The 285,731-nt window shown below is 32.1% G+C and overlaps 31 protein-coding genes and 2 long non-coding RNA genes across 47 annotated transcripts; 15 read left to right on the top strand and 18 right to left on the bottom strand.

Moving 5' to 3' along the window:
• Window positions 1-3,358: 3,358 nt before the first annotated feature.
• FNSII-1 (flavone synthase II) lies at window positions 3,359-6,195 on the bottom strand. The gene is made up of 2 exons (NM_001254078.2): window positions 5,229-6,195; window positions 3,359-4,296 (listed from the first exon to the last, which is right to left on the bottom strand). The coding sequence occupies exons 1-2, from the start codon at window positions 6,153-6,155 to the stop codon at window positions 3,640-3,642; spliced, it is 1,584 nt and encodes a 527-aa protein (NP_001241007.1). The 5' UTR covers window positions 6,156-6,195; the 3' UTR covers window positions 3,359-3,639.
• A 5,145-nt stretch (window positions 6,196-11,340) lies between these two features.
• On the bottom strand, window positions 11,341-14,622 carry LOC100782964 (glutelin type-D 1). 2 transcript variants are annotated; one of them, XM_041007413.1, is made up of 5 exons: window positions 14,485-14,622; window positions 14,050-14,221; window positions 12,646-13,190; window positions 12,349-12,524; window positions 11,341-11,600 (listed from the first exon to the last, which is right to left on the bottom strand). In XM_041007413.1, the coding sequence occupies exons 2-5, from the start codon at window positions 14,153-14,155 to the stop codon at window positions 11,447-11,449; spliced, it is 981 nt and encodes a 326-aa protein (XP_040863347.1). In that variant the 5' UTR covers window positions 14,156-14,221; window positions 14,485-14,622; the 3' UTR covers window positions 11,341-11,446. The 2 variants fall into 2 exon arrangements, with proteins under 2 accessions (XP_040863347.1, XP_003539704.1); XM_003539656.5 differs by lacking the exon at window positions 14,485-14,622 and having other exon boundaries at window positions 14,050-14,392.
• A 2,720-nt stretch (window positions 14,623-17,342) lies between these two features.
• Window positions 17,343-22,543, bottom strand: LOC100782423 (UDP-galactose/UDP-glucose transporter 5). Its single transcript, XM_003539655.5, has 11 exons — window positions 22,214-22,543; window positions 21,638-21,751; window positions 21,408-21,500; window positions 21,226-21,291; window positions 19,842-19,940; window positions 19,171-19,250; window positions 18,660-18,772; window positions 18,403-18,491; window positions 18,125-18,211; window positions 17,965-18,033; window positions 17,343-17,745 (listed from the first exon to the last, which is right to left on the bottom strand). The coding sequence occupies exons 1-11, from the start codon at window positions 22,343-22,345 to the stop codon at window positions 17,626-17,628; spliced, it is 1,062 nt and encodes a 353-aa protein (XP_003539703.1). The 5' UTR covers window positions 22,346-22,543; the 3' UTR covers window positions 17,343-17,625.
• A 163-nt stretch (window positions 22,544-22,706) lies between these two features.
• Window positions 22,707-24,280, top strand: LOC100500043 (uncharacterized). Its single transcript, NM_001249111.2, has 4 exons — window positions 22,707-22,731; window positions 22,821-22,867; window positions 23,064-23,421; window positions 24,008-24,280. Exons 2-4 carry the CDS (start codon window positions 22,855-22,857, stop codon window positions 24,090-24,092), a joined length of 456 nt encoding a protein of 151 aa, NP_001236040.1. The 5' UTR covers window positions 22,707-22,731; window positions 22,821-22,854; the 3' UTR covers window positions 24,093-24,280.
• On the bottom strand, window positions 24,170-28,999 carry LOC100776018 (uncharacterized). Of its 2 annotated transcripts, none has more exons than XM_006592148.4 (2): window positions 28,343-28,999; window positions 24,170-27,447 (listed from the first exon to the last, which is right to left on the bottom strand). In XM_006592148.4, exon 2 carries the CDS (start codon window positions 27,418-27,420, stop codon window positions 26,590-26,592), a length of 831 nt encoding a protein of 276 aa, XP_006592211.1. In that variant the 5' UTR covers window positions 27,421-27,447; window positions 28,343-28,999; the 3' UTR covers window positions 24,170-26,589. The 2 variants fall into 2 exon arrangements, with proteins under 2 accessions (XP_006592211.1, XP_006592210.1); XM_006592147.4 differs by having other exon boundaries at window positions 28,640-28,998.
• An 8,136-nt stretch (window positions 29,000-37,135) lies between these two features.
• LOC100306502 (uncharacterized) lies at window positions 37,136-37,499 on the top strand. Its single transcript, XM_006592146.4, has 2 exons — window positions 37,136-37,347; window positions 37,453-37,499. The coding sequence occupies exons 1-2, from the start codon at window positions 37,227-37,229 to the stop codon at window positions 37,497-37,499; spliced, it is 168 nt and encodes a 55-aa protein (XP_006592209.1). The 5' UTR covers window positions 37,136-37,226.
• A 5,681-nt stretch (window positions 37,500-43,180) lies between these two features.
• LOC100780808 (aquaporin TIP1-5) lies at window positions 43,181-44,353 on the top strand. The gene is made up of 3 exons (XR_005887562.1): window positions 43,181-43,313; window positions 43,417-43,667; window positions 44,000-44,353. It is a non-coding gene; the product is annotated as an aquaporin TIP1-5 (long non-coding RNA).
• Window positions 44,354-55,591: 11,238 nt separating this feature from the next.
• On the bottom strand, window positions 55,592-57,152 carry MYB145 (MYB transcription factor MYB145). Of its 3 annotated transcripts, none has more exons than NM_001354888.1 (3): window positions 56,903-57,143; window positions 56,707-56,836; window positions 55,592-56,459 (listed from the first exon to the last, which is right to left on the bottom strand). In NM_001354888.1, exons 2-3 carry the CDS (start codon window positions 56,733-56,735, stop codon window positions 55,904-55,906), a joined length of 585 nt encoding a protein of 194 aa, NP_001341817.1. In that variant the 5' UTR covers window positions 56,736-56,836; window positions 56,903-57,143; the 3' UTR covers window positions 55,592-55,903. The 3 variants fall into 3 exon arrangements, with proteins under 3 accessions (NP_001341817.1, NP_001341816.1, XP_006592208.1); XM_006592145.4 differs by having other exon boundaries at window positions 55,611-56,459; window positions 56,916-57,152; NM_001354887.1 differs by having other exon boundaries at window positions 55,592-56,836.
• A 16,387-nt stretch (window positions 57,153-73,539) lies between these two features.
• LOC100779732 (protein SOSEKI 2) lies at window positions 73,540-77,542 on the top strand. The gene is made up of 3 exons (XM_003539650.5): window positions 73,540-74,385; window positions 74,477-75,355; window positions 77,032-77,542. The coding sequence occupies exons 1-3, from the start codon at window positions 74,081-74,083 to the stop codon at window positions 77,192-77,194; spliced, it is 1,347 nt and encodes a 448-aa protein (XP_003539698.1). The 5' UTR covers window positions 73,540-74,080; the 3' UTR covers window positions 77,195-77,542.
• Window positions 77,543-84,283: 6,741 nt separating this feature from the next.
• On the top strand, window positions 84,284-85,140 carry LOC100819852 (zinc finger protein ZAT12). The gene has a single exon (XM_003540685.3). The coding sequence runs from the start codon at window positions 84,284-84,286 to the stop codon at window positions 84,752-84,754; it is 471 nt and encodes a 156-aa protein (XP_003540733.1). The 3' UTR covers window positions 84,755-85,140.
• A 754-nt stretch (window positions 85,141-85,894) lies between these two features.
• LOC100819317 (uncharacterized) lies at window positions 85,895-89,783 on the top strand. 3 transcript variants are annotated; one of them, XM_006592143.4, is made up of 6 exons: window positions 85,895-86,198; window positions 86,490-86,588; window positions 87,862-88,923; window positions 89,006-89,071; window positions 89,177-89,375; window positions 89,475-89,783. In XM_006592143.4, exons 2-6 carry the CDS (start codon window positions 86,586-86,588, stop codon window positions 89,537-89,539), a joined length of 1,395 nt encoding a protein of 464 aa, XP_006592206.1. In that variant the 5' UTR covers window positions 85,895-86,198; window positions 86,490-86,585; the 3' UTR covers window positions 89,540-89,783. The 3 variants fall into 3 exon arrangements, with proteins under 3 accessions (XP_006592206.1, XP_014620022.1, XP_006592207.1); XM_014764536.3 differs by having other exon boundaries at window positions 86,009-86,198; window positions 86,462-86,588; XM_006592144.4 differs by lacking the exon at window positions 86,490-86,588 and having other exon boundaries at window positions 86,009-86,198.
• Window positions 89,784-92,073: 2,290 nt separating this feature from the next.
• LOC100779203 (ras-related protein RABE1c-like) lies at window positions 92,074-96,218 on the bottom strand. Of its 2 annotated transcripts, NM_001254384.3 has the most exons (8): window positions 95,861-96,210; window positions 94,959-95,031; window positions 94,767-94,867; window positions 93,659-93,724; window positions 93,443-93,540; window positions 92,974-93,036; window positions 92,804-92,896; window positions 92,074-92,524 (listed from the first exon to the last, which is right to left on the bottom strand). In NM_001254384.3, exons 1-8 carry the CDS (start codon window positions 95,931-95,933, stop codon window positions 92,447-92,449), a joined length of 645 nt encoding a protein of 214 aa, NP_001241313.1. In that variant the 5' UTR covers window positions 95,934-96,210; the 3' UTR covers window positions 92,074-92,446. The 2 variants fall into 2 exon arrangements, with proteins under 2 accessions (NP_001241313.1, XP_014619803.1); XM_014764317.2 differs by lacking the exon at window positions 93,659-93,724 and having other exon boundaries at window positions 92,244-92,524; window positions 95,861-96,218.
• An 11,426-nt stretch (window positions 96,219-107,644) lies between these two features.
• Window positions 107,645-120,987, top strand: LOC100776374 (probable histone H2B.1). The gene is made up of 2 exons (XM_003539643.5): window positions 107,645-108,176; window positions 120,552-120,987. The coding sequence occupies exons 1-2, from the start codon at window positions 107,734-107,736 to the stop codon at window positions 120,985-120,987; spliced, it is 879 nt and encodes a 292-aa protein (XP_003539691.2). The 5' UTR covers window positions 107,645-107,733.
• On the bottom strand, window positions 112,860-113,609 carry LOC100778668 (probable histone H2B.1). Its single transcript, XM_003539648.5, has one exon. It carries the CDS (start codon window positions 113,495-113,497, stop codon window positions 113,048-113,050), a length of 450 nt encoding a protein of 149 aa, XP_003539696.1. The 5' UTR covers window positions 113,498-113,609; the 3' UTR covers window positions 112,860-113,047.
• Window positions 120,988-122,591: 1,604 nt separating the features above from the next.
• Window positions 122,592-125,113, bottom strand: LOC100306540 (uncharacterized). 2 transcript variants are annotated; one of them, XM_006591760.4, is made up of 5 exons: window positions 124,858-125,113; window positions 123,449-123,755; window positions 123,237-123,305; window positions 123,034-123,140; window positions 122,592-122,879 (listed from the first exon to the last, which is right to left on the bottom strand). In XM_006591760.4, the coding sequence occupies exons 2-5, from the start codon at window positions 123,636-123,638 to the stop codon at window positions 122,805-122,807; spliced, it is 441 nt and encodes a 146-aa protein (XP_006591823.1). In that variant the 5' UTR covers window positions 123,639-123,755; window positions 124,858-125,113; the 3' UTR covers window positions 122,592-122,804.
• A 3,440-nt stretch (window positions 125,114-128,553) lies between these two features.
• On the top strand, window positions 128,554-133,709 carry LOC100775827 (THO complex subunit 4A). The gene is made up of 5 exons (XM_014764535.2): window positions 128,554-128,860; window positions 128,965-129,120; window positions 132,285-132,353; window positions 132,437-132,618; window positions 133,313-133,709. Exons 1-5 carry the CDS (start codon window positions 128,699-128,701, stop codon window positions 133,485-133,487), a joined length of 744 nt encoding a protein of 247 aa, XP_014620021.1. The 5' UTR covers window positions 128,554-128,698; the 3' UTR covers window positions 133,488-133,709.
• A 1,616-nt stretch (window positions 133,710-135,325) lies between these two features.
• LOC100775283 (uncharacterized) lies at window positions 135,326-141,735 on the bottom strand. The gene is made up of 11 exons (XM_003539641.5): window positions 141,133-141,735; window positions 140,955-141,039; window positions 140,004-140,200; window positions 138,114-138,196; window positions 137,084-137,129; window positions 136,905-136,961; window positions 136,766-136,820; window positions 136,585-136,685; window positions 136,409-136,472; window positions 136,179-136,312; window positions 135,326-135,646 (listed from the first exon to the last, which is right to left on the bottom strand). The coding sequence occupies exons 1-11, from the start codon at window positions 141,211-141,213 to the stop codon at window positions 135,473-135,475; spliced, it is 1,077 nt and encodes a 358-aa protein (XP_003539689.1). The 5' UTR covers window positions 141,214-141,735; the 3' UTR covers window positions 135,326-135,472.
• A 1,223-nt stretch (window positions 141,736-142,958) lies between these two features.
• Window positions 142,959-147,631, bottom strand: LOC100818771 (UDP-glucuronic acid decarboxylase 5). Its single transcript, XM_003539637.4, has 13 exons — window positions 147,492-147,631; window positions 146,928-147,033; window positions 146,167-146,253; window positions 145,990-146,077; window positions 145,495-145,586; window positions 145,158-145,222; window positions 144,968-145,056; window positions 144,596-144,673; window positions 144,392-144,485; window positions 144,029-144,095; window positions 143,887-143,950; window positions 143,731-143,771; window positions 142,959-143,309 (listed from the first exon to the last, which is right to left on the bottom strand). The coding sequence occupies exons 2-13, from the start codon at window positions 147,006-147,008 to the stop codon at window positions 143,124-143,126; spliced, it is 1,032 nt and encodes a 343-aa protein (XP_003539685.1). The 5' UTR covers window positions 147,009-147,033; window positions 147,492-147,631; the 3' UTR covers window positions 142,959-143,123.
• A 4,107-nt stretch (window positions 147,632-151,738) lies between these two features.
• On the bottom strand, window positions 151,739-156,613 carry LOC100819843 (UDP-glucuronic acid decarboxylase 1-like). Of its 3 annotated transcripts, none has more exon segments than NM_001253999.2 (13): window positions 151,739-152,283; window positions 152,570-152,610; window positions 152,688-152,751; window positions 152,849-152,915; window positions 153,241-153,334; window positions 153,463-153,540; window positions 153,891-153,979; window positions 154,066-154,130; window positions 154,413-154,504; window positions 154,725-154,812; window positions 154,920-155,006; window positions 155,896-156,001; window positions 156,565-156,613. In NM_001253999.2, coding segments are annotated over 12 exon segments (1,029 nt in total). In that variant the 5' UTR covers window positions 155,974-156,001; window positions 156,565-156,613; the 3' UTR covers window positions 151,739-152,097.
• A 4,858-nt stretch (window positions 156,614-161,471) lies between these two features.
• On the top strand, window positions 161,472-162,332 carry LOC100527071 (uncharacterized). Its single transcript, NM_001251319.2, is given in 3 exon segments — window positions 161,472-161,615; window positions 161,705-161,867; window positions 161,971-162,332. Coding segments are annotated over 3 exon segments (420 nt in total). The 5' UTR covers window positions 161,472-161,490; the 3' UTR covers window positions 162,103-162,332.
• A 454-nt stretch (window positions 162,333-162,786) lies between these two features.
• On the bottom strand, window positions 162,787-168,240 carry LOC100499900 (ubiquitin-conjugating enzyme E2). Its single transcript, NM_001250728.2, has 6 exons — window positions 168,034-168,240; window positions 167,800-167,902; window positions 167,213-167,310; window positions 167,033-167,133; window positions 164,711-164,788; window positions 162,787-163,165 (listed from the first exon to the last, which is right to left on the bottom strand). Exons 1-6 carry the CDS (start codon window positions 168,077-168,079, stop codon window positions 163,088-163,090), a joined length of 504 nt encoding a protein of 167 aa, NP_001237657.1. The 5' UTR covers window positions 168,080-168,240; the 3' UTR covers window positions 162,787-163,087.
• Window positions 168,241-174,296: 6,056 nt separating this feature from the next.
• On the bottom strand, window positions 174,297-175,526 carry LOC100818233 (osmotin-like protein). Its single transcript, XM_003539636.5, has one exon. The coding sequence runs from the start codon at window positions 175,306-175,308 to the stop codon at window positions 174,562-174,564; it is 747 nt and encodes a 248-aa protein (XP_003539684.1). The 5' UTR covers window positions 175,309-175,526; the 3' UTR covers window positions 174,297-174,561.
• A 12,850-nt stretch (window positions 175,527-188,376) lies between these two features.
• LOC100817705 (CLAVATA3/ESR (CLE)-related protein 46) lies at window positions 188,377-189,806 on the top strand. Its single transcript, XM_041007412.1, has 3 exons — window positions 188,377-188,984; window positions 189,308-189,375; window positions 189,471-189,806. Exons 1-3 carry the CDS (start codon window positions 188,876-188,878, stop codon window positions 189,543-189,545), a joined length of 252 nt encoding a protein of 83 aa, XP_040863346.1. The 5' UTR covers window positions 188,377-188,875; the 3' UTR covers window positions 189,546-189,806.
• Window positions 189,807-191,141: 1,335 nt separating this feature from the next.
• LOC100817173 (inner membrane protein PPF-1, chloroplastic) lies at window positions 191,142-200,927 on the bottom strand. Of its 2 annotated transcripts, XM_041007387.1 has the most exons (12): window positions 200,668-200,872; window positions 200,421-200,574; window positions 199,249-199,359; window positions 198,887-198,961; window positions 198,704-198,764; window positions 194,225-194,298; window positions 194,011-194,115; window positions 193,646-193,753; window positions 193,471-193,571; window positions 192,872-193,021; window positions 192,678-192,804; window positions 191,142-191,381 (listed from the first exon to the last, which is right to left on the bottom strand). In XM_041007387.1, exons 1-12 carry the CDS (start codon window positions 200,751-200,753, stop codon window positions 191,274-191,276), a joined length of 1,260 nt encoding a protein of 419 aa, XP_040863321.1. In that variant the 5' UTR covers window positions 200,754-200,872; the 3' UTR covers window positions 191,142-191,273. The 2 variants fall into 2 exon arrangements, with proteins under 2 accessions (XP_040863321.1, XP_003539682.1); XM_003539634.5 differs by having other exon boundaries at window positions 200,421-200,927.
• Window positions 200,928-204,838: 3,911 nt separating this feature from the next.
• LOC100816111 (heat shock 70) lies at window positions 204,839-207,591 on the top strand. Its single transcript, NM_001360321.1, has 2 exons — window positions 204,839-205,151; window positions 205,658-207,591. Exons 1-2 carry the CDS (start codon window positions 204,938-204,940, stop codon window positions 207,391-207,393), a joined length of 1,950 nt encoding a protein of 649 aa, NP_001347250.1. The 5' UTR covers window positions 204,839-204,937; the 3' UTR covers window positions 207,394-207,591.
• Window positions 207,592-212,776: 5,185 nt separating this feature from the next.
• On the top strand, window positions 212,777-215,241 carry LOC100817714 (WUSCHEL-related homeobox 2). The gene is made up of 2 exons (XM_003540682.5): window positions 212,777-213,895; window positions 214,721-215,241. The coding sequence occupies exons 1-2, from the start codon at window positions 213,322-213,324 to the stop codon at window positions 215,128-215,130; spliced, it is 984 nt and encodes a 327-aa protein (XP_003540730.2). The 5' UTR covers window positions 212,777-213,321; the 3' UTR covers window positions 215,131-215,241.
• A 17,304-nt stretch (window positions 215,242-232,545) lies between these two features.
• LOC100816635 (dof zinc finger protein DOF3.6) lies at window positions 232,546-234,381 on the top strand. Its single transcript, XM_003539633.5, has 2 exons — window positions 232,546-232,913; window positions 233,126-234,381. The coding sequence occupies exons 1-2, from the start codon at window positions 232,863-232,865 to the stop codon at window positions 233,996-233,998; spliced, it is 924 nt and encodes a 307-aa protein (XP_003539681.1). The 5' UTR covers window positions 232,546-232,862; the 3' UTR covers window positions 233,999-234,381.
• Window positions 234,382-239,194: 4,813 nt separating this feature from the next.
• On the bottom strand, window positions 239,195-244,044 carry LOC100815575 (U-box domain-containing protein 13). Its single transcript, XM_003539631.3, has 4 exons — window positions 243,423-244,044; window positions 241,870-241,986; window positions 241,215-241,670; window positions 239,195-240,618 (listed from the first exon to the last, which is right to left on the bottom strand). The coding sequence occupies exons 1-4, from the start codon at window positions 243,687-243,689 to the stop codon at window positions 239,470-239,472; spliced, it is 1,989 nt and encodes a 662-aa protein (XP_003539679.1). The 5' UTR covers window positions 243,690-244,044; the 3' UTR covers window positions 239,195-239,469.
• Window positions 244,045-251,812: 7,768 nt separating this feature from the next.
• On the top strand, window positions 251,813-255,536 carry LOC100815043 (putative E3 ubiquitin-protein ligase XBAT31). 3 transcript variants are annotated; one of them, XM_006592138.4, is made up of 9 exons: window positions 251,813-252,048; window positions 252,151-252,466; window positions 252,549-252,608; window positions 252,710-252,781; window positions 252,898-253,019; window positions 253,116-253,256; window positions 253,494-253,601; window positions 254,135-254,390; window positions 254,691-255,536. In XM_006592138.4, the coding sequence occupies exons 2-9, from the start codon at window positions 252,287-252,289 to the stop codon at window positions 255,093-255,095; spliced, it is 1,344 nt and encodes a 447-aa protein (XP_006592201.1). In that variant the 5' UTR covers window positions 251,813-252,048; window positions 252,151-252,286; the 3' UTR covers window positions 255,096-255,536. The 3 variants fall into 3 exon arrangements, with proteins under 3 accessions (XP_006592201.1, XP_006592203.1, XP_003539678.1); XM_006592140.4 differs by having other exon boundaries at window positions 251,863-252,048; window positions 252,157-252,466; XM_003539630.5 differs by having other exon boundaries at window positions 251,863-252,466.
• A 2,729-nt stretch (window positions 255,537-258,265) lies between these two features.
• Window positions 258,266-259,922, bottom strand: LOC100813978 (uncharacterized). The gene is made up of 2 exons (XR_003263631.2): window positions 259,760-259,922; window positions 258,266-258,813 (listed from the first exon to the last, which is right to left on the bottom strand). It is a non-coding gene; the product is annotated as an uncharacterized lncRNA (long non-coding RNA).
• A 3,270-nt stretch (window positions 259,923-263,192) lies between these two features.
• Window positions 263,193-266,640, top strand: LOC100813437 (actin). 2 transcript variants are annotated; one of them, XM_006592137.4, is made up of 5 exons: window positions 263,193-263,318; window positions 264,694-264,769; window positions 264,879-265,272; window positions 265,527-266,140; window positions 266,389-266,640. In XM_006592137.4, exons 2-5 carry the CDS (start codon window positions 264,710-264,712, stop codon window positions 266,452-266,454), a joined length of 1,134 nt encoding a protein of 377 aa, XP_006592200.1. In that variant the 5' UTR covers window positions 263,193-263,318; window positions 264,694-264,709; the 3' UTR covers window positions 266,455-266,640. The 2 variants fall into 2 exon arrangements, with proteins under 2 accessions (XP_006592200.1, XP_003539675.1); XM_003539627.5 differs by having other exon boundaries at window positions 263,216-263,318; window positions 264,697-264,769.
• Window positions 266,641-270,189: 3,549 nt separating this feature from the next.
• Window positions 270,190-272,253, bottom strand: LOC100816643 (epsin-3). Its single transcript, XM_006592136.4, has 4 exons — window positions 271,764-272,253; window positions 271,477-271,599; window positions 271,194-271,355; window positions 270,190-271,081 (listed from the first exon to the last, which is right to left on the bottom strand). The coding sequence occupies exons 1-4, from the start codon at window positions 271,868-271,870 to the stop codon at window positions 270,496-270,498; spliced, it is 978 nt and encodes a 325-aa protein (XP_006592199.1). The 5' UTR covers window positions 271,871-272,253; the 3' UTR covers window positions 270,190-270,495.
• Window positions 272,254-276,376: 4,123 nt separating this feature from the next.
• On the bottom strand, window positions 276,377-279,725 carry LOC100812903 (probable protein phosphatase 2C 4). Its single transcript, XM_003539626.4, has 4 exons — window positions 277,775-279,725; window positions 277,571-277,684; window positions 276,851-277,115; window positions 276,377-276,752 (listed from the first exon to the last, which is right to left on the bottom strand). The coding sequence occupies exons 1-4, from the start codon at window positions 279,440-279,442 to the stop codon at window positions 276,637-276,639; spliced, it is 2,163 nt and encodes a 720-aa protein (XP_003539674.1). The 5' UTR covers window positions 279,443-279,725; the 3' UTR covers window positions 276,377-276,636.
• Window positions 279,726-285,731: the final 6,006 nt, after the last annotated feature.

Genomic DNA, 285,731 nt, shown 5'->3' with positions numbered 1-285,731 from the left:
ACAAGGATCAATAAAAAATCAACTCAACAAAACTAAATCACAGTAACCACTTAAAATTGGAGAGCAACATATTTAAAATTCATCTCAATAGAAAGAGAAGAAAAGAAATTGGTTAACCAAAAGGGGCTTGTGAGCAGGAATGAGAACGGCGTCAGAATTGTTGATGGAAGATTGAACCTACGTGTTCACGGAAGTTCTTTTTTGTGTCTTGAGAATAATATAATTCACGAAGAAGATAAAGAAAAAGAGAAAAACATACCAGAAGTTGTGGGTGAGTGAGCGATAGCGAGACCTCTCCTTTCGTGACCTCGTCACCGCCGTGAAGAGTCGTGATCGAGAGCGAGAGTGATGAGTGGAAGCGCTCTGAGGTACGAGTGACAATGAGATAAGGTTCGACTGAGAGTAAGAAAAGGATTCGAGCTAGTGAGAGTGAGAAAGGGTTCAAATGAGAGAGCTCAAGGATTTAGGTGTCACAGCAATTGTTATAAAAGATCCAACAACATTGATTTTTTTAAAATCAATGTTAACATGAATATATTATGATCAAGTTTTCAAAAATTGATATTAATGAACTCATACTAATATCGATTTTTGAAAAAATTGATGTTAACAAAATCATCTTATTTATAAAGATATCACCTTATTAACATCAATTTTATCAAAAACTGATATAATGATGTTAAAAACTTATTTTTTAATAGTGTATTTTAAAGTTAACAAGACTATATAGTTTTTTTATTTAATTTAAAGTAATCATGATGGTTTTTTGGTATACTGGATTCATAAGCATGATTATAAGGTTGCAGGAAAAAAACTAATTAAATGACACGCAAGCCCTGTCTTAAATTAATAACACCAGATCTGCAGATCGAATTAATACCAGAAGGCGAAGAACTCAAGAAACGGTCAGTAACAGCCAACATGTCTTGGCTATCTTGTCGGCTTCACGAGAGATAGACGAGAAAACAACACTCCAATCCCTCTGAATCCAAAGCTGATCGAATTCTGTTAATAACGAGAAATAGAGAGGTTACTAGACACACAGTGATTAGATTTTGGGAGAAATTGTTAAAGAAAACCCTCATGGTAACTACTAATATGTATATCACCTATTAAATGATTAAATACATAGTACTACGTCTCTGTTCTTACATGTAAAATTCTTTTTGAAAATTTATTTATCTTAGTTTTATAAAATATTTTTTCTAATTTTTAAAATATAATTATTATTTTTTACATTTTTTATTTAATTATTTTTTCTTCAAATATTAATAAAAAATAATTAAATAAATAAAAGATAAAAAATAATAATTTTAAAATAATAACACAAATAATTAACAGATTTAATATAATTAACTAAAATAATTATCTTTATCGAAGAATGTAAATTAATTGAAAACAAATGAAGTTTTTGTGCAGTGCATGCCGACAAGAACTATTTTAAATTTTATAAATTAAAACCAATACTTTTATGTTTGAAAACTCGAAATTAAATACAATTGTATTTATAGAAATAAAAAATATAATTTATCTGAAAAATGTTTAATGTCTAAATAATGGGGTTGGCAAAAGTAAACTATATGAAACACTATTAAGTGTATTAAACTATGCATTTTCATAGAGCATTAAAAGTACAAAATATGTTGCACTAGGAATATCTTCCAAATTCAGAGATTTTGGCGCTTCGCCCGTTAAGAGAGTGTCATTCGCACAGATTTACCCCATAGGAAGTAGAAGAATGATACTAGTAATTTGTTCCGTTTATACATCTCCTTAATTTTTTTTGTGTTATTAGCTGATTAAATTGGTGTCTCTAATTTTGGGCTATTATTAATTAGTAGAGAAAAGGAGAAACAATTTTGCCAATAGCCTGGACTCTGGAGTGCTGTAATAATATGGTGATTGAGGTCTCGTAGGGCTGAACTTTAATCAGAAATAATCAGCAACCTGACATTTTGGGTGTCTTACATTTCTGGAGTGGATTAATTAAGGGCGAAATCAAGAAGTCTTACACCCTATTTAATTTTTGGACCAGTGCATTAACTCTATGTAATATTCATCAGATTGTTAAAATGGATATTTTTACAGAGACAAATACTAATAAGTGTTTTAAACGTGTTTTCATATAATTTTTAATAATTTTTTCTTTTTTTAATTCTTTAATCAATACTTTTAAACACTGATTAAATAGATATTTTTATATATTATACAGTGCGTGAATAATAGAAGAAGAGTTGGAATATCTTTGTAGTCTCTTCCAGTAATAATATTTGGTCATAAAATACTAGGTTTTATATAAGACAGAGAATTAATGGTGATTGGCTTATTGCAAACCAAAAATAATATGAGGAAAAGGTGGAAATGTTGTCATTCAAGATGGTGACTATAGCTGTCCTTTTTATTTTGCTATTTACAAGATGAAACAACTCTGATCGATCTTAATGTTCACCTGCAGGTTTGCTTATTTGATTTGAAGTTATATATTGCTATAAATGGGATGGGAACTAAATTTCGCCCACCAAGAAAAAAAATTCTACTTTCTATTCTATAATTATAATTTATAATTTATAATAAATAAATAAAATATGATCAGGATTTTTTTTCCCGAAAACTTCTTAGAAGTTAGAACCCATGATACCTACCATATTTGAATTGCAGCCCTGCATGTTCAACTGAAGAACCGTGGTTTGTTCTTCTTTCTAACCTCATCTAACAATAAGTGGCTATCAAATAGGCAAGTGGACATTTTCTCTCATGCATGGTAGAAATTAAAAAAAAAAAGACACACTAATGCTTTTCTTTGGATTAAAATAAATACTTGCTCTCAACTTATATATAATAAGTAAAAATAAATACTTTCATATTGATTAATAAAATTAGTTGAAATATTTAATTTTACTAGTATAAAAAAATAAGAATATTTTTAAAATATTATTTATTAGAATTTAATATCATGAATAAAATCCTTAAAAATAAACTTACAATTAAATAAAAAATATTTTAACAATGATATTATTAAATAGGAGTAAAATTAATTAAATTTATTTATATTTAAATTCAAGATACAAGATAATTTTTGTGCATATATATTCAGAAGAAATAAATTTTAGTGGCAGCTCCACATCCTTTATCAAAAAGTTTTTCAATTTATTGTTCCATCTCTTCGTAATATCCTAGTTGCATATACAGAAAAATTAAAGTTAAAACCATGACAAATATATTGAAAATTCGAACTGTTAGACATTCAAATTTAACAGATTCTACGTGGAAACAAGTATTGTCTATATGTAGGCTTGTTGTACTCAATTGTATTATGTAATGCCAAATATTTAAAATACTACTTACAAAATTCAATAAATTTTGCAACAAGATAATTTTTATTCAATTTCGTCTTTATTTGAATTAAAAAAATACATAGAAGGAACATTTTCCAGCTCCTACACTCATCATAATCATAATATCTTAGATATATTACACCACAAATACGATTTGAAAGAACATTTTTCAACTCATACACCTACCATAATATCAAACTGCATGAGTTTATCATGGAAATAATACTGACTCTATTTTTTCATGGAAATACTTATTAGTTGGCACGTATAACTCTTTGTTGTCACAAATTCCCTTGACAATAAACTACATTTGACGAAAAGGAGTGGGATTCAATCGTGCAACAGGAATGCCAATAAGATCATTGGCCCTTGGGGCAGTCAATCCTGGCCGTTCATCCATACTGATTAAGCTTCTTCCATGATCTAAGATTTCACCTTGTGAACCTAACATCTTCCACTCAAAGCATTGTATGAGTGCTCCAATGATGGTGGGCAATTCACGCATGGCCAAAGGCATTCCAGGACACCCTCTCCTTCCACTGCCAAATGGCAACAACTCAAAATGATGCCCTTTGGTATCTATAGCACTTCCTTCACCTTCTAGAAACCTCTCTGGCTTGAATTCTAAAGGGTTCTTCCAGATATTTGGGTCCCTTCCCATAGCCCAAATGTTTACACAAACTATTGAACCTTTTGGAATCATGTTTCCATTAACCACGCAGTCTTCGATTCCTTTCCTCATAATCATTGGTATTGGCGGGTGAAGTCTCATTGTTTCTTTTATGATGGCATGAATATAAGGAAGGTTTGGAATGTCTGCTTCACACACTAATTGCGTGTTTCCGGTGACTCTATCAACTTCCTCTTGCGCTTTCTTTAACACCTTTGGATTGTTAAATAGTTCTGCTATTGTCCATTCCACTGATATGGCAGTTGTGTCAGTAGCTGCCGTAAAATAATCCTGTAATAATAAATAAATAAAAAACATTATAAGTTTTCTGTTCTCCTAATTAAAAACCAAATATGTGATAAATTATATTACTGGAATATTAATCATAAATTCATGTTGTACACTAAAATGTAGTCTTAAACGTCTATTCAAAAGTATGAAAACTTTTGGAGAAAAAAAAGAGCTTATTCTGTTACATTTTGATTTTTATGCACATGTCTTTTTCACGGGATTTAATGTTTTTTCACGTTCAACTTAATAAACAGATATATAACTTTTTCCATTTCACAATTTAATACTTACCTTACACTACCTACTACCTCTCTTCCTTTATCAAATTATTTAGTAGATTTATTTTTTTTTATTTGTGTATTCTCTCTTCCCCTTTTGAGTGTACACAATCTTAAATAATGGTTATAAAAAAATGCTAATTGATAAGAAGTTGTCAATAAAACATAAAAGTTATTGTTAATATATGATTTTTTATTTTTTATCGCATAATTTATACATCTACACTTTCTCAATTTATTTTATTTTTCTTGCTATTTGTCTTATTCCCAGTCCAAGATTAGGAGGACCTACGGTTAGGAAAATTCAACATGCATTTCCTAACGATGGCTATAAAGTTCATACGTATTATTTCATGCAGCTAGGGAGGCTTGGTATCAAACATAGGAAAATAGATTGCATGCATTCACACAGTCGTGAATGAATGCATGAACGTGGACCATATCTGATTTGATCCGACGATTAGTATTTTTTAAGTTAAATTATTAAAATAATTTATAAATCATTAGATCTTCATTAAACAATTTTAATCATTTGACAACATAAATACGTGCTTCCTCCAACAGGAGGGAATTCGAATCCCAAATATAGAGGTTGTTATCATCCATTATAGTAGTAATAAATAGTAATCTGTACATAAAGCATGACTTACGTACCAAGATCAATGATTTGACATGGTTCCGAGTTAACTGGACCTCGCATTCTTTCTGCTCAGCAACATCCAACAAAATGTCAAGAAAATCCTTCACTTTCTCATCATCTCCATCTTCACAGCCATCTACCTTTGATTTCCTTCTCAACTCCTCACGATCAGAGATGATCTTCTCTAGCAGAGCATCGTACCTCTTATGTATGTCCAATGCCCTCTTCCTGAAACCTTGCAAGTCCAAGTTTTTGCAGAAACCTAAGAAATCCGACACGTTAAACTCCCCGAAAATCTGCGTCACTTCACGAACCAAAGTCCGTGCCTGCTCTGCCTGGCTGTCTGTACCGGAGCTCTTAATGCTCAACATCATCTGCGATATTACGTTGTTGGAAAGACTCAAAAGCGCTTCGGTGAGGTTCACGCTCTCTTGGGCCTTTGATTTATGGAACAAAAATTGAATGATGTCATGAACTTCCCTCGTCCGAATAGGTAGGAAGTGTCCGAGGGTTTTGTTTCCCAAGAGCTCAGTGGTGCTTAGTTTTTTCATGAACTTCCAGTAAGTGTCGTAAGGTGCAAACGCAAACGTGGCGTTGTGGTAAGTGACCATGTTGATGGCCATGTTCATTTTGCGGGAAGAGTATGTGAGCTCGTTGGTCTTGAGAAACTCTTGGGCGAGTGATGGGGTGCTTGCAACTATGAACTTAACGGAACCAATTCGAAGGCTTAGGAGGGGCCCATATCGGAGAGAGAGGTCTCGGAATGAGTGATGGATGAGGGGTTTAAGGAGGTGGAGATGACCTATTATGGGTATTGCAGGTGGGCTTGGTGGGTTCTTCAAGTGGGCCTTTGGTTTGTTTTCTCTCACAAACAAGAGTTTGAGAAGGGAAGCAGAAATGAAGACAATGAGGAATACTAACAAGAGGGACTCAGAAATCATCTTGTTGGTGGTTGGTTTGATTAATTAGGAAAATGAACATGGTTTTCTTTTCTGCGTTACTAACAACCGGTTTTTATAGTAAACTTATGCATTGAAAATTTGAGTGGAATCCGTTGATTGGGGATTCGGTCTTTGCTAACTAGCGCTCTTATTAATTAGCGTTTCCATTGGAAAATAGACATGAACGTTAGTACGTAACATGTCAACCAAATTATTGTCCAAGAGGAATTGCGCTAGCTGATACGTGCAAGGAGTTCCTTAATTAATTAAAGTTGCTAATATTTTGAAGATAACACCAAAAAGTGTATTTTTTTAATTTAATTTAAAGTATATTATGATGTTTATTTTTATGATTTAATATATATTATCTTTTCATTTAAAAATTACTCTTTTATTAAGATGCATAAAAAATAATTTTTAATAATTATCCTTAATGATTAAGAACCTGATTTAGAAAGTAAAAGAAAATAATTTTATTAAGATGCATAAAAAATTACTCTTTTATAATTTTTAAATCTACTTTCATTTAATTTTTAATATTTTTTTCTTAATTAGTATCTTGATTAGCATGACCCTAAAACATATTGTTAAGAGAAATCATATATGGGTTACACGTGATATGATGTCACTGAATACGTATTAGTGAGTGCTAACAACAACTGTGTTAAAAGAATTTAAAGATTAAAATTAACCAATAACTATATATCTTTTTGATTGAAAACTAATTAAATAAAATCATATTTAAAGAAATTAAAAATACATCTTATATATCTAAAAAATGTCAAGTGTGTAAATAATGGGTTTGACAAAATAATTATATATAAAGTGTATTAAACACGATGCAACTTCATAGCATTAAAAGTAAGTACAAAATATGTTTGCACTAGGTATAACTTCGAAATTCAGATATTTTGACGCTTCGTCTGTTAAGAGTGTCATACGCACATATTTGCCCTACAGGAGGTAGAGGAAAGACCTTTTATTCTGTTCATCTCCTTAATTTTTTTAAAGTTTGGTATAAGCTAGTTTGGTGTTTCAATTCTAATTCCATTTTGAGAAATTACACTTGCACAACAAATTGTAAAATAAAATATAGGGTAAAATTTTTCTATAATTTTAAATCCATGATTTTAACTTCCTTATTTTTAGATCAAGATATTATGTCCTCATCACTTGTGAGATAATAAGTTAAATAAAATGAAAAAAAAAATCTGAATAGAAATTAAACTCTTGACCTTTTACTTAAACACAAAAATCATAAACTACTAAAATAGGTTTAGTTAATTTTATAAACTCTATTTTACTTATATCATTAGTCAAGAGTTATAAATTTTTTTCAAATTAAAAAAAAGTTTGTAAATTAAAATAAAATATTTAAGATTTAAATATATTTAATATTTAATTTTCCATGTATTTTTTATCATATAATTTCATTTTAATATCAATTAATAAATTATTATATATAAATATCTGTTCGTATTTTATTATAATTTTAAAAAATTATATAAATTAATATACAGGTTATTTTAAAAAATTAGTGTATGTACTTTATACAAATTACGTAAATTTAAAATAATATTTAAATAATCTATTTTTTTACTTTTTATAATTAAAATAAAAATTTGAATTATTTATATATAAAATATATTTACATTATTTTTGAAAATTACATTAAATAATTTACTTATTAGTTTATGTAATTTTCTTGATTTATATAATTGGTATTAAAAAACTTATTTACTAAATAATTTTTGTATAGTTAAAACGAAAATATTAGCATGCAAATTTCCTAAAAAATTAGATATTACAATTTATCAATTTATATAATTAGAATAAAAATAATTTACATACTAAAATAAATTTAAGTAATTTGTATAATTTATATATTAATTGGTGCAATTATATTGACTTATATAATTAGAATAAAAATAATTTATATATTAAAATTAATTTATATAATAATTTATGAAATTTATTTACAAATTAGTAAAACTAAAATTAAAATATGTAAACTATTCAAAATAAATATATATAAAATTATATAAAATAAAATTTAAAAAATTTATATATTAAATATTTTTAATTTAAAATTTGAAAAAATTATATATAAAATTATACAAAATATAATATTAATATAAATTATTATATGTGTATTACTTCTTTTATGATTATCATTAACTTATAAATTAAATCTTCAAATTAACCAGAAAAGTTTCAACATTGGTTTTGATATTTTCTCATTTTTAACTTGAACAAAATATTATTATCCTGTCACATTTTAAAACATGTTCATGGTGTATATGGGAAACAAATATCACAAGTGATGAAATATGTTCTTATATAAATAAGCACGGTGGCATAATTTTCAATTTTTCATATCGTAAAATGACTCGTTAGAAGGGAGGCATGTGGTGTGGTTGGTGTGGGAGAAAATTGTATTTGTATGTACGAGGTGGTTAGTAATAGACTATTATCTCTACGTCTCTCCACTTAATTTTGTCAAAATGCAGCTACCGGCATTTATAGTTTTTCAATTGGGTCACTCTCCAATGGTTTGACAATTTGATCATTTAAGTCTACATGGGGACAAGGGGAAACCATTCTCTGAAGAAAAATATTATACCACATGTAAGAACGAAACAAATTAAAGCAAATGGATGAGCTAGTTGGACTTTTTAGACAGTAATCACAGTATTTTGATGACGACGCAATTCATAGGACACCAATTTGCATAAAAACGTGGCTATATTTGAGCAAAGCAAATATGGATGTGACATTGTTAAAAGTGTGTAACTTAAGGATCTTTAGTGCGACTTATTTTGCATTATTGGAGAACAATTTACACGGATCCACTTATGTTTTGGGCTGTTTTGTGAAGGATTAGTGAATATAGACACTTTTTTTTTTGTTGCTATAAACACTACACTAACATTCATCTTTCTTAATTTCTATTTTCCTCTTATTATTATATTATAATTATAATGCCTATTATATTTAGAGAAAAAAGGTGGCACATAAGTTTTCACTTTTCAAGGAAGTAATGAATGATTTCATTTCAAGGTGAACAAATTGTTTTCAATTGGTGGATATATGTTGTGCTTAGCTTAGAGGACGAGCGTTGATGGCAAAGATGAAAGTAGAGCTTAGGACGCACATATATGATATATGACAACAGAAATACAAGAATACGGAAAATTTTAAAAACTGTAGGACATGACCTCTATTTAGAAGTGCTTGTACTTTTTAAGCAAAACCTTGAGTGTATATAGTTGCTGATTAGTCTCACTGGTCTGAATTTCATCTCCGCCACTTGGTTGGCTTAAAAAAAAAAATTGATGCAGTACTCAAACATGATTGATCTACAGGTTTAAGGACCTCTCTGAGATCTATGTCTATATTTTTTTATGATGTCATCTGTATCAAAGATGATGCTAGGACTTTGACCCATTTCCTTAAATTTGTAATTTTATGTTCCATGGACTTTTCAATGATTAAGAAAATTTTCATTGATTATCTTTGGTGTAGATTTTTTCTTTCAATTACTTTTTTTTTTCATTCACAGTTTAAATATGAAACCTTAATGAATTCAAGTTAGATTTCCATTATAACCAATGACATGTTGGCTCTTTTTTTATGACATTCTTCTAATTAATAGAAGTATGTCAATTTTTAATTATTAGGCAACATTGTGACATATGGTGTTAAATTTTAGACATTTACATTTTTTGTGACTTTTAAAGATTCATTTTAAGTTCTTAAATAACAGCAAATATCCATGGGTAAACTTTTAGAAATGCCCACCCATGCCCCACCCTTTTAACACTCCTACTCAAGATATGATTTTTGAAGTGTTCTTACCTGTGTCTTTCCAGACGAGGATGACCCAACGAGTTCAGTTAATTTTCCTCCACGTAGTCCACCTCCGAGCAATGCATCAATCCTGAATATAGACTCAAACATTAAGTAGTAAACAGTGCTACTTTTAACCCACATTCCTCACCTTGTTAAACCAAATCTAACATTTCTTAAGAACTCGACACAAAAGTCTTGAACACTGTAGGCTATGCCACTGGTTATAGAAAATGAGTTTCATTTCAATTCCATGCCACAAAAGTGGTGAATGAGTTGCATTCCACGTTCAACCCTTGCAGATTTTTCTTATACCTAGTTAACACAAAGTGATTTTCATTCCAAATTTTCCAACTACTCAACCAATCACACCCTATGTATTGCTATTTTGTACGAAACTGTTGTTGCACGAATTGCACAAATCACTACATATCACAATAGCATGTGTGCAGTTATAATTGATGGAATACAAGACACGGTATGTTTTGATAAAAATAACCAATCACCGCCTTTCGTGTATCATTTTACTAAAATGTTTTTGTAACAATTAGCATTTTCCATAAGAAAATGTGTGCATGAAAATGGTGCACCCTAACATTCTAAAATGCTGCACCGGACAAAACATGTTTATTCCGCTGAGCATCTTCCAAGAGCTGCAAACCGTTTAGCAATGGTGGATGAAGAGCCTCTATTATCGAGAGAAGCTGATCAATTCCCTAATCAGTACATGCTCAAAGTTATTAATTAACCTAATAACAGAATTAGCAGAGAAATTAGAAAGAAGAAGAATTAGGTTTGAAGATTAGAGTCAATGAATGTATACTCTTTCTCCCGTGATTTCAATGGCGCCATTTTCTCTCATCATCACCAAACAAGATACCGAACCAAACCACTATTCAGTATCTTCAGTGTTCACCAAAGAATAATGAATTAATTTAATAAAAGATAAACTTATTTCAACAAATTTATCAATAAATATTTTAAAATATTTTAAATTTTATTCGGTGTGAAATATGGCAATGAGTTCATTTGTTAACTTTTTCTAAAATAATATTTTTGAATATTTATATAATAAATAATTTTAATTGTTTTACAAAAATTATTGATAATTTTCTTAAAAAATAATAAATTGAAAAGGATAAGTGATTAAGAAACAATAGATTTTTAAATAGATAGATATCTATATTTTAAGAAATTAGTCTTGAGTTCAGAAGGAAATAATAACACTTTCTTTATGATTTTTTAAAGTGCGTCCTTATTCATAAAAAATAACTACATCCAAGGTATAAGAAAGGATTAAAATAAAGTTCAGATTAAATAACAAGTAGTCAATTCCTTACAAACCCAAAAGAAATTTATAAATTACTTAAGAAGAACTACATTAAAAACCTGAAACTAATTCAAAAGTTCCAGCTAGATAAACATGCTAAGAAAATGCTAATTTAATTTGGAGGAGGGAAGAAAATGGCATCAGCATTTCTCTTTGAACGGAAGAGTTGCTCAAGTCCTGCATCTACATTGAAAGATGCCTGCAGAACCGTGGGTGAAAGAGCCTTCCACGCCCCAATACTTCCAGCAAGGTGAGTAAACACAGGACTAATTCAACAACAATCATAATAAGCTTTGTTAGAATTAATATGCATGATGCATTGACACAACTAGATACAAGCAAAGAGAAATGAGCAATATGTCACACGTTTTATTTAAGACAATTTTTACTTGAAAGCATAAATTTAGTAACACCTCTCTTGATGCAAAAAATTTCCAGACAAATTACTAAGTAGAAAACAAGTACAAGTATGATTGCTCTTTAATCACTAATTGGCATGTTAAGCATGATCACTAGTTCACTACAATCAGCTAGCTTACCAGTTAGCACTTACCACTAACAAGTGTCTCCACAGAAAGAAAACAAAAGGACAAAACTTAAAATTCAGTTACTTAAGTGTTTTTGATATTGTTTCTCAATGAGCACTCAAGTTTTACTTCAACAGTTCTCATAAGGTAAGCATATGATGAACTGTATATTCTCCACACAATAAATAAATAAATAAATTAATGAATCAGCAAATCAACAATGGCAATGGTAGTTTATTTTTAATCCTGCTTATTAGTAGTATATGTATATGTAGTTATATAATAACAATTCAGAAGAAGAAACATGGAAGCTCTTATGTCAAGAGTGCCTTCCGTAAACATAAAAAGTGGTGGCTGATGAGGACAAAATATTCAAAACCCACCTATGAGTAGACAGGAGATGAGTGTTTCTTTGATCAGATGTTATAGCAGCAATGCATAATAATATTGGCAACAACGTTAAGAAAAAAAAGTTAGAAAAACTCACTTGGGGGTGGTGATGATAGAGAACCACTCCAATCCATCAGAGTCAGCAATCTTTGAGACAACAAAAAACCTTGGCACAATGAACAAATTACCAGCCTTCACAGTTGTCTCCAAAACCCTGCAACCATCAGCACCAACAACCTGAGCACGACCACTTCCTCTGACGATGTAGGTGACCTGAAACGCAAGAGATATACGGTTGTTTGGATAGGTAAGAAAGAAAGAAAAAAAGGAAAAATCCTAGATTTGATTCCTCCTGTTTACGAAAACTATCAATTAACATTTGCCGATAAAAAACCTGAAAGGCAGAATCACAAGAGAATCCTGGAGAACACATGGCATTTCCATCCAGCCTCACAAGGTCTGCTCCTAGACCAACCTCACCAACCAAGGGAAGGTTCTTGGTGTTCAACACCACAACCCTTCCACCATTCTTAATGTCAACATCCAATGGAGCCTCTTCACAGTTCAATGCCATGCCCTTTCTATGTTCCTCTTTGGGCTCAGGAAGATTGATGTTGCCTTCAAGCTTCACAATGACCTTGCCTGATTGTTTTCCAACAAGGGTCTTCACATCCTTCTCTTCTAAGTCCCAAGCCCTTCCCACGAACTCAGTTGAGAAGCCAGTGAAGATTCCATTGGAACCAGTTAGGTAAAAATCAGTGAATTCACCAGTCTTGTGGGCTTTTGAAGTGTCACCTAAGAACAGAACAACCAACTCAGTGTCCTCCTTGTTGTACCACCAGGTTATCACACCAAAAGGGAGTGCCAAAGCATCACCCTTCTTAATTGCAACCACCTTCTCTTCTGATTCAGGGAGCACAATTCCTGCAACTCCACTTCCTGTTTTGGCAAGTTCACATTTAAAAATCTGCCTATAATCAGAATAATGAATCACTACAAATAATCAGAACGGTTCCTCCTCTCTTGTTAATATTTATATAATCTTGTTATGGGCAAAAATTGGGTATAATTTTCACTCAATGAACTTTTACTGTTTTCCAGAAGTGGTCTACTTCATTAATGTCAAGCATAACATAAAATTTTCACGTCAAATGTATCATCATCTCCCCTAAATAATTATTATTCGTGTTGGCAAGTACATATGCTCTAGGAAACATAACACAGAATATTCACCAGGATTTTGAAAAACGATCATCAACAATTATAATTGCAGCGCAACATCTAAGAATTTAAGACTTTTTATGCAACTACATGTTCAATTGTGGCTACACTAGTATTATATATTGACAATTTTCACAATATCAAAAATGGTGACACAACAGCACCCCTGCCTTAAAACATTGGAATTGACAATAAGTTAAACAGGAAAAAAAAGGGCATCTATAAAATAGTACATATACCTATAGCATGAAACAGATACAATATGCATATATTTATACAATCAGCAAAACATAATAATTACGATTGCTTGAAATATTATTAAAACGGTGTGGCAGAGAAAGCACAACTATCAAACTCTAGTCTAGTTGAGTCAATAATAATAAATGTTAATGAGGTGATTCGTATAGAGAAATTGTTCACGATCATTACTAAAAAAAAATAAAGGATCTTCACTTCTTCAGTCACATTCACAAGTAAAAAGATATCACTTTTTTAATTTTAAAATTCGTTGTAGATGATAAGAGGAGTAAAGGAATCAAATCAGATATAAAAAAGAGAAAAGGTTATAAAACTTCACCTTGGAGAACATATGCAACCTTGGAAGAGTCAGAGTAACAAGGAAGGGCAAAACCATTTTTTTGAAGAGCTAGTTTGGCAGCACCAATGTTCCCTTCAGGCAACATGGGAAGCTCAGAAGGGGACCATGCATGGTAAGACCCACCATTGCTTTCATACACCTTCTTGGCCAACTGGGGAGAAAGATCAATTTCCATTACAAAAGAAGAGCAAAACAAAGCAAAAGCAGAGGTATCAGTGTATCACACAACAGTCTATATGTGTTGTCTATATATAGAGCAATATAAAGTTTAAAGATTCCCAGAAATCGTAACTATAAAGCAAAGATATCAAAACAACTTACGGTTTAATTCAATTCAGTTTAGATTGTTTTCTTAACAAAAAAATCTAATCCAATTCGGTATCATAATAATGATGGATCATAGAAAAAATATACCGTGTAAAACAAAGATAACTTTGATATTTTTTTTTATACGACAACTTTGATCTTTAGAGTGTATATGCTTTCATTGATTAAAATACTAGAGTATTTGGTGCTAATAATAACATAACTAATCAAATAAACTTTTATAACTAAGTCATTGATTCGAATGATTCGAATGGTATTGAATAAATAAAGTTTCGAATTTAAAGTATGAAAAAACATATTGTACCAATAAGATGATTATTAAAAAAAATAAACTTGCATAACTTGATAATTATATTTATATATCTTTATTCTAATAAAAAAAATTGTTAATTAAATAACGCATAGATCCAAAGACATTAGGTTGTTTTTATTGTTTAATGGGTGTTGAGTTAGAATTCTAAATAAGTAAATGTGTTATATATTTAGATAGAAAGTTTTATCATTCTTAAATTCTATTTAACACAAAGATAATTATCTCACATAAAAACATATGTAATTTATATTAAAATATCAATAAATCCAAAGTAATTTACACTAGTTAAAAAAAAACTTAGACTATATTTTAATTTATAATTGGATCAAAACTAATTGATTGTATTATAAAAATAATTTAATTCAATTTTTTTCCTCGAAATTAAAGAAATCTAATCTTTGGAGACCCCTGAACTCAGAAGAATTGTTTTTCTTCTTCCTTAATTAGCACTTTGTTGAAGACCGGAGGAATGAAAGGATTAGGCATTGACAAAATACAAAATGCATCTTTATAGAATCTCGTATATGATTACTACGGGGAAGAATGCAAAAGTACTTAGGCTAAAAAAGTTACACATGGCAATCCACTTGATAGTCTTGTGGTCATACATTATTTTAGTTTTATATATATCTTCTGGAGAAACCAAATATCAAGTAAGTAATAATAGTTGCACAAATGGTTGTCATGATTGAATAAAATTTCATCTATATTTTTTTACTGGAAAATTTAATCTATATTTAAATTTTAGTTGACTTTGATGCACAAATATGCTAGCTTAACAAATTTATTCGACATAAGATGATGTTAAACATAGTGTAACTAACAAAACATTTATGAAAGATTTGTGAATTTCTTAAAATATCACAGTCTAAGCAACAAAAATTTAACACAACTAACTAACTAAAAATATATATATATATATATATATATATATATATATATATATATATATATATATATATATAATCCTGATGCGTAATTATTTTAAAAATAATAAATTAAAATATTTTTATAAAATAAGAGATTTTTTATTCTTGAGATTTTATCCCACTAATCATGGATGCTCTCCTACCAAAGATATATAAAAGAGATGAGACTTTCTTTCTGTCATGTAGTTTTTTTTTCTCTTTTTATTTCCTTTGTAAAAAAAAATATGAAAGATATATAAAAGGTCCCTTCAGTTTGCTTTATCTTCTGAAAATCATTTATGCAATTCGATTATGAAGTTTCTAAAAGGTTTTTTTTTTTTTGCGTTGCTGAATTAATAATTTTATCGCAGACTATTATATTTTGGATATCCAATAATTAAGAAGGATCCTTTTAAATTTAAAAAAATCAAACACAAGAAGAAAAAAAAAACAAAGTTACGATTATAAATCAAACCCAAGCCGCATCATTCGTGCTTCTTTTAATACCAATTTTGTTTGGTATAAAAAGCATTTCCCTTTAAAAATTAATTTCCGAAAGTCTCACCAATTTACCATTGTAACACTTTTATAAACTAATTTTCAAAAGTCTATGCTTTCTCCAAAAGATCGGCGAGTATTTTACGGCAATCCCATCATCTAGCACTACGTTTTCTCCTACATGAGTGCTAACTGAAAAGCTCAAGCCTACCACTGATTATCTTTAGTGTGTGTTCATTTTGAAGGAGAAAAATAATATACAATAAATTCTATGAGATCCATACAGTTTATATTCTATTTTAATTTAAAAATTTATTGAATTAAAATAAAGTATAAAAAGTGTAAATTTCACTAAAAAAATTCAAAATTTCTCCTAATATTATTTTTATATTCCCTTCCAAATCACACTTTCAGCGATCCCAACATTTTCTTTGGTAAGCTTCCGAAAGTGTAAAATTTCAAATAAATTCTAGAAACTAAACTTTAAAACATTTATTATTTAAAAAAAGTTCTGAAAACTGGGTAAATCTAGAATCTAGAATCCAAAATGGAAAAAAGAAAATAACACCTGCACCCAACAAGATACAACAGAGGGGGACAGAGAGAGGACTAGGAAAAAGACAAAAGGGGTGCAAAAAGGTTGATAGAGAAGAGAGGGACAATGACACAGTGACTGGGTTAGAAGAAGGGTGCGAAGAGGAAAATGTAGGAGAGGAGGGAAGAGGAGTGTTTTTGAAATAAAAATTTACGGAAAAGAAAGGGTGTGAAAAGAATAAGAGTACAAATAGAAACACCCATTGTGGTGTTGCATGTGTGAGGGTCCAAATTAATTCATACACCTACAAAGATACTAATGATAAACACTACATAAATAAATTTTCAATTACAATGATCGAAATAAGGATACATGAATTACTAAGAGGAGTTTAAGTCAATTGATTCAACAATATTACATGAATTATTGAATTATTGTAAATTTCTCGTTCTCAAGTTGAATTCCTCTCTTTGAATAATAATAATAATAACAAAATAACATACATCTGAATTAGCTTTTTGTGTCTACCGAAATCGTTCCTCTGGTTAAAATCTTATAGACTAATCTCCTTGTAATTAGTTTTTCTACGTACACTTATGGTATTTAACTGAACGACGGTCCCAGAAATTAGCACAAACCTTCTGTCTTTAACAAAACATACTCAGGAAAACTAAACCAAAAAACAACCTTGTTTGAGCAAACACATTGAACATATTTCAATTTATAAACATTATTTTGGCTTTGATCAGTATTATTGATCTCCCCTATCAAAAAATGAGGGACTAAGCTCCTATCAAGTTCTCCATTGTTATGATTGGGACACAAAATCAGGGGCTGTGTCAAATCACCTTCATATAATGCATTAGCCGCAACCTGAAATATTAAATGTGCAGCTCTAAACTTAAAACTGAAGCTGCCCCACCCACACTACTATGGGTAGCACCACATCAGGTCAGCAAAGGAGTTAGCCTCCATCATGGATTCTCCTTCAAATTATTTGAATTTCCATTTTGTACATGTTCTACAGAAGAGGTTGTCTTTTCAGGTGCTTTCCTCAAGAAGCTTTTTGCATAAATCGCGCCAAAGACAATTACCTGATAATTTAGTGGTGTTAATAGGCTTCTCATGGAATTCATCAAGAATATTGTGTCACATATAGTGTGTGAGCTTGAGCTCCCGTGGTGGTTCAAGATAAGTGTAAGTGGGGACCAATATTGATCCAGTGGCTGAGAGAGAAATAGTGTGATACAAGAAAGAAGGGTGCAGTGACTTAGTTCATTATGATGTTCAATAAAGGTAAAAGTAAGTCTTACAGCTCCAATCCACTGTTCCCAGCTAAGAGGATGGGCAAACCACACACATGACAGCAAGATGCTTACCAACTGCCAAAAATAGAATAAAATATGACAAACACTAATTAGACAAATAACAGAAAGGATAATGTAAAATTTGACTTTTCTTTGCAATACTTACCTGTCTTGTTGTCATTATAGTAGCAAATGTTAGAGCACCAAATGTGCGAATTGTGTAGGAAATAAAAAATTGACTAGCTGTCGCAACCTGTGGAAGTTGATATTTGTGACACTTCATTAGTGAAATGGAAGATAAAGAAGGGATACTTTTATATTTCTTTTATAAAACAAAGGCTAAACACTATAGATTTCAAAACTCAATTAAAACAATCAGACAGGAGAGCAAATTATCGACACTGTATTGTAAGATTTAAAAAAGAAAAAGGAAAGTTTTCTTACAGTTGAAAGCAATGCAATGTCAAAAAAGCAATCTTTATGGATATAAACGAACTCTACAGCTGGTAATAAATGTCCTTGTATGATAAGACCTAAACAAAAATATCAGATGTCAAATCCAACCATTAAGCTGGAAAAAAAACAGAATAAAAATGTAGGCATACAGTCCAAGAAAATTCTCATTGCAGAAAAAACAAAAAATAGTCTATGTATGACAAAAACATAATGTTCAGAAAGAAATTTCACTGTTTGTGACCCACCTGCCAGGCTAAGAATACAAGAACACAAAGTAGTATAGAATATCTGATTATGTATCTCCATGTTATAGCCTTTAAACATCTTATCTTGGAATGTACTTGTAAAGCCATCACACCTATTAGACAAAAAAAACCTATATGATTTAAAGAAAGAGTAGCACATCTCAACTTGAGCAATTAAGAATCTGCAAGAATGCACTAACTACAAAGTGTTACAAAATGATGTTTTAACCATATGACATGGCTTCAAATAACCATATCTGTACACATCAACAACAACAAAAAAAAATAGTTGAAATAATTAAATGGTTGTTTGTAATAAAACTGTGGACTTTTGAAAGTGGGAAAAAGAAAAATATATGCATGAAAGTATTGAACAGTTAGATAGGTAGGCAAGGTGCTTTTTTCCTAACAATGAGAATAATCTGACAGATTAAAAACCTTGCATGTCAGAATGGGTGATGGTATGATTTTCTTTATTTTTTGAAAGTGGAATTAAGTTTAGTAGTGATACCCAAGATAACCAAGCATTAGCAAAACGCCCCAAACAGTATTTTCTCTTCCTCTACCGTATGGACTTATGTCGGTCCCTGCCTACAATGACAACACACAAGAATTACATCAGCTTATCCCAGAAGGCTTCCAGATTATCAAGGATATTTATCGTGTATCTTCAGCAGCATGATCAATCCAGAGTAAGAAAGCAATATATATGACAAAATGCTTACTCAATCGAACATGAGAAAAACAACATTTAATATAGAAATGATTCCATCAGTTGATATAAAAATATATTCTGGTCAGACTTGCAAGTCAAAATACCTAAGGTAAGTCTGCAGTTAACTACTCAATTGTTTGGAAGTGTATCTGTAAGTGTGTGGACTTTTGGATCCAAAGTTAGACCTAGGTATCAAAGAATAAGCAGGCTTGTGATTGTCATATGGGACTCAGCAAGTCTGTGCCATGCTTTATTCGCTTTAGTATGTTTAAATATAGAAGCATGTGAAAACTTTTTCAGGGTTAGTTTAGAACTTCCGGTACTTGGTAACAAAATATTGCATGTAGCCTTCTTAGAACCAACACTTTAGCATATGGACATTCATTGTAGATTCTAAATAGAAAAGAATTTAACATACAAAGAAAATCATGAAAAAGAAGCAAAAAATTAGGGTAAGAAATGATTACCGGATACAGGATGAACACTGAGCAGCCAAGGGTTACTACAAAGGCCAACAAATAGTCAGTTCCCCGATATCTCTTCTGCATTATGGCAGTGCCCCAGACCTAAATAATATACAAAGACAGGAATCAAGATTCAATGTGCAAGAAAGAATGGTACTAGATATTAACCTATCTTAATCTGCCACATCATAACATGGAAGGAATAAATCATAAGCATAAAGATTGTACATAAGATTTGACATCAGAAAAAGGAATGGGATTGGTTTGGTTGGCTCAAGAACACAAGGATGATGGAAGAGGATAAAAATAATGGCTCGCAGGATAGGACATTCTACTAGACAACCTAGAAATAATCCACCAAGTATCTGTACATTCACTTTACTAGAACACAAGATAAGTCCTTGGAATAATATGAAAACGGAAAATAGAAGTTGCATCTCATTTCACACATAGCATGCCCTTTTACATGCATAAATGATAATCAACTTGTTAAAAAAATCCTTCAAAACATTCCAAACCCATATTATAATTTATCTACTTCAACCATAATTACTTTTATCTAAACCAAAATCAAACAACAAGAACAAAGCCTTATCTAAACCAAAATAATCAACTGAAATCTATATTATAAAAACTACATGAAAATCATCTTGCCATGCATCAAAGAAACAATGGCATGTTTATAACCACACACCACATCTCCACCCTTCAGTCCTCACAAAATTCTCTCTTTCGAGGATAGACGGCAGGAACTTTAAAATCCCCGAATTAATCAATTTCAAAAGAAAAGTATAGAGAATATATTGTTTTTGCTTGTCATGGTCAATTTGTTAGTAACTCCCAAAAGTATGAAATTTCCTTCAATCTCTCCCTTTCTCTTTAAGACCGAAAAACAAGTATAGGAACATCAACTTTAAAATGTGCCGACCCTAATGTAAAATTTGCAGGAAAAAAAAGTACGAGCATTAACTTGGGAGAGGGGAGAGAATCAGGCCAAGCATTGACCAATTTGAAAGGAATGTTCAACCAAATTTTCAGAATGAGGATCAAGCCACAAAATTCTACCTATAAGTTACATTTTTACCTCTTCATGGACTTGTTCCGTTAAAAAAGGAAATGGCTATTAATGATGCCAATCACAAATGATTGTGAGATGAGAGAAAGATAGCGCATGAAACATTCATTGTTAAGGAACAATACAATGTAACTACTACCACTCTTCATCAACAGAAGCAACAATAGCTAAGAAGATGAATAAAACACTACTAATAAATATATGAATACATACCAATAATGAATGTAATGAATATTGCAATCAGCCAGTAATCATAAATATCAATATAAAAGAAATTTATATTATCGAACACAGTATTAAATCTAGCCTTACCATAACTGGTATCATTTTAGCACACTTTGCAAGAGTCTGAACAGGGAAACTAACATATTTGAGGGCCTGGAATAAGAAACATGATACCAAAAAGAATGGGTATTAACTGACAGCCAATAGTAAATTAGTAATAACAACTTATAATGAACAATGTATACACACAATGAAAGTATGCAACTTACCTCATACTGACAACTTGTGGTAAGTATGTTTGATACCGACACAAGGCAATACTTATAAATGGGAGCTACAGGATCCAATGCCTTTTTACTTGCCTATGCGAAAGATTGATAACCATAAATTCAAGGAAAATTCTGGCTAAGAAAATGCAGTCACAAGAAAGGGAAGCCTGCAATGTCAAACACTAAAATGTTTGGTAACCACAGTACTTCCCCACATATCAAGCACTCACCAGTAAAGCACCAGCTGAAACAGCAGATGTCGTGATGCGATTGCAGAAAACAAGAAAAAGAGAATATTTGAAGTAGTCCTTGTTCACCCCATAAGGAACTCTCATGATCTTTTCCTAAAAGAAACAAACACAAACACACACACACATAATATAACTCAGAGTCACAGGACATTATTAGGATTATCAGATAGGGCTTTGACATCATCCAACTTCATGTTAGCTAATAGCTTTCGACCACATACCTAAAATAGATGCTAGTTTAGTTAATCTACAAGCACCCCATCATAAACAGCTAAATAAGCATCAAGTGATATCTAAAACCAAGAAATTAAGAACACTTCAACAAAGAGTATTATTGATAACCAACATATTAATGTGAATTTGTACCCAAATAATAGCAGCTATGGTTTTCTAATTAGAACCACCACTAAACGGTGCCAACAGGGAAAAATTACAAAAAAAATGAAAAATGAAACACACACACAAAACATGTAACTAGGATTAGTTTGAAGCAAGAAAAGGAGATCCTGGGGATCTAAGAAAAACGAAAGAAACGAAAAGTTTGGGCTTATAAACCTGCAAAACACCATAGGTAACGAGGGTGAGCATGATTCCTGCGACAGCAAATGTGCCTTTCCACAACTTGTTCTCTCTCCAATTAGAATCACCCGCAGGAGAAGAAACAGAAGCAGAGGTTGTTTCCGCCATGTCCCAAACACGAGCACCACACTGACATAGAACACCACCAAAACGACGTCGGATTAGACACGGCGCGCCTCAGACTCGGAGCTCACAGGTTCTTGTTGCCTCATTGTTCTTTTTCTGTTTGTTGTTTCATGCGAGAAAATGGACTTGGTCAGCCACGTCAGCATTCACCATTCTCGGGAGACAGCAACGGCACTCGCATATTCACTCTTGACTGAACATAGGCCAGTTAACACCAAACAGCCCAATAATATCCTAAATGGGCCAGCCCAGACAGGGCCCATTTCTAAAACATTGTTTGGGATATTTTGGTAATTTCCGTAAATCTGGTATATAAACTCCATAAACCAAATCCGAAAACCCTAGAGCCGGCTTCTTCCTCTGCGCAGGTTTGTGACTGTGCCTCGTCACTCTACGCTAATTGCTTGGTTTCACGCCGTTGATGGTTTCAGAATTTTAATTTTCTTTTTTATTTCAGGAATTAGGAATATTCGACAGGTAGAGTTTCTTCAATGGCTCCTAAAGGTATGTTCGTGTTCCTCACTTTAAACAATTAGTTGAACAAAATTAAAATTCAGTGGTTATTTTTTCAATAGTATTGGAATTCAGCATGTTTAGGAAGAACATTGTGTAATTAGGGAGAAGACTATGTTGTGTGAAAAATTAGGTTGGTATTGGTTTTTGCCGTGTGTGACTTGAGTTAGAGTTTTTTTGTGTGCAGTTGATAAGAAGAATGATCCAAAGGCCCAGGCCTTGAAGACTGCTAAGGCAGTTAAGTCAGGTGCTACCTTTAAGAAGAAGGTAAAGAAGATCCGAACTTCTGTCACTTTCCACAGGCCGAAGACCTTGAAGAAGGACAGGAACCCCAAGTACCCTCGCATTAGCGCCCCGCCGAGGAACAAGCTTGATCATTATCAGATCCTGAAATACCCCCTCACCACTGAGTCTGCCATGAAGAAGATTGAGGACAACAACACTTTGGTTTTCATTGTCGACCTGCGTGCCGACAAGAAGAAGATCAAGGATGCGGTGAAGAAAATGTATGACATCCAGGCCAAAAAAGTGAACACCTTGATCAGGTGAGCATCTATGCAATGATTGCAGTTTTGATAGTAATGATTTCATATTGCATTATTGCTGATGAAATTTGTTGATTGGTAGTGATTTCCGTATTCACTTAGTGGTATAAGGTATTGATGTTGTTGTGAATTTGATGCATGATGTCATGATGTCACATGACGTCACATGTAATTTCTAGTTTTGATATCTTTTTGAAGACCCTGTTATGTTGATGCATGATGTCATGATGTCACATGTAATTTCTAGTCCTGTCTGTACACTCTAGCTTTTTTTTCCTACCTTTAAACATAATGGAATGTTCCTGTTCTCTGTTTTGTTGTTTAATTACCGGTGTGGGAATTGGTGGTGGTTTGGTACCATGTTATGAGTTGATAATTTAGAGGACTAAGTCTAGGGTTGTCAATTTCGACTTGGATTGCTGAGAAAGTAGGGAATCCTCTGAATGTTTCTATTAGAAAATAGAAAATGACGGGTACTGCCTGGGATTGGTTTTGAGATGCCGTTTTTTTACATTGGTGGCATTGTATTTAGTTTAGTCCAACGTGGTATTTTTTCTCCAATTTCTGAATTTGAATTCTGTTGCAGGCCTGATGGCACCAAGAAGGCATATGTCAGGTTGACACCTGATTACGATGCATTGGATGTGGCAAACAAGATTGGGATTATCTAGGGTAGTACTAGTACTTAGGCAGCTCTATGGTTATTCTTGAAGAAAACTTTTTTAAAAAGCATAGATTCTATATTTTGTGTTTTGTTATTTTGTATCTTTTGTCTCAGTTGACACTAAGCAGACCTTGTGTTTCAATTTTGACTAGAGAGTTGTTTAAATTGAAGATTTAAATGATCATGTTAAAATTTTCAAATTTTTAGTGATTATTCAGAATGTGAGGTTGATGAGTGTACGAATGCTAATTGGATATTTTGCATATATCGCTGTGGTTTTAAGCGAAATTGTGCAGAATCTGGTATATATATTGGACAATTTGTGCCATTAAAAATTAAGGTAGCCAACCTATAAAGGGTAGCTGATAAGCAAATTTAAGAGCTAATCTGTCAAGTAGGGGTAACTCGAAATTCAAGATGTATGCTCAGCAATTTAGATGAAAGAGCAAACAAGAGTGCCGCAGTTGTGAAGTCCCTATGAGAGATTTAGTTCGTAGGTGGTTAGCATGTGAATGAATTATAATTGGAATTCAAAATATAAAAGAACACTGATCATGTATGTGAAGGGTTTTGAAAGAAAAATGTTGTCTTTGTATTGATGAAGAGAGATAAAGCAGAGTAAAATGTAAAAAAATGTATTTCATCTCATTTCATTTAATACTTTGCCTCCGGGCTGAAGCGTATGAGGTGAAATCTGTTTTCCGTTCTAATTTTGTTCTATTTCACTTTATTTTAATCTGGTTTATTTAAAGTAAAGAGAAGGTAAATGTTTCGTAAAACAACATAGTGAAACAAGCTGGCCGAAAAAGAAAAGAAAGTAGAACAAGCCAAGTTTCAATGAGGAGATATGCATTACGGTTGTTAATAAAAAAAACTCAGACAAAAAATAAGAGTAAACTTTTAGTTGAGTTGAGGCGTTAAAAGGAAATTAAGGCATAGTATTTTAGGTGTTATTGGTTTTACTTTTCAATCTAAATTTGAGTCGGTTTATATTTTCTGCATTAAGGTTGACATGAGTCATTGAAAATAAATTGACTTTAACTAAAGAGCAAACTTAAAAAAAAATCATACTGCACTTCAAGTTGTATATGTTGTAACTATAAAGTATGCTAAATCTTGATTTCAACAGTTATGTTGATCATGATTCGTGGATCTACAAATTTGAGATTGAACTCCGAAACATCTTGTATAATCATCCTACGCCTTATGATTGACAATACTCACAAAACACAATAGAAGCTTCGTTATGTACGCTTAGACACTCTTATAACCCACCTAAAATGAGGTTTCTTTAGCTGTTAGCTTTGCATCCAAATTCTATTTTCCAACAAGGCTTCACCTCACGAAAATATCAAAACTAAAAGCAAACAACAAAAAGGGTAGCTACTTTTATCTCTGAACCCTTTCAAAGTCCTCCCTCCTCAAAGGCTGTAGCAATGTGTGAGAAGCTATAGAACACTGTAGGATGTGATGATGCACAAAAGATCTACAAAGAGGACAATTTGAATGCGACTGAAACCACGTACCAATGCATGAAACATGGAAACTATGGCTGCAGTGTGGAAGACGTTTCAGCCACTCCCCTTCTTCAAACTCTCCGAGGCAGATGGCACACTCCACACTAATTGTCTTGTCTTGTTCTCTCTCGTTTTTCTTGAACTGAAACGTGGGAAGAGACTGCACCACAATAAAGTTCAATCCACGGCTTTGAAACTGCTGCAGAAGGTTCGTCGGCGATGGACTCATCTAGAAGTCGCCTTTGAACCTGGTTTCTACCGCAGCAAATTCCGCACACATGATGCTTAAATATGCCGAAGCAATGGCTCAGTGTAAGAAAGACGACACACACTATAACAATTGAAATAACTTCTTCTAGTTTCCATTTGGCAAGGTCTTTCGCAGGATCAGAAGACATTTTAATGGAGATAAAGTTTGCTATAGAGTTTGCTAAAAATAGCAGTAAACTAAGTTGGGAAAACTATGAGAGCATACAGTAGAACGCTCAAAACGAAGAGGTACAAGTTGGAGATGATATTAAGGATTCTCCATTGTAATCACTGACAAGCCTTGTCTTAAATACTATCAAAGGTTGAAAGAAATTGATTTTTTTTATAATTCAATATAAAGAGGTTGACTTTCACAAACTCAGTAAAAACTTTTATAACCAATCAAAAATCAAGTTAACAAAATTGTGTGTCTATAGTTGGATGAGAGAGTAGAAAACCTTGCATTCTGATTTAGTTCAATATAAAATGCTCTTTGATGATTATTGGCACTCAAAAAGTTTCACATCACAGAGATGTAAATCAGATTTGATAATATAAAGTCTAAATTTTCCAAAACTTTCAAATGGAGGGCTACCAAGAATTTTTTAACTAACTAAAACCAAAAAGGCTATCTATGCTGCTTCAATCAAAAGCAGGGTGTGCCATTTACACACCAATCACTGTAATTCCATTTACACATGGGGGAAAAATGGACTTGGGAATAAAAATCCATCAAAATCATTGATGCCTCAGGCGCTTGCTTGAAGGGACTTGGATGCTGACACCAGGAGTTGAATTCAACTGCGATGTATTGTACGATGAACCATTGGTTTGACCAGCAAAGTTAAGCATAGAAGCTGAACACGTGGAGGTAGCATTTAAATAATGCAAGGCTGGAAGCTGCGGTTTCAGAAGCGTATTTCCAGTGTCTCCAAAAGTATTAGGCACAATGCTATTGACATCACATTTTTTTATGGTAAGAGGTGGAACTTTGATGTTTTGTAAAGGAGGGGGGTTTCTCCATTTAGGAAGTGGCCCTGCAAGGAGCAATGTTTTGAGCAATGGACCAGCATCCATCACAGCCTGAACGAATTTACCCTTTTGGGGAAAACCTCTGTCTTTGGCAAGACAATCTATAACTGCATCGGCAGTGTCACACATTGGCTTTTCTGAAGGAACCATCAAAGCATGCGGTGCTGAGAAATTGAAGTCCTGAAGAACCACATGCTGGTTGAGATAACTCATTATGTTAATAGGGTCAACTGCATTGACATTTGTAAACTCTGGAGAAGAGACTGTGTCAAAAAAGGAATCCACTTGTGAGGAACCGTGTGAGAGACTATTGTCAGATTCTGTTATGCTTGAGTTTGCCTTAGCAGAAGGGAACATGAGATGACTTTGGCTATCAAACACGTTTTGCAAATGGGTTGGATTAGAGGGCATGAATGGATTCATCAGCTTCTGTAACTGACACCTTGCTTCATCCCTCTCTTGGTATGCCATGTTCAACAGATCAAGCAATTCTGCCTTGACATTTTTCATTTTCTCAAGTTCATGTCTGGCATTCATAAGTTTCTGCCTTAACTCGTGTTCTCCCTGAAAAATCAAACAACAAAAAAATTGTTAGTGTTCATAAGGAAGTCACGGAACCACTTCTAAAGTCTAAATATCAAGGCATCCTTAACAATTTTTGGTAGCCAAACAACAGAGAAAGCGACAGTTGAAATTGTCATGATTTATGCTTTTGGCCTTAAAATATCAAACATTATTGGCATAAGTTAGGTATATGTATATCGTATAGTGCATGCATCAGGTTCTGAAACTGTTTCAAAGTAAGATCAACATAGTCCCACGCAACACCTAACCCAAAATTAGACTCTGATTGATCAATTTTCCTGTGCCCAGATAAATAAGACTCTGACTGTTTATAGTAGCAGCAATAATAAGGGTATTTGGTGAGTGGCTGTTTACCCGGAATAAATCAATTGCGGAAAAGGGGTCAACGATCAAACTTTTTCCCGTTAAACAAGGAAAATGTCATTAATTTTTTTTCATAAATAAAGCAAGTATCATTAATTAACAATAATATTCCAAAATTTAATGTAAAGGAGGACTAATTGGCAGAAACGGGGGTCAACGATTAAATTCTAGGACACATTGCATTCCTGGAAATTAATGCACCATCTCCTTCTTGCAGAAGGTTTAACCAAGAAAGAGAAAAACAAGGACAAAAGAAATATAAACGCATCCAGAATATAACATCCGCGACAGTAATTTTTCTACGGCGGAAAATTTTACAACCTTAGACCTGAAAAACATTAAAGCCTATGCATTTAACTAATTTTGTATAAAACTTGGATAAAGTACTAAGTGAGTAAAGTGACTGTTGTTTTCAAATTATAATAAAAATACATTTTTTCCCAATGTAAGTTTTCCTTTAATTTAATGGATAAAGAAGCCGAAGCGATTTACTGAGATAAAAAATGTAAACCTTCTTGTGTTCTTGCAAAGAGTCTCGCTGGTTTGATCCTTCCACCCACAATTCATCTCGGAAGAATCAATAAACAAAAAAAAAGGAGATAGAGAAGGGAAATGGATAAAGAAGCAGAAGCCATTTACTGAGATAAAAATGTACACTTTCTTGTGTCATCTTGCAAAGTTAGAGTCTTGAAGGGACAAACTTGATCGGCATAAAGAATATTAACCATCAAAATGAGTAACATAAGAAAGAATGAAAGGAACACATGGACGCGCGCGCGCGCACATATATATATATATAATAACCCACCTCGTGGTAAACGAACACCGAATCCAGGTCTTCCATACTACTAAGCACCTTCTATTTGAGAGAAAGAAAGAGGGAAGAGAAAATATTGGTGTGGGAAATTAAACTAATGTGTATGTACCCCCTCTTATTTATAGAGAAAATGTTTGCGCGTTAAACTAAAGGGTAAAAGATAAGAGAACGAGACTGTGGAATAGGGGGTATAAGGGTCGTTAAAATTCAAGCCTTCATCACAAAAAATCCTGAGGACTAAGTCCCAGTCCCTGTCAATGAATGCCAAAATCCTTCGGAAAATAAATTGGAGTTCCCATTTTCGGGTGTGATATATGATTCGAGAATCCCTGAAATTCTCCCACTCTTTCAGGAATTGTGTCCCTTCTAATGTTTATGTCTTAGTGGTCAATGATATAATTCAGTTAAGCTTTACAATCCCTCTCGCCATTAAAATATTTTAACTACAATGCGTCCATCTATAGCTGTGTAATTTTAGAACATCCTACTAACATAACATGATATTGTCACATGGTTAATATGTAAGATAATTTTATTTTTTAAATATATGATCAAAGGTTTGATTTCTAGTTCGTGCGTATGAAAAATTACCAGTACCTCAAGTGATTAATATTTGAATTCACCCCAAAAATAAAGAACACTCATCAAATATATCTCATTTAAAATATATTATATTCATATGTTATATTTTCGAAGAAAATATCTTAAAACAAAATAAAATCAATGAGAAAATTATCATTTATATCAATAAAAATATTTTCATTTGCAATTTAGTTACATATTTTAATATTAGGAATTCATATTTTATAATTCTAATAATATCGTGACAAAGCTAACCGAGAGCAGTACAAAGTTAAATCTTACAACTTTAAAATAAATACAAATAGTAGTTGAAGAAAATTGTAGAAATTAACCCTAGAGGCTTAAAGATATCTGTACTGTTAAAAAAAAAAAAAAAAAAAAAAAAAACTAACTCTTGTGTGACAGGGTAAAGCTTATAAGTAGGCATAAGATGTATTATTTATGACTATATATATTCAAGACTTCTAATATTCTCTTGCTTATTTTTATCCTCAAAAATTAAAATTGCCATATTCTAAGTTCTAACATTTAATTAAATAAAAAATTCGTTTTAAATTTTACAAAATCTTTAGCATTGGTCCTAAAACTTGATCTTTTTTTACGCGAAAAACTTGATCTTATCTATTGGTTTTGTGATGCTTAAATATCCAGTAGGTCCTTCTTTAAATTGCTACACATTGTCAATAATAAATTGAGAAATAATAATTCCTTTATCGTCTACCATTAAAATATCAATAAATGATATAGTGGATAAAATTTCAAATAAAGGATCATTACTTAAATTATACTTATGTTGTATTTTGGGTACAATACCTCAGGAAAAGAAATATTCTTTCTATCTCTAAATATAAGATGTTGTTTTAAAAAAAAAAGTTGTCCGATTATTTTCTAATGATCTGCTGCATTAATTTTTTTCAGCAAAATACTCTTAATTAATTATTTCGGCCCATAAATAATATAGTAAATATTATTAATTGTCTCTTTTTTCCCCTAATGAGAATTGAAAAATTGAATGTTTTGCACATAGTTGAATTTTAAAAATTTAAACTTTACTATCATTATTATTTTCTCTCCATGCATTAATTATTTATAGGCAATTTTGGAAAAATATTATAATTATAGACAAATTTAATACTAATAAATAAAACAATCAACTTTTTTAGTATGTTTTTGAATTGGGGATAGAGGAAGTGTAATTATATTGTCAAATATAAGTATTCTTTATTTTTAATTTTTTAACGATGCTATGCCCAATGGAATAGGCTATTGTTATAAAACACACAATGAACCAATTTCTTACATTATCTTTAAAGCACAATTGTAGGGCAGGCAAATAGTACCCCCAAAAAAAAATGCATGAAGGCAAATGATCTGTTTTATATATATCCATATAAAAGTAATTAAAACGAGAGGAGGAAATAGAGCACCGCCTCTTCCGATCCGATCCACTAGCCAGTGACTAGAGTCTAGACCATTATCTCCAAAAAAAGCTTCTTTTTTTACGGCACCTTAAAAAAACTGTTAATAATTGTTCTTGTGAGCGTAATGTTTATCCAGCATAAATTAAATTATTAATATAGAAAATGTGAATATTTTTATCTTAATCCTCTAGAAAAAAATTCAAAATACACTAAAAAAATAGTAAAATTTTATCAAAAATTATTTACGTGATAAATTGAATTTAAATAATAATTCATTTTAATTTTGATAGATTAATCACTTTCGTTCACTCACTTATCTTAAATAAGAGTAATATATGATATTGATAAAAAAAAACATTAATAAAATAAATTTGCACTTATAACATGTCATTTATTTCCTTTATAGTATGTCAAATCTCGTTAAAATTTTACACCAAGAAATATCTCGTCAAATATTTTTTCCGTGTATTATTCTAACATTTCTATTACTATCATTCTCTTATCTGCAACAATAACATAAATATTTAATAAATAAAGATAAAAAATAAAAGAATGGTTAAAAATGATGATTTTCATTTTTCTGATCCTAACGTTAATGGATACCATAGTTAATGTATTTAATATTTAGCGCGCACAGCAAGCTACGAATGTTAATGTGAGCATTTCTAGTTCAGTTTTGTTTCCGGTAGGAAGCTACAAAACCGCTTCGTCAAGACAAATCTTGCGTACGACAAAAATGTTTAAATTAATTAATTGAATTAAGTTAAAGTCATAACTCATCTTGTATAAAAAAAGAAAAAGATTAAAAAATGTATCCAAAAAAAAAAGTCATAACTCCTTAATACGATGCATCAAGCGCCTCAAAATATGCGTTTTGGATGTGATTATACGTGCAAACAATGTTTGCTTTTGTCTAGTTGTGCACCTCCTAAGGTTGACCCTTCTTCATATCTACTAAACATATAAAATTCTTACACTATCATAACCGACATATCTATTTTTCATATTTAGATTCAGTTTAAGAGAACAAAGGTTAATTCAATTTTCAATAATCAAACTCATATTTTATAAGAATGAGAGTTTAAATCTTATTATCTATATAAGAACTTTATTAGTAAATAATTTATAAAAGCTTCTTTAAATATTCTTTGAATAATAAAACCTATCCTAACTCTAATGAATCCTTTTTGTCAAAAAAGAGTAATATTTAAAGCCTAACACTTTATTATAAGTAATGGTGATATGTTTGATAAGTATATATAATTCACATGGTTGATGTAACTGATGATTTATACTGATTGTTATGAACTATTTTTTAATGTAATTAACAACCACCACATAATTACGATTGATGCCAAAGTTCTGTAAAGGCCATGCAAAATTAACTCTATAAATATTGTTCTTTTGGACATGAATCACCCTGCGCCCCTTTAATTAGAAATTGTCATATTAATTAAAAGTTTCACCATAAACTTTCGTTATTTTTACATTTTCTTTGAGATTCTCAACTCACTTATTTCTTAGGGTTTGTTTCACAAAAATGATTTATAAAATATACAAAAACCGTTCAATACTTATGTTTTAAAATAATTTAAGGTTTAACCAAAGGTTCATAAAAAAACTAAGAAGAAGTTAGGTCTAGTTAAATAAATTAGTCTCTCACAACATGGTAAATCAATATTTAAATATTTATTAAGATGGATATATATAGTGTTTTACTGTATTTTAAACATAATTGTCTCTGACGAGATTTATGAAAAACAATAGAAAAAATTTAAAACATTTAATAAGTCATATTTAATGTTTATACTATGCAGTTACATGCACAGAATAAAACATTTATCTCTTAAAGAAAAACAACATATTCTTTATATAATAAAACTATCTTTTAGTAAAAACTTTTGTCATTTTCACCCCTTAATATAAATCCCCTTCTTAAAAGGGAAAAGGGTGTATCAGATTGTTATGTCCACGTTTGAAATGCTCGTGAAAAAGCCCACAAAGCAATGGACCATAAAATCGGAGCGCAACCCTTGTAGGGTTAGTTATCCGACCAAGAGAAATAAATACCTCTTCGTTTTTGTAGTTGTACCACATTTGCTCCTAACTGGTAACGACATAACTTGTCAAATCATTCATGTAAAAACATATTGGTACTATTTGTCAATTTGATTCCTTTTGTATGACTTGACGACCCCATGTAACATTTGAATACGATTATTATTATATTATTTACGTTAGGTATGCAATATTGTCTAACTCGTAGTAGAGTATAAAGCAATATTGTCTTTTGTGGCGAGAAAGTGGAGCCCTAAGGGTGTGGCGACAAACCAATGAGATTGTCTGTTTCTGGAATCGCACATGGCGATTTGGTGAAAGTCATGTGGGGAGGGCAAGGTTGTGGAAACTCTGAGTCAGGAAAACTAAGTCTCACTGACTCGATCGACCACTTGCAACTCGCAAGTCACAACTCACATACATTGGCACCAGCCTTGATTGAATGACCCTCCTACCACGACACTTGGCGTGTTCATCGTGTGCCAAGAGCAAGACACATGCAAAGGTACTACAACTTTACTGTACAAAAATATATATGCAAGTGGCATTGTTTTTTATTTTTAAAGAACGTTTACGTAAATTACTTTTTCAATCTTGAAAATTTTTCTATTTTAAAATAATTCTTTTAGATACAAGTCAACATAAATCACTTTTTTTTAATACACTTAAGTTACCTTTCAATAGTCAATTCAAGTGAAACCGAATTTAAACTTTTTAAATTTAAGTTTTCTGACGAATAAAATATGATTAAAAAAATTCCATCAAAACTAGCCAACCAAATTATTATTAGAAATTACTCAAATTAGTCATTAATAAAAATTGAAACATAATTCACATCAATAATATAGTGAAAAATACAATTTGTGAAAATATAATTAGTGAAATTCATATTTCAGAAAATAAGGAGAGGATCTCAATACGTTATTTTGTGACCAATTGAATAAAAAATAACTTGTGAGTATATATAAAACATGTTTTTTCAAGATAAATGCTATTTTAAAAAAGATAATATATATAACAAACCTAGCTAGATAAGCATGTCTCTTATATATAACAATGTGTTTTAACAGAATAAACGCATAGTTCCTAGGAATTTGAAAAATCTAGATTAGCATGCATGTCTCTTATAATATTACATGGATTCTAGAATCATTTAAGATCTTACAAAAGAAGAAAATAATAGTCACTTCCCATTGGTAGCTTGCATTCCTGAGGCTGCGACCTACATACGCTTTGACAGTTTGACTTCAACGGAAAGCCCAACTAAGCCACCATGGTTCCATTCCATTAGCCAAACATATTTTAAGTCTAAAATGGATTCTAGATACATAATTAATTCTGAATTAAAATAATTTTGAATAATTATTGTATTAAATCTAGAATTTTGTAAATTTTATTTTAATTTAATTTTATAATAAAACATTCAAACATAAATTATATTAATTTAAAATTAATTTTAACATAAATTAATTTTATATGCCAATGCTCATCCAAACATCCACCGATCTTCCAATTTGAGAAGTCCAAAAACCGCACCGCAGAAGAAACCCAAAATAAAAATGCTTGTGCTGGAACTCATATATTTTCTACCATTAATGTGATTCTGTGTATTAATTACACGTCGGACGCTATTACTATTTGACTGAGTCTATGTATGAGTTTCCTTTGAATTTTATTAATTACTAAGAAACGGCGATCACAGAATTGTAGTTCTGTAAAACACATGGAGTTGAAAAAAAAATTGGCCAGATACTGGTGGACAATACTTTCCTCTGTAGCTAAGGTTACAGTCAACACTATTTTTTGTGGCAGAACATTATTTTGCTTCGTGTTTCTGTCTAATATGGCGTTCTTTACATATAGACAAGTTGACGCAAAATTAGCGCAAAGGAAGAAAAGTGACATAATTGCAAGTTACTTGCAGACACAAATCCATAGTTCAAAACATGAGTCTAGTACTAGTAGTGTATCATAATATTGACTCAAACTTCAAGTTGCGGTCTGAAGCCATGAGTTTTACTTGCATTTAAGACGTTGATGATGACGCAGCCAGACAAAGAAAATAAGCTTCTCCTGAATATGTCTCTCTTCAACACACCTCTATTGCGGTCGAAAGTACGTACTGATACATTACCTATGTGAAAGGTAATTCAAGATTCTTATCTCCACACCTTTGATCCCAAGATTCTTATCAAGAGAATATAAAGTAGGTCATGTTCAATGTTGGATATATGTTGGTGTGATGGGATAATTAAGGAACTTGGATCCAAGATTATTGTAACTTATGGCCATTCTTAATTAGTTTCTTACACTAAAACTGCCGATGAGAGTCGGCCTTGGTACCAAAAGTCGTCGCTAATGTAGCTTTATGAACAGCTAAGCAACAGTCACGTGCCATGTCTAATGTACCCAACACATGCAAACTTGTTTGAGTCTGATAAAATTTGTTGATGTTTATAAGTGATAGCTAGGCCGTTATTTTGGCCAAGGTAAGGATATACAAATGTTCCTCCCAAATATTCGTCGGCCTCTTATGTTGAAGGATCTTGTCTCTTGTCTTTGTTTTTTTATGCAATTCAAGTGGGATTTATGCATGATCAGATACTTACCAAAACAATCCAATGCTCAAGTCAGGGTTCGACTATAAGTAATATATAGGATAGTAAATGCCCACAAAATGAACATTGCTTATTACTTGAGGGATTTTTCCTATTTATACAAACATTTGTGCATCTTGAACTTTTGTGCTCGAATTATCGTTTAGGTAATTCTTTCTTAATTAAAGTTAAGTAACCTAAACCTCAATTTTTTCTTAATCATGTTGATTTGCTCCATTATGGGTCTAGTCACTTGTTTATAGGGACCTTTGGGGGTGACTTATGATCCAATACCTGATTGATGGGACCGATTTTGGGACTCTCGATTTGACCGAATGCTTATTCAGTGTAACAAAAATATTGAATTAAAAACATTACTATTATCAACAATGTTCCATTTTTTCCACCACCATTTCCATCCACCTACAAGCCACCGCCAAACTAACAATGCAATTTGTAAATACCACTTTTCAACCATCAAGTCAATCTCATATCTTTTCTTTAAACATCCTTACTTTCAATGGTTTACTTACTTAAGGGTAACTTTATACAGCATTGTTCGCATTTATAAATGAAAAGTGAGAGAACAAAATCATGAAATAAAAGATAACATTCTAGTTAACAATTACTACTAAACATTTAAATAATCTTTATAAGAGAATTTTAAAGATAAATATTAACGATTTATATTTAGTACCCTTTAATTAGCCTTAAATTTTAACTAAGCTTTTTTTATGAAGATCCCTAAACTTAAAAGTAATTTGTCAAGAAGGAAAATCTCACTAAAAGTTATCAAACTAAGTTTGTCTAACAAAAATTGATCAATAATAAAACTAATAGATACTTCATATTAATATTATAATAAAAAAAATTATTGTATCAGTCTAATTAGGATCAACCATAAATGAAATAGGTTCTATTTGACTCAAATTGTAACATTCAATTATCTATTTCTCTTGAAAGATTTATATACACTATCCTTTCTATTATCATCATTCACTATTATTATTATCGTCATTATTATTATGTTTATTATATCATTATCATCATAATTATTATCATCATTAACATAATCATTTTTAGTTTCTGAACCATCACAATCACTTGCAATCTCTCCAATGGTTTGTTAGTTGAAAAGTTCAAAAAATATATTTTTATTTTCTTGAGTATAAGAGAGAGCGAGTGAGAAGGCATGTGGTGTAGAAATAATTTGTATGGCTTAGGTCTGAAATTTAGTATTAAGATTTGAAAAAGGAAACTCGCAAAAGTTAAAATCTGATGTTAATTTCTCAAAAAATTAAAACTTAACACTGACGATTAAATGCAACTAAACCTTACATTTTTTAAATTGTATTTTTTTATTGAATTGGATTTTATTTTTCTTCTAAAAAGATATGATGTTGGCTACGTACAAATTCTTACTTCAAATTTTCATTGCATGCCTTACATCATCTAGATTTCTTTTTCTCGTAACTAATGATTTTCTTTTTCACTTCACTAAAATGAAAAGAGAGTGTATAATTAGTTAATTTTAATAAAAATATCTATGAAATTGAACCAGCTTTTATTCACTATTTCACTTACTAGTTGCTACGTCTTGTAACTAATAAATAGTTGCAAGTTGTTTTCTTCAAAAAAAAAAAAAATAGTTGCAGGTTTTAATCTCTTCACTTTGATGCGGCAAATAAGTTTGTTTAAAAAAAACATTTTGTTTGGTTGTCGGCGCAGTGAGAAAAGGTCGACAAAGGCCCAACGAGAAAGAGCAATTTGGGCCTTAAAACCCATATAGGGTCCAATTAAATTCAGTTTGGGTCCACGTGGCGTCACAAAGGTAAAACCTGGAAACCCTTTTAGATCTCGGATTTGGAAGCTGCAGAACGAAGGCATTTCATTAGCAGCGTTAAAGAAGAGAGAAGAAAAATGCGAAAGTTCGATCCATGGCCCGTTTTCTTCAAGCGCGAGTGGAAACGCAACTGGCCCTTCCTCGTTGGATTCGCAGTCACCGGAGCTCTAATCACCAAACTTTCCCTTGGCCTTACCGGTAAAACCACCATTTCCATATCTCTCTCTCTCTTTCTGATGAATTGAATTGTATGTTTCTTTTTTTTTATGTAATTTTAATTCACTATCTCTTGTTTTTTGGCAGAGGAAGATGCTAAGAATTCCAAATTCGTTAAGGCGCACAAAAGGTAAACCCTATGTGGGTGTATTTTTCATTTTTAGTTTTCGCTGTTTGATAGTATTTGATATGAGAGTGTTTGTATTGGTTCCGATTGTTGAAAATTGAGGCGGTGGAGCTTGTAGATTTGTCTTGTGTAGTTTCTGAATTTTCATGTATTGGAAAATGATGAGTTCTCTTTGATATTTTGTTGTACGTAATAAAATGATACTTCGTTATTGTTGAAAATTCACTGAGTTTTTTCAACAATAACCCCTCTCCTCAGTTCTCTCAATTTATTCAATATGTACTGTTTACACTGTGAATGCTGGATAGATATCCTAACAGAATTCTGTCTACATTGCATATCCTTATTCCTAACAGAATTGATAACCAGCAATTACATCCCTAACTATTCTCTAAATCTAGTTGGTTTCTTAACTCCCTGCCTTTCTATGGTCTTAGCAATTGAAACTTCTTCCTCAGTTTGTTGTTGAGCCCAACTATGGTAGCATCTTGGTCTGGGTTGATGCTCATATCAATGTTCCTCCCTTACACTTCAACATTGTCCTCAAGGTTGAGATCAGGATAAGTAGTACCAATGGTATCTTCATCTTCTCATGTAGCTTCTTTGAACTTTGAAGCACAATGTTTGCGGTGCTGTAATACTGGTTAATGCATGCAAACTCATCTGCAATTTTTTTTTTTGGTGCCAAATCTGGACCAATTTCCTCCAACTCCTGGCAAGTAACAGGTTGCCTCTCAAGCTAATGCACTATAAACAACATGCACCTTTTTCATGGTAAAAACGCAAGCCTTTTTCACACATTGCTTGAATCTCAGCCTGTGTCAATCTCTGAATAGTTTGCTTGGGTTGGCTAGGTGTGTTGGAAATGTGTGTGTTGTGCGTAGTCAGCGTAGAGGATAAATGGTCTCCAATTGTAGTCACAGGTTTAGTGACAGTAAAATCGGGTGGAGTAGGTAGAATAGGTGGATATGGTGAAACTAGCTTCGGTGGATTGCTAATCTGTTGTAATTTAACTTCCTGAAATTTGGCTGAAGCCATGGCTTTGGTTAGTGGTAGGTTGAAAGGAGGCAAGTGGCAACCTACTGCTTTTAAAAATTCAGAAAGTCTTAACATTTTGTCGTCATTCTCAATGTGGGGAATCTGCCATTAGCATCCTTCACCAGAAAAGCAGAAGAAACACTTGGATTTCTTCGTTGTTGTTCAAGATTGGCATTCCTTGTAGTAATGTTGAGCACAAGCTGATCCAACCACTCAAGAACTCCTGTCATACTTGATCCCAGATCCGATCAAACTTGTGGCAATCCCTCCTGTAGTTGATTGATGGTCTTCTCTTGCTGATCCAATTGATCATCCACAGAATAAAAGACAAATGAAAGATATGAAAATTCACTTATTTATTCCAATAATCCCTCTCCTCTCAAGTCTCCATCCTATTTATACTGTTTAGCGTTTACACTGCATACCCTATAACAGAATTGGCATCCAACAATTACATACCTAAATATTCTCGAAATGTTCTGGATGGAGAAAATAACTTTTGAGTTGATGGAAGCAAATTGTTAATACTTGGCACCTTTGGATTATCACAAATGAAACTTGCGTAAAAGTCAAATAATGATAATCATTTGGCTTGAATTGAGGAATTATGAGTAATAACTCATTATTGTCTTCAATTTTACATTTTATTTTATTACTATACCTGATTGTTTGTATGCTTTATCTGCTTATCACATGTTCTTAGGCATGCATCTAAATTTATGGATTCTGATAATAGGACATTGTGTTGTTAATATTTATTCCAGGTGATTTCTGAATCGTGACATCTGCCTGGCTTTGCACTTTATGTTAGGTTTGTCAAGATTACTTTGCTTGTCTTGATTTTATGGATTGTAATAACAGAAGAGAGATGCTCTAGATAGTCTCTTTAAGTCTGTATCCCATGTTCTTATTTTCAGTTTTGGTTGTTTACCTAAATCTGGTTGAAAAAAAACCACAATAGTTAATAATTTCTGATTTGAGTTATTTCCTTCATTTTTAATACTTATCCTTTAGTTTCTCGTGTTATGCATCCACCATAATCTTGGGGACAATGTATGTCTTTAATGGTGTACCTTTGCCTTGCTGATGTTTGTTAATATTCAGTACAACTCAATGACATTCATGAGGACCTTAGTTCACACTAAGCTGATTTTTTCAGAGTGAAAAACCTTCCTAATGCTGGATCCCAGAAGAAGTGATCATATAACCGACTTCATCCTTCGTTTTTCTCGTATTTTAAAGCCTAATCGAGTAGCAATCGTTTGTCTGAGAAAATTAAATGATGGGCGAAGCTGATGTATAAGTTATATGGAGATAAAATAATAGGATTAACAAGGAATATGGAGACAATATAACACGTATGATTACAATATAATGAGAATGGTTCACATTTTCAAAATTTAAAGCATAGGACATACATAAATACTTTAGATTAAAAGGGGTAGTATTTACATAACCATTAAAAAGTTGTATCTTTTTAGTTGTTCAAATAAGAATATAAGATTTAGTAGTTCATATTTATTGTTTTCGTTTTTTATGATTCTAAAAATATATCGACCATTCGATTGGGCTGCGGTGGATGTTGATGTTGCAGAATGATAAACTATAGTTTTCGCTAATTAATCAAGCCTACCTCCTTAACAATTTGCTAGCCGTTAATTTAGCAAAATTTTTATTATTGGATCTACCATTAATATAGCTAATGACAAATCTCGTTTCCAGTGAGTATCAAAGTTTGTCTGTTATGACTTTTTTGTTTTATCAAAATGCTTTCTTTTGACAAGAAAATAATTGGCCACCGAAGCTCGGCCTGTATGTCTAACTCTGTTGGCATCAAACGCATAAATTGCGGTCACAGAAAATATTTAGGGTTAATTAAATTTTTAGTTGCTTAATATTTTCAATTCCAATATTTAGTCCTTCAAAATTTATTCATCAATTTTTAGTTTTCAATTAATTTTGTCAGCATTTTTAGTCTTAAAAAAAATTGATTATTTTTAGTTTCTTATTTATTTTTATTGTTCAAAATATATAAAAATAAAATACTAAAAATGGACAAAATAAAGATTAATCTTAAGCAATAAAAATAAATGAGGAATTAAAAATAAACAAAAGAAAATTTGAGGGACTAACAATATTATTAAAAAATTAACGAAGGACTAAAAATTATTTTTAAAAAAACTTTTGAAGAATTAAAAATTAAAATATGAAAAAGTTGAAAGACTGCAAATTTAATTAACCCAAATGTATACAAACTGTGAATAAGGTTGGTGGTACTAACTAATTCAGGAAATACTTGCTTTCAGTTTCTAACCTACAACAACAATAATAATTGTGTCAATTGGAGCAAAAAATAACAACCTAGTTAAGGTTTATTCCTTTTGGTCTTACCGTTGTAAGTTTATTGTCCGTATTTCTTCATTTTATATTAATGTATTAATATTAATTTTCTTCAATCCCGCTAAATTTTCAGACCTGAAAAAAATTATGACTCCTCTAAAGTGAGAGGAGTGCATTTTAGAGAAAAAAAATGCAATAATGTCTATTAATTAAAAAAATCAATGAAATCGTAATTAATTTCATAAACTAAGTAAATAAAAGTAACAATAAATAGTTTAGACGTTAGAGTAGCCATAAACATTTCCCATATGACCGAAGAAAAAGAATTTGTGGGATCGCGATGAAACCACATTTAGTTGCACCTTCTTATAACATGGTTGCCATTGTTAAAGTTTCAGTTTCCTTCTTATAACATGGTTGCCATTGGAATATGTGAATGAGGATTAGTATCTTGCAAACAACAAACCAAGCACACACTAAGTGAATAAATAAGAGTTTTATTCTTGTCATTCTTATCAAAACAAGGAAAGTGACAACTTGGTTTAAACTTTAAAATACTCACTCTTTAAGCCATCCATAATAAAGAAATAATGTAGATGGGCTTACAATTAAGACAATTTTAAAGGGTCAGAAAAAAGAAAGAAGAGATGTGGCAATATGATAGGACTCTTTGTAATTAATTACTTGTGGCTATTAATCCACTGTATTTGCAGACAAATATATTTGAATAGTAGTCAGTAGTTAGGTTATATTAGAGGCTTAGATTTAATTTCTAAACCATGGATTATTATTTAAACAAATCGAATGACAAATTCGATGCATGAGTACCACATATCACAGATGCTTAGGTATTCAAATTGAACCCACCAAACCTCATCTTCTCCCAAAGCTACATACCAAATCCAATCAGCTACTTAATTTTTCAATTTGCTCCCACAATTGATTTTAGCTTTTGCATGACAAAAACAAAGCTCAGGAATCAGGATCAGTCCGATCCATAAGAAAACCACTGAAACGTATTAATTAAAACTTAGGACAAATGTAACATAGTGATAATCCTTAACTAACACAAAATGACCTCCATGGGCACTAGGCAATTAGTTTGTCATTTTTTACTTATTTCCATTCTCAACTGTTTCACAACTATCAATAATAAGATGACAACTTAACAACTTTACGGTCAAAATATATAGTATTAAGGATACCTGCCAATGGAAACCATTCATTTGGTGGCCTAGTCTAGGACCAGGGAGGTTGACTTTGAAAAGAAAAAAAATCATCATCTTCTTGTTCTTGGGATCATTGGAACTATTCTCTCATCTGTTCCCCTATGCAAATTGGAATTTATTAAACTTACTTTCAAGATGATTGAGGCAACAATAGATAAGTAATGGTAATGGATGAAAATCTACTTTGTTGCAATTATTTTCTTGTTTTGTCTACAATCAAGAGCGAGATAGGAAAAAAATGTAAATAAGATAAATGATCCAACAAAAGCTGATAAAAGGAAGAAAAAAATTTAAAAAGTGTTTATAAAAAATGTGTATAAATAATAGTATAACTTATGAAATCCAGCACAAGTAGCCAACAGTAACAATGTCCCATCCACGTCACCGCCATGTAAACAACCCTAATAAGTCGGTTGGTTGGCCCTAAAGCTAATTGAAGGACCCGTCATCACGAATTTGTCATCAGACGGTGATGAAGCCTCATAACATCACATCACACCGTACGGTGGCTTCACGGGAACAAAATGGAGGCCCCGACCAGTTTTTCTTCAAAGACCTCAAAATACATATTTAAATTTCAGTTCAAAATGTGATATATCAATTTCAAAATAAATTTGATGATTCACAAATTTAATTTTATAAAAAAATTATAAGTTTTTGTAAATTTTATTTTGCTTCTGACATTAGTTTGTAACTAAAAAAACAAACATGCATAAGTTCTATTTAAAATGTAATGAACATTGTTTAATCATCTATCAATAATTGTAAAAATTATTTCAAAAATTATATTTAAATCGATTTTCAATTAATAAATACTGAAGATACATTATAATTTAACTCTTCTGTTTATTCAAAAAAAAATTATAGAACCTTTTATTTTATAAATGATTGTATAATTTTCACACGTGGTAGTTGGTGCCACAAGTTAAGCAACGTGAAATGCAGCAGCAGGTTCTTAGTATATATAACCAGCATTTGAGCAAAAGGTTAGAGCAAGAAGTTTTGGTAACAAAACTAAGCACAAGGCATTATCATTATTATTCTAAGCTTATAGTTGAAATCTTGGAGCAAAGGAAAAAAAATGCCGATTTCTAGAATTGCCATCGGAAATCCTTCAGAATTTGGCCAAGCTGATGCACTGAAGGCTGCTCTTGCTGAGTTCATCTCAATGCTAATATTTGTCTTCGCAGGAGAAGGCTCAGGCATGGCATATAGTAAGGCCTTATTTATTTGTGCACAACTTTTCTCTGTGTTTTGTTTTCATTGACAATTTGAACCATGCAGTAAATTTATAAACTCTTTGGGTGTTTTTGGCAGATAAACTCACAGACAATGGTTCAGCAACACCAGCTGGGGTGGTGGCAGCATCACTGTCTCATGCATTTGCTCTTTTTGTTGCGGTTTCAGTTGGTGCTAACATCTCAGGTGGACATGTTAACCCTGCTGTCACATTTGGTGCCTTTATTGGTGGCCACATATCCCTCCTCAGAGGCATTTTGTTCTGGATTGCTCAGTTGCTTGGCTCTGTAGTGGCTTGCTTGCTCCTTAAATTTGCCACTGTTGGATTGGTAAGACACTTAACATATATTTGTTCATGAGAAATGTTTGCAACATACTCTCAGCCAGTCTTTTTAACACATTCTTTATTGTTAGCTGAAATTTACTAGATATCATAGAATTACGTGAAACTCGTTCCTTATTTAATGAACTCACTCATGATTTTGTAATTTTCAATAAGCTTTAATCACCGGAAGAGACTGTACTAGGAGTGTGTTGCTAGCATTGCTCGTTTATTCATTGTAAAATGAATCAAGACATGATAATTTTAGTGATATTATTTATTTATTTATTTTTTTCCTTTGTTGTGTGCTCATCGCAGGAAACATCTGCGTTCTCATAGTCTCCTGGGGTGGGAGCTGCAAATGCACTTGTTTTTGAGATTGTGATGACTTTTGGTTTGGTTTACACAGTGTATGCCACTGCAGTGGACCCAAAGAAGGGTAAACTTGGGATAATTGCTCCAATTGCAATTGGTTTCATTGTGGGTGCTAACATCTTGGCAGGTGGTACCTTTAGTGGTGCATCCATGAACCCAGCAGTTTCTTTTGGACCTGCTGTTGTTAGCGGGACATGGGCTAACCACTGGGTCTACTGGGCCGGCCCATTAATTGGCTCGGCTATTGCTGCTGTTGTGTACGAGACTTTCTTCATCACCCCTAACTCTTATGAACAGCTACCCGTCACAGATTATTAGGACCTAATTGCCACATTTAAACTTCGAAGCTTTAACCAAACTTTACATCATCTTGTTTGTATAAATGATCATTTACCTAAGGATCCATTCTGTAGAGTGGAAAGAAATAAAATAAAATTTTTTAATTAAAGTAAAATGTAAAAATGAGTCTCTTACCGTTCATTTCAATTTTTTTCTGTTCTCTTTCTCGACAGATGAACAAACCTTTAATGAGAGAATATATTTATAATGTTTACTAACCATAAGTCCATAACCATTTACAAATAACAACCAACCGGAATTGCAATATTTAAGAATAACAATGAACTAATTAGTTTCATAAACAAGCTAAGCTACCATTATTAATTAACACTAGTTGTTGGATAAGTTTGTTTAAACTTAAAAAACAACTTTAAAATAAATATTTTTTTATATAATCACTTTTTTAAGAAGCATGTAACATTTGTTTCTTAAAATAAGCAAAAAAAATATTGTTTAAGTAAAAACAGTTTAAATAAATACACTAAAAAAACAACTTATTTTATTCGAATAAGTATTTATGTCAACAAATAGGTTTAAACAAATTTTATATCAGGTAGAAATCTGTACACAATACTGTAGGCAATATATTACAACTCACGGTCTTTCGTCAAAGTTCTAACTACTACCATATCATAATTGAAAAGCAACAATTCCATTATTTGGCAGTTGGCACTATTATCCAGTCAAGGAAAAAATTAGTAGCAAATAAATAAATTTCGAATGAGTGTCTCCGGTGATACAGACAGAAAGTTATTATTTTTTATTCTTCACAAAATACTTCGTGTATGGAACTAAAATTACAAATTCAGAAGTTCAATAATCAATACGATGTCTCTATTCATTAACCAAGATGAATGGAGTTTTGTAAAGCTCCTCATGCTCTTTTCTTGTCATGGCGTCTATGCTGGTAAACTTTGAACCAGAGGAATGGATATACTACAAGTACCACCTGAATGAGACAAATGGGGCATAAATTAAAAGAATAAACAATTCACGAAAGTAGATTAGTTACAAATAGACAAAATTGAATTGAAAAGGAACAAAAGGGCGGCAAAAACACCAAAAGGGGATACTTTTACAAATTATTTACCAAAAAGGGACTCTTTTGCAATTATTTCCAGGGGGGTCTATTTTTTTATTGCAAAGCGCCCCCCACCCAGGCGCTTCCACTGTGCACGTGACACGTGACACAGGGAGATAGTGCCCCTGACGCAGGCGCCTTTGGTAGTGCCCAGGAGTCAGGCACTACTGGTGGCGCCCCTGCTGCAGGCGCTACGGCTAGCGCAGGGCAGCCAAGCGCCAGCCCCCTCAGCCTCTTCTTCTCACACCCCCCAGTCTCTTCCCACACCCCCCACCCCAAAATTTTATATTTTTTATATTGTTTATCAAAAATTTAAATTTTGTTTCATCTTTCTTATTAGTATTATTTGTTATTTTTTTATATTCCCACACCCCCACCCCAAAATTTCAATAAGATTATTTTTTATACACTCTAAATTGTATATTTTTTAATTTGTTTATCAAAAATTTAAATTTTTTTCATTTTTATTATTAGTATTATTTGTTATTTTTTTATGTTTTATTATTCTCTCTTTTTGAAGTATATATAATTACATTTTCAATAAAATACATTTTCACCTAAAATACATTTTGAAATCCTAAAATGTTTTAAAATGCTTTTTGATTGGGTCAATTCTTTTTTGATTGGCCATTAAATTACATTAGAGATCACTTTTATTTATGTTCATTACATTATGGTTATTTATTTTATTTATTTTAAAAGCATTGCACAATAAGATTGAAACGACAAATAAATAAAAATGATCTCTAACGTAATTTAATGGCCAAATAAAAAAGAATTGACCAATCAAAAAGCATTTTAAAACATTTTAGGATTTCAAAATGTATTTTAGGTGAAAATGTATTTTATTGAAAATGTACTTATATATACTTTAAAAAGAGAGAATAATAAAACATAAAAAATAACAAATAATACTAATAATAAAAATGAAAAAATTTAAATTTTTGATAAACAAATTAAAAAATATACAATTTAGAGTGTATAAAAAATAATCTTATTGAAATTTTGGGGTGGGGGGTGTGGGAATATAAAAAAATAACAAATAATACTAATAAGAAAGATGAAACAAAATTTAAATTTTTGATAAACAATATAAAAAATATAAAATTTTGGGGTGGGGGGGGGTGGGAAGAGACTGGGGGGTTGAGAAGAAGAGGCTGGGGGCAGGCGCCTGGCTGCCCTGCGCTAGCCGTAGCGCCTGCAGCAGGGGCGCCACCAGTAGTGCCTGACCCCTGGGCACTACAAAGGCGCCTGCGTCAGGGGCGCTACCTCCCTGTGCCACGTGTCACGTGCACAGTGGAGGCGCCGGGTGGGGGGCGCTTTGCAATAAAAAAACAGACCCCTCCTGGAAATAATTACAAAAGAACCCCTTTTTGATAAATAATTTGTAAAAGTGTCCCATTTTGGTGTTTTTGCCACAAAAGGGCATTTGATATGCAGCAAAAACCAGTTTCAGTCAGTTCCCAACACAGCATTAGTGCGGTAGAAGGAAAAAAAAAACCAGGCTACAGTACACCATAAACAAACCAGATATTCTATTTAAAAGAAACAAAAAATAATAGGAAACCTATATTAAACCATACAATGGATGCACTAGGAGCTAAGAAAAAAAGGTCTGGGAACATTAAAGGAGAACTCAAATCCAGATCATACTAAAAATTCTGTTGAAAAGTGAACTTTTATGTATTGTGAAGTCATTTTCCTATTATTGCTCTACTAAAAACATCATAGACATTATCACCAATGTCTCTTTTTCCCGTGTGATACGTACATAAGGATGTAACATTACATATCATGAATTGCTGCTTTAAACAAGAAGGTAATGCTAGAAAATTAAATGAACTACATTCAATAAAAAAATAAACAAATTACCTCACTCATGCTCCATGCAAGAAAAGTGATAAAAACTGAAGGTAATTCCTGGAGCTACAGAAAACATGCAACAAAAGGCCAAAGTTAGCATCTGTGTCTGATTGCCAATCATTGCATACACGAGTAAACTTTTCATATTAGTCCTCAAGACTGAGTCATGCATCCCAGTTCCTAAGATTTTATAAAATCTTCATTAGTTCAGATTAGTCCCTGACTTTACCAAAAATCACTTATGTTAGTGTTATCTTACTATATTTTTTAAGAGAACTAAAGTAAACATCATTTTATAAAGTTACGGGCTAACTTAGGAATTTTAAAATGTTGGACCTAAACAATTTCAAAAACTAATGTAGGGCTTTATTCCATGACCAAGAGCATGTGAAAATGATAGTGGCGAGAAATGGTATTACATTATTTAAATGAATCTTAACAACACATGTCGCACTTATAGAATAAATAAATAAATAAAATATTAACCAAAAAAAGTAACACTTTCCATTTTAGTGCTATATAGTTATATATGGTGGCAACACAAAAAGACAAGAACTTCCAAAGAGAGGCATAAAACCTCATCAAGTTTCCGAACAATTGCAAGCACAAAGTGCGTCCTTCCTCCACATTGCATAAGAGGAAGCAAAACCCCCGCTGGGCACAATGCCTTAATTCACTCCACCACACAAAAAAAAAAAACGTTAACATTGCTTCCTAAATTTTAAACGTGTTCTACTAACAACAATTCAATCTCATTCGCAGAAGTAAAACGCACCAATGGCTCCGTGTATAACTTCCAAGAATGCAGCGCATTGCAAAATACCTTGCATGAAATACGGAAGCAGAGCAATCATACAATATGATACAAAAAAAAAAAAAGTTTAATTACTTATATAATTCATATACTCATAGTTTTAAAAGTAGAGTTTCAAATCAAAACTTAAGCTCCGTGTATATTTGGAATTGAATTTTTATCACTAAGATTTAGGTGACTTAAATATAAAGATTATATTTTAAGGGATGAACCTTAATTGAATTGATACATTGTAATTTTTGTTTCATCTTTTAAGAAAACTTATTTATTATAGTTGGTGACAATTCACTAGAGAAGACAATGAAGACACAACAGATGAAGAATAAAGAAATTGTGAAATAAAGTCACTATTTGTTCAGAGAAAAATATTTTTATATAAGAATATTATTATTTTTTATAATAATGGAATAAGATATTCTTCAATCACATTTGGGTTAAAGTGTATTTTGACCCATTGAAACACAACTGTAATTTCAGTCCTATCACCCACATTTTCCTGCAATTACTGGCAATATGAAAGTTTTCAAACTTACAACACAATTGTAATTTAAAACCATGCCTATACTTAATTTTGTACTTAGAAATTACTCGTTTCAATATATATATAATGACTGAAATGAGTTAAACAAACTAATAAATTAAAAAAAAAATCAATTGTCCCATAAAAACAAAAAATAACTCAAGTGTACGTGTAAGAATTAAAACGACTAGTTTGTAGATATATGGAGTAACTAGTAAAGGTTGGGCAATTGAGTGATTAATCCAAAAAATTAGAACAAAATGTATTGAATAATTGAATAGAGAAAGGGGTAGTTTAGGAATGAACTGACTGATTAAGTTGCCAGCGGAAGCATAGGTTCCTTTGATGAAAATCTTAGTTAAGGAAATCGCCCTGCGTGCGAGAGAAAGTAATTAAAAAGAAAGAGATGAAGCCTGAAAGAAGGATTGTATTGTAATTGTACCATTACCATCCAATGGCCTGAAAGGAGTTGTAAGCGAGAAGATAGAGTGTGGAGATACGAGACATTCTCTTTCTCTCTCGATTTCTCGTTTATTTGGATATGGTCATTTCATTTCCTCTTCGCTGCTGTAGCCTGCATATGGCTTAAATTGCAAAATAGTCAACGGTTAAACAGAATTTATATCATTAAAAATGCTTATTTATTATAAATCTTAATTATGATATATTTTACATACAACAACAACAACGCCTTATCTCACTAGGTGGGGTCGGCTACATGGATCAACTTCCGCCATAATGTTCTATCAAGTACCATACTTCTATCCAAATCATTAAGTTCGAGATCCTTTTTGATAACCTCTCTTATAGTCTTTTTGGGTCTTCCTCTGTCTCGAATTGTTTGCCTTCGCTCCATTTGGTCTACTCTCCTCACTACAGAGTCTGCCGGTCTTCTCTCTACATGCCCAAACCACCTAAGTCTATTTTCCACCATCTTCTCTACAATAGGCGCTACTCCAACCCTCTCTCTAATAGTTTCGTTTCTAATTTTATCCTGTCTAGTCTTACCACACATCCACCGCAACATCTTCATCTCTGCTACACCTACTTTATTCTCATGTTGGCTCTTGACCGCCCAACATTCTGTTCCGTACAAAATCGCCGGTCTTACCGCAGTCCGATAAAACTTTCCCTTTAGCTTGATCGGTACCTTTGCATCACATAACACCCCCGATGCTTTTCTCCATTTCATCCATCCTGCTTGAATGCGATGATTCACATCCCCTTCAATTTCTCCATCATCCTATATTACAGACCCAAGATATTTAAACCGTGTGACTTGAGGGATAATATGGTCTCCTATTTTCACCTCTGAGTTAGAAACCCTCCTTCTTTTGTTGAACTTACATTCCATATACTCCGATTTGCTTCTGCTTAGGCGAAAGCCATGTGTTTCTAGAGCTCGTCTCCAAGTTTTCAACCTCTCATTCAACTCCTCCCTCGACTCTCCAAGGAGGACTATGTCATCTGCAAAAAGCATGCATCTCGGCATAATCTCTTGGATTTGTTCCGTGAGGACATCCAGAATTAAGGTAAAAAGGTAGGGGCTAAGGGTTGACCCTTGATGCAAACCAATTGTGATGGGAAAATCGTCTGACTCTCCACCCTGTGTCCTAACACTAGTCGATACCCTATCATACATATCTTGGATAGCTCGAATATATGCAACCCTAACCCCTTTCTTCTCTAGAGCTTTCCACAAAATCTCTCTAGGCACTATATCATACGCTTTCTCCAAGTCAATAAAAATCAAGTGCAAGTCTTGTTGGTCTATGCGATATTGCTCCATCACCCGCCGTAATAAATAAATCGCTTTCATGGTCGACCTTCCCGGCATGAAATCAAATTGATTCTCAGTAACTTGAGTCTCCTTTCTTAATCTCCGTTCGATCACTCTTTCCCATAATTTCATGGTATGACTCATGAGCTTGATTCCCCTATAATTTGCACAATTTTGTATATCCCCCTTGTTCTTATAGATTGGCACTAACGTGCTTCTCCTCCATTCCTCCGGCATGCGTTTTGATCTCATAATTTCATTAAAGAGTTTGGTGAGCCACTCAAGACCTCTATCTCCAAGAGTTTTCCACACTTCAATAGGTATGTTGTCTGGCCCCACCGCCTTACCGTTACTCATTCTTTTAAACGCTTCCTTTACTTCCTGTTTCTGAATCCGACAATAGTACTTATAGTTTCGGTCCTCTTCTCTTGTGTCTAGACTGCTAGAGTCATATCCATATCCATCATTAAATAAGTTGTGGAAATACGCCTTCCACCTTTCCTTGATATCTTTTTCATGCACTAAGACTTTGCCTTTTTCATCCTTAACACACTTTACTTGATCCAAATCTCTAGTCTTCCTCTCTCTACCCTTAGCAAGCCTATATATAGATCTTTCTCCGTCCCTGATGCCTAGAGCTTGGTATAGTCCGTCAAAAGCTTGGGCTCTTGCCTCACTCACCGCCTTTTTGGTTTCATTTCTAGCTATCTTATACTTATCCCAAGTTTCAGAATTTCTACACCTAGACCACTCCTTGAATCACTCCTTTTTTACTCTAACTTTGCTCTGAACACTTTCATTCCACTACCACGATTCTTTACCCCTAGGTCCAAAACCTCTAGATTCACCCAACGTCTCTTTAGCCACTTTAATAATCTCTTGGGACATCTTGTTCCACATATCATTTGCACTTCCTTGTGATTGTCCACACCATCCCTCCCATATCTTTTGTTGGAAGATTCCTTGTTTCTCACCCTTCAAGTGCCACCATTTGATCCTTGGTGCTACCATAAGACTTCTTTTCTTTGCCCTATCTCTAATTCTTACATCCATAACCAAAACTCTATGTTGGGTAGTCAAGCTCTCTCCCGGGATAACTTTACAGTTCAAGCAATACTTCCTATCAGACTTCCTCATAAGGAAGAAATCTATCTGAGAACATGTCCCTCCACTTTTGTAAGTGATAAGATGTTCCTCTCTTTTCTTAAATCATGTATTGGCTATAGAAACATCCAAAGCTTCCGAAAACTCCAAGATGGATTTACCCTCCCCATTCGTCTCCCCTAGGCCAAAACCCCCATGCACCCCCTCAAAACCTCTAGCCACGCTATCTACATGTCCATTGAGATCCCCTCCTAGGAAAACTTTCTCTCCTTGGGGTATATCCTGAAGTACCCCTTCTAGATCCTCCCAAAATTTTACCTTAAAGTGTTCTGCTAACCCAACCTGAGGTGCGTACCCACTAATAACATTAAAGGTGTCCTGTCCCACTATCAATTTTAAGGCTATGATACGATCTCCTACTCTTCTTACATCCACGACATCCTTCTTTCACTCCTTGTCCACAATAATCCCTACCCCATTTCTTGATCTGATTTTTCCCGTATATCACAGCTTAAATCCCAAGTTGTCTAATTCTTTCGCTTTTTCACCTGTCCACTTAGTTTATTGTAGGCACATAAAATTGATCTTCCTCCTCACCATAACATTCACTATTTCCATAGATTTTCCAGTAAGTGTGCTTATATTCCATGTACCAAAGCGAATCCTTCTGTCATGAACTAGCTTCTTTACCCACACCCGTTCACGAAAATGTGGGAACCCTTGCTTACTTTTCACTACATCCGGGCGGCGATGCAGCGGCCCTTGCTCTTTTGACACTGTACTCGAGCCATACAGTGCGTTGCTTCCGGGCAACGACCTAGCATTCACATTATTACGTAATTGATCCATGTCGTAGAGATTCGACAAAGTTTTACGTTGGCTGTCGAAAGCTTAACACAACCATCTCCTTTTATCCGGGTTTGAGACCGGCTAAGAATAGCAAAGTTAACCTAGGCAGGATTAATTATGATATATTTTACATATTCAAATTTTTTAATTATATGAAATAAATATTTATTCTATGTTTTTCACAAACTAAATAACATTTTAGTTTGGATAGAAGAAGAGAAGAGTGAAAGGGAGATATGTAGGAAACAAGCTAGTTTTCCGTGATTCGGATAAAAGGCAAAGGACTGAGGGGAGGAAGTAAAACAAATCGGTGAATCCTACTTTTCACCTACTGTAAATAGTTTGGGACATTGGCGGATTTTCACTTGAAATTAACCCGAATAAAATAAAAAGATTGAGTATGGTGTGGTATAAATTATTTATGAAATTCAAATCAAAATAAACTAATCTTTTTATGATTTCATCCACCAATTTGATTTTTATACGTTTGAAAATTTTACTAATAAGTATTAAAAAATATTATTAATTATATAAAATTTAAATAACAATTAGTTCAACAATCAACTATATAAATAAGCAATATAAGATTTCAACAATTAAACTTAAAGTAAAAATACAACTATTTTCAAATTGAATGATATTTGAATAATAATCAATTAACTTATGGAATCAGTTTGGTTTGATTTAATTTAATATTTACGTGTCAACCCCTAAATCAAATTAGGTGATTTAAAAAAAAACAAAAACAAATCAAACCAATGATCATTAATTTTTCTTTAATTTTCAATTTTTTGGTTGATTTTTGGTTTTACACTTGATTTAGTTAGTTCAATTCTGAACACCTTGGTTTATAGGATATGATTCATCATTTTTTATATAAATTAATCTTTTTTATTTCTTTTCTCTCAAACTAAATAACACAAAAAATAATTGTTTCAAAATCATTTTTCTTCTCTTTTATTTATTTACGTTGTTTATTTTGTTTTATTACTTCTTTTGCTATCCAAAAATTGTGTAAAGGACAAATGAAAATGGATAGAGAAAATAATTAAAAGTGATTTTACATAAATAAAAAAAAATATTTCAATTCATGCAGTATTTGATTTGTAAAGAAAATAGAGAACTTATATTTGTAATCAAACATGTAAGTAATAGTGTTGAAAGGTTCAACAAGAACTTATAAGGTTTACTAATTAACTATCAATGACCACCAATACAATTCAAAACCAAAATCATTTTGTTGTTTTTGATTGATCACACTAGTTGAACAAGTGGTTATTAACAACTATCAGTCAACTATCATGACTCTTCGAAATGAGTTTTATTTTAAATTGAGTCTGAGGTCCAATTCTTGTAGTGAATTATTTAGTCTGAAGTTACTGATTAATTTAAATTGTAAATGTGATGAGCATGTCAACACTTACTTGTGTGTATAATTCTAAAATACATTCGTGGAAAACAAATCATTTCTCAATTTAAAGTAAAGTTATGTCATTGTCACATCAAAACAAGATAATATTATCACTGAAAAATATTAGGTATCGTAAGAAATTCAATTCATCTCATCCTCTCAGACCTTTATCTATCAATATGTTTGGATGCACGTCCATCCAATATCAATGTGGATCAAGCCCATAAAGCTAGAATTACTAGCTTTAACATCTTTGTTACGAATTTAATGTGAAAAAATTAAAATACATGCGTATGTGAATTGAATCCAGACGCACAGTAAGTGAAGAAGCGAACTTCGAACAACACAATTCAAAATTCAATCAAATAGTCTTATATCAGGTGGATGGAATTTCATTATAAAGAATTGAAGCACTCTTATCATTAATGTTTAGGTTTGATTGTTACTAGTAATTTTTTATCATATGATACGTAAGTGCTCCTATTTGCCACGATAATTAAAAAACTGTTACTGTTAGGTCAATTTTAACAAAAAAAATCGTGATAAGTGGTGTCCAGTTCAGCTTAGAGTGCATCTTCATTAATCTAATTTTCAAGTTTAATCAAAGTACTGAAAGTAGACTATTTAAGTCAGGACTGGAAAAAGAAAAAGAAAAACTTTACGTCTTGGTTCTAAATAATTAATATAATTAAACTTCAAATCCATAATTTATAATATATAAGTTTTTAGACTGCTTTTAAAAAAGTTTTGCCACGTGTTGTTTTATGAAAAATTGTTTCCCCAATACATTTCTTTTATATTATTAGTTTTTATTTATGAAAAAAGTTGCCATAAAAAGCTTATGTGACCACTGGTGGCCTAATTAATGGCTTTTATAATTAGAAGTGTGTTTGGTATAGATTATATCTGATAAATGATATTTATTTATGAGTTTTTTTAGAAAAATATTTTTTAAAAACCATTAATTTGTTGGTTAGGAATACAGATGGATCAGTCACATGAAACGACTAATAACCAATTCAGTGACTCCCTTTAGACAATTCTTCTATATAGAAAGGATTTTTATTCTTGTAAATGACTGAAATGTAAACCAAAGATTGTAAACGACTGATAAAAATATTGTAACTGACAGGATTGTAAATAAATTTGCAAGAGAAAAATAAATGGATGGAAAGATTTTGTATTAATGATTGAAGACCCATTTTACATTTGTAATTCTCCTGTTTATACTTTCTATATTTGAGGAACATGCACTAACTTCTGCATAACATATCTGGGTGCATAACATATCATGGACAGTTAGTCAATTAACCCTTAAAATTGCTCCCAGCTAATTTCTCACGTTTTGATTTCTAGCTTCTGCACAATTCATCCAAAACAATTTGGAGTATTCCCAGCCCAATAAAATTCAGCTCCTTTTAATCGTGTGGCCTAAAGTTGGCACACTTAAGTGTTGCCCCAACAATTTCTCTTAGGAAAAATAGTAACGAAACATAGGATATTATTACAAATCACTCTCATCAAACAAAATCAGCAAGCTCCAATAAGTCAATAACACCTGTATAATCAAGTAAACTGGAAAATATAACCGAAAATCTAGGTGCAAAATTATTTTCCCTTAGTAAACTTGAACCATAAGTTTATTAATGCGCAAAGTTGACTTCTGCTCTATCTGCAGCGTGTCGTGCATCTTATACGGTTCTGATTGGAAAGGTGTGTATAGATTATTCACGCATTAGTAGCTAGTGGCTGATATTAATATAATATAATTGAAATGAAAGTGCTATAATTGATAGCTAGGCATCGAAATCAGATTAAAACTTAAATTTGCACAAGTGCTTGATGTATAGTATTTTACATAATTCATAACATGACCACTCCCCATTGGATTTTTCTTTAAAGTAAAACCACAAACACATTGACATAGACTACAGTGACATTTGAGATCGATTACAGCTGTGTCACACTATGGAGGAGGACCATGGCGAAAGCTCAAAGATACTATGCTGTACAGGTTAAGACTTAAGCCTTCTTATTGTGACAGATGGCACACATAAGAACAAAATATTGATAATTGAAAAGAGAAAGAAAAAAAAGAATCTCCTAATTAGCCGGTCAGAAATTCGTTCCCTTGTTCATAGTGAGAAAAATATTGGTCACTTAGTGTAGGGAATAACATCTTGTTACTTTCTTCTTCATCCATCACCCAGAGGGGTTGAGAAGAAATGTTGTACTGATCCCATGATGGTGGAGAAGGCATAATCATCATTGGTGGAGGACAAGAGAAGTTGCAGCCCTCTTCACTATGCCCTTCTTCATACACAGGTTGCAGATTATTGTTGTTATAAATGCTGTTCTCTTCTCCTGACAAAACAATATCTTTCCATATATCATCCATAGAGTACCCCTTTTCACCACCAATTAACCCCATCATCATGTCATCATATCCACCTGTGTCATAAAAGCTCTCTTTGGAAGCATGTGAATCCACAACATGGTTGTTTGAAGATAGTGAAGATTGACAACTAGAAGAAACAGGTGATGATGCTGATGCTGATGCATGCTTTTTCTCCAGAGCCTTTTTCTTTCTCATGTGAGTCCTCCAATAATTCTTAATCTCATTGTCAGTGCGCCCTGGTAGCTTGCGAGCAATTCTTGACCATCTGCAAGGGATCATCAAAGTAATTAAGCAACAAAATTCGAAGTAACTAATTAACAAAATAAGGTGTCTACAGAGTCTAACTTGATTGATTGAGCGCTGTATTAGATTTTCACAAATAATAAAAAATTAAATAAGACGAAGAACTAATTAATAGTACTATATATAGGGTAGGAAAAGAGTAATTAAAAATATGAGTGATGATCAGCAGGTAGCTAGCTTATAGTTTAATTTCTGCATGGTTCTCAAACCTATTTCCCCATTTGGAATGAAGGTCCATGACGAGGTGTTGTTCTTGGGGTGTGAGCTTCCCTCGTTTGAGATCGGGGTGGAGGTAATTAACCCACCGTAATCTGCAACTCTTACCTGTTCTATTCAAACCTACAACAAAGTGAGGTGGTTAAAGGGTGCTTCATAGTATAACTTAGCATGTCCAAATATTCATACCTATTTTATTTACAGTCTCCCTCCACCTTCAAACCTGATACCTTTGCTATAAAGTCCCATCTACGATCTCCGAACATGCCAACAAAATACACCAATTTGTAGTCCTCCTGTTCTGTCCAGGGACCCCTTCGGATTTCTTGCTGAACCATTTTTTCTGCTAATTGTAGGGAATATTATTCTAACTTTAATTCTTCACTTGATAGACTTACGGAGACCTATGTTGGTACTAGTGGTATTTATATGTGGTTTTCTCACTATTCACATTCTATGAGGTGTATTTTTATAATAAGCAATTAAGCTTGCATATCCACAGTTCATGTGGTGCACGCATGCACATTCATCATTTGCTATGGGCAATGATCTAGATGGTGATGCCACCTATTACAAGGACATATAAAAATAATATGTTTTTTGTATTTTAAATATAAAAATATTTATAATTTATTTTTAAATGTATTTTTTTCATACATATGTTTAAATAAATCCAAATTTACGATGATGATAACGATTTTTTATATTAATCATTCGTATAACTAATGTAAATATAATATTTTTTATATCAATTATATATATAATTAATGTGAAAAAAATCATACACATAAATTGATATGTATAAACGTTACTTTGAGAGAAAAAATAACATATTTTAAATTTGTTAAAAATATATTCTAACCTAATTATAATCATGGGAAGGGGAAAAGATCAATCTTTCAATGTAACTTTTCCGGATTGCTTTTATTTGCACCAGCATCACCGACTGCTTAATCATTACCATCATAGGGTTGCCATGGGGAGTGTTTCATGTAACAAATTTACTATTTTAGATTCATGATCAGTTTAACAAATACTAGTACATTAATTTGAAAAGTTGATAAAAATCATTTAATTTTATTAATTAAAATTAAAGAGTAATTTTTAATTTTTTTTGTTTAAAACTTAATATACGAAATTAAAAAAAAAAAGTCATTAGAAATAAAATCTCAATTAATTGAAAGATATTTTTAAAATTAATAGAATGAAAGTAATATTTGATAATATTTGTGTAAAATACTAAAATGAGTTTCGGGAAAAAAAATGGTAAGGTGAGTTTAGAGTGAACTGAGTTATATTTAGTTGAAAATAATTAATGTACATTTAGTAAAAAGGTATAGAATTATAGAATGAATCTCATAACATGAATGGGTGGAGAGAAACGACTTTAGGAAACAACTTGGTGTTTTCTTATATAATTTGATCAGTTGATTGCGCTTCTTGACTTTAGAAAAGAGGAGGCCCAGGTTTTCCAATAGGAGAAAGTTGAAGTAGACAAATCAAACTTTAAAAGTGGAGAATATGAAGAAATCATTGTGATGTTGTTCGACTAATTTTCGTGAAGTTAAAATAGACACTTAATAATTAAAGGTTTGTGTTTACAAAATTGATTCACAGTGGTTCAATTTTGAGGATAGAGATTTTTCAAACTATTTATTTCTCTCTCTTAAAGATCCTCTCTAACTTTCTAGCTTTCTCACCCTCTCAGAAGTAAATTTACTCTTGTCTTGGATGGTTAAAAATAAAAGTTCTTACCCTTATGTCTACTACTCCGTCTTCACAATGAAGAGTGGAGATTACTTGTATTTTAGAGTGGAGATTAATTCTCTAGGGTGCACTTTTTTATTCACTTTCATATTTTTTCATACTCTTTCATAAGATTCCATATATCTCCAAAATATTTTAGAGATTTTTATACTCTTTCACAAATTTCTAGAGAATTTACACTACTCTAAAGTTTTCTAAGACATTCTAAAAAAATTTACATTTCTTTAAAAAGCTTTAAAATTTTTTAGAACCTCTTCAATTAAGGAGGGATCCCATCAACTTTATACTTCAAAGTGAAAATCCCAGAAGCTATTGTTAATAATTCAGATTAAAAGTTGTCACTGGTATTGTACTATATAAATACCAAATGTTGGCTTGGTGTCCAGCAGCCAACACCGTTTGAGAAATAAAAATAAGAGGATCCAGGATTTACGATTATGTCGGTCCACTTTAGGCTGTTCAATTCCATTTCGGGAAAATAAATAAGTCACAACCTGAATAAAAATAAATTAAATAAAATAGAATACAAGCCCTTATGATTTTTTTATAACATGACATTGGAATAAAGTTATCTTCGTCCAAGCCGAGACTAATCTTGACTGGAGGAACCTCCATCACATAAGACAAATTTTTTTTTAATATAATTTATTTTATATCCAAAAATTAATAAAAATTCAAATCTGGACCACAATTAAAAAAGACAAATTATTATCAGTTGTTTTATCTGTTGTTTGGTATAAAAGCCCTTAGGATGCTACGGACTGGATCGATTTAAACTTTATAGGTGTCAGATGTGCCCCGCTAAGTTAGGGGGTAAATAGATCAAAAACAGAAGAAAATGTTTGTTTCGAATTTGGCATTTGTAATTGTAGGAATGCTTTCCATTTGATTTGGTTCACTTTTTTTTTAAGAGAAATATAAGTGGAAAAGTTGTATTGCACTAGTTAGTATACTGTGTTTTACACCTATGCCACTCAAATGTTGATGGTATCTGAATTGTATTAGAAAATCTGCTCGCACGAAATTTAATTTATCAACTAGGCCACATATCTCGCTGTTGAATTGTATTACAAATTGGAAAGGAGAAGGCCGAAGATAATATTAAGGTACATAAAGTAACATTTGGTGGAATTTGTTACAGGAGGTTATGCTATCTAAAATATTTTAATTAGTTTTAAATTTTTTTATTAGTTAAAATTTTTGTTTGAGTGTTTAGTAAATAAGTTTTTTAATAGTTTAATTTTTTTTTTAATACCACTTCAACTAATATTTTTTAATGTGCTAGTTTTAATTTTCTTATATTTTCTTTCTTCTTTATTTTAAATATATTTATCAATTTCCTAATTCTTTTTTTAAATAAATCATGATTTTATTATTTTTCTATCATTTTAATCTTTTCAATTTCTTCACTAGTTAGTTCTATTAGACATTTATGATTTAATAAATTAATTTTTTAACTTTCAACTAATTTTTTAACTAATTTTGTATAAAAAAATAGCCATAGATTAAGAGGGACCAATATAAAGGTTAAGGGACTTATTGGTTTAAAAGAGGGGAGGAGAGGAAATTTAATTAGACATTTGTTTGATTAAGAGATAAGAAGGGGGAGAATTTAATGAACCAGAGAGGAGATAGTATTTTTCTTGGTTGATTCATATATAAGAAAAGGATGAAAATTTTAAAAATTTATTTATTTTAATACTTTGGTAATATTGAATTGTTTAATGAAGGATATTTTAGGTATTATATATATATATATATATATATATATAATGTTTGAAATCTTTTTCCCACCAAATTCCTCTAATATTGGTGGGGAGTAAAACTTGAATGTGGAGGAATTTTGTTTCCTTTTATTTCCCTCTCCTCCCCTCCAACCATGTAAAATTCATTTAATAAATATATAAGTATCAAATTTCAAACAAATATTTTCTAATTATGTAGTTTTTAAAACAATTAAAGAAAATAAATCCTTCACTCCTAATTATAAGTTGACTAATTTATACTAAGAAAGTTAATTAATATATAACTATCCTACATACATATTAAACATTTAAAAAAATTAAAAAAAAAAGTTAGGGGGCTAAGCCCCCTACTTCCTAAGTAAATATATCCTTGTTTATTACATATTAGCTTGAGCTCAATCCGTATAATAAATTTCACATGCCTAAACATTAAGACTATTTGAAATCATAAATGTTGGTCGACGGCTTTCTAGTTATAGAAAAATTAACTGCACACATGAACAGTGAATCATAGACAGGAGTAAAATTTTCATGTTGCTATACCAAAACAATATATAATTACTCAAGGGAGGACTTGGGTCCCAGTGCGTGTGTATACAAAATATAATTGCTCAAGACAGAATTTGGGTCTCGGTCCCAGCCTCCCAGGCATTGTGAATATATATATATATATATATATATATATATATATATATATATATATGTGTGTGTGTGTGTGTGTACAAGCACTTAATATATATATTCCCTTGGTAAGATTATTATTAACTTGAGTGCCAAAAGTACATTTTGTATATAGATTCACTCACTTTTTATGGTGTCTTAATTGCATGGAAGCACTAATTTTGAAAAACTCAAATCTTGATTTATCTATAATAATCTAAGGATTTAATATTCTCCATCATAGACCACATATTAAGGTGGTATGGTCGATCTACAATAACATTGCTCTAAAAAACCTCTTAATTTCACTTGATTAATCGTTTAGATTTGGTAAATATAGACTGTATAGTTGATCTGGGAAAAAGTTCACCTGAAATTCTATAACATAAAGCTTGATTATGTTATATGATCATTAGTAACATTAGACTGACTAAGATCATGATATCGTATATACTTTTCGGCTTATGTGATTAGTCCAAACACGATTTGGAGTACATAATTCTCTAGAAAGATCCCGAAATTGGTCGCATTCGGAAACTCAGTGGAGGTGAACATTAAATTAAACTATGAGACACCAAATGATTCTAATTGGACATAGCTAGAATTCAGGCCTGCTTGGGTGGTTCGAGAATTAATTCTACTGATGTCAAGTTGATGAATGCGAATGATGAGTGTTATTCATGAACTAGAAATTAACATGATAATTTGATAGGCAGAGTGGAATATGGCATCATAGAATGTTGTTATAATGCCACTCACTAAATTTTGTGGGGACGTGCTTCTTTTTAAAAACCAAGAAGACAATTCGTCACCTTAATTTATTTCTTCAACAACATCTTCCACCGTTTATAGAAGTTTTTTTTTTTTTGTCATGCTACATGGTTTCATGTAAATATCTTCATCTTTAAGTTAATAGTCAATGGTGTAATTACAAAACGTTTTTACAGCGAATGAATTTCTAATCAAAAAAATTCTGGAAACTTTTTTTATTTTGAAGGAAATATTTTTCTATTTGCACTGAAAATGAGGAGCTTATATCTTCTTGTGATGATTTTTATTGTCACGATTAGAGAAGGTATTAATCTTTTGAAATTACACGTCCTCGTCATGCTTCTCAAGCTTGTGAACATAAAGCAAGAACTTAAATAATGAAAAACTGCCAATAATAAAAAGACTTAAGATAACCTTTTGACTCCTATATAATATGGGTATTTTAATTTTTTAAATATTTTTGTTTTAATTTTTATTTTTGTTTTAGTTTGTGTGGTCTAATAATAACATTAATGATATAACAATGATACTGACAAATTTATTGACATGTATAATTTTTTATATAAAGTATAATTTTAAATTCTCATCTATACAAAATCTTTTAAAGGACTAGTATAAAAAAACACTATTTTATAAGAATCAAAATAAATAATGAAGTATAATCGATTTTTGTTAACAAACGTATATTCACAAAAATTACCTAGTCTATTGACATGATTGAAAATGTAAATTAAAATGTGCTAAACCATATATTCTATATTTAAGACCAAGAGATTTTAACCAAATTCCGTTTGAATAACTGAACAAACTGTACCATGGGATTGAAATTGTTGATTATGGAAGCTATCACTTTAAATTAGAGTTGAGCACGTGAATAAATCCATCCAAAAGAAGCTTGTAAATGCTAAAGTAATTATTTTTGTTTTTAAATTTTATATCACCTTCCACCATTAAGTCATATAGAAATATAATTTAACACACACTGCCAATGTAAATGCTAAAGTAATTCTTTTTGCTTTTAAATTTTTACTAAAATACACCGGTGTAAGTTTTTGTAAAATAAGTTATAAAAAACTCACAAGGATTCACTTCACACTGCTCACATGTTAAATGAGTCAGGCTTAAAAACCGGCAAGTCAAACGGTCTTAAGAGAATAAGGTCCAAACGTATTTACTTGACTCTACTTCAGACTTAGGAAGGTTTCTCAGTGGAGAAAAATATTAAGAGAATAGCAAAAAATAAAATGAAATGGGCTAGTGAGGTGGATGCCACCAATTTATGGGTAGACCACTTAATTTTTTTCCTCCTCTTTCTCTCTCCCTCTCATTCCCTTACAGTTTATTACAAGATAATGAAAGGGGTCCAAGTGTTTTTTTTTTCAATTAAATAAATAAATATCTTTTTTTTCATTCTTATAAATTTAGGGTTTTTGTTTTGAATTTTATTTATTATTTTATTTTCGATCCTTATAAATTATAAAATTTACTTATTTTAAATCCCTAAAAAAACTATAAAAAGATTAAGAGTGTTTTTTTTACTAATATATATAAAGACTAAAAATGGAAATTTAAATAAAAAAAGTTATATTTTAAGAAAATAAAAGATGTTTACACATAAATAAGTTTTGTTATGTCAACAAGAATAGTGTGCAAGTCTCTAAAAAAAACTGTGGAAGTAATCTATCACTCCACTGCCATCTCAATCCTCTATGTTTTTCTTCCACAAATGTTAACTTTTGACTTTTTCCTTTTATTTTTTACGACAAATCAGATTACATCAGTATATTTCACCCAAAAAAATAGATTACATCAGTATAAATCAAAGTTATTTCTTATGACTTATATTATTAAATACATTTTTATCCGTTAGGTTTATTTCAAAATTTATTATTAAATTGAAAGTGGTTATTATCAAACTATTCTAAAATAATTCAATAGTCCGCTAATATTCATTTTAAATCTCACTCCACTCAACTGCAGGATTTGCATTTTGCAGCTACTCACTATCACTGTTTTCCTCTACTATAGTTTTAATTATTACTAACCTTCATCTACCTTCAACTTTCATAAAAGCTCTGTCAATCTTATCTCACTTTCGCATGTGCCTAAAGCATTCGGTGAGTTGATACTTGATACAAAATTATTCTGGTCAAAGTCTATTCATAGAGGAACTTCATTCTTTTAAGTTTTTAAGTTCAAACTTATAAATTGAAAAAATAAACAAAGAAGAGTTTTGCATCTTTAAAAGTATCTACTCAACTTGACTCACATTAGTTAGTGTCTAACGTAACTTTCAATTCATATTAGTTATTACTTAAATTTTACAATATTTAATATAAGATTACGATTAAGATGATTTATAATGATATTTGTTTTTTATGAGTATATATAATCATAATTTAGCATTGATCAATAAAATATATTTTTTATTAAATGTTGATGACTATGGAATGCCTCTTTATTTTTGTGAAACAGTTATCCTTCATACAAGTTGATGGATTTATTTTATCTCCACGTGATATGGACCCAAGCATTCTTGCACTATCTTGATTTTAATGCCACAATAACATAATATATATATATATATATATATATATATATATGATACGCTTTTTATAATGCTGTTTCGGTTTTTTTTTCAAGTTAAAAACTCAAAATTTGCTCTTTATGGTGTATCACACTTTTGCATCAAGTGGTGCAGCTGAACAAGAAAACACATACGAATTCAGAATATAATCCCGGACCTATATAGACCGTATAAAATGTGGGTTTTCAATTCATCTTTTGGAAATGGATTATCACAATCTTTTTTTAAAAAAAAAAAAACTAAATCCCATCTATGATTTATGAGATTTAACTCAAAAACATTCAATGAGATCAATATAATCTGTCTTCTTAGATCAATCGTAGGGGTTCTTATATACATAGTCTCCCCTTCTAGCCTAACAACGATTACTTTCACCCTTAATTTCACATAAATCACTATTATGGGTATGCTATTACAAATTTTCTTGGGTAATCAGTGTTACACTAAGGGGTTACAAAGGTGACCATTAGTGGTATACGGGTTGATCATCCAAAGACTGATCATTAAGGGATGATGGGAAGACCTATGGGATAAACGAAAATTAGTAAACATGGGGTTATATGATGAAAGTCTTAAGATAATCGACATACAATCAATCAATGTACGACCGGTGTGGTAATTGATCGTTAAGTAACAATTAGACTACGAACATGGGTAGGTCGATAGACAATCATAACGATACAGAATCATCCAGTCTCATGTGCATAAGTACGAAGAGGCTTGAAGTCTTGAGTCGATCAGCATTCAGTTAGTGCAATGATCGATTGTTAACTAACAATCAATCTATAAGCATGTGTAAGTCAACAGACGATCACAACAATGTATTTTTAAATTAAGACTTAAATATATTTGTAATTTTTAAGACTTTATATTTTATTTTATTTATATTAATTTTTTAAATAATCCCCTGATATATTTTTATGTTAATAATACTTATTGTTACTCAACTTCTATGTTATTGTGCTAAGATAATTAAATGAATGTCACTTTCGCACACCACTTATCACAAACTTAAGCAATCAAATACCACGAAAAGGTAGTAAAATGGATAAGATTTAAAAAATTATAAGACAATTTTGAGTTTGAATTAAATGTTTTTTTAGCCAGACTGGATAGGACATGTGTATTACCACTTACAATCAAACTTAGATTGGGTTGATTTGGTCAAATTTTTGTTGAAAGATAAACGAGACTATGAGGAGTTTAGGAGACTAAAATTAGTCACAAATTGATTATCTCAAACTTTGATATTTGATTTTGTTTTATAAAGTTATAGTACATGATTTTAAATTATATTGTCTTTTCTGAGTTATAAATATTTAAGGTATTAAAAGACCTTTGAAACTCATATTTTTATGGTACTTTTATGTAAATATTTAAATTTATTATAGCATTTTTATTTTATTATCATTTAGTAAAACAGCATATAGATTTTTCAAGTTGCAATTATTAATTTAGTTTGTCATTGAACAAAGTTTAGCCATCAATTAAAATTTTGTTATTCTAAAGATATTTTTTTACTGGATTCTAAAGTTATTTCTTATCTTTCGATATTTAATATCGACATATACTAGCTATATATAACTATCTTTTTTTTTATTCTAACACACATTACACTTACACACACATACTTAATATAGTATTAATTATTATATTTGATAAATATAATATATAATCAATTTTAATAATGTCTCTAAATGTTATATTTACAAAATCTAATATATTTATTGAAATTAATAAATATAATATTAATATATGTATCTTAAATGTACAACTTTTTAAATAAATACAAATGTATCTTAAAAAATTATTATTAAATAAAATATAATTTTAAAATATTTTAGCGTACATTTTAATTAAAATATTATAATAAATATTCTTTTACGCTGGTAAGTTAAATAGTCTCATCTCAAGGTGGAGTTTAATTTACTCACATCTTTTAAAGGAGAGGAACGTAGTTTGCTCTGAATAATAAAATATTTCATAGAATAAACAGTTTAACACAAGTTTGGCACTACTAGTTTCTTGGTAAGGTCATATTCGAATACATTGTTTGGTTTTTTTATTTTATTGACAAATTGGTTACTAATCGTTAGTTTTTTATATTAGTATAAAGGATTGAATTCATAATCTTTTTTCAGTTAACCATCCAACCTATTTTATATCTTTAATTAATTAATTAATCGATTGGGTGTATGTGTAGACATACACACACAATTACACTACTTAAAAGAAACTCAATAATGCTTTTAAATACTCGTTGTCATGATGAGCATTCGAACTTGGTAGCAAAGCCGCACGTACACTGGGCAAACTAGCTAGTCTCCAGGATCAAGTAACGAGTATGACAGATTTAACAATCCAAATGTAGTTAATAGTAATATACTATTAACATTGATTTATAAAATGCAATACTTGGAATTTACTTATTGAGAGAGAAGAAGGATGGGTATCAGCATCACCAATGTATTTGATGACACCTACCTACCTGGAGATAAATCTGACATTATTAGAAAAATAACATTTTATGACGATTATTAAATATTTTTAACAACAATTGTAAACCATCGTTGTACATAACATCGTTGAAATGAAATTATTTTTTACGATGATTATTATAATAATCATTTTTGAAAGTTAAAACAATTCAATTTCTTGCTTGCTTGTTGACAAATGGTGATCTTATAATGGAAAGACAAATGGTGATCTTATAATGGAAAGCACAAAGGCATATTAATAAGCATATTGTATTGTTCTTAATTAGTGGATAGCACACGCAACTTATCATGCACATATGAGGTAGGTCCCTATATTAATCACCGAAAAATTCTAATCTTAATGGTTTAAATATAAAAACAAAAATAGGTGAATAAATAAATGCTCAGCTTTTGGAATCATTTTAGAAGGTTGAAGCAATTAATATTTAAAAAATTATGGGATCTTTCTTTACAGAAATATACCAAAGTTTCCGTCATAAATGATTAACAAATTCACTGACGACGCGTGTAGTGCCATAACAAGTTAGCTAGAGTAATTGGATAAATTTGTCCTTTATATGTGAATAAGGAAGAATGGTACTTTGAACGAAGTATGCATTATGAAGTTTGGGGCATAATTATAACGGAAGGGATCATGATCCATTCTTGAATCATTGAACATTGATATTAGTTTCTTGGATGAGAAGAATGGAAAACCAAATTATTACTAGCTTCTAATGGGCCCAACTTCCTCTGCAATATTGATACCTGAGAATAATTGATTATGTAACTACGTTTGTCATTTCTCACAGAGGAAAAATTTGGTTGGAACTATAGGAGGTGGGGACTGGTGCGGTGATGAAGCACTTCCACTCAGCCCACAAACACAAAAGCAAATTACATTTTCCTAGATTTTTAAAGCAACAGCAAGTCATGCATATCATTATTCCATACAGGTCCACCAAGAGGCCTTAACACTGACATAACAATGCTACACCACTACCATAGCAAATAAGATCCAAAATTTATATTCTTTATTTCTTTTAATTTTTTTTTACATCTCAAATTTTAAATATATATTTCTCATTGGAGACAAGTTTGAATCACATAAAATCACAATACACAATAAAATTCTTTTTCTAAATATTTAAGGCAATTACATACCTAACACTTAAATTTGAAATCATTCATTAAACTAAAAAAATCTCATATCAATTAATTTATTTATTCAATCCTTCATTTGTTTATATTATACTGTGTCTGAGAGGTTAACACAATAGGCAAGAGAAGTTTTTATTTGGTTATGTTTAATAGCAAAGGAGGAGGTGATCTCTTTGTTAATTTGGTTTGCAAGGAGGCGTAGGAAAAATATGTATTATATATTATTATCCCCTAATAAAAATTGATAGAGAATTAAAACAATAATTTTTTACAGAAATTAAAATAAAAAATTTAAACTATTTAGTTAGTAAAGTCTAAAAATTATAGCCAACTTTCCTTCCCTCCAAACCTTTCTAAATTCTAATTATTAATAACGAGAAGGGAAAAAAAAAAGAAAAAGGGAGATTTTCGGCCCTTTTATTTTCCCTCTATTCTCTTCCTAGTTTACTAAATTAAAAAAGATAAAATAAAAATAAAAATCCTTTCTGTCATATGTTTTAAGAATAAAATAGAATGTTCGTGAATCATAAAATAGGAAATTCATTGTAGACATTAAGGGATGGGAAATTCAAATATGCTTGCTATAAAAAAAAAAATTGCCAATTCTAACAATTCAAACACAACTAAACGTCAATTTAAGTTTTTTTTTTCATTAAATTTACTTTGTCTCATTCAGTCATACTAATTTATATGACCATGAATAAAAACAATAATGAATCAAATAAAAAAAAAACACTAATTTAAGTGACTAGGAAACACCTGAGTGTTTTCCTTAAAAAAAACACACACACATGGGTTTTTGGTATGGAAAATTTTAGTTTCTAGGAATTTGAAATTGAAACATTATTTTGTAGGAATGCTTTTGACTCGTGTTTTTTTTATCCAATAGTTCTTATGAAAGAAGGGAAAATCTGAATTTTTCTAGTTGGAAGAAAAGTTTTACTGATGTAAAAAGACTACAATACCCTCTCTAACTCATTCAACACAAATATAAAAGTTTTGAAATATATTCGTATCAAATGTGATAAATAATTAAATCTATAAATAAGAAATAATAATGATACTAATAAATTTTATTAGCATAATTATTATAGTTAAAAAATATTTTATCAAATATATTGTTTTAACTTTGTAATATATTAAACATTATAATTTTTAAATGTTTTTTATTTATTTAGTTCTCTAAAAAACATTAATAGATTGACTAAAATTATGTTATAATATTATTCCCTCAAAATTAAGGAAATATTTTGGTATAAAGTATAAAAAAAAATCAAAGTATAGAGAATGGGAGTTCCATGATGTTAAAATTAAATAAAATATCACACCAACATATTTATACTTCTAAAATTTATTAAAAAAATAATTTTACAACGAAATTATCCAAACCTATAGTTTAATTAAATTAATCTACATACACAAAATAATTATAATAAATTATTTATAAATATTATTATCAGTATAATAATTACACGGGACCCTTTCAAAATGATGCCAAATAGGCGTAGCTCACATGAACGAGAACATGGGCCACTAAATATAGTTTGTTGTAAAAAACCTGATCATTTAGATGGCCCAAAATGTTACGGATCTTTGATCCAATGACATTCGCGTTTTTCTTTTTGAAAACATTGAAACTCGAATAGAATAGAGTCAATAGACTAGTTGATAAAAAGGAATAAAAATGAAATATACTATTATTCTCGAATAAAATATAAAGAGTAGCCCATATTGAATAATAAGAAAAATTTTGCTCTCTCTTATCATTTTTTAATATATTATTAATATGTAATATTCATTAATTTTATCGATGATTAATTTTCTTCACAAAACTTAATCAATTATCTTTAGTAGGGGATTTTTTTATTAATCACATTTTTTCATCCATAAGATTATAATCCAACACCTTACCTAAAGAAATCAAATCTAATATTACTTGGACTAATGAAATATTCCTTAAAAAAATCATGACATATTGTAAAATATAAACTGAGTTTCAGATGGTCATTTTATCAAAATTAAAAGGTTTAATACTCTGGTGCATGGACTTTTACCAATCTTAACTTGTATTTATTTTTTAATTAGGATCCGCGTCTAATTAAAACATGTGAAACTTTGGAGGTCAATATTCTCATCCGAGCAAATTCTAAACTGAGGAAGAATTTAAAAATACTTAGGTTAGAACCTGCAAAAAGAAAGTGAATGATATTGATAAGTTTATTGTTTTTAATAATAACTATTTTAAAAGTTATATAAACAATATATATTGATAATTATTTTATAATAACAGAACATAAAAGTTGAAGACAAAAACTACATTATATATCTATTATTTTTCATTGCCATATTGTGATTAATTTTTATCATAATTTCTCAAGGCTAGTATTGTTATTTATTTAAACTATCCACAAAATATTATTTAAAGTAGACATTGAGCTAGTTCACCAATTTATTTTTATTTGACTGATCTAGTCTTTATCCAAAATATTATTGATTACCTGCTAATAGAATTCTCACATTAACCATAAGAATAAATAAAACCCATATACCTATCAACATGTTCTGTTTGGACAATTTTCCCATAAGCACTTATAAAAGAAAAAAATAAAAATGAAAAATAAAATAAACTTATCTAGAAGTTAAAATTATGCTTTCTTTATCCCATTAAAAGTGACTAGATGAGTTTTCAATGAAGATTAATCATTAACAAAGTTGATAATACTTTACATTAATGTTTTAAAAATCTAGTCTCTCAAAAAATTATTTTTGGCATATACATGAGTTAATGTTAGCTCATATGAATAAACTTTTTCATTCTTTTCTTTTTATTTTTTTCTTTTAGAAGTATTTATAAAGAAATTTATCTAAACAAATTATATATAATGTAATATAATTGATAAATAATCTTATTTCTTAATTAAACATGTGTTTACAAGTTTAATTTTAGATTTTGTATATGAAAAGATCCTTAAAAAAATAACTCTAGATATCAATATATACTTCAAGATTAGTCCTTGTATCCTATGAAGGATATTAGTGTTCACCCAAAAACCCAAATCCTGTATGAAGTCTTATCCTTTTCAAGTGAATCAGCCTTCGTTGGCAAATATCTCATTCTTAGATCAATAATTGTTCCCAACTTATATATGTCGCTATGAGAAAAGCAATTACACGTCATCTATCACAAAAGTTGGATTGTTGAGTCTCTTACAAAGGTCGAAAAGTCATTCTCATAATCCCAATTCTCCTCTTTTTTAAACAATTGTCTCAGGTCCTTTCCATTTCCATGACACTCATTCTTTTCTCTCATATCTATATGCCCAAATTACTTGTCATCGCAGATGAAATTCACGTGATCTCGGTGCTTTATCTCTCCTAGATCTTACTAATTTCTTCTTGGCCAATTATTTAAATTGCATTGCTATAGTAATTAATATTGTGACACCGCATCCTCACGATATTAATTTTACAATATCAAAATTCATGACATCTCATTCCCTGCATTTGTTGCTCTCAATATAGATAAGTAATTAAATAACAAACTACAAACAATGGATCAGCTCCATCTGGCAACTGCATTACTCCACCACATGCATCTGTCACGCATCAATAAACTTTGGTTGAATTTGTAACAATGTATAACATAAACCAGCTATCATTCATCTGCGACACAAATGGTTTCAAAACTTGAATTATTAACGCAAACATTTAAGATGATTGATTCATATAAACTAGTAATTTAGGTTTATTGATCTGAGATGTGAATTAGAATATATTAGTAATTAATTTATGGAACACATGTAACCTGTGACATCGTAAAAATATCATTGAGTAAACAAAATAAATATCGGCATGGTTATTGATGTAGTTGAGTCAACAGGTGGGAACACAATAGCCTGGCTGAGAGGTGGGAGAATTTTTATAATATCTGCATCCGCATTGCCACGCTAATTAATTGTGACAGCATTCTCACCATTTTTTTTACAATATCTGCCATCACATTCCCTGCCTTTTGTTCCTCTATAAATTATAAAAAGTAATTAATTAAATAGTAACAAACTAGAAACAATTTCGCTCCAACTTGCATCCCTTGAAACTTCATTACTAATTCTTCACATCAGCAGCGGATTCAAAACCCTAAGTAAGTAAATACAAATTATAAAAAATAAAATCAATGAATTTAATTATATAAATATAAATAAAATAAAATATAAAAATATAAGATTTTATTTATAAATTTGATGAATTTTAAAAAATAAAAAAGTGCAAATACACACCCTCGACTGATTGTAGGTCCGTTATTGCTTCACATGCTGCAATATAAGGTCATAAATAATGGTATCTAAATTCAAACTATTAACGCAATTAACATGACTAATTAGTTCACACATACATGCATATATATATATATATATACTTGTCATTTAAGTTTCTTATTCTAAGATGTGAGTTAGTAATTTATGAAACACATGTAACTTGTGACATTGTAAAAATATGATTGAGTAAATTAATACATAGACATTGGCATGTTATTTGATGTAGTTGAGTCAACAGGTAGGAACATAAGCCTTGTTGTGTCTGAGGCTGGGGCCTTGGGCTTGGTGGGTATTAGCAAATGCATGTGCTCTTCAATGACTTTGTTCATGCCAATTTTGATCCATCCCTTGGACTGTTGTGCCGATAAATTGGACCAACCGACCATTTCCCATTTACAAACACACACCACGCCCGTTTCCAAAATCATTCTTTTTTATTTATCAATTTCATAGTCTCGGAAATCAACCACACACTACTACTCTCTCATCCATCATGCATATATATGCTTTTGACGCCCTTCACTCTCTTCATTTCTTTCTTCCACAAAATGATCAATTCTCATATATAGACGCCACTGCCCATAAACAAGTGAGCTAGCCAAGCCATGCCATTCACGTTAATTACCTCCATCTACAGATCGGATAAGATCAAAATAATGAAATGTCCATAAATAAGGGTCCGTTTTAAAGGAGTGAAAATGGACGGAAAAAAATTAAGAGAAAAAAAAACGTATAACAATGTATTTTTCTTTATTTGGTTAAAATGAAAAAAAAATCTAAATAAAAATTGACTCCATGAAATAAAAATTAACAATTTTCTTCTCTTTTATTTTTTTCTCTAATTTAAATTTCGAAATTTTATTTTATTTTATTTTAACCGAACAGTATAGATGGATATCTTCTTTTTAGGAGCATTGGGAACATTTGGGCATGGTCAACGGTCGCAACTATCCCATAAATAATTGCCATCTGGATTGGGACCCACTCTTTTCACGACATAGAATTCAATAAAAAATAAAATAAAAATGTTAGGCCCCCAAATTCACTAGGCATCTACTCTACATAAGGGCTTATTAAAACTTGAATGATGCCGTGAGAGAACCGCGACATCATAACTCAATATAGTCAAAGTTAGGTGCAACATCGTGTCCAAGTCTGAGCGGTCAACCTAGCTGAAAAAACATTTAAATTTTTCAAATGAAAAGTAGTTGAAAATTCATAGAAAAGAATGAGAAGAAAAGCAAAATAAACGTAGACTTTTGCGAGTGCTTTCATAAAACCGCGGGACCACAAAAGTAAAATAAAATTGAATTTTGAAGCGTGTAACACTAATACTTGTACTAGTATTATTCAACTGAAGCATTAAATGCAAACAGTTGAAGTGGGAATTTTGAATTTTCCAGATAAAAATGGAATCGTCCGAATTTTCGTATCTTATGGCTTCTATTCACTTGCTGTCAAATAGATATTCCGTATATTTACTTGGTCAGAGTTTGGTAAGACGACAAGCAAGATGGAACAAGAGTCTAGATTGTAAATTTTGAAATTTGGCTGAGCAATTTTATTTTTATTTATAGCCAGAGGAAAATCAGGAGCATGAGTTACTTGCTTCATAATGTTGAAAGGCAATTAATTAATTTGGAGTTTGGTGACAGTAAAAAGAAGGAACTCAGGAATGCATTAAACTAAAGAGAATTCTACTGTCACAGTCACAAACAGCCATTCCTTGTTTGGTAGCTGTTGTCTTTGGCATCCCCATTTTGAATTCTCTCTCTCCCTCCCACTCTTAAAAACACAATTCGCTCGCTCTTCAAAATCCATCTTAACAAAACCTCTTTATTTTTTCTCATTCTCATTACTCTCTCTTTGCAGAGAAGAGAGAAATGTCGCTGAGTTCCAGCTCCAGGGGAAGAATAACGACGGAGCTTCAAGTCCCCAAGAAATGGACAGAGAGAGAAACAAGTCCTGAGAGAACCAAGGTTTGGGCCGAGCCCAAGCCCAAGCCCAAAACGCCCAGAAAAGTTTCCGTCGTTTACTACCTCTCCCGAAACGGCCAACTCGAGCACCCTCACTTCATGGAGGTTCCTCTCTCTTCGCCTCACGGACTCTACCTCAAAGACGTTATCAACCGCTTGAACGCTCTCCGAGGGAAGGGCATGGCCACCTTGTACTCCTGGTCCGCTAAACGGTACCGTTTTCTGTTCTCTTTTTATTTTCCACTAGTTCAAATTCTTTCTCTCTTTTTTTTTCTTGTTTCATTGATATTTGTGGCGATTCAGGAGCTACAAAAACGGCTTCGTTTGGCATGACTTGTCGGAGAACGATTTCATCTACCCGACGACGCAAGGGCAAGACTACATTCTCAAAGGATCGGAAATTGTGGAGCACAATGTTACCGGCGCCGGCGCGAGGGTTAACAAATCGGAGGAAGAATCCGATTCGCCGGTGGTGATCACGAGGCGGCGGAACCAGTCGTGGAGCTCAATCGATATGAACGAGTACCGAGTTTACAAGTCCGAATCGTTCGGTGACTCGGCTGGGAGAATCGGCGCCGACGCGGCGACTCAGACGGAGGAGAAGCGGAAGCGGAGGAGAGCGGGGAGGGAGGGAGAAGCGGTGGAGATTCAAGAGAAGAACGATGGAATTGAAGCGGGAATGGAGGGAGAGAGGGTCGCGCACGTGACTTGTGATGATGATAATAATAACCACACTACGGAGCTGAGTAGGGAGGAGATCTCGCCTCCACCGTCGGATTCGAGCCCCGAGACGCTGGAGACGCTGATGAGGGCGGATGGACGGCTCGGATTACGATCTTCGGAATCCGAGAAGGAGAATCTGACGGTGGAGAGCTGTCCTAGTGGGAGGACGAGAGCTTCGTCTGTTTTGTTGCAATTGTTATCGTGCGGTGCGGTGTCGTTTAAGGAGTGTGGGGCCAACGCGGTGAAGGATCAAGGGTTCTCGTTGGTTGGGCACTACAAGTCCAGGATGCCCCGCGGAGCAGGGAATCATTCGGGAAACGAAACGGGGACATCGATGGAAATTCCAGATTTGAGCAGGGTGAGGTTGGAAGACAAAGAATATTTTAGTGGGAGCTTGATAGAAACCAAGAAAGTGGAAACCCCTGCTTTGAAGAGGTCATCTTCTTACAATGCAGATAGGTATGTTACGCATGTGCTTTCAAATTTAGTGAATTAGACAGGCATTTTTTCATGCTGCTACAAGATTATTGGTAATGGATAATCCTGGTTAATGAATATTTAACAGCTGATATTAAAAGAATTGAGTTAAAATTATTTATTTGATCTAATAACATAGTATTTGACAATTTCTGCATCTATTCATAGATTTTTTTTATATAGCCATTGTTTTGAGGTGACTTTTATAAATTCCATGCTCCTGCGTGTACCTAGTAATTAGCAACGTTGGAGAATGTGGACATTGACATTCATCCTGTTTCTGCTCCATAGGCTGAATAAAAAATGTGGTTAAGCATGTGTGAATGCTTCTAGGACGTTGAAAGCATCTTGAGATTGAAGACATAAAAAATGTTATTCGAGTTGAACAAGTAGGCCATATTTTGTTATTCGAGTTGAAGACAAAAAATATTTTGTACACTATTTTGTAGGTTATTATATTCTGTACCTAATTTCTTTCCCATTTCATTTTTTTTATCATATCATTTATTTATATTTATTAGTTTTTTTTTCTGTTTCCCTCATTCTTCTGCCCATACACTTAAAATTTGGGGGATACATTTAACATTTTTCCATATTATACTACTACAGTTTCCGTATAAAGTGTTATGCATGTCATTAGTCTTTTTTAGTTGTATTAAGTTAGTCTTTTTTTGTTGTATTAAGTAGGTATTCAGAGATGGATCTAATGGACCTAATAGAGAACATTAGAAGTTATTTCAAAAATTCTGAACTAAACTACATATCTTACGGTTTCAAATTTTTGTATATCTTATGCATTATTGTCAGATCAGGGTAGGGTTCCCACTTCCTCGGTCTCCGGATGTTGTCCATTCTGCTGGTTCATCATGTAGTCTCCTATTTATTTCTAGGTGAAAATGAAAGCCTAAGTAGTCATGCTTAAACTTTTGCAAGACATTGCTCCAACTCCAATTTTCATTTGATTTTTTTTTGTTTATGATCTGCTCGCTAATTGGGTGTGAAAATTGTACAATTTATAAAAATGGGTAGCTAGCAGCTAGTTACAATTGGTTTTGCACCGTCACATAAGATGCTGATACTTGACAGTGGCGTGTCTGTCCTGTTCCATCTTGTTGTACTCAGTATGTATTGCGAATTAATTATACTTCTTAAATTTTAGTAAATGATGCATGTATTCATACCCGTCATTTTGTTTTGGCCCCATTTAGAATTTGTCAGCTTCTGTACGTGGGGTCTAATTTAAAGCATCCAAAGAGTTAATCATTCGTTTTTCATAAATTAACTTGCCAGTTTGCCACCTATAATTATACTGGTAGTACGAAATTAGCGACAACTGGGATGCATCGGGGTAAAAAAAAAAAAGAGGAGGAATTTCTGTTGGGCGCTTGGGGTAATAAGTACATCAAATATTATATGCTCTGTTTTGATTGCAGGCTACTGTTTATTATTATCGTTTTAGGTATGTACTGGAAATTAGGTATGTTATTAAATAGCATAATAATAATTGTTATTGATTGTATAACAATTTTTTTAATGATCGGACAAAATGTCATTAGATGGCATGAATAAAGATTGCCTTTATGATTGTGACAGTGACTTTATCAATTATGTGGTTTGGTCTAAAGTTTGGGTTTGTCTATTGTCTCTTCTCCTTGCAGTGGTTCCCGGTTGCAAATAGTGGAGCATGAAGGAGAAGCTGTGCGGGCAAAGTGCATACCTCGGAAGTCTAAGACACTACCAACAAAAAAAGAAGAGGGTGTTTCCATGCATATTGTTGTCAGTAGCCAACATGGGAGCAAAAGATTCGACACACAACAATAAACTGATACTTTGAATGAATATAAAGCGAAAGGAAACCTTGTGAATGGAGGTTTGTAGGCTGATAGTGGAGAAGAGGGCAAAAGCTTAGAGATGTGAGGTTAGAACGAGAAGTGTGGAAGAATGTATAAATATAGGGAAGCAGATAGGATCTGTACTAATCAAGTAAGTACAGTATAGTGATCTAGAGCTTTGCAATTTGCATGTCACGGCATAGTGGGCAGATACGTCGAGGGAACGTTACCTATGGAAAGAAAGTAACTACTAGTTTGTAGCCCTTGTCCATTTTGATGTTTAGGTTTTGGCCTAAAGTCAGTACATGTAAGGGTGATCTGATATCTGTTTCCATTACTTGCTCTTGTTAAAAATCTCATCACGTGAGTAGTATTTAAAAAATCTATAAAATTCAGGAAAGAATATTTAAACCAAGAAAAGACGAGGGAAAGCGAGTCAAATTAAGATCTTGGTTTAGTTTGATTGAAAAACTTTTATTTTCCCTTCCTTTATTTGGTTTCTAAGGAGAATTTTTTACACAAAAACTGTACACAACATAGCTTATGATGAGTCGTGTAAGAAGAGGAATTTTTTCTTCCCTTGTCCCACTGCTCTTTTACTCCCTGAAAGCATCCATGATTCGTCCATATAATGATTAGTCACTATGTCTTTGTTATAAGAACAGCATGAAAAGCAACGATCTCCACAAAATCACGTCTTGAAATTGTTCCTATATCTGTTTAAAATCCTTGATTACTAATCTAAATCAACTAATTTAAACTACGTGACCATTGTTAATAGGCTCAAAATTTGATGTTCACAACAATACATGTTAAAGTTTAGTTTAACTTATGATGCCATCCAAAAACAATGCTCCTCAATCCAAAAAGAGCAGAAAATTAGGTATATAAGCCAATGTCATGTCATTTTTTATAAGGTTCTTTTCACAGAAAAAACAGATAGACATAGAGAAGAAAAACAGTAGAAAAGTGAAGATTGAAGAAGATGACGAACCAGGACAAAATAGCTGCAAAGAAGTGAGACTAGAAGGGTGTGATAGTGTAACAAAAGAGATGTGTACTCGGTACACGTGAAGAAACTCTGAAAAGGAAAGGCAAAGGTTAGTTTCAAATTCAAAATAAGGAAAAAAGGTCTCTTTTCTTTCTTTCAATTTTTGAAGTAATTTAAATTAAAATGGAAAATAAGACATCTTAATCCATCTTATTTTTTCTTTCTTTATTTTAAAACTAAATAAGGTAAAATTTTAAAAGAAATCTAAAAATCTTTTCTTTTCATTTTTTTCAACCAAATACACTAAAAAAAAGAAAAAAAGAGAAAAATGTTTAAGTAATAATACACGAACATTTTTTTTAATTTTAATATTATATCAATCCCTCTTATTTATCTTTATCTCTTTTCCTATTATATAAGAAATTCTAACAATCTATATTTTTTTTCTTATTTTTATATTTGTTTCTAGATGTTAGATAGGATAATGAAATTTCCCTCAAACAGTTTTCAAAATGTTTTATTAGAAAGGTTAAGCACTGTCTCTTTGCACATAAAAAATAAAGTTCAATTTGTCGCAGCCTTTTCCCGTGTTAATCCTTTGACTTTGAAAGAACGATGGGATACGTGAGCACTGGACAGACTCTACCGCGGCTTTGCCCGTTTAAACTTAAAAGCACGTCTGTGACTTGGATCGAAATTTTCAGTGGGTCCTTGAGAGCATCATTTGATTATGGAATATGGAGTACACTCATTCCTGGGTGGATGTAGAGAAGAGAGGTGAAAAGAAAAGGAAAAAAATACTAAATATGGTAAAAAGAAAGAAAAATAAGAAAAAAGAGATGTAAAAAAAAAGTAAATATTTGAAAAATAATAATCTTGATTATTTGATAAAAATATGTAACAAAATTAGGATTTCTTTTGGTCCTTTTTTTGAATATAAGATTATTGGACAATGAAAAGTTTCTAGACTAGTTTTTATCTCCAAGGTACCAAAATCTGCCGACTTAACCCGGCCATTACAAGAAATGCAATTCAAGTGATATATCAGAAGTATAGATATAATCGATCATTATGTGACAAATAAAATTTAAAGTTTTAAAATTGGCAAGTGATTTGGATCACCATGTGGACAGTGTTTTTAGAAAGTAAATAAGCTAGTCCTAACAAAATTTGTCGAGTAAAACTATGAATAGCTAGTTCATCAAATTGTCCAAATTGTTAAATAAACCATGATCGTTATCGAAACGAAAGGATTATTGAGTTGAGTCCCACAAAAATTTCGCTCGGTCAAAAAGGAAAGAAAACAATTTACCCGCCGCATCTATTGCTTAGCAATTTCTCTAGATTTGGCATCATATTAAAAGAGAGTTACCTCTTTAATAGCACACACATCTCACGACTTTCTTTAAACGTGACATAACATTTTAACCAAACAAATTATAAGATGCATACAAAATGGATTTAAAAATAGAAGATAGATATCTTCATAACAGAATAAAGAACTTTTGGTGTAAAGAACTTACTTATTAAAGACGCATAAACATCTCCACTGGGCCTCTGCCAAACAAATTTCCTTTTTAACAACGTGATCGATGGCTTATTGGATTATGTGGTGTTGGTGGACTTGTTGAGTTTGAATGAGATAAAGCCACCATTCGAATCCGTTGTAATCCCTAACACACATCGAGCTTAGAAAACCATGACGAATGTCCTAATTCATCCAACAACTTGTCCATCGTGGGCATCGGAAAGCGGTCTTTGACTGCGATGGCATTTAGGGTTCTATAATCAACACAACAATGCTAGTTTCCATTCCTTTCTTTTACAAGGAGTATCGGAGATGAGAAAGGATTGTGGCTTAGTTGGATACGATCGGCGTCGAGCATCGTCGCCACCTATTTCTCTAGCTCTACCTTCTGGTAATAAGGGTATTTGTATGGTTTGACGTTCACCGGAGGTGAGTTGGGTAGTAGGTGAACATGATGTGTGATAACATGAATGATAGGAGCTGGTGCGGTTTTGCGAAGGTGTCAAGAATAGAGAGGATGACTGGTGGTGTATTCAAAAGTGTTGAGGGTGGTGGGGTGGAAGAAGGTTTGGTTGGGTCAGGAATGGGTGTTAAGTGGTACAAGGCGGATATGCTTTGTGTTTGCGCAAAACGTTTAAGTTGTTGGGCTGAGACATGTGTTGGAGAAATAGGCACATCAGCATAGAGCACAACGAGCTAGCCAAAATAAGAAAATGTCATCTATAACATGGAGTAATATGTGATAATTGGGCCTAACAATTTCAACTATTGCACTCCCAGGACAATATCAGCACCACTGAGAGGCAGACGATAAAGGTCAAGGACGAAGGTGTGGCCCTACAACTTAAGAGGTACGCTGAGGGAGGTGGTATCGCACCCCAGGGTGCTACCATTACCCACAATGACTTGAAGGGCTTGTGTTGGTGTTGAACAAAGATTGAGGAAACGAGTGACGTGGGATTGGATGAAGTTGTGGGTGCTCCCACTGTCAATCAAGATAACCATTCGATGATGGGCGATGGAGTTGTAGAGACGAAATGTATTTAGAGTCGAAGTCCCTGCGAGGGCGTGGAGACTTATATGTGGAGGGGAGCCTGGGTCTAGGTCAATAAGGGGGAGAGGCTCGGGAGGAGGACTGGCTAGTAACGGGTCTAGGGTTGAAGGATCCGCGTTCGGCTTGACAATAATGAGGTAGAGGCGTGGTTGGCAACGGTGGCCGATGATCCACTTCTCATCGCAGTGGTAGCATAGCCCTTTATCTATGCATAGGGCCATGTCTTTAGAAGATAATCTCTTAAAGGGTAGTTACGGTGCCGAAGGATCCGCTGGTAATGGCGGCGGAACCGGAGAGTTTCAAGGTGGTGTATGAGGTCGAAAACCACGACGGTGGTCATTTAATTTGTCTTTTTAGAGTTTGGCTAACGTGGCAGCTTAAGGATGCAAAAAAGGCTGCAAAGCCTGGACCTTGCGATGCAATTTTGAGAGGAGACTGGACACGAAGCAGGTTAGTAGGAATGGGGTAGCGAGGCCTACGACCCGATTTGCGAGGCATTCAATTTCAGTGAGATGGTAATTCACCATGCCTCTCTGTTGCAACTTAAACAAGGCGCCCTGTGGATCATCGTAGAAAGACAGGGCAAAACGAGACTCCAATGCCTAGAGCATCACCGACCATGAGGTAAGAAACCCATTCCGAGGCATCCACTAATACTATATTAACGTTGGGCCCTCCATGTAGAAGGACGCCATCATAAGCCATTTGTGGTATGGGATCGCCTGGTAATCAAAAACTTGGGATATCTTAAATATCCACCCCATGGGGTCTTGTCCGTCGAATCTCGGTACCTCTAATTTCATGTGAGGACGAGAATGTGGTGGTTGGATGGGTGTGTTGGGTGATTTCAACGAGGAAGGTGTGGTGGTGAAGGTCGCAAAGTGTACAAGGATGGAATCAATTTTAGAATTGAGGGTGGATTGGGCTTGGGAAAGGGTGGCTTGTGTCTAGGCGAGGTTGGTGTGGCTTTGGGTAAGGCTGGTGACCGCCTCCTCTAGGCGGTCAATGGTGGTTTGACGCGTGCTATGCTCAGGCATGGTCGACAACAGGTCGGACTAGTTGTGAGGACTATCGACTAAGTTGCAGAAAGATAAAGAATTAATAAAGAGTTTGATAAAAGTAATCACTAGCCCTTTCCCTTATTTCATTCGCTATTGATAGAAGGATTATGCTTACTACATCAATAACATAATTACTATAATCTGTTGTAACAAAAATGGAATTTGGAAATAACAGAATTGGTGGGGGAAGTGCTCTGCATCATGGTTGTTCCCTCAAGTGCCTACATGAAGTCGTTATAACAGGTGGGCTTCTTAACGGTCCTCGTGGGTCTGCTACTAGTGGCTAAGTTAGTGTTGCTATCACACTGCGAGGGAAAGAGAGAGAGAGAGAGGAATGGGAATCACAAGGGTGGAGTTTGTTTTTTTGGAACAAAGGTGAGTGAATGGAAACGTTGGGTAAAATTTATGCCAAAATGATGCTTAATGCTTTCATGTTACTACGAAATTTTTCTTTGAACTTTCCATGTAAGTAAAATTGTAATAGTGTGTCTGTGTACTTGGAATTATAATGTCCTCCATTTAACTTAGCTCTCCTCATTTAGTATATTGTAATTCGTACAAGACTTATGGATTCGTAATCCATAAGATGATCCATACAGGGTTTAAATTTGTGACTTTCATGCTATTAGCATAACGCTCTAACCAACTGAGCTAATAGGCCAATTATGTTATAAAACAATTAATGTCGCTATATTTAATACTAAAATTTCTAATATATATTTAATGCACAAGTAAATTTACATAATAAATTTTGTGACAGTTAATTTTGATCTAATAATTAATTTTTTTACATATATAAATTTTTATGAAACCTATGATTTTTATTTAAGTTTTGTGTTTTTGGCCTTATTACAATTAATTTTGATCTAATAATGTATTTTTTTACATATATAAATTTTAAATAAAAATCATAAGTTTCATAAAAATTTATATATGTAAACAAATTAATTTTTAGATTAAAATTAATTGTCATAAAATTTATTATGTAAATTTACATGTGTATTAAATATACATTAGAAATTTTAGTGTTAAATATAATAATATTAATTATTTTATAACATAATTGACTTATTAGCTTAATTGGTTAGAGTATCTTGCTAACAATTTGAAAGTTAGAGGTTTGAATCTTCCATGGGCCTTTAATTTTAAATTAATTTATACAACATTTTTTTAAATTTTAAAAAAACTGTAATCCAAACATATGACCAATCCGTATGAATATATGAATTAATGGATTACAAGTAAGCCTCTCACGGATTATGTATCTGTAAACTAATTATGAATCCATAACTTTACAGATTATGAATCCATTTATTAGTAGGGGTAATTTTAAAAAAAAGCAAAAAAATGTTGGGTGTGTAAGAAAAATGCCAGGTGCACAAAGAAATTCCTGGAATGGATTGAAGCACATCGAATTATGTGTTATTGGCCTGCATCCAAGAGGTTAAATACCTGCTAGGATATACTCGTACCTGTATATAAAGGCATTGCAGGAAGTCTCCTAAGTCCTAACAACGGCATGAAGCTACTTAAAGATTCAGTTCCTTAAAATGGTGTTTAACGGCAAATATAAATATGATTTAATTTTAATTGTACTTTTAGTCTTTTTATTATCTCCAATTCACATATTTGGTCCTTTTACTTTCTCATTTTATGAATTTGATTGCCATAATTTTGGTTCATATCTTAATTTAATATCTAATATTTGAACTTAATAATATTCAAACTTAACGTCCAAAATTATTAAATGTATAATTTATTAAGTTTACACAAATTTTATATTAATAAGATAATATATATGAAAAGTCACTTTTGTCAAAGAGTAAAATCAAATGATATCAAATTTTAATAAAATAATACATTTAATTTGATTTTTGTTATATCTTTTTTTATAAAAAATTTCACGTGACTTATAATATTGAATATTTATACTAAAATTTAATAATAGATACATTTCCACACTCAATGAAATATATATAAATACTCATGTGTGCTATGTGACACCTTAAAAGAGAAAGAGAGAGAAGTATAAATATGATGGAAAGAAAGAAATAAAGAGCAAACAAAAGTATCAACCCCATTTTAGAACTTGTGGGTCTCTAAATATAAATACTTTATTAATTATTTAAAGGAAGTTAAATAATATAAAAAAATGAGTGTAAGTGTGATTATACTTTATACGTATGGTAGAGAATTGATTTGTGCATAATTAGAGGCACAAATTGATGTAATTAAAATCTTGTATTTATAGGAAACAATGTACTAATATAAAAACTGTGTGAATATCAATAGTTATTTAATTAATTTGGGACGTAATTTCCTTTCCCCTGACGGTGGCTTGTAGTTTCAGTTGGAACTTGGAGTCTTCAACAGAGAGACAGAGTCCATGCATACGCGGCCACGCAATCTATTCTTTCTTAGCTATTGATACTGCACGAAAACTCATGAAGAGAGGCAGAGATAAGGAGAGTGAGGTGGGCATGGCTAATTGTTTGATGTTACTGACCAAAGTTGGTGAAACTGAAACCCCATCAAGAGAGAGGGTTCTAAGTTGTGGTGATTTTAGGTGCAAGACACGTAACAGGAAATTCCATTCGTTTCAAGCACTTGGGGGCCACCGAGCCAGCCACAAGAAGCTAAAACTCATGGCTTCAAACCTTTCGTGTTCGATGGCACAAAAAAAGCACCAGTGCCCCATTTGTGGGCTTGAGTTTGGGATTGGACAAGCCCTCGGAGGGCACATGAGAAAACATAGATCAGCTTCCTTAAATGAAGGTTTGATAACTCACGATCATGCTGTGCCAACATCTAATGGTGCTGAAAGGCTTCGTTTGTGCTTGGACTCGAACTTGGGACCGTACGAGAATGATCTCAACCTCATTTTAAGGACACCTGTTTTAAATTTGTTCATTTGATCGATTGGAGTGTTTTTAGGGCGAACTGTTGTTGGAAATATTTTAACTATTTTTTTGGTTACTTAATTACTTTGCCGTGTTTTTAGTTTACTAACTTACGCGTGACTCTATACTCTATAGGATTCTATGTATATTCATGGTGCTATTGGAAAATTTTGCTGACTACCGTTAAGCAAAGCATATTAAGCATACTGTCATGGTTCTTTTCAGGAACATGTTCTGAAAAGCAACTTTCAATATGAATGAAGGATTCAGTTACTGTTAGTTGAGGGTAGTTGTAGTTGATTGCATTTGTCATGGTAGAGATACCATTAACTGTATCAGAAGCTATTGTTGTATATATATAGCACAATCCTTCACTGTATTAGTTAATCCAATCAAATAGATCTCAGCATCCAATCTCTGATAGTCTCATTTGATCCGTTCCACTCACATTTGTGTAATTATCATCCTAATAAACACAATTTTATATCAAAACAAACAATAATTTTAAATTTTGTTCGATAATTTTAAAATCACGCATTTTTTATAATTGGAGGATCAATTTTATTCATTAGAAAATATAAAAACCAAAATCAAATTTAATAAAAAAAAATACAAAGAATAAAAATATTTTTTTTTCAGACTTCGAAGTTCAAATGTGCGTTTTATGTTGTGTGTTGTTTTTTTTTTCTCGTCAACACGTGTTTGTGAATGATTTCTCTTTCTCTTATTCAACTTTGTGTGTGTAGGATGGTCATCTACTTTCCTCGGAGGAACGAAAAGAAGAATTGTTTGGATTGTTAGAGACTAGAAAACAAGAAAGTAAAACAAACGTATTTTTTGAATCTTCAAAATTTGAAATTGAAAATTGTTTTCAGAAAATAAAAATAGACTCCCTTGTTTATTCAAAATTTTCACTTTTTTAATTTTAATATCATTTCTCTTCTCTTTCCATGATAAACTAAACATTGTGAGAATAAATTTTAACATTTTTCTTCTTAGATTTATATCTATTTTTCTCAAATCAAATACTCCAAAAATTCATTTTATTTTTCCCCTTAATTCTCTCGTCTTTATTTTCAATTACTTTCCTCCTTTCCCATTTCCCCAATACATCTTAAAATTTCTCCCCGTGCTGTCTCTCTTGCACCTCACCAATTGCATGTCGTGGAAGTTAGTGCACCTGAGCAACGGTCCAGATTTATTTTCTACGACACACGTGTGCGCCATCGAATAACCCAACCACGAGTTATGCTCAAATATAGGTTCATTCTATCTTATATCCCTCGGATTAGAAAAGATCCAGTGCTCCTCACACACCCTACCATATCATATGAATCGGCACTCTCTTTGAAAACTGTTATGCGTTCACCGGCGTCGGAAAGGTCGTCCGGTTAGGGTTCCGGCCATCGCTAAGGGCACGGATCGTAAAATCTTCTCGAAGCTTCTATGCTATTACTCAGTAGGTGTTCAATCGCTTGTTCACAATTCCCGAGCTCGATTAGTGGCACTTGCTGAATTTTATTCTATTTCAGTTTCTGTGATTTTTTTTTTAAATTCCTTTGATTGATACGTATTGTCGTAATTATCATTATTTGAAAGTATAATATCAATGAACTGTGAACATTCACTCATTCTTATATATTTATTTATTTTATTCTCTTTGGTCACTTGCTGTGTTTGCATTTTCCTTCGTTGTTGAGGTTGAATTATGTTTGTGAACAGTGTTGAGAGGGTTATTCTCTCGTTGCAGGAGTTATTAGGCACCATTTTTACCACTTGAAGTCAGTCAGCAACAATTTTTCTGTGGATTTTTCAGGAATATTTTCACCTGCAAAAGTTGAAGCAAATGGTATTTATAATCGTTAACTTTCACTGGATTAATTAGATTGTGCCTTGACTGCTCTCTTGCTTTTCACTTAAGTTTTGTGTTGTACGTTTTGTTCTTTTGTAAGGGCTGAATCCCTCTCCCAAGTAGTCAAGTTCACGTTGGATTGTAATGTAGCACAGTGCTGAGTTTGTTTGTTTCTTATTGGAAATTGGAATTAAGGAGCTAATCATGCTTTTAATTTTTTCTTTGGGAATTGGGGGTAGTGTTGACACTCGAGGGTCTGTAAAGTTTACACAAATGACATTGGGCACATCAGACGAAAAAGTGAGGATTCTATTTGTCGACAAGAAAATACTATGATATATGTACATGTGTAACAAACTATGGATTTAGAATCAAATCCCTTGATTTTCTCATCAATAGTTGAGATCCTTCACCTTTTCTTTTAAAGTGGACCCTCACGTTAGGAAAGTCAAATTCATATTGTGAAGTATATGACAGCCTTCATGTAAGTAGATGTAAACATAAATGATGAACCACTGGCACTGGTATATTAGGGCCATATTGGCAACTAACTTGCATAAGGACTTATAGGAAAATAGCCTATGACAAACGTTCTTATGCCAAAAGCTACTTCTAAATGAGCTAGTTGGAAAGCATGAATTTCTTAATTAGTTAGGAAGCTCAAACTTGTAGGATAAATCATAGTAGGTTTTCTTTTTATTTGCTTTATTATAGACTTGGTGTCAGTCCATGAGATGTCCAGCAAATTGCAATATACCTGGTTGTGTAACACAATCTCTTGAATTTGAGTTGGACTTAACTCAATTCCAAAAGTTAGCTCATGAGATGAGAATTGTCCAAGCCTTTGTAAGCTCTACTTTAGCCATATCTATAGTCAATGTGGGATCTCAACATAATCAATCTTTAGGTGCATCCATGGTTTATCTTTTCAAAAAATTTTAACCTTCTATGCCTTCCGTAAGCCTATTTCCTTTGGCAGACATCATTGAATTTTCATCTTGTTCTCCAGCATGAACCATCATGCAAAATAGCAGTTCATCCACACTCGGGTGAACAAATGAAGCTCTATAAAAAACAATCACATTGAAAATCACTAAATTGATTAAATATAATTAATACCTCCCCTCTTGTTTATATAGAATATTAGAATGTGACTATCCTCCTCTATCCTGTATCATTTTGAGTGAGTGAAATAAAGAAAGAGAATTCTTTTAAAGATGTACAGTTATATGTGAACCATAGTTGAAGTTTTTATTTATTTTTTCTGCAGTCTTTGCAAAACAAGGGATTTTGGATGGTAAAGGGTTCTGGACAAATTAATGACAGAGAGACAATATTTGATAATCCTACCAAAATTGAACCAAAACGACCTCATCAATGGTTTGTTGACGCTGCTGAAGTAGATTTTTTTCCAAACAAGAAACAAGCTGTAGAAGATGCAGATGAAAAATCTAGTCCTGGATTTTCAAATGTAAATATTCCTCCCTGGGAGAACAATCCCAATTTTCATTCGGTCCCAAACCAATTTATTGGCCGATTATTTGGGTCTGAAACCAGGCCTGTCAATTTCACTGAGAAGAATACTTCATATGTTTTGGCTGATGATTCTAATGTGAGATCAAAGATGATCACCAATCAATATGGAGATGATGCATCTTTTGGTTTGTCTATATCTCATTCTATTGAAGATTCTGAAGCATGTGTAAATTTTGGTGGAATAAAAAAAGTCAAAGTAAATCAGGTAAAGGAAGATGATATACAGGCTCTGGAGGGACATAATTTTGGTAGGCCAAATAATGGTAATCTACATCAGGCCTATAACAGGGAAGTTGAGACAAGGTCTGCATCAATAGGGCAAGCCTTTGACAGGGATGGTGATGCTTCTTTAATGGGACTTACCTACAGCAAAGGGGATGCACATGTCAGATCATTTAGTGCCCCCTTTGTCAAAGGTGATGACTCAATTGTATCAATTAGTGAGTCCTATAATAAAGAGGACACAAATATAATTTCTTTTGGTGGGTTCCCAGATGAAAGGGATATTATCTCTGTGGGTAGGCCTGCTGCAGAGTATGATCAATTATATAATCAATCTTCAGTTCATGGGTCAACAACAGCCCACGAGAAAGAGTTGGATGTGTCAAGTTCTGATGCAGTTGCAAGTACACTTCAGGTAGCAAAAGTTAAGTCTGAAACTGTATCCAAGAATAAACAAGAGCTCAAAACAGCAAAGAATGAAGCTCCAAACAGCTTCCCTTCTAATGTCAGAAGCTTGATATCTACTGGTATTCTTGATGGAGTTCCTGTAAAGTATATCTCAGTGTCACGAGAGGTAAATTTTGGTCTTTGTTGTCTGTTACTTTTGTTTGAAACGTTGTTTAATAAGCTATACTCATATTCCTGCATGGATGAAGGAACTTCGTGGAATTATAAAAGGCTCTGGCTATCTTTGTGGGTGCCAATCATGCAACTATACAAAGGTAATCCACTGGTGTACACCCTGACCAAACCTTAATTTAGGTTTTTCTGTTTCTTAAAATCTGTGATAGGTTACTCATTGACTGATTGATAGTTTACATTATCAGGTTCTGAATGCTTACGAGTTTGAGAGACATGCTGGCTGCAAAACAAAACATCCAAACAATCATATTTATTTTGAGAATGGGAAGACTATTTATCAAATAGTACAGGAATTGAGGAGTACCCCCGAAAGTTTGTTGTTTGATACAATTCAAACAGTTTTTGGTGCACCAATTCATCAAAAAGCATTTCGCAACTGGAAAGGTAATGGAAACCTTCTGTCCACTGTACACGCAAACACATTTACGTTTGTTTGGTATGTCACTTATCCAAATTTTTTTATCTCCTGTCAACTTTATCCAGAATCATTTCAAGCAGCAACACGGGAGCTTCAACGCATTTATGGAAAGGAAGAACTTAACCTATAAGTCCCAACCCTTTGTGAAAACGTAACTTAGGATAGATTCTAGTGTGCATAGTAAGATATGTCAGTTTTTACCATTTTTCCTGTGTCTTTATACGGCTCCGCAACCTTTAGTAATGTGCACCTTTGGATGCCTTGCTTAAAATATTCGAAGCTTTATAAGTTAGCTTATGTACAAATCAGTACAAGGTGCTTTGGTGGACAGAATTATCTATTACATTATCGATAAAGCTTATGTTCTTGTGTAATCAAACGAGCAAGACTTCTAGACTTGTTAATTTGTGGGCACTCTACTAAACTCGTGAGTCGTCAAGTGTCATGTAATGTTTTTTATTTATCTCCAAATATACAAGATAAATCCAAGTAAATCTAATAGTTCCTCTTAGGTTGGCGGTGGATTCTAGAAAGGAAGGTGGGCAAATAATGGTGGATATTGCTATTGGCACTCCCACTTGGTGCCTTTTAGTTGTATTCCCAAATTGTTCCTTGGATGGAAACACAACAAAAATGTGTTTTTGTTACGTAAATGGAGGTTAAAAAATAAAACAAAGCAAAATTATAATTTTGTTGTACATGTGTGTAACAGAATTATGTTTCTGTTGTGTTTTGTTTTTTCACTCACATTTATGCAATGGAAAAACAAAATACAACAAAAATACGTTTTTGTTACACACTTGGAAATTTACCAAATAGAATTGTGTTTTCATTTTATTTTTTTTATACAAAACGGAAATGTAATTCCATTTTGGCCAAAGTTTCCCACTCCCTTCCCCTTCTCCTTCCTCTTTCCCTTCCCCTACACATAAAAACAACACAAACACTAAGATCTTTACGAGGTGGCATGAGGTGGTGTAGATCTCAATGGGGAGGATGATGCTGCGCGTGGCAGTTCTAGATCTGGGATGGTGGTGCGGTGCAACTTAGATATGTTTTTTATTTGGATTGGTGGTGTTGTGCAACTTAGATTTGGGCTAGGTGGGGGTCTCCACGAGGTGGAAGTAGTAGGGGAAGGTGGCACGATGGTTTTGGCTAATGCCGGAGGGGGTCATGCGGCGGTGCTGGAGGATGGGGATGGGGTGGTGAAGGATTTTGGTGAAGGGAAGCCTGAGGGGTGTAGGAATTTGACGAGTGGGCAAAATGGGAGTTTCACACAAGTTAGTAGTGCCATTAGCAAAGTTGGTAGTGACAATAGTAGTTACCATAATGTCTGTTTGGTTTGCGTTTCTATTTTTGGGTCCATTCCTTGAAGGCATTGAGGCCCAACGAAACAACAAAAGAAAAGGCTCAGTAAGTCTAAACCCAACAAATAGCACTAGGACAATAATTGAATGTCAAAAGTACAAGCAGCAATACTAAGGCAAAAGCTAATAGAAAAACCCTCCCTCTTCAAAACCAAATGCAAGTAAAACCCTTTCAATAAAAGGTCATTTCATTCTGTCATAAGCTTTGTTCATATCCAATTTGTTGTTGTTCCTCTTTCCCTTACCAAGTGCTTCCCTAAAGCATGAAAAAATTTATGAGCAATAATTATATCATTTCATATGAGCTTTCCACCCACAAAGGCACTCTAAAAAGGGGGGATAAGTTGCCCCATGTATGGTTTTAACTTTCAAGTTTTAACCTTGAAACAGTAGTTTATAGGTTTAATTTTATTAATATTCTCAAGGTCCAATGCAACTAAATTCTCATCAACCTCTGGAGGCAATTTAACAGCTCCACAAATCTCCCTTTTGGTAGCATTTCAGTTGTTATGATAGAAAACTTCTTTTAATCAATTACGTCCTGAAGCTTTCAACTAGACTAAATTATCTAGTGCCTTCTTTATCTTTAATTTTTACACTGGCATAGTTATGTTTGTGTTTTTTCATGAGTAACCTTTCTTGGGACAACTTGAAGACAGATCAATGTGATGGGCGCCCTCCAAGGAATACACTGTCTGAAAATTATCAAGAGTACAGCTTACTAGATTATGTTGACCTTCTTTCCAATAATTCCGAAGGTTGCTTTTGAATGTTGTGTGAACTGTGAAGGGTGGTGGTTGGGTTGCTGCAGCACAAATTTCTTCCAAGGAAGAAAACCAATACGTAATGATGAATATTCATGAAACCGTTTGTTGCGTGAAATAACGAGTTGTAGACGGACAATGTTGCAGACAATAACATGTAAGATTCTCTTAGCATTGCTACACACTCTAGCGCAAAGCAAGTCTCAAACACACAAAGTACTAGTAACACCTGATTTAATTTTGTCAAACTTTATGACATTTGATTCCTAAAATTACAAAAACTTCCCTCTTTAGTCCTATATTTAAAAACATTCCTTTCTAGTCTCTACACATTTTTTAATCTTTTAGTTTATAGACATATCATTTTAATCTCTCAATCCCTACGACGTGTATTAAAAAGATTAAAAATATATGTATAAAGGCTAAAAGAAAATATTTTTTAAGTACAAGCACTAAAAAGAAAAGCTTTTTATAACTATTGAGACCAAATGGATAATTAAAACCTATATTTTTATATCAGCTTTATGCAAAGTAATTAAATATGCAGGTTGTATTTATATTTCATCATATTGCCCATTCAGAACAAAATTTCAAAATGTGTACCGATCCAGCACAGGCCATCGCATTTATACAGTCAAAGGAAGAAAAGAAAGTCAACATTCAATGGATCTCACGTCTCCCAACCAAAGAAAGCGAGGGGCAGTTAGACATGCAATCACCACAATCACATTTAGTTTTGGATTTAATGTAACTTGTTAAAAAAGTCAGAGACACTACTTATCACACAAATTTATAAAGAATGACAAGGTTAAGCACAAAGTCAGCATCATGATCATTATACACGTAATTTCTTCTTTCTTCTTGTTCTTGTACAAGAATGTTGCCTCCAATTTGTAACATTTGTCCTCAACCACAACAAGCCGATTTTTGTGCAGCCTGTCCAGCCCCTCCTGACTGGTCTTGGTTGATTTTGATTGTTGATGGCTGCAACGAAAATATCACTGATATTCAACTTGAGGGAGAGATAAGAGAGCTTAGGGGAGAGGAAACTACTAACGCATTAAAGTATTGAAATTGGAACCATTTTTGTGGTGTGTGGTTGTAAGGAAGAGAAGGACAGAGAAATTAATAGATATGATAAATGACGTGATGAAAAAATAAAGAGACAAATAGGAAGAAAAATAAGGTGAAAATGAGATAGAAGAGAAGTTGGGTATATGATAATAGTAATGCTTAAAATAAAAAGAGAGGAAGTTCAAATACCTCTGCCTTGGTGTCAGTGTCAGCCAGCCTTTGTTTTATATCTCTTGCTATTGAGAAGAAAACTTCCTCCACGTTTAGATTTGTCTTTGCACTCTGCAATAGTGTTTTTCATGAGCATAATAACATAAAAGTTCAGGGATTTCGATATTTTCCAAGTATATGCCACTTACAGTTTCAAAGAATTTGATCCCATACTCATCAGCCAGTGCTTGGCCCTTGGACGTAGGCACGGCCTTAAAAGAAAGCCAAAGGTATATTATAATCAGAAACATTTCAAACCTGACATGCATGTATGCATGCATACATAAGAGAGAGGAGGCTCCCGGATGTTACCACTTCAATTAATGGCATCAAATCAAAACTCAACCCCCTTTCAAACCTCCCCATCCCAGCAACAAAAACACGTTTCATTCACAAGCACTAATATAATTTCTCTAACATCCTCAATGATGAAAATCAACTATCAGTAAAACTTGCATAACAATGATGGAAGAACATTTGATGACAGTAATGGTTGGTTTTTTAAGCCCCTTTGATCTTATCTCTGCAACTCTGTTGTTCAAGTCAAATTTGTGTTTGAAAGATGTGAGGAAAAATATAAAAGTGAGTTTTCATGAAACGCAAACAAAGTTTGCTTACCCTTTTGCTTTCATCCATATCAGCTTTGTTCCCCACCAGTATTTTGTTAACATTGTCTGAAGCATGTTGCTCAATATTGCGAATCCAATTCCTGATATCTGAAATTAGTAGAAGCAGGATGAATATTCAAGATGGAAAAGCCTTCAAAGTTTGAAGAGTTGTGAAATGTGAACAGATTTGCAAATTTCAAAATTAAGCAATAGCTGGGAACTTCACTGTTAAATGATGCTTCATCTGTAACATCATAGACTAGCAATATGCCCATAGCACCACGGTAGTAAGCTGCCAAATAAGAAATTTTAGGAAAAGACATGTAGCACAAAAAACTTAAAATGACATACTCTCACTTGTGCATTTTTCTAAAAAACAATGAAAGATACAAGAATTCTAGGGTAACATGAATGAAACAATGGTAAAGTACAGATACGCCTGAAGTTTAACTCTTGACACATTAATACTACGGGTATGTTTAGGATAAACATTATATTACTCTACAACAGCAAAACAAAGCCTTATCCCACCGGGTAAGGTCGACCACATAGATCACACGATGTCATTCGACACAATTCAAAACTAGGAATATTATTTAGCCTAAGATCTCCCTTGAGGATTTCCTCCAATGTCTTCTTTGGTCTCCCTCACCTTTCACAGGATCAACATTTTATAACTCTCTTAATTTAAAAAAAAAATAAAAAAAATTGCCCTCCCTTCCCTTCACCTCCAAAACCCAACTCTCCTAAAGGAATCTCCATAATATTCATCTAACATAAATTAAATATAGGCTCACTAGTTCTAGTATCTTTACATAAATAACAGTCAACAATTAACTTGAGTAAAAAATCTACATGGAAGTTGCTCCATGCCTCCCAAAAACTTTTTCAACTATAAGTTCTACAGGGTTTCAGTAGTATAATGGAAATAAAAAGCAAGGAGCAGGAGACTATTTTAGGCTTCAGCTGGGACATAACTTAGGGGATTCAAATTTTGCCATATCCTAAGTAGTTAGAATTATCTTCAAACTTGAACTGCATATTACCTATACATTACAGTCTAACATATCAGTCATCAGATCTGATACTGAATAACAATTATGATGTTTCTCACTGGTTACTTCCCATTTCTATCCTGCCACTCTTTTCTCTAGTTTTCTTTATGTTTATATTTTTCTCAGTACTATTTCTCCCTTGTTTTTTTACTATCTTTTAATCCTACATCAGGAAGTGCCACAAACCAGATGCCAACTGGTAAGCAACGAGTGCCCATGTGTCACATACAATGATACTAAAATCAATATAACAATACCTTTAAGAATCATAAATCTTACCAGTTGTAATTGTCCGAAACCGCTCCTGCCCTGCAGTATCCCAAATTTGGAGCTTGATCCGTTTGCCATCAAGCTCAATGGTTCTTATCTTAAAATCAATGCTACATCAGGAAGGTAGGCCTTGTGAAGTTAGAGAGAGAAACTGATGCAAACAAAATTCTGCAGAATTACTCCTAAATTGAAAAAACGTACCCTATAGTTGTGATGAAACTAGTGGTGAAAGAACCATCGGAGAAACGCAGAAGGAGGCAACTTTTCCCAACACCTGCAAAAAGACAAAACTTAAGAGGTTAACTTACAGCTATGTTTCAGACAAAAGCAACACAACTATTCCACTGTGATTACTATGTTGTCTATTAAATACTTCTAATCCATCCTGAGGCATCAACCAATGCCATAACTTTGAGATTAATTTAGATGAACTATTAGTGTAAAACCTTTTACACAATCAACTAATCAGAAATCATCGTTAATAATTTGATATAACTTTTAAGATGGTTATTCTTATCATACATAGTCATTTGTAATTGGATGGTAAAAATCCTTTACACCGTCAGTGCATACACTGTTTACTCTATTTTTTTAAGGGAAAAAGGAAATGAAGGTATCAACAACACAAGAACATCTGGTAGATGAAACTAGACGGCCTAAGTCGTATTTTGGCAAGCAAATACTTTGAATTAAACAAATGATAAATAGATCAAAGAGAAGGTTAATTTTAAACGATAACCATCTAGATCAGCTCGAATTTGCAATTCGACCTCTTGACACCAGAATTTGCGACACAACCACAGAAACAATGATTCAAACGCTGACTCGAACCAGATCATGAAAAGATCAAACCTTTCACGATTTTAAAAAAAAAAAACTAGATGTGCATTTGCCACGAACTCCAAACTCAACGATTCAAGATTAAAATAAAATAAAAATGACGAAATTACAAGAAGGGAACCCCCAGCGAAATCCATCATTTACCATTATATAGAAAAATAGCCCCAATCTTAAATCACATTTTCCCCTTGTTTTTACTTTTTTTTTTAAAAACATATTTTTTGCCAACAAAATAATTATTTAAACAAAAAAGAAAACTTTACCGCTGTCACCGATCAAGAGAAGCTTTATGAGATAATCGTAATCGGCACGAGCCCTTGCCGGTGGAGCAGCCATTAACCTTCAAGTTATGAGTTTGCGTTAAACGAAAGGGTGAATCTGATGGAAGAGTGCGTGAAAGATGGTGAGATCTGGGATCTCGTCCAGAGCTCAGAAGTGAAGGGAGATGGGGATTTCGGAGAGAAAAGAGCGGTGCTTATGTTTTGTTTGGTTTGATTGGAAAAAATAAAAATGATGAGAAGAGAAGAGAACAGTAAGAGTAGGAGACAATGTGGAGGTACTTTGAAGCTGCCCCCGACTATTGTGGGTGTGAGTCAGTGCCCCTCTCTCCACCAATGCTACAAAGGGATAGAAAATTATATTTATTACTACCTAAGCTTTAAAAGATTTCATTTAACCTAAATTTTTAAAAAAATCCATTTTAATTCTTTAAGTCCAATTAGATTGATGTTATTAGAATTGTAAATTTCTAACGATTTTTCTTTTTTACAAATAATAGCAATTTTAGCCGTGATTATATTTGTTGTTATTTTGATTTTATATATAAGAAACAAAAAGAAAAATTTTATTAGTCCTAATTATGAGAAGGATCTTATTAATTAATATTTTTAGGATATTGGTTAAAAAAAATTTATAAAAATATTTATTGTGAAAATCATACGAAAATGTGAAAATGATTATTGGCAACATAATTTTTCCCTTTTCATCAAAAACATTTTTAAGTTTTTTAAACATTTTTATACCAACATTTCCAATAGGAATTTCTTAACTGATTTTTTAAGTTTCTTGCTTTTTTTTTCTCATTAGATCAAATCTATAACAAGGAGAATTTCTTAAAATTAAAATATATATCTTCCACAATAAACTATTTATTGACAATAAAAAATAATATTTATTTGTCACATAATAACACCATAATTAAATTAAAGAGAAAAAAAATATACAAAGTTTGTTAAAATTTCTTAGAATTTCTTATTATTAAAGCAAAATGATGTGTAGATCATGAGAAATAATATAATAATCACAAAAAATAACTTAAAACATTCACTTAAAAATTTTCAAAAATACTCTAAGACACTAATTATTATTTATCTTTTAAAAAATATATAACTACTTTATTATTAAATTTTATTTTTATCTCTAATTAATTGTGAGGTCTAATTATGTCAACAAAAATAAAATAGTTAAAAATTATCTTTTAATAAATAATCATCTCTTGAATCATTAATGAAATGAATATTTTAGGAATAAAACTAAAATGTATGACAGATTAACTCATCTAATTAGTTTTATTTGTCTATAATTAATTGTTTCCCTGTATTCTTCTTCGCTTTACACAAAAATCTGAACGCACTCCGGATTTGAGATTCCTTCCAGAGACTCGAAAAATCATAGCAACAAGATCATTATCAAACGATCGAGGATGAAAATCCGACAATTCCGAATCAAGCGTAACAAAGCCCTCTCAAACTAGAAATCCGAAAAAGCCACAATAACAATTGGGGCAAAATAGTGCAATCAAACTGACAAAGAACGATGGGATTTGTTGTTTTCATGAATAATCCAAGCAGACGAGCCAGGAAGCAAGAGCGCGTTCGGAATCGAAGCAAATCTCTTCGATCGGAGGCAACAGAAGCTTTGAGCGCGAATAACGAAGAGCCCATCCTACTTCAGTTCAGGGTGATGGCGAGGTTGGCTGGGGGTGGGGTGGGGTTTGTGACGGTGCTGGATGAAGTTATTTTTTTTTGTACAGGGTGGAGGAAGGTACGAAAAAGAAAGGATAATCGTTTTATTTTTTTTTATAATGATGATAAATACACTGATTATTAAAAAGTAAACAAATCTTTATTAATTTAATTTTATAAATTTGAATTAATAATTAATTTTTCTGTTAATTTAAATTGGTACTGTTTATTAAGGGTGTGAAAAAATCTAGTTTGTAAGTCAAACTGTTTCCGAAAAAAAGTTTAGTTAACTGAACTTCTTTTTCTTTCTTTCTTTTAATAAAAAAAAAGCAATTTAAAAATCAATTTAGAACCGATTCGAAAAAATGATTTAAAACTCGTTGACAATAAATTCAGTTCAGAATTTTTCTAAAATCATATCAATTTTGAACCAATTAAACTAATTTAATTTGATCGCCCCTAAATAGCATGATGACCTAATATAAATGTGATTCCTATGCATTATGTGCCACTATAGTATAGCTTATGATGTGACACATAAAATAGTTAATTACATTTTCATCATCTTATTATTGTCATCTCTCAATTTTTTTAAATTGTGCAAATGTAGATTGATTATTACTTGCTTAGCAAATAAGTCATGGAGAGATATTATGTTACATTATGATGTGTTTTATTATGGGAAAACCTGAAACTTAGTTCTTACTTTTTTTAAATGGGAGAAAATTCAAATTCAACTTCACTCAAAATAAGTTTTTTACCATTAAATTCGAGATGGATCGGACACATACCCACATATTCAATTTTTTATTATCATGCCTAATGTGCATTGATAATAAGGTTTTCATCAATAAAACTTTCACATTGATGATAAAAACAAAATCACTCGCCTATGCAATACCAGTATGTTCTTTAGCAACTTGAAAACAAATGTACTATAAAATAGATATTCCAACATGCAGTTATACGAATTTTAATCTGTTATTCAGACAAACTTTTTAATGTACATGCTATATTACATGGTGGTAATCTAGATGAAAATCAAAATTATCACCTTGTTGTTTTCATATGTTCCCTTCTGCCCCTTACGGGCGTATTTAAATATTATAGTTTTGTCTTAATAAATAAATCCTTATAGTAATATTCGTTATATTATATATTAGTGTTTATACTTCTAACATATTTATAACTTCGAGCTTATGGTTAGAGACAAAGAGTGCCACCTCTACATAAAGAGTCAAATAAGTTAGTATGAAAATGAAGTTTAACTTTAATACAAGTTTCGAACCACAACGTGCTTTTAAAATAAGTGATTTTACGAAAGCAAATGTGCATTTATGTTAGGTTACAATTGTAAAAAAAAATTAATTAAAAGTGATTATTAACTTGTTTGTGTATGTCAAGTGGAGAAATGTTTTTTTATTCCAAAATCACCTAAAAAAACCTTATAAGCACTTATAAAGTAAACATGTTTGTTTAGTAAAAGTCACTTTTTTTTTTACATGCATCATATGCCCATTTTTTTAATTAAAAAAGACATTTAAATATGAATAATAGATAAATGAAAACTCCAAATATTATTTTTTTAGCCTAACAGCCATGTTATTACAATATTTTATTAATAAAATGTTTTCAAATTTTGGTGATTAGTAGTGGTTCTACACATGAAGTTACACTAAAGTTTATTAATAACATTGCTATTATATTTTTATTTTAAAAATTACCTCATAGAAAAAAAACTCAATAAAATAAATAAATAAGACTAAAAAACATAAATGTTCATATTTACTAAAACTTACATATTCACTTATATGTTAGATAAGTACTCCAATAACTTGTAGAAACAACCAATAAAAATTAAAATGTCAAACTTATTTTAAAAAGTAAAGACCTAAGAGAAACTAATGTTGCACTCGTCTTAACAATTGATCTTTGATAACATTTCTTTCATGTATTTAACATCTACTTGAGATAATTCTTGTCATTTTTCATGACGAGGTATATCATTGTGATCTCTACCATTAAAATTTTGTTATGTAGCTCATAACTTGAAATACATTTTCCTCATTCGAAGTTGCTCAAAAAACCTATTCTTATTTCTTTGTATTAATTCTTCATACCACTTGTGACCAGCGAGAATTGAAGTGGTTTTAGCTTATTTCATAAACACGTTTCAATGCATGATTTGTAACTAAGAATGCAGCTAAAATAGTAATGACATGCAGTGGAAACATATTAATATTATTATTTGACACTTCATTTTCCATGTCAGAGCTATACTCACTTTCATCTGAATTATCTTTCATCCTATAAATCAAAATATAAATCTAATCACTACTTAAAATAGGACTTTTAAAATATTTTCATTATGCAACAGATCTTAAAGTGACACCAATTTCATACATTAAAAGATCAAGTCTAAATATTCAACATGTCAAACATCAAATTACGACAAAGATAACAATTAAAACAACATAACATATATCAAAGTCACAATCTTAAGAGCCTCAACCATTAGGCCTAAGCATTAAACATCCTAACGACAAGCTCGAGGGATGTCTGTCTCAATAGAAGTGCTTAGTCAATCAAAGGTCATCTCACGATCATTGTCCATGAAGTATAAAATGCTACTTGGTTATCTTTGACCGTTAAGATTCTCATAGCCAAAAAATATAAATATGACCCCTTCATCAAGTTTGGAACATCATTCAATAATGACAAACACTTGTCATAACTATAAAGGTCTTCTAGTTTTAGTTTGGTAACAGTAGTATTAGAGACTCGATTCAACACATCGACAATATAATCAAAAGATCATTGAAGTTTATCTACTATCCCATATTTTTTGTCTCTTTTTCCCACCCTTTTTCTCTTTGCATTCACATTTGAGGGACTGAGCATTACATTTGGTGGTTCTTCATTCACATGTTCATTATCACCTTGATGATTACCGGTCCCACCTTCATGAAATTAAGTTCCTCCATGCGTTGCATTATTCTCACCATCAACATTAGGTGTTTCATATGTCAATGGATCTTGATATGAAATTAAAATAGAAAATCCATTAGTTAATGTGCCCTTGAAACATTTTTCCAACAAATATAAGCATTCAGGTCCCTCGTGCTTCCATTTCAGGATATCTGGATCTTCCTATAGTCAAATATAAATAAATTAAAAAATAGAGAATCAAAACATAAATAAAAAAATTATTTGCATAGTATAATAAAAACATGAATATACCTTGCTTTTTGAAATCCACTATTCTTCATATGCTACGATGATATTTTTCTCATAATTCCAATCAAGACTACTGTCTTTTACAACCAACTTGGCAAAAGATTGAATTTTTTTTTTAGTAAATCTTATTTATTTTTTAATTGAATATTGTCATAAGCATATCTTATTCTTTTTTGGAATTGTTTCTCTATATTTTTCCATCCTTATTTACTAACATGAGTTCCTGGATTGTTTAGAGCATCTATCTCTTTGATACATATTCTCATGATTTCCTATCATCCTACTTATTAGAGTCATCTTTGGGTGTCATTCTAATATTTTAGATTATAAAAATATAATCACATGGGAATACCAAAACGTTAAATAATGTAGTATGTAAAAGGTAAAAAATATTAGGAAATGTTTAAATTTTATTGTCGAAAAAGTTATTTTTTCAAAGGAAAATTTAAAAGTCAGGTTACATCAATTGAGAATAAGAATACTTTTCTAATGAACTTCACCACATATAAAACGATTTTGCGGGTTTAAAATTATGTATAGCTTCATCGGCCTCTTCAAGATTAAGTTCCCCACCACCAACTGGAGTTAAACTTTTTTTAAATTAAAATTTCCCAACAAACAAGTGATTGCATGCTGCAAATATATCATCTCTATATTACTGAAAATTTACTACAACAGAAATTATTTCTCCTGGACTTTTGCAAATTTTTGATAATGTCTGTGTTAATAGTTAAATCTGCACTTATTCTTCTAAAAGAATAGATCATTATAATAATTGAATAATTTTCACTAAATAATTTAATTAATAAATAAATATTTTAAAATGAGATATATAATTCATTCTCGATCGTAGGCTCATGTTAATCAAACAAGCATGTTCATAATATTTAACTTATAAGATAATTGTCTAATATTTAATTAATGCATATAATAATAATAATTTCGATAAAAATATTCATTTTTAATTATAATAGTATCGTATAATGGTCTACAAGATATTTGGTAAGTAGATTTTATAATATTGTTTTTTATTTAAAGGTTTTTTTTATAATCAATTTGATTTCGATAGTAATTTTCTAAGTATTCAAAAGTAGAGCTTGAAATAGTAAAAATTTTAAAAAGAAAAAGGAGATTGGAAAAGTAAATGATGTAAAAAGACGTATAAAATGAAGAAACAAAAATTTGTGGAGTTAAATAATAATGATTCAATCAATCGAAAATTGATAATGAGAGATCTTATTTATAAACTTAACGGTCGAATTTTATGGTTTCCACACATATACAATAATATTCTAAATACCCAAATATAATGTTATTTGATATATTTGTGTAACTTTTTATATATGTTTCAATTGATATTTTGAATTTCGAAATAATTTTGCTTTTAGTCGTCTTTAAACTTCACACGTGCTTTGATAAAATTGTCAAAAACATCAATCTCTATCAAAATAAATTCATTTGATGACACATTCAACTTTTTTTATAATTGGTTCAACTGAAATTTGAGATGCACAATTTTATTTCTCTTCCAAATAAGTTTATCAAAATAAAACTATATATAAATTACATAATTTAGACAACTTTTATATAACAAAGATAACAGTCAGCAATAATTCAATCACGCTTATTCTAAATGGCATCAATTGCTTACGAGCTATGGACAATCCTTTATTAATTGACGGACTCGTGTTCATTTTATTTAAATTTGAGTCACAATTCGCTACTCAGTACCAGCAAAAACTACCAAAGTGCAGTTGGTGAATTCATAATGTTTATTAATTGGTAAACTCTCTCCTAAAAAAAATGGGGAACTCAAATCAAAATCCTAAGCAGGAATGTGTGGCCAATTACTTAAACTTCATCTGTGCATTCAATATGCAAATCAACAGATTCTTCAAAATTGACTTAAAAGTGAGTTTCACGATGCTTTATTAAACTAGCTTTTGGTATATTTAACCAACTTAAAAACTTATTTGATTAAACTAGACTTGTTTAATAAAGAAATTTATTTTTATAGATTATAATATTTTTGTATTTGAACTTAAAAATTCTTTTTTTCATTTTTATCTTAACTATATCATCGTTATTTTTTTTTTTGGAAAGGTAATGTTATTTTATATTCATCATAATTTAATCAAACAATCAACTAAGTTGTCTGTTAATTTTGCCAAACACTAATTTCAATTAATGCAACTAGCTAGTGTGTACCATGTGCCATTGGACACCAATCAATTGCTACCCATGAGTTCATGACCCCAGACATAACCTTTCCTATTTAACAAGGAAAACGAGAGGACCCATTTTTTGCCTTTTTCATTTTGTCATCTTTCTGTTTTTGAAGTTACGATTTAAGTAGCAAATTCAGTAACGAACGAATGACATCTCAAATCGCATAAAAATAATCATTTCACAGAGCGAAATCCAAGACAAAGACCATTATATTATACATATTTTTTTTCAAAGGAGAAAAAAACAGCAAACTAAAATCTTTAGGTACATCCACGTTCAAGAAAATAATTCTATTAATTATTCATAAAAAAGATGCCAAAAGCATATGTGAAAAAGAATGGGCCAGCAAGTTAATGCTCTAAGCATATGCTTGGAAGATCCTCTGTCTATGTCCCCACCCACATCCCCCATACCCAAAAGGAAAATACCTTCCCTTCCCCTTTATAATTTAGAAAACGTTCATTCTCTTGTTCTCTCTTTGAGCAATCATCTATTCATACTCTATAATTACCTAGCTAGGTGTGTTGTATTAATTGCAATTCAAGATGCTAATTCGGATGGCAATTGAGGCATTCAGCAACGAGGTTAGCGAGGGTGCAGACGAGGATGGTGACAACATACAAGTCGTGATCAACCAATGACAATTGCAAGTCTTTGGATATATGACTTGTTTGATCATTTGGGCAACTGAAGATCCTTTGGCAGTGACACCCTTTAGGAACGGGATGACATAGATATTGATCCTTGCTCCTTATACCTTTTATTTTCCGAAGAAAAAACGAGGTTGTTGTGATTTTGAAAATGTTAATTTCAACTTTGTATGCAGCTCCGTACGTGAAACGATACTACTAAGTTGTGGACTTATATGGTTTCTTACTAGAAATTTTAATTAAGCTTTTTTGTGTCCTATTCTGCAGCTTTCTGCAATGTTATCCTCATTTTTGCTGATTTGTTCTTTCTAAACTTTTCTTGTTATGACTTACGAGTTTTGATCTGTTCTGGCATTTAGAGAGCTACCCAGAATAAAGGTGATTAATTTGCGATATATGATCACATGTTCTATCTTATGTCCTCTTCGGTAATAACGTGTTGCGATGATACGTACGTGCCATTTGATTTTGTTATCGTATGTTCATCTTCGTATATACTTCGTACACTGTATAATCCCGTACTATATTCAGTAATTTAATGCGGAAATATGATGAAATATGGTCTATTGTATTGTATCTGCTATTGGTGGGTATGAAAAGGCAATGAACACTTGCATAAGAAAAGGGCAATCGTAACGTGCCAGTTTTTTTATATGTTATGTGTGTGAGCAGATAATTCTACCAAAACACTTCAATTCAAAAGATGGGAATTTTCGTTTTGATTTGGATTATAATTTATCTACTAAAAATTCAACCTGAGCTAACATTTTCCTAGGTTGAGTTTTTTTTTTTTTTTTTTCCTGGGCTTGAGGACTATAAAACACGATTGCAAAATCTAACTAAAGTTTTTCAATATAAACGATCATGATGAAAGTGAAATATCAGATCGGAAGAACAACTTCTTTAACTCTAGGATCTGGTGCAGCTTTGTCATTTGTAGAACTCACGGATCAAATGCGGCTTAAAGAAGACATCAATTTTCACGGTTTGTTTTGCTTTTATCGTGGCCTAGACCTCAAATGGCCCAAATATATTTGTATGCCAATTGTTATTTACACCATCTAACTTTTCTAATATACCTTTTTTGTATATATATATTTTCAAAAATATCATTTTTCTCTAAAGTACTTTCTAAAAATGTAAAAATTTTAACATTTTGGAAAACACTTTTCAGAAGTCAATTTTTAGAGAAAAAAAAAAATAGGACACCAAGTTACATTCAGTGGCAACATTTTCATTGTTTAGGATAGTCCATCACAAAGACGTAGTCGCAGAGAACTTGTGTGCTTGACTATGCTTCTTGATGTTGTAAATATTTTACTTATTAGATTTAATGTAAAATTTGTTCTCTTATTTTGTATAATTTATCAAATCGATTTTCTTATTTTTTAATTTATTATTTGAGTCTTCTTATATTTTAAAATCGACCATAAAATTGATTAATATTTTCTTAAAAAATGCTTAAAGAAAAATTAGAACCATAGTCTTTGAAATAAAAAACACACTCTTTTACCCCCCCCCCCCCCCCCCATCGTTACACTATAACCTTCTTGCTATGCTCACCCAATTCCCATTCAAACTACGTCATCTTTAGATTGGTTTCTTCAAAAAGCCACTACATCCCATCATATAACACCATTCCTTAATGTTGTTGCTAGAAACTTATGTGACACCATTGAAACCTTAGCAAATAGCAACCAACTATGGTTGTCCCAAGGGGTTGTTCCTCTCACGCCACATTGGTCACCAATGTAGATGTGTTTCGTCGATTTATTCATCTTGTTGTTCTTCTTCCTCGAGCAACTAGACTTGCAACTTGTCAGTCTGAGAACTACCTGAATTGAAACCCTAGACAATCACAATTGATGGAGAAATAACTAGATGAATTGCATTTGCATCGATCGAGTTATTTTTCACCCGAAGCCACCTTAACCCGCCCATTGAGACCCCTAACTTTAGTTGTAATTCTAAGAACCGACCCTTAATCCTTGAGGGGATAGAATTGACATCTGTCAGTTTGGTATGATAGATGAACGAGAGAGTTAAGTTTGAAAATGATGAGTCCCACAAAAACAAATCTTGTCTCCCAATATTAAATGTACTTGTTTTATCCTTCTATTTTGCCATGTGTTGTTTTTTTTAAGTTTTAAATATCATACAACTTTTGAGGGTATTATGGTATTTCAATTGGTTTATTCAATTGTACTTCATCTATTCCTTTTAAACCAAACAAATAAACATCATACTTTATTTATACTCTATTTCTCTTATTATCTTTCATCTATTTCTATCTACTATATTTCTCTCTTTAAAACTAAACACAACTTTATAAAATTAACAATTGCATATAATATGTATATATAATTATATAATTACATTATTAATAATTATAAAAATATACATAGCGGGACAGATACGAGGTCGAGTGGGGAGTAACATACTAACCCGTCTCCACTTTTCAAAGTAAAAAAAAAAATCTAAATCCAACCTGGGTCAAAGTGATTTTTTCCTGTCAAATTTGGAGAGTACCCACGAATTTAGTTTGGTTTAATTAATTTTAAGACAAAAAATCATTTAAACCAAACATAAAATAAAAATGCGGTTAGGTTTGATTTGATTTAAATATAACATTAAATCTAAACTAAGTCAATCTTTTGCGACTTGGTTTGGTTCAATTTTGTATTTTTTTAATTCTATTATCATAATTTTAATCTATCAACTAAACTTATATAATAATTATATAGGCTATATAATTTTAAAAATAAATTTTATTTTAAATTTTATTTTAACATATTTTAGTTATAAACTATTATCTTTCCAGCTATTTAGTATTAATATAAAATAATATTACTAACTTATTTTAATATAATAATAATTTATACATCATTTAATATTTAATATTATTTTTTAACATATAAAAAAGTAAAATAAACACGTTGAATATAAAGTAAATGAAAAGTATTAAATTATTTAGTATTTATGATTAATTATCACTTAATATAATTATAATATGTGATTTGTTTCGTTTAGTTCTATTTTTTTTCATAAAAGTAAAAAATACACATTGATTTTTGGATTTGTGACTTTTGCAGTTTTTTATTTAAACAATTGAATTTGACGACTTATAAACCATTTGATTTGATTTTAAAATTCCTTAATTTTTATTGCCATGCCAAATGCCTAGAGAGCCTCTTGCACCATAAAGGTGTAATTTTTTTAAAAAAAAAATTCATAATGAGTATATTTTAAAAAAGTTATAAAAATAGATAAATTATACTTTGAAGTATAATTTTACTATGAAGAAATTATCCTTTAAAACACGATTTTGTTTTGAGAAAATTGTTACAATAAAATTGTATATACACATATAATTTTATTTATTTTTATTATTAAAATTTGAAATCACATGCTAAAATATGATTTGAACATGATTTATTTATTTATTTTAAATATCGTATTTTAACATACAATTTCATTAAAAAAAATAAAAAAATTGTATTTTAATAGGCAATTTCAATTCTCAGTGAAAAAAAGATTTTAAACAAATGAAAAGTATAGTAGTGTTTTGATATATGATTATTTCATTGTGAAATAACATATCAAAGTATGATTTATTTATTTTCGTAATTAAAAAAAAAATTCCCATTTTTATAATTAACCGTCTAGAGAGGATGGAGGGAGATGATGTCTATTTGGGCGCGCAAAGAAATCAGGGAAGAGAGGGATTTCAATTTTATGGAAAAAGAGAAAAAGCATCTTAACCGTCCATCTACAGGGTCGTCAATCGCCAGCTCATCAATCCGCACCTCATTCAACTTAATCTTAATCGGTCGTGACCGGCTATTTTCATTTACTTCGAAAATTGTAATTTGACAGATAAAGAAGACCCACGTCATCGATCTGCGCCAACCCCCCCCAGCCAATAAGAAACGAAAACGTTTCTCTATATTAATCATCGCTGCAATCCATTCTCATTCACAACTCCAATCCCTCTTCGCTTTAGCAAATTCCAATTCCCAATCCAAAACCCTAATTTCGTTCAAAGAACCAATTGTGATGGCACCAAAGGCAGAGAAGAAGCCAGCGGAGAAGAAGCCCGCGGAGGAGAAGAAGTCGACGGTGGGAGACAAGGCTCCGGCGGAGAAGAAGCCGAAGGCCGGAAAGAAGCTTCCTAAGGAGGGAGGAGCCGGCGGAGAAGGGGGGAAGAAGAAGAAGAGGAACAAGAAGAGCGTGGAGACATACAAGATATACATATTCAAGGTGCTGAAGCAGGTCCACCCTGACATTGGTATCTCAAGCAAGGCCATGGGAATCATGAACAGCTTCATCAACGACATCTTCGAGAAGCTTGCTCAGGAATCTTCCAGACTTGCCCGCTACAACAAGAAGCCCACCATCACTTCAAGGGAAATCCAGACCGCGGTCAGGCTTGTGCTGCCCGGTGAATTGGCCAAGCACGCCGTTTCTGAGGGTACCAAGGCCGTCACCAAGTTCACCAGCTCTTGAACTAACTATATCTTATCGATTTTCTCAGGCTCTTGTTTCTGTATCTATGGCTGTTAGGCCTATGCTTAGATTTGAATCAGTAGGTTTTTTGGGGGGTTTGGGGGTTAGCATTTGTAATTGAAGGAATGTTAGTGGTTGAGTTGTTTATGGAAGTGGTAGGATTCATTGATGATATAGGAATGCAGTAATTTTAGTATGGTTTGTGTGTTATACTTTCAACAATCTCTAATTGGGTGATCCGTTAATGCAATATTTGTTTTTGAAAATTGTTTCCTTGAATTTTCAATCAGGTTCGAGTAGCGCGTAATATGTTTTGAATTATCTGTTACTTTTATCATAGAGGAATATTAGGGACATGTTAGGTGCACCCAGCAATTAGGTGAATGGACAAAATTGTCCTTGCGTTAAAAAAAATAATTTCTTCTTCCAGAAGAACAAATTGTTATTCTTCCGAAAGAAGGTTCTTCCGGTAGAACAATTTATTCTTTCGGATGAACAATTTGTTCTACCGAAAGAACCTTTTCTTTCGGTAACTTCTCTATAAGAAGGTTTTTCTGATAGAATAAATTGTTCTACCGGAAGAACCTTCTTCCGAAAGAAGGAATTATTTTTTTAATACAAGGACAATTTTGCCTATTCACCTAATTGCTGGGTGCACCTAGCATGTCTCGGAATATTACTCTAATGTATTAACTATACACCTTGAAATTGAAAGAAGTAAAAATGAGTCACTGACTTGTTAAATTTTGAGTTGGTCTTTCGAGTAATGTTTGATATTTTTAATATTTACCGATGGTAGAGACCTACTGATGATTTTGAAAATGGAAATGGATTATATATAGGAGATTCGCTTGTTATAAATTTTACGTTTTATTGGTTGGTTTGTCGAGACTTGATTTCTTTAAATGTATGATCTTTAGACACTTTTGATATTGGAATTTTTTTTAATCGTGAGTTTTATATTTAAAAAAAATCCAATTAGGATGACATATTGCATTATCGTGGAATTGATTACTTTTTCTATGAATCGTTGAATTGAAAAAAGTGGAAGCAATTATTTGTTACTTTTTAATTTGGCAAAATTACAAAATTGATCCTCCACTTTATCTTTAATTATGAATTTGGTTTCCTTATAATGTAATTCACAAATTTGATTCCACATTATATGAAGGCTTTCTTTATGCTGAATGTTGGGGAGTGTTAGTTTCGTTATTATGCCATCGTGAAGTTTCAAGTAATTTCTGATTTTTATTCGGTCTTTAGCGGGTCATGTTTAGTGCAGGGGGGGTGCTGTTTTTTTATAGCAGTAATGATTCGTGTAAATTTTGAGGTATGGCGGTTACTGCTTGTGGCTGTCTATTTCTATTAATTATTGAAATGTTTTGCCTTCAAAAAAAAATATGGAATTGGAAAATTTGAATATAATTCAAACACTATCCAAATACTTTATCACAAAATTTATAAGAAAATGTATAGGAAAATAAATCAAAAAAGCATGTACAAGCAATATTGATGTATTGTTTGGATCCCTTCAGCATTTTTTAGTAGAAATATTTGGTTGCTTTGTAATGATTAATCAGGCTTGAAATATTGTAGGATGATAGCGATAAGAAAGAACAACGGCCTCACACGATGCATGTTCGAAAAAAATCCTACTAGACACTGCACGTTATATCTTGATTTTGTTGATGGTAACATCTAAGAATTTTGAGCATATTGTGCTCTTTGAAGTTAATTGACAGGTTCAGATTTCAAAATATATTTGAAATATTTCAAAGACAAGTTCCGATTCTTAACTTGACAAAACAATTTCTTTTGGATGCAAAATGACCGTGAAAAATGTAAAAGGATTAAAATGAATGACTTTTGTAAAACAGAGATTAACCAAAAGATTTTCATTTTACAGGAGACTAGAGTTTATACAATTAGATAAGCTAAATTAAATGTAAAAAAATTAGTCTAAAACAGTGTACAGTACACGCAGTCTACCCCTTTTTTACAGTTAAATGCCTGCAAATAGGTTGTAAATCAGTTATGAATGTGCATTGCCAAGAAATCTCTGGCATTAAAGGTTGTGCGAAGAGATCTGGCCGATTAGTTCTGCGTTCCACTCACCTATCAATGAGAACGCTAAACAGATAAATAATCATTCTATTTTGCAATATCTGCAGATTCATTATACAAGTTATCTACACTACTGCTATGATTATTACTTGAATAGCTAAATCCATTACTAAAAGTACATAATCCAGTCTAACATCTCTTTCTCACCCAAACATATTAGGCACCTCCATAAGGCTCCAGGACTCTTGTTAAATAGCTCTTATTAAGCTCAGTGCACTAGAGCACCTCAGATGGAGTTACTGTAAGACTATGTTTGCATCGATGAAAAAAGATTAATAGAATAGAATCGATTAAAATTAAATGGACCTTAATGGAATAAAACTTTCATTCCATTGTTTAGAGCAAAATTTCCATTTCATTGTCTAGGTAAGGAAAAGAATGGGAATAAATTGTTTTATAGCTATATTAGCCTTATTTTTAAAAATATGAACTGCAATATATAATTATGATGAAAAAGGATGTATGACTTATTAAAAAACATTCATTTTCGTTGTTAGAAAGACAAACGACACAATTGCATTAAAACATACACAAACGCCAATCCATTGTTAGAAGAACAGCAGAGTCACTTAAACATCTAACAGTACCAATCAAATTAACAAAAGGTAAAAGCATTTAACAGCACACTTCACTTTCCCCATTCATACCACAAATCGGATTTAATCATTGTATGAATTTCCTTTTAGCCCATTTGTTCAGAACTATACAGAGGCACAAGGTATAGTCCCCTAAGATGTTAAAAACTAGATCTCCTGATGTATATACAAACAATCCAAATCAGCATTGTTAGTTGCAGAAAACCAGAAAAAGCTTTTAACATAAACATAATGTGTCTCGAAAAAAATCTCATTAAAAAAGGATCGTTGTCTGAGCTAAATATCCAGCTCCATTGATGTACATGACTTGTATAAGTCCAAAGATCGGTTAACTACACCGAAAACTTTCAAGGTGTGAATTCGTGAAACATAAATAAATGTTGTCCAATTATATTTTCCTTAATTCAAAGAATGCCCACATTGTGGCACATATAAGGTACATCAAATGAAGAATTGTCAAACCCTGTGATATCCTAAAGTCTGGATCTTTCATTCATTCCCATTAGAAGATAAAGAAAATACAGCAGGCAATAATGCTCATGAATTACATAGAATACGAGGAAGGGGGAAAATTACCTTGAGCGGTGCAGTGGATCGTCAACATTGAAATAGTGATGGAGCTCTCAGTTCTCAAAGTCATCCGACTGCTGCATTTTGTTTTGAGAGGGGTATTGAATGAGAGTAATTAGGGAGTAAGGATAGACAAGTAATTTTATAAAAAGTTACTCTTTGTTCCATATCACTCCTCCCAATTTGGAAGGGAAGAAAAATGAGATCCAGTATCTGAAACAATAAGGAACAAGACGCACTTATAACAACGTTAGATGAAATAGAGCAAACGTTGATGCCAAAAAAAAACCCACATAATTTTAAGACAATCATATATACAAGTGAATTCATATTAAACAAATTGGGAAAATAAAAAATAAATACTTGGCCATTCATTTCTTTGCGAGCTGTGGTGGCAGTAGTTTCAGAAATGAACCGAACAAATCGATACCCCCTTGATTTCCCGGTCACGTGATCACATAGTACTTTAGCTGCAAACGGAAAAATAAAGAATTGGTTGCAACATAATTATATATATAACCAATTTGGGAAGCCAAAGTACGAGAAAAAGATCTTTGATTTTACCTTCAATGATTTCACCGTGTTGCCCAAAAGCATCTCTGAGAACCAGTTGATTGGTATTGTAGGAAAGCCCTTTGTTCCAAAACAAAACAGTTAAAATTTAAAATAGTAGACCAAATAACAAAACTCAAACTACAATTATTGTTAGTAATAAATATAATTAAAGGATAAATTTAAGAAGTTGGAGAAGACCTACGACAAATAACTTAGTTGTTGAATGGTGGCGCGTGCATAGAAATCGAGGTAAAGGGAAAATAAGAGCGCTGTGACTCACTAGTGCACTGATTACACACATAACTGTGAACTTTCAATTGACACCCGAAACACAATAAAGCACTTTCAAATAAAATTGTTCTGAGCCATCCCATTCCCCACCGGTGACAACTTAAGAGTGAAACAGAGTACATTTAAATTTCCTTCTTGGACTTGGAGTAATTTACTGGTCGTACCATGTGTTAAGTTACTTCTAATCGGATCTGCAAGTGTATTCCAGCAGCTAAAATAGTTTCATCGGTTAAAAATTAAATTTCACAGTTTGTAAGTATGGTTAATTCATCAAGTTTTTCGTGTCCGAATTCAAATGATTGTTAGTTCATCTTAAAGACTACAGTATTTTCAGCTTGAGGTTGAGACTCTAGTAAACTTTCTATTTTTTTTAGCACAAAGGAGTTGAGCCAGAAGGTTGAAGGGGTTGACACCCCAACTGAGTGCACACCAACCCGTACAACCCCAAAAGAAAAGTCATCCCAAAATGTCCTGTTCGTACCAGATAGCGCAATTAAAGTAATCAACATAAAAAAAAAAAAAAATCCATAAACGAACATGTTAGAGAATCTTAAATGCATTAATACTGAAACAGCCCACTCCATGTACCATACCAAGAATATACTAACTATATCAGCACCACTACAACGTTCATGCACAATTACTGATCAAAATCCAAACATAAGTCTCCAGATACATAGAACAGATTTGTGTGTGCAACCAGAAACAAAATCCAAATAATAGTCGGTTCATGAGCTGGTGAACTTGGTGACGGCCTTGGTACCCTCAGAAACGGCGTGCTTGGCCAATTCACCGGGAAGCACAAGCCTGACCGCGGTCTGGATTTCCCTTGAAGTGATGGTGGGCTTCTTGTTGTAGCGGGCAAGTCTGGAAGATTCCTGAGCAAGCTTCTCGAAGATGTCGTTGATGAAGCTGTTCATGATTCCCATGGCCTTGCTTGAGATACCAATGTCAGGGTGGACCTGCTTCAGTACCTTGAATATGTATATCTTGTACGTCTCCACGCTCTTCTTGTTCCTCTTTTTCTTCTTCCCCCCTTCTCCGCCGGCTCCTCCCTCCTTCGGAAGCTTCTTTCCGGCCTTCGGCTTCTTCTCCGCCGGAGCCTTGTCTCCCACCGTCGACTTCTTCTCCTCCGCGGGCTTCTTCTCCGCTGGCTTCTTCTCTGCCTTAGGTGCCATCACTGATCCACTACTTCGTTCTTTGAAGGTATTAGGGTTTTAGATTGGGAATTCGAATGGCTAGAATGAAGAATGGGTGAAGTTGTTAATGAGAAATGTCTGTAGCCATGATTAATTAATATATAAAAGGGTTTTCGCGTTCTTATTGGTTCGGAGAGTTTCGCGCGGATCGATGACGTGGACCTTCCATTTTTTGTAGACTGAGATGCGGATTGATGACGTGACGTTTGAAGGACGGCTGAGATGTTTTTTCTCTTTTTCATCAAGATTGGAATTTTGAGTCTCTCGTCTTTTCACTTTTCAATGCGCGCCCAAATGGACATCTCCCTCCGCTTCATCAAGCGTGGTTCACTTCATCATTAGTTAGCGCTTGTTGTCCCAAATCCTGAGCTCCAAATCCATTAGTGGCACTTGGTAAAAAAATTATTTTTGTTTAGTTTCTTTGATTTTTTTTTTTTTTGTGAATAAGTTTGTTTGATACGTATCTTATGTGTGATAAAGGGGAAAGGAAACGATGCAGGAACAAAATTTTGAAATATAAATTGAGGGAAAAGTGAAAGGAAAAGAAATTTAAATTTATCTTTCTAGAAGTCAATTTTTTCTTTTTTCTTCTCACTTTCTCTTCAATTAAATAAAAGAAAAAACATCATTACATACTTATTCGTGTTTTCATTCCTTCCATTTTCATCTCCTCTCCAATCTTCTTTATTTGAATATATAATATTAATGAAATGCAATAATTCATTCATTTTTATTAATTTATTGGCTAAACTATCATTTTGATCTCCAAAAGTGTAATATATTGTCACTTAGATATAAGTATCAAAATGTCATTTAGATTTGTGAAAATCCAATTTGTTTGTCATTTTAATTCCTTCAATAAAAATCTTTTGCTAAAGTTGATATATATTCGTACATGACACATTATCTGTCTATGTCACAATTGACATTTTGATGCATATGGGGTAATTGACCATATGCACATGATATTTCAATCGGAAATCATGATAATTGTAAAATATGAGTTAATTTAATAGTAAATTTTAACTAGTAAATGAGTGTAATTTTTTTACTTTATTATTATTTTTAATAAAATAATAAATAAATTAACATTTTTGTTATTTTTTATCAACAAAAGTCAAGAGAAAGAAGAATTCAAGTACTTTGAAGGAAAATTGAGGCAAAAAGTGGAAAAAAAAACCTTGAAAAAAAATTGAAAAAGTGAACAGCTCGTTTAGCGCATCACTGAAGCTTATCGTGTGCCTACGCTTAGTGCACAGAAAAGTCCACAATGAAATCTAAAGGTGCGCTTAACACGAATGTCCGCACTAAGCACGAAATCAGCGTGAAAATTAAGTTACTTGTGCCTATATAAGGAGGAGGAAGCAAAAGAGAAAAACACACCGAGTCTAAAAGCTATTCAAAACAGTTTCTATTGTCTCTTTTCTACTCTTCATCTCTATTATGTGGTTTGGTCATTCATGCATCTATTTTTAGGGATTATACATTGGGAAATGGTAATGTCTAAATAATTGGGAAATGACATCTCAACATTGCATTACTAGGGATAAAACGACTTTGTTGTACCTTTGCATACATATTTACACTTAATGTTGTTTATGATTCAATCTTATATCTTTACACTTAATGTTGTTTATGATTCAATCTTATATCTTTACACTTAATGTTGTTTGTGATTCAATCTTTACAAAGGGATTTGGGAGAGAGAATACATAAATTAGGCTCTTCATCATGAGGGATCAAGGTTGAGCATGTTAGTAGATGTGTATGAAAATTGGAAAAACAGTTAATAGAGAAAAACATTAATATTGCATCAAGAGTAGTTAGACATGCTAGACCCTAATATTATCACATTCTAACTTCATCTTTTGCATTTACATTATTATTTATTTTTCTTGTTATCCTTTTCTTTTCCCTTTTACCCTCAAATTTTACACTTATAATTCCCTTTCTCTTCTACTTCTTCTCTTGCTTACAAATTGGGTATTTATCTACACAAGTACAAACAAAGTCTCTGTGAACTTGACACTCAATTTTTCATTTTAATATTTATTGCTTGTGATAAAAATTGGTAAACTTATCAATCTCTTAATAGACCAAAATGATAATAATTGAACTGTTATTTATCCTATACGTGTACATTGTCACTTGTTATTGTGTACTGAACTATCACGTGTCATCCACATGTGTACCTTCAACTAGCACATAGGCAAGTAGTGTGTCAGAGATAATTACGAATATTAACTTTAACAATAAGACTAAAGTGATAGTCAAATTACACTTTCAAGGACCTAAAAGATAGTTTCATACTTTTATGGACTTAAGTAACCATGAATTACAATTTTGAGGACCAAAGCAACAGTATATCCTTAATTCATTTTATTTTTTTGGGCGCATGTTGTGTTTTTGGTATATGTATATGTTAATTGCTATTCATGAGTATTAAATGCATTAAAAGTAGGATAAAAAGTAACAATGTACCACTAATTTTATGGTTTCTTTTGTGAGATTTGTAAATAATTTTATTTTTGTGTGAATTTATACAATGAAAACTCCATTTGGATGACTAAAGTTGAACTTATTTGGATTTTTAGGCTAAGGAAGAGAAGATTTTGAAATGCTACTGAAGGACTCGCTCAGCGAGCCAGATTGGCTAAGCGAGATTCATCCACTTAACGAGAAGGCCAGTTCACTCAACGAGAGTGAAACCCAAGAGAATGTTGGGTCAGAGAGCAGCGTGCTTAGCGTGCAGCCAGCCCTCCTTGTGAGGGTTTTGTCTCTTCTCGCGCTTAGCGCGTTCAAGCCCGCTTAGCGCCCAGTCACTAACTGTCGCTCGGCGAGACATGCTCGTTGAGCGCGCTCTCGTAAGCTGAAAAACCCAAAAGTCTTTAAAAACTAAAAGAGGAGGGAAAATGGAGCGTCAAACAACATGGAAAGGAAGGAATATGGCACCAAGGTTGAAATTAGACATTTTTCTTCACATTTTCACTTCACCAGTCCATTCCCATCTTATTTTCATCCTTGTATCAAGCCCTCCTTGTTAATGGAGGGCTAAGCACTTCATTGTTGGGGAGTTTTTCCATTTAACACTCTTGATGTAAAAACTCTAACTATCTATTTAATATTATTACTAGTGTTCTCTGTTTCTATTTGTGTTTATTTTTCATATTTGTGGCTTGATCACCCATTTATATGTTTTATAAGGTTTTAAGTATTGAAAAATGCTTTTAGTCCTTAGAACTTGGTAGAGCAGCTAGAGGCCTGCATTTCTAAGAATAATGTGTAGTAATCTAGTAAATATTGCATCTTTTGCATGATGCAACTCGCTTAGAATGAATTTGTTGAGAAATCAAGAACAAAACTAGGAGGGCTAGGCTCTTTCATGTGAGGAATTACAGTTAGAGTAATTTAATGGTGCAAAGAAAATTAGAACAATATTAAATAGAGAAAATTTTCTTTAGTCACATCAAGAGAAAGTTCAGTAGAATATTCTCCAACACATTCATCTTGGTATTTGTTTTATTATACAATTTTGCGTCTGTCTTTGTCATGTGTTTTTAAGCTTAGAAAAAGTATTCCAGGAATTTGAAATATGAACGAGTTATTTCATTTTATTTCACTACAATTAAAATTGTTTACAAACTGAATATGCGTCATCAAAGTATAATAAATTTTTTGTGGACACGATACTCAGTCTTACTGTTTTAATTAATACTTGAATGAATTGGTGCACTTACCAATCGTACTAATAATATATCTATAATTTTCTTGTTTAACTTGAATTAGTTGAGTATATTATTATTGTCACTTTTTTTCTAACACTTTAACATAAATACCTTAACAAATTAAACATATTTACCATTAAAATTAAGGCTAGACATAGAATGGTTTTTTTTATATAAATCTAATTCATATTCAAGTCATATCCATTTAAATAGTATGGGTTTGAAATTTATATCCACTTAAATGGATATGAATCTTAATATATGATTTGGATTTTTATAATTGATTTGAAACTGATTTCAAACCACAAAAACCAACTTAGTTTAAAAACTGATTTTATGGTTTAGAACTACACTTGAGTTCAAAACACAATTTTAAGATCAATTTATGGTTTGAATTTATAATAGATCGTGTCCAAAACAGATCTTAGGTTAATTTTAGTAAGGGCATCATCGACCTGGTCTAAGTTAAAGCATATTCGATTTATGCTCAACTTGTTTGAGGTATTTTTCCATGTCAATTCCTATTGGGTGAGAATAAATTGGATATTTAAAAGTGTAATATAGATATCCAATTCATATCCCATTAAATGATTTGAATTTAAATTCCCAAAAAATGAATTTGGACATGAAACCAATCCAATCAAATGGATTTAAAGTGATTTTGATTGGTGTGGTTTGTCAACTAAGCATAGAGAAAGGAGTTCTGAATTGATTATTTTAAAAATTCTTTCTCAATTAAAAATCTTTTATAAAATTATATTAGGATTTAATGAGAATATTCATTAATCAATTCAAAAGATAGATGGTTGTTCTATTCAATCTATGATTGGTCCAAGTTACAAATATTAAATGGAAAACATGGTTAATCAACCGATATAACAAAATTATAGGTCTAATACTTTACAAAAAATCAAGCCATAAAAAGTTAAAGAGATAAAGGCACAAAGGTTTTATACTAGTTCAATCTTTAATATCTACATCCAGTTGCTCAAATAATCTTAGGGTGCATTTGATACATGTTATGATATAGGAAAACAAGAACATGTTAAATATATTAAACTTACATGACAACTTTTTATTGTGTGCATGGTTTGATGGACAATACAAATACTATAAATTTTAATAAAATATAATTTTTAATTTTAATTATTTTAAATATGCATTATTATTATATTAAAGCATCGAAAAACTCACATCATTTTCATAATCCTTCACCCATTTACTTTAATGTATTTTGAAATGGATGAATTCTAAAATATCACAAGTGTGATTCCCTATGCATCGTTGGGAGTGATTATTTAAAGGATGAGAACATTTTTTTATGGAAGTGTGAAGACCTTTCTTACACTATAAATCGGTATGGTTAACTCCACATTGAACATCTCATGCACAACAATGAACATCGCAAGTGACTATTCCATGCGTACAAGATGTTTTGTTTCCTTATTATTCATTATCGAATGTAAATCTTTATTGTATGGAGGATTCAAAAGTAAACTATGAAAATGAAGAAATTATCGCATAAGTGGAAGAAGGAAGACAATTACAAATATGCTATATAGATAAACAATACAAAGAGGTAAAGGTTAGAAGACTATATATTACAATGATTTTTAAATTGGTTCGATCACCCCAACGTAAATCCAATAGTCAAGTTTCAACTTGAGATTTTCCATTGAGTAAAGGACGTACATAGATAAGATTGATTATGTATATACCTTCGATAACTTGACTAGAACTCCCCTCTTTGAACTTTACACCTAACCATCGAGACAATAAATACAGAAATTGAATTGACTATGTTTGTAGTTTCGATAACCTCACAAAAATACCCTTCTTTAGACCCTAAACTTGTCCCATAGGGATCACACACCCAAATGAGTATGATAATGAAGATATAGGCTAATTATACTTGCTAGTCTCGTAATCAAACAAGGATCCCCTACTTTTTCTTAGATAGCCTTGAGTGGCAACTTGCTAACTATGGCTCTCTATAGCTAGCATAACAACTTAGCATTATCTTTTTCTTACTTTAGATACATATCCAGGATTCATGTTATTTGGCATTTGCATTCTCTATTATTCCAGACTTTGACACTATAACTTTTGTTGAGCTTTTATACTCTACGTCCAATGTAGGTGCATTGAGCTTTATGATGGAGGCACTTATTTATAGTGTGTGGGGAGTGAATTTGGACTTTTCAAATCAAAAGATATGTTAAGATTAAATTTATATAAGATATATTTCAAAATGGGAGACAAAAAAAGTAAGAAAGGACATAAACCCAAAACCCTCACTCCTTAAACCCTAGATCACCCATCTGTGTCCCCACCCAATGGCCCCAAACTCCACCACCACCATTGCAATAGATAGTGTATTATTTGTCGACAACGTTGAGCTCGTCAAAACCACTACCTCTCGATTGGAGTTAGTCCTAGTGGCCAATCCATCTGTGATTATTTTTTTATAATGATTTTAGTTAATATATTATTTAATATTTTTTCTCCTAATTTTACAATTTTAAATAGATTTTGACCTATTAGAGATAATGTGTTTAAAAAAATGTGTTAGAAAATATATTTTAAAGACTCCCATTTTTTTAATGTGCACAAATATTCATGAGCATCGGTAGATAATTACTAAAATAATATTAAAATATACTAAAAATACTTTAATTAGTATTTTATTTATTCATATAGTTTGTTTGTTTTAAAATAACATAGTTTAATATCCCATGATACCAATGAAAATAATTTAATTTAAAAACTAAATTTAATGAATCAATTAAATAGTTTTTTATTTAAAAAACCCACCAAAATAATATATTGCTAACATTTTTCATTAAAGGAACTTATTAATATTATCTTAATTTAAATATAAATTACTAAACATATTTAATAAAATCAAATTCGTTTGATTTCAAAGGTAAGCAGCGCAAGTAAATCCTAATGAATGGGAAGGACCCATATGGGCGCGCAACCAAAACTGAGAAGTGAAAAGGGGAAATTCTAGTTTTCAGGAAAAAAAAAGAAAATAATCTCAGCCGTTGATCAACATGGTTCTTAAATCGCCAGCTCATCAATCCGCTTCTCAGTCTAAAAAAATGGAAGGTCCACGTCATCGATCCGCGCGTAACTCCCCTCGCCAATAAAAACGCGAAAACCCTTACATATATTAATTAACCATCGCTTCAAACATTTCTCATTCACAACTTTACCCACTCTTCATTCTAGCAATTCGAATTCCCAATCCAAAACCCTAATACCTTCAAAGAACCTAGTAGTGAATCAGTGATGGCACCTAAGGCAGAGAAGAAGCCAGCGGAGAAGAAGCCGGTGGAGGAGAAGAAGTCGACGGTGGGAGACAAGGCTCCGGCGGAGAAGAAGCCGAAGGCCGGAAAGAAGCTTCCGAAGGAGGGAGGAGCCGGCGGAGAAGGGGGGAAGAAGAAAAAGAGGAACAAGAAGAGCGTGGAGACATACAAGATATACATATTCAAGGTTCTGAAGCAGGTCCACCCTGACATTGGTATCTCAAGCAAGGCCATGGGAATCATGAACAGCTTCATCAACGACATCTTCGAGAAGCTTGCTCAGGAATCTTCCAGACTTGCCCGCTACAACAAGAAGCCCACCATCACTTCAAGGGAGATCCAGACCGCGGTCAGGCTTGTGCTGCCCGGTGAACTGGCCAAGCACGCCGTTTCTGAGGGTACCAAGGCCGTCACCAAGTTCACCAGCTCTTGAACAAAATATCTTAACTTTGTTTACCTCGCTCTTGTTTTGCTTCATGTGTATCTGTTAGATCTAGCGACCCTATGTTTAGGTTTGAACTGGTAGCTTTTTGGTTTTTAATTTGTAAGTGAAGAATTAGGATTGGGTTGATCCTCTGTGTATGGAATTGGTAGAATTGATCATATAGGAGCAATTTGATAAAAGGAATGGTTGTTTATGAACTCATGATTCTCTATCTTCGCTCTACTGTATATTTTTGTATGCCTTTCTTTCTCGATCATTATATGACGATGACCTTAGAAAAATTGTTCCCGGGTTTTTAATATGGGGTGTAATTTATTCTATAAATTGGCTGAATATAAAGAAAACAATTATAAAAACTGTAGCTGACGTGATATGATAATAATTATGAAGAAAATTGTTGAAGAGTTAATATGGTTATGAGGGTTTTTAGTGGTATTATTTGCTCGGTCCGTTTAATGATTCTTGATGAATTTGGTCTTTAGCTTAGGTCAAGTACTCTGGTTCTCACAGACCACATTTTGCAGAAGTGTAGAATTTGAAATGTAAGTGTAAAATGTGTGATTGAATTGTATGTCTATTTTTATAGAACGTCACATTAGAAAATGACTGAAAAGTGATCGCTGTTCATGACGATGCCCAATTGAAGGTTTTTATCCTGTTAACTTCATTTAAGATTTCACAGTATATTTGTTGATGCCTCAAGCTCTTTGGTATGATAATGCATCTTATTCATACTTCAATGGGCAACTGTAGAGTAATAACCTTCATTCGTTCTTGACGTTGTGTGAATTAAGAATATATTTGTGTTACGGTTCTCAGGCTATGAATGTGTATTTGCAAAAGGATATATATCCTTACCTGTACGTCAAAATTGCTTCAGAACGAGTGAATGACTGCTACGACAATTCAGATCTCAACCCAAACATTTGCCAAGTCATTGAGATTTCAAAAATCTTTTAATTGGTTCTTAATTTTGTAAAACACCAGTGAAAAAATATATAAAAAAATTTAAAGTGAATTACTAAAAATCAGATTGAGTGTTTAGATTTTTACTAAAATAAATATCTTATTTATACTTTTTTGTAAAAATAATTTAAGAACTTAATCTAAAGAATTCGGTCTAACTTATTACAGATCGAAGTCAGGATGTAAATTAGTTTGAATGTACTAGGAAATCTTTGAATGTAATTTAAAGAGAATTGATCTAATTAGTTTCACATTTTAGTCAATTATTAGTGAAAACAGAAAAATAATCATTCCATTTTCCAATATGTGCATATTCATGTAATGGTCAAATATAATAGAACTTTTAAGTTATCTGTTATAAAGAATATTTGTTGAATAACTAGTAATCCCATTATAAGTGTCAAGAAAATAAAATGGGAAACTAAAGATGAACTTTTGTTGCCAATATGTCACACTCATCTTTCTATTTCAAGTAACAATTTACGGAAAAAAAAAGAAAAGAAGAAACAAACAGAAAAACAGCTTGGTCCCAAATTATATATTGTCAATGATCTTATGATATGATATTAGTATTTCAAGGGCAAGGGATATGAGAACATCAATTCAAGCCATCCATCAAAACAAAATGAACCCTAAATTATATTTTGTTATTCATCGGATATTAGCATTTCAAGGTCAAGGAACATGAGAACAACAATTCAAGCCATCGAAACAAACTGAGACTATCTAGATCGCCATCAAATGAAAAAAGGTGCGTTGAATGGCTAAAATTAAAAGCCAAAACTATAGACTTCGAGTATCACAGTTAGAAAGTGAATATGTTGCAACCATGAACTGTTTTATGAATTGTTTGGCAGACTTAGTCGCTCGCCTTTGTGTGCATAACTCACCCGAATGCGTCTTCCATCCAGTATCTGTGAGATGATAAGGAACAAGGTCCACATATAATAATGTTGGGTGAAATAGAAGCTAAGTTTTTAGCCAGTAAATCTGCATATTTTTTAAAGACAGTGATATATAAAAGTAAATTCATATTAAATAAAAATGGGAACTAAAAAAATTAAAAACCTGGCCATTCATTTCTTTGCGAGCTGCAGCAGCTGTAGTTTCAGAAACGAACCGCACAAATCCATAACCTCTTGATTTCCCAGTCACATGATCACATATTACTTTAACTGCAAAAGAAAAAAAAAATGAAATGGTTGCAACTGCAACATAGTTACATGACCAAATTGGGACTCAAAATAAGAGAAAAGGATCTTTGATTTTACCTTCAATGATTTCACCATGTTGCCCAAAGGCATCTCTCAGAATCGGTTCATTGGTATCATAGGAAAGCCCTGTATTGCAAAACAAAATGAAAAAACTAACAGTTAAAATTGAACATTCAAGATGAATTATCAAAACTCAAAAGGTGCAAAGTGCAATTATTATTAGTATTTTTTTAAAAAATAAAGGAGAAAAGAAAGAAGCTGGAGAAGACCTGTGACAAACAACTTGGTTGATGAATGATGACGCACACATAGAAATCTAGGTAAGTGGAAACGAAGAGCGCTGCCATTCACTAATGCACTGGTTATTTGCATAACTGTGAACTTTAAATTGATATCCGAAACACAATAAAGCATTTTCCGCAGGCTATGGGTGAAACCACAAGCCGTTTTCACATACATTTCTTCTAAGCCATTCCATTCCTGGTTCCCTACAATGACAGGCAAAACGACACACTCTCCAGCTAAAGAGTGAAAAGGAGGAACTACAAATCAATTCTCAGTTACTTCCAATCTGATCTGCAAGTATAATCCCAAAGCTAAACAAAATCTCCATTAAGAATCAATGTCTACAGTGAGTATGCTTAATTTGTCAATAGGATATACTACACCAACAAGGTTAGCAATTACACAGGGTTCCTCTACTTACTAGATTTGAGTAATTATACTTTCGACTGATTCACAATATTATGTTGTGTTCTGTATTGCATGAACCAACTTGATGGCAACAAAACGTTGATATAAAGTGCCAATTGCATACCATAATGCAAGTAGGCAATCAAGATCACACAACAGAGTAAAATATAACATTCACTTTATAAGCAATAATTCTCTTAACTGGTGAATAATAAATTGAGTGTAATAAGGGAAAGGTGTCACATGCTTGCAGCATGAAACAATCATAACATATCAATTAATTTGATAGAGAAAAAGAGATTATAGAGCAAGGTTTATGATCATTCTAACTGAAATAATTAGACTCAAGTATAATCCTTATAGCTGGTATTTGTTTACTCCATCTTAAATCACGTTAAAGCTACTAAGCTACCTTAGTGGCCTAGACATGTGTTTCCAGTAGCAAAGACCAGCACCTGAGACTAGCAATTCTAGTCAATACTAAAACACAAATGTTTGATGTAAAAACAATCAGACTTTAGACACTTATTTAGCTCCTTTCTATACTAATATTGTTATCAAGAAGAGTTTTATGTGTACTGGGCTATTAGATTACGTTCATGAGATCATTCCAGACATTAAGTACTAATCTAATCTCAAAGATTTCTCAAGAGTTTTACTGATACACCATATTTTAGGATTTAGGATTATTCTCCTAGCAAGTAACTGTTCCCCTGTTTAAGTATAAACTATAAAGGCTTACAATGAGGAATAATTGCTTTTAAAGAGTTCAACTCAGTTCTAGTTACTCATTCACCTCATTATGGTTCAGAGTCATACACAAATAAACTAAATGTAACTAAATTTTCAAACAGCAAAGCTCTTGAGAAGGTTTAATTCATGTGTGAGGGAAACTTGAATAGAACCCAGCATAACCCCACAGAAAAGTGAAATCAATCTCCATGCAAAAAATTTCGGAATAAAACAATTATGGGTTAAAGATTACCAATGAAGACTCAAATCCACTTCCTCCCCCAGTTGTAAGAAAAAAATCTAGAGCGATTCCTACTCCAAGCAATGCAACTCCAAGGTAAGAAATAGAACTGTTAAAATGGTTTTCTGCATTGAGAGAACATGGGTGGGAATTGGATGATTCACAGCATGCATGGAGATTGGGTAGATGAACAAAGCCCTCTTTTCCTCCGTGCAACAAAGGTGCTCGCAGTGAGCGGAGAAAAACTATTTGCTCCATGTTAATCGTACATGGGCCGCAGAATCCACAAACCCTTTATTTTCACAAATCACGTTTTTTTCTTTTCTCTCTTCACACCTTCGCTTTTTTTTTTTTTTGTCATTCTAAAATACTTAAAACTATAGATACCGTCAACGAAAGAAAAGAAAAAGAAATTCAGATAAATTTTTTAAATTAAAACAGTTTAAAAGCGTGTGATTCACACCAAATTTTAAAACTTTCCTTTAGGAAAAAAATGTTTGTATTAATCCTTTTACACAAACTTGATTCTCGTCCTTATACTTTTAAATTGATTAATTTAGTTCTTCAACTTTAAAAAACTATGAATTTAAATTGTCTTTCAACTTTGTGACAATTAAAAACTTCCATGTTAAGTTTAAACATGAAGAAATATTAAATTAAGATACTTTCAAAAGTTGAAGTACTAAATTCATCAATTTAAAAGTGCAGACCAAAACCAAGTTTCACCAAAAGTTTAAGAATTAAAGACTCATTTGTTTTTTTGTTTTGAATAAAACCCTTCCCTTTCCTTCCCCACTATGTGTGTGTTTGAAACCAATAAAAATGAGTCTAGAGTTAGTCAATTTTTTTTTATCAATAAATGTTAATGGTTCATTTTTTTTACTCAAACTTGATTAAAGCTTTAACCAACATGCTTGACACTTCTCCCATTATACGATTTAGAGGAACAAATGTGAGTCACTTTTGAAGCTACTTTTAGTAGTTTTTAGATTCAAAATTTAACAGGTCATAGACATCAAAACTTTTTTCTTTCATATTTATACTATCACACATATAATTTTTATCTTAGCCTTTTACATAGTACGTTTTTATCTTAGTCCAAATGTATGTTTTGATTAAAATTTGCAAACTTAAATTTACATATAGGTTATCTTTGAGAAAACTAGTTGGAAGCTAAAACTTAACTTATTAAGTTACAAATATTCAATAAAATTAATTATTGACGTGATTGAAAAGTGTAAAATGACAAAAAATAATATAATCATGATTTTTTTATAAAAGGATAACTAGGAAGTTGAATAAATATATTAAGGATAAAAATAGAAGAAAATATCAAAAACTAGAAGTTAACATTTTTTGAAATGCTATAAAATGTTACTTCAAGTAACATTAAAAAAAAAATAACGCTAGAAGCTCTATTGAAAAACTACTAAGAAAAACTTATTTATTGAACAATCAAACAAGTTTTTAAGTTAATAAAAAAAGTTACAAAATAACTAAAATATTTTACCAAACATAACTATTGAATTTGCAAAAATATCCCAATAGTTGCTTCTTTGAATTTGAGTTTTTGGACTAAATTTTAAATATTTGTTATCATTATAAAAGATTTTATCCTCAAACACACCCACATTTAATAAACATGTGTTATCATTCTCTTCTAAACAGATATTTTTGAACTCTTCTATTAAAAATCCAAATGCACCCGCATTTAATCAATATATATTAATATAAAAAGGCTTAAATATATTTAAAAATTTGAAAATAATTGCAAGATAATATATAATATGAAAATAAATCTTAATACATTCAATACTCTTTAGGACACACACATAGTTGTGAGATAATATATAGTATGAAAAGACTTAAATATATTATTCATCATTACAATTTAGCATTATTTTTGTTTTCATCCTTATAATTTTTTTTTGTTTAAGTTTTTGTAAAATATATTTATTTTGTTTTTCGTCCTTAAAGCCCTTTGAATAATAAAAAATAAAAAAAAATATTGTGAACAATGAAAAAAATATTATCTAAAGCATTTTAAGGACGAAAAATAAAAATATACATATTACAAGAACTAAAATGAATATCTATGACAGCATACTAAACTATGAAAAACTTATCAAAATTAAAAAATGACATCCTTAAGAATGATAATATAGGAATGCAAATATTGCATGTGCAGGTTGATTCTCTTGCTATTGTCAATAGCATCAAGGGGGACTCAATGGGGTGTGTGATTGGACCAACTTGGTTCGTGCAGGGCAATTCTTTATTTTCAATTATTCACATCTTACAAGGAGACAAATCATTGTGTTGATGCTTTAGCTAATATGGCTTGTGAGATAGAGTTATATCTCATGAGGTTTGGTCATCCTCCAACCTAATTAGTTCCTCTGGTTAGCATGGATGTTAGGAGAATTGCTACCGCTGGTATAATTCCTTTGTAATCTTCTCTCTTTGGACTTTATAGTCCCTTTCAATACCAAAAAAACAGAATGATAATATTAAAAAATATATACCTATTTAGTATTTCTTGAGTGCTTACTTAAAGCTAGCCTAAACATTGATGTCTAAACTCGGTCCATGGTCAAGTACTCTTACATATGATATGTGCTTTATGACAATTAGAGGCTAAGACAAAAAATTACATCCCACAAAAGGATTTCTCTTCTGCGATAGGAGAAAACCAACCAACAATACTAGTTTAAACCTTTTGACATTTTGAAGGGTTACACATAAAAACACTCAGATGGACTAACTGTAGGACATCTTTTGCTGTAAAAAAAAAATAATAGCAGATCTTTTTGACGACTTTTGAGAATTTTCTCTAACCAGAATAATATCATATTTTAGTTTTGACAATTAGTGTTCAGTAATTTTTATTTCCTATAAGATAATTTTTTTTAAAAAAAATAATTAAATTTTCTTTTCTTTCTATTTTATTTTTGAAAATAATTATTTTCTTTCTATTAACTACGATAATTATTCACTATCCATTATCCAATTTGTAAGATTTATACTTATCCCTTAAAAAAAAGTTATACTTACCGACCCCTCTCCATAAGAATGAATTCACGTCAACACTCAACAATACTCACAATATATATACTTATCCCTTAAAAATTATATAATATTTTTGAAAAAAATAATATATAATAAATTATATATTAATATAATTAGTTCGAAAACAATATTTAGTTAAAAATTATCTTATCTGGTGGTTACTTTGATATGTTATCTTATCTGGCTTAGATAGAAAAAAGATTTAAAAACTTTAAAGATCCAATCAGAGAGACCATTCTTCTCAATATCTTAGTATCTATAAGTTGTATATCAGTTTACAACTTAATCATTTATTTTAGAAAATTAAGATATTTAGTGCTTATATTTTAAAAACATGCAATTTTATTTTAAAATACAATCATTTAATTTTTATATTTTAAAAATTCATAATTTTAATTTAATATTTAATTTTTCTTATATTTTATGATTAAATAAATTATTTTTGATGATATCTTAAATAAATAGGTTAGATTTATGATTTAACTGAATAAAAGAAAGAAAAAAAAAAGACGTAAATAAAATAATTAAATATCTCTATTTTAAAATAAAAATATCAAAATTATTGATTTTTTAAAATAAAAAAACTAAATATTTTAATTTTAAAATAGAAGAACAAATAGATAAAAAAAAAAACAGGTAAACAGGGAAGCCTTAAATCTATCATATCACCAGCCACCCTTCTCCCGTATCTCACTTCCTCGACGAAACCCTAAGCTTCCCCTTTCTTTCACTCTCATCAGATCCTTTCGTCGTTGCGCGAAACCCTATCTCTGAACCAGCAAACATGTCTGCAGCCATGGATATGTCGCTCGACGACATAATCAAGAACAACAAAAAGTCTGGATCCGGAAGTTCACGTGGCCGGACCCGACCCTCCGGATCCGGACCTACTCGCCGGCTCCCCAACCGTGCCGCCAACCGCGCCGCACCTTATGCCCCCGCTAAGGTACCTTTTACTTTCATCTATTTTTTAGTTTTTAATTTCGATGCCTTCGGTTTTCGATTTCTAACCCTAATTTTGCGTTGGATTTGGTTAATGATCTGTTTTAGGCGCCGGAGGCAACGTGGCAGCACGATTTATATGCAGATCAGCATGTGGCTGCGGCGGGGTACCCTGCTCAAGGTGGTCGTGCGGCTTCCATAGAAACTGGGACCAAGCTTTACATTTCAAACTTGGATTATGGTGTTTCCAATGATGATATTAAGGTAATAATCATCTCTTTGTTTTTCTTGTACTTTGCGTTTTGTTTTTTTATTTGGTATGACCTTGAATTTTCGCGCTGAATTTTAGTATGAGAGATGGCGGTGATATTTGAGAGTTTGTAAGAATTCCTTGTTCTGTATTGTTTGTTGCTAGTGTTTGCATAGTTTGGGAGAGGCCCCTTATTTTATTTTATTTACAAAGGAAGAAGGTAGGTGCGATCATACCAGCACTAATGCACCGGATCCCATCAGAACTCCGCAGTTAAAATTATTACGGCGGGTGATGGAGCAATATCGCATGGCCCAACAAGACTTGCACTTGATTTTTATTGACTTGGAGAAAGCGTATGATAGAGTGCCTAGAGAGATTTTGTGGAAAGCTCTAGAGAAGAAAGGGGTTAGGGTTGCATATATTCGAGCTATCCAAGATATGTATGATAGGGTATCGACTAGTGTTAGGACACAGGGTGGAGAGTCAGACGATTTTCCCATCACAATTGGTTTACATCAAGGGTCAACCATTAGCCCCTACCTTTTTACCTTAATTCTGGATGTCCTCACGGAACAAATCCAAGAGATAGCGCCGAGATGCATGCTTTTTGCAGATGACATAGTCCTCCTTGGAGAGTCGAGGGAGGAATTGAATGAGAGGTTGGAAACTTGGAGACGAGCTCTAGAAACACATGGCTTTCGCCTAAGCAGAAGCAAATCGGAGTATATGGAATGTAAGTTCAACAAAAGAAGGAGGGTTTCTAACTTAGAGGTGAAAATAGGAGACCATATTATCCCTCAAGTCACATGGTTTAAATATCTTGGGTCGGTAATACAGGATGATGGGGAAATTGAAGGGGATGTGAATCATCGCATTCAAGCAGGATGGATGAAATGGAGAAAAGCATCGGGGGTGTTATGTGATGCAAAGGTACCGATCAAGCTGAAGGGAAAGTTTTATCGGACTGCGGTAAGACCGGTGATTTTGTACGGAACAGAATGTTGGGCGGTCAAGAGCCAACATGAGAATAAAGTCGGTGTAGCGGAGATGAGGATGTTGCGGTGGATGTGTGGTAAGACTCGACAGGATAAAATTAGAAACGAAGCTATTAGAGAGAGGGTTGGAGTAGCGCCTATTGTAGAGAAGATGGTGGAAAATAGACTTAGGTGGTTTGGGCATGTAGAGAGAAGACCGGTAGACTCTGTAGTGAGGAGAGTAGACCAGATGGAGAGAAGACAAACAATTCGAGGCAGAGGAAGACCCAAAAAGCCTATAAGAGAGGTTATAAAAAAGGATCTCGAAATTAATGGTTTGGATAGAAGTATGGTACTTGATAGAACATTATGGCGGAAGTTGATCCATGTAGCCGACCCCACCTAGTGGGATAAGGCGTTGTTGTTGTTGTACAAAGGAAGAAGGTACTTGAACAAATTATGTGAGGGATGCAACAGGTTATTGTTATGTGAACTGTGAAGTGTATGTTTGTGCAAGTATCTTTGTGATTTCGTTTATGTTGGGTTCTGCGGATTTTCACTTTGTATCTTTCAGAAGCTACTCCTTGTGAAAACAAACACACAATTAGTGTTGTCACCATATCAATTCAAGCTGGGAAGCAGGCTACAGTGGGAGAGGGGATTAGGTCTCCCACCATGGGAAAGTTATTTAACACCGCTAGATGTATTGATTTTTAAATCAATGACCAAGATTTTTTCCTTTTTCTGTTCTACCTCTCTCTTTCCCTTTTTTTTTTCTGGCTTCTTCATCGTCGTGCTGCCACGACACTCCCCCTTCAACTCCTTCTTCCTCCATCTAGTTCCCCCTATTCTCGCACACACACAACACAGGATAGAGGATCTCAAACCAGCAACACCTTTTTCATTTGTACATCACCTTAACAAATAGAGATGAAATTAAAAAACAGAACAATATATGTGATTGAGTGAGCCACAGTCTGGTCAGGTGTGCCCCCTTCACACCAAGCCCCCCTCAAGCACCACGCTTCCATAACTAGAGAATATCAGGACCAACGTAAGGAGAATCAATCATGAAAAGATAGAATAAAACAGAGACCAGTAAAATTCTCAAGAATATAAGGATCAACTGTCTCCTCTTTCACCGCAGCGCTCTGCCGTCCGCTGCTAGGAGCGATTTTTGGCGGCGGTGCAACTCTTTGTTTTCTCTTATTTCCTTCTTCTCTCCTTCCTTTTGTACTAAACTCCTCTCCGGCCAGAGATTGTTGCGGCAGTGCCTCCACAAACATCCCCCCTATCACATGCATTGCAAGCACCACAAGAGATCACCCTCTGGCAGCATCTCTTCCGCTCCTGTTACGAGTAACGTCGCAGTTACCGCTGCAAGTTGCAGCGCCGCACTCCAACCCCACACCCTTTCTCTTTACCACAGCAGCCTCTGAAATTAGGGCTGGAAAGAGAATCAGGAAAAGGGGTAGAAAGGGAAAAAGCTAAAAAAATAAAAAGAAAATCCTGATCATAGATTTAATTATCAATATATCTAACAGTGTTAAATAACTTTCTCATGGTGGGAGACCTATTCCACTCTCCTACCTTAGCCTGTATCTTCAAACTGGTTGCTCTTTATGCTTCTTATTACTTTTCCTCTGCTTGGGGCCTCATGCAGACACAATAGTTGTTACTCATTTTGGAAAAAAAAGTCAAAAATATGTTCTTTGATGTGTTTGAGTAAACAATTTAATTAAGCACATATTTTTACCAATTTCCCAAGAGAGCTTCAGTTTATTTTTCCAAAACAAATATTTGTTTCCAAACATCTCAATTAGGACAAACTTTATTTTGAATAATATTTTCTTGTTTGATAATTTTTTAGAATGATAGATTAATATAAATTCGAAGTCCTAATCTTTTATAAACCTTATATAACTCTCTTAAGTTTAAAAATAATAAAACAATGTCCTCCCTTCCCTGTCCTTGCAATACCAACTCTCTAACAGTCCCTTAGGTATGCCTTTTGGTGCCTTTGACTACCTTGGTCTGCCTACATTCTACCCCAAAATCTAATATGCCTAGTTCTTTATTTTATTGAGAAAGAAAGCAAATATTTAATTGCAATAATATATTCTTCCAAAATAATAATAAATGTGTTACACTCTTTTAGTTTTATGATCAAAGTTTTGAAATTCAATTTTCTTACTATGCAGGAATTGTTTGCTGAAGTGGGTGACTTGAAACGGCATGCGGTTCATTATGACAGGAGTGGCAGATCAAAGGTATCTTATCTTATTGACATAATGTGGTCCTTCTGGTCAATTTGTTCTGTCTTGCAGTAGTTTAGAAAAACTCTTTTTAATAGGGTACAGCAGAAGTAGTATTTTCACGACGAGCTGATGCTGTATCTGCTGTAAAGAGATACAACAACGTTCAATTAGATGGGAAACCAATGAAGATTGAAATTGTGGGAACAAACATTTCCACACCTGGTGTAGCTCCTGCTCCTAACGGAGCTATTGGAAATTTTAATGGAGTTCCTCGAAGGTATGCACTTGCTTAATGACTCTGTTCTTTAATCATATGTTCTTATTTAATTTGATTTTTGGAGTCATGAACCTCTCTTACATTCTATGGTTTAGATTTTTTCCCCTAGATTTGACTGGTGATTATGGATGTGTATATATCGCTCTATGGTTTGAAATTGAATTCATTTCAAATCTCACTAGAAAACTTAACGATTCTTGCTTTATGGTGTTTGCAATTAGTTTATGACTGTTACTAGTGTCCCTGTTGCTAGCAGTTTTCATTCTTTAAAATGGCTGAAAGCTTTTGGATATTTTTAATTGAGTTAATTACTTATTGTTCCTTTTACATATTGGAAGTATCTTAACTGTTTGATGCCCTACCATATGCTCGCTGTTGAGATAACTGTCTGTCCTTTCATTTTACTTTTGTAAAAGTGACCCTGAATAAGTGAATTGCCATTCTAGAGTTAATTTAAATCACTATCATTCTCTATGGATGCATGAAGGCTGCGTTTCTTTGTTTCCCATACAAGATTCCATATTTTTTTCTATCTTCTCTTCTGGATTTTATGTTTAGCATTTTAATTTGAATCAATAACTATGTCATGAGATGGCATTTAATGTTTTATCAGAAATATTTTTTTGGTTGTGATGGTTTAGTTGGCTGTCTTTTTTTGCATTAAAGATGACCGTGTGTTGTTGAACTGGCTCAGTGGACAAGGAAGAGGTGGGGCATTAAGAAGGCCAGGAGGAAGAGGGCAAGGCATTCGAAGGGATCGGGGACGGGGAAGAGGTCGTGGTGGAGGAGGCCGTGGTGAAAAGGTATCTGCTGATGATCTTGATGCTGATTTGGAGAAGTATCATGCAGAGGCAATGCAATTGAACTGAAGGAATTGGCCATATTTTATTTTCTAGCTATTACATCTATGATTATTAGGAACTTGGTGATGGAACACCATGTGTTTATGTATCTTTTGCACTGGCCTACTTTTTAGGGAAAGGGAATGGATTTCCCAAGTTAAAACGTTTAGACTTGCCATATGGAGTTTGGGCTTATGTTGTCTATTATTGATTTTCCTTGGGTATGATATATGGATTACGAAACAGAAATCACCATGTAACATGAAGTCAAGCTTGCCTTCACTGGCATTAATTTGTTTTAACAAGTGGATTATGGAAGTGGGAACCATGATCACGTCTATCAATGTACAAAGAAATGTTTGGCTGCAAAATGTGGCAGGCTACAGAATTCACCCACAGCTGCTTTGTTGTTTTGGTTAAACCATACCAACACACTGGAATCTTCAAATAAGGTAGATTCCCTACCTCTTCTTTTAACACCCTCATCCCCGGAAAAGAGTCATGTGATCTCTGTTATTTTTATGACATTGTCATGTGCTAAACTAGTTTGATATAGTTTATTAAGGTTTGTTATCATGAGATGTTCGTACTTGTTTTAGGTGTGAACTTCTTTCCTGACTTTCTGGTAATTTTGGCTTATTATCTAGTGAGATGGAATCTATCATCTGTTCTATTTGACTTCATCGGCCGATTGCCCTGGTCAAGATACATGCCTACAGATGAAGATTGCACTCCTGGCTAAGGATGCTATAGGAGTTAGTATTTATTTTACATTTGCTGGTCATGCTCATTCATGTCCGGTTGTCTGTGCTTTGTGTATTTTACACCCGCTGTAACCCTGCTTTCCTTGTACTGAATCTGTGAGAAGTGTGTGTTCTTGCGGGTTAGCAGGTCCATTCTTTGAGGCCATCTTAGTTATTGGTTGGAACTGGCTGAGAGGACAGCTGATAGAAGTGCTTGCTTTAAGTCAGTGGCTTTTTAAGTTAACAGGCGTTGGTGAAACATGATACACATGCCCTCCCTAGCTATGGGAAAGAAAGGGTATTGTTGTTAACTTCCTTTAAACCTAGCAACGTTTATCCGTTAGTAAGAGTTTGTTATTAACTGGGTAGCAGCAGTCCGAGAGCCAAAGAATATTTATGTCATTGGGGTTGGGGCAGCCGGGCGTTAATCCATCACGTAGTATAATATGCTCAGCTTGTTCTGTTTAACGTAGGTTGAAGTATATAGCTGGACAAGTGAATTTTTGTGATGTCATCCCTTGCCGTGTTTTAAACTTGCGGAAACTGTGTTGTGGTAAATTAATGATTCTATAAAATCCAAGTACTGCTGCAGTCAATACATTGATAATTAGAAGTTTTCTAATTTTGGATAAAGAAAAGAGATGCAAAATTAGAGATACCGGGAATAAAGGACGGGTTAATTGTGTCAAGTTAGTTTTTACTTTTAAGGTTTTAAAACATCGTTCCCCCGAATCTCATTTTTGATAATTGAGAAGAAAATATTTTTGCTTTAATGAAAAAATATATAAGTCAACATTTTTCCCCCTCCAGTTCATCTGAAAAACTAATCTAGAAATTGATCAAGTAAAAATATGATTAAAAATTATTTCTGTTAAGGATTCAATTTGAATTTATCCTAATGCTTTAATGTTAACTAAACACATAACCACTCTTCTGTCACAGTCAACACATTTGGATTTTTTTTCTTTTAAATTGTCAAAAAGGAATTATAAGAAAATATTAACAAATATTTGCATTTCATCCATCTTACTCTTCTCGATAAATTGCTGCAGTGCGCTACAGCTATGAAGTCTTTTGACCATAACTTGAACAGAATTATTACACTCCTAAATAAACTTACTGTTGCCATAGTCAACAAATATACATAACCTTAGCAAGCAAGCTTGTTTGTACACAAATTTTCACTAAAGAAAAAGTAAAAAGGTCAAGGCTCAAAGAATTCACGACGGCTGGGAAGATATGATGCAGGTTCTGTACAGATATTAGGATCTATTGTGATTTTGGCTTGGCAATCTTATTCCGCGTAGAAAATATAAACCCCAGCACGGAGTAAAAAATAGCCTGAATGCAAGAAACCACGAAGTTCCAACAAGAGGAAGGCCAATACCACGGATAAAGCAACCTGAAGAACAAACTAATAAGATGCCGCGGGTAACGTCCCACCTGTATCATTGTATAACAATAACATCACTATCATTATTTATATAATAGTGGAACATGCTTGTGTATGCATGTAGCTCACTCCCAAGAACTAAGGTCTTATTGTTCCATATGCTATATGCCTCGAAATAAAACATGAATTGTGAGGAATATACATGAACAGTTTGCCCTTTGAGAAATCAGTTGAATAACCAAAAGAAAAAATAATAGCAACATCTGTGTGCCAATTCCGCTATAAATCCCTTCATTAAAGAACTTTATTTTTCTCGGTCTATTGGTCGCCTAAACAATTTTGCACCATACTTTAATCATATAATATTGCTACCTATTCAACAAAACTTACAAGCTTTTAATTGAAGTGAAACACTTTAGTTAACGAGGTTCACTTTCTTGTTTATAGCTACCGTGAATTTTTATTCTGACAACAACAACTAAAACTAATCGGCCATGCATGGGGTAGAAAGAACGAAGCTCTTGAAATTTATACTAATTTGGCCCAAGTACGAAATAATAATAAGAAGATAAAAACACTTACCGGAAAAAGTAAATCTAATGATTCCCTGGCTGCATGTCGAACGGCTCTAGTGGGATACATTGGACCACCAGGAGAAGTAAAGCTATACAAACAAGTTTTCAATCTCGTACTAGTAGTCATTCTCAATTCCAAGCCTGTGCCGTTAACATAAACACAAGAATGGCATAGTTAAGTCATGAGATATTAATAGTCCCTGTCCAAATATTGCACCTGTATGGTTGATACAGTACCCTGAAGGATCTTAATTTCGGAAAGGTAATGAAGCAGCACTGGTTCCACCTTTAGCTTTTGAAGCTGATATGTGACAACAAAAAATTCAACACCATACGTTAAGGGTGACATATTCAACTCTTCATACCAAACAGAGGATAAGGCACTTAATTATGAAGAGGTAATTCAAATGTACCTGATCAGTGAGTTCAGTAACAAGTATATCTGCTGGACCGCCAACTAAGAAAGCAGTTGGGAAAGCAGGACATTGCTTCAAGAAGCCATCTATTTTGTCAGCTGCAAAGAAAATGTAATATTTTAAAAGTCTAGTACACCATCATTCATAGGTTAGTGCACTCCCCCAACAGTCTGTCTACCTTTGTTGTAAAATAGAATGAACCTTGAGAGCATAAGATATGTATCCCGCTGAGCCTGATAATACAATGAAAAGTAGACAATTTTAGAATGACATTACCAGAAAAAATAATGCCAAAAACTATATAGGGTTAATCTGACCTGGAAAGGAATTTTGTTCAATCGAGTGTGGTCTAATGCAACATCTTCCAAAAGGTACTGAACTCGAGGGAAACACAACGAATATGCAAAAGAATTGGGAAAAGGAACCAATAATCACAACATTAGTTAGATTATCCATATCAGTGCAAATAAACATTAGATTCCTTCAAGGGACTTACCCGGAATAAAGACTGGAATCGCCTTGTATTTGTTTGAATGTCAATCCTGTACATGGTATCAAAAAAATATTATTGCAATATCATCCCAGATTGAATGAGTATGGTACCATGTCCACTGTACCACAGCAGATGTTCTAGCCCATGCAGACAAATGTTAATAACATTTGCCATTACTTTTTGTTATGCTTTTTTATGAAGGGGATAGGTTTGAATGGATTGCTATGGAGTTGGCATAGCAAAAATCAGGTAAAGCAACAAATATTAATAAAATAATTTTTTAAGAGAAAAATAATGAAGAGCACCCATAAATATTCTTCTTCCCAATTAGAAGCGGAATAGAGCATGATAGGGAAGTTCATATGTTTTGTCCAGGCATGGTAATGAGTGTCAATATAATTGTAACAAGCTATGAAGCACAGACTCCAACACGGACACCGGGATACAACTAAGTAAAACACATAGGACACAGGGACATGACATATATATTTTCAACATGACAAAAGTTTAAATAGATAATTAGGATTTATATATTCATCTTAAAATAAGTTGTTAAGCTTTATAATTTTCATATGATAATAAGCCTCACAAAAAAGGTAATGAGAGTCATCATATTCCACAATTCAAGAACTTCATCTCATTACAAAAAGAATCTAAGCAAACAGAAGGCAGAAAGTTTTTAGATGAAAGTTTTACCAAAATAGGTTAACTTTAACTTTTACAAAGGAAATTTGATTATTGTTACAATTTAATCTTTATGTTATTTTTAAAATTTTTGATGCAAAAAAGATGTGTCCGGGCTGTGTCGCTACCGTGTCCTAGCCTAAAAAAATAAAAAATAAAAAGTTGGACACTGCAAAAATGTTTCCGTTGTGTGCTGGTGTTGGAACTGTGTCGGACACCCTGACACCTCTTCAACTGCCATGTTTGAGCTTCATAAACTAGTAAACACCAGACAATCCAAATCCAAGCTTGGCTTTTACTAATATAGACAATTAAGTAAAGTTTTCTTTTATAACAGCCTGACTCATACCAGAAAACATTTGTGGCACCTTGAACCAGAGCAGATGAATACCGGAGAAGCACTTCTGGATTATCAAGATGAACTTCAAATAACTGCAAAAAGTTATGAAGTCATTGTGCAACACAGCAGGAAGCGTATATGGAAAATGTTTTATTGGCAAACTATATACTACAACTAGGATCCATGGAAGATATATGCATGTAATTCATCAAACTTATTAGAAATTTATAGGAACTTAAGTTTGCTTTGGAAATATGGACATTGACTCCTTACAGCAGAAGAATCCGTCTGTAATCCTTATAAGGCAGAAGAGAAATAACAGAAAATGAAATTAAATAGCCTTAAATATGTTTTTGGTTCCTCAAATTTGGGCCACTTTTTGTTTTTGATCTCCAAATTTTAAATTTTCTTTTATTAGTCCCTTAATTTCAAAAAATATTCTTTTTAGTCCCTTAATTTCAAAGCACCGGGGGTGTTATGTGATGCAAAGGTACCGATCAAGCTAAAGGGAAAGTTTTATCGGACTACGGTAAGACCGGTGATTTTGTACAGAACAGAATGTTGGGCGGTCAAGAGCCAACATGAGAATAAAGTAGGTGTAGCGGAGATGAGGATGTTGCGGTGGATGTGTGGTAAGACTCGACAGGATAAAATTAGAAACGAAGCTATTAGAGAGAGGGTTGGAGTAGCGCCTATTGTAGAGAAGATGGTGGAAAATAGACTTAGGTGGTTTGGGCATGTAGAGAGAAGACCGGTAGACTCTGTAGTGAGGAGAGTAGACCAGATGGAGAGAAGACAAACAATTCGAGGCAGAGGAAGACCCAAAAAGACTATAAGAGAGGTTATAAAAAAGGATCTCGAAATTAATGGTTTGGATAGAAGTATGGTACTTGATAGAACATTATGGCGGAAGTTGATCCATGTAGCCGACCCCACCTAGTGGGATAAGGCGTTGTTGTTGTTGTTGTTGTTGTTAGTTCCTCTCAATAAAAAAAAAATCACAGATTGATTTTGGGCTGACTGGGATGTTTCTTTTTTTATGGAAATTTGTAAGCAGCCCACAAACAACACGGAATGAAAATTGGTGAAAGGAAAGAACCTCGGGGGTTGTGGAACTGTTGACGTTAGGAGTGAAGAACCTAGGACTACTGCAGAGGTGTTCTTGAACTGGAACACCTTTTGCAATTTTCTGGAACCTTGGACTGTCAACATAGTAAGCATTATCGGTTTTGGAACCAAAAGATGAATAGCAAGGAGCGAAAAACAAAAAGTGTCTAGGAGAGAGAATCGACAAACAGGAAAGACAAAGGAGGAAAAGGGAGGAACAAGGAATGGAGATGAATAATGAAGAACATGAGTGAACAGAGAAAGCAATGCTCCCAAAGGATGTGTGATGGATAAATTTCTTAACATTTTTCATGTTTTAAAGATTTTTTTATACAAGACATATCCTTAAAGTGCTAAAGTGCCAAGTCATATTGGAGTGTTGGTTGAGCGTGCAAATCATGTTTGGCATGTGTCTAAGCCAATAAAAAATAATTTTTAATTGGACACCTGGTGAACAATGTCTCTGTGCTTTATGTATGGACAAACCTTTACTTTGGATGACCACGTTAACCATAAATCACAGTGACAACAGTTTAAAAGAATGTGTGACTTGGCATTGATTTGCATTAATTATTAAGGGCATGGTGATCGTGAAAGAAACAATGATATCTGTGCACTTCAAATACTTACCTTTTTAATTGAATCTAAACTGGTAAAGCTACTTGAGTAACTCATTCTTTTTAAATTGCAAATGTTAAAATTCAAAACCAGTGACGAAAGACCATACAATCACACACATGAAAAACGTCATCAAGAGAGCAACAAGACAAAAGTAGACACAAGCTCACATACCCATTTGTGAAACAGTAGGGCAAAGATATGTGAAGCAAATGATTGGCTCCAAAGTTGAACAATCCAGTCAAGGATAGGTTTTCTACTCTCAGACACTAGCACAAAATAATCAGCAAGCACATCGTAGAAGCATAACGGACCATCATTAATATCCTCTGCGGGAGAAATGCCATCTTCTTCCTTGTTGACAATCACATCTGTTATTTGTAAAAAATAGAAAATGTGCACTTTGTAACTCTTGTTTGACAAATAAAGGATAATACACATACATCCTCCCCCTTCTAGGAAAGAAAAAAGAAGTTCCTGCACGTTATTAGATTCAATTCAAATATCCACATTTTAGTTGTGATTCTTGTGAACTCCATCCTCCTGTATTATACTCATTTGTTCAATAAAGTTCCCAATCACACGTGATGAAGAATATCCAGCATTCATATAGCACCATAACATAACAGAGCAGCTAACTATGTTAGCAAGACATAATAATACTATTTTCTTAGCCACATATATGCTAGTTTAACCTTGGATTAAAGCTTCATTTCATTCCAAAAGAATTATATATAAAGACAAAATTTAGATACAGTTCCATTGGAGCTTTTGGTGCTATTCTTCTATCAGAATTAGAGTTTTACTTCAGTAATCCATATTGACCTTTAATGCAAACAATTATTACGCAAATTACCGAGATGAAACTCCAATTCCAGCTGAAGAACGGTACCAAAAACATACAAAACTGCATCTAAGTTTTTTTTTTTTTTTTTTCTCTATATATAAACCGTGAGAAATGTAAGCAAGCAGGGCATACCACAAACATTTTAACTCCAATAACATGCTCAAAGCACATGTTGCCACGTGAATCTCCGTACTCTATAATCAATCACAAGACTCACAGTAGCAACAGGACGAAACTCTTCAGATTGAATAACGCATTGATTTTAATTGCAAACTTACCTTTGGCTCGGTCATCGACTTCTAAAGCTATGTCCGCAAACAGCTCCTGCAACAAATTGCGCCTCTGCGAGGAATTAGCCAACGCCTGCACCGCATTCATCAAACGCAAGAACTAAATCAATTGCCCGTTCCACTTTTTGCTAAGAAAGGAGCGAGAAAATGGAAGAAGAAAACAAACCCGCTGAAGCTTCTTGTGGATCGCCTGAGAGAGCGCGTCGAGATACGCGGAGGTTCGGGGCGATGAATGAGGTTCGGACATTTCCGATCGGAATCCGAAGCAGAATCGGATGAAGCGAACAAAACCCTAGCGCCCTAATTTTTCCGATCCAGACGTGGCTTGGGCATTTTTCTAGCGACGGAAGGAATTAAATGTTGACGGAGAAAGGTTGGTTTGGTTTTGGTGTGTTAATTAACCGAACCGGAACGCAACCGCTTTTCTACGATCTTTGTTTTGAAAATGAAGTGTGTAGAAAGAAACGTGGAAAAGAAGAAGGTTAGATAGAGTGTGGCAGGGGTTTGTTTTTTATGCAGAAACTAAAAAACTAAAATGCGTTTGTGTTTTACTGGAAAAGGAATCGTGGATGCGGCGGTGCGGTGTGTTTTTGGATAATGAAAACAATCTGAGGTGGTGGCGTGGAAATGTGGAATTCGTCTCATTTTTACTGACTCTATTATTATTGTTGAATTGTCGATTCAGCACTGACATGGTGAATCGTTACTAGTTACTACTTTTGTTTCTGGTGGAGCTGCGTTGATTCACGAGCACGGATCTTCTCTTTTCTTTTTCCTTAACTTTGATTGTATCCATTAAATCACTGGATTGAAATAAATCTCAATTGGCAAAATGCTAAACAAGTTTCGTTAGGCCAATAAAAAGATTTTAAAAAATATTGTTAAAACATTTTTTGTATATACTCATTGATTACCCAAACCTTGTGGAAGTTAAAGAATGATTGAAGAAAATAAATAAAATGCAGTAAAAAAGTTCTGATTTTAAACAAAAATAAATAAATTTGATTGAAAAGAATCTTTTTCATTATTGAAGAATGGGACAAAAGGATTGATCATTAAATTTTTTTTTATTCTTTTTAGAAGATTGTGATTGGATTCATGTATGTTTGGTAAAAAGAAAGAAAAATATTCTTCTAACAAATATAAATTAAAAATATTGACAATGTTTAATTAAAAAGATGAAGTATTAGATAAATATAAAATGAGAATAATTTAACATGAGTGAGAAAATATTGATAATGTTTATTTGGAAGATTATAGAAATTGAATTCTAATTAATATGTTTTTTTTTCCTGACAATAAGATATCTCCAAAAGTGAAAGTCATGAGACTCTAAATAATTTTATTCTTTTTAAAATATAAAAAAATCAACAATTTTTTGAAATTTATAATGCCATAACAAATACAGAACTAATTATTTTTCGTAAATATGAAAATATTTGTTAGAAAGGTTTTGCACTTTTAAATTCTTTAATAAGTGTCGGTATTCATTAATGAAATGAAACTTCAAATTAGAAGCCCCTATCCCACTTTCTCTTTTCATTGTGGTCCATTTATAAAACGCAGGTCAAACGCTAATAGTTGTATGAATAGTCTTTTATATTTTCCGTCCATAATCACCGCCCACAAATAACATGTTTAATACTACTGAAATAGTAAGCATGGCCATTAATAACATCAAAAGTCAGAACTTAATACCGCTGACATATAACAACCCAGTTTGATTTTAAATTTGTAATCAATCACGACTTTACAAGTGCACTTGAAGAAAAAAAAAGAGTAATGATTTAGTATAACAAAAAACTTGAATATCAAATCACGACGTTTGATGAAAATCACATCACGAATATTAAAGAATGCAACCACTTAATTTTCTCTCGCAAGTTTGAAAAGAGAACCACGAAGCAGGGAGTTTTATTTTTTCTATAGGAAAATTTTAACTCAGTAGTAATTTTACCGGCAAAATTTGCAAAGGCATGATTGCTGCAGTGCTTTGTGAAACAAGAGTACGATCTTGATTGAGGAAGCCAAAATACAGGTACCCCTACTTCCTAAGTATCATAATTATGAAAAGGAAAAATAGGAAAACTTAATAGAATAATCCATCCCACTTATTATCTGAATATTTTGACTAGATATAAAAGGAGCGAAAATAAGTTAATTTTTTTTGTCAAATCCAAGCCTCAAACGAAAATCCTCTTCCATAAGAGGAAGCCCATCTCGCAGCTTAACCTTTGGTTCCCAGCCAAGCAATTCCATTGCTTTTGTTATGATTGGTTTTCTCTGTCGCGGATCATCAGGAGTGTTCTCCACTACCTTTATCTCCACATCTGGATTAATAAGCTGCAAAACAAGAGTATGAATTAAACTATTTTCCGAGAAATCCATTAATATAGATGGTTTAATTATTCATTTGGTCTCTATACCTGCACAATCTTTATGTTTTAGTTTCTGTTTAGACTTAAAAATTACTCATTTTAGTCTCTACACATACAATTCTTAATACCTTTTAGTCTCTGTTGTCCAAAAATTGTAGGAACTAAAACAGATTAAAAAGTGTAGGAGTAGGGATTAAAATCAGTTAAAATGTGTAGTAATTAAATCATATAGACGCCACGCAATAATTTCGTACTGTGCACACATTCAGTCTTCCCCATAAAAATAGCTCCCTCCCGGAGCGGTAGCAAAGTTTCAAATCACTGTTTACTACTCACAAGCTTAATTGAGTGAACGGTATTGAAAAGGATAAAAGCTTTGAACTAACCTCCTTCACTGTCTCAGCAAGTTCTAGCATTGTAAATTCACCTGAAAAAAGCAGGAGAGACTTCAGCAATTAAATGAAGGCAAAGAAATTAAAGATGTTTTCACAATTCAAAAAAGTTACGATACTCAAAAACGGGCCTTGCAATATAAATCTAACCTGGATTTCCAAGGTTGATTGGTCCAGTGTCGGATCCTTCCATGAGACGGATAAGTCCATCAACCTATCACAATCAAACATAATCAGCTTACCAAATACTAATAGTAACTCAATGAAACAAAGATGCAAATGAGAAATATACCAGATCAGAGACATAGCAGAAACTGCGAGTTTGTGTTCCTGGAGACTGGACTGTCAAGGGTTCACCACTGAAACACACCAAAGACTGTGAGAGAAATGATGGACAACTGATAAAGCATTCAAGCATCAATTTAGAAATGGGTAGACAGAAAAAGAAGTCAGTTAGTGAACAAAATCAATGTACTGAAATAATTAAACCAATAGTTGATGCAAGTGAAGAGCATGCCCCATTGCATGCATCACGCATTCAACTAAATACCTGAATGTGGCAATCAAAAACCATCATTAACAGATCAAACAAGGCACGTAGAAATAACACTACAGTACAGCATATAAACTACAAACTGAAAAATGCTTTAATTACCGAATTGCTTGAGCAATGAAGTTGCTGACAACACGTCCATCATCAATATTCATGCGCGGCCCATATGTGTTAAAGATTCTTGCAACACGTATTTCTATGTTGAAAGAAATATAGAAAACTCAGTTAAATTACAGAGAAAAATTTCTACCAGTTATAACAAGGAGCAACAGACAACTATGAAGAAAAAAGAAGAGAAGAAATTACCTATTCCATGCTGCCTATGATAATCAAACATCAAAGTTTCAGCCACACGTTTCCCCTCATCATAGCAACTACGAACTCCTGTTAAAGATATATATAATCAAGTGTTTAGACCATAATACATTGTATTAAAAAAATTCTTTGCTTAAAAAAAAGTCAACCTTGCATTAAGGAGCTAATACTTATGAGACAAAAGAAAGGTCTCACACGCGCATGCATACTTCAATGCTTTTAGCCACCTTATAATACAAAAATTAAATAATAGTAGCTCTCTATGGTTTATACTGCACAGATATCTTTCACAATCATAACAGAAGATATAATTTCATTTAAGAAGCCCAAGAAACAGATTGAGACAAAGAGAAAAGCATATACCAATAGGGTTCACATTGCCCCAATAGCTTTCAGGTTGGGGATGCACAAGAGGATCCCCATATACCTCAGATGTTGATGTGAGTAAAATCCTGCCAATAAAATAAGAACTAAGACTAACAAGAAGAAAAAGAATAAAGACCAACTGATGATAGAAGCTGAAATTATCATTTTCCAAAGACAATTTACCAACCTTGCCCCAACTCGCTTGGCAAGCCCAAGCATGTTCAGTGTACCAATCACATTTGTCTTTATTGTCTGTAAAAATTATTTCCCAACATATTAGATAGTGTCTCAAGGATAAGCTGAAAAACAGAACTTTCAAGATATGACACATGACAGAAGTAGAATAAATATACTGCAGATTGCAGAAAGCCACAGAATGCATGGATTCTATATACTGCAATATAAAGTGGCCAATGACTATGCAATGAATGTTAAAAGAAAAACCTTTATCAGTTGAGAAAAATATGTTTGCATGCCAAGCAAAAGATAATGAAATATACACAAAACAAGACTCAAAACTATACCTTCACGGGATTATATTTGTAGAAAATAGGAGATGCAGGGCACGCAAGATGGTAGATCTGATCAACCTCAATCGTCAAAGGTTCAGTGACATCTACAAAGGGATCATGATGATAATGTGTATCAGTATCATCAATTTTCAGATATTTAAAAACCTTCTGAACACGATATACTATATACACTAAGGTATAACTGTTAATGTTTCCAGAGAATCATACAGCCAGTTGATCAACATTGCAGTTGATTAAGAAACGGTTGAAACCTGAAATATCAAATACTTAAATTTGTGGTGTAACAACTGTAAAGCTTCTGCTGATAGAATGATCTTTCGCAGCCTATTAACTATAAATCAGTTTCCAACCTTAGACACTAGTGTTCACACATGCTACCAATTCCAAATGAGACAAAATATAATCTAACCTTCACTCTATCATATGCCCAACAATTTAATTTATAGATAGTTGACACGTTGAATAGTACGAAAAAATGTAGTATACCATGACGAATAAGCTCGAATCTTGGATGACCAATCCATTTTTTGAGGTTGTCCTTTGATCCAGTGAAGTAGTTATCAGCAACAATGACCTGATTAGAAGTTATGTTTTGTAAGCATAATAGAATCGTTGAAAAGAAAAACAAAACTACTCAAAAACACAATAAACTAATCAGCTGACCTCATTTTTTTCATTTTCCATCAATCTATCGACTAGGTGAGAACCAATGAATCCAGCTCCTCCCGTAATCAAAATTCTCATGTTAGACTATGGTCAAGAATGAAAGAAATGTTGGTTAAACAAGGCATCCAGAAAAAGTTATGTTATGCAGACTACGGGATTCTTTCAGACAAAATCCCTGTTTATAATCACACGACAAATTTCAATCAACAGTTGTAGGATGCATGTTTTCATACACAAAATTCTGAACCATGGGTACACAATAAAATAGAATAATAGATAAATGAAAGAAGAAAAAACTCAGTTTCACTCATCAGTAATAGTAAGAGGGATAACTTTGAACCCTTTTTTCTGTTATCACTCTCCTCCCTCCCTGGATATAACTCTGGCCTGTTAGTCATATTTTGCAGAGTAAGCTCTTAAGGTTTGATTTGTGATTGCATTCTATGTAAATAGTAAACTGTACTGATTTGCAGAGCTTAAGAACAAACTTAAACACAACAACAAAGTTCATCCATTATATTTATTTTGATCATATTATTTAATAAATAGTGTAAACAATACATAAACCATATTCTTATCCTATGCACCTGGTACATAGGATAGAAAAATCGAAAAGAACACCGTTGTATAAAGAAAATAAATTCTATCTATCGAGCCAATTAACAATAAATTTTAATTGTGCGATCCAGATAACAGACGAGAACAACAATGTGGCAAGAAAATTGTTAATAATAATAAATAAATAAAAGACAGTACACCTGAAAGAATTTGGAGAAACGCAAGGGAGATGGCAAGGGAGGTTGCTTCGGCGACAGTACATCAGAAGAATTCCCTGCCATTGCAAGGACCTCTGACGTTCAATTCCTGCACCAATTTCAAAGAGGTTAACCATTTTGTTCTCACAACGGATTGGATAATATTAACAGAATAACAAAATTTTCATAAACCAAACCAAATGCCATCAAATCTATCAAATAAAAGGGCCAACTGGGGAGAAACAGAGTAAGAGAACAGGACCAACCCAATCCAAACCAAAAAAAAAACCTACCCACTCTTCTAATCCAAATACACCAAATTACATAGATCCAAAACACAGAAGATTCTTCCATCAAATGCCAAATTTAGAAAAATGAAAATAAATGAAAACATTTACAGATTTAATTATCAGAAAAACAAAAAAAGAAGCCTTAAAACTCACGGAATGTTGAAGAACGTAAAATGAAAGCACCTAAGCAACGACGAGAGTGATCGAAATCAAAATCACAACAAACAGAACATGCAAAGAAAAATAAAACCGTATATCTACGGAAGCAAATACGTACGATTGGAATTGAAGGTTAAGCAAAATCGGGAACTGGGGATGAGTAATGAAATAAGCAAGCAAGGGGATGTGATGTGAGTGCAATGCACTATTATGTATTTATAGCATAATGTTTTGGAGTTATAATAACCAGGGGAAGAGAGAGGCTGCCTCTCTGAATTTTTTAAATAATAATAAAAAATTGAAGTTAAAGTAAGTTATGTGATAAAAAAAAGAAAAATAGATAAATATATAAAGTAAATATAAAAAAATGTGTAGAAAATAAAGATTATGCAAACATTTTTCTAATTGTAATTCTCAAGTCATGTTCCCTTTGATAGTTATTTTGAGTTTGTTATCCTTTTTAAACATTTATATCCAAAATTCACAAATTATAGAATTATACAATGGTGTTACTTTATTATAGAATTATATAATGGTGTTACTTTTTTTTTAGCGTTTGATAAATAAGAAATTTTTAGGACAATAAAAATAATTAATTAATCTTTTTATTTACTTTTTTTAGAAGAAAAAAAATTAAGGATGACATTATATTGAAGTCATTATAGGAACACATTAGCTTAAAGATATTAAAATTCATGTTTTTTTTTGTAATGGAATATTCATGTCTCAATGGCTTACCTAAATTCATTTTATAAACTTCCTTTAAGATGAAAAGTCATTTTAAACACCTTATAAAAATTTAATAAAACTATTTTCTAACATTATCAACTATTGATTAAATCATTTCTTCATAATTTGATGTTCGTGATGGGAATATAAAATTTAACCAAATACAAATCTAAAATTCAATTTCAATACTAATTTGTACAATTAAATACTATAAGCATCACATGATCAAAGAAAAAAATAGAACAATATATATCACCATGTTCCTCACAATTATTTTCCTAACCTTTCCCATGGACTCATAATGCAAACTTCAAATCCCCCAACTACACATTTGAGAGAAAGAAAATCAAATCAATAAAAAACAAGAAAATAATTTGTCAACGCAGCCCCACACATTGAAAATTATACTCCCATGGTTTCTTTCCCTAAAGTCACAAAGATAAAACAAAATTAAAAAAACAAAACTTAACATAAAATGATTAACATAAAATGTTCATAAAAACAAGCCTTTAAATCTTAACTAACATATTGGGTAGGTTTTTTAAATTTAAAAATGGATAGTTTTAATTAAAATATTGGTTTGTTAAATAATTAACAACAAAAAAATAGCAGTTTTCATTTGGCAGATTTTTAAAATTTTAAAAATAAGCAGTTTTAATTAATAAGTTGGTAGGTTTTAAAACTAACAAAATGAGCAGTTTTAATTAACAAATTTGTAGGTTTTTATAATTAGTTATCTTTGTTACTCTTTTTATTTTTTTCAAATGGAAAAAAAAGTTCACCAAAAAAATGAAGAAAAGAAAGGGGAGAAAAATAATTAAAAGTAGTTATTGAAAAAAAAAACTAGTAAGCTGAAAGAAAATAACTTAAGGAGTTTAATAAAAACAAAAGTTAAAAAAATAATTAAGAATCCTTTCAATTTTAAAATATGTGCATTCCAAAATATTATCTACTATAATGTCTTAAAAAAATAAGAATAAGGAGAGGTATACTAGTTAGCATAAACAATTCTGATGAATCTTGCAAAACACTTTATAAAATTTCAAGAAAATTTTCTCATCTTCACATATAAAAGGAAAAAAATGATGTATTGAAAAAAACTTTCAAAAAGCATGAATATTTTCATTCTAAAACACAAAAGAAATATGTTTTGTATCCAAACTTATAAGCAACAAACTGTAATACCCAGGAAATAAAATAAATTTTTCTAAAAGCAAAAAGATGATAAATAAATAAAAATATTTGCAACATCATGCATATATGAAAAAAAATAATCAAACTGCAGATGTCAAGTAAAAAAAAAAAACTAAGGGTGCAAATTATGGAATCATCATTTCTACACAATATAATTGAGAACCATCATGAAAGAGAATGATGGAATGTTGAAAACGAAGAAATAATGACAGAATGAATGAGAAATAAAAGTATAATATAATTAAAAAGAAAAAAATGATCAAGAGACAAAAACATTTTGGGAATTGAATAAAAAAATGTTTGGGAAATAATAAAAAAAAAAGAATAAACATTACATCTGTAGTTTTGTAGTATCAATGTAAAAAAAGTGGACAAAATTTTAAATTTAGAAATAACCGTATAATTTCCTTGAATCTGTCTAATTTTTTTTAATAATTAAAGACATAATTATCTGAAAAATATAGTAACAAAAAAACGGTTAATAAAAAAATATTTCCTTTATCTATTATTATAAATAAAGATAAAATAATCTAAAAGATCGAAAAGCAAAATGTGATTCGCAGAAACACGCATACCATAGTGGAGAATTAATAAGAAGATGGATTTCCTCTGCTTGTTTGAGACGAAGCCGAGTATTTCCAATCTGGGAGAGCCACGTGTCCTCAGTAGAGTTGCATGGGCTCACGTGGAATTTTTGTTGGACAAGACAAAACCATCTAAATGAATCAAGTCAACTTTTGTTTCTCGTACCAGGTTGTTTGTTTCTGGATGGGTTTGGATTAATTTTTTTATTTAAAAATTATCTAATTCTATCCTTAAAAATATTGCTTTAATCTCGATTACTTTATTTATTTTTTGGTACATCTCCACTACTTTATTTATTTTAAGAAAATAATATGCAATTATAATGAAAAGATATATAATAAAAGTTGTACCGCCTTTAATGACTTTTATTGATTAAAGATTATAATATAAGGTTATTTTTAATTACTAACATTTTTATAAAAAAATATTAAAATTGAATTTAGAGATAAAAATAAGAGAGAGTGAATGAAAAGAGATAAATGATTAAAGAAAATATAGTATACATAAATTTTTCGGCTATAATTGCAAGGATAAGTGTTAATATACATAAAATTATTTATGAGAATAAGTGTTTTTTTATGAAAGTATTTTATGGAAATAAGTAGATAGGATTTACTTTTTAAAATAAGTAGAAAATTACTTTTTTTTAAGGAAAAACAGTTTAAACAAACACATTAAGAAAATACAAAATTGTTTGTTTTAATAAAATAAATATTTTTTCAACAAATAAGTTTAAATAAATTGGCTAAATAAGTTGTTACATTTTAATAAAAATTGAAAATTATATAAAAAAATCTGATGATTATTTTGTAGGAATTTTTAAAAAAATCTGAAATATATATTCAAATTGAATTATTAACTAGCTCGGACATGATTGCTTCTACAGGACGATATCATGGTCTATACAAAATAAACTATTACAATTAAATTAAGAGATGAAAATAAAACTGCTAAAAAAATAGAAAGATAAAATTATTAATATTTAAAAATAGTTTTATCGTGTCATTTAAATTATTCGTTATAAAACTAGAATATAATTTATATACTCAAAAGAATAAAATATGTTTGAGTTCCATTAAAATTTCAAAATTTTATTTCCATTCATTTTTAGTATCTTTCGTTTTAAAATGTTTATTTTTTTAAGTTTACATATATTTTTTTCCCGAAATTTAGAATTTTTTTGCTTTACATTCTTAGCGAAATTATTTTCTTTGTTTTTAATTTTTATAAATTATGTTTATTTTTTTAATTCTCAAAAGTATTTTAAATAACGCTTTAATCAGGGAAAAAAACATTACTTAGAATGTCATAAGAATAATGAGAAATAAAACAAATAAAATTTGTAAAGATTAAAAATAAAAATAAAAAATTTTCCTAGCACTAAAAGCAAAAAAAAAATACTGAAGACTAAAAAAAATATTTAAATCTTTTTTATGTGAATTAATGCACATCATCTCTATTAACATGGTGCGTTAAAATTAAAATTTTAAAAATTAAATTTAAATTAGAATCAATTAAGATTATAATAATCTTTAATTTCAATTTATCTAAAAAAGAAAGATATCTTTAATTTGATTCATCGCTATGTAAATTATGTACGCAAACAAAACATAGAGCCCCAGTCAAGCAAGATGAATGGTTGAATGTAGAGAAATGATACACATATAAGAAATCATAAAAAAAAAAAAAAGGAGAAAGGGAAAAAAGTGAGAGGAGAGAGAAAATTTTGAAATATATAATATTTGATATAATAAAAAAAAGATAGACATAAAACAAAGATTGGAAGAATAGATCTCAATAAACAAGAAACACATTTTAAGTAGAACCTATTTGACATTCATATCAAAACATCATAACTTTGGGAAAAAAAATCATAACTTTATTTCTATAGGAGATCCAGACCTCCTCAAATCCAAAGATGAACCCACCCAACAATCTGCATTTGTATTCGGTACAGAGAAACACATTACGACACACCTACCCTGACATACAATGCGTAAACAAAGTTGAAAGAGAACTTTGTAACACCTTAGAGTTTTCAATAAAAATAACTTCAACTCATCTCAACAACAGTATTTCCCATAGAAGTTGGGTGGAGAAGCAATCCTCTACATAATTTTCAATATAAATCATCTTAACACTTAACAGATTCATCCCAGTTACTATCAAAATATTCATTATGATTATATGATATGAAGTGAAGGAGTAAAACAAGCTTAGTTGCTCTTGGGAACCCCAAGCCTCTGACGGAAATCCTCTTCCATAAGAGGAAGGCCATCACGCAACTTGACCTTTGGTTCCCATCCCAGCAATTCCTTTGCTTTTGTAATGTCTGGTTTTCTCTGACGAGGATCGTCAGGAGTGTTCTCAACCATATTTATCTCCACTTTTGGATTAATAAGCTGCAAAACCATACATAAAGCATTAGCTAACTTCAAAGTTTTTCACCAAAAGTTTCATTATTAATCCACAAGGTAAAAACACAGAATCCCTCATTACATCGTTAATTGCATATTGCAAAGCACATACAAAATCCCTCTCATGGAAACGTGTCCACAATTCATTATCAAAGAGTTCCTTTGTTCAAACTTTTGTTCAAAGCTTACAGTTAAAATATAACCAGACTAACACAGAAGGGAGATGTGGGGATTCTCCAAGAATTGAAATGGTTTGCAAGTTACAACTAACCTCTTTCACATTCTCAGCAAGTTCAATCATAGTAAATTCGCCTGAAATAATAAAGTATCAACACATATTAGTATTTGGCAGAAAAATCAGAGCTCAAATGATCCAGTTGTAATATAACCTGGGTTCCCAATGTTGATTGGACCAGTGTTTTCCCCTTCCATTAGACGTATAAGTCCATCAACCTAATAAATTTCAAGCGTATATATGATCATAGTCAATCACACCTAGTACTTGAATCAAGATAACAACACTCAAAAGAGAAACAAGTATAATATATACCATGTCAGAGACATAGCAAAAACTGCGAGTTTGAGTTCCTGGAACTTGGACAGTTAAGGGTTCACCACTGTAACACAAAATTTTATGTGAGAAGCAACAAATAAAGAGTCCAACATGAAATGGTAAAAAAGAAATTATGATTAACTAAATCAAGGTATTTAAATCAACCTAGCAAATAAACAGCAGGCTCAAAAAAAAAAAAAACAAGCACATAATTCATACAGGTATAAAGCTTGAGTTTCTTATTACTGCAGCAGTACTGCAATCAAAATAGTTATTTACTTGCTTACTGTACATCAATGTTTCTTGAGAGTTGAGATATATAAAGTCTTAAAAAATTATTTATCAGCATATCCATCTTGCCTATAACATTATAAAGTTAAAGGAATTACCGAATTGCTTGAGCGATGAAGTTACTGACAACACGCCCATCATCAATATTCATGCGTGGTCCATATGTGTTAAAGATTCTCGCAATGCGTATTTCTGAGAGAAAAAAAATGAAAATAAGCATCACATTGAGTTATTGCTTATTAGTTAACGGCAGTGCAAAACTTCTACTGTTTGTGCCCTCAACAATGAGATGTTGCCAAGGAGAAAAGATAAGGAATTACCGATTCCGTGCTGCCTATGATAATCAAACATCAAAGTTTCTGCAACACGCTTGCCCTCATCATAACAACTCCGAACTCCTGTGCACACATTTTTATGTTTAGGCTATTGATAAAAGCAACATATCAAGAGATCATGATAAAAGGACAGATAAGGTATATATTAAAGTCGATGATCATTGCAAATTCCTATAGGTTTGGAAATATATGATCGCCATGGATCTTATCAAAACATAATTCAAAGAGATCATATCTTGGCTGCTTTCAGATCATGCTCTTTAGCAAATGCATGTTCAAAATGACAAACCACTTTGCAGTGTGAAAATAAAACATTGAGGTTAACATTATGATGAGCTCAGCTAAATTAGCATTGTCCCCATTATGATGCCGTTGATACACAAGTTTGGATTGAGAATGAGATGTGTATGTACCAATAGGATTAACATTGCCCCAATAGCTTTCTGGTTGTGGATGCTCAAGAGGGTCCCCATATACTTCTGAAGTAGATGTAAGCAAAATCCTGTCAATCAAAATTACAACTTGTAAAATCAACAGATGGTAATGGTATAGGCTATCAACTTTTGTATTTCGAAAAAGAGAGATAACCTTGCTCCCACACGCTTAGCAAGACCAAGCATGTTCAGTGTTCCAATCACATTTGTCTTTATTGTCTGTAAAGGTTTTACTTTAACTGTTAGATAATTTCTCGAAATTCACTAGAGAGAATCAACTAATGAGTAGGTCATAAATACAATCTGAATTACTAGGCATACTAACAATTGGAAACACCATAACAATATATATGAAATTTTCATGTTAAATCTGCAATAGAAGGGGGAGGGGGGCAGTGGGAAGACCTAAAGCCACTTCTGTGCAAGAAATAAATCATGTAGACAGCTGACAGGATCATGGTAAATGACAGAAATATAAAGGTAGACTCTACGAACCCCCACCTTTACAGGGTTGTATTTGTAGAAAATTGGAGAAGCTGGGCATGCAAGATGATAGATTTGATCAACCTCAATCAACAATTGCTCTGTGACATCTGTTCAGGGAAAATAAAAGTATATGCATTTTAATTAAATTACAACGCATCTAAAAACACAGAAAAACTATGCACATGATAGCATCATTCATGTCATGTTGAACAGCATGATGCAGCTGGCTGCTCTACATTGGTGACTGATTTAGAACAATTGAGAATAAACCATCAAATTAATCCCAGTCTGTGAATGATTGCAATGAAGAGAACAGTAAAATTATACCATGACGAATTAGCTCGAATCTTGGATGGCCAATCCATTTTTTAAGGTTGTCTTTAGATCCAGTGAAGAAGTTGTCAGCAACAATGACCTGATTAGACAAGCGTACTATCACATATTGTTCCAATGTTTTATTGTACTTGTTGAATAACTAAAAAATTTAAAAACTAAGAACAGAAAGATATCAACCAAGCCAACCTCATTTTTTTCATTTTCCATCAATTTGTCAACTAGGTGAGAGCCAATAAATCCAGCTCCTCCAGTAACCAGAATTCTCATATTGGACTGTTGTCAGAGATGAAAGGAACATAGTAAAACCGAGAATTCACACAAGGAAAGGGAAAAAATGACCATGTAAAGGAAGACATCCTGACAAGAGCATTGTTCAGGTAAACAGTGTTCTCTCGATAATGACATGTAATATGACTTTCATGAACTTTTTTTTTGGTCAGCATGTTTTATGCACATAATCCCATATGACTTGAACTATGTTGTGCAAGAGAATATATAAAGTGAAATTAAGCAGTGAAAGGGGCAAATTATTTTAATTAACCAACTGGCAAAAAGAGCTGAAAAATAAAACATAAGAATGCAACCATAACATATATTTTGACAAGAGTGAGCATTGAAATAAAAACTAAAATGCTAACAGCTACAAGATCTAACCAGCACACAAGTTGAAATTAAGAGAGATCTGAATTTAAATACTACTCATGTTCCCAGCAAACATTAAATTTACTGAATTCCTATAACATTTTACACCTACAAAAAAAGTATATTGATTTCATAAATTGTTTCTACACCACAATTGGCCATACAAATAAAATATCACCATCAATTCAGGCACATTAGAAATTAAAATAAGGATCCATTCATAAAAGCAAAAAGAGGAATCTGACAACTCATCTGCAAATAAACACAGTTTTATACTTGAACATGTCACAATCAACTTGTAACAAAAGTGAACTGGAGATATAAGGTGGATTAGATGGTTAAGAGAAAAGGAGAGTGGGAAAAAGTCGCCGGTTCAATCCCCTGTTAACAAAAACTAAACATTCCAACAACTAACATTTCCCCATAAAAATAAAAGTGAACTAACAAGAAATCCGCATAACAGGATCCAAGCAACAATTAGAATGAAAGAAAAGCATGAGAATGCTACGCGAGAGTTCACCTGAAAGAACTTGGAAAACCGCAAGGGAGATGGCATGGGAGGTTGCTTTGTTGCTCCATTAGAAGAATTCGTTGCCATAGTAAAAAAAACCACTGAAGCTCAAATCCTGAACCAATTCTCAAAGGGTCAAAATTTCTTACACACACATTAGTTACAAAATTCATAAAATCAAATCTAGTAATTAGTATCAGACACTTGAATAACATGCAGAAGAGAAAGAGAGTGAGAGAGCTAACAATGGACCTTATCGCAAACTTAAGCAAAGACACACAAATCTAAAACCCCAAATCACAGATCTGATCCAAAGGACCTACGATCAGAAAACAATTTATAGAAGAAAGAGGATCCAGTACTTAGAAACTCCCCACCAAACGCAAAATTAATTTTTATTTTTTTTAAATTACGACTTAATTCCTAACCAAAAAGAATCAATAATTTAATAATAAAAAAATGAATTTTGGGATCCTTCAAACTCACGGAAAGTTGAAGAGCATAATGAAAGGTCTTAAGCAATGGCGACGACACCAAAACAAAAGGGTGGCATCATACCAAACTTTGAAAAAGCAAACACCAAAAAAAAATCAAAATTTCTACTGAATAGTTAAATATCTGTTAGTTAGATAGAGAGAGAGAAAAAAATTGCATAGTGAAAGGATTAAGAAAACGTACATGCAGATGCAGTGGCTGAGGTTGATTTGATTAATTGTGTTTTTAAGATGAGTTGTGTGTGTCTGTCTCTGTCTCTGTAGTGTACTCTGTACAGCTACAAGGTGGTTGTGTTACTGTTTCTGTAGTTGCCAGAACTATGGGATAAGTCACAAGTCACAAGTGTTTTGCACACGGTCAGAAATTACCTGGCGTAACGCATTAAAAAAATTAATTAATGAATATATTTACAACTTTTTCTCCGTTTCGTTATAATTTTTATTTTAATGTTTTTTATACAAACGAGAAAAATTAAAATAAATAAGAGAAAATAATAATTTTTTAAATTAACCTTTTTATCTTTATAGTTGATATTATTAATATCATAAAAGATATATGTAAAAAATAATTAATATTATATTAAAAAATAAAAATAATAATTATTTTAAAATACATATTTTTTATCTGACAATTATAATAGAATGGAGTATTTATTTTTAAATTGTCTTTAATTTTCGTTATGACATTCATTATTATTTTCTCTCAGCGATGATGTAAAAATTAAATAGTATTAAAGATGTAATTAAAAGTGATACTACTAGATAATGTTATTTTGATTTTTTTAAGTGAACAAATGATGTTTTTTTTAAAAAATATACTATAATATACTATTTTTTTTAAAAAAGTGTTTTAGTAATTTTAATCCATGTTTTAGAATGCGAAAAAGGGCAATTGTGGAGCCGAAACTTCACGCTGTACTTGAGCTAGAAGGCTACATAAATAAATGGTACGTAGAATTGAATAAAGTATCAATTGTTTTTTCTAAATTATTACTCTCTAATATAAGTAAAGTGCATATATAACCTCTTAAGTATTAAAAATCATATTAAACAGTCTCTCAAAAGTTTAAAAAGATTCTTCAAATTGATCTTTGACATTGATAAAATATATGATTTTTATTAAATTAATGGATATTTAATATTTCATGAACTATTTATATAATTATATTACATTAAATACTACTATTTTAAAGAGAGCATAATATTTAAGAGACCAAATTAATGGTTCAATCTTATAGAATTCAAATCGCATTTTTTTCCTTGGAAGTTGGAAGAGATTATCTTTCAAGAATATCAGCCTTTTTTTAATGTAAAGAAGAACATTTTAGGTTTCATAAATTCCATATATTATGTCCGACCGTAGGTAGTAGGGGTAGAAGTGGACAACGATCTCGCGACATTATGAGGGGATATTAATTTAATAGTCGAAATCATTAAAATTCTAAAATATTTTTTAAATTTAAAAAGTTTGAATTAACTGTTTTCTTTCCAACACTCTTATATAATTAGGGTATTTTTTTTGTTACATATAATTAGAGTATACCTCTCTTATTTAAACTTAGATGAGTAATTTTTGGAAAATTTATTTCATGGGTCATCTGCCGGGCTTAAGAAAAATTAGGAGTTTCATAGAATTTGACAATTATAAAGAGGTTAATTGAATTTACAGATTTTACCACTTATTTAATTTTGATTTTTGGATTTAAAGGAACTCTTTTTTTTTCTTCTCCATTTGTGTTCTACGTATTCTGTAATTAATTTGAATTTTGAAGTTTCTCCCGTGGTGTTGGTTTTAGGAAAACTAAAAGAGTTGTTAATCCAAGGGATTCAAACAGTGTGATTTAAACTTTTGAGTTTTTTTTTTTTGACAGAGTGATTTAAACTTTGAGTTCTTATGTGCTTAATTGGTGTTTTGTATGCATTATCTTTCTCTTCAATTATAGAGTTTTTTTTTTATGCAACTCGGGATTGTGATTGACTTCATTTTAATTAGATTAAACTTCACCTTTTTAATTAAAATGATTGAAAATAAGATTAATTACTCTGAAATTGGTTGAAACTAAATTAATGTTAATTTTTTTATTAAAGGAAAATATCTCATAATCGAAAATCATGAGATTAATTCTAAAAAATGAAAATTATCAAAAGTAAATTTTATTTCTTCTAATAAAATCTTTTTTATACTACAACCAATTGATTTTCTATAAGTATGTTTAAAAAACTAATTCATATTTGATAATTTGACAGCACACACACAAAACGTTTAAATTAATTCATATTGATAATAGTATCATATATTACTTTAAATACAAAATATTTAATAGTTATTTCATATAGGATTAATACATTAATGCTTTCAGTATAATTAAAAAGGATATTAAGTAAAAATGTTTAAATTATCATATATGTTCGATTAAAATAAATTAAATTTAAGCGTTGATTATTATACTGTGTGGATTTTAAGAAATGATATACTTAGATCGAATTAATTGGAATAAAGTATATTATAAATTAATGTGTTTTTGTAGCTAGACTGTACTTGAAAGAACGGAAATTTAACCTAAGAGCAATGAAGTGTAAAATATAGCTAGCCTACACATCTGGGAGTTATATGGATGCACATCGTATCCAAATGACCCTCATGTTTCCATGACAATTCATCAAATCTCATTATTCTTGGGAGATTATGGAATGATGGTGATCAAGACTTGTGGCTGAATCGGTACAATATGTATTGTATAATAAAAAATAGTGTGATAAGAATTCATATAACAAATGTCTATTCTAAAATTTTATTTTAAATATAAGTATATAAAAATATTTTAAATCTCACAATAACTTAAAATAATAATTAAATATAATTGGGTATCAGATGAGCTGTCATCTGTGAAATAACCTAAAACTATTCTAAATATCTAAAGCCTATCACTTACGTTTTAGTTACTTACTAAGTGAAAGTTCAAATTCAAAATATTACCATGCAATGAGTAATTTTACTATCTTTTTTTTTTCAAAGTTAAAAACAATAAAAAGATTATTCTTTCTGCTTGTTTTATATTTTTGTAAAAAAATTAATGAAACCAATTCTATATTACTAAATGTGATTAAAATGTGCATTTAAATAATTTTAATTATAAAATTTATACTAAAACAGTTATTTTTATGTGTCTCATTAATTTTGATGTGAAATTAAATAAACTCTATATATTTGTTAACCAATACAAAAAAAATTAAGTTATTCAATTACAAAACACTTCATTAACAAACTTGACAAGTCATCAAATTCATACCAATTTAACTAACTAATTGTATCATGATATCATCAATTCAACTAGAAAATTAGTTGAGTCACATTAGATTCATATAACATTTATGATCTAAGAAATCACTAGTGTTGGTTATAGGGAATTGCTATTAGTCCCAACACCATTGTTTGTTTCTCTTGGCGTGGATGAAATTTATTTATTTTTCTCAAAAATATTATTTTCTCGGAATTATAGTATATTTGCATTTAAAATTTATAATAAAAACATAATTTCATTTTGCAGTGCAGGGGTGTGAAAAAATATAAAACAAAAACATGTTTCAATTTTAGATTTTGTATCTGAAAATATGTTTTCATTTTTTTTTTGTACATACCCCATATATTACAATGAAAATACATTTACATTGTAGATTTTATATAAAACTCTCATATTACAATAAAAATGTATTTTTATTTTTGTATATCAACTGCATACAAAATATTTAATGAAAACATAATTTCATGTACAAAATCTAAAATGGATTCATATTTAAAAAAACACGACGGAATTGTGATAAACAATTCCATTGTAATAACATCTATACGGAATCAGGATTCCGTTGAACTAAAAAGACATGGGAGTGGTACCAATTATGAGAGAAAAGGAAAAAGAGTATTTTAGTCTTTTTGTGCATGTAGTATGGGACAATAGCAATGAGGACTGGACCAATATCAATTCCCTGGTTATATCACCAATTCTTTCATATCTGTTCATTTTTTATAGGAATGTTACTGGGTTTTTATTAAGAAAAAAAAACGTATTAATGTCCACCAAAAAATGCTAAGCTATATGAATAAGTTTGTTAGAATTACTGACTGAATTCTTAGTCTGATCTGAAAAATTTGTGGAATGACTAATTTAATATAAAAAAAAAATACTCAAGAGTTTATAACAATGTTAGAACTATGCAATTTCTTTATTAAGAATTTTTTGAGGATTTATGGTGATAGCGAGGTCTCATGTGTCAATAAGCCAACCACCGATCTTTTATGCTCAATCAGGCTAAGAAATTATATACATAAATATAATAATATTAGAAAATAGCTTTTTTAATTTTTGTAATTCTCCAGTACCAAATTTTAATATAATGAATTTTCTTCGGTCTACGGTTTTTTCTGTTAAGGATTTTTTACATTAAAATTTTCATCCTTCTATTCCTTTTCTTTTAATGTTTGCATCATCATATAGTACATTGCTTATCAAGCATTCGTTGTCCAATCTTTTGCTTAAAATAGCATTAGATCCTACCCGCAAGAGTATTTATAGTGTTTTCCTTTCATGTGTGTTTGTGTTTGATTTAGAAGAGAGTAACAAAGTAGATAAAAATAAAAGAGATAATTTTTTTAAAAAAATGATATATTCTGTTGTTTGATTTAAGAGAAAAAATAAGTGAAAAATAATATACTTTTTGTGTTAAAGAAAATCAACTTTTTTTTTCTTTCTAGAAAATGGATTTTTTTGTCTAAAAATTGATTTTTTTTTTTTGGCAAAGAGATCGATTTTGCTGTAATTGAAAAAAAATTAATAACTTTATTCTCTTTAAAATCGCACGGAATCAAGGTACTCACCCGATTTCGTCTTCGGTAACTTATTTCTCTTTTTTAAAACCAAACACAGCCTTGTAGAGGGTTAAAAAAGCAGAGAAATAACAAGCTACAACGTACGTGCATGAACTCCACGTGCAGGGTTGATGTGAATTGCCACGTACATGAAATTTGACAAACTCCACTCCAACCTACGAGGCTCAGAGAATAAAGCTACGAGTGAGAGGGTGCGAAAGTGAAGAAAGATAGATCCAGATATCAATGGCGACGAATCACGAACCGGTTTTAGGGTACGTTGTGCTTTACGTCAAAGACGTAGCCGAGTCGGTGGCTTTCTATGCCAAAGCCTTCGGCTATTCTGTTCGTCGCTTAGACGAGTCTCACAGGTTAATTATAAATACAACTTTGCATTTAATTTACTACATATGATATCATATTCGTTTTTATCTTCATTCATATTAAAGTGAATCATTAGATGGGGAGAGTTGGAAACGGGGAACACAACTATTGCTTTCACTCCGATTCACCAGCACGAGACCGATGATCTGACCGGTGCGGTTCATAACCCTGGATCTTGTCGAGAAAGACCACCCATGGAGGTTTGTTTTGTTTACTCTGACGTTGATGCTGCTTACAAGGTAATATTATGTTGTTTATTTAATTGGTTCATCGATATATATATATATAGATATATGTCATTTTGATTGTGTTGATGATGGATTTTGGGATTGAATGGATCAGCATGCGGTGGAGAATGGAGCGGTGGCGGTGAGCGAGCCTGAGCTGAAGGAGTGGGGACAGAAGGTTGGGTACGTCAGAGATATTGACGGCAACGTTGTGAGAATGGGAAGTCACGTGAACCCACCCAAATAGGTGGACATAGCATAACAGCAACTGGGAAATCATGCTTTCACGTATGTTTGTGATTAGGAATAAACAAGAACCACTGTCTGAGATGTGTGTTATTTACGCTACAATAAATCAAATTTTCCCTCTGCCAGGCACTTCCTTGTAACTAGTTTAACTCTGAGATGGAGATGCTATGGAATCATGATTATTAATAGCATTTTATCTTCTTACGTGATCGTGTCACATATTATTCATTGATTTTCATCCTTCAGATCAATAGTCTGACATTTAATGTCAATGAGTAACATTGGTAAAAATATTGCAAATGCTTATTAATACATCTATGTTCAGCGGATTGGTTACAAGTCAATTACACCCGAAAGCTACTTCATTTACTAATCATATATTGCTAATGGCATTTTGACCCTTTCGATTTAATATTATAGCTAACTGTGTAGTGATTAGTTATTCCTGCTGCGATGTTGCTATTTGACTACTTCGTCGCTTGTGTCTAGATGAAATAAAACTATGAATTCCTAGTACGAGATTACGGTAACCCTATGAAAAAGGAAAAAAACTTTTCAAGAGTTGGGAGAATTTTCAAACAAATTAAACGTTCAGAACTCATCCAAGATTACGGTAACCCTAGTAGTAGAACTGGTCGGTGCAAAATCAGCAATCACAATAAGAGGAAACAAGTACCAAAACTCAAATAATAAACCTTTTTTTAGATAAGAAATCCAATATAAACTTTTATGCGAATGAACAAAGTAAATTTTTCAATAAAGTAGTCAAAAAGACCGGCCAAAAACACTTAGAATACAGTTTGTTTTCCAAGTTATGATAAATGGCCATGCAGAGAACATGATGGAACTGAAGAAAGGAGGAATGTGGACTTCCAATGCGATTCTTATACGGATCAACAGTAACAGGAGAACCAATCCATTACACATTTATATGTCCTCCAGTTCAGAAAAAAGCAGCAGCAGTATGAGGCGTAGGCGACAAATCACAACATTTCTTGTGACTTCCTTACACATCGGCTAACCTTTTTCTTGAAATCATCTCTCCTATCTCTCCACTCTTTCTGCAATACCAGATCATACGGGTCAGGTCTCAGAACAAACTCGAGAACTTTCAGACTGGATGGCATACAAAAATGAAGCACTTTGTATTCCCACGCAAAGCATTTCAACCAGTAAAGATATTAACAATGGCAAAATGAAATTCCCAGAACAAAAAAAAGGTTTACAGAATGACAGACAAATACATGCTAGCTTTTATAGTCAAAAAGGATATCAACTATCATCAGGATAAATACAAAACCAACTTTGGAAATTGCTTGAAGTTGATGTCCCTTAAAAAAAATGCTTCCTGCAGGTACTAATTACCAATGTGGAAAACATAGCAATTACATACTAAACTACGAGAAACATTCTCAGATTTTCTTAGCTTCTGGGCTTCACAAGTCTAAACATCAAGATTCAGGATTTTGCTTAGACCAGTACAATTAGAGGCATGGCCACCCTATTAAATCTTAATATGCCACTGTAATTAATAACTTGTGGAATTTGGAGACTATATTTAGCCACTGTAATTAATAACTTGTGGAATTTGGAGACCATGCCATGTCGTCACAATTTACATAGTTTAAATATCTTGGGTTGGGTCCATCATACAAAACAATGGAGCAAGTGCAAACATCAAGAATCAGGATGTTGCTCAGACAAGGGCCATCAGAGAGATGACTACCCTATTAAATCTTAATCTTTAGCCACTGTACTTTGTAACTTGTGAAAATTGGAGACCATGCCTTGTCACATGTTACATAGTTTAAATATCTTGGGATTCTTGGATCCATCACACAAAAGAATGGAAAAATAAAAAGGGATGCAAACTACAGATTTCAAGCAGGGTGGATGAAATGAAGAAACAACATAGGTGTTATATTTGACAAAAAAAGCACCACTTCAGTTTAAGGTAAGCCTTTCAATGTTGTAAGAAATTAAGTGTTGGGTGGTAAAAAGTCAACAAGAGCATAACTCGATGTAACAAAGATGTGAATGTTGCTTTGGAAAAATGGACATACTACAAAAATTAGGAATGAATGCATTAGGTAAAAAAATTGGAATAGCATCTATTGTAGAAAATATGGAAGAATTTCGCCTTAGGAAGTTTGAACATGTGTGTTGAAGACAGATAGAAGCCCCAATAAGGAGAGTTGATCATATGGAAGTTAACCTTACTGCTAGAGGTAGGCAGAGATAGTTACAAAAGGCTTGGTTGTGTTGTTGTCATTATCTATTTAGTAACTCATGGAACTTGGAAGTCATTCATACTTGGAGAAGGAAACTCTATCTTTTGTTCTGTTCTGTTAATAATTGGAGAAGTACTATACAAGACCATAATCTATTCAGCATTCAGTATCTCACGACTTACGCCAACTAGCAATCAAGCTCAGGTATCTAGGAGAGCATAAGATAAAAATGACTATAATAGACAATCCATTGAACTATTAAGTTAATGACAGTTCTGCAGCATCTAGTAACAGTCATGCTTGCATTGTCTTCTCTAGGATACAAATAAGTAGAAAAGACAAGTAAGTTGCAGTATAACAAATTATGAAACTTACTGCAGCTTCAACATTTGCAGGAGATTCATCATTAGGGCTGGAAAGCATCGATATGATACTCAATACTATACTCTCTACCTGCAAGATAACATATTTTAATATATCATGACTTAGAAAACTTATAACAAGTGAAAAGTATATAAATTTGCTAGTGGTGGACAAAATGCAATACCATTTCCAAAGGACATCCAACAAAGTTCTTAATGGAAAATGAACCTTCAAATTTTTAACAGTCCAAACTAGTCACGAGACATTAAACATTGAAGTCTTCACAAACATTTTAAGTCATTTCTGTTTGATATGTCAAGCTGAAAAGCTCATCACTCAACCTTAGTCTTTCACTTTATAGTTCTTCAAGCCATCCCAAACTTGAGAAACTCAAACAACTAAGGAGCCTTTTACTCTACTTGTAATATCTAGTAGCTTAGTAATATTTTGTTTTCTATGGAAGTTTATGGGATCAATATGATAGAACTGAATTGGAAATAACACCTAAAAGGAAAAATTAATTTAAGGCCCCCATCCTTCATTTTAACTAGAATTATGGGGTCGAAACTTGGCATAATATTCCAGCTTGTAACAGCCCCCCCATATTTCAACAAATATGCCCACGCCCATATTTTTCATCACATAAAAAAACACCCTTTCTCACATTCTCTTGTAATTCAGCTTCTGACAACCTTCTAAAATCTAAACCCACCACCCCTATTTTGAAAGATCCATTAGGGCCAACTGCTTTTGTCAATTGTAGGTCTTGTGACTGAAACTCCTTCTGAACTCACCTTAGATCCCATTTCCACCAATACTGTCCTAGAAGATGGAATATTTCTGTAGGATTCGGTCCTTCTCTTGTAAGTTTCTTGTCAATCATTTAGGCATTGTTCCTAATGTCCTTACAGGATGCAACTTTACTGCCTTCAGTTCCTCCCTTAACCCATTTAAGAAAATGCCCTTGAGGTACTCTGGATCAGTACCCCTCAATGGTCCCGCATACAACTCAAATTTCACCCTTAAATCTTCCACTATAGTAATTTGCTTCAAACCCAAAAGCAATGCAAAGGGATATTGCATCATTTAAAGTTGGAACCTTCTAGTGACAGCAGTTTTGAACCTCTCCCAAGATGGCTTTGGCATGTAATACTCCCACCATTGAAATCAACTCAAGTATTTCCCTTCCATGGCAACCATTGTTGCATGTAAGTTCTTCTCCTTTGTTACCCCTTTAATTAGAAAATATCCTTCCCACCTATTCACCCACCCATAGGCATCATTCTCATAGAATAAAGGAATCTCCAATGCTCCCTCCTGATGTTCATTTGACGATCTCCCCATTGACCTTCTCCCATGGTCCTCATTTTCTAATGCCTTGAGGATGCTCCATCCATAGTATCCTATTCATTAGAGTGATTGAGGATCTCTAACAACTCCTTGATCTTCTTGAGCGAGGCTTCTTGAAGCTCTCTACACCTCCATGACTTGACACTTATCACTAAAGATTCCAATCGTCCCTCAATTCATGTGCGCATCACGAACCAGAAAGGCTCCCTGGATTTTCCTATTTATTCCAGCCTTCTCCTTATTAGAAATTATTGTCTACTGGACAGTTACAACTCTCACTCTTCCCCCATTTATTCCCACACTCTTTATTACAATTAGTTACCCACTAATAGTCACTGCTATTAATATATCCTTATGACTCTAATATTCTGTTACCCCTCTTCCTCTTCCTGCTATGAACATTCTTAATGGGTGGCTTACTAACACAATACTCCTAGCGTCTCCATTATTCTTATACTACACTAATCTCCAACATTAAGAGTATTATATTGGAATTTTTAACATTAGATTCTCCATTTATGGAATGAAATCTTAGAAAAATGATGCTTACTGTACTTTCTTACAGTATCTTCAAGTTTCACTTTATTTGACAATTGATTTTAATTTTGTCTCCCTCTATTCTTCAAAATGGGGAAGGAGTTATGCAGAGCTCCATTTACTACAACTACTTAAACAGTCTCTAAATGCAATACCAATGATGCTGTAGAACACTGATATGTAAACTCTCCAGGAATAGGCATGCACAAGGCCAAACCACAAGGAGGAAAAACAGTACAGCGCTTGCATCATACCAGCATCTGGAAAGTATTTAGGCACTTCAATTGTGAAGTTTTAAATGTTAACTTGATTATTAAACAAGAGCATGCTGGATTTGGATGTATTGAAGATAATCTCATCTCAAATTTCCACCACTAAGTTGATTCTTAGTCACCAATAGCCAAGCCATAGGTGTAATAATGAAGAGTAATTTATATGTTCACATACCGTATGAACAGGTGTCCAGCGCTCACTCGCAAGCTCGTAACCATTTGGATCCTCACCAGGAGGATGAAGAATTGATATGCAAACCCGGCCATCGGGATATACTGCAAAAATTGAACAGAAAACATCACTTTCATGTAGTTCAAATCAAAGCAAAATCACAAATTCAAAAAAAACACTAACCATTGGGATGCCATATCTCTGAAGTGAACTTAACTGAAGGTGGACTATTTGGGTAATTGGATGGGAAACTCATAATAGCATTGAAAAATCCCCCCTCGCTATGAGAAATCCAACCAATTGACGAACAAACCAGCAGAGACATGTCAGTAAAATTCCAACACCAACCAAAGTAAAGCAATAACAACTTAGAACATTTTCTGGTGTAATCAAGCGAACCCAACCTAGATCAATCCCAATAGTAAACAGTAATTTGGAAAAGCATCAGCTTTGAGAGGAATCGCTACAATTAAATATTAAAAGTCCCAACAACAACTACAACAACCGCAATGAATTCTCGTGATTAGGGTAGGCAAGGAACAAACTCATTAAATCAATAAAACTGTTCAAGTACCCAAAAAAAGCAATTAAAAACGCGATCTTCGGGAAGTGAGGATAAATCCCTGCCCATAACCCAACCCCAAAAGAAAGGCATAATCAATCAAAACCCAAAACCCAAAAATCCAAACTTTGAATCGAGAATCACAGAAAAAAAATTCCGTCAGAGTGGCAAAAGCAAAAGCATGATATATTAATCAAAAGGGGCTTACTAAAGAGTATCGGGCGGTCCAATTATGGTGACACTCCATTCGAAAATGTTGGTTTCATCGACCAAACCGGCAGAGAAGCCGTCGACGGGGTTTTTGCAAAGATCTGCGAGGAAAGGGCAATCAGAACATCGCGGAGAATCCACGCGAAACAGGGACTTATTTTTTGCGGGAAAAGCAAACCAGAAGAATAAAGAGAGAGAGAGAGAGAGAGAGGCGGCGTGCGTGCGTACGTACCTTTGAGCTGCTTTTGAAGGAGAAGGCTTGCCTGAGATGCCGCCATGAAGGGCAAACAAGTGGAGGAGCGAAGAGAAGAGAAGAGACTGTTAACTCTTTTCAAAACCGACACCTCGATTCGGGATTATTTATAACTATGAGAGAATGAATATATGCTACGGAGGATTGCACTGAGATGAGATCACCATTCACCACTCACCAGTGAGCAACACCCTTCTTTCTATGTCCTTTGTTTAACCCAATCCGGCCCAAATACTTTCAACAGTTACAATAGATAAAAAGGGTGAGGGTAAGGTTAAGAAATTTCTTTCTTTTAAGCTCGGGGAGAAGTGAGGAGGGAAAGATGATATATATATCTTGTTTCGTTATTAAGCAAGATCAGAAATTTATATATAGATAATATTTATTATATCTTTGTAGATAATTATCAAGAAGATAAATTTGAGATACCATTGAGTTTAGATAATTATTTTAGAAATTAATATTTTTATTATATATGATGAATTGTGATTGGATAAGTAAAATAATGTATCTCTTTTTCTTATATATTTTATTTATTTTTTTTACTTTCTTTAAATCCTCTTGATATTAAATGAGAGATAAAAATAAGAGAATTTTTTTTCTCATAAAATAAAGTTTATGTGAGTTAGATTTCAATGATTCATTAAATCAAAATATGTCTTAAAGTTTAAAAGACACTAATGAAAATACTTATATATTATTCACCAATAAAAATTTTATAATGACTAAAAATCAAAACTACACTATTTTAGAATATAAGTTCATTTCTTACTAATTGGACCAACCTTTGTTGGTTAATTTTTTTAAAAAAATTGTTAATTAGTGTTTACCTTTTCGTTATTACCAATCACATGGATACTAAATACTATGAATAAAATCTTTATCGTTGATAGTAATCTTATCTAATTCATAGAAGACTTCATGCGTACTGCTCATACCTCATATAGTTGTAATTTGTCATCGTATAAAAAAAAAAAAGATAATTCACCACTAACAACCTACAATTAGATTGACCCGAATCATTTAATAAAAAGTCGAGTCTAAGCATGGTCAACTCTAGATAGGGATGGCAATCTGTAATGTACTCATTGACTACCTACAAAAATTACGCATACATGAATAGGACAAATGCCCAATTTATGGGGATTGGCTCTGGTACATATAATTACTCACAAATTTTAATGGGTAGGGTGCAGGTATGGATACCTTAATTTCCAATCTTACACATACCATGGATATAGTAATAATAATAATAATACCTAAGATAAATTAGGTTCCTTAATCCATCAAACATAAATGATATCATTTTGTTTATTTACTAAGATATATATCGTGTTTTTTAATTAAAAAAAAAAAAGAAAAAAATATTACATTTCGTATAAACATAGATCAATATTTATTTGCCTGGTGACAGAGCAAGTATTGATGTTTTATGATTATCATTGTTATGTTTTGTAAAAGACCTTAGACCATTAGCCAGTAAATCAAGTAAGGTGAGTTTATTTTAATTTAATCAAAGTTCTTGAGTTTGAATTCTGAATTCTAAATATGTAATTATGTTAAATATTTGATTAAAAAACATTATCGTTCATAATATTTTTATTCAAGTAGAATTATTTTTAGTGAAGAATAACTATGATTTATAAAAAAAAATGGAAACAATTTTAATGTTTGTTATGTTTTCTGATTATGTTTCATGAAAGATTTTTAATTTGATGATAATTTAATTATTATTGTATTTTTAATTAATATTTTTTATGTATCAATTTCTCATCAATGACTAGGGGTGTATATAGATTTGATTTTATCTAAGGAAAAAATCATCTAATACAATCACTTCAATTTTCTCAATTTATCATCCAATAAGTTTGACTCAATATTTTAATCTTATGTGATTCAATTTAAGTTAAAGTCGTTTGAATTAGATAAATTTTTGGTTTTAATCTTACTTTTATTTTTTTTAGAAAATATTAAATAAATGATAATATAAAATAATAACTTGTGATTAAATGACAATATAAAACTATTTTATATTATCCGTGTATAGGCATTAAACTCTCTCTATGTAATAAAAAATAATTTAAAATATCAATAATTTCATTTATATAACAAATAATAGTATAATTTTTAAAATATATACTATATCAAAATAAATTTATACAACTTGATAATTATATCTATGTATCAAATAGTTACTAAGCAATTATATTTAGTTAAATATGTTTTTATAAATATATATAAGCTATAGGATAATTTTACAATATATAAGAACATGACTATGACTAGTAATAACAATTTATAAATAAAAGTATATACATATGTAAAAGTTAGATTTGAATTGGATAGATTTTGAAAATTAAATTTGAAATCCGACTTAATCTAATAAAAAAAATTTAATTTTTCAAAATTTAATTTTGTCTGTTCAATTTTTTTATTTTTTTATTTTCATTAGATTAGATGGGAACACTCTTATTAGTGGTAAATCCATACTATAGCCTCATGTGCATTCCTAGCTTTTAAAAGACTACATATAATATCAGAATATGTATATTTTATTCCCCTGATTTTTCATTTTGAAATGTACAAAAATACTTTTTTTTAGGTTTAATTATTTTATAGGTTATGAACTTTTACCAAATCAGTAATTAGGTCCTTATAACTTTTTTTTGTTTTGTTTCAATTGAATCCCTGAAGATGGTAGTATCATAATCGTCTTTTAGTATTTATATACCTGTATGGTAAGTCATGCTTTATAAGATCTTTAGGACTCACCAAACCTGTTATAGGTTTGTGGTGATCAAAAGATTGAATCAAAGTAAAAGTTAAAGTGAAGTTATCTGTAGAGACGCGAATTTGATTTCTTCAACTAATAATAAATTGATAAACTAATAATAAATATTTATTGAAAAAAATGAAATTATATACGGAGACATGTGAACAGCAAAGTCTTAACGAACAGAGTAAAAAAAACGTAACTTTGTACCAAACGTAACTTAACTTTGCTAATTGCTATTTACTAATTGAAAAATGTATAACAAAACTATAACTGAACTTCTTTTAGTCAATAGAGTAAAAATGTAAAACTAAATTGAAATTATAACCAATCAGTTTTTTTTTTTACTGCATAGCCAATCAATTAAAAATAAAATATACACAATAAGTGAAGATTATTTGGTAGTTCATTTGATAATTTATTTAAGAGATGATTAAATGAAATCTCTTAATTAAAGGTTACGTTTATTTTGTAGGAAATTAAATGTTAAGTTTAAATTATTGTACAAAGAAAATCTAACTCAATTCAATGTAATTGACTGTGTGAATATTCTTTCATATTTTTTATAGTTAAAACATGTTAGCAATTTACATCAAAAGTTTAAGATAAAAAATTACAATATATTTTTTATTTTAATTTATTTGTTTTAGAGATAAAAAAATAATTAAATTAGTATTAGTTTTAAAAAAATTGATTTCACTCCTCTCTCCTATCTCCACTCATGAATATGATGCCATCAGCTGCTGAAACACCCCAAGCACGTCTCGGATTGTGGTCTGTTAATGTAGAGAATGAAATTGAAATTTAAGTCTTTAAGTAATGGCTATGTTTGATAACTTATTTAAGGTATATGAGTTTATTTTAGTAGTTGATAAGTTATTTGAATTAGTTTATGACTTAAAAATTATTAGTTTTTTTTATTAAGTTTATTTGAAATTGTTTTGTTTTTTTATTAAATTTAAAAACTCTAATTTTTTTTATTGTTTGGAAAATTTCTATTATCTAATTTATCATTCTTATAAACATCTGCTGAACTGGTCAATTGTCATCTCACCTTATTTCTTAAGGTTATAAATTATTTAAACTATACCAACTTATAATTATTTGCTAAATGATTTATATTTTTTAAATTACATGACCTAATTTAAATGAAATTTTAAATATATATAATTAGTTTTAGATAGAAGATTTAAATTGTATCATCTTTCATAATTATGTAAGTAATAGTCGTATGCATCCAAGTTATATTTATATAAATAGAAAATTTGATGTTTAACAAAATTATAAAGAAAAAACACTTTTATTTTTTTGTTTTAAATAAATAATATTATTAAACTATTTAAATATGTCAATAAAAATTATTTTAAACAATATAATTCTAATAAAGGTTATTTAATTTTATTTTTCTTTTTGAAAAAATGAAACATTTGAGTTTAAACAACAAGTAAAATCACCAAATCTTTACCATTTTTTTATAATACAAAATTTTAAAATTAATATCCTACTTTTTTAAGAATATAAATTATTAAAAATAAATTAAAATGTAAAAATATTAAATATGTCATTTTACATTTATCAATTAGTCTTATAAAAAAAACTTTCAATTAAATCATTCGACTTATAAACTTTAAGTTAGTTTTTAACTTCTCAACTCTTAGCTTATAGATTATAAGTTCACCTAACTTATTAGTTGGTCTTATCAAATATAACCAATATATTTGGATAAAAGTATTGTTAACCAATATTTGTAGGGTATTAGTTAAGAAACTAATTTTTTTTATTATTGAAAATCATAAGAAAACACATTTAAAAAATTTTAGAAGAGCATATTTTTATACATCTCAATAAAAACCTTATCTTTTAATATTTGTCTTTGTATAATACATTGGAATGGAGTTGGTAAATGCTAACCAGTACACTTGGAGCATTTGTTAAGAAATTAAAAAGAAAAAAAAATATTGCAAAAATCATATTAGATCATAAAAAAAAGTCATGGATAATACAATTTTATGCATCTAAATAAATAAAAATTTATTTTAGTTCCTTAACCAATATTTTAAGGATACTGATTAATAATATCATTAATTTTATTTCATAAAATAATGGTGATATCTTAAAAGGCAAAAACAAATACTTCATTCGTCCCCATATAAATGTAATATTTGAAAAATAAAAAATTATTCCAAAATAAATTACATTATAGTTTTTCAATATAATATCAATACTAACACATTAATAGTCAATTATTTAACTCGAAAAACAATCTAAAAAATGTTTTTCTCTTTCCTACTTACTCATTTCTCATAAATCAAACACCTATATTTTCATTATGTTTCTCACAAATTTTCATTTTTTTTTTTTTACTTTTCTCACTTATATCTTTTCTTTTTACTAAAAGAAATCGATAAAGTTGTATAACACTACTACTTTTTGCCAATCTTAATAAGATAAACAAATACGTGGGCGATGAATTCAATTTTTGCTTTCGGTAAAGTTGCAACGCTGCATTCAAAAAGTTCCTAAATGCATATTATTTATTCTGTCCAGTGTCCACATGTACATCTTTATTTGGATAAGTTTAAGTAGCCGTTTAGCCGAACTACAAGTTTCCCCAAATACAAACATTCCCAATTAAAATCAACATTTCAAAATTAACTATACTTAATATGTATATAATCTGAAACTTACAGTCCAATTAAATCCAGCACTTCATAATTAACTCTACTTTGATACAAATTGTGACTAAAATCAATTCAAAATTAAATTTATCAGTTCAAAATTAGCCCCGTACGTCAAGATTAATTTTATTCAAAAAACACGTAAGCAAGCACCAACAACATGCCCTAGACTCATAGTTGCTAGTTAGCTCATGACACGACCATGGAAAAACATTGACCAGATTGCTGACTGCTAACGATGCCCCTTACCTCTCTAGTCTCTCCAAAGAACAAAAATGCTAGCCAGCTTTCTTTATCATCCAAATCAAACGTTCGACCCTCTTCATCTCATTAATTAGCAAAGCAAGAATGCAATAACGTTTCTTTCCAATTTGAACACAACCAAAGGATCACACTCTTTTGAAAGGAAACTTGGTAAATATGTCCTGGCATTTGCTTTTCCTATTTTTGTCATTTTTACGCAAACAATAATAGTTTTACAGCAAAGAATAATTCTAGATATTCCTCTTTAAACCTTTTCAAGTTTTTTTATTTTTATATTTTCAAAACGTTAAACCTCGGTAAAAAGTAGTTGGATTTATCGGAAGTAAAAGAAAAAAGAAAAGTGAAATCACGTGTCAGGCGCGGTACTGCACTCGATAATGAAAAAGAATCAAATTCTCGAGATAGGAGCCAATATTGAGGTGTATTGGTCCCTTTCTTTTCACAGTGGATAATCATCATAGTCTTCCCCTACCAGCTACTACACTAGCAGCAAGAAGGTTAACAATTAACATTGAACACAACAGAACTAGGAAAATAAACATTATTTATTTTTTACCAAAAGAGAAGGTGAAGCTCTATTATGAAACACAACTAAAAATTACATTTTTTTTGTTATTTTTTCAAGCTAACAATCACAAAACACACCCAACTAAGCCAAAGAAATTACAAAGACACACGACTACTACATTTCTGTTTTGTTCGAATCTTATTAGAAAAGACAAGAGTCGAGTCACTTAACAATGACCCAAACGGCTTCTTAACACAAGAAAGCTTAGTAGTTGGTCCCTAATATTAATGACAAAAGATAACCTTAAGCTCACGCGGGGAGGAACACTGGTGCATGAGGGAGGGGGTGTCATGAGCAAATGTAAAGGTGGCAGGGCACGCGTGCTTGAAGAAGGAGGAGTAGATAGATCCCTTGCACGTGTTAGGGTTGTTGAAGTGGTTCCTGCAACAGAGTTCGTCCGTGTGAAAAGCCTCGCACCCGCTCTTGCAAGCCACCACGGGTCCGTGACCCGCGGGCACACGGTGCTGCAGCACGCGCGGACACGTGGCGAGAAGGTCGTTGCGGCAACCCACGACAGGGCACACGCCTTTGCCCTCGTGCGGGGTGAAGGTCATGGGGACGTTAAAACCGTCGACGAGGCTGACGCCGTAGGAGGCGTAGTCGTTGCTGCCGTGGTGGACCTCGAGCTGGGCGAGGGTGGCGGGTGCGGCGCCCCCGGCGCCGTTGCACTGGAGGCGGCCGCCGCAGTCGCCGCTGGCGCAGGAGAAGGCGGTGCCGGAGTAGGAGCAGCCGGTGCGGGCCCAGACGCGGCCGGACCAGTGGGCGTCGGGGACGGGGATGGATTGGTGGGTGAGGGAGCGGAGGGTGAGGCCGCCGCCGGCGAGGACGGGGTGGCCGGCGTTGGGCTGGATGCCGGGCCACACGGTGTAGTTGCAGTTGTTGACTAGGGTCAGGATAAGAGCACCCGTGGGTGAGGAAAAGGTGGTGACAGCGAGGATGAGGAGTGAGCATAGGAACAATGAGCGAGCCATGGCTGGGGGGAAAGAAATAATCGAAGTATGTTGTTTCAGAGAGGGTTTTATTTTGGGTTTATTTATAGGCAGTGTTTTTTTTTAAAAAAAAAATATCTTATTAATTAGGAGTTTTATTTATGTAAGAAAAACGTGTTTGATTCTACGTGCGGACTGTTTTAGACCTGGTTTGAATGAGAGAAATAAAATGGAATTGAAGAAAAATATTAAGAAAATCAATGAGTCTAATATATTTTTTTCATTCTTTTCTATTGAAAACATCTAAATCACTCTTAAATTTTTTAAGGGAGACTAGCAACACTTCTTGTAATATTTTTTATGTTAGTTAAATTTATTAAAAATTATAAATATTGAAGACTTTTATTTTTTTAATTAGGAAAGAGTTAGAAGGTGAAATTTACTAAAATGTATTATTTTGAATTAAGCCAATAGGACAAAAATGTTAGAGAAAATGTGGTATAATTTCTGTTTATTATTTTTACCATGTAGCTTTGTGTAGGATGGGATTGTCCTTTCTCTATGTGTATTTAAGCGGCGTTTTGAAATTTGAATTTTGTTATGGTTGTGGAAAGGGGAAAAGTGGGGAAAGGTTTGCTTTTTCTGTGAGTTTTTGTCGTTTGAACAAATTCTGAAAAGATGGTCTGAAGCCACGGACATGACTTGTCAGGGGGGTGTGGGGATTCTGGTGAAACCAGAAACCTCCGCTTGTTAAACAAAGGGCTCGAACCTCCGCTTGAAAAAAATAAAATAAAGAGATAAAATACAAGAATGTAATATTGTATTTGACAGAGCCATGAAAATGAACGAAATTATCATAAATGAAGAGAGAAGAAAAACAATAGAAAATCAGAGTATTTGATTAAGATGAAACAAAAGCGTAAATAAATAAATAAATTAAATTAGTAGGTAAATAAATAAATAACTCAATTCATTATCAATTCAAAATTGATTTTAGATTAAATTAACTTTGAACAATTTTTCCGTTGAATTTTGTACTAAATTTTATTTTTAATTTGATTGTATAATAAAATATTCAAATAAACATCACATTATTTCAATATCAATTTTAATCAAAATTAATCTTACAAAATCAATTTTATCAACCTGCATTCAAACACACACTTAATCCACCAACCCAAAGAAACTCAACCAAATTTAAAAATTAAAGTATTTACATAACTGATTATACTAACAATATACGAAACCCCAGTATGTATTTTTAGATAAAAGTTTTAAGTAATGAGTTTCATATTTTTTCCACTCATTCATTTACCTTTAACCTTTATCAAATATTTTTTCTTGTAATTTTCACTTCGAATCAACTCCAAATACTTTTGGCTATGATTGATCCCCTTAAATCAAACATGCATGTAGTATCCTTGTAGTTAAAAAAAAATACTTTATTTCTTAAATAAGGAGAACATTTTTTTTTGCACCATGATAGTAAACAAACTCTTGGTATATTGACCATTGGTTATCTTCAATCACAACAACAATGGCTTCCATGCATGAACCAGAGATTAAGGAAAACAAATTGAAAGATGAGATTTTCAATTTGAACAAGGATCCAAACGAAATTTTTGTAAATGATTCCCTGAAAAAAGCTATCAAGATTGAAGAGGATGAAGATTCCTTTGATAAGATTGTTGACGACTCGTCGGTGGCTAGCGAGGATGAAAATGAGGTTGGAGAAACCTTTTTTAGGCGTAAGCACAAAACATGGCTTGAGGAAGATTTAACAGAAAACAAAGAGGTTTGTTCAAATGGTTGTGCTCCCTTGTCTTCTAGTGGCTTCGTCAACAACAATCTTGTTTATCTTAACAAATATCCGGATGACGTGCATGATTTTGGTTTTGAAAGTGAAGATATGAACAAAAACGTTTTGTCAATGCTAAAGATTTATTTTGATATATTCTACTAAGTTGCTTAAATATAAGTGTGTGCAACGAGGATCTGACTTCAATTTGCTTTTTTTGGGATAAATATTTATGTTTGCTTATTTGAAGTTATTTCTTTTATTTTTTCTTTGTAATGAGAAGTTGGAGTAGATCTTGTTGTGTTAATGTTTGTTTTTTTTAACATAATATTTATGTCTACTTATTTGAAGTAGTTTTTTTTTATGGAAATTTGGAGTAGATCTCTTTAAGAAAAGTAAGTAATTAAATTAATTGAAATGATTTATTATAAAAACAATTAATAAATATTCTACTCAATTAAAAGGACTTATTTTTTTTAGTTAATTTAAAAATACTTATTTGAATTCATACATATTCATGATTCTTATTTTCAATTCATAAACTTTTTTAACTTAGCAAAAGGCCAATGCATTACATGATGCTAATAGCCTTATCAAAATAGAGTTTTAATGACTTTTGCCTTGAATTTTTTACAAACATATAGTTGTCAAATTTTTTTTATCATAAATTAAGCTAGCTTCATGTAGAGTATTTTATTCACTTTCAATTTGAAGTCTTTCAAAAAAGAGTTTTTTTAATGCAAAGAATTTTATCAAAAGGTGAACACAAGAATTTTGTCACTCACTTTCTTAATGTCACTACCAATAACTTTTCCAACTTGAGTTAGCATAAGTTTAATTTTATGATTCTCGTTCATACTCATTAAAATGCATGGTATAAGTATCAAATTAATTGACACGTGTTCACTATGTGGAGCTTCAATCTATACATGCTTTGAAAAACATCATCTGTAATGTGCCACAAATTCTCTATCATTTTTGCCACAAGACAAAATGGAAATCTTTTTTATCATCAATAATGTGCCACAATTCAAACCTCATCCTGTAGCTCATTCCAATACCAATTGCACTTACATATAACAAACCAAAATCATAAAAGGATAAAACAACTTTTGCTCATTAAAGGATAAAACAACTAAATTAAGTAAATCATAACACAATTTAAGCAATGTCATCACTAAAACAAGTTACAATGATAAAGCAAATGATAAAGATAATTGTATTTTCATCACTAACACAGGTCAAACAATGTTATCACTAATATATTGAGTGACTTCATGAATCAATAGAGGATCACAACTCAACTAACTGTGTATTCTACCTTGGTCACATGACATATCTTTCTTCATACGAGTTATCTTGTACTTGTTTGATCCCTTGATCTTCATTATTTCAACCATACATGATTGAAGAGTGAGAAAAATCTTATTTGATTGTGTGGTAGAAAACACATGAAATGATTTTTCTACTGCCACAATAAGTTCGTCAATTGTCTTTGTTGCTTCTTTATGTTGTAAAGACTATATGACATTGAAAAATCCCAAATCCAACACATTTAAATCATGAGAGTTTAAATTGAATGTTAAACCTACATTCTTTTGATGCTCGACAAAAGTCCACATCATTTGGATCAACATGACACCTTGCATTATCTTGTTGTATAAAAATTGGTTTCCCTGCATCTTCCCTTGGCCATAGATTCTTGATAGCCAACGAAACTCTATCGATTAAGAATATTTTATTCACCTTTATCACATAAGTCATGGTTTCATTTTGATTGTGTTTGCCACTCGATTCACACCGGTTCTCTTTGTTGGTTGATCAATTACAAAAGGAAAAACACCAATCTTTCCCGCAAATGTCTCATTTCCTTCATGGCTAAACCTGAGTCTAGCCACTACAACTAAAAACATAAGTTTGGCTATAAAAATTTTTCTTTTACATGTCTTATGTGGCTCGTCCTCCTCCGCAAACAAATAAAGATTTGTGAAAAATTTTGTAATGTAGAAACATTTCTCATCAATGAACAAAATATTTTTCATGGACTTAAACTTTGGATCATGAGGCATGTTGCCACAATTAAGCATTGACAAGCAAAACTTTAAACAAACAATCATGTTCTCCGGCTTTAAACATGGCTTAAGTGCATTTGAATGGCGATGTATAACTCCTGTTTTTTGCAATCTAAACAATGATGTCATGTTAATGTTCAAAGCACAACATAAAGACAAAAGGTAGTCTGCTTTGATAATGGAACTTTATGTAGACTTTCACCGTTTAGTTGAACTATTTTCCTTCCATAGTTCTTTGTTTTGTTATGAGAAGCATCACCCACAGCCTTCAATTGATTCCAAATATGAAAACGACGCTTCTATTCACGTTGTACAATTTTGCAACTTGCACTATTGTTCTAGATTTTAGTTTACCATTTTCAATTGACTGCAACAATAAATGAGATATAGCCTTCCTTTGTTCATTTGTTAGGAAATGAACGTTTTCTGCAACTTGGCTCACCCGTCACAATGTCAACACAAAAAAACCAATCATAAAGAAAAATAACAATTTATGGTTGCATATATACAAGGTTTCTCCACTTCCTTGTGGCTATTCATATAAATGAAAGCTAAATTTGAAATGCTGTAAAAAAATATGCAAGTTACTACACATCCCTACAATTAATATGATGAAACAAAATATCACAAATTAAGATAAAAGTTGAATCATCAAAGATTATTAATAATATTTTTTAATACTTTTTATTAAGATTAACTACTGCGAAGATTATGTTCGTCTCATATTGATCCATTCATCCTTCATTTCACATGTTAGTTATTGCAAATGAACATAGGAAACCAGAAAAAGGCCTCAACAAATTCAAAAGTAGATTTAGCTTGTTGTATTAAAAAAAAGAAACACATAAAACATGAGTAAATTAATTTGTAGTGACGCCTATATGTAAATGTGACCACCCCAACATCAAATGCAAGTTGTACACACTTATAAAAAGTTTAAGTTCATGGTGCGTTAAAAGTTCAAGCCTTTAAGGTGCTTGTACTATAGTGCCTTTTTTTTTCTCAAACATGACAATATATTCCAAATGAAGCGTGTGTTATGTTTTGGGACAATTATCCATGAAGGGTGACGATGATGAGATTTGAAATGTCAAATAACATATGAGTACACTATTTGAATTGGACATAATACAAACAAGTAGACAAAAGTCAATATTTATCATAGATTGAGCTTCACTTGGTGTCAAAGTCGGTGTTAGCTCCTCCTCAACTTCCTCAGGGGTGAATGTTTCTTCAACTTTCTCATGTTCCCTCTGTCCCTATTGTTTCCTCAACTTCCTGAAGTGCAAACAATAGTGTTAATGGTTCCTTATTTTCCCCGGGTGCAATGTTCAAGTCCATTTGCATTGACATTTTTTGTGAAATGTGCTTTTTTTTTTTTTTTTTCCGGTGAGGTCTACTCTATTTATTTTGTGCAGCTACTAAAAGAATTGGAGAGTCACACTTCAATTTTCATACTAATGAATTTTTAATTTTTGGTGGGAAATCATGATTTGTAAAAGTTTTGTCAGTTTGTTTAATTTTAATTTAAGAGAGAAATCTTATTTTTGAGTAATTTTGATAGTATTGACATTTAAAAAATAGAATATTTATTATTGAAAAGTTTTGTTCATAAAATTAAGAGTAGCCTCATTAAATATAACCACCACTTAATATATTTAATTCTAAGGGTACTTTTGGAATGAAATTTTAATTTTTACTATCATTAATTGAAAGCATGGTTATCAAACTCTAAAGTCAACTAGTGAACTTTTATAAGTTTAAGAGTCTACTTGACTAACACGAGTCAAAATGCAAGCAAATTGATTTTTTGGCAAACTTAAAGTGGACTCGATGGACTAGAACCAAACTCGTGCAAACTCACGAGTTTAGGCCTAGTCACAGAGTTTACTCGAAAAAACTAAAACTACTAAAAATGACTTCGTTTTGAACAACCTAGAAAAAAAGTTGCGAAACAAAACTTAGGGACACACAAGTTAGGGTAGCTTGTGTTGCTATCTTGATCCCTTCTCTTCTTCCAAAATCCAAACTCGTTCTATTCTGTCTTGTTCTTCTTCGAAAACACCTAGAGTCACAACAAAGTTGTTGGTTCAGTGGTATCGATTTGGGCGTTTGGTTGTGAAGGTTGAGCGCGAGACACGGTGACGTGAGACCCTTGGTTGAAGGCTTGAGCCTGAAAGTCATGTAAGTCTTCTTCTAAACTCGTTCCACTTTGTCTTTAGTTGTTTAGGAATCTCTCTCTATTTTTCTTTCTTTCTTTCTTTCTCTTACACTAACAAACATTTACGCCTACAATCGAGTGCCACTGTGCCAGTAGTTAGTTTCATATAGTTCTTGAATGCACACAAAAGATTATGTGATGTGTGCTGCATATTTATAACTAGAGAACATGAACCATACCTACCGAGCTCTAAACACTGCTTCGATTGCTAATTTAAGCGTTATGTTAGGAACATCAGCTTGGTCTAGAAAAAAGAGTGACCAAATTTTAGATATGAATTATAATTTCAGGAATCATGATGCATTAATATAAGTTGTAATTTGTTAATATTTTTGTTACATATCCTATGCTTACGGGAGGGCGTTCTTTGTACAAAAAAGCATGCCCCAATAACAATGTAGCAAAATAGGAGAACAAGGCTGTAATGTCACTAATGTGAAGGCTGTGATTGTTATTGCCACAACAAGAGAACCTGTCTCTAGGACGTTGAAGTTGAGGTCCCTTTTGATTCCCATAATCCAAGCAACAATCACACGTAAGGGAACCGGAAATTGATCCAATTCTAACTTAAGAGTAGTATTTTATATCTCACAATGTTTAATTTTGATCCAATTCTGACTTTCGAATTATGATTTAGCTAATCATGGTTTCATGCTTTTTGAATTAGGAGTAGTATTTTATATCTCACCATGTTTACTTTTTATTTCTTGTTTTAAGTTTGACAACTTATGTTTTTAATAAACTAATAGTATGAATTATAAATTTATTGTTATTTTGCTTACAAAATAATATATTTTGAATATATTAACTTATTATTTATGTATATTTTTTATGAAATAGACTCCCATGGAGTTTTAACAAAACTATCAAACTCAATTTTGATAACCTTAATTAAAAATAACTAATTTAATTATTTTTTATTGTTCTTGAGAATTTAGTTATTTGTTCCTTATATATAAAAATGGAGGAAATAGTATTTAACATGAATGTCGTAGTGTTTTTAAAAAAATTATGATTACTTTCAGAAAAAAGTTGACCGACAAGGACATCGTAAACAGAGCTTCTTATCCTCTTGCAATCTTACACAAACGTTATTGTCGTGACCAACTCACCAAATTACGACCAGCTCCATGTGCATTCGTTTTCTTATCTCAACAAATTTAACCCAATTTGATTGCAAAATAAATAATAACGGTGCTAAAATTTGTGGGGAAGAAACGTTGCACGAACATGTGACGAATTGGTTTGGCTTGGTCACATTTTATTGGATAAATTAGTATAAAATACTACTAAGAAATAAATGGAAGTAGCAAAGTTCGAAAACCATATTCGTCATGCTTTTTGGAACATATTATCCATTCAGATCATAGTTTGAGATTTTGATGGTACATTTTAATATTTTTTTGGTACATAGATCATAATTTGAGATTAATGAAACATTTGAACAGATTTCTAGGAAAAATTTTATAAATTTTATAAGTTGTTGGGATTTATTTTAATTGAATTTTAATAAAAATATTTAAACAATTTCTTGAGTAATTTTAATATATTTCATAACAAAATTTATAATATAAATTCTCATACAAGCTTTCAAAAAAATAAATTTTCATACAAATGATTATGTACATCACATCATAGTATATATATACTTACAAAATATGGATTATACCCATTTAATTGGCAAAACAATAGGTTTTAAAATAAAATTTTATTTACCGTAAGAGTGCAATCAAATATCCTATGCAGGGCATATAAATATATTCTTCATTTTTACTTTTTGTTCCACTAATATGTAAACACTTATCCTTTTATTAATTGAATTTTATTCATTAAATGTATTATCACCCTTATATTTAAAAGGAATTGGGGCTGCGAAATCAACCTCTCTATAATGATATAGTTTTTTAAAAAAAAAAACAAATTTCTTTTACTACTAACTATTTTCTTTTTGTAGAACGTCTGATCCTTCCGGTCAAGAACCATTTAATATTTATTACAGTACTTTTGATAGTTTTTTTTTTTTTTTTCATTTTTTCCCCTTTTGGTCAGTTATCACATTGTGGTTTGTTAAAAATGTTGTACTTGTTGTTTTGGGCCGAATTACTGCCACAATACAATATGATGTTTGATGTGGCGTAGAGAAAATAACAAGGAAGAGACAAGTTTGAAATCTGAATAAAATAAAAAGAAAAGAAAAATTGAATTTTAATTTTTAGAAACTATTTACTTCTCTATTTTTTATTATTTAACAAATCATTATTAATTTTCTTTTCCGTTTCATTTAATCCGAATATACCATTAAATTAATTCTAAAGATAATAACCTTGAATAAGAAAATCATATTCACTTTTGATTTAAATGAATGGAAGATGTTGTGTTTGTTTTAGGGAAAGGGGAGAGAAATAACGTTGATTTTATTATTTATGTTGGTTTCGTATCTTTTAGACTATATTTTAATTTTTTTTTCATTTTCATCCTTATTATTTCTATTATTTAAACCAAACAAAACATTAAGTATTATTGTTGTTGTTTGTTTTAGGAATGTAAGTATTACCATTGAATTTGAATGAAATGAACAAATGTTATTTATTTTAAGATTAAATATGTTTTTTTCCTTAAATTTATATTACTTTAGTTTTTGGTTTCTTAAATTTAAATGTACTTTTTTTAATTTCTCAGTTAAAAAAATATACTTTTTTTAGTTACTCCTAACATGTTTTTGACTTATTAGACTCATAATTTATGACGGTTTTTTTCTTATTGTACAAGAGACTTAAAAGAATATTTTTCTTTTTTTAATTTGTGAACTAATAAAAAACAAATTTATTTCAATAAGTCACATATTTTATGCTAAAAGTTAATATAAATTACCAAAAGTAAAATTCTAATTTTTTTAGGAAGAAAAATTCTAATTCTAAAATAACATTAAAAATACCTTAAAAATTATATATAAGTTTTGTTCAATATAAAATCTCTCATGCAATAAACGGTTCGGTACGGGTATAATATAAATTTACTAAGAGACCGAAAAAATCATTCCACTTTGGGCCTTGAGATAAAAACAGTTAGGGCACTTGTTATGTACACCTCCCTTTCTTCTCTTTGTTTTGTTTTGTTTTATTACTGATAAAAGTCTTTTTAACGTTATTTTGCATCCCAGGTTTTTCACTTTTTTTTAAAAAAATTGTTACACGCCTCTTCCTTAACCCCACCTCCAGGTTTTTCTCCCGCATCAATTGGTATACTCATCTCTTTACAAATCTTAATAACACGATATTTCACGTTTACATATAAATAAAAAAATTAGAAAAAACATAAATTTGTGACAAGATAAAACAAAACAAAATAAAAAATTATCAAAAATGATTTTTAGGAATAACAAAAAACAATTCTGAAGTCATTCTCCGGAACTACGTCATAGTTGTGAAAAATGGAGGTATAAATAGAAACATTATACAGCTTAGAGCTAGGCTTGTTCGGGATTCCCACGACCCGTTTAACTTTGCAGACCAGCTTATAATTATTATTTTTGTTTTTGCATTGGCATGGACTCTAATAATTAAGTGCCTGTTTGATTTGGTTTGCTCCTTGGGATTCATTTTAAATATATTTTTACATGTTTGATTTTAAGTTGAAGAAAAATTCAAAATTGATTTTGAATTATAATAATTTTGAATAGTTTATATGTTGGATTTAAAATTCTGTAAATTTTACTCCTAACTTAATTTTATAATAAAAAATCTAAATATAAATCATCACTTCAAAATCAATTTTAATCAAAATTAATTTCATTCAAAATCAATTTTGTCAATGTCTATCCAACAAATACTAAATGTGTGCTTGGTTTCACGTGAATAATGAATTGATTTTAGATAAAATTTTATATGTTTTATTTCATGTTACAAAATATTTCAATATTAATTCTGGATCCAAAATTAATTTTGAGTTGAAGAATAACTTTTACTTTGGATTAGAAAATTTATATTAAATTTTATTTCTAACTTTATTTTATAATAAAAACATTCAATCATAAATTACATCACTTCAAATTAATTTTAATTAAAATCAATTTTATAAAACTAATTCCATTCAAAATTAATTTTACCAATACTTTTGTGTTTGGATGATTTGTAAAATTATTTTTGAATTAATTGATTTTAATGAAATTTAATTTTTAAGTTGTGTGATTTGTGATTGAATATTTTTATTATAAAATTAAATTAAGAATAAAATTTAATATATTATTTTTTATTTAACACAAAAATTACTCAACATTGTTTCAATTCCAAATAAATTTTCTCAAACATAAAACTAAATATATAAAAATTTATCTAAGATAAATTATATTAATATTTTAACGTCAAACCAAACTTACACTCATTTTATAACAACAATCTCCATCCCCACCGTTTCAGCGTTATCAATTCCCGATCACTCAGCTTAGTCAAAACAAGTCATAATTATCAATCAGCCCCACCTCTGTCTGCAGGCATAAACTGGTTTATGGATAACAAAATGATTAGGAAAATTCTTACATAATTTATTAAACAACAAATTATTGAGACATAGATTATTTTAGATAAAATTAGTTGAAAAAATTTGTTAAAAACTAAAATGTTAATTAATAACTGAAAGTTAAAAAATTAATTTATTAAATTATAAGTGCTTGATAAAATTAATTATTGAAGTAACTAAAAAATAATAAAATTATAATTTATTTAAGATTTAAATATCTTTTCGGTTTGTAATTTATTATTTTTTTTTATTTTCATCCTTACAATTTTTTTTTAGTCTTTGTTTGTTTTGTTTTTGTTATTATAATATTTTAGAAAACATTTTTTTCATTATTCAAACTATTATGTAAAGTACTTTAAGGACTACAAATAAAGATAATTTTAGAAGGATGAAAAATAAAAAAAAAAATGTTAAATGATAGGAACTAACAAGATATTTAAAATAGATAACTAAAAAATTAGATAAATATATTAAGAATAAAAATGTAATATTATAAAAGCTGGAAGTTAATGTTTAAAAAATATTACTTTTAAGTAACATTTTAATAACATTAAAAACTACTAAAAAATTATTTATTAAACCATCAAACAAAATTTAATAAAAAAATAAAAACTAATTAAAATATCTTAAAAAATAAACTAATTGACTGTTGTAGTTAATTGTTCATCATATTTTATTATTGGTATAACACTACTTAAGTCCTTAAGTTGGTGCAAAAACTTCTATTTTCTACAATAAATCAGATCAATATATCTGACAAACCAAATCAGTGGGTTAGTATTTACCAAAAAAAAAGAAACAACCAAAAGATCAGTGGGTTAGATTAACTTAAACATATCATCGTCCTAATTTTACGGGTACACATTTGTTCGTTTAGGTCGCTGCCACAACATTTTAGGCACATTTATTTTGGTAGCATTAGTGTGGTTCGGTGATTGATTTGATTCAAATTCTAATTGAAGCAATCATAACAACACTTGACTTTGTAACTAAAGATGTTCATCATGTCTCACATAAGCCAGGCTATATATCACGCTAGCTATAGAGAAAGCCAATTTCTTTAAATAAACGTACAAATGGAATAAGAAAGTAGTCTTTCCGCAAAAGCCAGTCTAATTTAGGCCAGGTTCAGTAAACAACAAAGGTACATTTGCTGCGGGGTGCGGGTGTTCATGTGAGTGAATGAGGTACTCTTGAATTCAAATTGATTTAAATTAATTTGAATAGTTTGGATTGAGTAATTTATATATTTGAGTCAAGATCTAATTAAATCGATGATGAGTTTAGATTTATAAACCTATTAATCCAACCCGTGTGAGTTATTTCCTTTAGTGCTTTTAATAAAATATAAACAATTAAATATGTTAGGGTTACAAACACCAGAACACATTACATTGATAGAATTAATTGTTGTGCTGATGGAGTTGTATTTAAATTTTTAGAATTGTTTCGTTTGACTTTAAATACGGCTAATATTAGGAGTCCAAGTATTGGAACATCCTACGGTATTTAGGTAAATTAGGTAAATTGTTATTTGTTTCATTTTTTATATTTTTTTTTGTCAGGTTTATAATATTAATGAGTCATATTTTATTCATTTGTTCAAGTAAATCTAATTATAACAAATCTGGTTATAACAAACTTGGTTACAACAAAACTATTTATTGCAAGAAATTAATTTGTAGGAAATAGTTGTAATTCACACTATTATGATAAATCTCGTTGAATAATATTCTGTTTTAATTTGTATTAATCTATTTTAGAATATTATGTTAATTGTATTAAATGAATCAATTTTATTACTTTTAGACATTTGATAATATTACGTTAATTGTATTGAATTTTTGGATGAATCATGATATAAAATAGTAATTATAAAAAGAAGAAAAAATCAAAGTTAAATGGTTAATATGCTAGCTCCAACTAAATCAAGTCGTTCATAAATAAATTGGGTTGGATCTAAAAGAAAATTATAAAAATCAAATTAAATCAGACCAATCAAGTTTGATTAAGTTGGATCTTGAATTTGACCAAAACTCACAAACACCCCTAATATTTGCAAACTGAACACACACATACAGTTGGAAATAAGAATGGGAAAACCTACATGCAGAAATCATATCACTTGTTGGAAATACAAAGAGAGTAAAACACCATAGAAAACTTCATTAATGAGCCACAACCAAACAACACACAAGAATTTAAAATCACATCTGTTCAAAAACCTTAAAATTACGACCGATCCAACAAAAAGTAAGATCTAAAATAAAATTGAAACTTTTTAATCTTAAAGAAAAAAGTAATATGTGAGGCCTTTTAGTTAATATGTTAACCTTCTTTTATTTAAAAAAACTAATAACAAATAATTTTTTATTAATAGACCTAAAACTTAAATTTTAGTTATTTTATCTTAGATTGATCCTGATGTCCTGCTTAAAATTCGAAGTTTGTAAGTCGTTATTTTTAATATGCTGGTCACATACTTATCTCTTTCTAATGGGAGACTCCTTATTTATACTTGTAGACCAACTCATACATGGTCTAGATGAAATAATCCGAACCATCAAGGATTTGTATTATCGAACAAAGATGTCTAACTCACGTGTTCAATCAACTAACACTCCTTAGATTTGTAGATCAGATACGCTACAATATTGCTCAAATTTTATTAAACTGATATAGAAAGGATGCCAACATATCGGCGAAGCACTCAAAAAGAAAAATAAGAACAAGTACTTGTAAAATTATCATGGAAGCAATGATAACAGAGAAATGATAACGGGTAAGAAGTCAATCCATAATGAGGATAAAAACAGATTCTCGATCTTTTAGAGACAGAGTGTAATGGCATAGGATTCCCGGGCATCTTTTTACAAACATTCTCACATAAAATTTCAAGTTTCGTCATGATTATATAATACCAAAAGATATAGCATATAAAAACTGCAAAAATGCTCGTGACATACCCCATTAAGAGCGCAACACTCTTATTCACTGAGAAGTATGCTACAAATGAGAAGACAAATTCTGGTCCATCTTCTCTTTGCATGGCTTCTGCTTGCAGCTTCTGCACTCAATCATGTCACTGCTAGTGTTCAGGCTACTCAGTCAGGTGCTTCACATTCTCCTGCAAATAGCTCTGAAACTATTTTCTTCTGTCTGTTCGTCTAAGGCTAGGTTTCGATTTTCATTTGGAAACTAAACTTATTTTGATGACATGTTTCATTACTTCAAAAAAATACGTTTATGCATGAAAATTTTGTCTGAAAACTCAATTTTGTAAAGGTAAGACTTGCATTGTTTTTGCAAACTCCGATTAAATTTAAGTTTATAAATTTTAATGTAAAAATGCACTAATTTGTAAAGCCCAAGCTGGCTCTGCAATGTTCATTGCAACTAATTGCATGCCACCTCACTCTATATTTCTGCACTCAGTTCATTTCAAGCTCGGAAGCTTAGACGCTAGCCCAAAGCAGCGAAGTGGACATGTCATACCTTATTGGGTTAGTAAATACATTAATCGTTTTTCTTATTTGTATTTTCAATCATTTTACTTAATTTACATGAATAAATTCTGATTCGAGCAACAAAATCACAGGTTGAAGAAAAGAAGCGTAAAAGCCCATCAGGGCCTAACCCAACAGAGAATCAACACCCACCATCTAAACCATAGAGATGGAAACGCTCATTAGGCATCAGTGTTCAGTAGAGACATCAATAGCTGTTGGATATCAATGGATTGGTGTAGATTAGCAATTCTGCTTTTAGGAGCATTGTGTTTGTACAAAAAAATGGCATTTAATTGAATATGCGTACTTTACATGTTGACGCATTGACTATGTCTAAAGTCAAGCATGTTTGAATATCCGTTCAAAATGTGGTGTAAGAATTCCAAGATAAATCTAACAACCAACAAACTCCGTTTTACAAAAAAAAGAATTAAATGCTTTTGAAAATCTTATTTTATCTCAAAAGTCCGTTTGCAACAATAACAAACATGCACAAACTAATCAGCTTGTTAAGTTTGCTGAATACTTCCTCAATCAACTAGGCAGTACATGTTGACAGACTGGCCGTGTGAAGAACACCTTAGGCCATAAGGCTTTAACTAAAATATTTCTCCTAATTTTACAGCTAAGCTCTGATTTTGGAGCACTCTTTCATCTACCGGCTCTAAATTTATATAATCAGTTTGATATTAATTTAGTCTATTTTATAATAATGAAACACCATCGCCCCTCAACTGGGTTTTAACTAGGAATAACCACATGTCTAGATTAATTCAATAATCCAATGAATCTAAACCCATTTAAATAAAAAATTTCATATTCGTTCATGTCTAATTGAAAAAATGCAAATTCGATCAATTTCGATCGGGTCTCGAATTTTATTTTGGGGACCTGATCAATCTGACCCATCCAATTACATAATTTTCTCTTTTATTTTTATATTTGATTAATCTTTAGCATTTATGACTTTAGCTCTGTCCATTTAATTTTTTTCATGCTTCACAATGACATATTCAATTCATACTTCACATTCAATTTCCTAATTTATTTAATTTCTTTTAAATTTTTTATTTTATTTTATTTTAATATTAAACTCGATCAGCTGATCAAAATGAATCGGATAATAGTTGGACTGGATTGGTTTAGTTTAGAGACCCAAGCTTAGAAAAAGTGCCATGAATCAAATGTGAATCAACCCAACCCAAATAATCGGATCGGTTTGGTTAGAGACCAAGTTAGGGAAAAAATACCATGAACCTAATGTGGTCAACCCAACCCAAATTTTAACATTAATGACAACAACTACTATCAGCCAATTCAAATTCCATTCAAAATCATTTTCATAGAGAACATTATTGTGCTGTTAGGAACCTGCTGTGTCTCTCTAATATTCCATCCATTCCAAAATAATAATCCTTTAAGGTTAAGACACACTGATTAAAAAATAATCATTGATGTAAATTTAGAAGAAAAAAAATATTCTTAATTTTTCAACTAATTTTATCTTAAATTACCCTACTATCCACCAACTTATTTTTATGGTTGATGTTTCTTTTCAATGGATATATTAATTTATCTTCTTAATCGTGTCTTGGGATATTGTTAGAAAAATAACTTGAAAAAAAAAAGACTATTTATAGAAAGAAAAAAAAAAGCTAAAACTAATTATTATTTTGGAAAGGAGGGAATAGAAGTTTTTATACTCCTAGTTTTAAGGGGGGATACATCTTAATGAAATTAAACGTCACAAGACAAATTGCTTTAGCTAACATGTGGAACTTAACAAAGATATTTTGCCGAGTATAGATACATATATTTAATTAATAGCCAACCCAAAAATGCTATAATCTGAGATATACAAAACTCACTATAAACTAATCGTATGCGGTCCTTTATACAGCACGCTTCCGCTTCGAACGCTTGCTTCTTCTTTCCCTAGAATAATTTTGAACCTCTTCGCCAACTTTAGAAGCGTATGCTTCTTCTGCATCTTCCTGTCCCTGTAACAAGGTAACTTAGCATCGGGAATTTTATCTAAAAGAATGAAAATCCCAAACAATCTTAAAACAATAAAATATAACAAAGTCACAGCAATTTTCTTTTAAAAAATAAAATAAAAAACAAAAATAAGGACAGTATGGGACGACAGGTGGTTAGAAGAGAAGGGGAGAAATAACAAAGAGAACATTCCTTCAGAAAGTTATGCTCTAGTTACCTTCCACTTTGTTAGCAGTAAAACAAGACAAAAAGACACCTCCTTTCAATTTGTGAGCTATAGGAAATATAATTTGAAGGTCGGGCTTCTCTTTAAAAGGCAGACATATCTATCCACGGTATCGGTTTTCAGCAGTTAAAATATTTGGTTCAAAGAGAAATGCTAACAACACCCTCTAACACACTATGTCTAACACATTATTTTTCTATTGGTTAAAATTTATTCAAAACTACAAAATTAGGATAATAATTAAATAAGAAGCAAGATTCACCAAAATTTGTGATTTTCAATAAATTGTAACTAATATTAGATAGTGAGATCAAAATAGTGTGTTGCTAACATTTCTCTTGGTTTGAAATCATTTATGATTTAATCTCCACTCATTATGTCATGGTAGCAAGGCTTTAAATACCGAGCAAGGGATATGGTATTGTTAGTGAGGGGAGCTGAAAACCCTGAGAAGATATTTGACAATGGGCTAAGAATCATATAAGCAGACTAAAAACCATGTAAAACCCAAAAGCTCAAGGGCATTAGGTATATGAGTGTTTGCCACTTATATGTTGCTCAACTTCCACTTTCTCATCCTCCAACTGTGTCTCCATTTGTTTTGATCCTTGCCCATTTCAAATTAGCCCAACACCCTTAACTACCCTATACCTGCTAGAAAGTTGGGTAGAATGCCCATTAAATGACTAACTTTACTTTCTGAAGTTAACGTCATTGGTTGTCACTTTATTATTATATATACATTCCCAACAATGAGCATGTGAAACACAAAATTGCAATAGGGAAAGAAAATTTAGAACATTCAATCTATGGCTGGACACAATTATTTTTTCATGCATGCTGATGCAGGCAAATTTACTAGATGTTTCATCTTAGAAGTGATTGGAAATTAAGGCTAGTCAGACATTGTTCTTTGTAATGTATACATTGAATTTATAAAAAAGATTTCTGTGCAATATCAAATAATGTTAATGTGGAGATTTTTCTTTTTCCTTAATTCTTCTTTCCTCTCAAACAGACAGCTATATCACATAAATTTTCTAAGCAAGAAATTCCACAAGTTAATACTTACCTTATTGTCACTTTCTGTATCTGAGCCATCATCAGAAGCAGAAACAGAAGCCAGTGACTGAACTTCTTCCACTGGCAGTGCCTTGCTTACCTTTTTCTTCTTTTCCTCTTCCTTTAACTGCTTAAACCTGTAGATCACCAATTTGTTATCCAAGAGGAGTTGAAACTCTGCAACTTGTACTAGAAAAAACTGACCTTTCACCATTCCTTGCTAGCTGCGAATCTGATCTTTTAGCACGTCCTGCAGTAATAATCCCACCAGCATTTTCATTCACAACAGGCTTTGCACCTCCCAATTTTCGCAACCATACTTGTTGAGCTGTGCTCAGGACATTGTTTATAAACCTAGTAAAAGAAATAGAAAATCAGGCAGCAATGAAATTGTTTTTTATTTCCCCTAGGCTCTAGCACACAATCAATGTTGTCAAAAATCAAAACCATCTCTTAATAAAAAATTTTAATCATGAGAAAGCATTCACTTGATGAACATGCTATTGTTTCAATAAGAAAGAAGAATTTTAGCTCTCGTGCATTTGTTCTTTGTATGTTTTTGTTGCCCACATTAGGCAGGCATATCAAGGAAATGGTTTCTGAAATAAAGAAGAGTTGTATAGATACCATTACGGGAGTTTTCTGACCAAATTGGACTTGCCTAGATAGTGTAGAAGATAAATACATTTTATATTAGTAACCAATAATAAAGCAAAGAATGTTTGAAGTTATAGCAAAATCATAAAAAATAAGAATTTATTGGCTAGAAAGGATGGTTTTAATATAGTTTCTGAAAAACTAACCAGTAAATTGTTAGTCCAGATGGGACAGATAATGAGAAGTAGCCAATCATGAGTGGAAGAAACTTTAAAATAAGAAGTTGATTCTTTTGAGAAGGATCTGTCTGTCAAAAGAAGTCATTTAGTTTGTTAACACCAAAAAAAAGAAAAAGAAACAGAGGAGAACTGATGTGTTTACCTGAGGTGGTTTCATGATTTCCATTGAAACGTATTGAGAAACGACAAGAAGAATAGGTAAAACAAGATATGCTGCAGTATCTTGCCAACCCAAAGGTGGATGTCCGTCCTGCATAACAGATGTTTGTTATGATACTGTATAATGATTTAAAGTACAAAATCAATTTACGAAGTTTTCCATTTATTTCCTCTTGGAACATGACTGCAGCAAGTAAACTGTGAACATTCCATCCATAACTTCATTCCAACAATACAGAGTAAACAGTCTACTTCTAAAGATCATAATGCCAGACTCACAGGATTAGGGGCGAAAAGTCCAACTACAACTTATTATTTCACCTATGTAGCAAAAGATATCTTTCTTACCACAAATGGAAAAAGCCAAGAGATTCCAGCTCCACTTTGTCTAGCAGCAATGGTAGTAGGACCACCCAAAGAGGGGATCCAAAGAAAACCTTCGGTTAGCAGTCCCTTCAAATTAAAGATTTTCCATAATTAACAAAAAATCATATTTTCTGTGTGTAATTTGTCCATCAAAATCTCCGCTCAAATGATAAAAGTTTATATAATTAATTATTACCTCATTTGCCACATTTGATAAAGCTTGGTAGAGACCAATCCAGACTGGAATTGTAGCCAAAGTTGGTAAACAACCTATAAAAATTGATGACAGTACAGTAGAAGTCGAGACTATATGTCAGTAGATGAATAGAATATGTACAAAATCAAACTAACATAATATTGCTAATAATTAAAAGAAAGGTCGGGGAAATATGGATGAACAAAATAAAATTAAATAAATACAATTGATATAAGAACCATTACTTCGAAACTGTATTTTTTTGGGTCATTGTACACAAGCACAGTTGAGCTACTGTAACATCCCAATTTTCCATGTGTGTGATAGATAGTGTTGTTGCTTTGTTGTATGATAGGGTAATGTTTTTAGACTATTGAAATGGTAAAAAAAATGAGATATTACCATAGGATATCTAGGCATCATTAAACTCTTAAACTTTTAAGCTAAAGTCTAGAAGGAATAAGGATAACTTAGAGAAAATTCTCTGATCAAATAATGGTCAACTCATTAATGACCTAGATGTTAATAATTGGATTTTGGTCTAGAAATAGAATTAAAAGCTTGAAAGAAAATTAGTAATTAATGTAAGTAAATTTAAAAATTAAGTGAGGATAACTACAGTTGATTAATGGTGATCTAGATTCAATAAAATTAGAAAAGGGGTAATTAAGTCATAAGAGTTTAAAGTGGAGGATATTTTCGTAAATGACTATATAACTAGTTTAAAAATAGAATTTTAGTTTAATTAGTTGGTGACTAATTAAAGTGTCTAATTATATGATGTAAAATAATTAAAATAAGTTAAAGTTGTAATACTCTAAAAAACTACAACTCAAACTGACAGAGAAAACTCTGTGTTGTGTCATCTGTGCATGTATGAATTTAATTTCAGTAGTTATATGTTTTTAATCATAGAATTTCGTGCTATATATGTGTATATGTATGTGTGTGTGTGTGTGTGTTTGTGTGTGTATTTTTGATTGATTTAGTAAAGCTTGACAGAGAAATAGAAACTCACTAAACTAGATTTTCATCTGGGAAAGAATTACACTGTGCATTGAGTCGTAGTGTAATTTGTCGCTTTGTGAGTGGACTCTATGCAAGATTCACTCTAAGTACACGTATCCCAAGGGAGATTAGCACATTATCTAGAAGATTAAGATAAGATTTATTAGTTTTAGCAAAAACAGTTTTTACCATTTTTGGCAAAACTCTACTTTATCCTTTTATAGTTAGTTTTGGAAAAGTGCAAAAAGTTATACAAGGCATGACTGAGCTCGTGGAGAGTACATCAAGGACTGTCCAAGTTGCCAATTAGTTATATTAACGATCATTCAAAGTACTTAGATTAAGAAGATAAGGATAAGGTCTTGCAATCCTATTGGTCCAAGCATTTCACCTACAATAAGTGTTATTTTTAAAAGCCAAAGTCTATGTCAGTTCTCCCATTTTGTTGAAGCTTTTAGAGAAAGCGGAGACCATATTTTTCTTCTTCTTCCAAGTTTTACCAAGTGTTCTTGAGCCCCTTCTTCCATCGAGCTTAGGTAAGTGACTTTCATTTTGAACTCTAAGCTTGATTTTCACTTCATTTTCTTGCTCTATTATCATTTGTAGTTTCAAAACCTTATTTTGCACTCTTGAAGGTTGAAAACTTAAATCTAAACTCCTTTATTCTTCCTTCTAAATTTCGTGAAAACTACAAGAGGTAAGGGGATCTCTCCAAATCTTGAACCATATGCTTGTTGTTGAACTTCCTTGAACATGTTGCTTTGAAATTTTTGAGCTTGCTGTCATGTCTTGAACCTATGTGTTGAACTATTTTCCTTGAGTTTTGATGCCAAAAATAAGTTATTTGTATGTTAAAACATAGAGTTAGCCTCAAATTTCACTTAAATTGGAGTTTCCTATCAAAAGTTATAAATAAAATAAGTTTAATGACCTTTAGTAAAATGAAAAAATTTGTTACGAATTTGGACTGAGAATTACAGCAATATGGGCTGTTTTCATTAAAGTTTTGACCTCAAAAATGAGTTTTTTAGGTTTGAAAATGTAAGGTAGCATATAAAATTTGTGAAAATCCAACTCCTGAAGCATTGAGAGTGCTAAAGATAAGTTAGGAGCAAAACTTTGAAAAATCGAGTGACGAAGTGATTTTAGATAGTAGATAGTCTAACTTTGGAATCCATGCCTCCGTATAAATTATCTTAGAATTATTTATTTTCTGGAACTGCTGATTTATTTACTATTGTATTGTTGAGATAAATGCAAGATTTGATGACTAATACATGTTTTGAAATTGTGATAATTCTCTACTGATAAAATTATTGAAATGTATGTCTATATTTTATTATGATTATTGAATGATAAGACTGGCAGAGTGTGAACTCTGACATTTATATCTGCGAGATGCAAATTTATTTTCTAGTATATATATGTTTGCATATTGTCATTTTTTATCTGTACGCTATAGTCTGGGTCCGGGGGTGTTTGACCCTTGACAAATTGTTTATGTTTGGTTAGATAGCTATACTTATAGCCGTTGTGTTGTCCATTTGTTCGTATGACAAGTGATTTATATCGCTTAACAAATCATGATCAGTAGTATGTAGTTCCCTGAGAGTAGTATGTAGGTCTAAGCCTCGTCTCTCTTTCTTGTTTGTTTGTTTGTATGCGTTCATTGATATAAGTGGTTCAAGGACTGCGCATGCGATGCAGTGGCAAGATTCAAGAGGACTGGACAAAGAGTAAGGAACCAATGGTTCTATTTCCTTCTGTGAGAAGGTGAGGTTACGTTACATTGAGGAGGTGGATGATGGACAGAGATACACTGGGGTGTAGTGGGTGACGAGGTTCAAAGAAGCTAGGGGAATTAGCGAGTAATGAGTACCCGACATTTGGTGAACTTATTTGGCACGGGTAACTCACAGACCTCACTTTATTACTCCTGACGGACTCCGAGACTATGCTTTTTGAGTTGGGAAATGAAGGATTGGTGTACGATGTATCCATATGTAACGATCACTCCCAACTGTCATCCACATGATTTTTGTAAGACCATCATCAAGACCTAGTAGGATTGATGGCAATGATTGGGTCCTATTGTGAATTAAGTGTGATAGTTACAGACTTAGGACGCGAGAGTGTTGTTTGTTTAGATAATCACACACAGTGGTTAGATAGATTGTATGTTTTAAATTTTGTTTTGTTATTACATGTTTGTGGCATTTGAGGAGCGGAGGACTCACCTTTGCAACCATCAATTTTAGAAGAGGCCATGGAGTATCAGCGGAGGATGCTCATATGGATCAGTAGCTACCGCTACAATTACACAATGGAGGAAGAGACGTGCTTTCACGCATATTTTGGATACATCCAGTGCCACGTTTTGCTGCTAGATGAGTCCCATGTGCCACTGATCACTATAGAGACAAATGCTACATACCACTTCCCGTTTGAGCGTACCCCTCAAAATGATATCAACCATATTATTTCCTACTATGCTTACTTAGGATTTGTGTGGCCAGACAACTCACTGTGATTTTCGCAACAATTCATCGGGGATGATGCCAATGGGGACCTACTAGATTGTTGGGATATAACCTTGAAGTCCACGAGGATGTGGGAGATTTTAGCAACGATGAGGATCTCATGCCGTCCAAGATCGCTTTCTACCGGGATGTTTGCAATGAGAAGATATTCGAGAGAAATATGATTTCATATGATGAGGAATGAGATTCCCCGGGAGACGAAAGCAATCCTTCTGAAGATATGACTTCGCCCTAGGTAGCTCGTGGGTCTTGGGTAGTGACTGCTCTAAGTGTATGATTATTTTCCCTTTTGATGTATATTTAGGGGTGAGAAGATTTGTATACACAATGTCGTGATACTTATTAAACCTTATGGTGACACTGTAATATTTTGAGGGGTGATGAATATTTTATTTTCTTGTTAATAGTTGTAATGACTTCAATACATCTATGGTTATATCTTAAGGGTCACATAGGATCATTATGTACAATTACATATTTCTTTCAGTTATCAATATTTAGTTTTGTGCAAGATAATTCTTTATAAACTGTATTTTTTTATAGCATTGTGTAAAGGTAGAAGAAAAATGACAATAACTTTCGAAATAGTTTTTTTAAATAGAAAATATGTTTTTACAATATCCTTTATTCATGAGCATTTTAATTATAATATATGTGCAACATATATAAGTATACATGTTCATTCTTTTCTCAAATAGAAACTAGATTTAATAACGTGTATTCCATAATATTTATTATTCATACGATTTTAAAGCAATATTTCAGAAAAAGGATTTTAAGGTGTTGCAGTTGTTATGATGAATGATTGTACAAGTTCTATTAACTTCATAATTATTCCATAGGACCGGTGTTTATTAGCTTCATGTGTCAAGGGATTATTATACAGAACTGTTGTTTAAGACGAAGAAAACAACAAAATAAAGACAAGTACCTGCCAGTGGGTTAACCCCAGCCTGCCGATATAGCCTTGACGTCTCAAGTTGTATTCTTTCCTTAAAAAGAGGGCAACAAAATGAATAGTTTAGAAAGAACAATGCTTTTGTTTTAACGTACAACAAAATCAATATTTACTCGACATCAAACTGAATGCTTAATAACCAACAACATCCCTCACTTGATTGCCAGCATATCTATCTTGAATGGCCTTAATTTTTGGTTGAAGATTTTGCATAGCCAATGTAGATTCAACCTGTATACATACATTATATTACAATCAGCACTTCGTGTAGTCAAGTGAAGCACATGTGCTAATTGAGAGTTCAAATTCATATATAAAATAATTGCAAGTTCAAAGTTCAAAATGTTTTGATGGTGTATGTAATGTCAGGCTTTGAAGAACAAAATATTCCAATTACTCCAGTGTGACGTAAAAAAACTGTTTCAAACAAAGTGAATTACATAATTTAAAGGTTTCAGTAAATTTGCAAATTTGTCATGCTTTCTTTGGCTCTAGAAATTGACATAATTTGTACCAACCTGTTGCTTTGTCAGGGGAAGCGTCGCTGCCTTAACTATAACAGTGAGCAATATGATAGCAAATCCATATGCATAAGGGACATGCACGGCAGAAAGACCATCCTTCAACACCTGAAAACAAACAATAACAATAACATAACATAAAAAATACATGTACCTGAATAAAATCAAGCAAACATTTCGTATTAGAAAATGATAAATTCTCCAAAATTGATTATAAAAAAAAGGAATAAGTGTGCTCATATTAGTTAGGTAGCTTTTTTTTAATTTTTATAAATTACATATTAAGTGTAAAACAAAGGACCAGGCCAAGTGCATTGGGTAATTCGTGAACTGTTTTGTCGAAATTAGAAAAGTGAAAAACATTGTAAACAAATAGCACTGCTTTTTCTGATTCCAAGTATAGCTTTCCATATGACAAAGAATAGATAACAGCACGAAATCTTTTATCAATTGAATTCACAGCTGAAAAGCGAACACTGAACACTTCCCCCGCAAACAGAAGTTGCCAAGAATTAAACAATAAGAATTTATAGCAGAATAATATAAAAAGGTAAAACAATTGAATTTCTCACATAAACTAAATCAACTAATGCATTTAACTATTATAAAAGTTCTTTTATATAACTTCTCTAAAAATTGAACTGAAGTGTATAAGTTGATTTTAACTTGAGAAGTTAATTCTTATTTCCTTCCCTAGAAGTTTATCCAAACATCGCTCTAGAAACTTCAGTCCTATTTAAATAAACACTTACACGAGAATAATAAAGTAAAATGAATTAAGCAACTTCAATTAAAATCAAGCTTATGCATAAGTTAAATTATAGAAACTCACTCGTTTAGCTTCTCCAAAAGCTGATTTTAGCTTATGTATAAATTAAATTGAACTTCTGGAAGAAGCTTAATTCATGTTAGTACATTACCTTCTATTTTCTTCTTATTTAAAAGTTTATCCAGACATGACCTTACTTCAAAATCAACGACGAAGAGTATCTTAATTCTTAAGAACATCTAAAGCAAGCTACACGATCTCGAGAAAACAAGTTCGATGAATTTCGAAGCTCGTGCTCCGCACGTGACGCGTCACAAAACTCGCTCAGTCTTAGCAAATGCAAAAGAATCCTTATATATATGAAGTTAACAACTACGAAGCAGGAGTATGAAAAGTTTACCTTGAGAACGAACTCCATAGCTTCGGAGATGAAGCCGAACCAACCTCCGCTCTTCTGTACGGCAGCATCGGTGGTGGAAGCCGCAGTGTCCGCTGCAACCGCAGGGTCCGCCGCAACTGCGGCATCGGCGAGCGTGTAGAGAAGGCCTTCGGCTCTGGTAACGATTCCGGCGAAGTCAATGGAGTGGCTTAAGGATTGAATAGGGGGAATTTCATGGAGGCTGACGTGGACTTTGGTAGTGACAAACCTGGTGCGGTGGGGGAGGTGGTGGCGAGGGAGCGAGGGGAGCGGCGTGCCGATGAACGATGGAGACGAAATGAGCGTTTTCGCCATGGATGAGAAGCTTTTTGAAGGAGATTGTGCAGAGGAAGGTTCAGCTTCTCATAACGGATTAGAGATGAGGGAATGAATATTTTACGAATTATCCCCATTTTTTTGCGAGGCAAGGACAAGGTGCAAGATGGCTAGAGCCAGATTTTCCTCTCGGTGTTCAGCCATCGACAGAGTGACACGTCACAAGATTAGGGGTTCTATGGTCATTGCATATTTATTAATTTCAGCAAATGGGTGGCAATTTTTCCCCACTGTAGCGCACAGCATGAATATGAATATAGTGTCACAATAATAGTTTTCATACTAGTTATCAGTTTCATTTTCAGGGTAAGTCAATAGTAAGGAAGGTATAAAGTAAACTTTAAAGAAAATATATTATTATTACTTTTAATAAAGGTTATATGTTGAACAATTTTTGTCAATGTGATATTTTATTAATATATGAAATATTTCTTGTTTTATGAAAATTATTTTTATTTTAAATCAGCCCTAATCACTTACCAAATTCATCAAAGAATTCATCTAAAATATGATAAAAATATATTACATAATATTTATTACTATATTAAAACACTCTATATTAATGTACAAAATAATCAAAAGATCAAAATGGACGAAAAATATATAAATATATTAATCTCTTTTGTCCATAAGATTAGATTGATACATAAGTATTTGGATTTGCTCATACTAGAAAAAAAACAAATATGACTTTTATTTCGTCATTGGAAAAATCCAAACCCTAAGTCTCATGTAAACATCAATTCATTGTTATATAATTATATCTAACACTAGTATGATGTTTCACAAATGCATCATGTAACATTTTGGACATTGATGAAGACGAAGAGTTGTTGTCGATGCACAAGAAATGCGGCATGAATAAGAAGTCGCTCTTGGTATGCTTATAGTGAGAGGGATACACAAATGAATTGAATACACACCCGAATGAGAGGGATCCAGAGATTGTGTGGGTATGAGACCGTGTAGTTGATGTTGCTTTAAAAGAATTAATTTGTACTACTTATATCAACAAAATGTATATACTTTTTGGTAATCCATTACTTAAGAACTTTATAGTTAAGCATATTTGACTTTGAGTAATTTTGGGATGGGTGTCATTCTAGAAATTTTTTCTAAAAAACACAAGTAAGGACAAAACATACTAAAAAGTCTTATGTTAGATTGTAGGGACAGTTAATAATTCTAAAACTAACTGGGACATTACAAGTGGCATTAGAGCTGACCTCTCTCCTAATACGATGTGGTTTAAGGACTAACCAAGCAAAAGTTGGTGGACATGTAACATCTTGAACATTGACGAAGGCGAGGAATGGTCGTCGATGCACAAAAGATGTGGTATGAACAAGGAGCGACTCCTGACAAGCTTCTAACGAGCGAGTCACGTGAATGGATCGAATACACACTCAAATGAGAGGGATGTAGAGGTTGTATAAGCATGAAATTGTAAAGTTGATGATAATGACTCAAAAGAATTAATTGGTACTACCAATATTAACAAGATGCATATATTTTTGATAACTCATCATTTAAGAATTCCATAATTAAACATGCTTAGCTCAGAGTAACTTTAAGATGGGTGACCTTTTGAGAAATTTTTCCATAAAACATATAATTGAGAAAAAAAACACACTAAAAATATTGTGTTAGTTTGTAGGAATAATTAGTAATCCTAAAAGTAGTTGGCGTTACATACCACCCATTACATGATTCACACTAGAATTTTGCTTATTTTAAAATTAAAAAAAAACATTTTAAAATCACTTTTATCATATGTTAGACAAGGCCAAAATGGAACCATAATTTGATTAGTCTTAGAGTTAGCTTGAAGTTGGTAGGTGTTCAACATAAATTTTTCTTATAGGACCTTAATATAGATTATGGTCCTTAATTATACCCATTTAATCTAAACTAAACTTTATTCATTAAAATATTGATAAACTTTAGTATACTTTTTAAATTTGTTGTTCTTTACTATATTAGATTTAAATATATTTGTAGTTTATTAAATGTGAAGTTTTTCTTTTTTAATCTTTCAAATTGAAATATTTTTTTAGTTCATTAAATTCAAAAAATATTTTTTTAGTTCATTAAATTCAAAAAATATTTTTTTAGTCCCTTAGTCAAGATGACATTAACTAAATGTCTAATTTTCAAAATATGTTTTTTTTTCTTCACCTATATGGTCGTTCCTTCGCACTGGGCCATCACATTGTGTCCCTCACCTCCCCCACCTACGACTTCCTCACTCTTGACCCCCCTCCCCCACACCCACACTCACACTATGATTGACCAGTTTCGAAGCAAACACATTGTAAAGCCAAAACGTATTGTTGACTCTATGATAAAGTCTTGGTGAAATCACTTTTAGATCAGCCACTCTATAAGCACCACACATAATATAAGAAACAATTGAATAATCCTTAAACACACTACACTACACACATTTAATTTCTCATCCAAAACCATAATCTTCATATTTTATTCCAATTCCAATGAGATTCTAAGGAGCATAGAAGAGCCCTAAAATTAAAGTTTTGTTTCTAAGAGATCCAAGTTTTTTCATGGCACATCAAAGAACCAAGTTGTTGTTCCTTCTATCTGTTCTCTGTCATTCTCTTAACACCATTGTTGGGTACTATCTCGCTCTCTCATTTCTTTAAACCACACAGCACACCAGATATGTTATGCAATGCACTTTGTAATTCCGTTTAATCTCGTGTTAGAAAAAGAGGTATTATGATATTCTTCAAGTATTGAAAGGTGCATCAGATTTATAATTTCGTTAAATCGTGTAGAAATTAAAGAAAATCTTTGTGAAATTGGAGATGAGAGAAACACATTAGTTTAAATAAAAAAAAATATGAAAGAATAAGGAAAATATTTAAAATAAGAATTAAATTAGAGAAATATTGGGAGGTAAGTTTTTTTTTAGAACGAATGAGGAATATTATATATATATATATATATATATATATATATTTGTGAGAATAAGGGACCGTAGTTTACATTTATTTGTGAGAATTTTTTTAAAACAAAATTGAAGAGAATAAGGTAAATAAGTATCTTAGTTTATAGTCATTCAAAAAAATATCCTAATTTATATAAGTGTTTTTTATTTAGTAATTTATTTCTAAATATTTAATTAGACTATTCCGTGTGTTAAATATATTTTAAAGAAAAAGATCATATCGGAGGAGGATAAAAAATTGTAAAAAAGACAATTTGATTTGTAACGAGTGAATTTTGAAAAGATAAATCGTTGATTTTTTTAGTTGTGTATTCTATAGTATTTTTCTTTCTCTTTTAAAAGATTAAATTAAAATATTTTATAAAAAATATCTTGAACATAAGATATCTTTTAATTTCATATTTTATATGAAAAGATAAGAGTAGATATATTTTTATTTAGTATTTTCTTTTTTCACTTTTAAAAGGTTAAATTGTTTTTATTTATAAAATATTAAATTAAAAGAGATATCTTATATGTTCAAGATATAATTTAAAGGAAAAACATAATTAGAGAAGGATTGAAAAGAAAAAAAAATCGTAAAAACCAGGGTGATTACTGATTAGTAATGAGTGAATTTTGAAAAAGATAAAACAGGCTTTTTGAGCGGGCAAGAAACAAACCCAAATATAAAACCACTAACGCGCTTTACACGGAGTTAGTGAAATCCAATTGGTCAGTTATCTAAAGCGCACGGACGACGTCATTAATCCAGCCAATAGCGCGGGAGAATCACTATTACAATCTATCCAATACCAAAAAGATAAACTAAAAAAAGCAACTTCCCCTCGTCAGCGGTTAAAAATCCTAGTCTACGCGCGTGGAGCTCCAACGCGTGCCACGCCACCGCGGATTCGTAATCGGAAAATTCTCGAATCACCTAGAGAACGTTGGAGAAACCCCACACCCCCCACGCAACACTTCGCTTTTTCCATTAAGAAACAAATATATCTACCGTCCAAATTTACTGATCCAACGGTTCACAGCCCATGCCCCGAACCTTCCAGAATTCAAACACGTTCTTTAAAACACACCGCTTCCCTTTCCTCTCTTCAATTCAGTTCAAGAAATTGCTTTGCTGTAAGTTTCTGATTCCTTTCTTCAGAATTCCAAGTTTTCATTTCGTTAGGGACAAAAGATTGTGAGATAGAGTATGGCTGGAAAAGGCGAGGGTCCTGCTATCGGAATCGATTTGGGAACGACGTACTCTTGCGTCGGCGTGTGGCAACACGATCGTGTTGAAATCATAGCCAACGATCAGGGTAATAGAACTACCCCATCCTACGTGGCTTTCACCGATACAGAACGGTTGATCGGCGATGCGGCGAAGAACCAGGTCGCTATGAACCCAATCAACACTGTTTTTGGTAAGTACTCTCAAATCGTCCACTATTACCTTGATTCTCTGCTTTTTTTCTCTGTTTCACTGATTTTGGATGTCTACACATCGTGATTTATAATCATAAATTTCAATTATCTGTAATCTAACCCTAGTCAGTATTAATCTTTCACGATTCTTTCTTTTTAATTAAAAAATAGTGTAGCGAACTTAAACAGTTGTTTCATGTGTTAGTAAGCGTTTGTGAGACGTTTATTAACTTCTTACTTTGTGATTTTTTTTTTCAATTGTTCTTGATTTGAGTTTATTAATAAACTAGTATTTATTTGAATTAGTTGAGTCGTTTTTGGCGTGAGTCGTTTTTGGCGTGGTTTATTAAATAAGTACTTGCTTAATTGAATTGTTTTATATGTTTTGCATGATAAATTTATTAAATGGACACTTGCTTAAATAATCTGCGCGAAAGCTTTCCTGATTATGAGATTATATTGTGAATCGATTGGTGATTGTGTTGGTTTGGTTTGGCGCGTGCAGATGCTAAGCGTTTGATTGGAAGACGTTTTTCTGATGCATCGGTACAAAGTGACATGAAACTGTGGCCGTTCAAGGTTATTCCTGGCCCTGCTGACAAGCCTATGATTGTGGTGAATTACAAGGGGGATGAGAAGCAGTTTTCGGCGGAAGAGATATCTTCCATGGTTCTTATAAAGATGAAGGAGATCGCGGAGGCGTATCTAGGATCGACGATAAAGAATGCAGTTGTCACCGTCCCTGCTTACTTCAACGACTCACAGCGTCAAGCTACAAAGGACGCTGGTGTCATTTCCGGGCTCAACGTGATGCGAATTATCAACGAGCCTACAGCGGCCGCCATTGCTTATGGACTCGACAAGAAGGCCACTAGCTCTGGGGAGAAGAATGTTCTCATCTTCGACCTCGGTGGTGGGACTTTTGATGTCTCCCTTCTCACCATTGAGGAGGGTATTTTCGAAGTGAAAGCCACTGCTGGTGATACTCACTTGGGAGGTGAAGATTTTGATAACAGAATGGTGAACCATTTTGTTCAGGAATTCAAGAGGAAGAACAAGAAGGATATTAGTGGAAATGCCAGAGCATTGAGGAGGTTGAGAACAGCATGTGAGAGGGCCAAGAGGACTCTCTCTTCCACTGCTCAAACCACCATTGAGATTGATTCCTTGTATGAGGGTATTGACTTCTACACAACCATCACCCGTGCCCGTTTCGAAGAGCTTAACATGGACCTATTCAGGAAGTGCATGGAGCCCGTGGAGAAGTGTTTGCGGGATGCTAAGATGGACAAGAGCACCGTCCATGATGTTGTTCTTGTCGGTGGTTCTACTAGGATTCCCAAGGTTCAACAGTTGTTGCAGGACTTCTTCAACGGAAAGGAGCTTTGCAAGAGCATTAACCCAGATGAAGCTGTTGCCTATGGTGCAGCAGTGCAGGCTGCCATTCTCAGTGGCGAGGGTAATGAGAAAGTGCAGGATCTTCTGTTGTTGGATGTTACTCCTCTCTCCCTTGGGTTGGAGACCGCGGGAGGAGTCATGACTGTGTTGATTCCCAGAAACACAACCATTCCCACCAAGAAGGAGCAGGTATTTTCGACCTATTCCGACAACCAGCCTGGTGTGTTGATTCAGGTCTATGAAGGTGAACGTACGAGGACTCGTGATAACAATTTGCTTGGCAAATTTGAGTTATCTGGAATTCCTCCTGCTCCGAGAGGTGTTCCTCAGATCACCGTTTGCTTTGACATTGACGCCAACGGTATATTGAACGTGTCTGCGGAGGACAAAACCACTGGACAGAAGAACAAGATTACAATTACCAACGACAAAGGAAGGCTTTCTAAGGAGGAGATTGAGAAGATGGTGCAGGAAGCTGAGAAGTACAAGGCTGAGGATGAGGAGCATAAGAAGAAAGTGGAGGCCAAAAATACATTGGAGAATTACGCCTATAACATGAGGAACACAATTAAAGATGATAAGATTGCTTCCAAGCTGTCTGCTGATGATAAGAAGAAAATTGAGGATGCAATTGAGCAGGCTATCCAATGGCTCGATGGAAACCAACTTGCTGAAGCTGACGAATTCGAGGACAAGATGAAGGAGTTGGAGAGCATTTGTAACCCCATCATAGCAAAGATGTACCAAGGAGCTGGTGGTGATGCGGGTGGAGCCATGGATGAGGATGGTCCTGCTGCTGGCAGTGGAAGCGGTGCTGGACCCAAAATTGAGGAAGTCGATTAAGCAGACCAATTGTCATGGGTTGTTCTTGATTTTGCGAAGACCCTTTTGAAGTTTAGATAATAACCTGTCTTGTCATTATGTTTTGGATTTGGATTTTACTTTTCTCGTTTTTTTAATGTACTTTTCCCCGTTTCAACTTAACAATGATATAAGTTGCATATGGTCTATTGATTGTTTCGTCTCCATATTTGCTTAATTGCTTATGAAGTGGGTTGCTCTCCCATTTTTGAGAGTTGAACATCTCTTGCTAGATTGTGTCACAATTATAACTTAAAAACGTCAAAAAATGATGAAAATCTATTTTTTTGGGAGAACCAGAAAATAGTCCTTTTCCCCAGGCCCCAAAATAGACTCAGATTTTTATTTTTTATTTTTTTTAACTGAATAAACTCATAGATAGAAGACTACGCAAGGAACTTATAAGAACATGGCTTAAGTGGGCCAGTGTCAAATAGTTCGTAAAATTAACAATTCATGTGTATAAGTTTCTGTTGTGAAAATTATAAAATACTACATTTATAACAGTGCGTGTTGGCATCATAAAATGTGAATATTAATAAAGGAGACTTTTCCAACGTATGTTCTGAGAGAAAAGAGAGTTGAATATAATGTTGACTTTAATTTTGAAATTTATTATTTATAAAGTGGGTTTGGGATTTAACACCGGGAGAGATAATCTCAAAAGGTTTTACTAAAGGAGAATATAGAGGCTGAAAAATCAAAAGGACATTATCCTTTTTAGGGTCAAGAAAGGAGAATCAATTCAAAGTGGAAACTGGGCTAAAGATCCTTTGTGGGGCAAACTAATTTGGAATGGGCCATGTCTTGGCATTACGCAAGTGTTAAATATACCTTCCCTATTTAATAAATATACCTTCCTTTTCCTTTTATTTCCATAAAATATCCTTGTAGTTTATTTCCAATTTCAGCCACTTAACCCCCTTCTCCTAACACCCATAGTCAAAATACAAGCATAAATGAGGTACTCAACTTAGACAAGCGCACAAACACCATCAATAAAGCCATCAGGGCTAATGAAATTGAGTATGCACAGTAGTAACATTGCTTTTGTGATTTTTAATTTATTTGATTTTTTGGGATTGGAGGTGGAGCAAATCAAAGGTAACCAATTCAGATTGTGATTTCCTCTTTTGACCAACCTGTGGGGATTGACTCTGCCAGTACGTACACTATGCTTGCACTGCAAACAATCTCTAAGCAATTTGAGTGTTTGAAGGATAACGGGGAAACTAGACTTTCCAATTGGGAGATGAGGATTGTTTTGGAGGTAAGATTGAATGTTGTAGGCTTAAATATATGGATCATCATTTGCAGCAACGACAATATAACCGAGGATGATGAATTCAATGCATCCCATATTTTTTAAATCACTTGTGCAAGGGGGTGAGCTGTGAAGGTGGAGTGAGTTATTGAGCCGCAAAAGAGGGGATGAGTGATAGAGGAAAGGGGGTGAGCACAATTTTGTTTTAGAAAATCAACGAGAATAATTTAAAATTGAAAATAAATTAGAAGGATATTTAAGAAATATTTAAAAAAAAGAAGAAAAAGGAGGTATATTTATTAAATCGGTAGGTACAATTAACATTTGCCTTGCATTATTGTCCACGATCAAATTATTGGCCCAATTCAACTTTCCGCGTATCATGAGTTCTGTCATGTGTGAATCAACTGGCTTTTCAAAAATTTATTTTTAGGATAAAATTTAATTTTTTTATATCTTATCACCAAGTTCATAAATTAAACAGTCTAAATAATTTGTTTAAAGCAGTAAATATTTTTTTAATAAAAATATTTTGAAATTTTTTTGAAAACTATCTACATAGCATTATCTAATTTAGCAAACCAACAATTAGGGTATAAAGAACACATTTTGTCCTTACCAGCCAAACAAAAATTATGCTACCATGCACACACTAACTAGACAGATAGAGTGTGTAAACAGATTGTTGAAACAAAATGTCATTAAATAATTATCCAAATCATTTTAAAGGATAAATTTATGAAAATAAAAAAATTAGACATAGTAAGTGTCATTTTCACATGTCATCTAACGGTTGGACCCAATCATTCTTAGGACCGAGCAATGCATGGTATCTTGAATTCTACATCATTGTTTGTGTCGTGTACCTTGAATTGCCGTTTACATAATCACAGGGGAGCATGCATGCATGGTTTCACCAATCTGCATCGAATTCCGTGTCCAAAAGCAGCAGAACACGGCGAAGGGATTGGTGCTTCAATTCTCTTCACTACCCCGCTAGCTTATGCCTTCTGCATTTCACGAGGCCAGGCTGCATGCCACTCAGACGTGGCGGCTTTTCTGTACTCATCTACCTTTCTTTCTCTGCAGATCACGACGTGCCGGAACAAACAAAATAATACCACTACTTAACCATAACCCTTTTTCTTTTATATTCATAAAATAAAATCAATAATTTTCTCTCTATTTCCCGATTATGTTGTAGTAGAAATATTTAGTGAAATCTCACATCAAATAAAAATAAAAAAATTGAACAAAGAAAAATCTATAAATTACGTACTTTAAAATTTTGAGTTAAAATGGTGAGAGGTTCACTTATATAGTTATTTTTATGATAATATTTGTTATTACTCTTATTGAAATATTCAAGCCACGTTCTTGCTTCTGTTTGGTCCAGGATTGCTCCGCATTTTTGAAAAAAAATATTTTCTTCCCACCAAACTAATTAATAAGCACAAGTGTTCAAATTCAAGTACTTGCTTGAAAATACTCAATGGTTTTTTTTCTCCAAATATGTTAAAGATCACGAATAGTTGCTTTGTGAGGTGTATATAGGCAATCCTAAATGCATTAGGAAGAAAAAATTTACAAGGGTCGTTATCACATTAAACACTTGTAAATTTGTATAATGGCAAACCCACAAGTCCAAGCTCATGCACAGAGAATCCCATATCTTACTAATCACTTTAATTAAAAGCCTTAAAAACAATATAGTATATAAACACTTGAAATTAACAAATTATTCTACACCATGCGAGACTTTGCCTTTTGAAATATCCTTAAAAAAATACAACATTGTTTTTTTTTAAAAAGAGAGATGATAATAGTCACTCTTTAATTTTATTTAGTTGAATGTATTCAATATCTTTGTTAGCATACATACAATGGTTAGAGCACAAGTGAATATATTCAGAGGTAGCAGTGATCACATACTACTACAACAATATAGTCAGCGTAAAAGGCAGTGAATTGAATTAGCATGAGCACTCACTCACCTCACCCCTGCTATCAGGTCTATATATTTTAGTTGACCGTATATGGTAGTAGGAGGCAGCAGGGACATTTATGGCGCATACGTCCAATATCATCAACTTGGTGTTTGCGTTATCTGCATGCGCCAAACCCAGTGCCAGCTTAATTCGAGTAACCTATCTGAGCACGCATCTTCCTCGCGTCACATGCACCACCACCACCACCACCACCCTTTTCGACCCGTTGCATTCTTCCAAGCTTTGAACTCTTTATCTGGTTACATCTAGGTTTCTTCTCCTGCTTTTTCTGCTTTGGATAATGGATATGTGTCTGCAGCCTTGCCTTGTTCTTCTTTTTTGTTTTCCTTCTTTTAAGGATTTGGTTTTCAACTTTTTAGCTTACTTACTAGTATATCTTGCAACAAGAACATTCCGCCAAATATATAAAATCAAATCTTACGCAAATTTTACCTTTTCCAAGGCAGACCGATATTTTCCCCCCCTCGCTCTTGCCTTTTGATCGAGATTATAGAACGATTCCTTGTCGTAAGTGACTGTGCATGGTATTATCCTCCCTCCGTCCTCAATTATAACATTTTTTTAAAACTAATTTATATATTTTAAGAAAATTATTTAATTTAGTTTATCACTTTAAATTTAAATCTGTCAATTAATTATATTATCATTTTAAATTTATCCTTATTTGATTTCTTTATACATTTAATTGCTTCTCATTAATATTTAGAAAGAGAATAATTAATTAAAGATATATAAAAAATAATTAATCTATCTAAAAATTAAAAAAATCTTATAAAAGAAACCAACAATTTTTTTTAAAAAATTTATAATTAGAGAGGATGAAGTATATAATATAGTTAAATGTATAATAATAAGAGACTCTAGTTATTATAAGGAAGGAAATTAGGAATAGCATGCATTAGCTAAAAATGAGATAGAGTAGTAGCACTGTAGACCGTAGAGTGTTGCATGTTAAAATATTCCAAATCTTACTTTTCGTCATCAACTTCAATAAAAAAAGATACTGATCCCAGTTCTCTCTTCTGTGTTGATTTTGACATACGGGCAATATATCGATTCTTAAACGTAAATTGATATTTCTTTGACACCGTAAGACTCGTAAAAGAAAGAAAAATTAATATAACATAATCACATAACGTAATCCACTTTCTGACGCTCCGTTTCTCCTTTGTACTGTACTTAAATATTGACTGAAGTTCACGTGGATTTCACTGAATTACTTTCTCAATTTAATGGGTTTCATCATTTTCAAATTACTCCAGCGAAAATCACATAAATTTCAACTAGGAAGATAAAATATATGCTGAAAACAAGAGTAGTACTCCTACTATTATAGACTGCATTAAATATTTTGGATAAGCAAACAAAATTGCCTGACTAACTACTAATTTAAAAATAATCCTTTTTTAAAAAGTTATAGTGTACGTACTAGTAGTACTGTCTCATTTATATTTATTCGTTTCTTCAATAATTTGAATTCGCCAGTAGTTTCACTTTCTTTTCTAAAGGTTGAGAAAGGCTATGTATATACATGTTGACATATTAGAAGGTTCACCCACTTGATGTTTCTTTTGCTCTAGTTTCTGTTATTTTCCACGCTGTACGAGTACTTTTTAGTTTTACTGCTCTAGTTCTATATATTTGATATATTTTTGCTTTTTTTTTATGGGAAAAAGAACAGTGATGCTGGAAAGCAATACGGTGCTCACTGTAATCACGTTGAATATGCGTTGTTACAGAGAAATAAAACACATAAACAGCTAATCAACCACTATTACTCCTAGCTGGTAACATGCAACATGACAAAAAAAACTAGTCACGCCAGAACTGTTATCCTCGACTACCCAATGTAAACTAATATTTTAACTGATATACGTTAGTCATATGCATGACACTTTTTCCCCTCTTGGGGGGTCATAATCAAAGTCATGCCGATTGTAGGGGAGAAAAATAATAATAATATATATATATATACTAGATGAAATTGGACCACAACCTACTGGGGCATGTTACAAATTGAAGCGTGAAGAAGGGTGGTCCAATTGGGCCACTACTGTAGCAGACAAATAAAGGCATGAGAACACACAGTGGCATGAGAAATGAGAATACACATGTTTTTAGAATAATTAAGATAATGTAATATTGTGACCACTGAAAACATTGGAAGTTCACACAGTCACCTTCATACTACTCGTTCTGAGTGACGCTTGGCTAGCTAGGTAAGGTAGCTAAGCAAGCTAGACGTTTCAACCTCATTCATTCATTTCCATTGATTCAATTCTCTCTCTCCTCTGAGCCTATCTGCTCTCACTTCAATTCCCAAAGCCTAGCCTTAACCTACACCTTACAACCCAACCGGCTGTCTTTTTCCCCAATGACATTTATGCCCTTCTACGTTACTACGCTCTCTTTCTGTCATTCCCGAGATAACAAGACTATTATGGGCTTAGGAAAGACTAGAAAAATCAACGTTAATCTTAAATCTACTAGTATGTGTGCACCAAAATCAATGGCACGAAGTGGGGGTGGGGGGCCATTTGGGCAATATTTATTATTGTCTTTCTCGTAAGAAATTCTACACGTCTTGGAACGAAGACGACGAAACCTAATTAGCCTCTCTCTGTGCCGCTAACCGCCATGTTTTCAGAGATGTTCTGCACCAAAAACAATACGCATGTTAATCCTCTCTATCAACTCTCAACCATTTTGTTTCTCCCTACCTATCTACTACTCTATAAAAAGAGTGAGTGCTTCACAAGCCATGGGAATAATAGTAAGAGCATAGTAGTAATTACTAGTAATAATAAAATCAAATACTCCAGTGGCATTGGCATTGATAATAGGATTGTGATGGAGAGTGGGAATAATAATGATGAGGAGTTGGATATGGAGATGGAGATGGGAGGGAGTAATGTAAATGGAAATGGGGGGGTTGCAGGGAGTAGTTCGCGGTGGAACCCTACAAAAGAGCAAATAAGCATGCTAGAGAATTTGTATAAGCAGGGAATAAAGACTCCCAGTGCTGAGGAGATACAGCAGATAACTGCTAGGCTTAGGGCGTATGGTCACATCGAAGGAAAGAATGTCTTCTACTGGTTTCAGAACCACAAAGCTAGGCAGAGACAGAAGCAGAAGCAAGAAACCTTCGCTTACTTCAATCGCTTTCTTCATACGCCTCAACCATTCTTTTCTCCTCCAATTTGCCCAAATGGTTCGTTCATTCCTTTATCAACACTCATTCATTATATATAACCTTGCTCGCTGTCTATTTGATGAATTAATTAGAGTGTATATATGCAAATTATATGCCTTCATTTTTTTTAATGTTTATGCCTTCATCGATCTCTTCTTAATTTCTTTCTTTTGGGTACTGTTTGATTATTGAATTACCTATTAGTCTCTTCATGCAAATGTGCTTGGTATGTGTGTGCTAGTCAGGTAATAAAACTAAAACATGCAAGGTGAATGTTGATTTGAGTGTTGATTTTCTATTTTTTTTCTGAAAATAATTTTTATTTTTAAGATTTAAAATTGAAAAAGAATTACATTAAAGTGTCAAATAAATATATTTTCATCCTAATTTTTTTAAAAAAATAAAAGACATTCAAACCAACCGTTACTTTAGAAAAGTAAAAAAATTTCATTTTTTTATGAGATCACATATATTCTTTTTATGAGAAATATTATTATTCAAAATGAATGATAAAATTTTCTTTTCAAATATTTAATACTCATATTATACTTTTAAACTCAACTCAAAACTTTGGTAAGTCATACCAATTGTGTAACAATTGATCTAAGTATTTCGTGGTCCTTTTAATTTCTTAAGAAACAACTCAAATCATCTTAAAAGTCACTGTCTCCTCTTTTGCGTAGCCCAATCATGTTAGACGGACAGCAGTTTATTTTTTCATCAGTATACTTAGACATATAATTCTTCTTTTATTTCAAACACTTTCTTTAGTTATTTGTTATTTTTAAACCTTATCATTATACAATCTTGGTAATTGAAGGTATTTGTGGTTTTGGTTTTCAGCCATGTGTGCCCCATATTACATACCTCAGGCACAGGGTGAAATTGGGTTTTATCACCCACATCCAAAGGTGCTTGTACCCGTAGGTTTTAGGAGGAGCCCCTCTGAGAAAGTTGTGCCCACAGGCATGCATCAAATGCAACAGAGAATCTCGGATTGCTGTAACTCTCACTACAGTAACCAAGAAACGTTGGATCTTTTCCCTCTGCACCCAACTGGCATTTTGGAAGGGAAAACGACAACAACAACAGACCAGGTGCCTTCTCTGGCTTCAGTTTCTGCTGATAGTTCCACTGATACACCTTCTGCTGCGGCTTCTCCTGATCATATCAATGAAGATCATGATCATGCTTCCCCACTCAACCAACCCTTCTTTGATTTTTTTACTACTTCTGGACAAGGTTCTTATTAAGATATAGAGACTTATTTAAGTAATGTTATTCGCTAAAACTTCCAACATGCAACTTTGAAATGGGTTTATGTCTTTCGGTTTATTGTAATGAGATTGGTGTCTTTTTCTTTTTTTCTTCTTCTTTAAAATTAATTATTAGTATATAGTATAATTAACTTGACATATCCTTGTCAACCTGGCGTACGTTAATGGCTTACTGTCACCCTTTTTTATGCATGGCGCCCACTCATACAATAATTCTTTTTGATGACTATAAAAACAAATGAAATTCATCTTTGCATTTTTGTTTTTTGGGAAGGGAAATTTGAAAGCAAAATGTCATTTTCCATCTATGTAATATTATACTCCAGTTCTATATAATTATTTATTTTCCACATATATAAAAAAAAAGATGACATGGACGGATGGACCAACGAGTGTTATTTATTTATTTTTTACTTTTTTAAGATTTCTGTTTTCGGAGCTATCTTATGTTTCTTGGCCAAAATATTTGTTTCTGACTTTTTGGTCTATTAACCATACAAAGTTTTACAGACACGTATTCTCTGTTGTTTATTACTTCTTTGAATTCCCCCCGCGTTCAATTTAGTTTTTATTGAGGTCAATTTTTCAAAGACAAGTGAAAATTTATTTTATTTTGGTAAAATTAAATAACATGTTTGGAATTTAATTTTAATATACCCTTAATGTAAAATAATATTATCATTTACCGTACAATATTGCTCAAAGATTTTTAATATATTTAGGATACATCTAGAGTTGAATTTAAGAGAGTAGGGTAAAAAAAAACATTAATGAATATTTTTTTATTTATTTTTGAATAAAAGTAAAATAATAGGTTAACATCAACTTAGCACTTGTTTCGTTGGAATGATATTTGGAAAAATAATTATCATCTTTTAAAAATCTCCCACCTTAAAGCGATAAAAATAAATGTTTTCCCCCATAATAAACTAAAGCGACCAAAATGCACTTACCTTAACTTTTGCTTGTACTCCAAAATTTTCTATTGAAAATAATAAAACCAAAAGGATCGAAGACGCTAATACAAATGTTTAATAACTTCACTTCGTGGTCCTAAACCTAAGCTCCTAAACAGAGACAATGTCTCCCTATTGCTACTGTATAGTATATTCCTCCCTTCCAGAATCCAATCAGCTCCAAACCTTTTTTTTCCCTTCCCAAGTGCATATAAAGGATTTTGTGGAAACCCTCATCTTTATAAAAATGGAATTCCTCTTCCAAAAGAATCATTTCCTCAAAGTTGCATGTATTGGTCTTTGTCCTTAGAAGCTTGCCATATTTCTTCATTTCTTCCATTTGATCTTGTTCTCATTCTCGTCTTCGCTCTTTCTTCGTCCTATTTCTTTCATTTGCTCATCTTATTCCTTCAATTTCTATCAAAGCCCATCACTCCCTCTCTTCTCTCTCTCTCTCACACACACGCGCGCCCCCCTCTTTATTCACTATCAATGTTATTTAGATGTTTATATTTTCTAAATATTGAATGTAATATACAATTTTTTTTCTTTCTTTCAAAAGTGAGTTGTATGATAATTATATTGGAAATTACTTTGACTAAAAAATTATAGAATAAAACTATACTAAACAAAAAAAAATGTCAAAATGTTTCTGATAATTTTAAGAGGTTAATTAACAAGTTCGTCATTTTATTAAACCTACTAGTAACTCGGGTCCCTCTATACATATGCAAAATGTGTAGAGTGTACCCTATTTCGTACGGGCCGGGTCTATAAAGTGTGAATAAAATGGTCAATGGAACCGTACAGGTGTAGCACGAGGCCCATGCGTTTGTTGGAAGTGGGCTCACAAATCTGTTGGACAACAATTACTTGTTCGTATATGGATCTGGTCCTTACTAGCTTATAAGTTTGTCATCGTAATTAGATTTGCACCTTACTTTTTTTTTTTTTTTGATACTGAGGAGGGGCAAAGCCCGAAGGAAAAAAATTACAAACGGATAGACCGGGATAACACCTTACTTCATTCTCTTCATATTTTTCTTTCTCTCTTTTACATTCTGGAAATTAATTTTTGTTTCCAGAATGTACAGCACAATTCCAAATATATTTGTCAAAAGATAAAAAAAGAGGAAAGAGGTGAAGGTAAAAAAAGACGGTACAAAAAGATTTCCCTAGATATGAAACTTCAACAGCAGTGCAGTGGAGGTTCCAATTTGGACTGCACAGGAGATACTGGTTTAATTCCTTCAACTTATTTTCGGGGAAAAAAATCAAGAAAGAAAGCAAGAATAAGTTGATAAATCATAAAAGAAACAAGAAAAAGAAATATCATAATTAATTTACAACACTTCAGATATCAGGAGAAATTATATATTTCTTGACAAAGTACCAATCAACTTAGGAGCAGTTTAACTATTTGAATTTTACATGTCGTTTAATCATAAGATGCAATATATAATAAATTTATTAATTTTTATAATAATTTTGTTAAGTCTTAATATTCATAACTATGAATAATTTTTTATTGGTTAATGATTTTTACGCAATACATGATTATAAAGCTTTACTTTTTTAGCTTAGATATTCTAGATCAACTATTGGGATAAAACTATTGAGTTCAATTAAACGCCAATTCATCTCCTTCATTCCTATGTTTGCTGCTTTGAAATGGGAAGTTCTGTTTACAAGATTCCAAACAAATTTCCAAACACACGTCTGAAATTCTAAAATTTCCAATTTAGCCTTTTGCAATGGAGCACTGCAGCCCTTCGTTTGATTCTAAATACTACAAAATAAATTTCTATTTACCCACGAATTATTGTTTAGTTAACACTCATTAATGTATGTCTTGTGGATTTAGATTAATTAATACTAAAATATATTATACTATTGATGATATTTTTTAATTTTCTATGTTGCCAACATTATCTGAATGTTAGTATAACAAATCAAAATACTAATATGAAGAAAAAAATATAATCATAACTCTTTTTTATACTTTAATCTCATTTTAATCATATTTTCTTTATTTCTCTCTCACTTTCATTATATTAATTGCTTGTTATATATCTATTACTTTCTCTTTCCATCTTTTTTTCTTCTTCACGTGTCTCTCTTCTCTCCACATCAATACACCCACAAATGATGTAGACGTTTACCCTCTGTCTAATACAAATTCATAAAGTTTATATTAATTAGCTCATCATTTCCTGTTATATAATGACTATATCAACAAAGACGAACACAAGCTTAATGACAAATCATTTGTAAATACATTTTAATTTTTTTTAGTGAAAATATAATCCTTATTCTTTGAAAGAACATGTTACAACAAAAATAAACCCGTTTGAAAACTTAATTAGAGCCACAAGGAAGCACGTGGAAAAGAAAAAGGGTATGAAATTTAATGGACTGTGATTTAAGAGGAAAGGAGGAAATTTATCCAGAGAGCTGTAGTTCAAGTTAATTATACCAATTTTCACGAGCTTAATTACATGATCCGAAATAAACCCACAAGTAATCAAACTGTTTTGCTTTGCATTTCAACTGCAATTCCTCCCCTCCCACTAAATCTTATATATCCATTTCCTAAATTAAGTTAAATAGGCATGGTATGGGAATCTAATTAATGATCAAATCGATGCAAGTGCAATTATATATTATATTATATATAGTTGTATGGAAGGTAGGGAATATGAAATATCTGCATGGTTAAGTGGTGAGTGATATATCAAATCAAATCAATAAGCAAATGGTACCGACTATTACTGCATTACATTACATAATTTAAATGATTGGCCCATGAGGCCACAAAGTGTGGCACATACATGGAAGTAGTGGTACGTAGTACCCTTTCCTTTGCAGTCTTTGCTTTGCTTTTTGACGCCCCCACTTGACCCCTCATGACTGTGATGCGTTTAGTCATGCAATGGAGCTAACTCATTGGTCCCACTCTCATCTACTTTTCTGATATGTATTTCTCATGCACGTGCATGGCTCCCTTTGTAGTTTCTACCACTATTTCTCTCTCGCTCCTTTCTGCGTGTGGCCTCTACACACACACAAATCAGATAGAGAGAGAGGGGGGGAAAGACAACATGCAGGATTAAGGCTGCAATTTTGTGCCTTTACAACTAAAATTTCGCAAAATTAAGTGGTAAGCTTTTGGCATGAAAATGAGCAAAAAAGCAGGAACCTGTCAAAACAGATAGGGAATTAGATTCCAACACCACCAACCCTCTCATCCAATCAAACCTTTAACCGTTAAAAAGTTAGAATCACCCGCGTTTAAGATATACTTTAGCATGTGTGTTTGGATTACGGTTGAAAAAGTAGAATTTATTTAAATTTAATTTTATAAACTTAAGTTTAATTAAAAATGGGTCTAATGTAACTTGATTTTTATGTTTAAAATTTTCTATTTTCAACAAAAAAGCAAGAGAAATAGTTTTTAGATTCAATCTCAGTTTAAATGAAAGTTACATCCAATTAAATGGTAAAAATGATTTGTTAAACATGTAGGCACAATTTTTTTATGTGAGATGAACCTCAGTTTGAATAGTAAAACATCAAACCAAACACATCCTATTTAGCTGGATTCAATTATCGCATAATATTGTTTTAGAGGATTAAACAATTTTAAGTATAATTAAATCCAAATTAAAAATTAATTTCATAATAAGTCTAAACTTGTAAAGATCCAAAAGTCTCATTGAAGAGTTAGGATAATCACACTTTCTCCATCTAAGCGTGTCCAGAATTAAAACTAATCTCTAGACCAATAAAAAACGTATCGTACATCATAGCTTTCATATTTATTTATATGACATAAATTAAAGTTATTCTATGAGTAAAATTTATTAGTAGAAATGCAAACTAAGTTTATCATTTACAAAATTTACTGTTGTATGAAAGGTATATCATGTATGATATGACCATAAATGTTTCTTTGTTTGTATGAAACTACAATTATCTTATGTGAAAGATAATTATATTTGAGGTGAATGAGATTCTTATATATAACATTTTTTTGTTTTAATATTTAATGTAATTATATATTTAAGACTTTATGTCTTGGGTAGTAAATATTCATAAATGTTTATAATTACTTAAGATAATATATTTAGCTTTTTTTTAAAAAAAAAAACTAGTATTATATATTTCTTTAAAAAATAAAAATAACTACCATTTATATTTATTTTTCATCAAGGAAAATGAAAAGTTTTACTTAGTTTGCTGTATAATAAATTTCCTTTTTTGCGTGTGCCCTAACTTTAAAGATTTCGATTGCAAATTTTCATGACATTTGACACTTCTTAACATAAATTCCTTTTCGTTTTTTTTTCTTCAATATTCCTTTCTTAGTTTAGCCCTATATAAGAGTGGATCCCTAAAGCACAACTCTAATATAATGATGGTGTTTCCCTTAGATCCATAACAAAATCTAGTTTAAAATAAAAGCTTCTGCCTTTCTTTTTCATTGTATTTGTGGCATGGGATGGATTGAATCTTCAATTATATATATAGATAGATATCCATGGTCAACACATTATCGTTTTCATTAATGTTTTTTAAAATAACTAATGAGCTGATATTGTTTTCATACAAAAGTGAAAATAAGTTCACCTTTGCAAAGGAATGACAATTTAAATGCTTTACGTCTACGTACTGGACATTTTAGAGGAAAAATTTGAGTGGACAAAATTTCTAATCAATTAACTGCATTTAAGAGTGTGTTTTTAAGCACTTTTCAAACATAGAACGAGTGAATTAATTTACATAAAAATTATTTTAACTTAATTAGATATATTAAATTTAAACTTTTTATTGATGTACGCGATCATTTTTTATTTTTATTATAAGTAACAATAAGTGCGAAAAAATGCACTATAATTATTACTTATAATAACGACCAGCGGTAGTATTATATTAAATACATATTTAAAGAGAGTTTAATTTGAGTCAAACAGCATATGATACTTGTTGTCTCTAAAAAAGAATAACACTTTTTAACTAATTAAAAATATTTTTTTCTAGTTAAAAAGTCTATTTTTTTCAATTCTTAATTAAGATTTTTTTATTTTATTTTTTCTGTTGTTCTTCCTAATTTTTCATTTATTCATTTATTTTCTGAACTTGAAATCCTTTGATTCTCTCGTGTTTGTTTCTTCAAAAGTTAATCCTTCACAAAAAAATAAAACTTAAATAAGTTTTTGGTTAAAATAAGTAAGTTTTAATTTTAATCCCTATATTTTTTCATTGACTTTCATTCTTCAAAAATTTGAAATCCATTCTCAACTGTTTATATGTAGCAGAAGGTCAAACAATCACTCTAGATGGATACCACTAATGTTTGTGTTACTATATCAACATTTGATCCCTAATTGACCAAAATCAAAACTCACTCATTTTATAGAAATTAAAAAAATATTTTTAATTTTGAAGAAATAAAATTTTGTTTCATTAAATTTTAATTTTTATTAAAGGGAAATAAAATTTTCACCAAAGGAAAAAATGTAAATAAATGCCAGAAAAATTAAAATAATATATATTCATTTATTAAAAAAGATTTAGCAAAATAATCAAATTATATTTTTTTATGATATAAATAATAATTAAAATAATATATATAAATTCATTTGTATCAGTTCGTTCCATTTAATGAAATAAAATTATTATCTTCATTTGTAAGATGATAAATGACATGAAAAATCAAAATAATATATATATTATATTTAAAAATACGATTGAGAAATTTATAGAACATAAGGACAACTTGCTATACAAGGCAATGCAGCCTTACTCGTCTCACAATGAAGTTTATGATTAAGAGAAATTATTAATGGTCCTAGACCCTGAAAATTTTCTCTGTTAACCTCAACCGCAACTTGTATATCAGTGTTTCTAAGATTATTCCATCTCCCAAACCAAACACTACTTTGCATCCATGTGGCCCCACCGTAAAGACCCCAACACCAATTATCTATCTAAACACACAGATTTTATGTAGGACATAGTCTTACAAAACACAGATGCACCAACCATGAACTATGCCAGGCAACACCATTTCATTCACACAATGCTACTATAAACGTCCTCAAGTCTGCTTAATAGACACCTCCAAGACTCCTTCTCTTGAACTTTTAGAAATATACATGCTGCAAATCACATCTTACACCCAAATTTACTTCTCTCCAACCTTACTCCATCTTCTTTACCTATTGTATTCCCAACCATGTTTTGGGATTTAAAAGCCAACCTGAATAACAATAATTCAATTCACATCTAACATTATTCCATTGTCAATATTGTATTTTATTAATCTCTACAATTATAAAATATATGTTAAAAAACATTTATTATTATAAATTTTAATTTTAATAATATTTAATATTAATTAAAACTATTTATTTATTATCATTTGAATTATATAAAAAACAAAAAAAAAAAATTCTTCACTTTCCAGAAGTTAAAATATGATGAGAATCCTGAAATTGGCCAAATACAGGCTAAAGGCCCAAGTGGAGAAGGGCAAAGGCCCAAGTGGAGAAGGATAAAGCCCCCGAGTGGAGAAGGATGAATGCCCAAGTGGAGAAGGATGAAGGCCCAGAGGCAGAGACACTATCAAGACTATTAATTGTTGCTGAAGGCCCAGATTAATTTGAAGGCCCAAGTTAAATAAGTTTTTAGTTATAATTTATTTTTATTGTAATTTTGGCCCAAACTGTTTAGAAGGCCCATGTCTATTTTTATCTATTTGTTTAGATACACTATAAGTATTTGTTTTTGTTTTCAATAAAAAAAAGCTTTTGGCATTTGATAAAATTGGGTGAGAGTTTCTCTCTGGGTTCCTTGTTGAACCAATTATCAGACTTATCAAGGTAATCCTTGTGGCGTCTACCCAGACTTATCTTCCTTAACCGGAAGTGGCGTCTACCCAGACTTATCTTCCTTCACTGGAAGTGGCGTCTACCCTGACTTATCTTCCTTCACTGGAAGTGGCGTCATCCAAACCTTCGTAGCCTGTATCAAGTGATCCGTTCCTAGTCAGGTTCACATCATCTGGTATCAGAGCTTTGGCTCTTGATACAGGTTCTATCCTATCCTATTATTTTCCTTTGTAATTTGTCCAGGTTCGTGTTTTGTCCTTGTTCTATTATTTGTTTTTTTTTGTTTGTGTCTTTGTTTCGTTCTTGTTCTTGTTCTTGTTCCTTGTGTCTTTCAGACTTTGTGTCAAAAAAAAATCTGTTTGAGTTTTGTTTCAAGTAAAAAAAAAAAAAAATTGCAGAAATTTTTTTAAAAAAAAAAGAAAAAAAAAAGAAAGAAAGTGGGTGTTTGATCTTTGAACACGAAATTGAGGCATTTAGAGGTGTTTTTTTGGGGGGAAAATCGTGGATCAAATCCCTTATCTAGATTCTCCTCTGAATTCTGAGCGTTTTGATATATAGTGGGCCTGAAACAGACAACCGTAGCAAAAGTTATGAGCATTTGAAGTTTACTTGCAATATCTGTTATCTTATCTGTTATCCTATCTGTTATCTTATTTGATATCATATCTGTTATCCAAATTAAATCTAATTTGTTATCCAAATTTGATCTATTATCCAAATCAAATCAAATCAAAAAAATTTATCCAAATCTAATCTGTTATCCAAATCAAATCCAATCTGCTATCCAAATCAAGTCCAAGTTGTTATCCCAAATCAAATCTGTTACTCTGATAATTATATTGTCTTTCCTTTTATTTTATATTACCTTGTGTGTCTAATTCGGTCCATCCATGAACTTAAGAGGGAGTGAGTGGTAAAAGGCAAGGGTGAAAACATCACACAAAAGCCTATATTGAGAGCATTAAACACGAGTGAACTACCATCAAAGAGAGAAACACGTGAGTAGAGTGTGGTGAGGTTCTGAATTATTTTTTTTTGATTTACTACAAAATTCTTTGTTCCTTAATCATGGCAAGAGCTGGTGACAATGGTGGTGTATATCATCAACTGGATGAATCTCAACGCTTATTTCTGGACGCGTGGACTACACAAATGCAACGTTTGTTGAACCGTAACAAAGAAAAGCCCTACAGACGAATAGCCAAATCTTCCTCTATCCCCTAGAGAAGTGTGTGATGACCAAATCAGAATGGGAGAAAAGAGAGAACAAGAGAAAGAAAATAGTGAGGCACCACAAAGGAATATGAAAAAGAAGAGTGATACACATGAGAGAAAATTTAATTATTTTGCAGAGGCGAGTGAAGTGAGGAAAGTGTTACCTGCTCATGAACCACTCAATCTACAGTATTGCAAAGACAAAAAAATTTCTACTGATAATTCTAATGAGTTTACTATTTCTATTTCTCCTAGTGTTCAACCATTATTGCAGGAATTTAAAAATGTCTTTCCTAAGGAGATTCCTCATGGACTACCACCTTCAAGAGGAATAGAACATCAAGTTGATCTCCTCCCCGGAGCTTCATTGCCTTACAGGCCAACTTACAAAAGCAATCCCCAAGAGACTCAACGTAAGGATGCACATGCCAAAGTTGAGTATGTGAAAAGATTGTATGACCAAGTGAAGGTGCAAATTGCAAAGAAGAATGAAAGCTATGTCAAGCAAGCCCACAAGAAAAGGAAGGAAGTGATACTTGAACACGGTGATGATCCTGAACATTTGAGGACAAATGTTTTCCAAGAAGGAGGGAGTGATGAGAATCCTGAAATTGGCCAAATACAGGCTAAAGGCCCAAGTGGAGAAGGGCAAAGGCCCAAGTGGAGAAGGATAAAGCCCCCAAGTGGAGAAGGATGAATGCCCAAGTGGAGAAGGATGAAGGCCCAGAGGCAGAGACACTATCAAGACTATTAATTGTTGCTGAAGGCCCAGATTAATTTGAAGGCCCAAGTTAAATAAGTTTTTAGTTATAATTTATTTTTATTGTAATTTTGGCCCAAACTGTTTAGAAGACCCATGTCTATTTTTATCTATTTGTTTAGATACACTATAAGTATTTGTTTTTGTTTTCAATAAAAAAAAGCTTTTGGCATTTGATAAAATTGGGTGAGAGTTTCTCTCTGGGTTCCTTGTTGAACCAATTATCAGACTTATCAAGGTAATCCTTGTGGCGTCTACCCTGACTTATCTTCCTTCACCGGAAGTGGCGTCATCCAAACCTCCGTAGCCTGTATCAAACGATCCACTCCTACTTAGGTTCACATCAAAATACCAGTTAATCAATATTTACATTAAAGTTTAACAACTTCCAATAATATAAATTCATTTAAAATATTAATATTGGATATAATAAATATCTCTTACAATCAAATACATAATTTTAATTGTTTTAAAATTGATTGATCAATATATCATTGTCAAATTTAAGTTTCTAATTAATCAAGTAAATAATTATGTCTTTATATATCTCTCATTTTATATTTATTATCTAATTTAACAGTTAATTTTATTAATTACTTTCAATTTAATATGTTAACTTATTCATTTCTAGTTAACTTTAAAATTTTAACTTCATCTAATCACTGCTTTTGTCAAATAATAAAATGACAGCATGCATTATTTAGTTCTCCAAAATATTTTTAAAAATATTCATCCATCCTAACAACAAGATGTTATATATTTACATTCAAGGATGCTCCAGAATCCCTCTCAAATTGTGTGGCACTGAAGAATTTTATGGAAGCTCTTATGCTAACTTGCCTTGGCATATAGGACGCCAAGCCTATCCTAACCTCTTATTGCGTTGGTATAGAATAGAATATAATTATTTGACGTGATATCTATTGGAATTTTCATTCCCATTTCTTGGTTGATTTTGATTACCAGTTTCCATGTGCTCGTTGTCGATTTTGATCTCATTCCTTGATTTAGCATATTCAAGAGTTCTCAATAGGTGTTAGGTTTTTATCTACGGTCAAAAAACCGACAAGATAAATAAGTGAGTTAAATTCATTTCAAATTCATATTTTTTTAACCGACATGGATGTAAAGTTGTGGGAATATTATTCTTTTAAAAATTGACAAAATAATAACAAAACAGTATAATTAATTATTTGTGTGACTCTTTAATTTATAAATTCATATTGGTAGGATTTGTCTATCGGGATTGACAACATGGTTTTATTGATTATTTTATTTTTTAAATAATGTTTATAGATTGGTAATTCAGTAAGAAAGTATTCATATGATGAATACTCAAATGTATAAAAAAATTTACACATAATTTCTATACATGAAGCATAATGGATGGGTACACAAAAAGATTCTATCCAACCAGATGAATAACGGGTGACTATTATCTAGCGAGATAAAATTAATAATTAATTCTTTTAAAACTTATTATTTATTAGAAGTAAACTATTTAAATAATTATGTAAAAAAACTATCCCCTTTAATACACTCTTGAATTTGTCTATGCTTAAATTAAATCCATTGAATTACATATAAGTTTAAGTTTTTTAACCTATTAAGAAATAGTTTTTAAATATATTTAAGAGGTTTTAGTTTGCTTTTTTTTTTCTTCTTCCATTTTGATCCTAAGAGTCCATATTGTTAGGCAAGCTTTTAAGTACATGTTTATGCCAAGTTAAATTTTTAAAAAGTTTAGGTCTAAGCCTTTAAAATTGTCTATATCAAATAAATAGGCCAAATTTAAGCCTTAGATGTAAAAAAATGGGATAGACTCATGCCATGTAAAGCTTAAGTTAATAAGATTAAAAATATTTATATTATATTAATTAAATATAAAATATAAAATTATCTATTACTTATTTGTATATATAAAGTACTTAACATATATTTCAAATACCTTTTAACCATAGCATGAGCTAAGTAGTTTGTGTCCATAATCTCTGGGATAAGATTGGCCCGGAGCTTATAACAGATGGTGTAAAATGCATCATGAAATTAAAAAGAGTTCATCATGGTCAGCTAAATTGACTCAGACGTTGAGATTTAATAATTTGATTATTCTCAGAGCATCCTATGCTAATTAAACTTGCTTTATGTCGCTGTCCCTTTAAAACACTTTATGACATATTGGTTTAAAAGAGACTCAGGATTTAAGCGAAATTTCATATAAGAAAAACCAAGTGAATTGAATGACTATTCTACAATTCCAAACCAAGCAAACTCTATGATTACCATGAACTTTTCCTAAATATATTCTTGACTTACTAAAAAAAAAGGAAAAGAACGGATAATTGTTATTTTCTTTCTTTTAAAAAATTTATTTTCCGAAACATGAATATTAGAAGTTCAAGCTACAGATCTTTATTTTTTTAAAATTTATTTTATTCATCTTCATCACGTACTTCCCCCCTTTCCTTATTTCGAATGGAACCATAACATCCTTTACCTAATAATCAACATCAGAGGAGTTAAAGGAAATGCATTTTGAAAGTAGAAAATGATTGAACAATCCTGTTATATGGGTGCTGGGCATGGAAAACAAACAAAAGAGAAGAGAAGAGGAAGAATCGTGGAAGATGCATGGAAAGAAGTGACTAAAAAAATACTTAATAAACACTATTTTTTTCTTCCATTTAATTTTGAATACATTTTTTTTTCATCACCACATCATATATATTATTTTTCTTTATTTTTTTATATATCTCTTCTTAATATCCATCTTAATCTACCCAAAATGACGTGGACATTTGTCAAATGAGTAGCTAATGGGTTGGTTTGGCGTTTTCCAATTTCCATTGTGTAGTGTAGTGTCCACATCCATTCAATTTGAGCACGTAGAGTATATATTCCGTAGTAGAGAAAATGTAAGGAAAGTGGTGTTATAATGGGACCCCTCCAATGGGCGAGGTGGCAATAAGGATTCCCCTGGCGACCGTAAGCATCTGATGATAAAAATGATTGACGTTGATTCCCTTGCAATAGTGCATTTATGGTACATAACGCGCCAATCTTTGACCCCACCCCTCCACTCCCATGCACAACCACATACTATGGAATTCTTGGATTATATTCACATAATCTGAATCGTTAAATGAACATCTAATAGTTCATATTTTATACTTATATTTTAAGTCTGGTTTATGAATTAAAATATAATTCGTCTGATTTTCATTAGACGATGATAATTAACTGTTGAGAATCCGAATCCCACAAATTATTTATCTTTGTGGGTTTGTTTGCTCATTGCCACTGTACTACATTACTATTTGCTCCACACCAGGACACAATGCTCATTTTTGTCACTTTTTTTTCTTTATATATAACTATATGTACATACAACCAAGGAATTGGATTTAATGAAAAGAATTAGTCACTCACAATGTAATAAATTATTATGGTTTAAATTTTTATTAAAAGAAGTATTTATATTTATTCTTTCATCATATATCAAATAGGATTATTTTTAAAGCGACGCTTAGAATGTGACAAACTATAATTTGATTTTTCTTTATAGCTAGGAACAAGTGTTTATATTTAATGTTTAGTCATATCTCAAATAAAATTATTTTCAAAGGAATTGATCACTTACAAAATGACCAAATTTTGGTTCAAATTCTTATTAGAATAAATGTCTACATTTAATGTTTGATTATTATATCTCGAATAGTTTTTATAAAAGGATATACATGAGAAATAAAAATAAAATCTATATCTGTATGCATAAAAGAAAACAGACAAATCCTGATTTCCCTTGCATATTCTTTTGTTTTCGTTGTCTTGTAAACTTTTATTTTTTATTTATTTTTAAATTGCAAGTATAGAAAGAGGGTCCGAAACAAAACTGGAATGAAACTCAAAAAGTAGAATGTAAGATAAATCTTTATACTTTCGAATAATGATTGTCGTAACTCGCTTTGATACGTCACACTATTCTAGCACTTTTCCATATGATAAATTTTGGTGAATTTATTATCATGCATGTGTTCATAGATCCTATATATACTAAAGAAACAGGAAAATTCAGGAAACTGTAACTAAATATATACCAAAACAGAAACATGAACATAAAAGGTACAAACTCAAACGTTAATCACTCCATCCCTCCCTTGTTTAATTTTATTTACTTTGACCATTAATGGAATAAAATTTCCATGCACTAAAAGAGAGAGAAATTCCATCTTTTATGTAAAAGGGAAATCGGGTGTGAAGGGCTCAGGAGAATCATAAGCAAGAGTCAACGTTTTTGTTTTTATATAGTCTGTGGATTCTCTCAGATATACATGAATTTTTTATAACAATTGGAAGTTTCACCCCAGTTTCTCTTTGGTGTAACACATGGTAGCTAGCAGACTCACTGTTTTCAGTTGACTATAATTAACCTTACACATTCAATTCAATTCTCAACTTGGTTACAACACAACAGCATTGTCGTTTCAAAAGATAAGTCAACAAAAGCAAAATAAAGTCTCATATATTTAATAAGTTGAAAGTTTGAATGAATTTAATTTGTCTATGCGTGTTGTTTTAAGCTTCAAAAGGTTTTATGAAATGAAACAAAATTAAGTTGTTTATTAGTATTCTTTAAATTTGGAGACTCTTTTCTCTTGAATGGCGTCATCCTCCAACCAAAATTTTGTGCATTTCAAGTGATTCTTTTTGAAGAAATTTCACCAGACTTATACTTTAAGTTTTGCATAGATATTATTTTATGAATTTAAGTCTACAAAAAAAAATACAAAAATTTAGAGTTTCGTATCCATTTCAACTAATAAAATTTTGTTAACTTTTTGTCCTTAATAATTTTTTATTTTATTTATGATCCTAAATTATTTAGATAGTGCTTTGAAAAGGAAAATGAAGTGTTTGTTGGTATATATTTTTGTTCTAGCAAGATGACATCTCACCCCAACAAGCTTGAAAACAAAAATTGTGTTAACTTGAAGTCTATGTTATAAGAGACTTTCACATTATTCTCATGTGATATCAGTCCTCTGTCTCTCTCTCTTCTTTTTTTTTTTTACTGACTCATTCTTCAATGGCACACTCAACCAACACAATCAGGAGACATAAATAACACACACCAAATTAAAAGTAAATCTAACAAAAACATGAAGATCTCATAAGTAATATGATCATCACCATCATCACTTAATAAAGATAGTAATGATAATGATCATATTAAGGATGACTACATTTGGCATAACATTTAAAATACATGTAATATACGAAAAACATATTATGACTTTTAATACTCTTTACATGTTTTATAAATCCATTGCACACTATATGTGTATATATGAAATCTGCAAGAAAGAAAAATTGTAGCTATTATTGCTGATGTTTTCACAAAAATTAGTGGGAATTTTGACTTAAACTATAATTTTTTCCTACTTCTTGTGAATTTAAAACTAACCAACTAACAACAATAACAACAAAAGGAATTGCAGAAATCTCTTATGAAATTATTTGGTAGCATATATACACAAAAAGGTTCTTGTAAACTTACTTGGAAATGTTTTTTTTTTCAAATTTGGCTGCAAATAATTTAGGGATTTAACTGCAGTTTTTCGTTAAAAAAATTATAGTTTTCAAGGAACAATAATATCTGTGGAAATTTAATCAGTATTACTATATATGAAAAAATATTACAAGAATTTTTAAAAATTCTGAAACTCGTAAGGAAAACTTATCTATGAAAGTTTTTCTTGAGGATGGAAATGCACTGGGAAATAAGTTTTTCTTTAAAATTTACATAGTAATCCATGGAAAAGTCTACAAGAAAATGGGCAAAAATCTCGTCATGGATAGATCCCCTCTTCTTGAATAAATTTTGGAAAAGCAGAACAATAGTCCTCTAACAGTGCATGCTAAGTTATCCAAAAAGGGCATGAATGCATGACGAAGCTTGATAGCAGATCAAAAAATTTCTTATCGATGAAGAAACGACATTGATCTCATCATGGTTGCATTTCATTCCCCATTTCCGAGTGCGACTCCGGCCCACTTACAAAAAGAATATGTTGTTTTTCACTCTACCAAATTTGGGGGTCTCTGCACCGGAAAAAAAGGAGGTTATCAAAGATAAAGCTATGCATAAATAGACAAAAGAACACACGTTAATTAATCAATAGCCCTCTATTTTGAAGTATTAATTATTGAACCATTAAAGCTAAGAGCCAGGCAACTAGAAGATCTTGTCTAGCAACTTATAAAGATATTCATGATATAGTTGGATAAACATAGCATTTCATGTATTCAAGTCTTATTTAAGTGTTGGTGCTGTGCCCAAAAAGGATCTGGCCACAACTTTAAGCCTTCAATTTACTGGTGCTGAGTTTATAAAAAAGTAAAGCTAGCAATTAATAAAGACTAGCGCCAATTATATATTTATAATGCAACACATTATATATGACAATTTTGCAAACTTTCTTTCCCCTTTCCTGCTTTCTTTCTGATTTACTTGTCTCGTCTTTTCTATAATTACTCCACTTGCCGCATCCTTTGCAAAATCGTATTTCGAAAAAAATCTGACATATTAGTGGGTGACTCAATGGGTGTGTTTCATCAGCAGACGCAAAATGATAGGAGTGAAAATTGATACATATCCACACGCAATGCATTTTTATTTGACTATTATTTTTAAAATGATTCTTTTCTTATAAAAAAATTAACATTTAATAAAATACCATAAGTACATGCACATGAAAATCACTGAAACTTTTCACTTTAGTATTTAAAGAAAAGATTTAACTTCAAAAATCTTATTTTACTTTACTTTATTAATTGCTAGCTTTATATTTGCTCTTATTTCAATACTTTCATTAGCAAATAATTCGATAGGAGTTCAGGAAATTAAACTTCAAAGTTTAAATACACAGTCCAACATTATTCAATGATTGATATATAGACCTCCATTTCGTGACATGCATTTGAAACTATGTAATAAATGTATTTTCATTTTGCCTGTCAGCCTCTTAAATGAGTGAACGAATTATTTTACCTTCTTTCCATTTTTTTCTCATCTAGTACTCCCCAGCCATTGATAATTGTAGGGGATAGATGCACTTTTTCGGATTGGTGTTGGTCGCCTTTACGGTGCACGGTTCGTTTAGTTTAACTTTATTACTCAGTTCTGAATGTTTCGTTTTTCTGAACCTTTTATATGAATTGGAGTACTTTTTATATTTTTTTTAATTTTAAAAAATACACTTGTTCATGAACTGCAAGCGTAGGGCTATTTAATCAGTTAGGCTTTTTAAGTGTCTGAATTATAAGATTTACTCCAACGTGTGATGTTCATAATTTTATTTCATTTCATTTTGGTTGTTTGAGTATTAATTTAATAGTGTACTTGGGAACATGTCAATATGTCAGCTCGATTGTTAAGGTTAAAAATCTTTTAATTTGATTATGTAAGCTGATTCCACCATCATCCATGAATAGACAGCGATTAGCAATGTTGCCACACACACGCATATATACACAGTAATCATAACTTTCTCTTCCATGCATGGGAGCCACTATCCCCTTTTGCTGAACAAATTTACAGACCAAGCCATTAAAAAAAAAGAAGCTTATAGGTTAAGAAACTTCGTCCACTCAAAACCCTAAAAAATAAATAAAACAAAAAGAGATGAGGAATGAGGGAATAAGCGCAAAGAAAAGAAATTAAAGCCTCTTCCTGCTTTCTTTCCCTCCACCCTCCTCCTCCTTTAATGCTCTTTTTCCCTTTCTTTCTCCTCTCTGGTATTCCCTTGGTGTGATTCTCCCACCATCTCCCTAAAGAGCCATCAAACTTTATAAAAAGAAAAAACATAAAAGCATTGGAACACCATGGTTTTCTCCTCTATTCCAGTCTTTGTAGATCCTCCCAATTGGCAGCAGGTAAGTTTTTCCTCAATTTTCAGCCACAGCTTCTGAACCCTAAAAAGAAAGTTCAAAACAAAAAAAAAAAATTATAATTGCAAAAGCTAATATTATTCCTATTCCTTGTAATATCTCCTTGAATATACCAGATTTTGTTTCCAATTGCCATCATATAATTAATTTTTTCTTCTTTCCTTTCTTTTCCTTTTGTTCTTGATCTGTTTTTGCAGCAACCAAACCATCCTCAAGCAAGTAATAATGGTGGTGATAACTCCCAGCTTCTTCCACCTTTGCCACCACATCAACCTCATGTGGGAGGTTCTGTTGGTTCAATCAGGCCAGGTTCCATGGCAGATCGAGCTAGGCTAGCTAAGATACCACCACCAGAAGCAGCTCTCAAGTGTCCACGTTGCGATTCCACCAACACTAAATTTTGCTACTTCAACAACTATAGCCTCTCTCAACCACGCCATTTCTGTAAGACTTGTAGGCGCTATTGGACAAGTGGGGGTGCTCTAAGAAACGTTCCTGTGGGTGGAGGGTGCCGTAGGAACAAGAAGAACAAAAGGAGTCGCTCTAAGTCTCCTGCCTCATCGGAGAAACAAACACTTTCTGGTTCCACGAGTGCAACACCCTCTGGTGGAACCACTCATGAACTAGTTGGTCAGTTGCCACAGCCACCGAACCTTCCCTTCATGGCATCTCTTCAGAACCTTAACCGTTATGCTGTTGGAAACATGGGTCTCGGGTTGCGTGAGATTCACGGACAGAACGAGAACATGGGGTTTCAGATTGGTAATTCTTCAGCTGCTGGTGGAGGAATGGATCAGTGGCGCATACAACAGGTTCCTTTCTTGAATGGTTTTGAATCAACTTCTGCTGGTTCGTACCCTTTTCAAAATGAAGGGATTGAAACACCTTCTGGTTTTGGTGGAGACATAGCAACGAATTCTAGGGTTTCTCAGATGCCATCGGTTAAAATGGAAGAAAGTGGAGCTTTGAATTTGTCAAGATCAACACTCAATGTTTCAGAAAATAACCAATACTATTCATGGACTGATATGTCAGGTCTTGCTTCTTCTTCCGCTACTCATCTCTTGTAACTTTGACCATATATATAACATGTGTATGTGGTCAATAACCGCATCACCCGAATTGTTATGTCCTTGATGGATCAGAGAAATTCTCAAACGATTTGGATATGTGTTCCACTGAACTCCTCGACTTGACTTCATTCCAAGTTCCACCATCATCACTTGACAGAAATTAACGCGGACATGATAGAATTGATATATTCTCTTCTTGTCATTTCAATTCCGGTTATTGATTTGTGTTTATGTTTTGTTTTTTTTTAGTTTTTTTTTTCATCCAGTTGAGTATTTTGTGTACTATATACATGGGCTTGCTTTAATTGTATAACTGCGTGTGCATGTAATGTTTTGTGTTTCTGCTATCTGACACGTTGTGATCTCATTTCGGTACAAAACTTTCTCTTGAATGATTGATTTACTTAAGACACATGCGCTAGTTAGCTCAACACTTATTTGTTTTTTATAAGCGTTCTAGAATCAATTCAACGCTATCACACACACACACACACACACACTAGTTTTTGCCTACATACGGTTATAAGATTCGGCTAACACGATCAAGCACAGATATCAGAAAAGAAGAAAAGCTATGTTGCTTACAGTACTAAAGAATGTGCCACTCCACGTTAGCTTTAGCCGAGTTAGTATATCTCGGGATAAGTTTGTTTAAATTTCATGTTCGAGCTAGCACTTTATTTTCTTACATCTTGCAGACTTAATTTATACTAGTTTTTTTATTTTCTCAATTTGTGAAACATTCTTACTGCAAAGCATAGCATGCATATATATCCCATGCTGCATGCTACTAGCTAGCTGTTAGTGATGCGAATGTTTGTCATGCATGCATCTTGGAGTGGACATGACATGATATAGCAATAGGATACACAAGTTGGATAATTCAAGGAAAAGACCCTTAGCTAGCGTGTGACACCATATAGAGATGATTTATTGTAAGTAACTCTTTCTTCCTTACTCAGTTTTTCTTTTTTTTACTTTTCTTTTCTCTTTAGTCACTGTAAGTACTTTAGCCAGCCTTTGCCAGTGCTGGGGTTAAGTACTTCTACTCAGCCTCACTCTTTCTATCTAGAGTGTGAAATTCTTGGAAACTTGAGTGCGACAGTTATTTAATGTACTGGAGCTACTCTTTACTTTTCCTCAATCGTGGTAAATTTTGTTTCCGACAATGCTCTTCATATCGTACTTTTAGCATAATAGAATTGAGTAATTTTTTTCCATCAAGATTTTTTTTATGTTAATAATTAACGTGATGATACATGCCATAGATACAAAATAATTACAATAGAACTTTTCATGCATTATTTAAGTTACATTAATCTAATTTTGGTGTCTTTCTTTACCATGACATTGTTATGTTAATCACTAACGTGAAAATATTTAAATCTTTTTTCACATATACAATTTCTATAACAAGGATAGAAATTAAATAATCTATTTATGTCTTCGAATTAATTAACAATTTTAAACTACAAGACATGAAAAGTACATATAAGAAATGAAATCAAACAAATAATTTGGTTACATGTAAGAAACAAGAACGTGCGTGAAGTGGAGGGGAAATGGCGAAGAGGGAGAAATTTTAATAAACATTAGACATTAGACATGAGTCAAGGGTCAAACATAAGATGTTATAATTATCTATTAGATTCATAAGATGGGACGTTGCACATGTGTGTTTGTTGATTTGATGAGGTTGAAAGTGGAAGCCAAATGTAACCATTGGTAAGAAGACGCCAAAGCCTCACTCAAAATCATGCAATTCTATATTCGACCAAACTGAGCTAAGTGACTGTTCTAGAACTTCTTCAGCAGAATGATGCAAGATACAAACATTGATTGTTAATTATGAAATTCCCTTTGGGCCATGTTCAATTACGCACTTGAATGCGAAAGGGAAAAGAAAAAGTAGAGATTCTACGGTCAAAATAAGTGTGAACTTTTTCTAAGTGTTGGGGTCATTTCTCATTATCCCTATATGCCTCTTTGGAGTGATCGATGTTGCCATTCGCAAATTGAACAAACACAGTCCACAAAGATCTTCCCCGCTAATAATTACAAACTTTATTATTATAATCCCACCAGGAATTGATGAATGAATTATCTAATTAAAAAAAGTGGGCATCGATCATTGAGGTGATGATAACTTTTGTAAGGACCAATATTGCTACCTTTCAAAAACGAAAAAAAAAAAAGCAACAAAAGACTAACACAGACAAAAGCTCTCTCCGTGTCTTTGGACGTAGGTAGTAAATGGTCACCCAGATTCCAAAAATGTCGGTGTGTGTTGGTCTCAAAGAAGAAACATCAAACATATTGCGAGAGTTAAAGGAAAAGAAGGTAGCAAGGAGCAGTGTGGGTTAAATCTGCAGAGTTTCTCTGCTACGGTACGAACGAAGGGCTCAGAAATTCATGCATGCTTCATGGAATGGTGTGAACTGCAACTCTGGACTTTTATTGTCTTTGAACAGTGCTTACAAGCATATATAATTGATCCTTTGTAAGAAAAAAAAAAAACATACGTTTATCTATATGGGTGGCAAGCCTCAAATTAAAAGGGCCCCTAACATATGCTTCCTTTGTCTTACTTTACTTTCACCATCTTCATTACCTTCTATCATTTGCATCTTCTTATATTCCTTTTCCCCTTCTTCTATTTCTCTGTTTTCTTTCCCTTTCCTTTTCTTTTTACATATGCGTGGGGACCTCTCCAACCATCAATAGCTTATATATATATATATATATATATATATATAATCAGTTCCCTTATAATAGTGAATTCAAAACTGAAACGAAAGTATATACTATGTCACGATCAATCTTTCATACTTATACCTAAATACCATATGTACGTAGGTATATCATACTTAAATATCTTGATGCATGCATTATTGAAATGTCGGTATCAGAGGGAGCAATGGAAGTAAAATATGTCAGAATAAATTATTTGTAATAGCTTTTGGGTAGAATATATGCTAGAAACACTAATGTTAAATCAAAATGTGCTTTTGTAGGGGTAAAATTTGTTTGTGAATACTGTTAACCAAAATTACTTTTTTTAAACCCTGATCCTTCAACATAGAACTAAGAAATAATTTTTCAAAACTGAAATTCATTTTAAGGATTTACCTCTCCGCATAAATGTTTTTTCATATTTATAGAAATGTTAATGAAAATACTTTTGAGCATGGAATTACGAAAATAACATTGAAAATGCACCAAACAGGAAGGCACCATCACTTTCGGAGAAACAGAATCGGAGAGCATCAAATTTTGATCTTGAAGACGAATCCCTCGAAAACCGAAAGGTGCACCAAATCACAGGAAAACGACACCGAATTGGCAAAGTAGGAATATATCAATTTGGTGGATTTAAGAACTAGATTTTTAGCTGCAAATTGCCAAAATGAAGCGTGGCATCTTTTAGATTAGAGCTAGAAATCGTATGGGAGCGAAAAATATATTGAGGAACTTGTAATAATCCAAGTAAATCTAAGTGCGTGAATTGCAAAACTAGCTAGATTGGAATGCATATCATACCGTGAAAACGCTCAAATTTGATTACGAACGTTTAAATACCACTTAATGCTTCTACAAACTCGAATGTTTGGGACTTTTATGGAAAAGATGGCTTGACTAGCTAGGCCTTGTAAGAAATAAATTATTAGAAAATTAAAAGGGCTTTGTATTTATTAATTACTCTTATGACATTATGAGTCAATTTCTTATTTGTGAAAGGTCATACATTTAACTTTTATTTTCTTAAAAGAAAATGGTTACCATCCAATATTATTTGCATTAACTCTATGTCTCATTAATTTTTGAATCCAGTATTAATGAGACATGAAATTTGTAAAATGTTAATAATTTTAAAATAAAAAGAAAAGACTAAAACATATATATATATATATATATATATATATATATATATATATATATATATATATATATATATATATTGAAAAGGCAAGCTGCAATCATGAATAAGAGAATGCATCCCAACTAGGTTGGTATCCACCTCTTAAACACCCTCATCAAGCCCAAAATACATTAAGGATCAAAATGAAAAGCAAAAGAGAATGGGAGGACCGTACCTAGATCCATTGACAGATACAAGATCAACAAAACATGTAGTTAGGTCTATCTAACCTATTGTACATATAATCAGCTATTCAAAAGGATGGGATTGAATCCCACCGACTAAAGGAATTAACTCTAAGACCATAGTTAGCTAACTTATCAGCGCAAACGTTACCTTTCTTGCATATGTGAGAAACACGAAAATGCATTTGAGATGTCAAAAAAAGACTGTTCAACCAGCGATCTCTAAGCTTTCAGGGAACAAGAGAAGGCTTGGAGAAGGATACGACAACTAATGTTGAATCCGTTTCAAGCCTAAATTGAAACCAACCTTTCTGCCAAGCTGTTTCAATGGCCAAAATAGCACCCCATAAATCAGCTACAAATGCCGTGGATATACCAATGTTGATGCAGAAGCTACCTATAACATTTATATTTTTTTAAAACAAAGCAGATATCTTATAAGTTATGAAAGTAAAGTTTAAAAGTTAATTGATTAACTTGAAAATATTTGGTGTGATTAACTAAGAAGTTCGACTGCTGCTGCTACTGACTGTGAAAAAGGAACTTGTGCCATTATTACGTCCATTCCACTAAATACCAATGACGCCAAAAATTCAAACTACTTGAGTGGCTGCTTTTACCCAAACAAAATTGACTCAGTTTAGTCCTTACTCGTGTTATCCTTGAATCAGACACCTAGTTTTGACCAAAATAAAAACATGATGTCCAGTACGTAGTTTTTTCTTCCCTGTTAAACAGCAATCATTTACGTCCGTTCCACAAATACCAACAAGCAAAAGGAAAGATAATTATCTGATCCAGGCCTGTATCTTCCCCCATGTTGCATTGGTCATTAAATGTTTTATGTGTTGCACACCATATTGAACTGTTTTATGCGTTGCACACCATACCTTGTCTTTTTATTTCAACTAATCATTAAATAGAAGAGTTGGAATGACAAGAATTCAACTTCAAATCACTTGATCATAATAACTCTAATATGACGTCGCGAACTAACATTTTCGAAAGGATAAATTTCTAGGTTAAAAAAGACAAATGATTGACTTTATACTGTTATAACATCTCTAACATCATCTGATGCGGTACGAATAAACAAAACATCTCTTCATTAAAATCTGAGGATGATTAGAATATAGTACATGTTACAATTATACATTTTTCCACGTCAGGCTTGCCCATTTGATTCGATTTCTTCTTGCCCACTTTCACAAGTTTTTGCATTGCATCTCTGAATATCACACAAACAAACAAATAACTTATGGAGTAGGAAGGTGATCTTCCACCCTTTCCTCCAAACAGATGCTTCTTTCAACACTTTTAAAAGAACAAAAAGACAAAATGAAAACAAGGTATAACAAGACATCTTAGGAATCATCGGGGTTAGTAATCAAAGGTGGTTCGGTATCCTCGTTCTGAGCTTGAGTTTCAGTTTGTGTTGGAACTTCCTGCTGTTGCTCAACTAGCCTGCTCATACGCTCTAGCAATTGTCCAGCCTTTCTTTTGCCTCTGTCTGTTCCATTTTGAGCCAATTCCAACAGTGGACCCATCACCCCCAGCTCTTGGGCCTGTGCTAGATATTGTTGATCTCCAGAACAGAGGTGAACTAAAACAGCAGCAGCATTCTCTTTGTTCCTTGGGGAGCCATTCCCAATAAACTCTACTAACACTGGCACTGCCTCTGAAGCTCTAATAGTAACCTTCCCTTCAGGATGGCTGGCCAATATTGCCAAAATAGCTAATGCTTCATCCACCATTCCCCCGCTAGGTTCGGTCAGTAGTCGCATCAGTGTGGGAATAACGCCAGCCCTCACTGCCTTTCCCTTGTTGCCCTGGTAAATGCACAAATTGAAGAGTGCTGTTGCAGCATCTTTCTTACCCCTTTGGCTACCCTCACTTAGCAGTGTCACCAGTGGTGGTATGGCTCCTAAAGACCCAATTGTAACCTTGTTTTCATCTATAACTGAAAGGCTGAAAAGTGTTGCAGCTGCATTTTCCCGAGCTTCCATGCTTCCCTTCTTCAGCACATGAACTATACCTGGAACTGCTCCTGAAGAAACAATACTTCCTTTGTTATTTTCGTATATGGAAAGATTCAGGAGCGCTGTCACAGCATGTTCTTGAGTGCGGGAGTCAGGCACAGACAAGAGACTGACAAGGAGAGGTATTGCACCAGCTTCAGCAATGGCAACGCGGTTATCAGCATTGCGCTTTGCAAGAAGGCGGATCTCACCTGCAGCTGATCTCTGGTCTTCAGGACTGACAGATATGAGCTTTTGGAGAAGACTTCCAATCTTACTTTGCTCAGCGGGTGAGTAGGCTGATGCTGATTTACTAGGTTGTGAACCACTAGGTCGTTTTGGTGGCTCTATGCCATTGGCTTCACACCATTGTGCTATGAGGCTTCGCAATACATAGTTAGGCGTGAGAACAGTACTAGTGAGAGTCTGCTGTGTTTTGGGGCAGGTTCCATGCCCTGCTTGCAACCACTTCTCAATACAAGTACGCTCATAAGTCTGCAGATGAGAACAAGATGTATTTGAGTGGGCAATGTGACATTATTAACAAAACAAGTCAGAAGCAGCAGTAAAATGTCAATAGTGTGAACAGAAATCAGCATTAGCAAATGTATTGCATAGGTCAATAGGTCAATTAGAAGGGTGTAATCTAGAAAAGCCTTCAGTTTCTCTACCAAGTTTCCAAGTTCAACCAAGATTTATGTTTCACAGCGATCCATGAATATACAAAACAATTGTACATAATGCAATCCGTCCAAGTAATGTGATGCTCAATAGCCTAAGAATTTTAAAATATTTTTTTTAAAGAGGATTTTAAAATAAAGTAGGGACCATTAATTTTGATTTCACGTCTTTCTTTAACATAACATGACCCACTCACGTTAATGAGTAAAATTAGACAATCCTTATCCAGAAAAAGTATTAGATATCTTAACAAAATTGTGCTAGAACACGGTGCCATTAGTGGCATTTTTACTTTCAAGCACACATAAAGGAATCATCTTATATTTCAATTTGCCAAGTCAAGAAGGATAATTGCCAACTGCACATTATTTGCAATTTAGCTGTCAGGGAGCATCATATAATGTACATACCTGTCCCGTTGAAACAATGACAGGGTCCTTCATTAATTCCAGGGAAATCGGACATCGAAAATCATCAGGGATAACAGGAGCTTGATGACTCTTTTCATTTGTCCCAAGTCCATAGACTTTTGAGAAAATGCCTTTTCCTCCTAAATTATCATCCTTGACTAGATTTTCTATTTGCACGAAATCCTTTATCTTCTTCAATAACATTGACATTTTCTCAATGCGTGCCCCTGGATCCCCACCACTTGATGCCACCATCTCATGCAAAGCAAGTGATTCTTGAGTAAGATCAGCTATTCCCATCAATTTCAACTTTTCAGCTAATTGACTTAGAACAGATGGATCTGTAGCTGCATCACTGCTGTTGTTGTAAACAGACAACATATCCTCATACAACCTGACATCTGGTTCATCAACCCTCCCTTTAGCTCTTCTGAACTGGGCAAGAACCAACTCAACCTGAAATTATTGGGAGAATTAAACAAGATTCTGTAAATAGCAAAAGAATTAGAGATAAAGAAGTGCTACAGTGGTGCAGTATCCATTCTAATCTCAATAGATAACTAGAGGAAGGAACGTTCAACAGATCAGATTTGGCTGACTAAAATCACTGAGTTGCATACATACAATAGTTCATATATAATTGAAATATTTATACCTGCTCTTTAACTTCATCTGATATATCAAGTTTATCATAGGAAATACCACCCAACGACTGTTCCAACTGAGCTGTCACCTTGTAGAATTTATTCATAATTTCGTCCCGCTCAAGGACCTGAAAACAGAAATAAAAACAACAGAATCAACATCTAAGGCAGCAGAAATCATTTTATGGACGCATGTTTCCATAATGTTTTCTCCAAACATATCATCCAACCCTTATTTCTAACAGGTCCCAATCACCTTAGAAATAGAGCTGCGAGCAACCACAGGTCACAACAAGCATACAAGAATGCCTCCCTATGAAACTGTAAGTAAACTAAGATTCTCATGAAGACATAAAATTAATACAATACCAACAAATATTAACTAAAATTATTATACATAGATTTTTAAGTAGTACTAATACTGCAAATTGCATTAAATTTCGTATTGTTGCATATAACCGGATTAGTTTGACCATTTCAAAGTCCCACAATATATAATAAATTTGATGGCACGGATATGATAATCAATGTAAGACATTTGTAAAGAATATAAAAAATACCGTTTGCCTACCTCTACATTTTACCTTTTAACTTTTTTCTGCAAAGCTCCCCACAACAGATGTAGGTTATCCAAATAACGATGGTCCAAACCTTTTGGGCCATGTAGCAGAATTACCAAAATGCTAAAAACATACCAAAGTAAAACAAATCTAACTTTGAAATCCCATGGTAATTCAATAAAGAGGTTTTAATCATAGTATTCACAATCCATATTATATATTAGCTTCTCATCAAACATAGGAATCAAACATCAACGGTAGAATGTCTGGCACACTTGACCAACAAGTACCGCTGGCTAGAAAAGGGAATCCCCAAAGTTTTTAACTGTATGAAATACACTGCATTCAGAAATCTTCCTTCCTCTCATATATGTGCGCGTGTGCAAGCCTATATATATATATATATATATCCCTTGTGAAGGTGGGAAAGTATCTCAAGAAAAGGAAGAAAAAGCATGAAAAAATCTTTATTCAAGTTCCTATCAAAAGCTTGTTTAACAATCAGAGATGAAAAAGAGAGGATTCATTCGTTGACATCCACATCCAGGTGCAGCGGGGCACACATCAACAAACCAATCAGGAAACAAGACCTACAAATCGTCCAAGGTCTTGAACAGTTGTAGGCAAGGTTTTAAAATACGATCCGCAACCGCAATATCAAGAAACACGACAAAAAGCAACCACAATTTAAAGCTTTGGCTGTAGCCTGTTGGCTTATAGTTTCAGCAAATACAATCAAAAACATAAAACACTGTACCAGCTCCAAGCTTTCTTTTCCTTACAGTTTCCAAATACCATAAATCCTATCCTCAATGCGATCAACAATCATCACATAAAAGAGGCATCAATTAGAAAGGGAAAAAACCAAAATAATAAAAAAAAAACATACAAACTTAAAATCAATTCAGTGTATGTAGCTTGAAAATCGTTACCGCTAAAACTACTTTCAGTTGCGTGTTCAATAGAAAGCACAGATAAGATAGGAAGACAAGTAAGAAACAAACCAAGTAAAGCTTGCTGCCCTCGCTTCCGAATCTGAGGAGTTCCATAGCGGATTCGAGAGCTTCCTTGAAGGCGAGGACGGCGTTGGAAGTGTTATCGGGAAGCGCGTCTTTGTTCATGTCCCTAATCTCCTCGAACATCGGGATCAGAAGCTTCAGCCTCCGCGCCAAGTTGCAGTACTGCTTCTTCACCGGAGGCCTGTAATCGGAGATGCTGGCTATCTCGTTCATCAACTCGATCACCTTGTTGCTCGCGTTCTCGCCCTCCATTGCCACTCCGCCCAGCGTCGCAGATCCCGCTATACGGCGCCGTTTTACTGGACGAACCTCGCCGCGGATTGCCGGAGATCGAAGTCGCAGGTCATAGTCGCACCCTCGCTCGTCAACGACACGGAATTCTCAGACACGCTAGATAGATAGAGAGAAACGCGTAATGACGCTCTTGGTTGGTCCAATTATCATTTTGTGGCGGCGGCGGCGGCTCAAGCTTAGACAGCTAAGTAACCGAGTTTGGGATGGGAGTGGCTCGGCTTGGCTTGGCTTGGCTTGAGCCAGGGCGGCGCTGTCTGAACGTGAGGATTTGTTAATTCAGTTTAACGAATTACAGTAAGTATGTATAATAGTGACAGTAGAATACTACAACTACGAGAAGTAGTCTTTGATGATGGCGACACAATAGTAACAGGCAAAAATATGTTTGATTTGATTTTTTATTTTTTATTTTTAAAAAATAAAAATATTGAAAAATATGTTTTTAAAAAAAAAAATATTTTTATATTTATTTAAAATTATATTTTTTGTTATTGTATTTTTGTTTTATCTAAACTGAGATTTTTTATTTCAACTGAAAATACAGATTTTATTATTTTTAATTTTTAGTTTATTTGAAAAAATATTTTAATTAAAATTTTTAAAAATTCAACCAAATATATTTTTATTATCATTTTCTATTTCCAATAAAAAAACAGTCAAACTAAACACTCCTTAATGTGTGGGATTTCAAATTGTAATATAAAGAATTTTATGCTTGTTATTTAATCATAAATTGTAATATATCATAATTTTATTATTTTTATAATAATAATAATATAAAAAATTAAATTAATTAACAATATATTTTTTTGCTAAAAAAGAAAACTAACTGTTAACTTAGTATGTAGAAGTATCCTAATGTATGTACGTGAGATTATCGAAAATATTATGATTTGAAAATAAACTGGAAGATAAATATTGTAATGTGTGTAGGTTGGCTATAATTGTTTTTTAAGACTATAGATATATTTTATGAAAAATAATTCAACTCAAGTTGAATAAGATTATTATAGGTAGTAAAAAAATTAAATATTTATCATAGTTATATACTAAAAGTTTCAGCTTGAAATGTTAACGAGTTGTTGGTGTTTGATCCAGGCAAATCCCTTTAAGTAGTGTTCCATAAAATAATATGATTAAAAGTGAAATTTCACTTAAAAATGACTAATCAAAGTTTTTAACAAAGATTAATAATTAACAAAGATGAATTAATATTCCGTATTAATATAATTATCATGGTATAAAAAGAGTTTTAACTTGAAAATTGAAATCATCACGCTAATTCTTTTTTCTTTCTCACTTTTAGTTTGAATATATTTGTCTAGTAAATAATTAAGTTTCTATATAATCTGTGGGGAATTATCCCGCTAGTCTTGGATACCAGTGTCTAAGTATTGGGATGCGAAACGAATAACAAATAAGACAAATTTTGAATTAATTACTCCTATGCATATTAACTTAACAACTTGTTTATTACTGAAATATTTTAATAGGTAGTTAGGAACTTTATGTAATATATTGCATAAGCTCTAGCTTGAAGCTAGTTAATAAACTCTAAACCATTACGATATTTTGTTAACTATTTTTAAAGTTTTATATATAAATACAACAAAACAGGGAATGAAACACTATCACCTAATTAATAAACAAAATACTTTTGAAATCAAACAAAAGTAATTCACATCCATTTATATAAATTTCTTCATAAAAATTATAAAAAGAAAATCAAATATATTGATAAGTTTTTCTCTAGACTAAGATTAATATATCCAGTTTAATTTTTTTGATAAAATTAAATGAAAAAAAAACTTTTATAAAACTAAAATGTGTAAGTTAGTTTTATCATACATTAGAAGATAAAATAAGTAAAATTCAAGTTTTAGGTCCATCAATATAAAAAAAATAGTTATGATTAATTGTTACAGAGGGGAAAAAAAGTCTCATGTTTGTAAAAAGACTGATTAAAAAATATTCAACATATAATTTTTATTTAAAGTGATAAATTTTCTTTTAAAATTTATTTTAAGCCAGACAACATTAAACACATTTCATTTGACCTGATTCTACATCGATGGCTCTCCTAAATATCAAGTTCGGCGCTTGCCGCTTCACGATCACGTTGCACTAGCAACAGGGTGTTTACGACAAGGATGAGGCTGTGAAACTAGTCAATGTCAATGTCATCAACCACTCAGCTTAATTAGATGTTATTTGTTAACACATGTAATCATTCTATAAATAATATGATACTCCTTTATAGAAATTTAGTATCTTTGTTACAAAATCTGTAACTTTTAAACAATTTTTATATAGTTTTTTTCATGAGTTCATTTTTTCCATCATACATATTGCTTTCTTTCTATTATTTTTAAGCTTCTCATTCACCGTTTTTTATCACTCTTTTTTATCCCCCTATAATACCACGCTCTTTTTTAAGAGAGATTTGAAAGAGTTTATCTTCAATACGATTAATATTAAACACAATAAGTATATTGCATAGTTTAGGAATTTTGTACGAGTATTGCTCAGTCAAATCACGGAGAAGTCCAAGAAGAAAAAAGACACGCAAAAGTAAGTTTTTTATTATTATCTTTTGACATCTAAAATTCATTGAGTTCCATATTAAATTCAAAACAAATCCTAAGTTATCAACAATAGTTATAGTAACCTAATAAATTATATTGTAAAAATAAAAAATTATAAATGATTAGATTTGATCTTAAGTGAAGTTGTTTAACAGATATAAGCTATATTTTAAGGAGTAAGGTAGTCGATATGAAACTTGGATATTTCTTAACACACCTCCTCACGCACAACACTTTTTGGACTTGATGCGTGAATAAAAGATGACGAGTGGTCGCAGCGGGAGTGAAGGCGAGGTCCTAGGAACAGAATCTAACTCTGATACCATATCAGATTTTATCTTAAAACCAATTAATTTTATTTTATTTTTTAAAAGATGTGAGATTTGAGTATTTTTCAACGTAAACTAAAGAGGGAAAAATAATTTAAATTTAAAAAAATATGTTGATAACTCGTATTTTAAAATATTTTTGTCATTGATGAAATTAACTTTACTAATAAATAAATAGGCATAAATCATTTAATCATTTAAGAAGACTTGTACTTTTTTTTTGTTACATTAAGAAGACTTGTATATGATCTTATTCAATAATAATTTTTTTTTGAGAAAATAAAATGTCTGCGTTGCTGTCAGTTGCCTATATGAAAACTGTTTTAGATAACAATTTCAAATTCTGCCATGACCAAATAAGTTGCTTATAATTAATGTAGCATATGCGCTCCTAATGTTTGAACAGAACACGACCAAGCAAATTTGTTAGGGCGGCCAAACTGTGTGGGACCCACTACGAAACGAGAAAAAATAAAAAAGACATGATGTTCGTATAATATCCTTGAGTTAGGAATAAAAGTCAAAGTCGTTAGATGAACGGTGGCCATATATATACATATAGTGGACCTAGTTAAACAATGGAGGATGTGGTGGGTAGGATCACAAAAAAGTTATCAATATTGAGTTTTTAAATATGTTGCTAAAGTTTAATTTCTTAAACAAATCTTTTTTTTGTCTTTGGGTAAATGATAATGAGTGTTTTGCAATCTATTGGATAAAAAGTTATCAATTCTGAAGTAATACTAAATTCATTTTTTTTTTACTGCCTCATTCAAATAATTTTTACATCTCGAAAAGAATCAACTTTTTATTAGCAATAGATAGATATTGAAAACAGAAAAATAAAATAGATATTCTTGTTGTTTGGTATAAAAAAAATTACAAAAAGATTTAGACAGCCAAACTTAGCAGACACCACTTAACTTGGCTCCACTTGAGGAAGGGATCAAATTCACAAGTACTCAAGTACAAATGTACAATACCAAAGAATAATGCCAAATACACTTTTTTAAGGGGTCTCACCGTCTCACTCTAATTAAGCAAAATAAGAAAAATAAAATTATATTTTAGAGAGAAGACATGATCAAACAACTTACCATATCAAGCTTTGAAAATAACTTCTTTAATATATATTTTTATAAAAAGGTTATTAGTGTAATACAAAAAAAAGTTACTTGTTTTATACAAAAAATTTAATATACATAGATTCATGTGAAAAGTCAAGGTTTTCATAAATATATACTATATTTATTAAATATAATAAATATAGTATTCAATAATATAATTAAAGTTATTTATATATTATGCATATGATAAATACTATAATTAATACCATATAGAAAAAATTATTTATATATTTATAAAAACACTCTATTAATCCACACAAAAAACGCCGTATGAATACTTCTTCTCAAGTCTAGTTTATTCATAGATGTAGATACGAGGTCATAGATTTTTTTTTTTAAAAAATATTTATATATAAATAAACAATGAGAGCTAAATATATTTTATCTCATGATTAACATTTTTTTTTTCATTCTTATATAACGAAAATTCTTACTAAAAGTGTCTTTTATTTGTGTGTATGTAACATATCTAATGAGAGGACGAGATATGGAAGATGAGCTAATTTTTGTTATATGATTATATATAAATGATTAAGATTATTTTAATTTGAAACACTCAATAAATTATATGATTTAGATTTATTTTCATTTTTAACAAAATATGGCATTGTTTCTCCCTCTCTCTATTTAAAGAATGATTAATTTACTCTAAGAGCAACTTAACAATTACTCTACCGAATTATTTTTTATAGATGTTGAATTTCATTAATTCAACAGTTGTTTTGACTTTTGAGAACTTTTTTTATTTGTAAGAATTGATAACAATATTAAAAAATTTAGAACATCCACACACTTTACTCAATTAGATTTAAAGAAAATGAGAAAGTGTAACTGCACATCCTCATTCACATGTAAGTCAGCCATCGGAAGCAATAATGATGCGGTTTCGAAAATGGTACGATCGTAACGAGTGGGGACAACTAGAAGATGCAAAATAAATCAGGGCCATCCATTAGGATCATGATCTCCACTGTGGGTCCCACCAGGGTGGCCATAAGGACTTTGAACATCGCATAGGTCAGGTTCCGAGTTTTTCATTTTTTTTCGTTTCTTGTAAGTTGTAAGTAACACTTTTTTCTTTTCAAGAAAAGAACTTTATATAAGAAGATCTGAGTTCGATTTCTGCCGAATCTAAAATTAATTTTATAATTAGTTTAAAAAATATCAATAGAGGCCTATCAAGAAAATTGTTCTTCAAGCTTAAACCACAGACAATTTTATTCGATTACAACTTTTTTTAGTAGCTCGTAAACACTACAAATAGGCCTTAATTATTCTTTATATATAGAAGTAAAGGTTCTATATACCCATTGGGCTGTCAATTTGGTTGGCCCAACCTATTTAAGTTTTCTTTTAATTAAGCATATGCTTAATTAAGTTTACTTTATAAATTTTAATCTAATGAAAAAACACAATTGGTTAATTAATGTCTAAAAGAATCTATTATCAAATATGCAACACAAGGTTCAAACAAAACTATTCACTTTTAGATGCATTTTTTTCTAAAGAAAAAAAAATCATTCAACTTACCTTATATTAAATCATGGAGTCGCTTAATGTTACGTATATTATTTTAAGTTTTTTTTTTTTGTTTACTGATAAACTTATAAAACATTTAAGTTTATTTTAAAATTGAAGTGGACAAAAATAGTTGAACATACTTGTGCTTTCCAAATTTTTATGTCATTAACGCCAACAATGATTGTTTTCTTAAATAATATTTGAAGTAACTTTTTTTTTTTTTTTGATAATTTTTTTTAATCAACTTCTATAAACAATTGGTTTTGATCTTTTGTTCGTCTAAAAAAGAAGATAAACTTTTATCTTTAAATTTTTTTGCAAAGCCGTACTACTCTACCCAACTCTCTTTTTTTTTTAAAAAAAAAAGAAGGGAAAATATAAACTAAAAAAAATACTTAATCGTTGAATAATTATCAAAATAAAGACTTAACTCACATTATTTATGTAGTTGAATGATTACTTAGGTCAATTAACTAGTCTAAAGTCATCAAAGTGAGTATGTAATTATATAGTTCAGTTTGTGGATATTTTAAATATTTCAGATTAAATTTTGGGACTCGATCATCATGTTTATATATATATATATATATTACTAATTTTTTATGTAAGAATCAAACACAAATATAAAAAAGCTTACAACAATTTAAGCACATTACTTAATTAATTGAATTCTTTTCCAGTATATGCATTAAGTATTAGGACTAGTAGGTGGAGTTTAACTTTTCTTAGATGCAGAGATTATTGAAGAGAGAATAATTTATCATATAAAGTATTTTCAATTAAGAAATAAGTCATGATTAGTAGTATATTTAAAGACTAAGAGACACAATTTTCTAGTATTATTATATAAGCCTTTTTTTTAAGAGAGAGAGGAATGAGACGTTGGTTTTTGGCAGATTCGGTACTGCTCATGTTTCTATTGTGGGCTGATTATGGATGCCATAATAAAACATAAAACATTTGCTAATCGCATGGCTTTCAGAACCCTCATTCGGTGACGAGTAAAAGAAGGATCAGGTAAGACATTAATCACATGAAGTTTAATGTATTTAGAACATCCTTGTTTCTATACAAAAAAGAAGAAGAACATTCTTGGTCATAGCCTATGGGCTGCCAATAATAACTCTGAATAATGATATTTTTCCACTTCTTCCTGAGATATGAGATGAGTGTGGGAAAGAGAAGTATAAAAAGAGAAAAGAAAAATGAAAAACATGAGATATTAAATTTATTTAATGAAATATCATATATTTTTAAAATTTACAAAAAATAAAATAAAATAAATATACTTGATTTAATAAGAACTTTTAATTTAACAGTTAAATCATTAATTAAAATTAAATATACTTAGCTCTCACTTTAGATAAAAATTCAAATTTATTGTATAAATGTAGATAAAGATAAAGCATAAAAATAACGTGAAAAGGTGATTTCGTTAGAAGCTGATGCTTCTTGTTGGAGTAAAAGCACCGCTAACACCGCTCCCTTATTGTTTTGAAGTTTGATTTTGCTAGCTTGTTTTTACCACCAGTAAACTAAGAACGTTATAGAAAACTATTTTTATTTATTTTTAAAGGTGGATTTTTTAAAGTAAATTTTGCTTTACTCATCTCATCTATTCAAAATTGATTCATAAAGTATAAACAGCTTGTCTTCCTTGACGGGATAGTGGATTTAGGACTAATCAAAGTTCCACTCTTGATGATAATTCGTCTCAAGGGCATTTGTTTCTTCAAGCAATGTCGATGTTATAAAGAATTATTATAATTACTCTAAACAATTTAATCGAATAGATATAATCTTAACGCTTTAGATTTATTTAAAAATTGTTATATATGTAATAAGTAAATCAGGATAACATTTAGGACAAAAATAATATTAAGTTGACGTGAACGCAACGTGGTATATGGTGCGAATCCGAAGTAGAAAAGCCAGCGATATGATTTTCTATCCCACTACATAATCCGAAGTAGAGAAATATTCTGAGTCTCTACGGTCTATTTTTTTAAAAATCTGGTTTAAAATCAGGAAAAAAGAAAAATCATTATACTAAGCAACAAAAGTTAAAACTTTTTATGTATTTAATTTAATTATATATTTAATGTTTGAAATTAAGACTTAGAAGGTTAACTTGATTGTTAAAGAAAAAAAGAAAGAGAACAAAAACTAAAAAATTAATAACAAACATTTATGGATAAAAAAAAATTAAGGTCTGAAATTGAAATTATCAGTTAAACTGCTAGAATATTCTTTTGTTAGTTAATCCATGCCCCAATGCTTTTACATAAATAGTATATTAAAATTTAACTTGTTTTATTTTTTTTCCTTCCTCCTCATTCACCGCCTGTAATATTCAGTATATTCTTTTATATAAATATTAACTAACATTTTTATGACATTGATTAAAGAATTAAAATAATTTTTTTTATTAAAATAGGTAAAATTATATTGTTTATAATTTTTTAAAAAATTTTCTAAAATTTTTGTAATAAATATTTGTATCTGTCTCTAAACTCGGTAAGAAATGGATGTATTTTTCTGTCTGGTTGTAGCACGCAGCAGTATGAAAAGATTAGAATCTTTGTATGGATGTGGCACTCATAGCTGTGAAATGTTTTACCGCAGACATATTAATGAGTAATGATGAACGAACTAAGAGTAGATCTTTGTGGAATTTTTCCATTAGAACACGACCAAAGGAGTTGCAGTCAAATTGGGGAGTGCGCATAGCCGAATTGGAAACCCGAACTTCAAGGTGTCCTTTTTGACAAGTTTACTAGTCAATTAAAACCCCATTCAAATACTACTACTCACTAACGTGACATGACTCATTAACGAGTTTCCAAGAGTGCATTAGTTTCAGGTTTGAACGTCAGGCGTTGGATTTGAAAGAACAAAAGGTGGATATTAGTTTTCAGAGTTTTGGGTGTCTGATGCCACAGCCACAATAATAAATGTGCGAGCTTTGAATTGAAAAGAAAGAGAGGAGAGTGATGGGTCAGGGGCTGAGTTGCAGAGGGAGCCATGAGCATGGCCTATTCCGTGCTGTGCAGCATGGGGACCTAGACACTGTCGCAGCTTTGCTACAAACACACCCTTCTCTTTTGAACCACACCACTGTCTATGATCACCACTCTCCTCTTCATATTGCCGCTGCTAATGGCCAGATCCAGGTCCCCCTTTCCCCCTTTTCCCATTTGGGTATTTAGTTTCATTGCTGCCCTAAAATACCTCTCTTTGTGGCAATTGCTGCAGGTTTTGTCTTGGCTTTTGGATGGATCTGTGAATCCAGATGTGTTGAATCGCCAAAAGCAGGTAACTTGGTTTGAACTGAATGTGGGATTTAAAAAAAAATAAATTTGGTTCCAATTAAGAATTTTGCTTTTACTAATGCTGATTGCTTTTGATCGGTTCAGACACCGCTTATGTTGGCTGCAATGCACGGAAAGATCGCCTGTGTGGAAAAGCTCCTTGAAGCTGGTGCTAATGTATGTGGAGTTTTGAGTTTGAAAATTTTCAAATGATGTTTATTCCAATAACTTCCCGAGCTCTTATTCTTTCAATAGAATAACTTTTCTTAAAATTAATTTAATTTTTTTTACAGGTATTAATGTTTGATGCTTGTTACGGAAGAACCTGTTTGCACTATGCAGCTTACTATGGCCATTCTTCTTGCCTTAAGGCAATTCTTTCTGCAGCTCAATCTAGTCCAGTGGCTGCTTCTTGGTTGGTCCTTTTTTTTTTTTTTTCTGCTTTTGCATAAATTTTGTTCACCAATCGATACATGGTTAAAGAAGAAAATAAATTGAATTGATTGCGAAGGGGTTTTGCTCGGTTTGTGAATATTAGAGATGGTAGACGTGCAACACCATTGCATTTGGCAGCTCGTCAAAGACGGCCTGAATGTGTACATATTCTATTGTACAGTGGAGCTCTTGTTTCTGCTTCAACCGGAAGATATGGGTACATATTCTATTTGTCGAAGTTTTTTTTTTTTTTATTGACAAATATTAATTGTTAATTTTATTAGTAGACGAAATGAAACTCATAACCTTTCTCTCCTTTCCTTTGTTCTTAATTATCTAACCAACCTTATATCTTCTATTTGTCAAAGTTGTGGTTGAGACAGTCTTGAAAGGATGAATTTGATGTATTATTCATTTGTTTTGTGAAATAATAAGGAATTTCTGCTATATGCAGATGTCCTGGGAGCACTCCTCTTCATCTGGCAGCCAAAGGGGGATCTTTGGATTGCATCCGGGAACTATTGGCATGGGGTGCAGATCGCCTTCAACGTGATGCCTCTGGGTACAGTATACTACCTTTTAATTACAATACAAACAAAGATTAATCATCTTACTCTTAATTTGACACTTGTTTTGGTGGAGCATCCTCTTGTATTCCTATTTATTGATTGAGTTTAATTTTGATAATAACTCTCAAGTTTAAACCAAGAACTTAACACCTAAAAAGTAGAAAAATGTTTCTTAGACAACCTTGAATTGTCTATAAAGAGAGAGGAAGAGAAGAGAGATTGATTGAGTGTTTAAAATATTTTGTTGTCAAAATATAATCATTTTAAAAAGTAATTAGCATAAAAGTTAATGATTCCTAATGATATCGAAATCTTGGATTGGTTGGTAGTGGAAAAAACCTGTGTATTTTTAATTGGATTCTTCTTGTTTTCCATTTCCTTGTGAAAGTGCAACCTTTTCAGTTTAGGAAATACTACTAACTTCATCTAACAACACGAGTTCTTACTTATAATTTGATTAGCAATGTTTTAGATTCTCATATTAATTTCTGAATTTTCCTTCATACTCTATGTTGTGTTTATACAGGCGAATACCATATGTAGTTGCTCTGAAACACAGACATGGCGCATGTGCAACATTGCTGAATCTTTCATCTGCTGAGTCTCTTGTATGGCCATCATCTTTGAAGATAATCAGTGAGCTTAATCCAAACGCCAAAGAGTTATTAGAGCGGGCCCTGATGGATGCAAACAGGGAAAGAGAGAAGAACATATTGAAAGGGAGTGATTACTCTCTTCCATCTCCATCACATTCTGATGGGGTAGATGACAATATCTCCGAGGTAATTAGACCCCCTTTAAATTTATACTAACTTATTGAGTTTGCTATACTCTTTTTACAAGTGCTATTCGATTGAATTAAGGAAATATATATACTGAAAGTCTAATTATTTGGATTTGGCTTAAATATCTCTGTTCCTTGTCATTTAACGTTTTTCTGTTTTTCGTCTTTGCAAAATTATTTTTTTGTTTTTAATCCTTGTAAATTATATTTATTTTATTTTTCATTTTTACTGCACTTTAAATAAGGATTGTTGTTATGTAAAATGTAGCAAAATTCTAATTTAATTTAGATAATTCAGGTTAGTGAGACGGAATTATGCTGCATCTGCTTTGAGCAAGTGTGTACAATTGAAGTCCAAGACTGTGGTCACCAGATGTGTGCACAATGCACACTAGCCCTGTGTTGTCACAACAAGCCCAACCCTTCTACTTCTCGTGTTATCCCACCAGTTTGTCCATTCTGCCGAAGCAGCATAGCAAGATTAGTAGTTGTAAAAAACGAAAGCCCTGATGACATTAATCAAGATGGTGTTGATATCACTTGTTCCAAGCCTAGCAAGTCAAGGAAATTGCGAAACTTGAACGAGGACGGTAGCAGCAGCATCAAGGGATTATCAAATGTGAACTCATTTGGAAAAATGGGTGGTCGCAGCTCTGGAAAAATTGCTGCTGAAAATGAGTGGGAAGATGATAAACAACAGTGATATGATGCTGTTATTGGTGTGGTGCTTGCGCTTATCATTTGGAAAAGATAGGGTAACAAATTGCTTGATCAACAAGGCAAATGAAAGTATAACGAGTAAAGGGAAAAAAAGGTTCATTTTATTATTGGAAACTAAGCAAAGTGAGTAAGATTGGAGTTCAGGGTAGTAGGTACCAACTACCAAGTGTGGTTGGGGAAAGAATTGAAGAGGGGCATGTCATGTTGTAAATTGTAACATTGTTATTATTACTTGGGAAAGAAAAGCATCGCCTGCATCGATGGTTTTGGGCGTAGTCATTGAAATGAGAAATTCTTTTTCTCAAAAATAGGAGTCCAAGATCATATGAAAATGTATTGTGTATTTGCTTCTGATTTGTTTTTTTATATACCAAAATGAGCAATAAAAAAATACGAAAGGGAAAATGGCCGTGGTTGTTGCTAATTGGTTGCCATGTGATTATGTCCGCGTAGGCTGAATAATTTATTTATGCACTCACTCACTGCACAAGAGGAACCTTACAATTAATATAACACAATCTGGACAAATTCATGTGTCAGGATCACTTGTACCTGACTGGGCTCTAGATAACAAGTTGAGGGGCAGAATTAGCATCATTGGTGCAATAACTGTGAATTCTGATTAGCATCAACTCCTGTGCTGTTCTAATAATTTCGGACTGAAAGAGACACTTACTAGCAGTTAGCAGAAAAGTAGGATGAAAAGTCGCGTCATACATGGCCTTGACCATAATGAAGATGCCATTTTTCTCATGGAGAAAATTAAATTACATACTATAAAAACCTCTTTTTTATACATAAAGTCATAAACTAGCTTGAAAAATCCTTTTTTGTTTCACTTCACATTAGAGAACTAATTTTAGGTTTAAATTAATTTTAGATCGACTTTACATATTTGAAAGATCTTACGGCGACGATTTTGGGTGGCATGACGGTGGTGTGGTGGTGGTTTGGTTGGTGATGGTGGTGCTGTTTTGGATTGGCTTTGGCCGTGGGTGGTTTAGTGGTGGTTCATGGTGGCGACGCCGATTGGATGGCGGGCTGGTGGTGTGGCGGTAGATAAGGGTGGTGGCGCTGGTTTGTGGTGTTTGGTGGTGCGGCGCATAGAGAAAGAGAAAACGGTGGGTGTTGGAAGGTTTTTGGAAGAGAGAAGAGATCAGAGATAGAGTTTTTTTTTTTAGGGAATCACACCCCGAAGGGTTATTTGGTCTTTTCACTGAAATATTTTTTTAAATGCGAATATAATAAGTAATAAATTGAGACGAGTCTAATTTGTTTTACCCATTAACTTCTTAAACATATCTCATCGATTTCTTGTTGAAAAGAACTCACATATGAATATAAGCTAAATTTATTGAGTGACTTAACATGTTTAAGAAAATCTTATTTCAGAATAATGTAAGCACAATTTACTGGGAAGTTGAAATTTACATTGATATGTCAGACATTTGTATAGTCAAAGCTATTTTTAACTTCTGTTACTGATTTGTTCTAAATATACTATGTGTTTTTAAACAATAATAATGCATTCATAACATTTAGTATTAAGATAATATACTCTAATCTAGACATTAGCATTGGTTTCTGCTTTGAAGATACATGCACGAATATCTACAAGAATGGGTCATGTTCACAATCACATGGGCCATTGCTATTTTGGTAGCACTACTTATAAAAGAAATTTAAATAATTAAGAAATCTCGTAATCTTCCCATTTGGATCCAAACCAAAGGGCTTGGTGCAAACGTGACAGGTACGAAATCAATAATTCTCAAAGGGGAGGTGCGATGTGTGTGATCGTATGCAGCAATCAATTCGATCAATCAATATCCAAAATTTCAAAAAGTACGTTGAGCCATCAGAAAAAGCATCATTCTCTGGATATTGAAATTTTCACTGTTTTGGAAATTTGTTATGATGAGGCGACTTATTGCGGACAAATATACCTGCTTTTACTTCATGCAATTCTATTTTCGGTCCATGGGTCTCAAGCTTTAAGCATGATACCAGTAACGAGGTCTTTCTTATGTAAGCTTATAAGATTTTACGGAGAAATGTTCAACAAAATTTTTATCTACTTGGCAATTTAAAGCACATTAGAAATTTAATTACCACTCTAGGAGTTTTGTTTGAATCGCATCTTTTTTCTGTTCAAATGCTATAAAAAGAGCATAAATTGTGTTGTATATATGGTACTGTTGCTTAAGGATCGAAGTATTTTGGTTTGAAGTCTTTGACTCTTTGTTGGCAATAATAAAAGTGTATTAAGAAACTTTAGTGACGCAATTTCTAATATTCTTTTTTACACAATTCATGTATTTAATATTAAGAAAGTTTGCTTGAAAATATAATTTATTTATTTAAAAAAAACTATTTTACCATTTATCATCTTGATAATAAATGATTACTCACACAAACCTTACTGGGAATATTTGAGATTTAAATCTTGAAGACGTTAGCTTTGAGAAGAGATTTCCTTAACTGCATCTTCATTTGATAAAAAAAAAAAAAAAGATTTCACTTGTGCTTAAAGAGTACCTTAAAATAATTGATTAGGTTGGATTCATGTTCACAAAATTGATCCTATTATGTGTCGGTATAGACATATGTTAACATATCCCACTTCTACCACTAACTTAATTTTGAAGTCCGAAGAAAATCATATCGTATTGAGTTTTTCTTCGGGGGAGGAGGGGATTCTGACACTCGATTACGTTTTTTCAACAGACTTGAAACTTGAGACTGATAATCTTATAGATAAATAACAATTTTATTTCTGGCTGTATGTTTGAGACAATACATTAAGTACGTGACGTTTGCCAATTTAGCGAAAGAACAATTGACTAGAAAAAGTTTCCTTGTCATCAAAGATAGGGTTGAAACCAGTAGAAGATGATCGAGTATTGATTAAGACGTGCACCAGAAAATTAGAGTTTAGTGATGCCCAAATTAAATTTATTCATCTCAGAAGAAAATTTACTTGATGTTGAGAACAACATGTGGGCATCGGATTGAATGTTTACACGCATATTTTTTGTTTATATTACTCATGTTCCTTAATGATAAAAGGTAAGAAAACCGGGTTAAGAATTACTAGCCAAGAGTCAGGGAAGCTGAGATTCTGTAGGATCTGAGAATATTGAAAAGAAAACATTAAAAGCTCAAATCTCCCAACTCAAAACCAAACATGCCCTTACAAGCTTGTCCACACAAACATATAAGATATATGTGCAAATCTTTAGTTAACCACGAGAAACTTGTGCACACAATTAGAGACATATATCAGCAAGTGAGTCAAACTATGTATTGTCGTACCCTGATGCCCTGCATGTGTTCTCTCTGTGGATTCTGCCTTGAACTGATGGACTGAGATGGATCAATAGTGCCATTCACAAATAATATATATGAGCGTGCTTCTTCAATGGTTTGAGTCAATGCAAGCTCATTATCAGGGCACATAATTAAGAGGGATATGATTTGGTTCTTTCTATTTTCATTAGAAGCTCTTCTTTCTAGTGCAAGAAATTGACCAAGGGATGGAGGATTGTTCTCAGCATCAGGGTTACTACCACTATTACTATTTGAGCACAGACAGAATAACCATGACCTGGACTTTGACTTCTTGCCCCTCTTTCTCTTCAAGACTTGTGTTTTTGCTCTTCCTATCGATCTTCTAGGTAGCTCTAAAATATTGGAAATACCTACAAGGCTCCCAAATGTGATAATATTATTGTAATGGCAGGATATTAGCACCCAAGTAATTAATCCATGACATATTCGTATATGATAACATACTAGAATTTTGTCAATTAAAGTTTGGGAATCGATGGAGTGGATTTTTCCCTAACATATTGTTATGTTAAAATTTTCTATCTAATTAATTTTTAAAAATATTACAAGTTTTTAATTTTAATTTTGAAGGCTGCAAATATCTTTTACGGAAAAGAACATCTGTTTAAATTTATTAAGAGAAAGAAAGATACTTTTTTTTTTCAAATGATAGAAGTTGTGAGAAAATTTCACATAAAATAGTATTCCTATTAAAACTTACCAATATTAGCCTTATTGGTAAACGTACTATATTAACCTAGTAAACTTGGATGTTCTTAATTTATTTTAATGATCTGCTTCAAGATTTTAATATCCTTTTCTTTTGTTTTCTTCTTTTACTCTTGAAAATGGCATAAACTTTGAGAAAGCATCTAAATCATTTTGAAATGTAAGAAACTACTAAATTAAATATAATTCTTCTCTCCTGAAAAGTACGTAATTATTAATGTACTGCCTAATTAACATGCATTAGATCGAGGCTTTGTGATCGTAGTTACATCCTTGAAAAACTATTCACTAAACATTCATTCAGAAAATCATTAATCTGAAATTCAAAGGACATTGTAAGTCCTAATTAACGACATGATTAACAGAAGCACGCATAAGCAGTAATAGACAAGTTAAAAAAGACGAAAAATGAAAGCATATTCTATTCTAGTCATGTCAGTTTATCACATGACCTCTCTCAGTAGTTGCTACGTACGTAGACAGAAAACAGGATCATTGGTACTAGTGTTCTGCGCGCGCAGGTATATATCAGAACCTCAAAAGATAACAATAAAATAAATAAAAAAAGTTGCGTTTCTTTTCACCGACCTGTGTGTCTAAATTTGATGAAGAATCACTGGAACATGTTGTTGGGGAACCAGAAAGTAACATGTTGATGAGTGACGTTGACACAGTACTGTTGCATTTTCTAGCCATTCCCAATCCTTACATTCAGTGGCTCTAAGCCTAGATGCCATGTCCTTCCTTCAACCTATAACATCAATCAAATTGATGGAAGAAAATGAGAAAAGGGTTGGGGAAAGCTCCAACCTCGTAGCGGACACACGAGATCAAATAAATAATGAATTGTATTCATAAGAAACAATGATATAGAGATTAATTAAACGTAGACCATACCCACAAGCTTTGCAATTATGAGAGAAAAATAGACCCACCACTAGAGTCACAGAGGGAAAAAAAAAATAACGGCATAGGTGTGAGTGATGACTTTAGATGAAAAATCCAAAAGTGAAGGCATGCAGGTAAAAGGGTACCTGTTGAGCCATGTTTTGCTCAGTTGTTGTCATGTACTGTATAGCTTTTCAATATTTCAGTAAGGTTGCCACCTCAGATGTCAGATTCCAACGTAGGAATCGTCATTTTCTCATCCGACCGAAAGAAAGTAAGTTTGATTATCAATTAGAGGGATGAAAAGGATAGGTTTTAGTTGTTTTTGATGTATTTTGACGTGAAAATTTAATCAAATATCGATCACATATGTCAATCCAAATATGCATGCCAACCAATTTTTTCATGTGTATAACCAAAACCGTAACACTCCTGTTTAATGCAGATGTACATTCAAATACGTATCGCATGTGTTTGATTTCATGTTTGAGTGTGATTTTCATGTTCTAGATAAATTTTTTAAAAGTTAATAATTATAACTTCTACTCCTAAACCTAATTTCTCTATTGTCAACATATTTCAAAACATACTAATAATTTTCATATCTCAAACTTGATATATCCATTCTCATCTGTTTTCAAAAATGCTATTTGCTTTCCATCTCAAATCATGTCCCCATCCCTATCAATCATGAACCATATCTCCTTACAAATATTTCAAATCTTCAACTCTTCTCTTTACTTCCCCTCGCTACTGATATCACGAATATTATCTTGGTATTATATTCAATATACTTACTGGACTAGCGTTGGACTAGTAGATTGCATCTAAGATCAAATAATATACGCATGTCAAATGTAATAGAATATTGAATACAATAAATTGTGTTTTGTTGATATTAAAATTAAATATGATTGAATTTACATAAAAATATATTACTGAGAAATTTAAATTTAATTTTTGCATTTTTTATAATTGATATTGTAACAAAAATTCTGTTTTGTATCAAATTCTTAGTACGAAAAATAATTCCTTTTCTATCAGTTAGTTTAGTACCATAGAATAGCCATTTATGGTGGGGTTAAAATTTAAAATGTTGGTATCCATTAAATATTTGCAACGTGAATTCGTGTTTCTCATAACTAATCTCTTTTTTTTTTTGTATCATTTATGTATTTCTCATGATATAAACATTAAAATCCGTATTGCAGCACGAGATAAGACTGTCAACTTTCGAGGTTTCGTACTTTCCTGTTTTGTCATTTGTGGTTGGTTCTTTCTTTGACTCCGTTCTTGATTTTTTTTTAAAAAAACGAGAGAAAAAGACTGTGTTCACTTCCAATTCTATCTGACTTTTATTCTGTAAATAAATTAACTTAAAATGGTTAAGACTGGACAAGGTTGGCTACGTTGCTAAGAGCCTAAGACTAAACACAAGGAGTTTGGCCCAAATCAGTTTGGGCTTGAGGCATTTTGCATTGTCGATTAATTTTGAACCTTTTTATGCTAACTTTTTTAGTTGCATGCTATATACAGTGTTATTAATTGTAGGTAGTAAACTTATTAATACTTTAAAAATAAAGTTTATTTTCATTAAATATTTTTTTATTTTGGAAAAGTACCCTTATAAAAATATATATTAGTAAAATCTCATGTTATATAATATACATTTTGTTATTTACTTTCCAATAAATGAGTTATATATATAAGTGAACATATGATAACCTAGTGGTTTAGTTTAATTGATTGAATATGATGTGTGAGTGATGTAAATTTGTTGGTATTATTTTTTGATTCTTACTTATAATAAAATTGGACTTATGTTAATTACAACCAAAATTATAACTTTTTTTTTAATAGCCAAAAATATAACTAGTTTTTTTTTATGAATTTACAATTGTATTATAAAGCATGAAATGTAACGTCATGGTCTGACATGGTTAGCAAATAATTATGACTTTCTCATATTACGTGTATGAATCCTTAAATAAATTTGTGTACCTCAAATAACAAATTTCTAACTTTCATATGAGAGATACCTAAAACAAATATAAAACGTCAATGAAGACATTCTTCTATCACTGACTCGAATGACTTACATCTTTTCACGCTAAAGTAATTTTTTGTTTATGTAAATTAAAACAATTAACTTGATGAAGTTATATAAATCACAATTGTTTTTAAGCAATGTTAGTGTAATTTTTTTTAAAATATCACTGATATGACTTTTGAAGTGATTATATTATTATGTAATTATAAAAATAATTAAATATATGATATATACTTTATTCATTCTTTGTCCAAAAGGTTAGCAAAAATATAAAACGAAGCACTGGATATGCACATTTTTTTAAAAAGAAAAAACTTAAATTAACAAAATGAAAAACCGCAATATCATTTTTTTCTCTCCCGTTTTTAATGGACAAAGTGTGACCACGAGTATTTTTTTTATTTATCATTTCGCAGTTTAAAAAATGTCAGTCCATCAACTTTTTCTTCTTGAAAACAAAATTAAGTTATCCAAATACGATTTTGCTGATGTCACTTGCACATTTCTTTATCAATTTAAAGAATATAGCAATAAATTAGACACTAAAATTAAATACGCAAAACTATAAATTAAATTAAACGAGATAAAGTGTAATTAATCTAGAATAATTATATTTCCAATATTCTGTCTGTCCTATTATCTTTCTTTTGCTTCATCTTGTTTACTCAAGACAAAAAATAAAAAAGACTATTGTGTGATACCCTAAAAAAAAATAAAATTGTGTGATGTTAAAGGTTTTGGTTATGCAGACAACACTGCTGAGTGCTGAGCACAAATTGGGTTTTCTATTTTTTCGGCTACATTTAATCCATTGCGGGCCAAATTCAAAAACGAAAATTTAGGCCCATAATAAAGTGTGTGATGAATAGAATTAAGACGTGGAAATAATGGGAGCACCATATTTGGGGCAAGGTAAGAAACGCCGTGGAAGTGGGCCACATTTGAAGTTTCACCGCACGTTTCAAGCAATAAAAACAAACAGGCTGTAATGAATAGCCCCAAGATCGAAGGGGACACGTGTCGCGAGGGAATCGAGTCTCTGAAAAGAGAATGGACGGTGTTGATGCGTTATTAGGGGTATGTGGTGGAGGGTGAAAAGCCGAATTTAAAAAAACGCAAGTTCACAGAGCGCGTTACTTCCGTTCACTTTTGAACCCAAAGAGCGGGTAGCTGAGATCGGAGAACCCTCTCTTTCTTCTCCTTCTTCAGGTCACTCTCTCTCTCCTCTTCTTTTTGTTCCTCGTTTCGATTGCGCCTTGCCGTTTATCTCGCATTATGCTGTTTGTTGTCTGCTTCACTGTTTCTGATGATAGTTATTGTTGATTTTTCTGATTTGTATGTTCTTCATGACACGAGTTTTTCGTTGAATTTATGCAATCGGTAATATGATTATGGAACCAGTGGTTTTTGTTTGCATTGTTTAATGTTATGCCGCGTAACTTACATTACCTGTTTGAAAATATTGAAATCTGAAAATGTCAAGAACGATTGTCCCTTTCGTGTCTGATCGTGTTTAGGTAAAATCTTGTTATAATCAGATAAAAAAATGAGCTGCTGAAGCTTCCTGTTCAATCCAACCGAATCAGTGCCGACAAGGGTTTTAACCTGCGATTCTTGATATTGCAGAAAATTGTGAACAAGTTCCAGCTGCATTCGCGGTTGCGATGTCAAGAATGCACTTCGTTTTTTAAAATCTTGAATGTGATATAACGATATAAGAAGTACTATAACTATACTTTTTATCGAATATAATGGAATATATTATACTATTTTATAAAGAATTTAATTATGATCCGCAGCTAATGTAAATATCTTCTGTGTTAATAGGTTATGTATCAAGTTTAACGTATTTATCATAAACTTATACAGTATCATCGAATTCTAATTAAATTGAATATGAAAAGAAATTAAATTTTATCAAAAGTATAGTAATAAACAAATGGTTTTAGTTTTGAATGAGTATAAAGAGATTTAAAATACAATGCTTATTCATAACCGTTAGTGTTAAATTCATTGTTACACTTGTGGTCTGGTCTGATATGAACAACAATGATTTAGATTTGTGTTTATAGCTTTTCGGATTGAAATTTTGCATGACGTGAAAATTTAGTGTTTAGTTGTCTTTTAATAGATTTTTCCAAATTTTTAGTGTTCCATCATATTGAGATCTTCTGTACTTTCATTTTCAACTACACAAATCCTAATCTTTCAAAGGATTTGTTTTTCTATCAAATTGAAGTATGGAAGTTATTTTTGAAACTTATCAGTCAGATTTAGAACTGCACCTCATGAAGTTCAATTATCAACTTAAGTAGATCGAATTCCTGTTCTATGTAAGGTGTGAATAGGTTCTAGAGAGATAAATATAAATTATTTTCACATTCAGCGAAGTGCAGATATCAAGGAAGAGAATGATACCCGTGATTTAGACCTTTAGGTTATATCCTAAATTCTGCAAACGTTTTGTTGTAGTCAGCATCACTCTAGTAGATGTTGCATTTGTTTAGACTCTGCATGTGAAATACTGAAATGGCTTTGTTCTCAATGAACTGAGCGATTTTTTATTTATTTTTTATTTTTTCAGCAGTTGAAAATAAAAAATGGCAGATGGTGAGGATATTCAACCACTCGTCTGCGATAATGGGACAGGAATGGTGAAAGTAAGATATCTGGATGGTTTTATTTTCAATATTTTTGTTTCCTGCAGTGATTGACCAGTACTTTTCAATTTCTATTGATTTACTGAGTCTACTGTATTGCAATGTTTAGGCTGGATTTGCTGGGGATGATGCTCCGAGGGCTGTGTTTCCCAGCATTGTTGGTCGTCCCCGTCACACGGGAGTGATGGTTGGCATGGGCCAAAAAGATGCATATGTTGGGGATGAAGCTCAGTCCAAGAGAGGTATATTAACTCTCAAATATCCCATTGAGCATGGTATTGTGAGTAACTGGGATGACATGGAGAAGATCTGGCATCACACCTTCTACAATGAACTCCGTGTCGCTCCTGAGGAGCACCCAGTTCTGCTAACCGAAGCACCTCTCAACCCAAAGGCTAATCGTGAGAAAATGACCCAAATTATGTTTGAGACCTTCAATACCCCTGCAATGTATGTTGCCATCCAGGCTGTTCTATCCTTGTATGCCAGTGGCCGCACAACTGGTTAGTCATTACTTCTTTCAAGAAAATTATTCTGTTCCATCTAAGCTACACTCTTAAATTGTTAAGCTGGTTAATTTTAAACATGCAATGCTCTGTGGAGTCTCTTCTTGTTTTTCCCATGTGACAATATCATACTTAAGTTGTGGTTGAAAACTCTATATCTTCCTAATCTAACTAGAAGTAGTAGAGCTGATTTCTCTGAGGTTGTCTAACTTGTCTTGTTTCCTTCATGCTTGTTGAATTAATTTGTGCAGGTATCGTTCTAGACTCTGGAGATGGTGTCAGCCATACTGTCCCCATTTACGAGGGGTATGCTCTCCCTCATGCCATCCTCCGTCTTGACTTAGCAGGACGTGATCTCACTGATGCCTTGATGAAAATCCTTACAGAACGTGGTTATTCCTTCACTACCACAGCTGAGCGTGAAATTGTAAGGGATGTAAAGGAAAAGCTGGCTTATATTGCCCTTGATTACGAGCAAGAGCTTGAAACATCAAAAACTAGCTCTGCTGTTGAGAAGAGCTATGAGTTGCCGGATGGACAGGTCATCACCATTGGTGCTGAGCGTTTCAGATGTCCTGAAGTTCTCTTCCAACCATCCATGATCGGAATGGAAGCTTCTGGCATTCATGAGACCACTTACAATTCAATCATGAAGTGTGATGTCGACATTAGGAAGGACTTGTATGGAAACATTGTTCTCAGTGGTGGATCTACCATGTTCCCAGGTATCGCTGACAGAATGAGCAAGGAAATCTCAGCTTTGGCCCCAAGCAGCATGAAGATTAAGGTGGTTGCTCCACCTGAGAGAAAGTACAGTGTCTGGATTGGTGGCTCTATCTTGGCTTCTCTCAGCACTTTCCAACAGGTAAACACTTTGCTATGATTCTAATGCATGAATTTAATTTCTTTAAATTGATCAAATCAACTGTAGATACATCCTTACTTTCTCACTGTACACTTTAGAAGGATTAAAACCTGATGATAATTGTATGACCGAGAGATTATGCATGTGCTTTTCTTCCTTTTAGTTCTAGTTTCGGTTCCCTGATCAAATATCCCAGTAAGTTAAATATAATGCCAGTAGCATAATAGGACATCATGTTTGAAATGCAGATGTGGATTGCAAAGGCTGAGTATGATGAGGCTGGTCCTTCAATTGTACACAGGAAATGCTTCTGAATGTTGCAAGGTGGCTTGGTGAAAGAAAATACGGTGTCCTCGTTTTATATGATAAAAATGTGTTGTTAAATCAGTTGACTGAATTGATGACAGTAAATTCTTTCATTTGTTTTTGTTCTATTATTGGCAATTGTTCAACAGATCTTCTTTAGTTATGACTATAAATCAACGCCTTTCAACTTAAAAGTTCGTTCCCATATCTTCATCTAGATTCTAGATAATATGAAATCGGGTCCCTTAATATCACAATTTGTTCCTTGCCTTAATTATATGGGCTAAGAAATGTAAATGTGGCTCGGGCCAAACTTAGGTCGCTGAACAATGTCTGTTAAAGGTGTATTTATATAAGAGAAGGGTCAGTAACATATTTTTTAAAGTATAATATTTATTATCAGTTAAAATTTATGAGTAAAACTTTTGAAATGAGAAGTACGAGTTCATGACCTATAAATTCTTTTAATTTTCAATAAACTGCAGTCGATAGTATATATAGTAAAATTAAAACTTTAAAAGAGTGTTGTTATAATTCCTCATTCGTATAAGCAGTTTACTTAATGGTTTTCTTTTTTAATTTTTAAAAAATGATTTTTAGATTGTGTAAAAGAAATTTATTTAAAGAATAATTAATTAATAGAATTTAAAAGAAATAAAAATGAAAGCAAATAATCAATGTAAGAGAAGTTATATAATTTGATGACAAAGAAAATTACTTCTAAATTTTTTTGATTTAACTACAATTTTGCCCTATTTTTCATTGAATATATATATATGGGAGTGTGTGTATGATTGACAAATGACAAGTATTTTTAGTTTTTTAACTAAATGAAAAACATATTTGATTATATTAACAGTATTTAGTAAACAAGCATATTTTAGTATTTTTACCCTTTTTACATAAGATGAGTTTATTATTCTTTTTTTTCTCTGCCTCCTCCTTTTTTTTGGTCCACTTAAGTGCATTATTTTATTTTAATTTTTTTAAAAAATATTTGAAATTATAATAAAAAATTAATAATATAATTTATAATAGGAAAATAATATAATAATTAAAACTAAACAAATGTAACAAAAATAATTTATCTTTACATAATAAATTATGAGAGTTCAAAATTAACTAAAAACTAAAATTATGGTTACAGAAAATATATTTTTATTCTTAAAATAAATTTAAACTTATATAAAAATATTATGTAGGTGTTCTTATTTCTATCATTTCATATTTATTAGTTACTTTTAGTTACCAATTGATTTTTCAGCTTTAAACTAGTGTTTGAGCTTTTTAGCTATATTTGTCTCCCAAATGTTTTTGGATCGAAGATAATCAAGTAATTTGAATTTAACAATTATGGAAATTTCATCTCTATTAAGTTTTTTCATTCAAAATTCTTAAATTATTATTTTCAATTCACCATTTTTTATTTTCTATATAAATATTTGGAGGTTTTATTATGAATTTAGAATATAAAATAATTTTAAAAGTTTAAAACTCAGAAAATTAGTACAAATTTAATAAATTTGAAGGATTATAAGGTGTAAATTTAGAACATGAAGAAGAAAAAATTGAGTTTTTTTTTTTATTTTAGACAAAATTTAATATATTGGTTTTCATGTTTTGAATAAGAAAAATTAAAACAATTTAATCTCAGAGCAAAAGGTTGGAAGTCAAAGCCATTGAAGCCATTAGTAAGGTATGCATAACCTAATGTATTTGGACTTTTGATATATAGCCCAGAAGCTTATTCACCTTGTTCTTATTCACTACTGAAGCCAGACAAATTCTTGCTTGCCATGAGGGATCAAGTATACTTTCTTACATATCTAAGCAACATCGATAAAGTATTCCATGAAGATTCAAGAGAGAAGCCATCTGCAAAATAGTTGGATTCTGTAAATAATTTTTCTGAAAATTAAATGTTTTCTTGTCAAAATCTTAGAACAGACCGGGAAGCAACAGCGCGAACTGATTTTCCCAAATTACTATAAATTAAAGTACCCAAATTTATTGTTAACAAATTTTCTAGTTTATACTTTTTTCTCAATAATTTTATCTTATTACAATGTTAAATGCCTTTATGGAGAAGATCAAGCTTTTCTAATAATTGGGTCATGCAACAACAACAACAAAAGTCTTCCCTCGGTAATTTTTCTCTAATTTCTGTATTGGTCTCTCTTTCCCTCTTTTTATAGGACTAATAACCGTGCTATATGCTCTCCTCACCGATGCTTCCAATAACCTTTTCACGTGTTCAAATGACATTCACTGATTTTCTATAATTTTCTTAATTGATGTCTCATTAATATCTGCTCGTACAAAATCATTTTTGTATTTTGTCTTTTTATTGCATGATGACATGTCTATTTTAACATTTTCATTTTTTTCTCTTGTAGTCCAACACAAAGTTCTTGGTAGTCTCCAACACCCTCTTCTGGTTACTTTGCTTGGTGTTTGCCCTGAAGCCCTGTCATTTGTATATGAGTACTTGCCCAGTGGAAGTGTCCAAGACTATCTTCTCCGAAAAAACAGTCTTCTGCCTTTGACTTGGAACATCCGAGCACGAGCATGCTGGATTGCCGAGATTGCTACAGCTCTCTCTTCTTACATCCTCGCTGGTAGGACTGGAGTTGGATTAGCTGGCGAAGTACGCAGAGCAGTTTCGTTTGGAAAATTGTATTCAATTTTGGATTCTTCAGCTGGAGAATGGAATTCTACCGTGGCACACGATTGGCTGAACTGGGATTGCAATGCTGCCAACTGAACAGTAGAGTCAGACCAGAGTTAACACCTTCTCTAGTTAGAGAATTGGAGCAGTTTCATGTTTTAGAAGAGCAACCTGTGCCATCTTTTTTCTTGTGTCCAATCTTTCAGGTAACTGTTCCCTTTTGTTATTATTTATATAACTAAGTTTAGCAGTGATATTAATGCAATGACTCAATTGAAATACATAATATAGCTGATCAACCAACTTAGTGCCAATAAATAACTGCAATCTAAGACCATGGTGTCAACCTGGGCTAGTAGGCTTGCTTAATTCTACAGTGATTGTCTCTTAGCATTCTTAATTTCTTGAATTTAAGCAGCGAGAGGGCTATGAAAACTTGGGCATGGGGCATGAGTTGAAGAGAAGCCAATTTTCTTTTTACAAGATCTTCAGAGTTATTATATTTATGTTGCTCATGTTTATTCGGTTCATTTTTCAGGAAATAATGCATGATCCTCAAGTTGCACGAAACTTCACCTATGACTAATTTAAAATTGACTCACCTGCATCTCACTCCCTATCATGCACTTCGACTTGCTATCCAAGGCTGGCTTTGCAAATCTTGAAGTTTCATCAATTCATTGATGAATGTTGTAAATATCTACATATATATTTTTGCATAATTGCATTGCCTTTCTTTGTTGATTTCTAGCTCAAATCAATCATCATAGTGTTTAATGATAGAGGGTTAGTTGGTTCCTATAGTTTTTGCTATCCTGAATCAGTCTGATACGTTCAGACTGACCTATTGTACATTCAAAATTACAACTGCAGAGCTTATAGAATTTTATGCGGAGATGAGTTCAAATACTTTGAACCTTGTAGTAAATGATTTGCTGAAATCGTAAAATCCTATAAAATTGCTTTAATCTATTGTCTAGAACTTTGCTCAAACAAACCTTTAGCTCATAATAAACAAGAAGCCATTTTCCCAAAGTAATCAAATGATTGTCTAAACCCCATTTCAAGACAGTTCTTGGAGCGCCTTAAAAACAGGTTATGGGATTTCCATTAAATGGCTACGGAAGGTTGAATTTCTACGCAGATTAAATATAGAGAAATACAATCCAAAATGACAAAATCTCTCTTCTTTGTTGAGTAACAAACCGTGATAGAGGAGAAATTCTAGCAGTAAAATAATGGTTGCGCATATCCATGAAATATGAATACATGTTGCTCTTCTGAATTGAAAATGCAATATTTGCAAACAACTTGAACTTGTTGGGTTCATTTAAATCTTCAAATTGCTTCAAAACCCTGGTAGTATACTAGTATTCCGTCTCTAGCAAGCAGAAAGCAAGGAGGCAGTGACATGCATTTCTGTTGAACTAAAGGGGTGATCATCTTCTGTTCTGATGATTCCAAGCTTGGAGTCCTCTTCACCCCAATCCAAAATTGGTTTGGACTCCCCATTCAAGTTCCATAGATGGAACTCCTCCTTGCTAGGCTCCATGTTTTCTTTAGAACTTGTTTCAGATTTCTGAAGCATTTGATTGTTGTTGCCAAGATCATCATCCTGATATCCCTTGGCTTCCACACTACCCAATGACTTGAAGGTTCCACCTTGATGGCTTGGAAATTTAACAGCTACTGTGTCCACATCCACACCATTGTTTAAACAAGAGGACTGGTTTTCCAGATCTTCACGGTTGTTCAAGTCTGAATCATATCTCCTAAGCGTGGATGGCAACGATCTCTCACGTAGAACGCCTTGTCCCTGAGTTGACAAATGAGAAAAACTTCCAAAACCTTCAATCCCTCTAGATAACCTTCTAGCATTTTTTCTCTCTTCCTTGAGAAGAGTCCCTTCTTCCAGCAGTTTCGTTATCCTCTCAGATTTCTTTCTCACAGTTAGGCCCCAATTAAACCTACAAACACTCAAAATGCACTCATTGTCTTGTAGGACCAGTGTCAAGAGGAAGAAAATTAATAAGCATATATTTTTATTTTTAGGCAAGAGTTACAAAAATAAGAACATACCCAGTGTCATCAATATACTGAAAACCTTTCATCTGGCTAATGACATCTTTGTCACTCTTAAATTCCTCAGCAACACTCTCTGGTCCATGAGTCAACAGGTGCTCAAGCACGATCAGGGAATTGTAAGAGACCCTCCAATTCTTCTTTTCAAATTTAAGAAACCTGTTTAAGAATTGTACCAGTCATTCATCCATGATTGGTTGATCTATATTCTATAGATGATTGATTGATTGACACAAAAGTGGGGAACATGGTAAGGAAAACAAAAGGGACCTGGAAGCACCTTTTATGCAGAATCTCCACAATCCTCCAATAATCATCTAGCTCAAAAGCATCCCTTGAAATTGATCTGAGAGTTCTGGCATCTGGGGCCCATGGATTTCCACTTGTTGCCTCTTCTGTCATCCTGCAAATAGTAAAATACATCCACACACAGGAAAAATAAAATATAAAATATGTTAGAAATCCTAGAACTAGTTTTGGTTATGAAACATATGGAAGGGTGATCACTGATCAACAAAATGACAAAATCAAAATCTCATGATGATGTCATAAAAGAGTTAGACTTACAGTTCTGCAGGGGTGACATCTGTTAGTGCTAATCTAGCAGTCTTGATTTTCTCCTTGAAGAAGAAAGAAGCTTGCCTTTTGAATTCATGGAACAAGGGTGTGCTCATTTTGCTGCTGTTTGTTTTGTTCAACGCTATGAACAATTGGACATAATCTAAACTTATTCCATTTGGTATGCAACAGAAAAAATGAGAAGAGTGAGTGGTTTTGGTTTGGATTGTGATAAGTAAAAGAGGCTGAGGTCACAAATTACAACTAATCCTTTAATATAGTAACAAAAATCAACACATTAATTATCAAATGACGTGACACTGTGTCAACATTAATAGTCTATGTGAGGGGAAAAAAATACTAGTATACAATTTAATCCGTACGGTGATTTATGAAAACAAGGTGTGAGTGACTTTGATGCTTGGACTTTGGCAAAGAGAATTTTAATTTGCACATGAGGCTTTCTCAAGCTGCAATTAGTTTAGTTTTTGATTTTTTTTTTCTCACCAGTATTTGAAATTGCAAACGCGTATGTGAATAAGTCAACATCTTGGGGGTCATCACTTGGGATGGGTGGTTGTGTTTAAATTTTGAATTTGATTATTGTGAATAAGTCAGAGTTCAAAGTTTTTCCCTCCTTCCAGAAGGGTTAGGCATGAGACAGTAAGTACGTGGGTGAAGGTTAGCCAAACTGGTATGTCAAAATCATGACATTATAGACCACCAATACCATATTACCATGTCCACGTTCTATTTCATGAAAAAATTATAATATATGCTTTCCATTTATGTCATTTGGTCATCTTTGTTATTCCCTTGCTCTATTGTGAGCTTAAATTTTTTCTAATTGATATTTTTAACAAATTAAAACTAATATTTGTCAATGAAAATAAAAATAATAACGTACTTTAAGTTAAAGGGATTGAACCATAAGTTATGTCCAACCAAAGAAACATACTTGATGATGAGAATTGAGTATTTTGGACATAGCCGTTGAAGTGTGGAAGTCACAGTCAATCAAATTATATTTTATGAGCATCCATCAGGCCATTGGAAAGTTCGTCGAAATTGATTGAACAATGATTTGCTTAGTGGCAGCAGCATCATATGACACGTTCCTCTTGACTTTATAGCCCAAAGACCGTCTTCTACGAAATTTTTAGGTTGTTGAATTGACTAGCATTAGCAAATTATCTTTAGTTTTGGAACAAAATAGAGAAATTTCTTGTGAATCCACCAAAAACATAGTTAACCAAGTGTCCGGAGATATTCTGCACTTTGCACTAAGCGCCAATTGGTGGAGCCTTACGTGATTGCATTATAGTACTATACAATTGGTTATTGTATTCCATCCGTCTTATATTATTTATTATTTAACGTAATGTACTTTTTTTGGAAAAAAAATAATTGCATAAATTACTGTCAAAATGACTTTTTTTCAAAAAAAAAAATTGTTAAAAGAATTATAATTTAATTGTGAGTTCATCTAAGTACTTAGGTGAAATATCAATAAATCCAAATATTATAAGAAAAATATGATTAGTGATTTTTAATTTTTAATTTTTTAAGTGATAAATATTTTAAAATAAATTAAAATAGACATCTAATATTGAAAAACCTAAGGTTGATGAATTCAAATATCAAATAACGGGTGTGAATGTTCTGGGCTGGACTCCGCCTGGCAAAACCTATATCACATGGAACTTTATACTAGCCTAATTTAATTGTTGTATTTTCTCTTTTTGGTTACATATGGCACTTTATTGGATAAAATTAAAAGCAAATGGGAAAAGAGCTTTATTGAATTAATATCATGAATTTCTTCTATGCTTAGCAAGAGAGAATGAGCAACCACAACATTTAATGCAGATGGATCGCTTCCTCCATCTGTGCAGGAATTAGTTGTGAAAGGTTATTAATCAAAAGAGCACTAAGAGGAGAGCATGACTGAATATGAATCACTGACTTCGAATTTAATGATACTTATAAAGTGACAGATATTCATTTGATGCATCTGATGCGATGCTCGTCTACGCCTGTTGCTGTGCATTTAATTCCAAGTTAAATGGTAGCTAGCAGTTAGAAACTTGGTTTAATTTGGTACCAGTATAAAGAGCAGCTACGTGTCTTTACAAGGATTACGAATTTCAATAATTTGAAATTCGAGAAAAACTCAAATGTAAAATTTTTAAGTTTATGGTGTCGAAGGTTTATGTCAAAATAAAAACAAGAGAACATTAATAAATTTTTATTTTTTTAAATTCAATAAAAGAAAAAGAAAAGAAAATAGACTTTTCCTCTAACTTGTTTAGATTGATGGAAGAAAAATGAGATAAATCCATTCATCCCATTTCTTAGTTATATTTAAGGTTAATGCATATAATATTTTTTTTTCTTTTGCTTATATTTAAATTTAGAGTACTACTTTTGTCCCTAAAGTAAGTACTAATGTATAATACTTTTAATTAATTTTGTTATTAAGAAAATTAGTTGATTTAGTTAACTAATAGCATTAAATTTTTTGACTATTTATTATTTTATTTTTAAAAATTATCTTTAAAATTATTGAGACTCAACATCTAAAATAAACCATTTTAAAAAAATAAAAAGACATAATTTGAAACTTCTAAAAATAAAAAGACCTAATTGAGTCTTTTTTTATATAAAAATAATGGATCTAATTGAAATTTTTAATAATAAGAGAATCAAATTGAACTTTTAAAATAAATAAGATGACCAAAATACTAATTAAGCCAAAAAAAATATTTTTAGACTCAAATATAAACAAAATTTAGCTACTTTAATTTTATTTAATGATATCATCTTCTGAATATCCTTTAATTAATTATGATTCTAGTTTCAATGACTCATTTTCATTCTTGATGTCAAATTCCAGTTAAAGATACTTTAAGATCAGAGTTTATTTTTAAATGCGATTAGTATAATTAAATAACATTAACTAACTTTTTAATCAAAATAAAATTAATTATTTTTCTTATATTTAAGTTAGAAGGTACTATTTAATTATAAAATTTGGTCCACTAAAATAGTAGTTCCTATAGACTCATATATGAAGAAAAATAAACATTTCATACTAATCAAGAAAATCAATTGATAGTGTTTAATTTTACTAATTTCAAGTAAAAGATAATTTTATTTCTAAAATATTATATATTAAAATTTGATATCATGAATAAAAAATAATCGAAAAAGAAATTACAATTAAACAAATGATATTTAGAAATGATATCTTTAAATAAAGTAAAATTAGTTAGATTTACTTATATTTAAGTTTATCATATAAAATATTTTTGTTTCTTATATTTGAGTTCAGATGAAATATTATAAGAGATTTATTAGTTATTAATAATAAGATTTTATTTTATTATATGAAAAATTCAATTAAGAAAACAATAGAAATAAAATATTCAAATCAAGATACATTACATTTATAACATCTCGAAAATTAAAAATTTAAATTTGAATTTTAACTAAATTTAAATAATAATATTATAAAAATGTGAAATTTAATGTTGAATAGGTCGTGAGGCTTTTTATTCAAATTTAGTGCAAAAGAGTTTATGTAATTTTTAAAAAACTAAATATGCATATTTTAAAAAGAGGGAGGGATTAATCAATGCTTTAAAAAATTAGCCTCTCTAAATTACAATTAAAAAGCTGCGTTAATGACATAAATTGTTCATAAACCTACAAAGACTTTATCTCTTTTACAATTAAACAGCTGTGGTGATGACATAAATTGTTCATAAACCGGCAGTCGAGAGAGACTTCACTCTTTTTGCTGAGAAAATTATAGAGGTTTTTAACTTTTTTATTTTTATGTACTTAATATAAAATATAATAAATACATTATAATAAAAAATTTAACTGGAAATTTTTTAATAAGTGCCCTTAGAAACTTGGTATTCAAACTTTTTAATTATGCCCTTAGAAATTTAATTGCAGGGGCGAAACGATTCCTTTGGTCAAAGATAGTTTTTGAATACAGTTACGTATGGTGTTAATTGCATAAAATGGACTGATGCTTAGATTGGCCGAGATTGCTTCCTTTCAATTCATTTTTCATTGAACCCTTTCGTATGAAAATCGTCGTAAGTGTCGTCAACGACTCAACCCAAAAAAGCTGGAAAAATAAAGAATTATTAAGGTCAAAAACTAAAATTCAAAGTTGATTGCGATAAACAGCGTGCCTGATACGAAATTCCACCACATGTTTGCTTCTTATTAGAAATTGGCAATAAGAGAACAAAAAGCATCAAATGGTTCAAATTGGACACACGTAAGAGGGGGAGAAAAAAGACCATTTCGCTGAAGGAATATAGCCCAACGCAATTAAATAAAATAAAATAAAGAATGCCATATTGCAAATAGGGCTTGATCCGCATCAATTTGAAAAGGCAAACATAACCTGCATGAACCTTGAGCCATATTGTAGGCATTTTGAAATATGTTGTATTTTTTTAATTATTATTTTGAATGGAAAAAAGATGCATCATGCACAGATGACTAACCCTGCCATTTTGCCAACCAGAGTTGCACAAAGTGATGGAGGGTGCTAGTGCTTTCTGCACGACCAAAAGATTTTTAAGGAATGACTTTTATTACAAAAATTACAATTTTATGCGAGTTATAATCAACAAAATCCAGGTTTTACAACTTTACAATCCTCACCACCCACTTAATTGCACAACTAACCCAGGGCTTCTTAGTTGGTGTTTTACCAAAGGTGAGTATGGAGGGGGGAAAACAGCAAAAAGGATGCCTCACCCATCTTCGGCACTATATATATATCTCATATCCTTTTCCTTCTTTTTTTTTTATATATATATATGATAATATATATGGTTTTCTGTATACTTATTTATACACATGATCTCCATATCCTTCCCTCCAAAGAAATAACAATGATGGAAACATCATCATGGTAACGTCGCCGATCACCCTGTGGAATTTCGAGCAACTCGTGAAAGTCCAAACCTGAAGATTAACAAGGCAAAAATATCAGTAAAACCAAGGACCCATTATGCGATTGTGAGATCTTTGAATGAAATTGTTGGTTGTAATTTCATCAGTACCAGCTTTCTTTGCAGCACGAAACAACACTTCTTCAACCAAATGTTGAGCCGGGTCTCCCTCAGGTTGCAATGTGATGAAAAGCTCAACTTCAGCCACTGCCTCTTCATTTGACAAGTACTGGTAGAGCCCATCGGAGCATAGTATCAAAAATTTGTCCTTTGGACCTAATCTGTGATGTTTTAGATATGGTAGGCAGCTTATGTAAGGAGAGTTTCCTACGTAGTCTATTCTAAACATCTCCAAAAGTGCGTTGTTCCACTTTGGCTGCATATGATACCCACCAGCAATAAGAAAATGCAGAACAGTGTCCATTTAAAGCTTAGTAAATGCTGCTCAGATTTAATATGCCAGATTTCTAAAGATGCACTGACAATTCATAACTCAATATTCCAATTTCTGTTAAGAGGAAATAAGTTACTACTTACTAATGCGAGATTCATTATTGCACCCTATGAGAATGAAACCTAACTTGAGTATCACAACTAATACTAGCAGTAACAATTTTTTCTATATCCTTATATTCCAAGGATTAGGCTAGTAATTGGATTTAAGGAACCTTCTGTGACAACAAAAAGTAATGTGGAAGGAATATATCCTGTTATAGGCAATGTAAACCGTTCAACTATCCCATATTTTGTTGAATCCCTTGCCATTCATATCAAAGATATATAACCACGGTAAAGTAAAATGAATAGATTTGGATATATCTAGATACCAACCTGTTTGAGAAATCCGGCACCAAATGCTCGGGTAACCTTGAGAGAACCCTTAACACGGTCATTTACAACAGCAAAAGGATCATCCGGGTGATCTTTTTTAATTTTCTGAATTTCCTGAAATAGAAACCAGACATTTCTCAATCAAGACATGCAGCGAAACACAAACCAGCTAAAACAGCAATCAAACGGAGACAAATGACTTACTTCCTCAACACTAGTACTATGATCCTTGGTAAGCTGAATCGCGCTCAAACTCGGAACCAAGTTGGAGGTATCAACATCCCAAGATTCAAGGTCATTCATTGTCTCCTCATTGATCCTCTCCAAGTCCTGCCTGATCTTCCCAAGCCAGTAATCAGGCTCAACCTTCTGAGCCAGCACGGCGCGACTATCCCCCACATTCATCACATAAACATCCTCCCCCTTCATCAACATCACAAGAACACAAGAACCCATCAAAGCCAATTCAGGATTCTCCATCAACATCTTATCCGCGACATCAAGATAAGACTCCTCAGTCTTCCTCAAAGCCCGAGATAGAGCTTCCAAAACATCCGAATGATTAATAGAACTCGCTGCTCCACCTGACCCAGATCGACTTAAATTTAATTGCTCCTTCAATCTCCGATCAAGCTCTAATCTTTCCCTATCCCACTCACACTTCCACCTCCGTTGATTCTCCTCCCATTTCTTTGCAGCACCCTGGAACTTGTTCCTCGAATTCCTACCTCTCTTATTACCACTCTTACTATTATTATCATTATTATCTTGCTCAACACAGTGAGAACAAGCATCATCTTCATCAGCAACCGTAAAATCTGCAACATCAGTTGTAACATCTCGCAACATGTCCTCTTTCGGCATCGAATTTTCGGGTGCAGACCGATCATCCCACAACAACCCTTTAAGCTCCTTATGCACCGCGGTGTAGAGATTGGAGAGAAGGTAATCAGGTGCATCAGGTCCACTGAAACCATCATAGATCCCCACGAAAACCCAACCGTGTTCCTCAGACACCACAACATGAACGCGATCTTCCCCTGCTTTCCCCTGCGCCCATTGAAGATTCTGACTCTCCATCGAATCATCATCCTCCAAACTCCCCTCACTGCTCAGATTCACGCTCAGATTCTCATTATGCTTCTCCGCCGCCGCCATCACCATCCACTCCGGCTCCTTCATCACCACGCCCTTGATCGGAGCTACAATCGAACTCTGCCCCCGAGACAGAGTCTTCGAAATTGCCCTCTGCAAAACGCGAATCCACCTACCCTTCCTCGTTCTCACTCTCATACCTAACCCTAATCCCAACCCTCCGTGAGAGAAGCTTCTCTGAAATTGATCCGATCCGTTTCCGATTCCGTTCCCCTCCCTCTCCATCGGGCCCGAAAAAAGTCCGCGGTCGATGGGCCCCGACATGAACCCGCGCTCGATTGGGCCCGACATGAACCCTCTTTCCAGCGGGCCCGAGCCCGGAAACCCACCACCGTTCAGGTTCCCCGAGAACGGGCCCGAGTTCACGAGGTTCCTCGGAATCGGCTGAAGAGGCAACGCCGCGAAGGAAGTTGAACTCTCAAACGCCGCGGCTCTGTCGATGCAACTGTACGAGTACAAATCCACAAACGCCGTCGATAACGGCGTTGACGTGTTCGCACTCACCGACGCGCCCGAGATTGTTCTGAACGTCGTCGTTTCCTCCGAGTGCACCTTCGACGACGAAATCCGGGTCGGGTCGGGTCGAACGTAACAGAAAGAGTGACCCAAGCCCTCGTCTAACGGCTCCGTTATTAAAAAGGATATATCCTGCTTCCGACGACCCCCTCCACCGTTTCCGGTGAAGCACACCGTTAGCTTCCCTATGCCGTTTCCCATCGGAACACAAAAACCACCACCAAACAAAAAAAAATATATATGACAAGCTTTGAGGTTTGTTTTCTCTTGCTTGTTGCTACTTTCAATTTCAATAGGTATTGCTATAACACTTTATTATTATTCATTATGGCTTGGTGGAGAAAATGAAGAACTAGAGAGAGCAAGAGAGAGAGAGAGAGGAGCAGATATGTGAAGAAAGACAAGTCGAAGTAGAGATGAGAAGAAGTGAGTTAGAGAGAGGGCGTTGACTTTAGAATAAAGTTGTTTTAAAAAAAAAAAATAAGAAAACGCACTCGCTTTTTTTGCTTGGTGATTTTTATAAACAAAAAAGGGGGGGATTTGATTTTTATTTTAAGAGTGGGGCGTTGACTACATTGAAGATAAAGTAAAACTCAAAGGCTTATGTCCGGTTTTGATATCTTGTTCAATGTTCGGGTACGTTTTGTGTGGGAGCGTGGATTGCACGCGCTGAGGCAAGTGGATGAGGTTCGCGTGACTGATTCTGATGGCGAGAGCGTTGTCCTGTGTTGTTTGTTGTGTTGTGGGAGAAAAAAAGGAGGGTGAAATTTAAATGAGGGTCATAAATTTCTGGTTAATTAAGAATCAAAAAGTCAACAGGGGAAAAATTAGTTTTTTAAAGATCTTGGAAAGCGTGCCACGGCCGCCGTTGGATCAAGCGTAGTGTGTCCAAGATATAAAGGTTGACTAGACACGTGGCTTGTTTTCATTGATTTGAGTTGATAATTTGTCAACTTGAGGTGGGAGTAATACTATTTATTTGGAAAAACAAAAAATGAAAAAAATATTTTTTTGTTTTAATTGAAATGAAAAAAGGGAAAAGTAGAGAGAGAAGGAAAGGTTGCTAATCTTTAATTGAATGTGTTGGTGGGGTGGTTCGATATTAGTAATGCTGCCATCACTGCACAGCTTGAATATTTAGGTAATTTGACTAATGTGGATTTAAATGTAGCCCATTACTCCATTGACTTTTTTTTTTGTAATTACATATTGAATTGAATGTTCACATTTCGAATGTGTTTGATGATGCTTGGGTTGGAAGGCACACTTTATTTTTTTTACTATATTAATGATGGTTTTACGTTAGGATTTTTTTATTGTTGAGTACAATAATTAATTTCCCCCTAATTAAAAATATTACTTCCTTTGTTTTTTATAAGTAAAAAAATTAATTTATTTGTTCTCTTTTGCAAGTAAATTTTAATTATTTTTGTTTCATTTAATAAAATTATGTTCAAAATACTCCTCATTTAATAATAGGAAGTTTATATTTAATATCAAATTCCAATAATTAATAGTTTAAAAAAAATGTTTTTAATTAAAAATGATACAATCTAAATAAAATTAACTAATTTTCTTAATAAGTATGAAATTATTATTAATTTTGGCTAATAAAAGAAAACTGAGGGAGTAATTTACACCATTTAATTTTACTAATATTAAATAAAATTATTCTTAAAATATACTTCGTTGGAGCTTATTATTATGAATAAAAAAATCATTAAAAATAAAATTATAATTAAACGAAAGATATTCATTACATATGAAAGAAATTAATTATATTTACTTATATTTAAATCTAACATATGTGTCAATTTTTTTCTTATATACGGGTGCTACTTACTTGAAAGAATGTAAAAAAAATGCATCAACAACATAATAAATTTTCATGTCACTAAAAGTCTTTTTTAATTTTAAAAATGATGCTTAAAGTGTTATTATGAATTCGTAACACAAACCTCTTTAGATTGAAAGTGTATTAAAATTAAATTATATTTAATAACTTAAAAAAATATAAAGCTTGCAAAATATTTAGCTGTGCGTACATAAATAAAGGTCTGTATTATTTGTTTTTCCAGCTAGGTGCCTCCCATCAAGAACTAAATAAAGTAATCTAATTAAGTTATGTGAGAAGAAAATTAAACAACAAATGACTTTTGCAATCTGCGAGAACATGAATTTTCTTACTTTATAAATTAAACACAAAGTCACATAATTTATCCTTCTAAGTTACAGATCAATTCCTTGATGAAGCGGGTTTTGGAACATGACATATTGCACTCGTTTCTTTCTCACGTCCCAATCAAATATTTGACCCCAAAACTTCTTTTCTTGTTAAGGATCTCATTAACAATATTTTTACAACATTTTATCAGTTATAATTCTTTAACAAGAACCTTAAAATTTCCTCCTAATATTTTCCTTCTTTTATTTAACATCGTTTTTCACGCTTTCTGAATACTAGTAATTCGTAAGAGTTAGACTTGTACTCGTTTTTCATAATGAGATATGAGAGAAAAGATAAAGGGTCTGAAATCGATTATTAGAAGGATAGTTTTGTTTTGATATAATATCGAAAAGGACCAAAACCGCGTGTCATGATGAGATTTTTCACATTGTAATATTAACTGTAGGAAATTTACTGTTTGTGCTAGAATTAGTATAGATTACTCTGTTCCTTGAATAAATCCGCAACTTACAAGGAAGTCTGATTTGGCTGTTGCTAATCTTCCCAAAATATACCATTTCGCGTGTGGGTGGAACACATGGAACTTAAAAATTCGGACACTTATCAACCGGTCAAAATCAGTCTTAACCAATAAAGACTGGTTTAGTTAAAAAATAATAATAAACTCATATTTGAAAACAACTGAATTTGATTTATGTTATGAATATTTTGTTAATGAATAATCTATAAATGTTTGAACTTTAATGTTTATTATGATCCTCATAAACTTTTTAGATTCAATTTACCTAAATTTTTCCTTAAAAAAATAATTGTGTGTCTTATTACGAGACCAATAGATAAATAGTTTTAGGCATGTGATTGCTTCCTAACACCAATCCCAAATATTTAAAAAATGTATGGTGCCAAATTATCCCACGCATGTTACAAGCAACAAACTATTCTCAGAGAATAACAAGTTTTGCATTATTAAACAAAAAACATCGATTGTTATTAAATAAACAGCGGAGAAATCAACGGTTGATTTATTAAAAGTAAAAATATATGGAGTAAGGGATTTCAGAAACAATTATATTAACATTTTATATATTTATATAAAAAACAACACGTTGTTATATAATAATTAAAAAATGATTGAAATTTATACATAAATTGGAATTTATGTAACATTGCTAATTTGCTACTGTTCGTAACACACAGAGAGAATTCAATGCCATCATCATTCACTATCTGCAAGTGGCAAGACCTTTCTATGCCACCTTCTCCACAATCCATCTGCATGACCCACCTACCCTTTCGCACTTTTGTCTTTTAATTTTATTAACAGTTGCACAAACACCATCGACATAAGGGGAAAAAAAAGGTGCACAAATTATTTTTTGATAATATAGATAAGGTGAATTAACAGTGTGTTTCTGTATATTGATTGAGAAATTAAAATATATACATATATATAAGTTAATATAATGTCTAGTATTATTAATAGATTGTATAGTAATTTTTAAAAAAATGTTTTATTTTTTAAAAATTATATTCTTAGGTATACTATAAATAAATATAGTTATGTACCCTTATGGGCTTAACTGAAACGAGTCTAAATTTTTACATCTTTCGCTAATTGGTGAAGTGGTAGTTCATAATTTCATACTTCATTTTGATAATGATATCACAATCCTTACACATAACTTTCCGTGACTATTTAATGTAAATGCCAGATATTATATGTTAAAAAAAAACTCAACAAGTTGCGCATTCAAACTATGTTTAATTGGGTACTTTAAAAAAAAAAAACTATGTTTAATTGGGAGCACAATAGCAATTGGATTTTTTTAAACTTCTCTAGAAGAAACACCATGGGCTAAGCATGGAGTCAGCTGCTTGGTGAAAGGAATGTTAATAATTATAATAATCTAGCTTTGGATCTTAAACTTGACTTGCATTTAATATTATTATATACAGTTAAAAATGGTTCCACTTGAGAGAATTTCACACTTCAACCATTGCTGTCATTCAGCTTCTTTTTTTAGGAAAAATAATAATAATAATTAAACTTAGTGCGATGTCTCTTATTACATCGTGGACCTTTTTGGTTCTCTACCCAAATCAATTTGGTTTGCATCCTAATGCTCTCCACTTCAACCATTATGTCGATGTGGATTGATGCTTAATTATTTTTTACATTACATACCTTTTTCATTGCAAGCAAATACAAATGCAAGTCAAGGTTTTCTTTCCTTGCAGCACTAAAATTTGATTTGCCCTTGGTAAAACTCAAGTAAAGTAAATAGTGAATGACCATCTGCTCAGAACTCACAAGAGATATTCTTATTTTTTCTTAAAAACTAAAATGCAATTGATTAATACGTTGAACTTAATTCGATAAAAATAAAACTTTTTAGCAGCTTATCCACTTTTCATTAGTCAAATTATCTTTATTATCAAGGCTCCCACACGATTGTATCCTCTCAATCCATTCATAGATTGGTCGACAGAAGAATTTCTGTTTAGAAGCCAAAATCTCCAAAAAGTATCAATATCATGAACATAAATTACCTATAAAATATCATTGACAGTTTTATAATATAAACATAAATTTTCTTTGACATTATATGTAATAATATATTTTTTCTGTATTTTACTTTATATACATCTACGCGTTTCAAAAATACACTCTAAAATCAAAAGAAACAAGTTTTATATAGTTGTTCCATTTTTATGGTTCACAAGAATATTTTCCAACTTTAAAGGGCAAGAAATCAAATACCAGAGTTGAAAGTCTAAATCTGAATATCAGTGTCTCAAGTTAATAGCTGAAATTTCCCCTTTCTGTCGCTAAGTTAAACAACTTTTCTAAACAAAAATCATTTTATATCTTTTATTTTAATTCATTTTATATTTACTCTATTTCGCTTTTGCTTGTCTTTTCAGTACTCCCAAAGTTGTCCCCACAAAGGGTTAAAATCTACATGCAATGGTAGCTAATTTAGAGTAAATTAATTAAATAAAATGGTTTAAGTTTGTTAAAAAGGAGCAATCGAGGTTGTTCTAGTTTTATGAGTTGTCTTCAGTTGTTTTCTTTACATGAGTTCTCTTGAGTTTGAATTTAAGGACATAATTATGCTAAATACTTGTAAAGAAAATTTTGTCAATCATAGTATAATATTTTTTATTTGTAAAATAAAAAAAGTCTTATACTCTAGCAACTAATAATAGTTTGGTGGCTCACTGTCTCAAAAAAATAGTTTAGTGGTTCACATCCCATTAAAATGTATTTGCAGTCATAAACTTTATTTTTAAGTTAGTTGATTCCCATTTTTATAAAGAGGTTTAGTGTCATGTGCTAATAATATAAAACAGTTTTATATTATTATTCAATCATAAATTATTATTTGAATTATTTTAAAATAATTATCTTAAAAATTAGTAAATTTATCATATATTATAAATTATAATTAGATAACTATGTAAAAAAAAATTAAACGTTCAGTGCATAATCATTTCCTCCTTTATAAATCACAATATCTCCTTTTAAGTTATCACATTTTCATACATATGACAAAAATGTTACAAATAATGTTCATGAATCCAAATTAAATTCTCTTCTCTAATTAAATTTTGCTATTGAACTAATATACGCATTATTCAATAAATTTATTTTTATTTACTATTAGTAATTTGGACTTTTTCTAAGCCGATTCAGAAAGTTTATTTTGTGAGCACACATACCTGATATTGAAAATCCCATTTCATTGTCGACTATAAGTTGTTGAATCGGCAAAGAGAATGTTGGAGTCTAATATTCAATGTAAAGAAGACTGTGTGATGTGCCAAACAATAACAAAATGCAATGCAAGGAGTAGAGTAGATAAAACACAACCCATGAAGGGTAAAAAAATAGATAATGAAGAAGAAGTCAGAAAGAGAAATATTTGTTATTATTAGAATGTGAGCCATTGAGCATACACAATCCATGAGATTTGACTATATTAGGGGAATTGATAGGCAATAGCCACCATGGTCATTGTCATAAGCCTTAAGCATGAAAGAACACCAGCTCCGCCGCTTTTCATTGCAAATCACTTACGCGTTTTGTCTCACATTTTCATTCTCTGTCATCAACAACTTTGACAATAACATGCTTTGCTGTTTGGATTTGTGATTTCATTGTTTCCCATGCTTCTCCCATCCTTTATGTCTACCTCTGAAATACTAAAATCTCAATTTAAAGGGATCAGATCAATCGTAAAGAAAAACTTTTTTGGGAACACACCAACTGTTGCCAAGACAATTGGTGTTTTTCTCGTT

Source organism: Glycine max, chromosome 12 (assembly GCF_000004515.6).
Source record: "Glycine max cultivar Williams 82 chromosome 12, Glycine_max_v4.0, whole genome shotgun sequence".
Lineage (NCBI taxonomy): Eukaryota > Viridiplantae > Streptophyta > Magnoliopsida > Fabales > Fabaceae > Glycine > Glycine max.
Note: the sequence above shows the minus strand (reverse complement) of the source record. Positions and strands in the feature narration are given on the sequence as shown.

Bases quoted from the DNA above. Each gene is read 5' to 3' on its own strand.
- FNSII-1 (NM_001254078.2), bottom strand. From the start codon at position 6,155: ATGATTTCTGAGTCCCTCTTGTTAGTATTCCTCATTGTCTTCATTTCT. The intron at 4,297-5,228 runs GTACGTAAGTCA...TTATTATTACAG, and splicing joins ATGTCAAATCATTGATCTTG to GATTATTTTACGGCAGCTAC.
- LOC100782964 (XM_003539656.5), bottom strand. From the start codon at position 14,245: ATGGAAATTGATCTTTCTCCCCAGTTGGCCAAGAAGGTGTATGAAAGC. The intron at 13,191-14,049 runs GTGAAGTTTTAT...TTGCCAAAACAG, and splicing joins GGTTGCATATGTTCTCCAAG to GAAGTGGAGTTGCAGGAATT. The intron at 11,601-12,348 runs GTGAGTTTTTCT...TTGTTGAATTAG, and splicing joins TCTATCATCACCACCCCCAA to TCCTGTGTTTACTCACCTTG.
- LOC100782423 (XM_003539655.5), bottom strand. From the start codon at position 22,345: ATGGCGGAAACAACCTCTGCTTCTGTTTCTTCTCCTGCGGGTGATTCT. The intron at 21,292-21,407 runs GTAAGTTGCATA...TTCTTATTCCAG, and splicing joins CCACAAGTTGTCAGTATGAG to GCCCTCAAATATGTTAGTTT. The intron at 17,746-17,964 runs GTAAGACTTACT...CTAAATTATCAG, and splicing joins GGGAACAGTGGATTGGAGCT to GTAATTGTCTTTGGCGCGAT.
- LOC100500043 (NM_001249111.2), top strand. The intron at 23,422-24,007 runs GTGAGCATCTAT...ATTCTGTTGCAG, and splicing joins AAAGTGAACACCTTGATCAG to GCCTGATGGCACCAAGAAGG.
- LOC100776018 (XM_006592147.4), bottom strand. From the start codon at position 28,675: ATGGAAGACCTGGATTCGGTGTTCGTTTACCACGAG. The intron at 27,448-28,639 runs GTGGGTTATTAT...TTGATTTTTCAG, and splicing joins CGGTGTTCGTTTACCACGAG to GGAGAACACGAGTTAAGGCA.
- LOC100306502 (XM_006592146.4), top strand. From the start codon at position 37,227: ATGCGAAAGTTCGATCCATGGCCCGTTTTCTTCAAGCGCGAGTGGAAA. The intron at 37,348-37,452 runs GTAAAACCACCA...GTTTTTTGGCAG, and splicing joins ACTTTCCCTTGGCCTTACCG to AGGAAGATGCTAAGAATTCC.
- MYB145 (XM_006592145.4), bottom strand. From the start codon at position 57,051: ATGGTTCAGCAAGAAATCCGAAGGGGTCCCTGGACAGAACAGGAGGAC. The intron at 56,837-56,915 runs GTAAATAAAATA...ACTTTGTTGTAG, and splicing joins TTTGAAGGTGGAGGGAGACT to GTTTGAATAGAACAGGTAAG. The intron at 56,460-56,706 runs GTTTGAGAACCA...GATCCCTTGCAG, and splicing joins CATTCCAAATGGGGAAATAG to ATGGTCAAGAATTGCTCGCA.
- LOC100779732 (XM_003539650.5), top strand. From the start codon at position 74,081: ATGTCGCTGAGTTCCAGCTCCAGGGGAAGAATAACGACGGAGCTTCAA. The intron at 74,386-74,476 runs GTACCGTTTTCT...GTGGCGATTCAG, and splicing joins TACTCCTGGTCCGCTAAACG to GAGCTACAAAAACGGCTTCG. The intron at 75,356-77,031 runs GTATGTTACGCA...TTCTCCTTGCAG, and splicing joins TCTTCTTACAATGCAGATAG to TGGTTCCCGGTTGCAAATAG.
- LOC100819852 (XM_003540685.3), top strand. From the start codon at position 84,284: ATGAAGAGAGGCAGAGATAAGGAGAGTGAGGTGGGCATGGCTAATTGT.
- LOC100819317 (XM_006592143.4), top strand. The intron at 89,072-89,176 runs GTAATCCACTGG...TTACATTATCAG, and splicing joins AATCATGCAACTATACAAAG to GTTCTGAATGCTTACGAGTT. The intron at 89,376-89,474 runs GTAATGGAAACC...AACTTTATCCAG, and splicing joins AGCATTTCGCAACTGGAAAG to AATCATTTCAAGCAGCAACA.
- LOC100779203 (NM_001254384.3), bottom strand. From the start codon at position 95,933: ATGGCTGCTCCACCGGCAAGGGCTCGTGCCGATTACGATTATCTCATA. The intron at 92,897-92,973 runs GTAAGTGGCATA...ACACTATTGCAG, and splicing joins GGATCAAATTCTTTGAAACT to AGTGCAAAGACAAATCTAAA. The intron at 92,525-92,803 runs GTATTTGAACTT...TTTTCGTTGCAG, and splicing joins ACACTGACACCAAGGCAGAG to CCATCAACAATCAAAATCAA.
- LOC100776374 (XM_003539643.5), top strand. From the start codon at position 107,734: ATGGCACCAAAGGCAGAGAAGAAGCCAGCGGAGAAGAAGCCCGCGGAG. The intron at 108,177-120,551 runs CTCTTGAACTAA...GGCACCTAAGGC, and splicing joins GCCGTCACCAAGTTCACCAG to AGAGAAGAAGCCAGCGGAGA.
- LOC100778668 (XM_003539648.5), bottom strand. From the start codon at position 113,497: ATGGCACCTAAGGCAGAGAAGAAGCCAGCGGAGAAGAAGCCCGCGGAG.
- LOC100306540 (XM_006591760.4), bottom strand. From the start codon at position 123,638: ATGTATGTGAAAACGGCTTGTGGTTTCACCCATAGCCTGCGGAAAATG. The intron at 123,306-123,448 runs GTCTTCTCCAGC...TTTGCAATACAG, and splicing joins AACCAAGTTGTTTGTCACAG to GGCTTTCCTATGATACCAAT. The intron at 123,141-123,236 runs GTAAAATCAAAG...TTTCTTTTGCAG, and splicing joins ACATGGTGAAATCATTGAAG to TTAAAGTAATATGTGATCAT.
- LOC100775827 (XM_014764535.2), top strand. From the start codon at position 128,699: ATGTCTGCAGCCATGGATATGTCGCTCGACGACATAATCAAGAACAAC. The intron at 129,121-132,284 runs GTAATAATCATC...CTTACTATGCAG, and splicing joins TTTCCAATGATGATATTAAG to GAATTGTTTGCTGAAGTGGG. The intron at 132,354-132,436 runs GTATCTTATCTT...TCTTTTTAATAG, and splicing joins ACAGGAGTGGCAGATCAAAG to GGTACAGCAGAAGTAGTATT.
- LOC100775283 (XM_003539641.5), bottom strand. From the start codon at position 141,213: ATGTCCGAACCTCATTCATCGCCCCGAACCTCCGCGTATCTCGACGCG. The intron at 137,130-138,113 runs GTATGAGTCAGG...TACCATGTACAG, and splicing joins GGTGCCACAAATGTTTTCTG to GATTGACATTCAAACAAATA. The intron at 135,647-136,178 runs GTAAGTGTTTTT...ACAATGATACAG, and splicing joins CATTAGATTTACTTTTTCCG to GTGGGACGTTACCCGCGGCA.
- LOC100818771 (XM_003539637.4), bottom strand. From the start codon at position 147,008: ATGGCAGGGAATTCTTCTGATGTACTGTCGCCGAAGCAACCTCCCTTG. The intron at 145,057-145,157 runs GTTGGTAAATTG...TTTTATTGGCAG, and splicing joins GCCAAGCGAGTTGGGGCAAG to GATTTTACTCACATCAACAT. The intron at 143,310-143,730 runs GTTAGTTCAAAG...CTTGTTTTGCAG, and splicing joins TTGCTGAGACAGTGAAGGAG to CTTATTAATCCAGATGTGGA.
- LOC100819843 (XM_006591852.4), bottom strand. From the start codon at position 155,973: ATGGCAACGAATTCTTCTAATGGAGCAACAAAGCAACCTCCCATGCCA. The intron at 154,505-154,724 runs GTATAATTTTAC...TTCCCTGAACAG, and splicing joins ATTCGAGCTAATTCGTCATG to ATGTCACAGAGCAATTGTTG. The intron at 153,335-153,462 runs GTAATTCCTTAT...TTTTTCTCTCAG, and splicing joins TCATAGGCAGCACGGAATCG to AAATACGCATTGCGAGAATC.
- LOC100499900 (NM_001250728.2), bottom strand. From the start codon at position 168,079: ATGGCGGCATCTCAGGCAAGCCTTCTCCTTCAAAAGCAGCTCAAAG. The intron at 167,903-168,033 runs GTACGTACGCAC...CTTTCCTCGCAG, and splicing joins CCTTCAAAAGCAGCTCAAAG to ATCTTTGCAAAAACCCCGTC. The intron at 167,311-167,799 runs GTAAGCCCCTTT...GATTTCTCATAG, and splicing joins GGACCGCCCGATACTCTTTA to CGAGGGGGGATTTTTCAATG.
- LOC100818233 (XM_003539636.5), bottom strand. From the start codon at position 175,308: ATGGCTCGCTCATTGTTCCTATGCTCACTCCTCATCCTCGCTGTCACC.
- LOC100817705 (XM_041007412.1), top strand. From the start codon at position 188,876: ATGCTACAAATGAGAAGACAAATTCTGGTCCATCTTCTCTTTGCATGG. The intron at 188,985-189,307 runs GTGCTTCACATT...TTCTGCACTCAG, and splicing joins TGTTCAGGCTACTCAGTCAG to TTCATTTCAAGCTCGGAAGC. The intron at 189,376-189,470 runs GTTAGTAAATAC...ACAAAATCACAG, and splicing joins GACATGTCATACCTTATTGG to GTTGAAGAAAAGAAGCGTAA.
- LOC100817173 (XM_003539634.5), bottom strand. From the start codon at position 200,753: ATGGCGAAAACGCTCATTTCGTCTCCATCGTTCATCGGCACGCCGCTC. The intron at 199,360-200,420 runs GTAAACTTTTCA...GTTTGTTTTCAG, and splicing joins CTATGGAGTTCGTTCTCAAG to GTGTTGAAGGATGGTCTTTC. The intron at 191,382-192,677 runs GTAAGTATTAAC...ACCTTGTTACAG, and splicing joins ATACAGAAAGTGACAATAAG to GGACAGGAAGATGCAGAAGA.
- LOC100816111 (NM_001360321.1), top strand. From the start codon at position 204,938: ATGGCTGGAAAAGGCGAGGGTCCTGCTATCGGAATCGATTTGGGAACG. The intron at 205,152-205,657 runs GTAAGTACTCTC...TGGCGCGTGCAG, and splicing joins CCCAATCAACACTGTTTTTG to ATGCTAAGCGTTTGATTGGA.
- LOC100817714 (XM_003540682.5), top strand. From the start codon at position 213,322: ATGTTTTCAGAGATGTTCTGCACCAAAAACAATACGCATGTTAATCCT. The intron at 213,896-214,720 runs GTTCGTTCATTC...TTTGGTTTTCAG, and splicing joins TCCTCCAATTTGCCCAAATG to CCATGTGTGCCCCATATTAC.
- LOC100816635 (XM_003539633.5), top strand. From the start codon at position 232,863: ATGGTTTTCTCCTCTATTCCAGTCTTTGTAGATCCTCCCAATTGGCAG. The intron at 232,914-233,125 runs GTAAGTTTTTCC...CTGTTTTTGCAG, and splicing joins ATCCTCCCAATTGGCAGCAG to CAACCAAACCATCCTCAAGC.
- LOC100815575 (XM_003539631.3), bottom strand. From the start codon at position 243,689: ATGGAGGGCGAGAACGCGAGCAACAAGGTGATCGAGTTGATGAACGAG. The intron at 241,671-241,869 runs GTATAAATATTT...CAATAATTTCAG, and splicing joins CAGATGAAGTTAAAGAGCAG to GTTGAGTTGGTTCTTGCCCA. The intron at 240,619-241,214 runs GTATGTACATTA...TCTCATCTGCAG, and splicing joins TCATTGTTTCAACGGGACAG to ACTTATGAGCGTACTTGTAT.
- LOC100815043 (XM_006592138.4), top strand. From the start codon at position 252,287: ATGGGTCAGGGGCTGAGTTGCAGAGGGAGCCATGAGCATGGCCTATTC. The intron at 252,782-252,897 runs GTATGTGGAGTT...TTTTTTTTACAG, and splicing joins TCCTTGAAGCTGGTGCTAAT to GTATTAATGTTTGATGCTTG. The intron at 253,020-253,115 runs GTTGGTCCTTTT...TTGATTGCGAAG, and splicing joins AGTCCAGTGGCTGCTTCTTG to GGGTTTTGCTCGGTTTGTGA.
- LOC100813437 (XM_006592137.4), top strand. From the start codon at position 264,710: ATGGCAGATGGTGAGGATATTCAACCACTCGTCTGCGATAATGGGACA. The intron at 265,273-265,526 runs GTTAGTCATTAC...TAATTTGTGCAG, and splicing joins TGCCAGTGGCCGCACAACTG to GTATCGTTCTAGACTCTGGA. The intron at 266,141-266,388 runs GTAAACACTTTG...TTTGAAATGCAG, and splicing joins CTCTCAGCACTTTCCAACAG to ATGTGGATTGCAAAGGCTGA.
- LOC100816643 (XM_006592136.4), bottom strand. From the start codon at position 271,870: ATGAGCACACCCTTGTTCCATGAATTCAAAAGGCAAGCTTCTTTCTTC. The intron at 271,356-271,476 runs GTGCTTCCAGGT...ATTCTTAAACAG, and splicing joins GTGGAGATTCTGCATAAAAG to GTTTCTTAAATTTGAAAAGA. The intron at 271,082-271,193 runs GTATGTTCTTAT...GAGTGTTTGTAG, and splicing joins CAGTATATTGATGACACTGG to GTTTAATTGGGGCCTAACTG.
- LOC100812903 (XM_003539626.4), bottom strand. From the start codon at position 279,442: ATGGGAAACGGCATAGGGAAGCTAACGGTGTGCTTCACCGGAAACGGT. The intron at 277,685-277,774 runs GTAAGTCATTTG...TTTCTATTTCAG, and splicing joins ATAGTACTAGTGTTGAGGAA to GAAATTCAGAAAATTAAAAA. The intron at 277,116-277,570 runs GTTGGTATCTAG...TATCATATGCAG, and splicing joins GTGCCGGATTTCTCAAACAG to CCAAAGTGGAACAACGCACT.